This window comes from Ascaphus truei, chromosome 22 (genome assembly GCF_040206685.1).
Source record: "Ascaphus truei isolate aAscTru1 chromosome 22, aAscTru1.hap1, whole genome shotgun sequence".
NCBI classification, from domain to species: domain Eukaryota; kingdom Metazoa; phylum Chordata; class Amphibia; order Anura; family Ascaphidae; genus Ascaphus; species Ascaphus truei.
In genome coordinates this window covers 2,193,823-2,482,180 of record NC_134504.1, presented here as the reverse complement: position 1 = coordinate 2,482,180, position 288,358 = coordinate 2,193,823, and the positions used below count along the sequence as shown (strand labels likewise).

The 288,358-nt window shown below is 45.7% G+C and overlaps 1 protein-coding gene across 3 annotated transcripts; it reads left to right on the top strand.

Annotated features, from left to right (window-relative positions):
- Window positions 1-68,480: 68,480 nt before the first annotated feature.
- On the top strand, window positions 68,481-258,140 carry SHISA6 (shisa family member 6). Of its 3 annotated transcripts, none has more exons than XM_075579641.1 (8): window positions 68,481-68,633; window positions 69,483-70,492; window positions 97,541-97,704; window positions 131,580-131,642; window positions 136,749-136,844; window positions 234,513-234,575; window positions 241,638-241,763; window positions 256,655-258,140. In XM_075579641.1, exons 2-8 carry the CDS (start codon window positions 69,921-69,923, stop codon window positions 257,230-257,232), a joined length of 1,662 nt encoding a protein of 553 aa, XP_075435756.1. In that variant the 5' UTR covers window positions 68,481-68,633; window positions 69,483-69,920; the 3' UTR covers window positions 257,233-258,140. The 3 variants fall into 3 exon arrangements, with proteins under 3 accessions (XP_075435756.1, XP_075435755.1, XP_075435757.1); XM_075579640.1 differs by having other exon boundaries at window positions 241,638-241,790; XM_075579642.1 differs by lacking the exon at window positions 131,580-131,642 and having other exon boundaries at window positions 68,483-68,633; window positions 241,638-241,790.
- Window positions 258,141-288,358: the final 30,218 nt, after the last annotated feature.

The window sequence follows — 288,358 nt, the reverse complement described above, 5'->3', positions numbered from 1 at the left end:
CGAGTAAGGACATATTTTCAATAGCCCCAATACCCCTGTGTCCGTACGCTCGCTTCGCGAGTATGGACACTTATTCTGCCCTACAGACCGCTGTAGTAGTGACGCGCTGATTCCCCTCGCCCGATAGGCAAATGCCAGCTCGCGCATGCGCCTGTCAGCACGTCCTGAACAGGAATACCGGCTCCCTACCTGCACCGAAGCATCGATAAGTGGGGAAAAGGTGGTGATTCACTTTAAGTACATTATCGCTTTATACACATGCTCTGGACCCATTGCGTACATTAATGCGGGGTATGCCTGTACTTCTGTACTGTTTACGCTGTTCCAGAGTAGCAATTATCAATTAAGTTAAAAGCCGGCTACCGCTCAATCAAGAAAACACTGGCTAGAGTGTTCAATGTTAGGTAACAGCTGTGTGTATTGAATATATCAAATAAAAGCCTATATATGAATAAAATACCAGGTAGCAAACTGGTTTCTCCCGCTGTGCTGCCCTGTTCAGTGTTTTGCATCTCTCTGCTGTCATTTCTTGTGATGTCATTTATGTCCAACCCGATAACATATAGACATGAAATGCGCTGTTACAAGGTATAGCTAGGAACGACCGCTTATCTGATGTGGTCTTTCACAAGCAGCGACGTCTCATGTACGCTCCGCCGAACACTCGTAGAGCTCCGCCTCCCTCCTCACGTGGTATGCGTGCGTGGTGATGTCGTCTGCGTGATAATTTCCCAACGCGTTTCGTTGCTGAGCAACTTTATCAGGGGTTGATCGTCATAGCTGAGGTCTGTCTTTATAAAGCTAATAGTTCCCATAGTGACCACAGATACAATGTTGGATCTAGTTTCATTGGCTAATATCACAGCCTATCATGGCTGTAATCAATAAAGGCTAATCACCTCTAATTTTAATATAAAATGGCTACGACAAACCATGCAAACATATGTAAACACACCACACATTAAAATGTACATACATATGTCTGTATGTACAATATGCATATAAAATATGCCGAATAATGCATGTATCAACATAACAAGAAAAAAATGATTAATAGATAATGAAAACATATAAAATACTGAATATATCGGAATTCATACACATAATACCAAGATGACTACAAAAGTGTATACAAACGCTTGTGAAGATGCACGCCCAATAATAGTGAATGGAAATAACCATGTTTGCAAAACATATACATTGCATTGTAAGTAGCTTTTTTAAGTGACTGGTGAAACCACTAATTAGATACTTAGTGTATTTAGAAGTGGCTGCAGGTGTATATACATACACATATGGGCAACTACATAGAGATAGATGACTGGAAAAACAGATTGAGAGTAACATTGGTTGTTGTAATAATGCACGAGACCTGCCACAGATTGCCCAGGACCCAGAGTCTTCACCTGGGTATCAGGTTGTTGTAATAATGCACGAGACCTGCCCACAGCTTGCCCAGGACCCAGAGTCTTCACCTGGGTATCAGGTTGTTGTAATAATGCATGAGACCTGCCCACAGCTTGCCCAGGATCCAGAGTCTTCACCTGGGTATCAGGTTGTTGTAATAATGCACGAGACCTGCCCACAGCTTGCCCAGGATCCAGAGTCTTCACCTGGGTATCAGGTTGTTGTAATAATGCACGAGACCTGCCCACAGCTTGCCCAGGATCCAGAGTCTTCACCTGGGTATCAGGTTGTTGTAATAATGCATGAGATCTGCCCACAGATTGCCCAGGATCCAGAGTCTTCACCTGGGTATCAGGTTGTTGTAATAATGCACTAGACCTGCCCACAGCTTGCCCAGGACCCAGAGTCTTCACCTGGGTATCAGGTTGTTGTAATAATGCACGAGACCTGCCCACAACTTCCCAGGACCCAGAGTCTTCACCTGGGTATCAGGTTGTTGTAATAATGCATGAGACCTGCCCACAGCTTGCCCAGGATCCAGAGTCTACACCTGGGTATCAGGTTGTTGAGCGATGGGGCGGCCAGTTGCTAAATCTGGGGGGAAGCCAGTTTTTGCTGAGCAGGAGGGGACCTACGAGGGTGAGCCTGGCAGAGGAAGAAGCCCTCATGTCTGGCCCAGCGTTGGGCCTCACGGTACCATCGGGCGTGGGACAGTTGTGTCGGCTATGCTGCACTGCACCATTTGTCCATTCCGTCAAATGTACAAACAGTTTCTGACGTTTAGAAACTCCTCCAACTGACATTCCCCAAATCAGAAGCTGATGCATATGGGGGAACATTTGGAGCAAAGAATTTGATACATTGACGCTGAGAGACACACGATGGAAATAATGGTCTTTCCATCATGTTTTCTACAAAATAGCTTTGACAGCAGTATTTCTCAAGTACCCTCATATAGCATAGCCACCCCGCACAAACCCATAAATAAAACACAGGCAGACTTTGGAATGATAAACGGCCATAGCGTTTTATTAACATAATCCTTGCCAGCTGACATCATAAACAATGCCATAAACATTTTATATGCCAACTACTGGCCTGACTGCCCAGTGGGAACGCAATACCGGATAACACCAAAGGTTCGCGCAAAGTAAGCCACAAAGCGAGCAATGATGCGCTCACCTCCCACTGGCTAAACAGGCCAAAGCTGCAAGGACATCCCATCGCTGGGACAAAATGAACATATTACACCCAAAGATACATATATATTTAGAACACGCTGCCTTCATTATCTTTTGTTCCCCGTATAACAAGAGGGAGTTAAATTCACTTGTCCAGAGTTACATACAAAAATGGTTGCCCAATAACATTTTAACTTGCCCAACTGTCATTAGCCCCTCCCCTTTTATCATAGTTCCCCAATAAGCTAACTGCATTATAAATTCAAACCAACGGCATAATTCCATAAACAAATGAACCCGTGTACATTTAAAGGGTCCTCACCAGGGCTTTCAGAAGCCCTATTTCCCACGGGTCCACAAATCCCTGCATTTTTGGTAGTATGCAGTCGTACACAGCATGGCTCTATACAGCAGCCTGCAGAGGAGATTCCCAATCGATAATGCACTTTCAGAAGTCCCTTTACTGGCAGCTTTGTTGGCAGCGATGTGTTGAATGCCTTTCCGGCACTGACAGAGATAACTCAATATCCTTCTGTCTTCTATCACCAATGTGCCACAGTTCATTTGAGTTGCAGAACATTCCAAGGTTTTGTTCTTGGACGCGGTACAAGTACCATGAAAAACAATGTGTAATAACTCTTTCCAACAACGTAGAGGCTGCGTAATTAAAGCAGTTTGTTTTTGAACAGTTCAAGCTGTGGGATAGTCTTTGCACAGCAGAAAGCAGTGTCCTGTGCAGCAGGAGATGACCTCCTGTTCCGTCTGTCAAATTCATTTCGGGAACACCATTTCATTCTTGGGTCTATATAACTTGGCTCGATACTAAAGGCGCTGCCTCCCTTAGGACATGCAATGCCATTTGGAGGACGAAAAACATAAAATCTCTAATACCAGGAAAGGAAACTGGGTGCAGATATTTCTTTGCCCAAGGTGCATCATTTATGAAGGCAGGTCCTTATTCTGCTGTTCTTGGATTTCTTTGTATTTTTTTAATACTGTATGCAGATGATATAAGGAGCGCACGATCCGGTAGGAGCAAAGGGAGGACCCAGGTAACAAAAGTATACATTTATTGAGTGATCAAGACATTAAAATTCAATGCGTTTCGAACGTGTTAGCGTTCTTTATCAAATCCTTGATAAAGAACGCTAACACGTTCGAAACGCGTTGGATTTTAACGTCTTGATGACTCAATAAATGTATACTTTTGTTACCTGGGTCCTCCCTTTGCTCCTACCGGATCGTGCGCTCCTTATATCATCTGCATACCGTATACTTCACTTTGGAAGCAGCATATCCATCCAGCCACACCAGGAATTGTGAGTAATTATTTTGTTTTTGCTACAGGGATACCCCCCAATGAGATTGATGGTGGGGGCTCTCAATTGCTTCCCACTACCCGTCTTCAGGGGGTGTTTACCCACAATTGTTGACTATATTACTTACACATCTTATTAATCCTGACATTATTTTCCTTGGATGGTGGTTTTTGGTGTTATTGTACATTCTTCCTGGCATTGAGCGCTCCTCAACCTTCTATCTATTTTTTTAATGCTATCTGGATCAGGGAATTTCCTCGCCGGATGGGCAGTGCCCCAACCTCTGGGAATCCTCAAGCTCCTGAGATATTTGCACTTTTTCCATCAGGACAGGAGACTTGTTTTTGGAAATCCAGTTTTGAAGTCTCAAAAAATCAGATTGAAGTATGTGTTCAAGGTCAGAGAGGTTAGGGCTGTGTGCATATTGAATTGTGTCATCTGCATACATGTGTATTGAAGCTCCCTTACAAGCTGTAGGAAGATCATTGATGAAGACTGAGAAGAGTAGGAGCCTCAGAACAGAGCCTTGCGGGACACTGCAGGTGATACCCAAGGGGTTGGAGTTAGAGCTCGAGATATAGACATGTTGCGATTTACCTGATAGGTAGGACTGAAACCCGTTTAAAGCTCGCCCTGCCCCACTTTCCAATTAGCAGTTTTTATCATGATCCTGTGTATCACAGACCCAGTATGGTCTGTCTCCCTCCAGCAGAAAAGAGAGGTACATGAGAATTGTGCCAGGTAGTGTTAGGACCTGCATTGGGCATGCCGTGAAGTGGCTGCAGGCTTATAACCTTTTGGCCAAAGGGTTTAACTAAATGACCCTTACTCATGAGCAGATAAGCACTCAGGTATTGCACTATATGTTGTGTCATTTTGTATGTTGCGCTGGCCTTTCTGTTTTCATTTTAAAATATGTTCCCCTATTCCAGAGCACCGGAGTTTGTTAAGCAAGATAACATGATCAACATAAAGCCTTTGCAAAATCTAGGAATACTGCACCAGTAAGTTGTCCCCGTTCCATTCCACACTGGATCTCATTACAAACTTTTAGCAGGGTAGTTAAAGTGGAGCGTTTGGGGCGAAAGCCAGATTGGAATTGGCTAGGGAAGTTTGTCTTGGTATAGTAATCTCTTAATTGGGAGTGAACACATTTTTCCATGACTTTGGATAGTGTGGGGATAAGAGAGATTGGCCTGTAGTTTGAGACAGTGTTTTTGTCCCCACTTTTGAAGATTGGGACAACTCTGGCAGTTTTCCAGGTCTTAGGGATATGGCCTGCAGACAGAATAGGGTTGACTATGGAAGCAAGCGAGGTTTCGAGATACACTGATCTCTTCTTCCGGCGGTGTTACAATGAATGAAGCCAAAAAAGGGTTTTTATTTTAAAACACTGCATACTGGAATGTGATCTATGATTGAAGCTTTTCCCTCCCTCCTGTGCAGTATACGTTTTATGACTTGAGGTATTAAATGGTCCCTGAATGTAAGTGATGTAAGTGTGTGTATGTGTGTGTGTGTGTATGTAAATATAAATAAATAAAGAGCCCACAGTGTATACATCACTTTCCAAAAGGTGTGTGTGGAGTGGACGTGTATATAGTGGTGTGGGTGGGTGTAGAATTGTAAGAGGGTGTTACAATACTATAAGTGTGTGTAGATAATACTATGTTGTCCCTATTGTTATATAGGGACGGAATTACATAGAGTATTTGTAAGAGACAGCTGTGTGTGCATATATATATATAGCGCAGTATGTATAGACATGGCCTTTAGCACTCATGGGAAGAGAGTTCTCTTGTGTCAGTAGTGACTCATGAAACTTCGGTCTTGGTTTAGGCCACCGCTAAGTGTCCCGAACAGTTGCATAAATTTGTATTAATGCAACCGTCTCTCTTTCGGTGTTCTAAGTTTACCTTTGAGTATGGCCACCTTCAGATCATTCATATATATACACACATACACACATACACACATACACACATACACACATACACACATACACACATACACACATACACACATACACACATACACACATACACACATACACACATACACACATACACACATACACACATACACACATACACACATACACACATACACACATACACACATACACACATACACACATACACACATACACACATACACATTAAACCACTTTCATACGCTATGGGGCGTGCGCTCTCTCTTCTCTTTTTTTCCTTACATATACACAGATACACACTAAGCTGCAAAGGAGCTATTTTCATATAACACAATAAAAATGGCTTGTAATTAAAATATGTTTTCCTTTTCTCGTAGGTAACTATTTGAGCACATGCTGGGTAGGAATAAAAAGCATGTGGGTTTTATGGACATAAGGAACATTTCCCCGCAGCACTGAGTATCTCCAGGGCAGGAACATGCTGTTACATTTGTGACATCTTGATGAGGACGGATGAGAACAGGTGTTTCCTTCTCTCCGGTGACAATGTTGAGGAATTTTTTTTCCAGAGCTGTATATGAATACTGTGCGTTGCAGCCAAAAAAACGAATTAATGTTACAGATAATGTGCGCATTAAAAATAATGACTAGAAATGTAAGGCACCTCCAATATTCACGGAAAAAAGCCGCGGCGGAGTCAGTTTGCAAGCGACTCGCCGGCGTTACGTCAATGCGCATGGCAACTTAATGTGCTAAATTCTCTAAAACCGCAAGACTGGCATAATGCTGAGGATATAATCAGGGCGCACACCGCATGTTACGCACGCGGTCTGGCAATAGCTGGAAGCTTACTAGTTTGCAGATATTATTAACCCTTTGAGGCTCGCCGAGACACTCTCTCTCTCTCTTCACCATTATCTCTTGGCATACACTGCCGCCAAGGATTCTGGGTAATGACATGCAAATGAGAACTGACAGTGCGTAACTTTTCGCTTCGTGTCCATTAAACATGGACCCCTGTGAGCTTATGCCTGCCGTATTGCACAGCTGTTTCAGCACACCCTGGGTTAAAGAAGTGTAGAGCCATTAACCTACTCACAGACCAATATACATACAGTATATATATATATATATGTATATATATATACACACACATATATATATCCATCCATATGTACCTCTTTATTTACACAGTACATAGTGTGTATACAGCTCTAGACAACAGTAAATAAGACCTAACACAGGAAAATACATTTCCGGGAGTTTTACAATGTGCATCAAATATAAAAAGTGATCGCTGGCAGAAGAGTTTACCATACAAGGGATGTGTTGCGAGCCTTGAACAGAGAGACAGTGGCGAGTATACAAGACGTAAATGCATTAGTTCATAGAGCACGGTTAGGAGGGTGAGTGTGTGAAGGAACAGGGGTCGTACAGTTGCATTTTGGAGTTGTAACAATGAGATTTCAGCGAGGCTGAAACGATGACTTTATATTGCATAGTTGCATAGTTGCATAGTTGCATAGTTGCATAGTTGCATAGTTGCATAGGTACAGTACATAGTTATATAGTTGCATAGTTGCATAGTTACATAGTTACATAGTTGCATAGTTGCATAGTTGCATAGTTGCATAGTTGCATAGTTGCATAGTTGCATAGGTACAGTACATAGTTACATAGTTGCATAGTTACAGTACATAGTTATATAGTTGCATAGTTACAGTACATAGTGACATAGTGACATAGTTGCATAGTTACATAGTTACATAGTTGCATAGTTGCATAGTTACATAGTTGCACTGCTGCTTTCATTCATGGCAGCCTGTCACAAAGAAAGTCCGTTTCCTTCATTCGGAACTGACCGTTTCCAGTGGTCTCCGAAGACTTCCCATCCCATTACAAATGATAAAGAGCAGCGCATGGATAAATGGCTGAGCCAAGCAGAATCCAGCAGGGCTCACGTATACTGGATTAATGGCCTGGAAACACCCAGACGTTTGTTGAGAAAACTGCTCGATTTCTTTCTCTTTCCAGACTTTAAATGCAGCTTTTGGTTATTGGATATTGGAGCTACGTATCACGTGTTCCTGATTGCAAGACACCGTGCAAAAGACGGCAGCAGATTATCTAAAGGAGATCAAACTCAACGGCAGCAATAAGGGTTTTATCTTTAATAAATCAGGTACTGTTTTTTTTTTTTTTACTGCCAGCTTTGTAACCGAGTCACTAAAGTCTCAATATCCATCAAAGTAAAGGAATCCCATTGCAAGTAATATATATATATATATATATATATATTGATCCCCTGATGAAGTCATCTTTGATGACGAAACGCGTAGGGCGTGGCTAAGACGGAGGAGGCACTTTCCCACTGAATACAGTTGTTACGGAGTGCTACGATTGCGGTTTGAGAGCGGCAAGCCAGACAGGAAGAGCGGACGTATCTTTACTATCCCTGGTGGTGCAGCAGCCAGAAGTAAGCAGGCGAAGGCTCTGGTTCCCGGAGGGATTTCCTTTTGCGGGGCACACGACCGGGAGGACGTCACTTCCGGTGAAGGAGACTGCGCCACGCGTGTGCAGGACAGGACTCGGCTGCTGATCCGGACGCTACTACTGGCATATGAGAGCCAATCTCATAACTGCTTTATTTTACCGTTTGACTTGTGAGTGGGCATTTGTCTGTTTTTTAATGTTCCATAAACTGTTTGTTTTACTTTAATGCACTAGGTGTGCGCCTGTTTTTTTTCTCTTTTTCTTTCATATATATATATATATATATATATATATATATATATATATATATATATATATATATATATATATATATAAATATATATATATATATATATATATATATATATATATATATATATATATATATATATATATATATATATATATATATAAATGAGAGAGAGAGAGAGAGAGAGAGAGAGTTCAAAAAAAGACATATATCCATCCAGTTCAGCCTATGCTGCAGAACATTTAGACAACAGATACTGTATCCTATATCCGTACTTACAGTATATTGATCCAGATGACGGCAAACACAAACCCCAGTGACACATTATGGCAATCAGATTACTCCCTGGATCAACATCCTTCCCATGTTGATTTATATCTATATTGATATGTCAAGAGATGCTAAGCCTGTTCGAACATGGGCCAATGCTGTACTTATTTTGGAAGATTTATACACGATCATGGTTATTTATCAAAGTTTCCTGGCTACAAACCTGGTGAACCCATGTGCCATAGAGAGCACCAGATTTTTTCCGTGAGCAGCCAATCCCATTGGTTTCAACCGGACAAATATTTCTTGATACAACTGGTGTGGTTTTTAATTCCCGTGGTTTTGCAGTCAGGATAAACGACCCCATTGTATTCACTAAAGTCAGATTATGAAAAAGTAGGGATGTTTTCGCTCAAGTCCGCATACATTGAAAAGTCAATATGTAAGGTCACGGTGCCCTTGTCACCGCAATGTCACCGGTGAGGAGCCCTCTACTGTTCCTCTTCCGGCCAGATTGTGTTCAGCTCTCCCCTAGAAAATGAGCAGAAGCCCATGATATAGTCAATTTGCCATGGTTCCCTGGAGTGCCACACCCCATAACGTGCTGGCTACATCATGGAGCATCCAAAGGGTTAACAGAATTAGCCATTTAAATATGGTGTTTCTTAGTTCTTTCATTGTTTAGGGCGTCATCTTTACCTTCTTCGCAAACACTTACATCCCTAAGTGGTTATATCAGGGTCTCCCGGCCGGAAATCTGGGGCAAAAACTTTACATCTGATTATATTTATACAATGGTTTTTATTTTTAAACATTTGGGCCATTTCCCCCCCTCCACATTTCCCCAGTTTTGCATTCAGGAGACTCCGGAAAAGATGACCAAGCAGATTGCTTTCTTTGTTACCAGATTGTAATGATTATATTGTAGCTGGAATGGATCTGGAGGTGACATCTCAGAGGTAGCGATACCTTTTTAGGAACTAACAAGGTGTTCATACAGATCCGTAGAACATGTGGATCGTATTAACGTAAATAAGGAAGGACTTTGTTTTCACGCATTGCTCCATTTTCTGCTCGCAGTTACGTCAAATGTATGACATAGTTTCCTACGTCGGACGCAAATTATTGACAAGACAAGTTCACGCCACCTCGGACCTGGCGTAAATACAAGATACAAAAGTGGTGCACGGAGACGCAGAGTTTGGTGCATCTCATTATAATCTGCGCGTTATGTTAAATACCTTCGTACATTGACGCAAGGTAAAAATTACACAATTTGAGTTATTTTTCTGTTACGTCACCCCCAGTAGTGTGTACAGATCCTTCCACGCACGCATGCCCCCTCATGTAATATAGTGTAGGCGTCAGGTTAATACAAGAGGTGTGCGACACTATTTCAGCTCCGAAACAAATTGCTGCCAAGTCAGAGTTTGCAAGCGATTCACCAAGTCTTTGTAATCTAGATTGTGAAATAGAGAGAGGCCAATTTAGTAGAGTACCCACTCACTTACTATATATACACACCTCTATACAACATGTGGAGAGATACCTGGGAATACAGCCGAGTTACCTGGTAAATAAGCTTGTCTGATATGCAAAGTATATTCACATTATTTAAATTAGTTTATTTTCCAGATATCTTAAATGTGTTCCCCTCTCCCCTCTCCTCACCCCTCTCCTCCCTTGCCCCTCTCTCTTTCCCTCTCTCCCCTCTCTTTCTCCACCTCCCTCAATCTCTCTCTCCCCCCCTCTCCCCACCCTCTCTCACTCTCCAACACACCCTCTCTCCCCCTCCCCCCTCCTCCCCTGCTCCTCCCCCCCTCCTCTCTCTGCTACTCCCCCCTCCTCTCTCTGCTCCTCCCCCCCTCCTCCCCCTGCTCCTCCCCCCCTCCTCTCCCTGCTCCTCCCCCCCTCCTCTCCCTGCTCCTCCCCCCTCCTCTCCCTGCTCCTCCCCCCCTCCTCTCCCTGCTCCTCCATCCGTGACTCAGGCGCTTCCGCCTCCGAGTGGAGTGGTCCTCGCGTGGGGTGTCCACCTCAAGGATAGTCCCTTCCATGGGGTGGTCTGTTCCCAGACCACCAAGGACCAGGATGCCACTATGGCCCTTGCTACGAGCTACAAGGGCAGTATCCCTATCTATGGGCCTGTCCCTGTAGCAGCCAAAAACTGAGAGGAGTTGGGCCTAGCTGGGGCCTATCAGGGATCTCTGGCCTAGTGCAGATGCCACAGGCACCTGCACACTCACACCCTACCCCTTCAGTGTCCATCTTCCAACTCTCTAACTGTCCTAACTGTCAGCTCAACTAACATTCCAATTTCCCATCAGGAGATTCCAGCAGCTCTATTGGTTGCCTGGCAACATGTGGTCTGAAGCCTGAAGGTAAGAGGGAGACCTGGCTACATGTACTACCCACATATCAGGTGGTACGACTCTGAATAATAACGCCGTTTGGCACTACGCAGACGCCACGCCCAATTGGAAGTTGCGTGAAGAATGACGCGAGAAAACGAAGAAGAAATCTAGTTGGCGGCATCATGAGCTATTTGCTCGTTTTCTAGAGCTGATGGCGTTCTGCGTCCACCGCTGAGTGTGATCTGGCCGTCTGAGAGTCAGAAGAGGGCTCCTCTGTTCCGTCATCAGTGACGCCGCGATCACGTGATCACTAGCGAGAAGCAGTCACGTGAATGCGAAGTACTGGAGGGGCTGGTGCCGCCACCTCTGCGGCACCAGCACGCAAACGGTTAAGTGACACAGTCTCAGCAGTTATCTGCAGTGTATGACACGGAGGGGACGTATGTGTCATTCTCTACCTCCTGATGAAGGGAGGTTATCTCCCACGCGCTTGTCAATGTCAAATGTTGTTAGAAAGTTATCCCAGGCAGCAGAGACGTCCGTCTCTCCCACTTTTATAATGCGTATGTTTATTTGGCGATCATTCTGTGCATCGAAGATCACAAGCCGGAAATTCAGCAGGAACATTACATATATCTGCAACCCGAGTACAAAATGCACACAACTAACCAGCCAGGTGCAGCAATACCTGCTATCTAATTGTAAGTGACAGGGTGAGGCCTCCAGTGGATAAGCAATAGTTGGGTACGGTGATATCTGCCTAAGGAAACCTCTAGGCCCAAATTAGTGCACAGACACAGCCACGTTCATCGCTCGGTTATGCTATTTTTAGACTCCAGCTCAGCTGAAGCATGGACAAAAACCAACCATCTAATCATTGCCTATTTGTGTGATTTACCTTGGATAAGTTGGGTCACTTACAGGGTCACTCACACAACTTCTCTGGCCAGTTGTTGTTGAAGTTTGCCAGGCTTTGGAAGACTAGATTTACCGCACTGGTTCGGAATCAAGCCACTTTTACAGTAGTTGATATCTGGTGATAAACAAATATTCAAAGTCCTATCTTTAAAGGAAAAAGGACGTGCAACATTTTGACTATAAATTGCTATTCATTGAGGGGACAGCTGCTTGTCCAGAGAGGCGCGGAGCACCAAAATCTAATGACGACAAAACGTGGAGAAAAGAGAAGCAGAATTTCAAGTAATTGGTGAAGGTTTGGTTTGTGTATGTATATATGTCTTTGTATGTATGTCTTTGTATGTACAGTATGTCTTTATTTATATCGCGCTATTAGTGTTCATAGCGCTTCACCGCAGTAATACACGTGACAATCATATAAATAACAAATAATACAAATAACAGATCATGGGAATAAATGCTTCAGACATAAAAGTAACATTCAGGAAAAGGAGTCCCTGCTCTGAAGAGCTTACAATCTAATTGGTATGAGGAACATACAGATACAGTAGGAGGTCATACTGGTATGTGCGTCTGCAGGGGGCCAAGCTTTATGTATCAGGTGTATACTGTTAGCCACGGAGTTACTCATATGCTTCGTTAAGCATGTGTGTCTTAAGGTGTGTCTTAAGGTGGGTCTTAAAGGTGGATAGAGAGGGTTCTAGTCGGGTATTGAGGGGAAGGGTATTCCAGTGTCCTGTGTCCCTTTTTAGCATTCGTTCATGTAATGACTCATTCAAGTGAACAGACGCTGTATTGTTTAGAAAACCTGGTTCCATATTACAAGCCACTTTGGGATCTAAGTTAGGGTCGGCACTTTTCAGTTTTTAGAATACGGGACTTCGATATCCCGTATGAAAGCGTGACGTCATAATGAGCGATGAATGATTTGCAAACGCTTCGAGCTGAACGGTATCTCCCGCGTGACCGCCATATTCTTTGGGTTTTATCCTCGCTTGGCCGGGCGGGGAAAGACGCACGCTGACCTAACACGTAGCGGTGGAAGATAAAGACACGCCTATAGGGGTGGGGGTCAGGGTATTATGAGATGACCAGGCAGTGTCCTAACTTTATTATTGTAATAATTAGTAAGGCGACATCTATCGGGAAAGGGAACTGTTGCACTCGTGTAGAAATCTACCGTATTACTTTTTAGGACTGATTTCATTACAGTCATTTTAAATTCAGGCATTTCATATCAAGGCGCTAAAATACGGGACAATTCTGCGTCCCGCCCGACCTCTCTGGGACAAGTCAGTGAAATAAGGGACAGTCCCGTATATACAGGATGTCTGGCCACCCTAACCTATTCTGACACAGAACTAGGCATTTTCCTCTTGTGCCTCTGAGTGTCAGCGGGCTCAGTACAGATGTAACAGAAATTATTGCAAGTATTATTGGCCACCAACAGTTCAGGTTTGCAAGAAATCCCTGCTTAAGCACAGGGAACTCAATCATTATGATTGAGCCAGCTGTGCTGAAGCAGGGATATCCTTAAAACCTGATGTGTTGATGGCCTTTGAGGACTGCAGTTGGCTACCCTTGCTCGTAACATTTACTACATCCACGAAGAACTCTCTGGTTTGCCCATTCCAGGCGGTGGCTGACCCATTCTTCAACCCCATTGAGATGTTCAAAGACTACGACACTTGGCAGCCGTGAAGGGGGTGATTGCAGAGCAACGTGCAAAGCTCTGGCAGAGGAAAGGGGGCACAGATTTGCATCCGGTATCCATCACAAAAATGCTGGACTCGTTAAAGGCGTACGCTCTGCAGACGGTTTTGCATTAATGCTTCCCCAATACAAGCGTGATCACTCACACTGTGACAGAGGAGGAGCCGTTTGTGAAATGCTAGGTGCGTTAAAGTTCTGCCTCTGCACGGTGTAATTAACTCCCATGTGACCGTGAAGAGAGTCTGCATTCACAATGTACTCCGCTCCTGCGTCTCGTACCTTGCCTGTTAAAGAGGTGCACTTTATCACAATACCTGCGGTGTGATATTTACAGCATATGTAACCTGACACATTGATAAGGAAATGAAATATTAATTCTGTGGATCTGCCTCAAATGCCACCAACATATGTTTATTCTTTAACTCCACCGGTGCTGAAGACAGCTACAGCCCTTACTTCCAAAGACACCTCAATCACCTCCTCCTTTCCCTCTACTCTTCTCATCAGACTACAACAGCAGCAGCGGCAGAGTATACATTGTCAGTCACTTTCATTCATTATTACTGTATTCTGCCATTAGCATCACTATAAACCAAACAGCAAGGTTTTGTGTAGCACAGATAAATGTTATGTTGCTGCACTGCGCCATGTTCTGTAAGATGCTTGTACATTTAATGAGCACATTTGATGCAGATTGTTAGCTGGAGATGTTTTCTGCACTTCAGACCTAGTGAACTTTATAGCGTAAATAGTACTGAATCGTGTAACTCGGGAGTGGCCAACTCCAGTCCTCAAGGGCCACCAACAGGCCAGGTATTAAGGATATCCCTGCTTCAGCACAGGTGGTTCAGTCAGTGGCTCAGTCAAAGACTGCACCCCCTTTACTGAAGCAGAGATATCCTGAAAACCTGACCTGACTGGAGTTGGCCAACCCTGTCCTACACCTATGTGTGCAGTAGTAGTTGCTGCAAGCACCCAGTAAGAAATGTGCATCTCTTGTGTACATCTTCAGCGTGATTTCCTTTGGTTTAGGTAGCAGAGCACGGAATATATCATGTAAAATAGTCCCAGGCACTTTTTACTTTCAGGTAGCATGTCTACAAAAGAGGAATATGTTATGTGTTTAAGTTAGACTATGCCTGTATCTTGTTTACTTTGTCTAAAAGTGCCTTCATTCTTAGACCCCCAAATCTACCAGGTCAATGCAAGTCTACCAGAGGAGTAAGGGAGCCGAGCCGACACATATATGATGTACATATTATAATGGGCGGAAAAGGAGCAGGAGACAAGGGGATCCCAAAGGACGGAGCAGTGTAGGGAAGTAAAGTTATTAAACAGGATTAAAGTCTGCCTGTCTCAACAGGATTGTCATTGGGACACACAGAGGCTGGTCCAGGACTTTCTGGAGATCAAGGCAGAAAGCAAGCAGACATGGTCAGGAAGAGACTGGCCCAGGACAGGTAAACAGCGGCTGGAACATCTTGGGTAGAGAAGAGTTGTCCTTTTCTGGTAACTGCATACAGCTCCGAGCAGGTCTAAACACTGTGTCCATAAAATGACTCTGACTGGAAGTAGGTGGAGAAGAGTCTTAAATCTACTGGAACTGTGGAATTGCAGAGACATCTTTCCGCTACCTACTGTACATCTCTGGCATCTGAGAGCCCATGTTCTGGAGCACCTAGCGGCATTGTACTGTATCAAATTCTGCTTTTCTGTTCATGAGCCAGTTCAGAATTGCAATAATGTTACGTGGCCAACAATCGGCTTCAAGTCTAAGAAACTTGGTTAACACAAGTATGTTACATTTGATGGAGCCACAAATAAAGGTATGTTATGTATCCAAGCCCCGTAACTACTACAGGCCAGACCTCAAACACAGGACATGAATGAGTAACAACCAGTCAGCTACATCAGTCATTTCTACCTTATTACACTGTCGTGTAACAGATATGCTGGCGATATAGTTGAGTTTCCTTGATGGAGAAGCTGCTTCTGGCATTTTACTTTGATGTTAGGGTTTGTACTGTAGCAAGATTACTTGCAATTGAATCCAAGTCTTGAAATTGCCGAGATATGAACGAGTTAAGAGCATGTGAGTTTCCTGGTGACATTGACAAACCTTTATACCTTCAGCTGGAGGTTCATTGCATCACAAGCTGCCTGTGATAGGCTAACAGCCTTATAATGGAGCCCTGGGTGTCACCACTTTGAGTGCAAATGTCAGCTCTATTTAAGGTTATTTCGGTACTTATACAAAGGAAACCCAACTGCTTTCACTTTACTTCACTGCAAAATGCCAGGCCAAGTACGCACCCTTCCACTTTCCCTAAAGGTACAGGGAAATATTATTAGTATTTATACTATTATAATTTATTTATAACTCGTTGAGGGTTGGGGTTCACAATCTAATTCTAGGGTTCCTTAACCAAAAAGAGGTTGAAACCCCAGGTCCTAGAGGGAGAAACGAACTGTGGTCCAAGACAGCTCATATTGATATATACTGTACATGTAGAGTTGTTCAAAGTTCAATTTACACTGGCAGCTCGGGGGGTACAAACTCTAGATATAGAGCGGCCAACTCTAGTCCTCAAGGGCCACCAACTGGTCGGGTTTTCTGGATATCCCTACTTCAGCACAGGTGGCAGAGACAGTGGCTGAGTTGAAGACCTGTGCTGAAGCAGGGAGATCCTTAAAACCTGACTGAGAGAAGATGATTTTACAGAGAAAGGTGGAAGAGGTGGTGTATAATGGAGAATGGAGGGAGAGATGGGATAGGATAGAGAAGGGAGGGAGAGGAGGGTATAATGGAGAAGGGAGGGAGAGGGGGATATATGATAGAGAAGGGAGAGAGAGGGGAATATTTATAGAAGTGTTAAATAAATCAAGCTTATCAACAAGGTATAGGAGCGCAGGATATCACCAAGAAGGAGGAATACTAGAATAAGAGGTCATTCAGATGCAGCAGATGTTTTTATTCCCATTATCGCGAGTTAGCGCACAAAATAACACGTGAAATAGCGCGTGTTATCTACTTATCCATTGGGATCCACCTCCCTGCAGAGGAAGTGGAGATTACCAGGCTAAAACCAATCCAAGCTGCTTGTGAAACACACAAAGATTCCAGCAGGTAGGAAAATGGTCAGACTAGCCTAGCCACGTCTTTACCTGCTGACAATCTCTGTGTCCGTAGAGATAATGCATGCACTCAGTTACAGTAGAGATAATGCATGCACGCAGTTACAGTAGAGACAATGCATGCACTCAGTTACAGTAGAGACAATGCATGCACGCCGTTACAGTAGAGACAATGCATGCACTCCGTTACAGTAGAGATAATGCATGCACTCAGTTACAGTAGAGATAATGCATGCACTCAGTTACAGTAGAGATAATGCATGCACTCAGTTACAGTAGAGATAATGCATGCCCTCAGTTACAGTAGAGATAATGCATGCACTCCGTTACAGTAGAGATAATGCATGCACTCAGTTACAGTAGAGATAATGCATGCACTCAGTTACAGTAGAGCTAATGCATGCACTCAGTTACAGTAGAGATAATGCATGCACTCAGTTACAGTAGAGATATTGCATGCACTCAGTTACAGTAGAGGTAATGCATGCACTCAGTTACAGTAGAGGTAATGCATGCACTCCATTACAGTAGAGATAATGCATGCACTCCATTACAGTAGAGATAATGCATGCACTCAGTTACAGTAGAGATAATGCATGCACTCAGCTACAGTAGAGATAATGCATGCACTCAGCTACAGTAGAGATAATGCATGCACTCAGCTACAGTAGAGATAATGCATGCACTCAGCTACAGTAGAGATAATGCATGCACTCAGCTACAGTAGAGATAATGCATGCACTCAGCTACAGTAGAGATAATGCATGCACACAGTTACAGTAGAGATAATGCATGCACTCAGTTACAGTAGAGATAATGCATGCACTTAGTTACAGTAGAGATAATGCATGCACACAGTTACAGTAGAGATAATGCATGCACTCCATTACAGTAGAGATAATGCATGCACTCAGTTACAGTAGAGATAATGCATGCACTCCATTACAGTAGAGATAATGCATGCACTCAGTTACAGTAGAGATAATGCATGCACTCCATTACAGTAGAGATAATGCATGCACTCAGTTACAGTAGAGATAATGCATGCACTCAGTTACAGTAGAGAAGAGTAGGGGGCACTTGGCTGCCGCTGCACTGTGTCCAGAGTGATCCTAATGTCCCAGTAGCAGTCAACGAACAAACATGAAGCCGGCACACAGGCGTAAGCAGGATGCTTTAATGTCCCAAGGTACCCGACATTTCGGCTGTGCAGTACAGCCTTTCACCTTATAAAACACTGGGTACAGTGCACAGCCGAAACGTCGGATACCTTGGGACATTAAAGCATCCTGCTTACGCCCGTGTGCCGGCTTCATGTTTGTTCGTTCGACAATCTCTGTGTATCATTGTTTCCATGTATCATTGTCTCTGTGCTGGCATCTTTCTGAGAGTTAATGCAGAGCAGATGGCACTTGCAGTGTTACGCAAACCATCTCTTAAAACCCATAATTGCTGGCATCTAGGCCCCAGGGCGCAGATCCAACCATCTTGTAAGTAGGAAACCTGCCATCTCAACAGATGGGCATGAGTGTACATAGTCAAGAATCCTCTCTGAAAAGGCACTTTAATGCCAAAGAGGCCAGCAAATGTGTTTCTTATCTGCCCCCTCCACGGGCACTGAAAGGGTTAAAAGGAGGATGCTGCATCATGCCATCTTTACCTATCCCAGACCCACATAGCTATATACTGTGTGTATGTGCATATATATACACACACACACACACACACACACACACACACACACACACACACACACACACACACACACACACACACACACAAACACACACACACACACACACACACACACACATCCTCTCCAGCCCGTGTCTCCCCACTGCTGGATGAAGTCTCCCCAATGATCTCCCGGGTACTGCGGTTACAGCCTCTCTTCTCCATACTGCTTTAGCAAATTTCCTCATTCCATCCTCCCATCTTACTTTTGGTCATCTTGGTCTTTTAACTTCTCTTGGAATTCAGTCCAGTACCATCTCTGCCCAAGATTTGGTAATTTCTGTGTGTGATATGTCCGACCCACCGCCATTTTAATTTCATCTCTTCTTCTAATTGCCAGCATTTTTCCATACTTCTCCAGGTAATACCCAGCATGCATCTCTCCATACATCTCCAGGTAATACCCAGCATGCATCTCTCCATACTTCTCCAGTAATACCCAGCATGCATCTCTCCATACTTCTCCAGGTAATACCCAGCATGCATCTCTCCATACTTCTCCAGTAATACCCAGCATGCATCTCTCCATACTTCTCCAGGTAATACCCAGCATGCATCTCTCCATACTTCTCCAGTAATACCCAGCATGCATCTCGCCATACATCTCCAGGTAATACCCAGCATGCATCTCTCCATACTTCTCCAGTAATACCCAGCATGCATCTCTCCATACTTCTCCAGGTAATACCCAGCATGCATCTCTCCATAAATCTTTGCATTGTTTGAAGTTTCTGAATTATCTTCGCATTTAGGTTCCAAGTTTCACGTCCGAATACACGGATCACATCCATGTGTGAGCACGGGCAGGATACACGGGTCACATCCACACACATGAACACGGGCAGAATACACGGGTCACATGTGAGCATGGACAGGATACACGGGTCACATCCATGTGTGAGCACGGGCAGGATACATGGGTCACATCTATGTGTGAGCACGGGCAGGATACACGGGTCACATCTATGTGTGAGCACGGGCAGGATACACGGGTCACATCCATACGTGAGCATGGACAGGATACACGGGTGAAACACTTTTCTCTTGAGGCACATACTGTATGAAGATTCCCTTAAAATATTGTCTTGTTTCTTCCAAATGTAAAATGAGTAATTAATGCTAATTTGGTAATAGATTCAGTTATAAGCATTGTATATATTTGAAGAACATTTCAATCAATGCTTAAAAGTTCATTAAGGCCCAGAACGCAACGCAATATAAAATACAGTACTTAATGAGTCTCCTACGGTACATGAGGTAAGAATGTTGCAGTGATGACAGCTCAGTTATAAGGTCGTTCTCAGGAAATGGCTTAAGGCAGCCATATTTAAATGCCCCAGCAAAAAAAAAGAAGAGGATTTGATTTCAATATTTCTCTAAAATGTAAAACTGCTGAAAGATTTCACGTGGAAGTATAGGATTGGTATGAAAAAGAAACCGTAAAGACAATTTCCAAAATGATCATGTTTGGGTCAGAAGGAGTGGGCAAGTGGGGGTAGTGTTTGAAGTGGGTGAACTCGGGGTCCTTTTTCCCAGTGACTTTGGGCTTGTCACTTTTTCTCCTTGTGCCTCTGGTACCATTAGATTGTAAGCTCTTTACGACAGCGGCTTATTGTCTGCAACATGCTATGTGCAGCACTGTGTTTATTGTCGGTGCTATGTTGGAATCCAATAATATTAGCATTATCCTGAACTGTAATGTGAATGTAAGATAATAACTGTGTGTAAAAAAATCAAGAAATTAGTCAATATCAATTAGATGAAGTGAAATCATAAGCAATGGACGTCAATATTTCTCACTGTGTGGCTCAAAACATGGAAGGTAACGCACAAAAAAATGATTAACGTCAGCAATAATATATTAGAAAGTGCTTACCGCGTGCGCCCCGAGAGGTGGCCGCCACGTGTCCCAAACTGATACATCTCCAGGTTCTCCAACACCAAATAGTATTTATTTTACATATAGGAAGACCAACTTTACCTCCATAAAAGCCTTCCTCTGGGTAATGGTAAGCAGGGTGTACCCAAATATAGTTACACATTTTCAAAACAACAAGTGACTGCTGGAAATGTGTGATTTTCGGGCAACTTTAAGCCTATAAAAGAACAGATGTCGATAAAAATGTATTTATTTTTTTTAAAAAGCAAATAAAAGTTTGCAAATGCGTTTGGGAAAGTTTCCCATCTTTTCTGTTAGCGGTAACGTCATTGGCATGGGTGAGCCGGGTTCGTGTTCGTGTTGACTCTCCTTGTGACCTTTATCCCCCCCCCCCTGTGCCTCAGGCACCAAAAGTAGATTGTCAGCTCTATGGGTCAGGGAGTCACTGTGCCTGCAAAATGCTATGCACAGCGCTGGGTACACTGTAATATATATTACTATCATCTCTCCAGCAATGGAAAGGTTAATAAAGTTTGGAAGAAAGTATTATGCAAGCACCGTTTTTACACCCAAGCCTTTGTATGACGTCATTCACACTCTCAGCTTAAACCCAGGGTTATTCAATTTCACGCTATAACAGCCAATTTGCCTTCGCTGGAAAATTATTGTGGATTCATACTGGTCATATTTAAAAGAAATTACAAAGCAAAATGATAAAACAGTACAGATAGTTTGGACTGGATCCCAGACTTTTACTCTAACCCCTTTGGATTCCCATGGGGTCTTGGAAAACTAAAGACAAAAAGGATGAAACTGTCAGCGTTAATATTTTGAGGCCATAATGTTGATGCTGGGAACAGGATACCCGTTTCAGAATACGCTCGCCAATACATGCGTGTGTGTGTATATATATATATATATATATATATATATATATATATATATATATATATATATATTCTCTTACTTCAATACTGATGTATAATATAGTTTGTTAAAGCATAAAATCTCCAGGCTCGATTTTTTTGGGGGAGGGAGATATTTTGTTATATACTACCTTGAACTGGGGGGTCCCCCAGATAGGGGATCCACGGCCCCCAATATCAAAGGTCCCCCCAGTGTGTGAGATACAAGCATGCTTGCCTGGTGGACACAATGTGGTCAGACTCACACTATTGACCAATAGAACATCATCCAACTTTATGTTGGTGATCCTGCAGCAATATTTAGTTAGTTGAGGTTTATTTTAATACATTTTTTGAGTGCACCATGTCATATTCGGGGGGAGCGCTGGGATTCCGTCCATTCAGTTTTAATAACGTTGCCCCAACACCATTTCATATGTGTATATCTTTATTTATATAGCATTCTTCATGTACATAGCGCTTCTCAACAGTAATACATGTGACATAATAATATAACACATAATGGGAATAAGTGCTTCAGACATAAAAGTTAAATTAGGAAAAGGAGTCCCTGCCCCGAAGAGCTTACAGTCTAAGTGAGAGCTTACAGAGGCAGCAGTAGGGTGGGTAAGTGTGTCTGCAAGGAGTCAAGGTCGATGTATGAGATGTATGTTATCAGCCAGCGGAGCTACCCATAAGCTTTGTTAAAGGGGTGTGTTTTAAGAAAGGCCACTGAAATTTTGCTAGTTTCTAGGGGAGATTCGCAACCCAAGACCTAGGCCACCTCGTCTTCCGTTCATGACGTTGGGGAAGAACATGGTCATGTGATCACTCCACTGTGATCACATGACCTGGACGCCAGAAAATCCACGACACAGGTGAGCGGGGTGCAAACAGTACGAAAGCCGAAGGCGTAATAGGCTGTTGCTGTATGCCTGTCGTTCCTTAATATAATTATTACTTGTAATGCAACATGCTTATTGTACTGCAACACCATTACATTGCGGCTAAATATAACTTATTTCTTGGTAATAATCCTCATACTCACAGCAGATATAAACCATTTCAGCACTGTGACGATATTAGCAATTATATGTCAACCCAGATACAAATCAGGGAGCTGTCCAGCATCTCAGCAACAAATACTTAGAAAGGTGGATTCTATGAATGATCTCTAACATGAAATTACCCGGCTGACCTGCCCTCATTTCCTTGATGCATAATGATTGGGTAAATCAGCCACGCTGCGTTGTTAGCTGATGTACAGTGGGGTAACGCAACCTGACAGAGGTAGTCGGGTATGAGACATTATACTGTAGAGACAGAACTGCAGAAGGACTTCGAGGAAGATACTGCCCTAATACAAGAATTTGGGATTAAAATGCCTCCACTGCCCGTAGCTTTCCATCCCCTGATACCCACTTATGGATTTAAATGTGCTGTAGGAAGATGTATTAGGCTGAGGCAGTCATTGAATGTTTTATTGGTAATAGCTTTAGAAAATATATATGACCTAAACAAAGGTCAAGTGTCATATGCCCATTTGATCGCTTACTGTATGTCGTACAAGGGGAGATCCGTGATTGGTTGACTTAATCATAATTATACCGCTGGTTCTATGGCTTTGGCATCACACGGGCACAATAAGCAGTATTCACAATATTGGGAAATTCTACTGGGCAGGACTTTTGTGAAATGACAGATCGGAACAAGGACAGATCGGTGGATAGAGCGTCCGTAGATCTTAGAAATAGAGGGGGAGGGAGTGTGTGTGAGAGAGAGTGTGTGAGAGAGAGTGTGTGAGAGAGAGTGTGTGAGAGAGAGTGTGTGAGAGAGAGTGTGTGAGGGAGTGTGTGTGAGAGAGTGTGTGTGAGAGAGAGTGTGTGTGAGAGAGTGTGTGTGAGAGAGTGTGTGTGAGAGAGTGTGTGTGAGTGAGAGTGTGTGAGAGAGTGTGTGAGTGATGGAATGAAAGAAGAAGAGGAACTGGGAGAGCGGGAGATTGATAGAGAGAGGGGTAGAAAGAGGGTGAGAAAGAGATTGAAAGGCAGATATAAGGAAAATGGTAATACATGTAAAATTAAAATGGTTGTTTATTAAAATAACAACAACACATATATCAGGCATGCCCCCCTAAAAACAATTTAGGTTAGCAATGAAACAAGACAATTTTCCTGTGCAGTTCGCTGAGCTGGGAGCAGGGGGAAGGAAAATAAGAGTGTGTGGGTCACTGATTGGGACATATGCAGTACCAGTCATGCTGAATGTGAGAAGGATATGCAAGTATTAGGGAGCCTTTTAATATAGTGATGTGATGCTGTGAAATAGTTTGCATATAAGCCAATCTCTGGAATATCATAATGCTTCTTTACCCTTTCCCTGCCAGATAGCCAGCAATGCGTTACCATGTGTTTCTGTCCTCTCTGGTGGCATAGGGGTTAAATTGGCCACTGGCTGCTTCAGGGAAGATTAAGATAAGAGGGGTACTGCTTAGACGAATGACTCATCTCTCGTTTAGCAAACAGTGTTATTTCATTCCCTGCATTACATGCACTCGCTGAGCCAGAATCATGTTATAGTGTTTAAAGTATTAAAAATCCCCGCAAGAGGTAATCTCGTGTTTTGAAAATCATTTTGAATTCCGTTCACCCTGAGTTTCCAACATATATCATACTAACATGTCCTGTTCTGGTCCTGGGAATATCACACCGACAGGACATCCCTCCTTCATGGGAAATGCTATAATGATGCTATCTGTCTTCTTGCTCCCGCAAAGCTTACTCTTTAGAGGATGAAACCACACATTGGAATACATGTCCATCCTTAGGATAGGTGTGGCCAACTGCAGTCCTCAGGTCAGGTTTTTAGGATATCCCTGCTTCAGCACAGGTGGCTCAATCAGTGGCTCAGCCAAAGACTGAGATACCTATGCTGAAGCAGGGATATCCTGGAAACCTGCCCTGTTGCTGGCCCTTGAGGACTGCAGTTGGCCACCCCTATCCTAAGGAGTTAAATATGACCTCCTTTGTTAATAACCATTTGTTCTGACCAATAGGGTAAAGAGAACACTGTCCGGCACCCAGAATACACTGGGGGGGGAGCTATTTTGCACAAAAGCTAATGTCCAAACGGCAGCAGGCGACGCGCCCTTACTTATCCCATCTGTTAGGCTGTGTGCGCCAGGAATCTCCTGCCAGTAATCATGTTTGTAAGTTTGTTATGACATCCTTTACAGCCAAGGAAACCCTGGCACATCTTGCACACATACACTGTGCTTGTTATTATCCGACGAGATGATTGGGATCGGACAGAGACTACAATCCATGTCAGGGTCTATTGCTTTAGCTTCAAAACTGTTGGTCGGTCGTTAAGCTCCATTAAAAGGTTCCCCAATCTGTGACAAATCCACCCTTTGGCAGAACCAATTCCGCTACTAAACCTCAACACTAGGTCAAATGTAAGACAGGCCATAAATGTTTCTTATATTTGAGGTAGTTTAACCCTTTGAGTGCCCCATGACATAGCTACTACTCCAGGGGTTCTGGCACCCCAAGTGTCCAATGGTGTACTCGCTACGTGGAAAGAAATATGCTTGTTCTGGAGATTGCATCCAACGCTCTCATGGAACTCAGGACGCATTCTGCAATGATGGTGGACGGACGTGCGAGGACTTCTGCTCCATCATGAGTGACGGAGCAATCGTTTGACCACTTCAGAGAGCGGTCACATTGTCGCAAGTGCCTGACGAGCCGTGGGACTCGGACATTGCGACCCGGCCGGGTAAAGTTCCAGTAGTTGTATTTATTTATAAAAATATTTTACCAGGAAGTAATACATTGAGCGTTACCTCTAGTTTTCACGTATGTCATGGGCACAGAGGTGTGAAGACAAATAATACATGGTTACAAATACATAGTTACATAAGTGAGCAGGGTATACATTATATACAAGACATTGCATGCACAGTAAGAGATAATATATATTATAGGCGTATGTAACAGTTACAGACCAGATTAAAATGTGAGACAGCTTTAGTTTTTAAATAACTTAGACTGTTGGCGGCTGTGAGAGTCTCCGGTAGATTGTTCCAGTTGTGAGGTGCACGGTGAGAGAAGGAGGAACGGTCCTGGTGACGTGTAGATTAGTTGTAGGTGGTGTAATACCTTTAAGGTTGCCCCACATCAGCATTCTTCATAGATGAAATGACCGTGTATAAAGCTTTCCAAACCTCACAGGTCTTCAGGAGTACAATGAAGTAGAAGAAGAGACCTGCGAGGTTTGGAAAGCTGTGCAAGTTATAGTGTGCAGAAAATCCACCCATAGGGGAGTAATGAAGCCGTGCACAGTAAAAGGATCAAGATGGTAAACTGGATCGCTACGTGGAAAAACTATTTATTGCTCAATAATTCATAATGCAACAGATAAAAAACAGCAGGGAAACTGCATTTGATAGAGTTCGGAATGTTTTTGATGTTTTTGATGACACTTCCATCAGCTTCACACATTGATATCAGTGTTACATTAATGCACAAGTATCAGTTTTCCACTACGGACCGACACACACTTTGATTTCCTACAAACCTTAGAGAGTGTTAACGTCACTGTCACACTCTACAACTCATGTTCTAAAAATCCATAACAATTCAATCATAGGTGTTAGAAATATCTACAGCAATCACATCCTAATGTCTAGTGTTGGCTGTAAAAACATTGGTCAATAACTGTATGTACAGTACAGTTTAGGAAATGCGGTTTCTCTCTGTATTGCACCTGTGCATTATAAGCATGGTTATCACAAGGGTTAATTATAATATGAATCCCTCCTTTCTGCGTCTGGTCAACATGGCTCACCGTTGATATGCAATTTAGTCTGGCTCAATCTTTCTTTTCCTCATCCTGGGAGATGAATAGACACATTGTATTATTTAAGACCAGGGCTCTTGCCCTTTTCAACGTGGGCATACATTGTAAATACCCTATTATTTCCAGAGGCCTGGCAGCAACACAGGTGAACGTTCCAGCTGCCCTTACCCAACCCCATGAATAATGCTTTTAGTTTCATTTGTTTAAATGGTGCTCAGCATTAAGGCCCCATTCCCCAGGGATTCGCCCCTTACAGCATACAGCCAGTTTAACACGCCAAAAACATGGCTAATTGCTAAACTGGCTAATGCTTTTTTCCGCCGCTTACTGCATGATGCCCATAGACTGTAAGCTCATCTGGGCAGGGTCCGTGGCTGTAACAATCCTGTGTACTGAGATGTATACTGTAATTGTGACACGCTTTGGGTCCCATTGGGAGAAAAACGCTATATGAAATACATTTATTATTACATTTCCAATTAACCAACTGAAGCTTAGATTGGCACTAGAAAAAAATAACCACATAGTTTAGACAAAAAATTAAAACACAAAAAAGTTCATTTTAACTTCTGCAGAAGCCCCTGTGATAAAATGCAGCATAAAGCGCTGAAGATACTTTGTCAGTAAATCAACTTCATGCACTGTAAGGTGACAGCCGGGAGCAACTGCGAACCTTCATTTATCAACAGATCAGTAAAGCTTACGCAGAGATTGAAACTTTTCGCCAGTGCACGGTTCCTGCTCGATATAAGCATGATAGGTATTTACTTTCCACAGGAAAAACCCGTCCAGTCTCGGGCGGTAAACCACTTGTCAGTGGATGTAAGATTTCCAAAACTGCCCAACAGAAAGAGTATTGCGCAGTAATCCTCTGCTTGCTTAGCGTTGGCAGCATCTGGTTTAAGGCTATGAATAGCTTTCCAACTTAACTCCATGCATCTTTATCATACGAACTGCAAGTTACTGGCAACGTAACCTCTCCAGTGCTGCACACGTTATATTGATTGGGATTAGAGATGGGTGAATTTTTGGGGCGAATTAGGATCCGCAGCGGACCGTCCGGTTCCTTTGGTCCGCGGAATTCAGCGGATCAATCTCAAAAAGGGCGATTTACGTTTTGGTGAATTCTTAAGAATCCGCCAACGGATTACTGAATCCGCGGATTGGATCCGTCCACGGGGTGTATCCAGTGGCGGGTTTTGATGAATCCACGTGGATTAAAACTGACCAAATCCGATTTTACACCACAAAATGGATTTGGGGTTAAAAATGCGTGCCCACCGCACGTTCAGAGAGGTAATACCGGACGCATACATGTCCGGTATTACCTCTCGTTTTTTACAGGACGCAGGAGGAAAATACCGGTCTGTCCGGTTCAAAGCCCTAGTATAATTACCTTTCACTACTGCACTGATTTATTTAAAAAACTCATATAACATTTTGCCATTTTAAAAATGTTGAAATATGCAAGTATTTTGCCGTGTTTTTACTCACATTTATATTGTATACCAATGAATACATTTTGTTTTGTTCATGTGATTAGGATGACATCAGGCAGCGGGCGCCCGAATAATATCACCTCTATGAATAGATCATTACATTTCTTGAAATTGAATTGAAGAAAGTCTCCGGGTTACCTGTAGCGTCCCACAGAAGGTGTCAGCGCTGTGTCTGCAGCATTAATCTCCTGTCACAGAGCTTCCCAGTGCGACAGGACACGGTTCTCTATTGCAGTCCACGGAGCAATTCCTGCTGGAATTCTCGTTTTCCTGCTAGCGCACCAACCACCATTTTGAAAGGAGCGGAGCGCGCCCGCCATCTTTGTATCCTTCGCATTATAACATGGCGCCAGCAGTGGCATTGGGGGCACGCCAAACCTAAAAACACCCCTTCTGAAGGAAACATTTGAATGAATAATGATGGCCACCTCTGCCCACACTCCGAGACACACCAACCAATCATCATGGAAAGGCCGTCCACCCCTTCCCCTGCTGCCTCTGTAATTCTCCCAACATCCCACTTAGATTGTAAGCTCTGCGGGGCAGAGATTTCTGTAATGTATTTATTGTATTAAATGTACCTCTATTCTAATGTCTATTGTGTAAAGCGGCTGCATACCCCATTGGAACTTGTATACTGTAAATAAACACACATACACACACACACACACACACACACACACACACACACACACACACACACACACACACACACACACACACACACACACACATACACACACACACACCCCCAAGAAATTCATGCAGGAGAAATCTCCTTTATATTGTGGTGTGGTTGGAAACCTCTGTGAGTTTGATGATCTTTGCTAATATAACGATGCTATCTGCGATGCTTGTAATCCTAAACGGAATATGTCAATGTGAATTGAATCAGTACTCAATGCCTTTTCCTTCTCTGGGAAACATTACATGCTCTGATAATGCTGTAACAGGATTTGAATAACCCATAAAATGCTTATTCTGGCAAATAAGCACGGAGAACTGTTTCACAGACAGAATGTGTTACTGGGGACCTGCTCTGGTCATTGTCCAGGAGTAAGAGATATTAAGGCAGTGGTTCCCAATCTTTGGGAGCCGGAGCCCCACTTCCCCCAAGATAAGTAATTGGTCGGTCTATTGGACACCTCCTTGTTTGTTTGTTTGTTTATTTTTCATTTGAATACTTAAAAATGATTTCCGATATAAAAACTCCCCAGAAACCTGTCAATCGAATTGCAACAAAATCGCCCATCGTAAAACATAACTTTTATAGAAGAGCATGCTACAATATACTAGGAAAGAAGGAATAACCCCATAATATATTAATACAAGGAAATGCTAATAGCCAGTGTATCTCGGTAATAATACATCATCATCATCTATTTATTATTTAAGTAAATACAGGCTTCCACTTAAGGGGCATCGCAATATTTTGCAGTCAGTTTGAGAACAATTACAAGTAAATACAATTATTTTGTTACACACGAGGCAGACAGGAAATGCCAGCGTTATAATAATACATGGTTGCATTAAAGCTGCAGACCAAGCAATATCCTATGTGTGTTTAAAAAAAAACAGAAAAACAGTTCTGTACTATGAGAAAATACTTGTAAACATTTTTTTTTAAACAACTCTGAATTACACTTTTAATGTATTATAATGTAACAAGCGTTTTTTGTTTCTATAGCAACCATTTACAAAGTCATCCCCTTCCTCTTCTGAAACAGGCTCTGACACACCCTTTTTTTGGGCCCTACCCTCTCTCTAGCAGTGCACCAATTGTATCTAGTGACAGAACTTTACATTTGTTGACCTCTTCTGCTGCACTGACAGCCATTTAGTGAACCCCCCTGAGCCGAATCTTCCCCGATCAATCACAGGAGAAGGGATCAATCAGTAACTTAGATAATTACTTATCATCATGTGGATTGTATTGATGCAAATATTAAAGGGGGGAAAATTAATTTAAAAAAACGGCAGTGGGGACTGCAGCTTTAAAGGAGCCGTCCCGCACGGAAATAATTTTTTAAAATATAGAAGTAGGGGGTCATCAAAGTTGATAGAACGAAGAGAGGAAAGCAGAGCACTTGTCTCCATTGAAAAGGTCTTCGAAGTTGAACCCCGTTAATTTCAGCACCGGGGACCCCCTGCTTCCGGAGATATGTACCTCCAAAGTTGGTGCCGGGAGCTGCTCTGGCTCAGCAAGCAGAGATTTAAAGTTTAAAGCTCCCGCATCACATGGGCCAATAGGAAGCCGTTCCGATGATATCCCGGCTTCCTATTGGCCCGCAGGCCGGCCGTTCCGATAATATCCCGGCTTCCTATTGGTCCGCAGGCCGGCCGTTCCGATGATATCCCGGCTTCCTATTGGCCCGCAGGCCGGCCGTTCCGATGATATCACGGCTTCTTATTGGCCCGCAGGCCGGCCGTTCCGATAATATCCCGGCTTCCTATTGGCCCGCAGGCCGGCCGTTCCGATGATATCACGGCTTCTTATTGGCCCGCAGGCCGGGAAAGATCTGAACAGCGGCCATTACGAGATCCCTCCCTGCCAAGGAGAGCGGCTACCGGCACCTAATTCCCAGATATTTATCTCCAAAAACAGGGGGACCCCAGAGCTGAAATTAATGGGGTTCAGCTCCGGAGACCCTCTGCTTCAATAATATTTCTCTGACGCCGGGGCAGCCATGGTGACGCAGCTTGTGTTGGGTTCCCTCATTACTAGAATTCCTCACTAAATTCTCATGGAAATAGTTTGATTTAATGTAATCCCCACATACATTTCTATCTAGTCCGCTCTTGTGTGTGGTCACTACAGAGGGAGGTCAGTTCCTCCCGACTTCCCGGAGGCGCAAATGTGTCGTAACCTGGTATGATTGAATAATGTATGTCTTTTTACCCACCATAACTTAACGAACTATATATATATATATATATATATATATATATATCCTGCACTAAAATAATAAATAATACAGCTGCACTAATTTCAGTGATTAAAAACAGAATTAAGCGCTATAAATATAATATATAAATATTTTTTTTTTAATTTTAAGTGCTTAATACTCTTTTTAATCACTGAAATGAGTGCAGGTTTGCGTTATAACATACATGTACAGGTACAGCAGACATCATTGCCCCGGGTAACACGGAATAGCGCGTTCCTTTTCTCTTTTTCCGTGCGCCCCCTTGTCCAAGTTTTATGGCTTTCAGAGGTTTTTTTTTCTGCGCCTGATATTTTACACAGATAATAAGTCGGAGTCGATCCATAAGACGCAGCAAAGGTTTTATATCGACCAATCAGACTGGGACTAGCAGTGCAGGTGTTATTTCAACCAATCAAAATGCAGCCAGGTCGCAGCATTATGAACCAACAAATATGTTAACCAATCAGAATTTAGGATAGCTTATAGAACTATAATAAAGCTAGCTAAAACCTTAGCAAACATCTGTTGCCAATCAGAATATAGTTGGTAGAATTAACAGCTCTCCCTTAACGAATCAGCCAATCAAAACACAGAAAGTGGGTACAAATGTAGCATAATTAAAAACACGACAAGCTTTGGTGCAAAATGCAGAATGGTAAAAATAACTGGAATTTCATCATAGCGATGTAACCTAATGGGAGCAAATGTATTATCTCACTTTTGCTTTATACCCAATTATCTCATGAAATAAATGACATTGAAAGGAGAGTTGTGGCAAGATAATGGTCTCTTGCTTTCAAAATCAACATCCCTCCAACTTTGCCGTGGCTTTCCTACTGCAGCAGGGGGCTGTTATCCTGTCTGTTGTGCTATTATTGTATCTACATGAAATATAATTAGCGCAGAAAGTACGCATGTCCTGCATTATCTACGTGTGTATATCTTTATTTATATGGTGCCAACTGTGCACATAGATAGTTAATAAGACATCATACCGAGGGCAGAATATAATAGAAACTTGGGTGTGTTAAATCTATATGCATGCAGGGAGTCCTTGTCTGAGGAGCTTACCATCTAGATGCTGTGGTAAGAGTCCTACACAGACAGCAGATGTAGATACATGCAGTGGTAAAATAGATACTTTTTTTCTTCTTAATGGAATGGGGAATAAAAAAGAAATTAAAAAAAAGTGCTACCCTCTCTCTCTCTAATAATTACACATGACATCACAAATTCAAGATGGCAGCCTCCAGGTCACTGAGTAAAATAAAGATGTCACAATAATTGTACAGTATATAACATTTATTCTCTTTAGCTCCACAAGTGCAACACTGCAGTATGACACCAGCAACCAGTATTAAATAAAAATAAATAAAAAGATGTAACCTGCCATTAGGATTAATAACTAAATACATTTAAATGACGCATGTTAACAGTGTTACCCGTATAACGACGGGAAATACTCAGCTAAGAAGAAAATATCAAGAACAGAGAACAGTTGCTAAAACATTGGAACTGTCAAAGCAAAGTGTTTTATTAACACAAAGCAGGGTCTTGCTTGTCAAAATGAAGTGTTTTATTAAAGTTGTCATGTAAATAACACATTGAAAGCGGCTGAATGTGCTCTGTGAGGAACGGTGGCTGGCAACGCAAATCTGTCATGGCTGCTTGAGCATCATAAGGGTTTTATGGCTTTTTTATTTATAGAGAATATCCCGGACATAGCGGCCGATTCACAAAGCAGTGAAGTGGTTTAAAGAGTGATAAATGCCCTTACAGTGCGATGCTGCCTGCGCTGCTAGTCACAGCGCAGCGATAACGGTGCAGTATCCGCTATAATGGCTTGTTATCACCCATAAACAGTCAGTGAAAAAAAAGTCATCCAAAAGGCCCAAAAAATGGCAAACCTGCCGTTTTTTGGCCAGTAACTGCTATTCACACAGCAGAGATAACTTCATCGTACTGTAAAAGCGCGCCAGATTATTTCACCACTAAAGGCTGGCGCAAAAGAGATGGAGACATGTATAAAAGCATGGGGGTTTTTCCTGCACAGCATTAATTCCAGAAGCCGGCGGGGGTCTCTGGGTGGTCCCCGCGGTGTCCAGGGGTCCTAGGGTGGTCCCTGCGGGTGTCCGGGGGCCTCCAGGGGTTCCCCGCTGGCCTGCGGTACCAATCCTGTGCCGCAAAAAAAGTTGTGCAATACAGTCTAATAAATACACCCCCCCCACTCCCCCCAAATACATACAGTACCGTAATGGGCAAAATTACTATTATCCAGATATGGATAATAGTGCATTTGCCCATTTAAAATAAAATCATTTGCACTTTGTATTTACAAGTACAGAAAAGAAATACCGCGTGAAAAACTGCTTACTGCAGTTACGATAACCGTGTTAAAATCAAGAGATTTAGCACAGGGACAAGACATTTATATATACACTGCTGTGGCTTCATTAGGTACGTTACAAAAACAGACAATTCCAGATAGAAAGGCAGTCCGGAGCCGCTGGATGAAATGGTTTTCGTTGGTAGAAGACCCTCAGATTCGTTTTGTACGTGATAAAACATGGACTTCGCTGGACGACTTACCATCTCTGTTTAATGGAGGGCAGTGGGAAACACGAACACATCCTAATGATTATGATGAATGTCTTTATTACACAGCTGGTTCCTCTGTAAATTACAATAAGGATGGGGGTAAATAAATCGGCGGGATCAGGTATAGCTAAATATGACGGGAAAATGAATCTACTCCATAGCTGGCAATTGCCAATAGGAGATCACTCAGCGCAGTTCGCACATAAGTGAGTATAAGGTCAGCTTAGACATATATTGTAATAAGTTCTCACAGGCTGCAGTTTTTTCTATCAGCTGTCGCGCTGTAGAATTTATAGCGCGATAGCACTGATACAAAAAACAGGTGGAACGATGGGGCATTTTTTTATCGGCCTTAATCCCGCTTTTGGCCTCATGTCTTAACGCGCGATAAAAAAATGCAGAGTCGGACGCAAACGCACTGATTTTATCGCTGCTTTGTGAATGGGCCCCATAGTGCGCTGAAACGAAGAAACATTCTCTAGGTAGGAGGAACAGAACTGTCCATGCATTGGTAATGTACAAGTTCAGGACAGGAGAGAGTCCTGGTCTGTGTGGCTTACATTAGCCAAGATCAGTGTTGGATGAGCTCTTAGGGCTTCAGTCATTCTTTATCTCACCTTATCTGTGTATACAAGAAGCTGAAGTCTTGGGGAAATTCTTGTTTAAAGGGAAGGGAAGTTAAAAAGACTTATGCATTCCACTTGTGACAAGAATGTGCTACACTGCCCAGGAATTACTGCTAAGCAACAACGAGGGAGCCCTATACTGCCCAGTAATTATGAGACAGCCATATACTATCCAGTAACGATAAGACTGCTACGAAATGATGACATCCCTGTACTGACCGGCAATGGTCAGAATGCCCTTTATTGGTCAGCAATCCTGAGAATACTTTACACTGTCCATCAGTAATATGAATTCTTCATACTACTCCTCACCAATAGTTAGAATACCCTTTTTGTATATGTACAATTAGATTGTAAGCTCTTCAGGACAGGGACTCCTTTTCCTAAGTGTCACTTATGTCTGAAGCACTTCTTCCCATCATGTGTTATTTGTATTATTTGTTATTTATATGATTGTCACGTGTATTACTGCTGTGAAGCGCTATGTGCATTAATGGTGCTATATAAATAAAGACATACATACATACTGTACTGTACAAAAACAATGGCCATGAATGAATGTGCTCTTTAATGCCCATCAAAAGAAGAATATTCTATACTGCCCACCAAGCGGGCCGATGCTTTATACTGCTGCCCCATTAACAGAACGTTCTGCCCAGTAATGATACAAACAGATGGAAGAGTTAAATAATACCCTGTGTATCCTTAATTGAGTCAACTTGATTCATAGACCTCACAAACGGTGAATCTTTCGCTTCAGTTTGTTACCAGAGAAAACCGTGGAACTAGAAATAAGCCTTTTTATAAATGATCTCCTACTCCAGCGGCATCTCAAAAGCGAGGGGGTGACTTCTCCGCCGGAAATGAGGGTCACTCTTGTATGGTAATTAGGTTAATACAATATGACAGTGAAATATCTCATATGTACGCAGGAATACCCACATCATTCATCAGGCCCCAATGAAAGTCACGATAATGTGACACTTAATTATAGCTCACCGCTCCGTCCAAGACTTGCTTACACTGGACTCGCATTGATCACGATGCACGGCAATTAGCTGGAGTAATTATCTCATCTTGATTAAAATGCCCGGGTGTCGTGACCTCCTGCACTTTAACTGGAACTGTTACATCATGTATCTAAAAATGGACACAACGTGTCACAGCTCATAGTATCATTTCATTTCTATAAATGGGAGACACATTTCTGCGCGGGAAACGCGTGCAGAAAGCGCTAACAAATACAATATCATCTTGGTTACCGAAGCATGAGCGCGTATTATCTATTTATTAGGGGCTATTTACTAAGCGAAATGAATGTCAAAAGTTATTTCCTATTATCTTTTATTTGTATGCCACCAACGTATTCCACCGCGCAGTACAAAGTGGAAGGACAATAACATTGTGTGACAAAAGAGTGCGTATATGTTAAGAAACGAAGACAATGGGAAGGAAGTCGCTGACCCACAGAGCTAACAATCTAGAGAGTTTTCCTAATGCAATTCAGTAGTGGTACGAAAGCTTGTCACCAGAATAAGAGCTTCTCAATGACAAGGAAATGACCATTGAAGCAGATCACACCCCAATAAGTGACCTCTTTATACTGTACGTATACCAACCAGTAAGAACCCTACGCCTCTCCAGGACCAATAAGGTAACAGGAATTCTGCAGTGCGTGGAAAAGGAGGTGGCTAAGCCACGCTTGTGGTCAGAGCTGGAAGCCAGTCACGGTAAGTATAGTCCATGTCCCACGGTCTAATAAAGAGAGTTATCTACTGCCCACCAGTTCTGAGAATTAATAATACCAGGGGGCTCAACTCCAGTCCTACAGCCTTCCCCAACAGGTCAGGTTTTCAGGATATCCCAGTTTCAGCACAGCTGGCTCAATCAGAGGTTCAGTCGAACGTGTACACATGGGGGTTGGGGGATGTATCAAGGCGAATTTGGAACATAATTGATGCAAATTGCATCATTTTGCATCCATGCCTCAATGTATCAAGATGTTTGCTCAGAGTTTTGGGTTACCTTGGGATTTGGAGAGTGGCAATAGGTTTTTAACTGCACTAAGTGACATAAGCTTATGCATAGTTTATTAACCCCTTCAGGGAATATGTCACAGAACATTTGTATGCATTTAGCATAGGGACCTGCTACTGAGACTTACCTTGGCGTTGGTTAGCAGGCTTGTCATTATTTGATCAAAGGATGTAACCAAAAGTCTCCTTTGTCTTCCAGATGGGGGTCTCACTGTGTATATTTATTCCCCCTTTTATTGTTAGCCCAATGGGAGAGGTGCGGGGATTCACTCTGTTTTTTCACATAGGAAGGCCAATAACTGATAATTATTCAGGGCACATGTTAGACCTTCCATCAACAAAGGGGCTTAATCAAACTGCAGCGTGTTTAAACAGGAGCGGTTAGACTGACTGTAGCAAGGCCAGTTTCAGGTGGAAATGTGCCACTCTGAGGGGCCAAAACATAACACCTCATTTCCCCCCATGGTTTTCCTGCTCACTTCTACCTCCTAGCATGTTTCCATCTAAATAACATTTCCTCCCCTCACTCATCTTTGGAGTAATGTTCTCTCACTCACTATCTCTCTTTCTCTGACTCACACTCTCACTCTCACTCTCTCTCACACACACACTCTCTCTCTTTCTCTGATTCACACTCTCACTCTCACACACTCTCTTTCCCACTCTCTCTCATACTCTCTCTCTCTCACGCTTTCTCTCCCACACGCTCTCTCACTCTCTCTCACTCTCTCTCTCTCTCTCTCAGTCTCTCTCACTCTCTCACTCGCTCTCTCTCACACTCTCTCTCACACACTCTCACTCTCTCACATTCTCTCTCACTCTCTCACACTCTCTCTCTCACACCCTCTCTCTCACGCTCTCTCACACACTCCCTCTCTCTCTCACACTCTCTCTCTCACACCCTCTCTCTCTCACACACTCTCTCACACACTCTCTCTCACACACTCTCTCTCTCACACACTCTCTCTCATACACACTCTCTCTCTCTCTCTCTCTCAATCTCTCTCTCAATCTCTCTCTCACTCTCTCTCTCTCACATACTCTCTCTCACACTCTATCACACACACTCTCTCTCTCTCTCACACTCTCTCTCTCTCCTCAGCCCATCCTTCTATCTGCCTGTCTCTTCGTTTCTCTCTTCTCCCCTACTTGTCTTTCACCGCTGTTGAGGTCGCACGGAAGTATTAATGCTCTAAAAAGATGTTCTCCTCTTGGAAAGCGTCCTGCTTTCCAGCGACGTCCTTTCGCTGTCTCCCTTGGTGTTTAACATTGCCATGCGGGCATTCTAATGGGTTGTTGGACATGATTCCGATGTCTTCTCTGCGTGATCCCTTCTGCGCGTTGTCAGATTAGCACGTCACGCGGTTTCACAGTTACTCAGGGAATCTGCTTTCTAAATAGAACAGGACGTGTGCAGTACCCAGTTGGTCCCTTAAAGGGATCGTTCCTGTAGGTTTTCTATATAACTCATATAGATAATAGGGTCTTGCTGTTGGTTACGCATATAAAAACATAGCATATTACGGTTGTTTTTTTATTACTATTATTATTATTACAACAGAAAAGTCCCAATGCTACATCCAATATAACAAACTAGGTACATTACTATCTATTTTTTCTTCTTTATTCTCATAAATATGGGTCATTCAGTTAAATCGCCTCCGCGCAGTCTGCGGCAGCATGGCCCCAGCCTTGGAATCAGCTTAATGTCCTGGGCCCAGATCCACAGAGATCCGGTAACTCCGGGCGCCGAAGGAGCCGTTATCAAAGTCACTAACGGACCTATTTCCCCCGAGGCGAACGCAGATCCACAAAGCTAATTATATGCAAAAGCAATGGCCATTATTTAAATCGTTAGCAAAGGCCTGACGCCATGTGAAGTTAGCTCTGCCTTGCGTTAACTGCCGTGCGTTCAACATACAAAACCCTGGCATTAAACATGTTTTACGGAAGGCGCCGCTGCTCCCACCCAGACCCTGAAATATAGGTTCTACTGAAGAGGAGAGAGTATCGTTTAATCCCTGCGTTAACGTTACCGGGGGAATATTGCATATCATTAGCACGGTCATCATTCTTAACGCAATGTCCTTTCCATCAGAAAACACCACCTAATGCTGCGTTATTAAGCTTTGACGATACATGTTAACACCTAACAAGGCGTTAACTTAGGTTAGTGACTCTAAATCAGCAGCGAACCTCCGTGGAACTGGCTATAATTCTCATATCCTCTTCTATAGGGTTTTATAGGGTTTTACTGCCCAGCTTTTGAACTCTCTCGTTGGCTGAGAAAGAGAGACAATGTTCCCGGATTTGATGACCTTAATTATCCTGAAATACATTGGCATGGAACCGCTTGTGGGTTCAATCGTAGAGTGACTTTCGGAAACATTTTAAAGTAAGCACATTTTTTAGTGCAGCTGTTTTGGAAATTTGCAGAGGGTGAATCAGCGCCAGATCTCAATTTAAATAACAGCAAACAAACATCCCATACGGGAAATCCCGTGTAGGAAAAATGTGTTTTTGGGGGTGGGGGTTATGTGGATTTGTGGGGTGGGGGTTGTGTGTATTTGGGGTTATGTGTATTTGGGGTTATGTGTATTTCGGGTTGGGGAGCTTAGTGTGTGTATTAGGGGAAGGGGAGAGAGGTGAGCGTGTGGGGGAGAGGTGGGGGGAGAGAAGGTGTGAGGGAGAGGGGGTGAGAGAGCGAGTGGGGATGTAAGAGGGGGCGCTACCCAGCGGGCGTTGCGACGCTATTGTGACTGACACGAGAATGTGGCGAATATGGAAAGACGACAAGCACAAATGTGGCTTGCTTTGACTTCCCATTGGACAGCGCTGTGTGGAGAGGTACGGGGGCGAAACCGTTCATGCTCTCAATGCAGAAGGGACGGAATTCTGAGTCTGTCTCAGACTCTTCCTTTGGAATTTATTCAGCGGTTAAGGGACACTTCAGCATATTGAGTTGAAGCTTATTAATGTTCCTTAAAAGCCATATCATTCAGTTACTTAACATAATATATTGATCCTGCATACACATTTCTCTGTCTATATGGATACTGCCTTGGCTGACTTATTGATCCTGAGCAGGACTTCTGTTTCCATGAAGCGCCCCTGATCAATACAGTGAGACGGCTTTTTTCCTCGCCAGAAGGGAAATGGTGACTACAGAGATATCGGGTCACACGACACAGAACCAGCCAGTAAGGGGGACACCCTGTGTAGTGGACACCCTGTGCGGGGGACACCGTGTGGTGGACACTCTAATATATTTTACCAGGCAGAGTTTCGGGGTCCCCCGTGATTCGATCCGTGAACCGAAACATTGGATCGATGACATCCTGTTACCATTATACTTGCCTACCCTCCTGTTTACTCTGCATTATTGGGGTTCCCTTGCCCTTACTGTTAGAGTCTTTACCATTAAGTGCCTTTATCCGCCCTATATTGGTACTGCCTCTTTAACCCACATCTCACCACCACGGACCGGTTCCGTGTCTGCTGCCTATACTGTATGTTTAATTATCATCATGTCAAGTTTGATGTAATAATATGAAATGAATTGCAATAGGTGTATCCCAGTGTGGTCTGCATGTCATAGAAATGATGGACCATTCTAATATCACCTGCAAGCCACTCCACAAGTACAGGGGAAATATAATTTAATCCCCCCAAAAAACAAATGCTTTAATATAAGAGGGGTGAGCAAAAGGTTCATGTTCGCGTCTTTAAAAAAAGGGGGATGTAAGCTTTTTAACGGTTTCTCACATTTTTATTGAATTGGCCACAAATGCTTTGAGATCGATGTTGGCGCTGGAATGATATAAACTGAGCATTAATAAACTAATTGCAGAAAGATGTCAGCACGGTTTTATTTTTGCCTAGAGCTGTAATGAATTGGAAATCCTTTTATACATGTTATACCAACGAAAATACATATTCCACCAGGAAACGAGACCGTCCCGTAGCTGATTCCTCTAAGGCTGCGCTTATAGCGCCGGCGACAGTGACGTCAGGCTGCGGTCGTTGAAAAAATAAAAGTGAGATGACTTCCAGCGATCGCGACCAAGCCGTCGCTCCGTCGCGTCACGCTTACTATAAGCGCACGCGATGGCGGCAATGCATTTGTTTTGACGCGACGTTGCTGTCGCCGTCACTATAAGCGCAGCCTAAGTAAGAGCGATGGCTGCAGAAAGAATACACTGGAAGAGACGTTTCACCATGTGGGGATGGCCAGTCTGGCAGGGAAAGGGTTACCAGTAGGAGCGACGGCTTAGTCGCAGTCGCTGGAAGTCACTTCAATTTGATTTTTCCAGCGATTGCAGCGTGACGCCAGCGTCGCCGGCGACGGTACTATAAGCGCGGCCTTACAGTAAATCACTGCTAAATTTTCCCAGCCACCACAAGTCCCAAATTCTCCATTTTTTACGAACTTGTGCGAACGTTTTGAACATCTCTGGTTTCTTTTTTTGGCTTTTCCCTTAGTAAATCTAAAATATTAAATACTACGTTTTTATATCACCCGGAATATTATGACTCCAGCGCCCAAAATGCATGTGCAGAATTTCAAGCATTTTCCAACCAAAATTCGATTCCCTGTGAAACATTTTTGTGAAGCCTCAAAAGGAGTTAAAGGGACGTATTCTAAGTGCCGAAAGGGCTGATGAACCCATATACAATTTAGGCTGCGCTTATAGTGCTGGCAACGCTGACGTCACGCTGCGGTCGCTGGAAAAATGAAATTGAAGTGACTTCCAGCGATCGCGGCCAATACATCGCGCCGTCCTGTCGCTCCTACTATAAGCGCACGCGATGGCTTCACTACATTTGTTTTTAAGCGACGTCTCGCTGTCGCTGTCGCTTTCGCCGGCACTATAGGCGCAGCCTTAGTACTATGTAATGAGCTACTTTGGGGCTTCCTGCGCACACCGCGCGGATCAGCGCTTTCGGAGGTTATAGAAGATGCCCCATAATGTCTACAAGTTTTTCAGCGACCAATCAGTGTGTGGCGATGAGAAAATGGTGTCCCCTGATATCAGCATTAAAGCAGCGATCATTTGGGGCATTTTCACGTGCCGTGAATTCCTCGCGGCTTTTTCCACGACTCCAAAAAGGGCAAATTTTCGCATTGGGTCGCGACCTCCAGGCGAATGCTTCGCACACCTCTTGTTTCTAGGCGTGGAAAGTTTTGACCATGTGGACATGGGCGGCTTTTTTCAAACCTAACAACAATATAACTTTTAGTTTGCCGACTGAACGGCGGTAATGCATCTTGAAGCCATTTCAGCCTTGTATATATTTTTTTCCTGTAACGGTTTGCAATTTGTTTAACTGCATTACCAACTAAAAAAGGCAGTTAGTTGCTTTTCGAGCTTCTCAGCACTTTAATGTAGAATTACTTAAATCCGCTATCAAAACAAAGGCAAACTCGTTTGACCCTGGCATCGAGAGAAGGATTAGATCGCGTTCTATCCTACAATTAGTATATACACACGCATTACACTGTATATTGTTATGGTGCATGGCGCTGATCCATTTCAATACAATATCGTTCTGAACAGATAACCACAGATTGGTAATTTGTTGAAAGACAGCGTTGATCCATTATATTTCGAAATCAACAATTAAGATAGGATGATTGCGGCTAATTTACATACAGTAATTACCAGCATTCCACAAAGCCCATTGTTTAACCATGGTTATGGCTTAACCCTTTCACACCCACAGGGGACTGCAGTGTGTTGAAATAATCCCATCTACTCCTAGAGAAAATGATTTGTATTAATGACATATTGATGTTGAGTGATTATTTTGTCAAATATTCCTGGATATCAGAAATGCTCTATTATTTCTTGCAGCCGATTAAATCATATAATTTGGTTCTATGTAATTAACTATTTGGCTTTTACAAAGGGTTTGCTATTAAAAAAAACTTCTAGCTTATCTCACCTCACCTCGCACAAAACGACTGAATAGGAATTCTGCATTATTTTTGCATTATTTTGGAACGTTAGACTCGGCCCTACAGTATATAAAATGTTTTTTTTTTTTTTTTTTTTTTTTAAATAGGGTATTGCCATTCAAAATGTAATGGCTCTCAAGCTCAGGGAGAAATACATCCCAGCAGACACAATTAAGGTGAAAATAAGAATCTGAAAGGAAAATATTGTTATTTCAAAAAGAAGGAGCATTCACAAGAACTTTTCATCCCACGGGCAGTACAAACGACACGGGTCGTCCCTTAAGGTTGGAGGAAAGGAGATTTCGCTAGAGATAGGTGAATCTGCCCAAATCTGTTTTTCCGGATTTTCGTTGATGTTACCCCCAAAATCCGTTTCGCGGTGTAAAATCCGCAAACGGATTTGAGTGGTTTCAATCTGCGAGGATTCATCAAAATCCGCCATTGGATACAACACAAGAATCTTAAGAAGTGTATTGCTAATAATAATAATAATAATAAAATCCGCAAAACGCAAATCGCCCTTTTTAACATTGATCTGCTTAAATTTTTCGCGGACCAAAGGAGCCGGGCAATCAGCGGTGGATCCAAGTTCGCCAAAAACATTTGCCTATCTCTAGATTTCACCAGCAACAAAGGAAAAGGTTTTTTACCGTTAGGGCAGTTAAAATGTGGAATTCATTACCCATGGAGACTGTGATGGCAGATACAATAGATATCTTCAAAAAAAGGTTGGACATCTTTTTAGAAAGGAAAGTTATACAGGGCTATAACAAATAAGTATACATGGGAAGGATGTTGATCCAGGGAGTAATCGGATTGCCAATATATGGAGTCAGGAAGGAATTTATTGTTCCCCTTATGAGATATCATTGCATGATATGTCACTGGGTTTTTGTTTGCCTTCATCTGGATCAATAAGTAAGTATAGATATAGGATAAAGTATCTGTGGTCTGAATTTAGTATAGGTTGAACTTGATGGACGCATGTCTTTTTTTCAACCTCATCTACCATGAAACTGTGTAGCAGTGTAGCTGTGAAAGTATATTTATATAGGAATAAAAACAACATCCAGGCTTAGAATTCATTTTTAGAGTGCTGGTGTTCTGGAGTCATCGGAATGTCACCGGAACATTCTCACCGCGCCTGCGTCACTTCTGGGTCATGTGATCCAAGTGATCAAATGACACAACTGGAGCCTGCACGGGCTTGTTATCTTACAAAAAGGTGTCAATCACTTAACATTTCATCTATTACGTTCGCCTCTGGCATTAGTTCCCGTTGGTCCCGGGAAACGCTGCGTCTTCCACATCTAGATTTGGTTGTCTGGTTTGTTTTTTTCACAATCTGCGGTGTGAAAAAATTACCTTTGACAATCTTGTGGCTACTTCTCCTTGTAGAATAATTCTGCTCTTATTGCTAACATCCATTTTCACTATATGTACGCAATAATGTCCATAAGGGGAGCTGTAATACGGCCCAAACTGCAGGTTATTATGAAACTCCATCCTTTGAGCCAACATTAAATATCAATCCCTATTGGCAAAGTTAACTGAACATAGATCAGAGGTGAAGTCCCATGCAGAACCAAAGTGAATTAAAAGAAATAAGTCTCCAATCTCAGCAGTGTAACACAATATATAAGCATGTGGGTGTCTGTGTGTATATCTTTGTGCATGTGCAAAACGGTGTAAATCATTGTATGTAGGCGCGTTTGTGTTTAGATTGTGTGTGTATCAGACAGTGAGTTGCGTTACGTGACTTATCGGGATATTGACCTGTTGACATCCCTTTAAGTCTAACGGCGCATCTTCAATGGCCAATAACGTTACGCAAAGTCCTGTCATTTTTCCGTAAAACACATAGCGCTAACTACAACGGTTGTTAGTGATGGTTGCATGCAAATTATATGCAACGAGTAGGGTGACCCTATTTTTTTTGGACAAACCGGAACATTCGCACATACGCATGCGCGGCTGGCGATTAAAAAAAAAAGAAAAAGAAAACGGGACATTTACTAAACTTTCGGGACACCCGGACAAACAGCAAAAAAACGGGACGTCCCAGCTGAACCGGGACGTCCTGTCACCCAAGCAGAGAGGCGTTACAATAACATCACATGTCCACAAAAGTGCGTAAAGGTTCATGCGGGGAGTTAACGTTAGGTAGGTCATGCCTAAACTTGGTGATGAAATAGCGCTTTTACGGGCTCTGGATGGGTATAACTGCGCAGTTAGGCGTGAGCAGGCCCGTATTTAGTTATAGGCCTAATAGGTCTGGGCCAAGCGCGGCCGAAGCTGCGGTTACAGAGACCCTGCTCTATATGCTATTATAACGCTCTGCGTGTTATTATATCGCTCTGCGTGTTATTATATCGCTCTATATGTTATTATATCGCTCTATATGTTATTATATCGCTCTGCATGCTATTATAACGCTCTGCGTGTTATTATACTGCTCTGCATACTATTATAACGCTCTGCGTGTTATTATATCGCTCTATATGTTATTATATCGCTGTGCATGCTATTATAACGCTTTGCGTGTTATTATATCGCTCTATATGTTATTATATCGCTCTGCATGCTATTATATTGCTCTGCGTGTTATTATACTGCTCTGCATGCTATTATAACGCTCTGCGTGTGATTATATCGCTGTGCATGCTATTATAACGCTCTGCGTGTTATTATATCGCTCTATATGTTATTATATCGCTCTGCATGCTATTATATTGCTCTGCGTGTTATTATACTGCTCTGCATGCTATTATAACGCTCTGCGTGTTATTATATCGTTCTATATGTGATTATATCGCTGTGCATGCTATTATAACGCTCTGCGTGTTATTATATCGCTCTATATGTGATTATATCGCTGTGCATGCTATTATAACGCTCTGCGTGTTATTATATCGCTCTATATGTGATTATATCGCTGTACATGCTATTATAACGCTCTGCGTGTTATTATATCGCTCTATATGTTATTATATCGCTCTGCATGCTATTATATTGCTCTGCGTGTTATTATACTGCTCTGCATGCTTTTATAACGCTCTGTGTGTTATTATATCGCTCTATATGTTATTATATCGCTGTGCATGCTATTATATTGCTCTGCGTGTTATTATATCGCTCTATATGTTATTATATCGTACTGCATGCTATTATATTGCTCTGCGTGTTATTATATCACTCTATATGTTATTATATCGCTCTATATGTTATTATATCGTTCTGCATGCTATTATATTGCTCTGCGTGTTATTATATCACTCTATATGTTATTATATCGCACTGCATGCTATTATATTGCTCTGCGTGTTATTATATCACTCTACTGTATATGTTATTATATCGCTCTATATGTTATTATATCGCACTGCATGCTATTATATTGCTCTGCGTGTTATTATATCACTCTATATGTTATTATATCGCTCTATATGTTATTATATCGTTCTGCATGCTATTATAACGCTCTGCGTGTTATTATATCGCTCTATATGTTATTATATCGCTCTGCATGCTATTATATTGCTCTGGGAACAGAGAAGAAAGTGTTAAACAGCCCAAGAATAGGATCAAAAGATGGAAACCTTTAAAATCGGTAGACAGAAGGGGACTTACACAGTTAATAGTGCAATAGCAGTATATTAAATATAGAAAAACCTTCCAATCACGTGTCCCCGGAAATTAAGTCCTGCAGCCGAAGTCCTGTACGGAGGGATTTCCACGTCTCGCCAGGAAACAACTAGCGCAGTAAAATGTAGGACGTTCTGGGGCGCATAGACTGACCCATCAATATAAGAAGAAGAAGCACATGTTGAGAATACAATACACGCTATGCCGTGATCTCTGTATTTATATCAACAGAAACACTTTGCTGGGTTAGAGTGACCGTCTCTGAGGAGGTAAATGACAGATCTGGATCTTCCTCTCACAGATTTTCGATAGTACTTAGCTGCATCTTAATAAAAAGATATATAGAGGAATACAGCATAATATCGTTTAATAAACACAAACATTTAAAATCGAGACTTTGCTCTCCCTAACAGTTCTGTTGGGCCTGGCATGTTAACACAATGCTTTCCAGCGTAATGGCAGTCCGTTTTCCCGTGTCAGCAGCGGTGTTTAAGAAGTCCTCCAAAAGGGGGGCGTCTGGAGCCTCCTGCACCCCAAGTTGAAAGTGTTCCACCTATGGGGTCGTCTATTCCCCTAGGGCTCCGCCTCCCTGCTCCTCCGGGATTTCCACTGTCTCTGCACACCCCCGGAGCACGTCTGTGCAGCTGATCCTGCAGATTCGCCGGTACTTCCGCATATGACGTCAGACTGTCGAGTTACTTTGATTCGAATGAATATTTCACCCTTTCTCTGTCGCTCTGCGGGAGAGCAGATCAACGTCCCGCTCATTCTCGTGTTTTCCTCTGCCTCAAAGCAGCATTTAGCCACACACGATCAGGTCTGTGATGCCCTTAGATGTCCGTGGCTGGACACGTTACCCTGAGCAGATCAGCGTGTGTCTACCCTTCACCGACCGGTATAGGTAACCCGCTGGACCCCGTTCAAGATGGGGATTGGGGTTTGCAATTATTTCCCATGAACCAGGAATTCCCACCAGCTCGTGCTGATTACCTCCCTCCCCTTTGTACACATTACCTTCGTTACTACCGAATGGATGGCTTAGTGAGGTCCACCGACTGGCCCCACTGGGGTTGCCGATCGCCCTGGCGGAGTGCCAAGAAGACGATCAAACTTGACTATCTAGAACAGGAGTGAACAACTCCAGCCCTCAAGGGCTACCAACAAGTCAGGTTTTCAGGATATTCCTGCTTCAGCACAGGTGGCTCAATCAGTGGCCCAGCACAGTGAGCCACCTGTGCTGAACCTGAATGGTTGGTGACCCTTGAGGACTGGAGTTGGCCATCCCTGCTCTAGTCAGTGAAGGTTGTAACAAAGTTTCCGTCGGGTGAACGTGCGAAAGGATCATTCAAATACTTCCTGTTTAGGGTGACACATTCACAGGGAGTGGAACGTTCTATAGTAATATGTTTTCGTAAAAATAAATAAAAAGCAAGTGGTTTTTTTTTTGTTGCAGAGCTAGCAACATATAACAGGAATTTGGTCAGTAATAGGACTGCTGGATTGATACCAAACAGGCAGCTAATTTACTAATTCTTTTGTGCATTCCAAAATATTAGAAATGCTGCCGGCTCTGAGATTAGACATTTAAAAATAAAAATGAAATGATGTTATCTTTGGGAAAATACACGTATCCTGAGAATGGCAGAGACAATAAAGAGTCTAGACATACGTCTTCTTAAGCATTCCTCTTAATGAAAAGGTCTGGGGTAGATGCCCGTAAGCTAATGAATATACTGTACAAGCTTTTGGTTGCTATTATATAGAAGTGGAAAGCAGTTGAGGTCTTAGTGTACGATGGGGGATATTTATTCAATGCAATGTCATCTAGTTGTCTTGTTATTGCAGGAAGTACATTTCTAAAAGGTTTAAAAAAAAAAATGAAATGTTTAAATATAAATTATAGGAGTAAACAAAATCCAAAACTCCGTTGTCAACATAAAAGTTTCTTACGGACAGATCTGAAAAGTAAGAGATGAAAGATGATGTAAGAGAGCGTGTGGCGCCTGGTAATGCAAGGCAGAGCGTTAATGCAAGCGTAACCCCCCCTTAAAGGGTTAATGGAGGTACCCACATATAGAGTGTTGTTTCTCCTATTACATGGAAAGTGGGTGAGTCAGCAGGTGTTAAGCTGTACCCACTGCTGCCTGGAGACAGGGACATCACAGGAGATGTAGAGATGAAGGTTCTAGACAGAGTAGGTTCCTGGAGGAATGAGTGTGGAGGAGCCTCAGTGTATACAGTTTACTGGAATGTCTATGAGTATATAAGACGGACCGTTTATTATGTTCTCGTCTGGTACAGTGCCCCTTCAGGTAGGGCCCCATGATATGGCCAAGGTGAACCTAGTGGCTTACAGAAGAGGACGCATGCATGCCACAGAGGTCTCCATGAGCGGGATTTCAGGGTGTAACAGGCAGATCCACGCCGGTTTCAGTACTAGTCTGTCTAGAAGTGGCAGTTCAGACACTGGTGGGATATAGATCCTCTACTCATATTGAGGCCCAGGGCCTTAGAAGGGGCTCATACAGTGGTGACAGAGTATAACGGACGTTATGCCGAACGGGGACAGGTCAGGTAATCCAACCCCCTCCAAGAGTCTGCACCTCCCCATGTGGTTAAGTGAGAGCACGGATATGCAACAATGAGTAGTGCAAAACCCCCTGAAAGGAAACAGCTGTAAATATGTTTACTATAATAAATGAGAAAAGCCCTAGTAAAGGGGGGTAAATAATGCGCACTACACAGGTTCATGGTGCCCATTATCTCCATCTTTGCCACTTCATAGCACAGCCACACCAATCCTGCCCCCTGATTAGGTGATGCCCCCCGGGTACCAATATAAGCGACACTGCTATAAACTCCCTAAGAGCCAGGTAGGGCGGGCTACACACTATATAACGCAGAGGTAACGTGTGCGCCACTGAAAACAACAGACAGGATTGCCGTATTGAAGGAGTAGCCTGGGAAGTCGGAGGATTTGATTTGAGGCCCATTGCCAAATCCTTAGGATTCTGGCAATTCCCGTGTCTATACTCGGGCCATCAAAAATGAGATTGTAAGATGTTTGGAGCAGGGATGGATGGGGTTAATTACGCCGGCAATGTTCGCTATCAGCCTTATCTGCAAATATAAATTAGCAACGGGAGTAATTGGAACTCAAACTTCCACCCTTTCTGCTTTTCCAGATCCAAGTGATATACGGCAGTGCTCGAGGATTAAAGATGTCTTCAAGTTCTTATCAAACGGTAATATTTCAGCAAAGCAGACAACCGATTATGCAGCCCTGTGTAAACAAATTAATTCAGATATTTCTAATGATCCTCTTCCTTTTTAGCAGCACAAACAAATATTTAACATACGACTGTAAATCTCATTCGTTTTAGGCGTTAAATACAAACAAATTAACGTCCCCCGACTTTAGATTGGGCATATCTGTTGTGAAAATGATTAGTTTAAAGTTGCAAACATCTGTTACTACAGCAACTCCTTAAATGACATTTCGCTGGCATTAAACAGTCTTAAAGTCATAAAGTTAATGAAAGTGCGCTTCTGCTTCATCTGATCAAATCACATTTACATAATGGAAAGTTATTAAATTTCCATGTTTCTAATTTCCTCCTCAGCTGTAGAGTCCCCTGCCTTGTGTATAGCAGAACCTACTGGTACGTTAGAGAAGGTCAAACGAACAGATCTGAGCTGAAAAATGTGTTTAATCGTGGGAAAATGAATCCACTGAGAATGTCATTCCAGCTAATGAGATGAGAAGTTCTAAGCTGCTGTAATTAGAAGACACAAGAAACCTAACAGTGGGAATGTCCATAGGTTTAACTTATCAGAGGGTTCCAACTATTTGTAATACTAGCTGAAAGTATCCGACGTTACTCAGGAGTCCTCAGAAACCCAAAAATAATGAGATTTTTAAATGTTTAGTTTCTTAATGCGGAATCCCCTTCTAAAACAGCAACACCTCCACCCATAATAGTTTCATTGTCTCCGAGGTCCTGAAGAGTTCGAGACAGAGCCTCCAATGCTGTGTGTTTGTGGAACATTGTGCTCTCGTCCCTTTTAGAAATCCGTTTATTATATTAAAATGTATGAATGAGAACTTATATCAAGACAACTGAATGAGAATATGTTGTAAGATTTAGAATTCATATGTAGCCAAAAGAGATGAATTGCAGTTCAGGTTTAATGCATGGCAGGTGTTGGAGGTTGGCTTAGGTATAGCATTTCAAGGCCTAGTCTGAAGTGCTAACGTGGCAAAAAGTTATTTGTTAACGAGAACCCCGAGGAGAAAGGGGACGGAGTTAGTGATCATGAAATACAGTTGTTCTCTGATCAGCTTTCTCTCTTCCCAAGACTCTGCAAGAAACATTAAGCTGCGATGTGAGAGACAAAGGTTTCTCCGTCTTTGTTCTATCTTTACCATCTCAAAGAAAGAGCATATGTTATCATCATTTATTTGAATTTCCATCTGTAAGTAACACTGTAAGAATAAACTCTAACTTTCTCTGCTGAACAACAATCTTCTGAAGTATTGGAATCTTTATGAACAAGGAAAAAGTGAAATTATTCTAAAAGTCCCAAACACTGATCTCGCACTCTTGAAGAACTTTGGCCGCTCCTGTATTTTTGCTCATGTTGCACATTTGATTTGCGGAGTGGCCAAGATTAAGTTTGAGGGTTGTGAGAAGAGATCATGTCATTTGTGAGGTCATATGATGACATCAGCAATGACATAACTGTAATTGGTTATGTCATTGATGACATCAGCGATTTAACTTGTGAATTGTATCTAAACATAGACAAACACCTGCCCCTTGATCTCAGGATCCATCGTACAAAAAATGTGGTTACGATATCTTAAGAGGCGTTCAAATGCATCATGCACGGTCAGCTTTCCAAAATATATAGTAGATAAATGATGGCACCGGCTAATCGAAACCCTCCCTTGAACAAAAGCCATGGACCTTGACAGTATTTCCCACCCATGGAACTTTCTCACATGGAGAATTCTGATTATCTTCGCTACGCTGAGCTTCGATTCGGAATGTCTTGGCCTTTTACTGCTCGTTTTTTCCAGGGGACATCAGATTCAGCGCTCCGAACGCGATCTGGCACCGAGAGAATCTGTTTCCGGATTCAGTGATACCACAATCACATGATCGCGATGTGCCAGAGGGGCTGTGGAATGGTGCAGCCCCCCCCCCCTCTAAAACAAATTCCCAAATACATACATAATGTATATAAATCCTCTCCAGCCCGGGTCTCCGCACTGCTGGATGAAGCCTCCCCAATGATCTTCCAGGTACTGCGCTTGCAGGAGAATGGCGGGAGACGCTGCACCACGCCACCGCACCCCACCGCAGGTAAGAATCGCTAGTGAGTAAAGTGAGGTGGGGTGATAGTTTTTTTGGGGGGGCGAGTGACTTTCTTATGGGCGAGTGGATATATAATATACATACATACACTATCCATCAGTGTATTTTCAATAGGAGTCAATTCTTGTCGTTACTATTTGGCACGCTTTCCATCACACGCTTCCTGATATTGCATATAGGGACTAATTACCCGGACTAATTATGTCTTTCACATCAGAGGTTTCTCTATTCTTGGCATACTGCCCATACAGTATGTTGCAGTATATCTACAATCTCGCCAATATAGCATACAGTATGTTGAATTACACTTATTAACTCTCAAATCTCAGGGACATTATTCTAATGTAATATTGAACCAAAGATCTCTTAACTCAGGGGCGCGCAAAATTAAAATTTGAATAAAAATGTTGATTTTTTCCCCCACCATAATTTCTTTTTTAATAAGGCATTTGTGCAAAACCAAAACACTATTTTTTTTAAAGAACCAAAACCCCAGTGAAAGTGCCCTGTTGCCCACCACAAATCATGGGGTGACTCTTTAACCACAACATACAGTATGTCTAATGGGTGTCTTTGTATCTGTAAGATCCTTCTCTGACAAGAAGAAGCGTTCATAAATTAGATTCCGTTCTTCAAGCGTGTCTGGTTTGTTTATCCCGTTCAGCTTCGAGTGGGCCCACAATGAACACGTGTCCATCCCCAAGAGTTAGGACATTCCAACCATGACGTCCACTTGTCCACTTTGGTCCTACATGGCGATGCAATCTGTTGCTGGTGCCCATGGCAGAGAAGGGCTGGATCCACTTCATCCCGATAGAGAAACTAATCAGAAAGAAACACAAGGTTGGAGCATCTGTCCTTCTGCCGTATGAATGTTCCAACAAGAATTATTTTCCCATTAATAATAAATTCCAAGCTAAACAAGGCAAAAACTGAAAAATAATCCTTCCAATTAATGAGATTTGATGTTCACTGGCGAGGAAATGTAATTACCACCTCGTTTAATTTTATTCTCTGATTTATTACAGAGGAATTAACAACTATAGAACAAGACTTTTTTCCCTTTAATCTTAAGGTTGTTTTTCTGTATTTTGGGGTTCATTCATTTGTACTGCCCCAAGTACCCCTCCCCTCTGGGAGTACCTGGGTTCGGGGTCCTAGAGGGGGAGAGTTGGAGCTTAATGTGGTATGGTTCAGGAGGGGCGATGGTGCTAGATACTCACCGTGCGTAAGATTGTCACCTATTTGCAGGAGACTCCAGTCCTTGGGGCCGGTGGAACTTCGGTCACACAAGGACAGCGAGGGCGAGTACTATAAAACGGAAGAATAGTGCTGTAAACCTACTCAACCTAATCTTTATACTGTTATGAACGAGCATTACTCATATATCAGGGCTTGGGATTTAAGGTTGTACAGTAGGTTTGATAAAATCTGTAATTTTTATGGTGAAGCAGCAATCCTCTCCAGAAGCCTATATGAGTAAAACCCATACGAATTAAACCCTTGTAGCCCAGGGAGGTAATAGCTGAAAGAGAAGGACAGAGAGGGTTCAGGAAATTAAATGAATGGGGTTCAACTCCGGAGACCCCATGCTTCAATCCCCTGTAAAAAAAATAAAATAAAAAATTGCCAAAAGAAATTGCTGTCTTGGATTTCTTCTTTACAGACCTCTGCCTTCAGCAGGGCAGCTCTGTTCTACAACATGTTTCTCACACTCTCTTTAAAAGGTGCCGGGGGACACGGTCTCTATCAGAGAGCCAATAAAGATAAGAGAAGGTGGGGAAGGAGGATTCTCTGCACAAAAGGGAGCAGCCAGAGGAAATCACACCCCTCCCGAGTGTAACCACACTCCCAAAGTGTTACTAACATGGCTGTCGTATGCTGGGCCCCACCCTGGGTTGCTAAGGGGAACCAGATGTCACGCAGGGTATTTAAGGAGGAGGAATTATTGTAGAAGGTTAGGTTCCCAGAGGTCAAGAGGCGAGGAGCCTCTGGGAGATTTGATATTAGATGACATATTTGATTAGCTAATACTGTATTCCTCATCAGTCAGTATGAAAGTGGCAATTCCCAAACAGGCAAAAGGTATTGGGTCAAGTAACAAAGACCCACCAGGATTCCGCTTCGGGCCCCAGAGTAATCGGATTTACACCGATGATGGTTCCCGAAGCAACAAGGGGGGCGGGTCCCACACTTACTCAGAGCAGCTAAGTCAGAGTACCTTAACTTGAGTGTTACAAGTGGGCACTGATGGAAGAACCGTATTCAAGTATGTCTGTTATAAAATACAGTACAACATTCTTAATATGTGTATTGTATGTCTTTATTTATATAGCGCCATTAATGTACATAGCGCTTCACAGCAGTAATACATGTGGTAATCGAATAAATAACAGATAATATAAATAACAGATCATGGGAATAAGTGCTTTAGACATAAACATAACATTAAGGAAGAGGAGTCCATGCCCCGAGGAGCTTACAGTCTAATTGGTAGGTAGGGAGAACGTACAGAGACAGTAGGAGGGAGTTCTGGTAAGTGCGTCTGCAGGGGGCCAAGCTTTATGTAACGTGTTCAGAATGTTCACATTGCTATTCATATGCTTCTTTAAGCAAGTGTGTCTTAAGTTGGGTTTTAAAGGTGGATAAAGAGGGTGCTAGTCGGGTACTGAGGGGAAGGGCATTCCAGAGGTGTGGGGCAGTCAGTGAGAAAAGTTTTAGGCGGGAGAGGGCTTTAGATACAAAGGGGGTAGAAAGAAGACATCCTTGAGCAGAACGCAAGAGTCTGGATGGTGCATGTGTATGAACGGTTCCTGTCCACGGGGACACGGATAAATGACAGCTGTACTACAAAAGTTCCTTGGTGCCCATTATTCTACAACCGCGCTGCCTCATCGCCCTGCCGCCTGAATCCAGCGCCCCGAGTCACGGTAACCCGTGCGTAGCAGCCGCATACATATCACACCGAGGTAACCCCCCTACAAGCTGGGCCGGGGGGGTGGCACAAGTCTAACATTAACCAAATAAATACCAAATACTTATAGGTGTCAGATTTGGGTAAAAAATGCATTAATCACCCAGATAAGACCCTTTAAACATGTCACTAGAATTAGTTCCCTTTGGTCATTGGATGGATTGCTCCCCAAAGGGGCAGTTTAATTTTGCTTATCATACCCAGTTTTCTTTAAACAAAACACAATTCAAATCCCCCTAATCAACTCTCCTACTTATTTGTCCTTGTAAAAAATGAATATATATATATATATATTCCCCAGATGAAGTCCCAGCACCAGGACGAAACACGTCGGGTGGAGGCTTTTGATCATTCACATAGTTCTCCCTATCCCCAAAATCTAATATTCAGTATATTCCCTCCCTGATAATATCCATGTTCCTTGGACATTACTCCCCGTCGCTCCGGTTATCATTTTGACTGAGTGACGTCACCACTGTTGTCTCGCGGGACCAGAGGAGGAACCAGGGAGATCAGGAAGGTAGCTGCAGACGGAGGAACCACACCACGGAGGATTTCGGCGTCCCACGTGGAGAGGAAGCAGACCGCAACTCCAGGCAGCAGGACGGAGAGGATTTTATATCCTATATGCACAAAACTTCTGCTACTTTGTAAGTAGCGATCTACTTTTGCGCAGTAACAAATACAAAAACGTACTTCAACAAATTCTGTCTCTTTCCATTCTTTATTTCAGAGAACTCAATCAAGGATCCCATTATTGTCCCCAGTCTACAAATGCTCATATTTTAACTGTTTAATTAACAATTTGCACCTGTGTTTCCCCCTTTTCCTCTATATATTGCTACTGTGTATAGCGTAACACTTAGGCAGCAATTGTTACTATATTTTATTTAATGTTTTAATTTGCGCACTTAGTATTTTTATAGTTTATATATATATATATACGTGCATCATGTACGATGTTTCGGGGATCTCCCTTCCTCAGGTGATAAATTGACCTGAGGACGGGTGATCCCCGAAACGATGTGTGTTTGTAACCTGCAAATAAACCACTTTATTACACTATAATGTCTGGTGTCAGACTTTATTAGAACAGTGTGGCAAGAAGATATCCAGTTTCAAATTCTTAGCTTTTCATCAGGAACACTGGTTTATCTGTTTAACTAATGATGGCTTCAACATGGCTTTGCAAGAGAAACAGATGAAAGCTAAAACCATTCACCAGCGGTTTGGAGTCTTATCACCAAAATACATTAGATAAAAATGATAAAAACTCTCCAAGCAATGTTAAAAATGAAAACAATACTTCTAATACTCTGTTTTTTTAAGAAGGTGTAAGTCCACGCCACTGAACCCAATAAACTTGTCCGTGTCTTTAGTTCACTTTCGTTATCAGCAAAACAGGACCCTTTACATCGAGGCGTCTCCGACCGTCCTCTCATGTACGTTTCATCCGCGATTTTTATTCCCGTGGCAAATCCTCATATATATTCAAAAAGGAACTTATAATTAGCAGCTGCGTCCCTATCCCTCGGCTCCAGGACATGCCTTGCTTGGATTAAGCTGTTAGAGTCTCTCAATCTTAAAAATAAACACTTGCAGATTTAAATTCTCATTTCTTTTCCACTGCATTTTCTCGTTCCCAGGAACGAACGGGAGGAAATTAACCCGAACTATTCCTCTAACGTTGTTGTGTCTTGTAAATAAATAGGTGGTTATTCATCAACATCTCTCGGCTGCAAAACTGGGACAAAATTGGAGCGAGTATCAGCACCAGATTTAGGAGAAAAGTCAGGTAGAAATCAATAGGATGTTAATTTTCTTTCATAAATGTGCTATATGTTTGGAAGGTCACCTTCAAAAAGCTTTAACTGCAATTGGCGTAGGGTGTCTAGATATAAATTGGTACTGTTGGTAGTTTGTACTTTTCCAAACCAGAGTAGCCCGGTTGGCACCCCTGAGGGGGTTCCTGAGAGGCACCTACGTAGAGGACACCCGTGAACTGTAGTATGACATAGATGGAGGGGTGCAGAACCGGGCTAGGTGTGGAGGGGAATTGGAAGGGTTTTGGGTTGCGTTGTTTGATTTCAATAGGGAAGAAGGATTGGTTGGGACTTGGTGCTGAGTAAGGATAGGCTAGCTAGGCTTGCACAAGCTTCGTGGCAGTTGGGCAGGAGCAGTACGATCCTACCCACCCTTCCTTGGGCGGTCCAGGTTTTAGGGAGGTTTAACCAAAAAAAAAAGTGGGTAATAGATCAATAGAAAAGGGGGTTTGTCCAACGGGGCAGTGGTGCTTGCCAACATGTATTGAGGTGGGAACGGTTGTTCTGTAAAAGGATGATACTACATGGGTAATGTCTCAGGAGGGTGAGGCTAACTGTTACGGTTATAATGGTGATGTGATCACCGAGCTGGTGGAGGGGGTGGCTAGTGATTGGCATGGTGTTGTGATGCCATGTTTGTGGTTAACGTTGGCAGGGATTGATGGTGCTATTGTTCAATGTTACCGTAAATTGTAATAAATCCTGTGGCCTTTTCACCCAAGAACGGTTTGGTCTCTGTTGTTATTTCAGTGCGGGTGTTAAAGTTGGTAAAGCCCCCCCTCCCCCCCTCTTATCTGTATTGGTTCCCTGATAATTTAAATCAAGTTTATTCCGGATTAATTCCATTTTTAACCATGTGCACTTGAGGCAGTCCATAACAATTCAGATTTGTCAGAATGCCCGTATGTATGTGTTCACACATGATAAATTCAAACCAATGTATTTTTTCAATAAAAAGAGAGCATTATCTTTTTGTTTTAATTGTATATGTGTAACATTCCCAGGGAATCTGTTAACAGTGGTTATCAGTTAAGCTTAGATTTAAGTGTATTGGCCAAGTTATGCATCAACATTAAGTCATCTCAATTAGGTTTCAATTTAATAACCTGTGTATTATGTGTTTCTGGCTCAACATATTCTAAGTTTGAGTCTGAATTAGGGTAACCATTAGGAATTTTAATGAATACTGCATTCATTTTTTTATTTTTTTATTATTTATTGATCCTTATGATTCTAATGAGTATTTTTATGAGATTATAACATTATTGCAAATTGAAAACGGAAGACAAGACGGTACAAAAAGAATCCCCACAGCCCACAGGAACCTGACGAAGCACTGGTTGCGTGCGAAACGCGTTGTTCCAGTGTGGATCGTGGAGGAAGTTTGACCGCTGCCAGCCACCGTAGTTTTCTAGAGTGCCCCGTTCACAGTCCCACTCACCGGACGCGGGAGCTACTGTAACTGCAGCGCGGCATAAATAGGAGGCTGCGGGCAGCTGCAGCGTGCGCTTTTATATGTAAGTTCGCTGCTATTTTACTTTCTTTAATAAATTGCATTTTTAACAACTTTGATTTCTTATCATCCATTCTGTCACCCATCTCCCCCCCCCTCCTTGTCCCCTTTCCTTCCCTCCCTACCCCCACCCCCCCCTGTATCTCACTCCGCTGATATCCTATGTGAATCAATATAATATTCTCCGTGGCACATCATTTTGACTGTACCTATTATTTGTCTCTGCGCTCCGCACATTTTGTGAATACTCCCTGATAAGGACCGGGCGAGATAAGGGGAAGAAAAACGGACTTCCCCATTCAGAGCCCCTTAAGAAATTCAGCTTGTAGGTAATTTATGGAAAAATGAAAGCCGGCAAATCTTTGCTATTAGCAATGTTTTTTTTTTTGCTCTCTGCGTGGCTCCGTGAGATTGCACCTTTACGTGGCCACTACTTTTTTTTGTGGTTAAAAATATCATTTAATTTACTTTTATCTCATGTACAGAAAGTGGGAACATTGTAACCCTTCTCCCTCTCCATCTGCTCAAACAGGTGCTGCGTTTTACGAGCATTATATAGAAATGATCACATTTTACGGTTATTAATAGACTTTTAATTGCCATTTAAACACTACTTAATTAAATGGCAACATTTTGACGCGGGGCTGTGTAAACGGCACACATCTGATTAATTCGTTCTCAATAACAAAAGTCTCCTGGATGAAGCCAATTGTTACAGAAAAGGAGTTATTTCTTAAGCCGGGATAGTGCCGGTCAGGGTACTATCAAGCGGAAACTCCCATTGATTCAGTAATGAATAAGCAGAAACGGGCACGTGGAGGAATGTGCTTTGTTAAGACGCTTTTAACATATTGATGCACTCTAGTGGCGACAGTAAAAAGTAACATGAATTATTACATACAGACACCATCACGGCTCCGTGTCCTGTGAGGACGTCTTCCCTGCGCCAGAGGAGAACTTAGCTCCACATATTGAATAGGGGGTCTACATCAGCAGAACATTACGGGAGTGTAGTTACTACAATAATCTACAGATATTGTTGCTTTGATGCTTGTGGCAGCATCAAACCTGTGGGCACGTTCACTGGGGCTTTGCTTTTGGTTGTAAAGGCATTTGTTGGGTTTGGGGGAACTTCAGAGGTTTGGGGTTTTGTTAAAATGATGTTCGTGGATTTCAATGCTCTGACTACATGAGAATACTGTGTCATTTATCAATTATTTTTTACTTGTAAGTACAATTATTCTTCATATAGTTTGGTATATTAGATCAATCCTTCTTTATGATACCAACATGATGCAGTTATTGTTATCGTCATGTATATATAACGTGCCAACATATTCCATAGCACGGTACAAAAAGGGTCGAGGGACGAAAACTAACAAGATAAGAAACATTGTTACAGGAGGTAAGAAGGACGCTAGCCCAGGGAGCTTACACTCTGTAAGGAAGTGTAAGTGGGAATGTAGGGTGGACCCTGGTTCTCTGCGGTGTCAGTAATGGTAAGAGTAATGGTATTATTATCAAAGCCCTGTTACAGTACCGGTGGGATTAGCAAAGCTAAACCGCGCTCCTGAGTCATGGTTAAATTGGACACGCGGCACTGAATTCCAAAAGTAGGAACGTCTCCACTTTATTTCGCGGCAGGTAATGTTAGTACTCCGTCTATTACAAGAGTAATGATTGAACAGTTCAATCAGAGAACACATATTACCTTTAAAAGCCTGCGCCGCATTTTACATCTAATGTAACATCAGTATCCTAATGTGTGTTTAACCAAATTGCAAGACTTCAATGTATAACCTTGTTCCAGCTGGTAATGGAAGCATAATGTTATTTGCAGAGCAAGAACTTCTATTTTCTTGGACGTCAGCTGTAATGTCAAAGACTCCACTACTTGTAGAAGTGGCCAGGTAAGTATCTCTGTTGAAAGCCTGGTTGCACTAAGGCCGAGTCCATAGAAGGACAGGCGGCGGTGAGCCGTGCGGACGCTCCGCGCTGAGCCCCTGCATCCTCAATGAGGATGCCTTGAGAGGGGGCTCACGCGAGCGTCCGCAGGCGTGCTGAGGCGCTGGATTTTTCAGCCGACAGCCAAGCTGTTTTTCAGAGCGCTGTCGGCTGAAAACATCCAATCAGCGCGGAGCGGCATCAACGTCACGGCGCCGTGACGTCGGCGCCGTGATGTTGACGTCGGTGCGTCGTGGGCGATTGGCCCAGCGACGTAACTGCCCCGCCTCCCTCAGTCTGCCCCCGCCTCCGATCGCGCCCGCTGGCTCGCCTGCATGGGCATGAAATCGCGCAGATTTCAGCAGGCGAGCCTCAGCGTCAGCGCGGCTCCGAACTCCTCACCCCGCTATGGCCCCAGCCTAAGCCTCACCTCTAACTAATAGGTTTTCTTAGTAGGAAGCATCCAACGGGGTTTGTGGGAACATGGCGGCAAACCCACGAGATATATTCAGTGGCATCCAGGCTGCCCTGGGTTATAAAGCTACCTACTCACCCACTTACCTAATCGGGGAACGAGAGGGATGTGCGAATCACGCACAGAGAAATCCGAGTGGTGACGTTGGCCTGAAAATGGCAAATAGCTTGCAAATGCGTCAAACTTACAGTAAATACACTCAATTTACCCAATTTAGAGAAAAATAACTCTAGAATGTACTTTAAAAAGAGATTCGTTTTATACATTCTTTTTTTATGATTGTTCCCACAATGTCTTGAATCTTCCAAAAGCTCTTTGATCTGGAACATTGATCGCTGTTGGGCTATTAATTCCGTCAGAGATTCTTTTAAAGTTACTGTCATGATTACTAACTGCTCCTGTAAACACGCTCTATAACTCCTCCCCTAACTGCTCCTATAACTCCTCCCCTAACTGCTCCTATAACTCCAACCCTAACCGCTGCTTATAACTCCTCCCCTAACTGCTCCTATAACTCCTCCCCTAACTGCTCCTGTAAATACGCTCTATAACTCCTCCCCTAACTGCTCCTGTAAACACGCTCCAGAACTCCTCCCTAACTGCTCCTATAACTCCTCCCCTAACTGCTGCTATAACTCCTCCCCTCACTGCTCCTATAACTCCTCCCCTAACTGCTCCTGTAAATACGCTCTATAACTCCTCCCCTAACTGCTCCTATAACTCCTCCCCTAACTGCTCCTATAACTCCAACCCTAACCGCTGCTTATAACTCCTCCCCTAACTGCTTATATAACTGCTCCCTATAACTCCTCCCCTAACTGCTCCTATAACTCCTCCCCTAACTGCTCCTATAACTGCTCCCTATAACTCCTCCCCTAACTGCTTATATAACTGCTCCCTATAACTCCTCCCCTAACTGCTCCTATAACTCCTCCCCTAACTGCTCCTATAACCGCTCCCTATAACTCCTTCCTTGCCTGCTCTAACAGCTGACGTCTTAACAACAGTCTTAACTGGATACTCTGTACCACTCTATATGTCACTTTGTTCTGTTTTAGCAATCGCACCCTTCACTGAACGCTGTAATAGTTTGGTTTTCCAGTCCAGAAATAAATGGTAATTTTTGTACTACGTCAGTAAGAATGACCTGGCTAAGTAACCCAGTGACTTCATGGTAACACGGTAAATGGGATTGAAAACATATATATATATATACTGTATGTCCATCAAGTCCTACTGTCCTGGAACAGGATCCATATTTCTGTTCCCCCCCTTTGCAGCTTCTGACAGTCATCTCCTTATTTCAGCTGCATGTATATTTGCTCGGAAAACACACAGTGCCTGTGGAACACACACACACACACACACACACACACACACACACACACACACACACACACACACACACACACACACACACACACACACACACACACACACACACACACACACACACACACACACACACACACACACACACACACACACACACACACACACACACACACACACACACACACACACACACACACACCACCCCCACCCCACCCCGTGGTACTGATACATTTGTTGCATTTGGGCTCTACAGTTAGCTCATATCCAGGTTGTCTTGGCAACCCCATTAGTCCCCCTGGCTTAGTGGAGTTTCCCTTACTCCCCTGTATGTATTCACAGATAGTCTCATCCTCAGACTGTTCCTGTTCCCAGAAAGCATTATACTTCCTTTCCACCCAGGACAATGAGTGAGTACAGTACCTGCCTTATACTTCCTTTCCCCCCAGGACACTGAGTGAGTACCTGCCATATACTTCCTTTCCCCCCAGGACACTGAGTGAGTGAACACCTGCCTTATACTTCCTTTCCCCCCAGGACACTGAGTGAGTGCAGTACCTGCCTTATACTTCCTTTCCCCCCAGGACACTGAGTGAGTGAGTACCTGCCTTATACTTCCTTTCCTCCCAGGACACTGAGTGAGTGAGCACCTGCCTTATACTTCCTTTCCACCCAGGACACTGAGTGAGTGCAGTACCTGCCTTATACTTCCTTTCCACCCAGGACACTGAGTGAGTGCAGTACCTGCCTTATACTTCCTTTCCACCCAGGACACTGAGTGAGTGCAATACCTGCCTTATACTTCCTTTCCACCCAGGACACTGAGTGAGTGAGTGAGTACCTGCCATATACTTCCTGTCCCCCCAGGACACTGAGTGAGTGAGCACCTGCCATATACTTCCTGTGCCCCCAGGACACTGAGTGAGTGAGTACCTGCCATATACTTCCTTTCCACCCAGGACACTGAGTGAGTGAGTACCTGCCTTATACTTCCTTCCCCCCAGGACACTGAGTGAGTGAGTACCTGCCTTATACTTCCTTTCCACCCAGCACACTGAGTGAGTGAGCACCTGCCATATACTTCCTTTCCCCCCAGGACACTGAGTGAGTGAGCACCTGCCATATACTTCCTTTCCTCCCAGCATACTGAGTGAGTGAGCACCTGCCATATACTTCATTTCCCCCAGCACACTGAGTGAGTGAGCACCTTCATGCTATCAGCCCCAGCAAGGCCTTTCTGTTTTTACACATGCCTTACCCGGTGATACTCAGCACTTCTAGAGAAGCGCTCTCTACCCACACTTCTCCATCTGCAAGAACCTGTTGTTTCCTTCACTTTGCAATAAAACTAAGAAAGACAAAAGGACTTGTTGTGCTTTGGAAGAGGGAAGGCATGAGTTAAGCTAACTGGAGCTATTCATACATCACACATGACCCTGATTCCAGGATACCGACCTTGGTTAAATTCTAATTGGGGGAGATAATCGTCCTAGATTCATATTTCTATTAATCCATAGGAAGTAAACAGGAAACCCCAGTGATACATTTGCCATATAAACGTACTTTCTATACCATAAAATGAAGTTACAAAAAATATATATATATATATATATATTTTTTTTCAAAATCCTATTCTTGGGGGGTTGAGTTTGCCCCTTATTATTATATCACCGGCATGAGCGGTTTCCTAGGCAACCCATGCTTTAATGCTTGGGTATGCCAGCCGCCATTTTAATTTCCCTGGCAGGCAATGATATCGCCATGATACAGAATTCAAAGAGAAAGACCTCTATGTGACACCCTTTATTCCAACAAATAGGATTTCTGTGTGATTACTGAGTGCAAGGGGGGCGGGGGTGGGGAGGGGGAGTTTAAAGGGATTGAAGACCACTTCATTAACCCCTTGAGCACCAGAGAAGCACTCAAGGGGGATAGCACCCTGGTTTCCTAGCAGAAGATGAACAAAGTGCAGTATGAAACGGGCCTTTTATTGTATGTCCCCGTGAGGCTGAGAGTAATGTATCCGTCATCTGTGACAATTGCCTTAAAATCTCCGGAGCATCACTTCGCCCCCGGAGACAAGTACACAGCACTTAGATGTCAAGATAGCTCAAAGTACAAACGCTGCAGCGTGTGCGGGCTGGGAACGCACGTCTCGGGAAAGGGCTGGGTGACATTTTTATGTGTTGTACCGTGACATATAAAGACAGATAAGCAAGCACATTCTAGCTAGAGACAGGCAGGCCCATTTTTACTAAGGAGTGCTACAGTACCCGCGGGCGCTCAATTCCAGTCCTCAAGCTCCCCCCCCCCCCCCCCCCAGGTTTTCAAGATATCTCAGCTTCAGCACAGGTGGCTCAATCAGTCCCTGATTCAGTACAGGTGGCTCAATCAGAGGCTCATTCTTCGGCTGAAGCAGGTACTGATTGAGTTACCTGTGCTGAAGCTGGGATATCCTGAAAACCTGACCTGTTGGGGGGGGGGGGGGGGAGGGACTTGAGGACCAGATATGAGTGCCCCCGCCCTATAACACACCTTAAGGCGCCATAAGATATGTTATGCCCGAATTCAGTGGCTGGGCTGTAAGGCGTCTTCCGTTGCTGGTGGGTATTGTATGTCTTTATTTATATAGCGCCAAAAGTGTACTCAGCGCTTCACAAAGAACACAGTACAGGGAATTATAATAATACAATAAGTGCAGCAAAATCAGACAATAGGAAAGGAAATCCCTGCCCCGAAGAGCTTACAATCTAAGAGGTTTGATGGGGAACTTGCAGAGACAGCAGGTGAGGGAATAAGTGCAGTAGATGGCAGTGCTTGGTCACACAATGGGTGGTAGGAGTGACTGGGTGGGTGAATAGCCAGGAGTGCAGGCTATTGGGATGCTTTGTGGGGGAGTTTTAAGGTTAGCCAGTACCAAAATGAGAGGGTTAACACAATTTACAGGGGAAGAGATGGCAGGGAGGCGTGGGTTAGAGCAGGTGTTTATGTCTGGGTAGCTTGTAGAGTAGCTGCGCTTAGTTAATGTGCCCTGAATGAATGCCTTCTTACAAAGAAATCTAGAAATTGACAGCGGGTAGGTAAATGGGTGAGCTGGGTGGTTCCGACCTGCCCCTATTATATATGCATGTGTGTGTTTATTTGTACAGCACATCCATATATCCATATATAACGGGAATACGTTTCACACATAAGAGCAAACATTAGCAAAAGTAGTCCCTGCCCCGAAAAGCTTACAATCTAATAGAATAGATCCACCTTTAACCCTGTGTGGTCCCTCCGGCACTCGCGATCACGTGAGCGCTTCTCCGAAGCAATCAGGAGCTCGCACCGTCAGGGATGGCGGGACGGAACAGGCGGCGTCCTTCTCTTTGCGTTCCTCTTCCTTTCCGATCTCCCCTACGAAAAGGAGCAAGTAGATTAGGACTACGCCGTGGGCCCCCCCCCCGGAACGCTGGATACCTTTGACGTAGTAGCTACCGTTCTTAGCACCCAAAGGGTTAACCCACCAATAACACCTACCTAATGATATCCGGACTAATGGGGGTCTTCTAGAAGAAATCAATGGGGGGGGGGAGAAAGATGGGTCCGAAAACAGAAAGATCTGGTAGACGTTAAACTAATTATATAACCAAAAGTCCTAATATATCTGTATGTTACCGATTACATTGAATGTACATTTAGTTAACATAGGGGGATGTTACACTGTTGTTGTATCTCACCCCCGCTGTGCTGCGCTACAGAACCTGTTGTTGCCATATCTGGAGAATAAGAAGGATCTCTCTGGTTGTGCCTTGGATCTGGTGGCGGTGATTGCATCGCTGCCGGGGGGGGGGGGGCGGGTGTAGCTCCGGTGGCCCCCGCATCGCTTGCACATTATCTTATTGTCTTCTCCCGGTTGTTCCTGTCTCGTCAATGTCTGAGTTTATTTAAAGCTCAGGAGGGGGCTGAGCTGCCAGTGGCGTGCTGCGAGATCCTGCCACTTAGCCGCATTACAGGTACCGGTTTGGCAGGCGTCACCGCACTCCATCACGAAGCATTAACACTGCTAATAAGCAATCCCTGTTGGCACGCAGATAGGAGGCCTTTTGTCCCTATTTAAACCATCAGCGAAAGCAGTTGCTAATGTTATTTTGTTCTGTAGCGGTCAGCCAAATCTCCCGCGCTGCTATTCTCTTCCCGCGCCTCGTCGCCGGTCAGTGTTTCCCGACTTACGCCCGGAACCTATATAGGATGCAGCTGCAGGGACGTATAGATGTTACGCGCATTAACTCCTCCTCCGCTGCGAGAGAGGCGAGCAGCACCGTCAGCGCGCTCGCACGGCTCCCCCACCCACGCCGGAAGTGGCGCAGGGGGACTGCCAGAAAGGCCGCTGGCATGGGGTCGATGGGACATACGGCATAAAAGCGCTCTACGTATTAACCCTTTCGCTGCCAGAGAGGACAGGTTAACAACATAATGTGAAGAATTTAACAATCTAACTGGCTTCCTTAGAAAAGCAAAGGTGGGGGCTTGGTTTCTTTTGGGAATAGAGCCAAATGAATTTGTCTTCAAGGTCTGTGATTAGGGAAGTACTTGTCAATCAAGTGTTTCATATATACCCTTCTCACACCCTGTCCGAGAGCCAATGAAGGGAGGAAAGAGACGGGGTCCTTGCCTGTGCAAACTCTTGTTGAAAATCTCACCATGTTTACAAATTAATTTAAAAATAGGATTTAAAATCAATTGTAGATGTTGGGTTTGGGCAAAATGCCAGCCATCCCTGAGATGTGACCCCTTAACCCTGTCTCTGCTATTAGTACACTTTGCCCCTAGAAGGGACTGACCCCTTAACCATGTCTCTGCCATTAGTACACTTTGCCCCTAGGAGGGACTGACCCCATAACCATGTCACTGCCGTTAGTACACTTTGCCCCTAGAAGGAACTGACCCCTTAAACATGTCACTGCCATTAGATTAGTACACTTTGCCCCTAAAGGGGACTGACGCCTCCCCCACTTAAATATCGGGATTGTGTTCCTAAAACATCAGGTCCTGTCATAGACTTCAATGAGATCACTCTCTTTCACATCTCAATCTGCTCCTTAAAACATCAGCTGGATCCATAGCTTCCAATTAGTATGATCACCGTTTTTTTAAATTTAATTTTAGGATCTCCATGGTTAATTCATTAGCTGCCCCCATAATCTTCAAGGGGATCACCCAATTTAAAATCAGGGTGTTGGAGTTAGATTCCGCCATTCTACCATTCAAGTCAGTAGCAGTTAACGGGGTTATCGCACTCTGATACCCCTTCTCGGAGCTTCATGGCACAGGAGCTCCATGTTAAGTCAGGAGCTCCCGTAAACTTCAATGGGACCACTCTCTTGAAAACAAGATTACCCTCTTAAAATAACTGGCAGCCCCCATAATTTGCAATAGGATCACCTTCTTTAAAATCACGACCCCCCCTCTTCAACCATCAGCTGCCCCTATAAAAGGGTAATACTTAGTTAAAAATCTCTTTTGGAATTTTTTTGTTATCAGGTGGCCCCTATAATAACATGGTTAACGGGTGTTAACTGGCACTCTGGCCGGCAGAAGGGGTTCTGCATTCTCCAGTTCTCAGCGATTCCATATTGATGGATATTTCATGGTTCATTAGCCTTCAAAATAAAGAGCTCACCGCTACCCACTGATGAGACGTGTGGACGGCACGATGGGAACGATGGGATGCTATTGCCGAGGTTAAATTGAGTGACAGTGATGAGGATTAGGGTGTATTGCTGGGAAGCTGTCAGCAGCACAGACAGCACCTACACTATATGAGCAAAGACTGTTTCAGCAGTATATATACCAGCATAGAAGCATACAGTATGTGTGTGTGTGTGTTAACTCCCATTCACTTCATGCAAACGCTTAGCACTATTTAGTGAATCTGGGCCACTCTCTGAATCCGTGCCTTGGTACATCAGAGGGATAATAGGCGTGTGTGTATGTGTATATGTGCCTACACCCATCAGTGTGCTACTATCTGTGCTCCTCCGGCAGCCAAGGGGTTAAAACGTACGCACTCAGAAATGTATACAGCGGGACAAAGTGTCTTCGAATAAGATGGTTATTGGTTTTAATCAAATGTAAACCAGTAAAAACGGACGGGGATCTACTTTTATAAAGCCCTAAACACTAGTTATGCTCAAAAAATCAGATATATTATATAAAACGGATCCTATTACTTACATTTTAATTTTTTTAATGTAAATCTGTAAATTAGAATTTCTATAAAGCAGTGGTACTGCGCGTTCCATTGTACAGAGATAGTGTGTGTGGTTCTCACTTTGGCCACTGATTTTATATCACGTGGTTGGTGTGATATGCATTTAGAAGACATTTTTCTATTGCTGATACAGGCCACGTGCTGGTAACATTTTTCAATCGTGTTTCCTGCTTTTTATTTTTTACTTTTAAGAACATTTGAACTGTTTTAACATTCCCGCGTTTCAAAACAACAAAAACTCCAATGGGGGGGGGGGGTTACAACCTTTATCTAATGTCTTTTAGGGATACTACTTTTATTTCCAGACCTCAAAGCCACAGGGAAAAGTATTTGCAAAGTTATTGGGAAACCGTCGTTCATCAAACAGATAAACAGGGGTGGCGGATCCGCTTAAATAATCCAGTGTTCCCGGAGAAATGTAAACCGTTCTTTGTTCACACGACACTAATAAGTTAAACCGGGAAGCAGGGCCAGTCCCCATGGCCGATCAACAGGTCAGGGTTTTCAGGATATCCCAGCTTCAGCACAGGCGGCTCAATCAACCACAGCTTCAGCACAGGTGGCTGATTGAGCTACCTGTGCTGAAGCGTGGTTATCCTGAAAACCTGGCCTGTTAGGGGGGGTCCTGAGGACTGGAGTCCTGAGGACTGGAGATAATGGCTATTGGATCTTTGAGGAAGATAATTACACAGATCTGATGTTTTGAAAAATTGCCTTTTAACCCCCGACATGGGACTGCAGGCCTGGAGCAGCCGATGAGAAACAGACAGGCGGCTGAGGATGTCCTGGTGGGTATGCTGTGCGTCTTGATATATATACAGCTATTAAACCATCTGGCATCAAGTCATGCGTGTAAGTTTGAGACCCCTTGTGTTCTGATCACTGGGATCACGCTTTTCGATTTCCATCCATCATCACCAAGCCTACAATGTCCACTCCCATCAGAGGGGAGCCAGGCACCATCACAGCCCAGAGACCCTGGACCTGCGTGGATCAGGCGTTTGCAGCAACAGCCTTGGTTTACCAAACAATGGTGACCCCCCCCCCCCCACACACACACAAAGAACACCCCCGAGAATTGTCCACGGGGCGTAAGAAACGGTCCCCGAGTTAGCCTGTTCTGTAACTAGTGCATCGGTGACGCTCGAATTAAAGTGATGCACGGAGAGAAGGCTGTGTTGGCTGTGGGCGGATTTAAGGGCAGACCATCGCCTCCTTTTCGTCTTTCTAGTGCAGACAGCAGGATTTTCTATTCATTCAGGAGCAGTGCTAACATCTGCAGTTACAGGCAGTGATGGTAAGTGCATGTGATGGGAGCCCTGCATGCAATCTGCTAAATGTATGTCCTGATCTCCTTTCCTTTTGAATAGAAGGTTAATTTTTGTAATTAATTATTCCATTTTTTAAATGGTGATGATGCTGGAGTTTTTATTTTGCCTGCTGATTGTTAAGAAAGCCAGCACTGGTTATACACACAGGCGGGTGTGTATACTACATGTAATAATTAGAAAGCTAAGGTTCAAGTGTGTGATTTTGAATGCCTACAATGATGTAGAAAGTGGAACAGGCACCCTAGGATATGAAAGGGTTCCTAACGCCACATCAGAGGAATATCTGTAGGGACAGGTTGTCACAGTGTGGAAATAAGTGAACTGGTACCTGCCAAGCTAAGGCTTACTGTATATGGCTCGAGTTGCTGCAGACTCCTTAATGTTTAAGATTGAGGCTGTTTGATGTAAAATTGCAGCTAAAGGATTGCAAGCGAGATTATACTGCTTCTGCTAGGAAGCCTCTTCTTGGACTTTTTTTTTTATGCATCTGCTGCCTTGGGGAAAAAAGGAAAAGAGATATGAAATCGATAAGAATTCTGTACTTGTAAAAAATAAAAATAATGAAAAAATGCAAGTTAGTGTCTAGTGATTCAGTTGAATACTACATGTAATATGATATATGATATATAATACTACATATCATATCATGTCATAATATGATATATGATATATAATACTACATGAGCCATATGCTACCATTTAGATGTCAAAACAGTTTGTGGATATTGTTTAGTGGGGTGGAGGGGTTTCTGTGTTTGGCTATTTTATTGGATTTCACAATAATTGTTGTTCTCATCTGTTTTCTTTAACCATAGTGGGACTTGCTAAGGACTGGATGTACAAGACATTAAAGCAGATTTTAATATAAGGATGGTTATCAGTCTTTAAGAAGCGGACTCCTCTCAAGATGCTTTGCCTAGCGCCTTTCCTTTTGCGATATGTGCTGGATTGCATCCCCATCATGATGGTTTAGGTACCACCTGCAGGGTAACACACGTGATTGTGTGTCTGTGTAAAAAAAAAACCTTCTACTGTATCATCCACAACTGAAATATCGGCTCATTGGATGGAAGAAAGCAAGCTGGATTTATGGGTAATGTCTGAATGGTGAGGACATTGGATGACAGACTGGAACGATATAGCACCCATCCTGCAGATTGCCATCAGCAATATAAATAAAGGATCACTTTTGCCGCTCTTTATAATAAAGGTTTAGGCAGGAGTTTGTCCCAGCTGTATAGCAACAATTGATCATGAGGAAGCAACACGTATTGCTTCTCGTGATCGTGATCTACCTGGATCCACTATGTCTACTGGACCATTGTGAAGCTGCAGCAAAGGCAAAAGGCAACAAGAACTTAGGTCCTTCCAAGAGACCAGCTAACCAACCTAAAGGGAAGGAACTTAACAGCACAGCTGTGCCGCCAGTGGTTACCACCAGGAAGGTGAGACCTCCCGTTGTAGTACTGTATGAGAAATGTATGGGCTACTACGATGTTAGTGGGCAATGGGACAAGGAGTTTGACTGTAATCACACGGCATACCGGTACTGCTGTGGGACATGTTCTTTCCGGTTTTGCTGTGACACCAAAACCAAAAGACTGGACCAGGTTTCGTGCAAGAAGCCGGTATGGACTAGTGGCACCACCAGCACCAATGTCATCGACGTGGTGGAAGTCGATGCCTACGATCCGCTCAATGACAAAACCAACACTACTGTTTATATCACCTGTGGGGTGATCGCCTTTGTATTTATAGTTGGGGTCTGCGCCAAAGTGGCTTATGACAAAGCGAGACGTCCTCCTCGGGAAATGAACATACACAGGTAAGAAATCCTTCAAGAGTGGGAGAGGGATGCAGAGGAAAATCCTTCATGGGTGGGATCGGGACACAGAGGGAGATCCTTCAAGGGTGGGAGAGGGACACAGAGGGAGATCCTTCAAGGGTGGGAGAGGGACACGGAGATCCTTCATGGGTGGGAGAGGCACACAGAGAGATCCTTCAAGGGTGGGAGAGGGATACAGAGAGATCCTTCAAGGGTGGGTGAGGGATATAGATAGATCCTTCAACGGTGGGAGAGGGATACAGAGAGATCTTTCAATGGTGGGAGAGGGATACAGAGAGATCCTTCAAAGGTGGGAAAGGGATACAGAGTGATCTTTCAATGGTGTGAGAGGGATACAGAGAGATCTTTCAAGGGTGGGAGAGAGATACAGAGAGATCTTTCAATGGTGGGAGAGGGATACAGAGAGATCCTTCATGATACACATCAGGGGGGGGGGGTGGATTGGGGAATACATGGATGTTGTGTTCCAGAGGAAAAAGCATTTCCAGGTTTATTCACTGTTTTTAAATAAAAAATCAGCCAATCTGAAAATATGTTTCAGAACTGGAAAGAAACTTTGATCCATTCTAATTTTCTACCAGTGTCCTTATTTCAAATGATATCTAGACTTTGGCTTCTGAGTTTGTAAATATGTACATCGCTCGAACTGTCAATTCTCACTGATTTTGAACTCATCCCACAGACTTCAATGGGGTACCGCTGGTTAAAGCCAACGCTTTTCCAGTACAAAAGCTATTTTCTTTTATGCATAACATCCCCAATCTCACCGTTTTAAGCCCCTAAAGACTGGATTCCAAGTCTGCAGTTTGAAGCTATCATCACACTGAGAACGATGTGCTGTTAACTCACAAATGTCTGCGTTCTGCGACGTATCATTTTTGGCTTGGGACTACTTTCTGAAGCACATCAGTCAGACTTTTTAATTTCATTTAATTAATGTCAATCTCTTAAAAGTGATGAAAATTAGCTTCATACTTCGTTTCAAAGCAATGCAGTAAACATTGTCTCTTTAGAGTGTTCTGTACTGTGAAAGCTCTAATACAATGGTACTCAACTCGCATTCCCAAGCTGACCCCCCCCCAACAGGTCAGGTTTTCAGGATATCCCTGCTTCAGCACCGGTGTCTCAATCACTGTCTCCCTGCTTACGGACAGGTGGCTCAATCAGTGACTCAGTCGAAGAGTGAGCCACCTGCGCTGAAGCTGGAATATCCTGAAAACCTGACCTGTTGGGGGTTGGGGAAGGGTGGCTTGAGGACTGGAGTTGAACACCCTGCTCTAATAGACAGCAACCTACAGTATACTGTACACTTGGAATTTAATCTGTGTTATTTCTTTAGCAAACCTGCTCCTCTGCATCCTTATGAGACAGAAGTTAGCTATATACCTGTTTCACTCTCCCATAAGACTTTCTTACCATGTAATCATTGTCGCAGGAGACCAGGACTAACACAGCAGGGATCAATGCGCCAGACAGAAACACAGAGTTAAAAAAATTAATTTATTGGGGGAAAAAAATATCTATTACTATTTACAGTAAATTAACACACACACAACTGGGAAACTGGGGTACCCTATAAACTTAGGTGCAGGGATTTCCCTAAAGAGATGCATGCGCTGCAGCTTGTCCCAGTTGCCTCACAGCTTTTTTCCAAGCTGCATCTTTGAAAGAAATCTCTTCCACACCTAAAACTGTGAGGAGCTTATCTCATCTGGCTATGAGTCTCCCTTCCCCCAAGTGATTGTAATATGACCCATACCTTGATTGATTGGGGGGGGGGGGGGGAGGGTGCAACAGCAAACCATTTACATGGAGAAACTTACTTGTAAAGATCACAGCCCATTTGTCCACATTATAGCTGAAAACAAAATTAACCCCTGGTCCCTGAAGTGCTGGAATCAGGCAATATTATATATATATATATATATATATATATATATATATATATATATATATATATAAAATCAAATTTGATTATTTATATATAATCAAAAAATAAATAGATGATACCGTTCTGTGGCTAACGAAATGCTTTTATTTGTGCGAGCTTTCGAGATACACTGATCTCTTCTTCCGGCGATGTTACAATGAATGAAGCAAGGATTACTTAAAAACAGTGTCTCTTGGAATGTTATCTGTGCTGGTCCTTCCCCCGGTGTGCCAGGCGACATGGTGGTAATAATGGAATAATAGGCATGGCGCCATTTCTTCCTATCTAATTAACCTAGTAATTAGGACATACTGTAGCTGCTCTTGTTTCTGAATTATACAAGATTCGTCTTTGCCCTATTTTGTGGCTTACAAACCTCACCCCCCCCCCCCTGGAATTCGGCCCCTCCCCCAGAATCTACCCCCCCTGGAATCCGGCACCCTCCCCCGGAATCTGTCCGGCCCCCTCCCCCCCACCCCCCGGAATCTGGACCCCTCCCCCCCCACCCTCTCAGAATCCGGCCCCCTCTTCCCCACCCCCTCAGAATCCGGCCCCCTCCCCCCCACCCCCCTGGAATCCGGTCGCCTCCCCCCCACCCCCCTGGAATCCGGTCCCATCCTCCCCCGGAATCTCCCCCCCCCCCCCCCCCGAAATCCGGCCCCTCCCCCAGAATCCCCCCCCCCCTACAGTAAATTCTTTTCCTTTAAAATTGGCATTTTGTGGGATTCAGAGATGAGTTTTTCCATCGCCCTTCCCCTGTGATGTCAGGTTGTGAATGAAGCGCGTGGCGTACGCAAGTTATTCAAACTGTTTGTCTCTTACTGTGATTAAGTGTACGGACAGGAAATATCTAACGGGGGCATTTTTGGAGAGTAAATGTGTTTGTGATATTGTAATATTTCGATGTGGATTTCGCGCGTCTATACCGGCAGACGCACTGCGCAGGGCCTTCAGCATTGATATGGTTATATTCTGCGCTGGTTGGAGTTTTGTAATGACTGGTGAAATGCTACAGATGGTATAGTATCTAAAGCAGGGGGCTCCTCTCTGGGCCCAAGCCCCCCTTCCCTAACACGTCAGGTTTTTAGGATATCCCTGCTTCAGCACAGGTGCCTCAAGTGACTGCGCCTCTGATTGAGCCACCTGTGCTGAAGCTGACTGGGACTTTTTTTCCTGTACACAAACAGGAGTTTTTTGTTAGCCTCTTGGGTTAAAACTAACAGCCGTGTCGTGGTTTCCACGTGTGATGTCTTATAGGGTTATATGTTACCGCTTAGGTTATTGTGACAGGAAGTCCCTCCCTCCCCAAGTATATGACAAAATAAAGCACAGGGAGATCTTGCCCTGAAGAGCTTACAATCTAAGTTTAGGAGGGCTACAGACATAGTAGGAGTAAAAGTACATTTAATAATATTGCAAGTCGGAGGTCAGTTGCATCTGGAGCCAGAACATAGAGAAGGCATACAGAATCTGACGAGACATTTCTTTTAAGAGGTGAAGCTTCAGCGGGCTTTATAAATGGAATACAGAAGGTGCTTGGTGAATATTGAGAGGGAGGAGCGTTCCATAGGTAGGGGGAGATCAGTGAGAAAGGGAGGAGCGTTCCATAGGTAGGGGGAGATCAGTGAGAGAGGGAGGAGCGTTCCATAGGTAGAGGGAGATCAGTGAGAGAGGGAGGAGCGTTCCATAGGTAGGGAGAGATCAGTGAGAGAGGGAGGAGCGTTCCATAGGTAGGGGGAGATCAGTGAGAGAAGGAGGAACGTTCCATAGGTAGGGGGAGATCAGTGAGAGAGGGAGGAGCGTTCCATAGGTAGGGGGAGATCAGTGAGAGAGGGAGGAGCGTTCCATAGGTAGGGAGAGATTAGTGAGAGAGGGAGGAGCGTTCCATAGGTAGGGGGAGATCAGTGAGAGAAGGAGGAACGTTCCATAGGTAGGGGGAGATCAGTGAGAGAGGGAGGAGCGTTCCATAGGTAGGGGGAGATCAGTGAGAGAGGGAGGAACGTTCCATAGGTAGGGGGAGATCAGTGAGAGAGGGAGGAGCGTTCCATAGGTAGGGGGAGATCAGTGAGAGAGGGAGGAATGTTCCATAGGTAGGGAGAGATTAGTGAGAGAGGGAGGAGCGTTCCATAGGTAGGGGGAGATCAGTGAGAGAGGGAGGAGCGTTCCGTAAATAGGGAGAGATTAGTGAGAGGGAGGAGCGTTCCATAGGTAGGGGGAGATCAGTGAGAGAGGGAGGAACGTTCCATAGGTAGGGGGAGATCAGTGAGAGAGGGAGGAACGTTCCATAGGTAGGGAGAGATTAGTAAGAGAGGGAGGAGCGTTCCGTAGGTAGGGGGAGATCAGTGAGGGAGGGAGGAACGTTCCATAGGTAGGGGGAGATACAAGATACAATGTGTAACGCGCGTCTGACCAGCGGAACAGATACAATGTGTAACACGCTCTCCCAGTGAGAGAGGGAGGAACGTTCCATAGGTAGGGAGAGATTAGTGAGAGAGGGAGGAGCGTTCCGTAGGTAGGGGGAGATCAGTGAGAGAGGGAGGAGCGTTCCGTAAATAGGGAGAGATCAGTGAGAGAGGGAGGAGTGTTCCATAGGTAGGGAGAGATTAGTGAGAGGGAGGAGCGTTCCATAGGTAGGGGGAGATCAGTGAGAGAGGGAGGAACGTTCCATAGGTAGGGGGAGATCAGTGAGAGAGGGAGGAACGTTCCATAGGTAGGGGGAGATACAAGATACAATGTGTAACGCGCGTCTGACCAGCGGAACAGATACAATGTGTAACACGCTCTCCCAGTGAGAGAGGGAGGAACGTTCCATAGGTAGGGAGAGATTAGTGAGAGAGGGAGGAGCGTTCCGTAGGTAGGGGGAGATCAGTGAGAGAGGGAGGAGCGTTCCGTAAATAGGGAGAGATCAGTGAGAGAGGGAGGAGTGTTCCATAGGTAGGGAGAGATTAGTGAGAGGGAGGAGCGTTCCATAGGTAGGGGGAGATCAGTGAGAGAGGGAGGAACGTTCCATAGGTAGGGGGAGATCAGTGAGAGAGGGAGGAACGTTCCATAGGTAGGGAGAGATTAGTAAGAGAGGGAGGAGCGTTCCGTAGGTAGGGGGAGATCAGTGAGGGAGGGAGGAACGTTCCATAGGTAGGGGGAGATCAGTGAGAGAGGGAGGAGCGTTCCATAGGTAGGGGGAGATCAGTGAGAGAGGGAGGAGCGTTCCATAGGTAGGGGGAGATCAGTGAGAGAGGGAGGAGCGTTCCATAGGTAGGGAGAGATTAGTGAGAGGGAGGAGCGTTCCATAGGTAGGGGGAGATCAGTGAGAGAGGGAGCAGCGTTCCATAGGTAGGGGGAGATCAGTGAGAGAGGGAGGAACGTTCCATTGGTAGGGGGAGATTAGTGAGAGGGGTTTAAGATGGGAGAGGGCTGTAGGGGTAAAAGTACAAAGATCAGAGGTGAGATATATGGAGGTGCAGAGGTGAGATATATGGAGGTGCAGAGGTGAGATATATGGAGGTGCAGAGGAGTGTAATGAGAGATCAGTGGTTAGATATATGGAGGTGCAGAGGGGTGTAACGAGAGATCAGAGGTGAGATATATGGAGGTGCAGAGGAGAGTAACGAGAGATCAGAGGTGAGATATATGGAGGTGCAGAGGTGAGATATATGGAGGTGCAGAGGCGTGTAACGAGAGATCAGAGGTGAGATATATGGAGGTGCAGAGGCGTGTAACGAGAGATCAGAGGTGAGATATATGGAGGTGCAGAGGAGTGTAATGAGAGATCAGTGGTTAGATATATGGAGGTGCAGAGGGGTGTAACGAGAGATCAGAGGTGAGATATATGGAGGTGCAGAGGAGAGTAACGAGAGATCAGAGGTGAGATATATGGAGGTGCAGAGGTGAGATATATGGAGGTGCAGAGGCGTGTAACGAGAGATCAGAGGTGAGATATATGGAGGTGCAGAGGCGTGTAACGAGAGATCAGAGGTGAGATATATGGAGGTGCAGAGGGGTGTAACGAGAGATCAGAGGTGAGATATATGGAGGTGCAGAGGTGAGATGTATGGATGTGCAGGGAAGTGTAACGAGAGATCAGAGGTGAGATATATGGAGGTGCAGAGGTGAGATATATGGAGGTGCAGAGTAGAGTAACGAGAGATCAGAGGTGAGATATATGGAGGTGCAGAGGTGAGATATATGGAGGTGCAGAGTAGAGTAACGAGAGATCAGAGGTGAGATATATGGAGGTGCAGAGGTGAGATATATGGATGTGCAGGGAAGTGTAACGAGAGATCAGAGGTGAGATATATGGAGGTGCAGAACCTTAAGGGAAAGGAGGGGCATTTTGTAGTTTATACAGAGTCATACAGAGTTTATATACAGGAGAGATGAATAGAAAGCCAGCAGAGAGATTTCAGGAGGTCAGAAATAGCAGTATTTTGATTGGATTGTAGAAGAGAGAGGTGTGAGACAGGGAGACCAGAGAGCGATGTGAGACAGGGAGACCAGAGAGAGATGTGAGACAGGGAGACCAGAGAGAGATGTGAGACAGGGAGACCAGAGAGAGATGTGAGACAGGGAGACCAGAGAGAGATGTGAGACAGGGAGACCAGAGAGAGATGTGAGACAGGGAGACCAGAGAGCGATGTGAGACAGGGAGACCAGAGAGAGATGTGAGACAGGGAGACCAGAGAGAGATGTGAGACAGGGAGACCAGAGAGAGGTGTGAGACAGGGAGACCAGAGAGAGATGTGAGACAGGGAGACCAGAGAGAGGTGTGAGACAGGGAGACCAGAGAGAGATGTGAGACAGGGAGACCAGAGAGAGGTGTGAGACAGGGAGACCAGAGAGAGATGTGAGACAGGGAGACCAGAGAGAGATGTGAGACAGGGAGACCAGAGAGAGGTGTGAGACAGGGAGACCAGAGAGAGATGTTGCTGTTATCAATACGGGAGAGACTGAGGGCATGTTAGTGTTGTAGTAGTCCAGGAAGAGAGGAGTGGGTGTATCTTTGCAATGTTGCGGAGGAAGAAAGTGCAATGTTGACTGGAGTTATAGCATTTATATGAGTAGAGAGAGAGTGGGGAGTTGAATGTAACCCCCAGGCAGCGAGCTTGTGAGACTGGGAGTATAGTAGTGTTATCGAATGTGATGGAACATTGAATAATGGTCTTGTTTGGAAGGGAGTACGATGAGCTCTGTCTCGGACATATTAAGTTTGAGGCGGCAAAGGGCCACCCAGGGTAGCTGATAGGTGTAAGGTACCGTGTAGATAATATGTGATCAGCATTGAGATGATAGCTGAAGCCGAAAGAATGAGGTCGCCCAGCGTGAGCGTATATAGAGAGAAGAGTAAGGAAACCTAAGCAAGAGCCTTGAGGAACACCAACGGGAGTGGTCTAGTACATTGACAAATGACCACCGGCGCTTCACCGTGACTTACCCCGCCGCCGGGATACTCGCCCGCTTCGCGAGGGTAAGTAACTAACCTTAACCCTAACCCTTACCCTAAAAAACCCTAATCTTAAACCCTAATACTAACGCTACCCCCTACCCTATTAACCTTAAACCGTTAGACTAAAACCCCTTACCCTAAGCCCTTACCCAAATAAACTCTACCCTAGGCCCGCACCCTAACACCCCGCACCCTAACACCACGCACCCTAACACCCCGCACCCTAACACCCCGCACCCTAACACACCGTACATTAACCCCATACTCTAATCAGTATAACTTACCTTAGAAGCGACGGACCTTGCAGCTGCAGGTCGGCTGCGGCGGTGAGTCCGTCTGCGTCCAATAACCGGCGGTTATTTGGTCGTGGCAAAACGGCCGTGACCAAATGTCCCATGGAGATAAAAGAGAAGCGAAGGAGCGGAGAGAAATGCAGGAGGAAACCCATGAAGAGACAGATGTTAAGAGTGAAGAATGTGCAGGCGGAGAGGCGCCTCCGTTCTGCCGCCCTCCTCCTCCTTCCGATTTGCAGCGTCAAATGACGCCAAAGTGCTGTCCCATGGCACGTTGGTGACGTCCGTGGCATCATTTGACGCTGCGAATTGGAAGGAGGAGGGCGGCAGAAAGGAGGTGGCAAGGAGGCGCCCGGCATATGCAAGTGACTTCCCATCAAGCCCGATAGGCCCGAGAGCGCGGCAAATATGGGGTCGGACATTTTTGTCACCCCAAAATGTTGTCATCTAAGGCCCGGACCTAATAGGAAATCTGCCACTGGGAGAGGGTCAAGAAGACTCACCGTGGAGAAGTTTCCTTGAGATTAGGCAATATGGAGGTCATTTTGTGGTGGTGCAGAAGCCCGATTAGAGGCCGGCCAGTAGGTTATGGGAGGTGAGAAAATGAATGCAATATGCGTAAAGAAACCAGGTGTTCCAGAAATGTAAAGGCAAGAGAGACCGGACGATAGTTTTACAGGGTGGGGGGATATGATCAAGGGTGGTATTCTTGAGAATAGGTTGGACGATCGCTTTAAATGAGATGGAAATGTGCCAGAGCAAAGAGATGAGTTAAAGTGAGTGAAGATGGGGACCAGGGTAGGTTTAAAGAGATGGGAGGGAGAAGGATCAAGGATGGATGTGGTGAAGGTCGAGGAGAAGAGCAGCAGAGACACTTCTTCTGTAACTGGAGAATAGGAGTGAAAGGCAGGAGGAGGGGGATTAGGAAGGAGTGGCGTGGAAGGGACCGCAGGGATTTTTCTGAGGCTAGCTTCCACCTTGCCCTTGAAATAATCAGTTTTGTGGCTTAGTGGAAGAAGTGGAACATGTTGTATACTGCAGAGGGAGGTTGGAGAAGTGAGTCAAAGGCAGGGAGGAGGTGGCGTGGGTTAGTCGTTGGCATGTTTATTAGAGAGGTAAAATATCTCTGGCAAGAAAAAGAACAGAGTTAAAGCAGAACAGGAGGAATGTGCAGTGATGGAAATCTGCCAGAGAAGGCGACTTCCTCCAGAGATGGTTCCAATGGAACAAGTTGCCGGAGGGTAGAAAGGGCTGAGCCAGGGTTGGAAGTTGGAGCACCATGAGCCTTCGGCCTCCAAACGGAGCATTCTGGTCTGGTGAAGAAGAGGCAAGAACAGGCTCTTAAATTGGGACAAGTCTGGAGCAGAGAAGTGTAATGAAGAAAGTTTTAGATTTTAAACTAAATTCCAAAGGTTGAAAGTGAATGGAACTCAGGCAGTGAGAAGCGCAGAGAATCTGGCGTGGGAGGAGGGTGAAGTACTAGGGCAGAGGGGGCCAATTCCAGTCCTCAGGGGCCAACAGGCCAGGTTTTAAGGATATCCCTGCTTCAGCATAGGTGGCTCAATTGACTGAGCACTGATTGAGCCACCCGTGCTGAAGCAGGGATATCCTTAAAACTTGGCCTGTTTGTGGCTCTTGAGGAATGGAATTGCCCACGCCTGTATTAGGGGATACACGGAACACTACTTTCTTTTTGATTAGCAAAGACAGAATACTCATGAGTGTATGTGCATGTCTTCCACACGTCATCAAACCTGCTTAATTCACCCCATTGTAATAAGACGTACAGTTGTTGAGCTGCAGACATGGATTCTGGGTAGTGACATGCAAATGTGTATGTTACTTTTAGCTTCCTACCCATTTTGCACATGGATTCCCTAAACACTTTGCCTTCTGCATTTGACAGCTGATTCAGCTCATCCTAAAACAAGAAAATACAAACATTATTCACTATGAAGACTGTATTATTATTATTTTTTTTTTAAAGATAATATAGTTTATTATTAACTTTAAATGCTCTCTCCCTGCCTCTTTTGAGAACATTAATATTGCAGTGTATACACCGCAGAAAAATTATATCCAAAGAAACGGGCTTCCGGTGTTAAACCGGTATGGGATTTCTGGAGTACAGATAGACGCGGTTTCCACCTAAATCCGAATCCGATATGGATTAGTCTCAAAAAGGCAGTTTCGAGTAAAAATGGAGGCGGAATCTCCTCAAACCCCGCTCCAAATAAATGATGGAGAGATGCCTGGGCTAAAAGAGGAGCACACCATAATAGCTATGCAGAGTATATTTAAATGAGTCACATCCCACTCTTCCTGAAAATCTGTTGATAACAACTATATTGAGTTGACAAGCTTAAGGCAACTAGTGACAGAAATGGTGTACTGGTGTCAGACCCAACGGGATTAGAAACCACACAACCTCTGTTATTCAGGATCTCAGCTCTAACAGTGTGAGCTAAACCAGCTGATGGCTAGCATCATGTTCTCGTCCTTGTCTTCAAATCCGATGATTGGATCCAATGACTGAGTCTGAGGTACCCACTCCGCAGATGGATTTTGGTGTGCCGATTTGTTCCAAAATAACCCAACAAAATCCACGGATCTGATTCAGACAGGTCCGTCCGCCTCCCTTCTTGAGGTCAGGCACAGTACTTTTTTTTAAGGCACCTGGATCGCTGCACACTCTTTGGTTCATGTGTTTGTTTGTTTTACAACCAACTTCTCTGCGCTGCAGGTTAATGTTTCAATTCTGCCTTGGGGATATAACAAAAAACCTATCCATTTTCTGATTTGACTACTGCTGCTGCTTCTCGGAAGCGCATTAGTCAAACAGAGATTGTGTTGTCTCGCTGATTCTCTCCTACTGTTCTGGTTGAGAAAATCCTGGAGAAAAAAAATGTCGATCAGTAAAGTCATTTGGTACGTTCAATGAAGATGGGGGGTGATCCTGCAGGGAGTGGGGGCCCGGGGGGGGGGGGGGCGCAGAGAGCCGGTATATTGATTGTTTTAACAAAACCAGCACGATTTGCAATGCCGGCTGAGGTATGTTATGTGAAAGGTCAGGATGATAGCAGCATTTGCACACGCTTGTTAATCTTCTCATTTTCATGTAGACGTGTGCTTGAACAGCCCTGTCTGTATTTAACAACAATGTCATACACGTGTATGCATTCTGATGCAATAACTAATATGTACAGCTTGTAAAGGACCAAAAAGTAGGGAGATGTGGGGGTTCTGGACCCAAAAAGTGCTATAAAAGAAAAGTGCTGAGCGCAGAGGTATAACCAGGGAGACATAGATTGGGGAAATAAGCAGTGGTTTTTATTCAGTCTGTATCTTTCCAAAACAACACAACTTTAAGGCAGCATTCCAATACACAAAACAGCCCATCCCTTTGTAAGTGCATCAAATGACGCCGCGGGGTCACGTGATGTCGCGTTGCCATGGCAACGTGACGTTACGTGAGACAAGGTATGGAGGGGGGCACGAGCAGGGGGGGAGTGCAGACTGGGGGGGGGGCACAGGGGGAACAGTGTGCGCACCCCTGTGCTAGAGAGATCCCCTGCAGATTAAGCAGGAGACTTTTCTACCTGACTGCTGAGCCAGGTGGAGACTCGTTAATGGTCTGTAGCTGCAATTAACCCGCTCCCTGGTGGACTCAGCAGCCAGATACAGGCTGTCTATTGGGAGCCATATTTGGACAGGGGTTACGGCCCTGTCACATGCTGGTATTTAATCATTGAGGTCAGGTACACAAGCAGGTTCTGGTGAATAAACAAGTGACATAAGATGTCTCATTAACTTAAGTCACTGAGACATGTTAGGTCCCTTGTTTATTCGCCAGAATTTGAGTACCTGGTTTGTATCTGTTAGCAACTTCACATTGCACAGTCAGTAAACATTTTCACACTGATGACACCCAAAAGGTGGAAAGAGCTGTCCGTGAGTAGGTTACTGGCTCTGCACTTCTGTAACCCAGGCTGTGCTAAAAAGCCATGGAATGCGTCAGGCAGAAGCTTATAGGGATCCATGTTAAAGAGGATAAGAAGCAAAAAGTAACACACTGTGAGTGCTTATTTGCATGTCATTACCCAGAATCCTTTGCTGCAGTGGGAGCACGGTATGCGGTGTAATTATGGGGTAAGGCAGGTTTGCGGGCATATTAGTAACATGCTCATACATGTTCTGCATCCTTTGCAGATTTCAAATCGTTGGAAATTACATCAAATCTGTTAGACTCGCTGATTTGAAGTGAGAATCGCTGGTTTTTAGCATGTCTCATTGACGTTAATGGATTCTCGCTAAATACTTTCCCATTCAAATGTTTATTTTATTTAAAACATTTTTAGAGTTGTAAATTCCTCATGCACCTAAAATGGCTAAGAGAAAAAAAGGTACTCTACACCTCGTACTCACACGCAAGATAGCAAAGGAGAATAGAACCTGAGATACGAATCAATACATGTCCCGACCTTTAATCTTTTCCAAGGGTCTCTAGAAACATCACATCCGTGTAAAGTATCATTGATTTCACAGTAAGCACAAGGAGTTCAACATCTTGATATAATAGTAGGGATGTTCATAAGCATCACCAGATACAGAACACATTCAGTACAGTACAATTTAGCCTCCAAGCTGATCTCAACTATAGAGAAATAGTGAGGACGCTAAAGCTGCAGACCAAGCAATATCCCACGTGTGCTTTTTTTTATTTGTATTTTTTTATTAAAAATTTTTTTCTGGGGGAAGGAGATACAAAAAGGAAGACGGGGAGCGGTGGGAATGGGGACATTTAAAGACAGTAAAATATATCATAATGAAGGTACGGAAAGACAAAAAAAAATCACAACAATGGTGGTTAGGTACATTTCAGAATCAACTCCCAGCGTACATACTTAAATGAAAGGTTGGTACTTTGTGCTCTCATGATCCCCCACTTTCTAAGGTCCCCAGTCTGGTATTTACACTGAGGGTTTAACGGATACCTAAATTGTAAGCACTGGATGGTTAGAGCTTTGGGGAGCGCGTCTCATCATCCAAGGCTCCCAGACTGCCTCAATTTTCGCCACTTTATCATTAAGAATGGCGGTTAGTTTTTCCATCTAGAGGGTCCTCCGTCTTTTTTCTACCTCTTTATAGTTGGGCATTTTTGCCGCCACGAGGCTGCTATACAACATCTGGTTGCTGTTAGGATATGTTTAAGGGTTGTTTTAGGAGTATCTGATTGGGGTTTATTAAGGAGGGCTTGCCAAGGATTCGGAACAATTCTGAGGCCCACCGCTTCATGTATGAGGTCATAGGTTTTTCCCATAGGGGTTCTATCTCTTGACATGTCCACCAAATGTGGTACATTGTACCCTCCTCCCCACAGCCTCTAACGCATAATGGCGATGTTGTTTTTGTATATTTTGTTTAACCGTGATGGGCAAAGGTAACACCTGTACAAGACTTGGTATCCATTTTCTTCGGTGATCACATTTATCGTGGCAGCAGCCAGCTCAACCTAAATCTTTTCCCAGTCCTCCATTTCCAGGACCTCGCCTACATCTGCCTCCTGTTGTCTCATAAACTGGGGTTTTGAGTCTGCACCACCAGGTATTATGTGCTGATACATAAGCCATATCAAACCCGTTTGTAGTGGATGTACCCTACAAATAGACACAAAAAGGGTACCCCTAAAAGAAGAGGTTTCTGGGCTTTTGGAGCTAACAAAGTGTCTCAACTGATGATATCTAAATAGCTCCTCTTCAGGTACTCCATAACTTTCCCTAAACGTATTAAATGTTCTAATCTTCGTGTCCAGCAGGAGATCCCCCCACTCTGTTTATACTCGCCTTGACCCACCATTGGAAGCTTTGACCAGAGTAACCAGGTATGAACTCTGGATTTCCAAATAGTGGGGTCATGTTCGAGCATTTGAAAGTAAATTTGTGTTTACATTTATTTCTATCCCACATGTTCAGAGAGTGGGAGATTAAAGGGTTTGCCGACACCTCCTTCACTCCGGATTGAGCTGTTAGCCATTTGTAGTATGAGTACAGGCAGGGTACCTACCGAAGGGCCTCCTGAGCCGGATGTATGTATCATAATCTTATATCGGACCCTCGTTTTTTTTCCTATTCCAGATGCATTTTGTCATGTGTTGTTGGAGGGTTGTGATATCATTTTTTTTAATGGAATAGTTTGAGTGGGAAAGAGATATAATATTTTAGGTAGCAGATTCACATTAACGGAGTTCATTCTTCCTATCCAAGATATTTGGGATTTAGACCATTGAACCAGACTATTCTTGAGTTTTCTAATGAGGCTGGGGTAGTTGGCCTCGTATAATTTCCTAGGATCCTTCCCTGGTTTATAGATCTGTCCAAACTTGGGTCCAGACTGGTATTTAAATCCACTCCCAAGATCACCTCCCCTTGTCTAATGGAGTTTAGTACTTCGAAAAAGCTGCAAAGAATTGAGTTCTAGCTTCATTTTCTGCATAAACACATTCCAATGTAACCGTAACGTCTCGCGTGTTGCCTATTATGATTATAAATCTACCGGTGGGCTCTTTCTTTATCTTCTCTGGGGCAAATGGTAAGTTCTTATGTATGTTTCTTTACTGAAGCTGAGGCTAAAAACACCTGGGGGTACACTTTGTCCCAGACATGGGGACGTGAGTCTCATTTTTAGGGGGTCTCCTGCAAAAACACCAGGTCTGCTTTTATTTTTTTATAGTAATAATTCATTGCTGTCCTCCGTTTGTTGGGACAGTTTACCCCTTTCACATTATGTGCGATGCATTTTAGACTGGCCATGGGAAACCTGTGCAGGGATTTATACACGGTGTTGCTCTGAGATTAGGTAATTTCGTGATAGGTGTGATAGGAGGATGCCTCGTACCTTGCCCAATTTGGCGGATTTGCCCATTTCTAACACAGACACATGATCACGGCCACAGCATATAATACTCGAGCAGCAGGACTACAGTGGAAGAGACCTCTAGAAGGGCCTGCAATGCATTGGGGGCGTATTTCCCCATCTCTCCCAGTTTGGGATTAGGAGAGTGTTAGCCGAGCTAGAGAAAATCAAAGCAATGTTGCTCTCGCTGTATATATCACCCCGGTGTTTACACATGTCAGCCGCTGTCTGGAGACACCAGTGGGCCGAGTGACATCATCTGACCAATTAGTGTGATGAAACGGCCATTCCACCGGCCTCTGATAACGTCCCCGGGGCTATTCATTATTTACCAGACTGATGCTGTGTATTTGAAACAAGGCGTCTCCAATTTGCAACCCTGCCATCCCTTATGAATCTTCAGACCCGTCTCCTTAACCCGTAACACGCTGCTTTGTGTAAAAGTGCCTTCATTATGTGTGCTAGAGTCTCCATTCAGTGCTTCTGCCTACAACAATGGGTTTTTTCTTATATAGCCTTGACAGTGTACGTAGCGCTGTACGGAGAATTCTGCCGGCACAATAAGTCCTTGCCCGTAGGATTTCAAATCTAATTTGGGGGGCTGAGATACAGGGGGGAGTTAAGTGACCTTCTCAGGGTCACAAGGCGCGGACATTGGGATACAAACCAGTTTGACCCGCGTCAAAGTTAGTATCACGGTTTTCAGAGTCAGCGCCTTTTTCTCACAGCTATTTTTCAGCCCAGTTCAAAAAAAAAAAAAAAAGGTTCCTTACATCAGTGACGGTTTGTTTTCTGGGGACATTTCTAAAAGAATATGAAAATAAAGTGATAAGTAAAAAGATAAGACAAATGCACAATAAATGTCGACTATTTTAATAGCCAATTTATTCAAGAAGAAACTCGATTTCTGTTGCAAATGACTTACAAAACAACCTTGCAGGTGTGTTACATCCAAACTGTAACGGTTTCCTCCATCTGTAATATACCAGAAGATTAAAGACGCTCTTTGCTTTGCAATCAGTGAAATAGTTTCTTTGGAATTCAGAGGGGCAGCCTGTTCTAGGACCAAAGTTTACAAGTGCCACTGACCTGTTTAGATGGTTATATTGGGGACGCTTCACACCTCTTGTTTTAACCAAATTCAGACACCTATAAGTATTTTTAAATAATTATTGTAAACACGGGGAGATCCTTACATTTTCACAAAAAAACAAATGATTTGATGAATAGAAACTTTACAAAATGTTTAAGCGGAGATTCATATATTATGGTATTTTTTTCCAACACATTGAATGTAGATCAGGATGTGCCGATATAACTCCCTCTGGTTGCTCTCATCACTCTGTGTCCAGTAAGAGTTTGCACAGGCAAAGCCCCTTCTTTCTCCCCCTCCCCTTATTTTTATTGGTTTTCTTATAAGAATCGGGTGGGGTAGTTTTTTGGTGCTAAGATTTAGCACAACCTAGCTCCTATTAAAATGAATGGTAACTTAATGTTATGTGAATGGCACCCTTAGGCCCAGATCTACAAAAGGGTGCTAAGTTTTAGCCCGCCTTTACTCCCAATTATATGAATGGAAGTGTCATGATAATATCAAGAGGTAGTATGTATTTTAATCAATCTGGTGCTTCAGGGATTATTGTAGCTACAGTGTGACCTAAACCATACAACACATTGGGTTTATGACAGGTCAAGACTTTTCCTGGGTCTGTGCAGCCCTACAAAGAGGACTTTATTTAGGGGAGGGGGGAGCTATCACTAGAAGTGACATGCGATGTTTAGAGAGCAATAAACGATAGCCAGAGACTATTGTGTCAGCCTCAAAGAAAACTAAATGTTCTTGAATGATCACTTGCACATCCCAGAGAGAGGTGACCCATAGGTCACGCATTAGTTGGGGGACTTTATTAAAAATGAGAATATCATGTGATCTCATGTACTGTACTGCAATGAGACCACCCACGTCAGAATTAGCCGATTAATAAGGGACAGATATCCATTTGTCGCTCAAACTTAGGGACAGGTTTGTCAAAATTAGTCGTTACATCCTTCATAATCATCTGAATCACCTGATATGACTCACGTGTGTCTAAGTATCAGGACTACGAAGTTATGAGGTCTTTCATATATCTAGGCACCCTTTTAAATGTAAAAAAGGGAGGGTTTTTTTCTAAGTCTTAAAACCATCAACCTAGCAGCTGATTTATGACAGGGTGGGCTTATGTTGTTTCAATGGGAGAAGAATGGTATACAGGGCTTACCCTGGAGTTATGAAATCAGAGTGTGTTTGGGACCAAAAACGTGAATTCTCATATTTCTACGCCAGTCACCTCTCTGGGAGAGATCCTGACATATGGTAACGTAATGTATAGGGATTTCTGTTTTATCCTGTTATTTTAAGAAACTGTTTTGTATTTATTGAAATTGTACGTTCTTGTAATTATCTTTTTCTGTAATCTGAACCATATATATATATATATATACATATATATATATATTTATTTATAAACATTCTTTAATAAGTGATGCTTTGGGGCTCTGAATGAACTGTTGCACGCTCTGGAGAGAGTATTTCCATTTTCGGACACATTTTGCTACAACAGATTTTTGTGTGTTAAGTGCATATTTATTTCTATAATAAACAGGGACCTGAGACCCTGGCAGATATATTAATTACATATTTTGCATATTTCTTGGGTGATGGAAGTGGATAGATCTGATTGCAATTGAGTAAGGGGTTAATGTTAACTCATTGGAGGTACCTTGCGCAGGAGAAAGGTGAGTTTGCTAGAGTAACCGTGTATATTAAACCTGGTTACATATCTCAGTCACGTGCTCACACCTGCGCTGTTCATGACAGATGGTATATGGGGACAGATTGAGAGGAGATATTACTAATTTGAGGGACCTTTGCAAAGATGAAAAGTGGGAGCGCTTGCGAGCTGTATGTTAACCCTTGTCCCATATGCAGGTCACGTGCTCACCGGTGTGACACATGTGTCACTTCCTGTCCCTTATGTAGGTAACATGCTCACAGGTGTCACTCCCTGTCCCGTCTGCAGGTCACGTGCTCACAGGTGTCCCGTACGTGTCACTCCCTGTCCCGTGTGCAGGTCACATGCTCACAGGTGTGCCGTACGTGTCACCCCCTGTCCCGTCTGCAGGTCACGTGCTCACAGGTGTCCCGTACGTGTCACTCCCTGTCCCGTGTGCAGGTCACATGCTCACAGGTGTGCCGTACGTGTCACCCCCTGTCCCGTGTGCAGGTCACATGCTCACAGGTGTCCCGTACGTGTCACTCCCTGTCCCGTGTGCACCTCACATGCTCACAGGTGTGCCGTGCGTGTCACCCCCTGTCCCGTGTGTAGGTCACATGCTCACAGGTGCGCCGTACGTGTCACTCCCTGTCCCGTGTGCAGGTCACATGTTCACAGGTGTGCCGTACGTGTCACCCCCTGTCCCGTGTGCAGGTCACATGCTCACAGGTGTGCCGTACGTGATAGGGAGCAAAGGTGTCCCAAAGTTTAGCATCCTTGTGTGGATCAGGGCCTTTGTGCATATGGGCCAAGGTGTGCAAAGGTTTATCACAGTTTAATACATCTGGGCCAGGCCGGTGCTGTTCCGAAAGAAGCTGAAGCCTGAAAGATTAGCAACGAATTTGAATGTGCATCAACCTTTCCTTCTCTACAAGACAATTATTGCAAGGAAATCCAATATTCATAAGGCAATGAGCTGGTTTATCTACGCAGAGACCAAAAAATACAATATTATAGTTTCCAAGGAAACATATTTGAAAGAAAATATTAGGAATACACTTGGTGACTGCGAAGGAAACTGCCGGCTCCGAAAGGGGCAGAAAGTCATATAACAGCATGGCAGCTACTGTACATTAACCCAGGGGGCTTAACTCCAGGCCTCAAGCCCCCCGACAGGTCAAGTTTTCAGGATATCCCAGCTCCAGCACAGGTCTTCGACTGAGCCTCTGATTGAGCCTCTGATTGAGCCCCCATTGCTGAATCAGGGACTGATTGAGCCACCTGTGCTGAAGCTGGGATATCCTGAAAACCTTTTCTTGCAGGGGGGGGGGGGGGGAAACGGGGGCTTGAGTTTAGCCCCCCTCCATTAATCCTTAACTACCACAGGGGTCTGCAAATCCTTTAAACATGTCACATCCCTTGGTTCATTTTGGTCCTAGAGGGGATTGCACCTCCAAAACAGCAACACCACTCATTCTGCATTTGGATTCTTTACAGAATTAAAACTGGGGAGTGGGGGGAGGGGGCTTCCGAAGTTGACACCCTATTTTTAGCTTTTTGTTGGGGGGGGTTGTGCACCTGAAACCACTTTCATTTTATTTCCCGGCTTTTGGCGTGCGCCTTCTCATCGTTACCTTGTGAAAGATTGGTTGTTATCTAGACACCGGCTTCAGGAGCACCAGGCATTTTCCTGCGGCATCTCTCGGTATCCAAATATCAGGACACTTTGCTCCAATTTTTGCCCAGTGAGCTCTTTTAGACGCATCCAAAGAGGGTCAAAGAAACTTGTTGGATGGAACGGCAAACACAAATGATGCAGTTCCCCAAAGCACAAAACATTTGCCGTGATATACTGTATATACGCTGGGCCCCAATCACATTAGAGCCGCTGACATCTGCTCCAATAAATAAGTTTGTCTCAAGATTCAGCGTTATTTTTATAACCACAGAAAGATGCTATGTTGCTCCTTGATGAGGCAAGGAAATTGAGTTGCCATGACAACAGCCAGAGAATGGTACCCATTTAATTCAGGCAAGAACAAGAGCCGGCCGTAGCATCCTGTAACCTTCCTGTACAGACTACCACATTGCACAAGGGCCCATATCGCATACTTAGTGGGGCTATTCAATAATGCACCAAGTGAATGGGACAAAACTTGTCTTCTGGACTGACCCCACTTAGTAAATACAGCCCCCCAAAAAACGATACACTTGCTTTGCACTCCTTGTGAGAATAGCGTATAATAGCCTGTTGGTGGCAGAGTCTGAAGAAGGGGCTGGACGTACTCCGAAACGTTGTACACTTGGTCCCGTTTCACCAATAAATGGTCTGACCTTTATATTATACAGTATGTGTGCATCAGGGCTGGGCAATTATTTTGGCTGCAGGGCCACTTGACAGGCTCTGGTAAGCTTAGCCACGTAGTTAACATAGAATTTACAGCCGACGAAGCTTACCAGCTTCTCCCCACCTGCATATCCCCTACCCTTTCTCTCTTACACACCCTCACTCTCTGCCTCCATTTCTTACTATCGTCCCCCTTCTCTTTTAATTCTCCCCCTCTCTCTTTCCCTCTTCTCCCTCACTCACTCTCCTTCCTTCTCCCCTCTTTTCCTTTCTCCCTGACTCCCCTTCTCCCGCTCCGCCATGCACGCTTCAGCGGTCTTCTGCATTGACTGCACAGGGGCATCGATGTTTTAATGGTTAACAAAGGACTATACACTTCACAGGACTATTAATGCGTAGAGATATCAGCCTCCATGGACCACAATCTGTGGGAATTCAGTGTCGTGGAGCAAGAATGGACGTTTAATGGTTGCGAGAGGGTTGAACAGACGGGCGTAGACGTTTCCTTCATATTCAATGAAATAAGGAAGGTTTAATTTTCTTCTCCCAAAACAAAGGATACAGGAATAAAATAATAACACTTGTAGGGTCCAAGCACAACAAGAAGACCCAGGGCCTGACTGACTAGTAATGCTGGAAGCAGCTGGTTATACCTCCCACTAAGTATCACCCCCACGCCACTAAGTATCACCCCCACGTCACAAAGTATCACCCCCACGCCACTAAGTATCACCCCCACGCCGCTAAGTATCACCCCCACGCCACTAAGTATCACCCCCACACCACTAAGTATCACCCCCACGCCATTAAGTATCACCCCCACGCCACTAAAGTATCACCCCCATGTCACAAAGTATCACCCCCACGCCAGTATCACCCCACTCCACTAAGTATCAACCCCACGCCACTAAGTATCACCCCCACGCCACTAAGTATCAACCCCACGTCGCTAAGTATCACCCCCACGCCACTAAGTATCACCCCCAAGCCAGTATCACCCCCACACCACAAAGTATCACCCCCACGACACTATCACCACCACGTCACTAAGTATCACCCCCACGCCACTAAGTATCACCCCCACGACACTATCACCACCACGTCACTAAGTATCACCCCCACGCCAGTATCACCCCTACGCCACTAAGTATCACCCCCACGTCACTATCACCCCACGCCACTAAGTATCACCCCCACGCCACAACTATCACCCCCACGCCACTAAGTATCACCCCCACGTCACTAAGTATCACCCCCACGCCACTAAGTATCACCACAACGACACTATCACCCCAACGTCACTAAGTATCACCCCACGCTCTCTATTAAAGAAAGTTAATTCGTTTCATTTTTACCATGTTTCCATATTATTCAAATACTTTTAAACATAAAATAAAAATATAGTACCTAAATTACCTAAAGATAATACAGGGTTTATACCACAATACAAAACACAATTATATTTTTAATTAAATCATTCAGGCTCCCTCCCCCCTCATGCAATGTCACAGCTGGGTGTGTCAAACACACAAGCACACAGGAGAGAATCAGACTGCTGGGGTAAGAGAGATATGTTACCCGATTCAAAAAGGTATACAGTATAATTATATTATACAAGCTTAGAAACAGACAACTCTGCTTTTGTGTTTTACTAAGTATGAATTTCTGCTATTCTGACCCAGTTCCCCAATAGGAGAGAGGAAACACAGGGGTAAGGGGGGGATTAATATTTGGCTAGCCAGAATTTTTTTTTTTTTTTTTTTAGAAAAGCAAAGTTCTGTCCAATAGGTTTATACCAGAAGGCGTTCAGTATACTCTCTGCTTAGCTCACACACGTTTAAATCAGTTTGCACACTGTTTCTATGATTCACACCAAGAAATAAAAACTCATTTTGGTCACTTAATCAGCTGCAGTGGAAATTCAGTGGTTTTTTTTTTTTTTTTTTTTTTTTAAACAATGAGACTCCATTGGCTATTACGTATCAAAGCATTTTGCCCCATTTGCTATATTTTGCACCTTGGGGAGAGTCAGTAGGAGGAGTTGGGGGAGAGTTACATGGTGCACAGATTATGAGATGTATCACATTCTGTGTCTCTGTCCCAGCATGCACCTTGGGGAGAGTCAGTAGGAGCAGTTACATGGTGCACAGATTATAATGAGTTATATCACATTCTGCGTCTCATTTCAAAATAATTTTTGCCTTTTATTTGCCCTAAAAAATACTCCATCTCTGAAGTAGCGTAAAGCTAACATTCTGCACCAGATGTAAGAAACTGTTCTCACATATTGCGCAGATCTGCTCCAAAACAGCTCGCCTGAACACACTTCTCTACATTGATACATAGAGCCCTAAGCTTTTACTAATGCATCTTTTACTAATGAGTTACATTCATTAAATGACAGTCATTTTTAGCACCAAACTCTGTAATTTATTAAAGATTCCCAGTTGCAAACAAAGACCCGTGGTTTCAATATAGTTTTTCCTTTAATAAATCTGTTACTGCTTCTTTTGCTCATGATTAATGTTATGATTAATTGTGGCTTCCAATGATTACATGGAGTTGACAAACAAATATACATCATCTTATGAAGTACGTTTGTAATCACATGGAGGCATAAAGTCGTACAGAAATCGGGGTCGGGGAAGGAAAGATTGTATTGCAAAACAAGAGGGCTTCGGACTCTTAGGGGAGAGGTGGCATGACGACGTCCATGATGACGTAGTTGTCATGGGCTCCCTCCCTGGGGTGATGTTTTGGGTGTCATGAAGGGATCGGTGTTGGAGGGATCACCATCTGGAAGAAGTTCCCTCTCCTCCGATCAATGCAGATCCTGAATCGTCATAGGAGAAATAAAAAAGAGAAAGGATGTTGTATGCACGGGGGGTTACAGGTGGTGATAGGGTTCTGTGTTGGGTTATCTTGGTATGGTATGCATTGAGGGTTGCAGGTGGTGATAGGGTTCTGTTTTGGGTTATCTTGGTATGGTATGCATTGAGGGTTGCAGGTGATGATAGGGTTCTGTGTTGGGTTATCTTGGTATGGTATGCCTTGGGGGTTGTGGGTGGTGATAGGGTTCCGTGTTGGGTTATCTTGGTATGGTATGCCTTGGTGGTGATTGGGTTCTGTGTTGGGTTATCTTGGGCATGAGTTGGTTGGCGCAGCTGGTGGGAAAAGTGTGACATGGAGTGGAGATTCAGTCAGTCTTGGCTCCTAGAGGTGTGTTTGCCTCTTATTATATGTATGGTGTAGGCAGAGTAATACCCGACCACTCGACCGGTGGGGGAGTGACCTTCCAGTGAAGAGTTTCTATGGGTAATGTAGCTGGGCAGTGGTGATGTTGGGTACGAGGCGAGGGTATCCCTCTGGCTCTTATAATGATGGCAGCGCAAGCTGGGGGGTTTCCTGGGTTAATCAATGTTTGATATGTTGTTAATAAAGTGGGTACGTTTTCGCAGGTTTGTTATGCAAAAGTTTGACAATTTTGTCAGATATTTGCCACTTTGGTGTCAGCTATTTTTGGAAAATGGTAATACAATATAAAGGGCATCAACATTAACTTTGAATGCTTGGGGAACCTTGGCATATTTTGCAAATTTTTCACAAAAAAACATTAATTGCCTGGCTTACATTTCATGCAGGCCCGGCGAGTACAGGCCCTGACTATGTAAACAATGACACAGTTTGTGAATCGGGGGAACCTGTTTCAATTTCCGGTGTCAACTCCTTGTGACCTTGGGCAAATCACTTTATCTCCCTGTGCCTCAGGCACCAGAAAATGAGATTGTAAGCTCAAGAGGACAGGGACTCGTGCCTTCAAAAATTCTACATCTCCTAAAGTCAAACAGCCGTTTACCATAGCAAGAGCTTGGGATCCAAACATGCACCCTACACCGATCTGTCCTGAGTCATTTCTTATCCACCAATAGCCAAATCTTTTTTTCCTTCACCAAAGCTACTCACTGCACTGAATTTTAAGCCGCAATCCTCGCTGCCGGTTCCATTCTGTAGTCTGTTTTCGGTGTCTTTGGACTATTTTTCCTTCCTCAAACACAGAGCCCTGAAAGATAGGATGCATTCAAATTGACCATCTGGGATTGTCACATATAGCGACCAAGAGAGAAATAGCTACAAGTGGTTCGGCACAAAAAGAGATGTAATTACAGATCCCAAGCGTGACTTTGGAAGCTCCCGCAGTGAGTGACCGCTACAACCCGCATGCTGCCTGCACACACTGAGGGGCAGCTTGGGGCCTTATTAAGCGTGTGTTCCCCACACGTTCAGGGCACTATACTGCCTGCATAGAGTTATGATGACAATATATGGTTACATTAAATGAACAGGGTTAGACGTTTTATATTCAGACATTTAATGAAAAGTTAAAGATAATATATGTTATAGGCGTATGTAACAGATACAGACGCGATTAAAATGTGAGACAGCTTTTGTTTTGAAAGAACTTAGACTGGTGGCAGCAGTGAGAGTCTCCGGTAGACTGTTCCAGTTTTGGGGTGCACGGTAAGAGGAGGAGCGACCGGATACTTTGCTGAACCTTGGGACCATGAACAGTCTTTTGAAGTCAGATCTCAGATGATAAGTGCTGCATGGGTAGGGGTGAGGAGCTTGTTCAGGTAGGCGGGTAGCTTGTTAGCAATTAGATTATTAATTTGGGGGGTTCACAGAACAAATATTTTCTAGCAGGAGCAGCACTGTGTAAGCATATTCGGGAACCGCTAGTATATAGGAATTTGTGACAAGAGAACAGGTTTAGCTGAGTGCACAAGACAATGTTGTAATACGTACTTAAATGTCGTTTTTGCTTCAAGCAAGGGTAGGTTAAACATATTCAAAACTGGACAAATTCCAGCACACGCTGAACGTCAAACGCTGGTGTGTCAAAGGCCGCAGTTTGAAGCAAAAATGAACCCTTTTGCTGTTGGGTGATCTTTCCATGAGCTGCAGGTATCCAAAAAACATGACTTGGGCATGTGACACTGGGGGTCACGCTTTGCCGTGGCGTCTGTAACAGGAAGTAGGTAGTGTAGCTATTTCACAGGGTGAGCTGCCAAACTGTTCCAAGAACACTTTGTCACCGCCACAGCTCGTATATAATCTGCTAATGGCGCCGTCGCGGTGGGCTGGCTGGGTGAGATGGATGGGGATTTTATACCCACTGACCACATTTCATGTCTCCTGTCTTGCAATACCAATTCAATCGCTCCTTGGATACCCGTCAAAAAGTAACGAGGGTTATATTTTCCACAGCGGCAGGCGTGGATCTCCCGTGGATGGAATGGGGGCTGATATTAGGCAATTGAAAGAGATTTTGTCCAAAAGCTAAAAGAAAGTGTCCATTATGCTGCTTGTCAACTGGATTTTAAGGTCATTTTTGTTAAAGCATTGGGGGCCAGGTTTACTAAAAGAAGTTAAATCTTAGCGCAGCAGGCAAAATAATATTTTTTACAATTCATTGATGTCGTTCACTTCCTTAGAATAGCTGAAGCCCATGTCTGCGAAGCAGTGCCGGTCCATGATACATATTTTGATGCTGTTAGACACCTTACAAGCCATTCACTTTAATAGGTTGTAAGGTGCCTTTCCACGCTGGGAGTCCGAGCTATCCAGGGTCCCTCACTCCAAACCGTGAGAAGGGCCCTCACTCCTGCGCGAGACCCCTACTCAGCTCCAGAGCAGGAAACCCAGCGTCTGCAGAGCGTGGCGCTGTGACAGGAGGGAGGGCGGGATTTGGGATTCTGTGTCCGGCGTTTCCGGCAGCGTGAGATTGATCTCACCATGCGTAAGGCAGTTTGAAGGGTTTGAGGCCCATTTTCCCTAAGTGGGGCTATTCTATAAGACTCTTTCCCAGCCTTATGGCATAGCGCCAGTTAGTCCAATTTTCACTTCCTCGCGTGTTGTGTTAAAATAAGACCGTTTCTAATATCTTCATTTGAATGTTATTATTATTATTTTTTTAATCACCGTCCTTCCCCAGTATCTCCTTAAACTAATTACACAGGCGTCATGAGTCAAATAAAACAAAGACAGGAAACGAGGTGAAATCTGCCCCCACATACACATGTTTGCAAACCGTGTTATCACAAAAGAGATTAGGTAAAGATTGTAAAACAAAAACACTGGGGGTGTTTGGTTATCGCAGAGACATTAACAGTTGAAAAGATTATATAAAACTGATGTCAAGCATTCACATTTAACCTGTTAAACGGCTTTAATGGTTCAGACTCTCCAGGGACCAAAGTGAACTAATGGCGGCAGTGGCATGTTTAAAGAGTTAAATATAGGTGATCAGGCAAGTGTAAGTATCTTTAACCCTTTGCTGTCCGAGAGCTGCAGGTCCCTCTGGCAGACAATCGGTTAATGTGTTCTTTAGATTTGTCGAGGCCTCTGTACGAAGATCATACGTATTTTTTTAATTGCGCGCCCGGATTTTAGCGCCATCCAGTAGTATAAACCTTTATAACTTGTGCGACGTTCGTATGAAGCCTCGTTGTGCGATTTTGTACATAACGATAATTACCTGATTGATGCAACTTAAATTAAAACAGAATCATGTGTACTGTGTATTTCTAACTAGTATTAGTAAATATAGATCATTAGTGTAATATTATCTATAATAGCCAGACTGGGAAAATACAGTTTGTTACCCTACATCAGGGGTGCTCAACTCTAGCCCCCCCCCCCGCCCCAACAGGACAGGTTTTCAGGATATCCCAGCTTCAGCACAGGTGGCTCAGTCAAAGACTGGGCCACCTGTGCTGAAGCAGGGACTGATTGCGCCACCTGTGCTGAAGAAGGAATATCCTGAAAACCTGACCTGTTGAGGGGGCTTGAAGACTGGCGTTGAGCCCCCCTGCCCTACATAATGAAACCTCTGCGCTGCGTCACCTTATTGTTTGCTTATTACCCTGTAACTTAATTCTGCGCTAACAATATAAACAGACTTGTTAGGGTTTACGCCAATTTGAACTCGGGGGACGACTTTGACACTTACTGTCTGTGTATATCTGTGTCTCTTTTCGGAGAAGGCTGCTTGTAACCCGTTGTGTATATACAGAGAAATAGTTATCTTTACACTAATTAAAACCGCAATCCACGGGTGCTATTAGTGACCCTGGGGTCATATTTGTAGTTTTATTGTATCAAAACTAGCACACAAAAAACAAATATTTCGGGGACCAGTTTCCCGGACGTTGGAGTGTCTTATGACCGAGCACCGTTTAGTAAATCTGGCCCTATGTATGTTAGCAGCTTTTTAATAAGACTGGACATGCAGATAAGGCATTACTCGCGGTACAGGGACACGTTTAACACGTTTCTTTGGTATATTACAGGGCTCTGGCGGATATCCTAATACAGCAAGGACCGATCCCTATTCCGCATTGCGAGCGAGAAGCCATCTCCGCCGTGAACAACTCCCCCAAGGAGAATACACCAGCTAGGACCTCAAAAAATCACTACACCCCAGTGCGGACGTCCAAAACCAACCATGGCACAGGTGGGATTCCGGGTGTGTGTGTGTGTGTGTGTGTGTGTGTGTGTGTGTGTGTGTGTGTGTGTGTGTGTGTGTATAGTATATGTGTGTGTGCGTGTGTCAGCCTCGCGTTAGCACTGTATGCTGACAGATTATTACCAGGTGCACCTGAAAACTGGACTATCAGATATAAATGGCACGGAAGGAGTAGGAGACCCCTTCTTCCGTTCCACCGTCGGTGATGGAGCAGGTCACATGATCGGCAGTGCCGGAGGGGCCTTAAACTATTTATATGGGACAAGTATCTAGCCCAGTTAGAATGTAACAAAGATCTAATCCTCCGTGTCACTTACCTGCTGTGTCACTGTATTCAGAGCAGCCGTCGCTGTTACTTACTTTAAAGAGGCCATCTAAGGCGGCGGATTTTTTTTGCAACTTATTTTATATATAAATATATATTTGAAGCAGGGGGTCACCGGTGCTGAACCCTGTTAATTTCAGTTCCGGGGACACCTTGCTTTTGGAGGTACTGACCTGCGAATGAGTTGCCGGTAGCCGCTCTCCTTGGCTACCATGGTTCACAATATGGCCGCTCTTCAAATATTATATAATATATAGAATAAGTGTGTGTGTGTATGTGTGTGTGTATATATATGTATATATATATATATATATATATATATATATATATATATATATATATATATCTCTCTCAAATGGAAATATTACTGTGTGCTCATTTGCATGTCTTAGACAGGTTTACCCACCGTAATTTAACTAATCTCGATCGCCTAATTGACCATTTTCCACCCATTGGGACCCAAATCCATTTGACCATCTTCACATGCGATAGACCTCTGTATATTTCCTTCTGTTTTTAGGATTCTTATGTCGTGTGTAATTATCTTCCTAACCATGTGATTGAAAACATTGTAAGAGCCACAACATGGTGACAATGCTGTGCTGACCGATTTGATACTCAAGGGGTTCCAATGCTGTTTGCATAAAGAGCCAATGGCCAGTGCTAGCCCATGGACCAGGGTCAAAGACCCACCAATCTCAGCCCTGTAAGTGCAGCAGGGGTATGGATTGTAGAATTGGCTGTCACAACCACAAGCTCCACAATCAGACCACTCGCACCCAGTGAGTTCCCGGGAGAGATCACTGATTCTGGATACGTATCGGTCGTATCATGAACATAGGGTGGAATACCATCACCGGTAATCATCTCTCCCACCACAGATGTGAAACGGCAACGTGAGAACTTAAAAGGAAATGTGAGAATACTGTAAGTGATATATCTCTAGGTCACTATTCCAAGTCATTCCTGGTAGCAAATGGGCATGATATCTGCATGAAACCGACCACGATTTAAACACAGCGTCTTCAACATCATCTTAAAGTCAATTAAATATGTGTTCGGGTAAAGATTAAGCAAAGATCTCAGAGTGCTTCATTGATCGTTGTGTATCAGCTTTTACAATGCTCTTGACTAGGATCTGGGAATTTTGCCAAATGGAAGCCCTGGGCTCGATACTTGGCTTGCTCTAAGCTGAGCTGAAAGGGCTGTGCTTGTTTCTTGCTACAGTCTGTTGGGAACAGAAAATGGCTATTGCTGTTAGACTTTGGGCTGTTAGCCCCACATCCCCAAAAGAGAAACTCAGTAGATCTGGAGTGGCAAAGTAGCTTCGCACCATTTGGAAGCCATAATATTGCATCCCGCGATGACCAATCGGCAAATATTTGGAGTATCCGTGTATCGTTAGTAAAGGAAAGAGGTGTAAGTGGTTGGTCCCGAAGCGCGCTGTACACTTCCACGTGAGCGCGTCTTGAAACATGTTACTCCTCATTCTTGTCGTCTCCACTTTCCCAAAGCGTTGAACACGCAGTATGCCGGGGTACTCGTGTTAACGAGGATCAGCCTGCACAGGGGACCCCGTCTTCTGCCTCACTGTGCATGAACTGTTGTGATATTGATGACATTTAAGTCGCCGCGGTAACCATATTGATAAAGACACTAGGGATTTAACTCCAGCGCGACGCCCGAGACTGGGGGGCGAAGCAGATCAGGCTGAATTCCTTTAGTGTCGGTGGAAAGTGACACGCAGAGATGTAGTGGCACCGCACAAGATCCGGCGCAGGCCGTCACTTAAAGTGTTAACGAGGACGGCAAACTGTTACAGAGCCGCAGTAGCTGGATGCTGGGAAAGGCATGTTACCGCTCAGAAGCACAGCGCCAAGCTGAACTACACCTAATGTAACAACGTCGGGTCAAATATTTGTGCGGTTGACTGAAGCAGGGGTGGCCAACTCCAGTCCTCCAAGGCCACCAATGGGTCAGGTGTTCAGGATATCCCTGCTTCAGCAAATTCGACTGAGCCACTGATTGAGCCACCTATGCTGAAGCAGGGATATCCTTAAAACCTGACCTGTTGGTGGCTCTTCAGGACTGGAGTTGGCCGCCCCGGAATTAAAGTCTTTCTTCCTCACCTCCTGGCCACACAGATATTTACTAAGCAGTGTTATGCCATGGGATACCTTACAGCAGGGGTGCGCAAACGCCCTGCACTGCGGCCCCCCTGCCTGCTCTCCTCCTCGCCCGCGCCCCCCAGTCTGCGCACCCCAGCCTGCTCTCCTCCTCGGCCGCGCCCCCCAGTCTGCGCACCCCTGCCTGCTCTCCTCCTCGCCCACGCCCCCCAGTCTGCGCACCCCTGCCTGCTCTCCTCCTCGCCCGCGCCCCCCAGTCTGCGCACCCCAGCCTGCTCTCCTCCTCGGCCGCGCCCCCCAGTCTGCACACCCCTGCCTGCTCTCCTCCTCGCCCGCGCCCCCCCAGTCTGCGCACCCCAGCCTGCTCTCCTCCTCGGCCGCGCCCCCCAGTCTGCGCACCCCTGCCTGCTCTCCTCCTCGCCCGCGCCCCCCAGTCTGCGCACCCCTGCCTGCTCTCCTCCTCGGCCGCGCCCCCCAGTCTGCGCACCCCTGCCTGCTCTCCTCCTCGCCCGCGCCCCCCAGTCTGCGCACCCCTGCCTTACAGCCTGTTCCCATGAATGGGGCCAGGTATCCTCCCCTAGAATCTTGTGCGAACTGTAGGAGATTTCAGCTCTTTGCATTTGAACGGAGCTGAGATCTGCTCCAATACAGGGAAGACGGCTTAACAAACCGCATATTAAATGCGGGCCTTCAATATGGTTTTTCGACACAAGTGGCCTGACTTTTCCTCTGTGTGTGTGTGTGTGTGTGTGTGTGTATATATGTATATGTATATAAATATATAGTAGATATGTATATATACACACATTTTGAATGTATTTTCTGCTCCAATGCCTCTCTTTCCCAGCGCGCGTTGATTGGGGGTAGTGGGTGGCGGGTGGCGGTAATATTCCACTCAATGTAACATAAAGGTTAACATTTCCAATGACAAGGAGAGCGGGCCAAGGGGGGCACGTGTTCCAAACTCATTGTTCACAGAGCGCGAGTGACATTGCGGCGTTTAAACGGATGAATTAACACCAACGTGTGCTGCGCGTCCAAGACACCCAGCCGCTCCTCCGAAACAATAACATATCTTCTCGTTAGTTTCCACCCTCCTGTGCTGCGCCATCTGCCGATCCGGCACCCGACCGGGAGCGAGTCTGTTACACCAGAAGTGCCGGCGTCTCCCTGCAGCAGCGTGGCCCGTCCGCCGCACTCCTTGTCTGCCGGGTAACGCACCCACATGTGTTTTATGGAAGCAGAGAGGCGGATACCAGGCAAGGGCCGGGAACCCACCTAATACTCCCCCGACTTACTCTTACAGGGGAGCGCCACAAGCTGGCAATGGGGGTCTCCGAGCCGAACCCCGTTAATTTCAGCTCTGGCGACCCTCATGCTTCCCGAGGTACAGACCCGTAGGGGGGGCGCCGGTATCGCTCTGCTTTTTAAAACTCCCGCGTCACGCGGGCCTATAGGAAGCCGCACCGGTGACGTCACGGCTTCCGATTGGCTCGCAGGATGCAGGAGCTTTGCAATGCCGCATTTCCGTGAACCCTGAGAGATAGTCTGGAGCGGCCAACTCCAGTCCTCAAGGGCCACCAACAAGTCAGGTTTTAATGATATCCCTGCTTCAGCACAGATGGCTCATTCATTGTGACTGCACCACCTGTGCTGAAGCAGGGATTTCCTAAATACCTGACCTGTTGGTGGCCCTTGAGGACTGGAGTTGCTCGCTCCCGTGTTATATGGTCTCTTTTCTACAATGTTTTTACCAAAAATCCAATCCTTACACGGAAACCCGAAGGCGGATTGGAAACGAAACATTTTTTGGGCGGATACATCCTAACCCCCCCGCCCCGATTCTGTGAAATCCGGCATCAAATGTTATCTTACATCCACTTGCGGATTGAGAGAGACACACACACACACAGAGAGAGACACACACACACAGAGAGACACACACAGAGACACACACACAGAGAGACACACACATACAGAGAGTGAGAGACACACACATACAGAGAGAGAGAGACACACACATACAGAGAGAGAGACACACATACACAAAGAGAGACACACACAAAGAGAGACACACACAAAGAGAGAGACACACACACAAAGAGAGAGACACACACACAAAGAGAGAGACACACACACAAAGAGAGAGAGACACACACAAAGAGAGAGAGACACACACAAAGAGAGAGAGACACAGAGAGAGAGAGAGAGAGACACACACAGAAAGAGAGAGACACAGAGAGAGAGAGACATGCACACACAGAGAGACACACACAGAGATAGAGACACACAGAGAGAGACACACACAGAGAGAGAGACACACACACAGAGAGAGAGACACAATGAGAGAGAGAGACACCCCCCCACACACACACACACACACACACACACACAGAGACATACACACACAGAGACACTGAGACACAGGCCGTACTGGTGTCAGGTCCAACAGAATCAATGATAGGAGAAAAGGAAATCTGCCTTTTTGGAACTGTTCCACGGATAAAAGGAAGTTGCAAACTCGCAGTGGATTCGAATTTCTTCAGGTTTAGTAAAATGGTCCGGCGAGGCGGGGAAGTGGTCCTTACCTGCGGTCCCAATCTCCCTGTTTCTTTTCAACCCTGGATCTCTGACTGGGCTGAACCCCCAGCCCTTCTCACCTTGCCCTTGTAGAGGGACTGTGTATTATTATTTGATCAGCCCGAAGCCCTCCGGTTTCCTCAGTAGCTGTGACCAAGAGGCTGCCATCTGGCAGTCATCTCGCCCGGGCTGCCGAGGGACTTCACAGTTACCGCAGCTCAATCAAGACTTATTTTCTCTAGCTCACACCCCGGGAGTCACCGTGATGGGAACACACAAGACTTAAAGTACGAGCCTTTATTCCTGGATCGTGCTGCTAGTGAAAGCAGCGCCGTATTATAATGCAGGCATATGGCCCTCTGTTCTGAAAAGCTTACAATTACTAAGCTGGAGGGTCTCCGGGGGTGGAAATGTGTCCTACACACGGGCTTAGAATAACAAAATAAATAAGAGAGAGAACTAGTGGGACGGCGAGCGAGTTTGGGCTTTGTCGCTGCACAAAGGTCTAGAGTTATTTCACGTCGCTTTTCCACTCATTTAGTTGCAATAATAAAGAAACTCATTCAACTGAAATATAACCGTGCTAGAAGTTTCATTTCTTCTGGGATTCTGAATGGGGACGTGTCAATCAAGTGTTTTCTTTCCGCTTATCCCACGCTTTCCGTGCCAGAGAGTCAATAAAGATAAAGGGGGGGGGGGGGGGGTGGAGGTTTGCCTGTGCAAACTCTTGTTGAACACACAGCGATATCATAGAAGAGGGAGCATCCAGAAGACATCGAAACCCTCCCAAGTCTCACCGTGTTTACAAACGAACTTTAGAAAATAATGATTTAAAAATAGTTATTGGTGTCAGACCTCAATACTAAAGCATCTTCTGTATCACCCAGATGTAATCCCTTCACCCCCTTGGGGCCCTATGGACATGCAGTGTACGCCAGGAGTGCTGGCACGCACGTGGCCCGTGTGACGTGCCCTGCCCATCATGGCACTATGTCCGTTTTCTAAGGGCAGATTGGGGAGGGGGCTCTCTCCTTCCGACAATGTCACCAGAATAACGCTGAGATCCTGTGACCGGTCAGGATCAATCGTATGATCAGGGAGAGGGACATGGCTGGGACCCTCTGGCACTTAACAGGTTAAACATGTCACTACCCTTAGTACACTTTGGTCCTTTAGCAGGGTGACAGATAGCTATCCATTTTACACATGGCTATGTGCTGTTACCCTGAATTCTTGTCTGTTGGTAGCTAAGGCAACCAACACTGACTAGGGCTGTGTAAAGGACAAATGTATCAATAATGTTGCCATTTGCACATGCAGCTAGCTGCGGGGACAGGGGAAATTACAGGCGCCTGAGCTAGGGAGACAAATCCTATGAGCTGCAAAGGGGCACAGGGATTAGACCATCCTGTTCCAGGACACAATAACATCTGATAGATTTTTTTCCCCGAATGGCCACTTCGGGAGATACAGAATAAGTAGGGTGACCATATTTGTCCCAAAAACAAATGTCACGCATGCGCAGTTGGCGATCGCTGCATGCGCGAACGCCACTTGCCGGCGGCATGCGCGAATGCCGCGCAGCCGGCGCTCGCCAGGGGGGATTAACAAACCGGGACAGGGCCCTAAAAAGCGACACTGTCCCGGCTAAACCGGGACATCTGGTCACCCTAAGAATAAGGCCTTAATACACATTAAGGCTGTGAGCTGAAAGTGTTCATTTCAGGAAATGTCCGAGTCTAGAGAACTGCATTTGGTATAAAGCGACCTGTAGACTTATTTTTCATTTCTCTCCTTCATGTATTCAAGCAGAACTTTTTAATTTGCAATACCGCGCGCACGCGCGTCCCCGAAAAAATGAATTCCAATATGATGATGGTTTATGACCCTAATGAAATATTTACTGCGGAACAGCCGCGGGATGCGCGGTGTTTCCCTACCTCGCACGCGCTCAGGCCCGGATTTACTCCCAGGGAATACTTTACAAGACTAATTGTACGGTTCCATCCTTGGTTAGAACCACCGGCCCTTACCTGTCACACAGTCCGACTGCCAAGATTCTCGTGCTACTGGTGCTGGAGCGGAGGTGGCCAACTCCAGTCCTCAAGGGCCACAACAGGTCAGCGTTTAAGGATATCCCTGCTTCAGCACAGGTAGCTCAATCAGTGGCTCAGTCCTGGGAGGGGGTGATTTCCTTCTGCCTGATATCACTGTGTGTTCTGCAAGAGTTTGCACAGGCAGAGCCCCCTCTCTCTCCCCTCCCCTTATCTTTATTGGCTCTCTGATAAGGATGGGGCGGGATAAGTGACAAACACTTCCCCCATTCACAGACATTATTCTCCCTGTGTCAGCGCTGTATCCAATAAACGAGCTATGTATAAGGAATAACACCCCTACCAGTGCTCACTAGCATGGGCTTATCATACATAGCGTTACATTATCTTCACATAATGGGACAACACTTGCACCTGCGTGTGACTCCCATCCAGACACTGAAATCGGGCTTGTGACTACTGCATTGGCCCTATTTCAGTATATAGTGTATGCGTATGATAACGGATCTGCTAGGAGTCCTTTAAGTATTGATGGAGCTGGTGAAATAACATTGCAGCCAATTATCTTTTCAAATAAAATACAGCGAAGACCAGCAGCTTTAATTAGTCCCGCTGTGCAATTTCTTAACTGTCTGTTGGCCGAACGAGAGGTCAAAAGATCGTGGTTAAATTTCACCAAACATAAAGCAGCAGAGATGTCCGCGTGACATATGGCAGTTTTTGAATAAATATATCTACCGGTATATACATATATACAGAGAACTAAATTATTCGTAAAAGAAAATTACTTGCCATTTTGATCTCTAAACTCCAGTTAAAGTCAAAAGGGAAATAAAAATACCCTTTTCTGGACCAACAATCGTTTATAGCCGTAACCAACGCATTTCGAAGTAACCAACCCACTTGTATCTAGTCTGCATACACCACGGGCAGCCAACTCCAGTCATCAAGGGCCACCAACATGTCAGGTTTTCAGGATATCCCTGCTTCAGCATAGGTGGCTCAATCAGTGGTGCAGTCATTATAACTGCGCCATCTGTGCTGAAGCAGGGATAGACACCACTCATGCCTAAAAACAGGGTGGGTGGAATTTTGCTCCAGTAGATTCTAGAAGAAAATGGAAGCTGGGATCTCCCCCCCCCCCCCCTCACCTTAAGTACCCCTTAACACTTCCCCCTGGCCTCACATCAGGCACCTATGGGAAGGGGTAACGTAAGCGTTGGGAAGCAGAGCAGTGATTGACAGCTCTGATTCCGAAGAAATTCTGAAGGAGGGGTAGAGGAGGGAGGGAGGCAGGGGAGAGGGAGGCAGGGGAGAGGGCATATATTCAAAATAAGAGAGGAGGGAAGGAGGGAAAGAGAGATAGAGGCAGAGAGGCAGGGGAGAGGGAGGCAGGGGAGAGGGAGGCAGCAGAGAGAATATATTAAATATAAGAGAGGGGGAGGGAGGGAAAGAGAGAGATAGGGGGGAGAGACAGGCAAGGAAGATGGAGGCAGGGAAGAGGGACGCAGGGGACAGGGAGGCAGGAGAGAGAGAGAATATATTCGATATGAGAGCGGGGGGAGGGAGTTAAAGAGAGAGACAGGAAGAGATAGGGGGAGAGGCAGGAGAGGGAGGCAGGAGAGAGAGAATATATTCGATATAATAGAGAGCGGGGAGGGAGGGAAAGAGACAGGAAGAGATAGGGGGAGAGGGGCGGAGAGGCAGGGGAGAGGGGCGCAGAGAGTTCACATGCTGAAACACTGATATTCAGCAAACTCTCATCCTCTTATCTCCCAGGGAAGTGGACCTGAGCGCAGGGAGCGGTTACAGATGTAGCATGTTAGTCCATCAGTATTACATTTAATTAACCTCTGACCCCAACACATTGTACATTCACGTTATAAAATGTTAAGTACTGCGCAGGGAGCTGGAGACGGATCTCATTACCTTCACCATTATAGCGCAGTGTATCCTTGGAAAGCCGAGAAATGCATCTCACCGATGCGCATTACTTGCTGTACCTACATCTACCATCCCACCGCGTAGAGTACTTACCGTATATGTGAGGACATTATGGGCACAAGGACGAGCTACAGAAAATTACATAGATTTTTTTTAAAGTTATTGATTAGTCTTTCTAGCGTTGGGTTACTAGTCCTGGACGTGTTGTGTAATCTGAGTGTCTTTTAACCCTTTCAGTGTTTACGGGGTGAGCAATGCTTATACATATACAGTATTTATACGTTCACACATACATATAGTGTTAGAAGCAGAGCACACAGTCTCTCCCCCGCACAGACTGGGTCATGGGGGAGATTCCGCCAGTCTCATGAGTCAACTCAACATTGTAGGAGTCTCCTGGTCATTCTGAAAGGCTTGGACCATGAAGTCCAACCTAATTCCAGGTCCCACAGACCATTTCCCTGGAAAGATCAGTCAGAGGCTCAGCAGGAATGCTAAAACAAAAGGGCATTCATTTGTTTACTTCCCTTATGTTTGAAAATGACTGTATTAGACTATATTTCATTTACATGTTGTACCATTAATGCAGTTGGTGAGAACAGTAGTTCCCAATCTTTTGAAACCGAGACCCCCTCCTACAAACTTTTGTTTTGCCTTTTGGACCCCCCTTTATGTATTCAGGGCACAAAGAAAGACGACCATGGTTTGGGTCCCCCACAAATCCCATCTTACAGAATAAGGATCCCACATCTTGGAATGTAAACATTGAGTTATTGACACAGGAAAACACATTATTTATATCTTTCACTCTCTTATCCACCTCTCTGTCTATTTGTCATTCTATATCCTCCTTTGTCTGTGCCACTCTCTAAGTCCCGGTGTGTATATGCCGCACTGTGCCCCGCTGGTAAGTCTTCACGCCAGCCGCCCAGGTTGGGTTGCGTTAGAGTAAAAAGGCAAACCCAATAAAAGAAGGACTGGTAAATACTGGCCCTGAAAGTGCTGAACATCCTGCTTCTATTAAGATTCATCTTGTGTACAGATAGAACTGCACTGGGTTATAAGTTAGACAAATAGTTCTCTGCTGTTGCCTTGCTTTCTGTGATCCAGAGATTGGTAATTGGAAGCTGTTCCCTTTGACAGCTGTCATTGGGCATCCGTCAACTCCACTGGTTATTGTAACTCCTCTCATCTCAAAGTAATCAATGCATTTATCACTGCCACCACCTTCGTGACCAGTGAGGTAGCGAGCTCATTCACGTAGACTTGTTTTTTCCCCTCCCGGGTAATGTATTAACGCTGTAGATCCATATGGGATTGAAGATGTTTTAGACATAATTAAAATGTAAGGCGTCAGCTTGGCAACACCGAACAAAAGAGAATATTTAAGAAAAAATGGCAATATACTTGAATTATGATATATAGCAGGGATTCAGCTACTAGTAGATAGGAAAACTTGGGGTGTGGCATGAATATGGATTGGGACGTACCCAATGGCTTAAAAGTAGTGGTACTGTGCCTCATTTAAATAAAGATCTATATTTGTTACATACTGTACTGATGCCAAACTCGTTGGAATGTATTTTATTGGGATTAAAGCAGTAATGGTGCTGTCATCATTGGAAAGGTGCGTTTTCCCAAATAAACCACTTTTCCTTAAAGCAGTAAGTTTGTGTGTGTGTGTGTGTGTGTGTGTGTGTGTGTGTATATGTATATATGCGCATGTCCTAGCTACCATTGTGAGTAGCCATTTTTACCCTGTTTTCATTCAAACCCATTTTTATTGATCTGCGCTATGGAGCTTGCACTCTCCTCTTTTGATATACAGTATATGTATGTGACTGGTACTCTGGATTTGAAAACACGGAGTGGTAATGCATACCTCCTGGTACCATCAAACATACTACTGTTTTTTCCTGCCACCCATCATTTTCCTTGGTAAATTCTGTCCAAAATATGTTAAATAATTCAAATTTAAATGAGGAAATGGGGTTAAAAAGCATGTATTCGCCCCCAGTTAGTATGTCAGTCCAATCTCATAACAAATATATAAATATAAATATATATATATATTTTTTCTTGTTGATTCCTTAAAAAAAGGTGCAGAAACTCCGTTCTCTTTCCAAAAATAGCCTTACTCTAAAGATACTATATATATTTTTTTTAGTTTTGCAAACGCCAGTCTCCAGAACACTTCCTGACTGCAATTCTCAGATTTCTCCTGATTTAAGCCTCTCAGACTCATGATAATGCGTCCTTCCACACTGATCTTCAGCTCATATTATCCCCCAATGACGCACCTCTGGGGTGATTTTTCTTTGGTGAAAGACCGCGGAGGGAAATTAATTCAAACAGCTGATTGATCCCGCCATTGACTGTATCAGAAATAACGTCCAACACATTCACAATTAGATCTGAAGGGTCCTTTGAAATTTCGAGTGTCGCTTCAATGCATTGCGATGGAGTTTTCTGGCGCCCGAGGCGTATTGTGGCATAGCACTGCTTGGCAAACATGGGCCCTACTTACATCACCCAAATGGGAATAACTAGAAGAACCGTCCCAAGTTTCATCTTCTCACCCCGAGAAGTCTTTCTCCCAGGACCGAGGTCCGTAAGATTTTGGAGTCCGGTAAAAGTTTGGATATAGATCAGTGGGCGTTTTTACTAAAGTGGTATTTTAATTTACATAAAACCAGTGAAAATGAACACCTAACGAGTGCAAACTCACTTTAAAACAGATTTTCATACATAAATTATCCATCACTAAATAAAAAATGTTTTAACAATTCTTTAAATAATGATGAGCTGAGACCTGGGAGGGGCTGATCCCCTCGGGCTGCTCTCTTCTGTCTGATATCACTGTGTGTTCCACAAGCGTTTGCACAGGCAGAACCCTCTCTCTCCCCCTCCCCTTAGCTCTGTCAGCTCTCTGATAAAGACAAGGTGAGTCAAAGGTAAAGAAAACACTTAATTGATCAACTATAAAGCCCCTAAGAAAAGCAATGTGTAATTAATTACCAAGTAATTTAAACAACCACATCTGTGTTTTTAGCATGGGTAGGTACGTTTAAGATTGTTGCATTCTTTACAAGGGGTTGCGGGTTTTTTTTGGCCAGTTGTGTGGGATTGCACATTTTAAACAAGAAGACTGGAACACTCTTTTCAGTGGAATTGCACGTCAGGCCTTTGCTAATGTTCCTTTTGTTTAAATGACATCTGGCAATTAAAGGTGTGAATAGCGTTCCCCTCGCGCCATTGTCTGATTCTATTACAGCTTACTGCTTTTAAGTTTAAATTGTTTTTAAATTAGGAACACAGTTTTCACACAACCCGTCAGACTCTGAGCTGAATACATTGTTTGTTTGTTTGGTAAATTGCTTTTACCCGCAGAGCAAATGTTAAGAAGACAATTAAAACGACATGTTCGCAGATGTATGTGTGGTATGTGTGTGTGTGTGTGGTATGTGTATGTGTGGTATGTGTATGTGTGGTATGTGTGTGTGTGTGGTATGTGTGTGTGTGGTATGTGTGTGTGTGGTATGTGTGTGTGTGGTATGTGTGTGTGTGGTATGTGTGTGTGTGGTATGTGTATGTGTGGTATGTGTATGTGTGGTATGTGTATGTGGTATGTGTGTATGTGTGGTATGTGTATGTGTGGTATGTGTATGTGTGGTATGTGTATGTGTGGTATGTGTATGTGTGGTATGTGTGTGTGTGGTACTGCACCGACACACTTTATTCGAGCAAATACCCAGTATGTACCTGGCAGATACCTGGAATGCGCCGCTCCTCACCTCTGACAAGCCCCGTTGCGTTTGCCTTCCCAGCCTGGGTTCATGCCTGGCTGACGGGCGGCTGATCTGTGAAATGATAATGATTAGGATTTAATAGGCTGCAATGCTTCGCGTGTCTACCAGATGGCATAAATTCATGAATTGTAATGCAGTATATATATATATACTGTGCAGTATTGCAGCCAGCGGGAATAAAATGCTTCAATCCCTGCCTGGAAAATACCTCAATGCACTCGGGCAGAAAACAGTCACAAACCTCAATACACCCGGGTATACCAGAATTCGTGGGACTAGCCGAGCTCGAATAAAGTGTGTCGCCAGTGTATGTGTGTGTGTGGTATGTGTGTGTGTGGTATGTGTATGTGTGATATGTGTATGTGTGGTATGTGTATGTGTGGTATGTGTATGTGTGGTATGTGTATGTGTGGTATGTGTATGTGTGTGTGTGGTATGTATGTGTGGTATGTATGTGTGGTATGTGTATGTGTGGTATGTGTATGTGTGGTATGTGTATGTGTGGTATGTGTATGTGTGGTATGTGTATGTGTGGTAGGACTTGTGTAGTTCTTTAAAAATCTATAGATTATATAATAAGAAGCTCTCGCATTAATATTGGGTTTATGCAGGAAACAGAGGCAGACCAGGTTAGATCTGCTATTAGTTTTAAGGAGAAATCCAAGCCATTGATTTAAAAAAAAAAAAGCAGGGGGTCTCTGGAGCGGATCCCCGTTAATTTCCGGGGACCCCTTGCTTCCGCAGATACTTATTTCCGTAGTAGGAGCCAGTAGCTGCTCCGGCGGAGGTTTAAAGCTCCCGCGTTACATGGGCCAATAGGAAGCCGCACCGATTACATCACGGCTTCCTATTGGCCCACAGGACTTTAAATCTTAGAACAGCGGCCAATACGTGATTCCTGCTCGCCGAGCAGCTACCAGCACTCCATATAGAGGCAAGTATTTCCGTAAGCAGGGGGTCCCCGGACCTGAAACGAACGGGGTTCAGCTCCGGAGACCCCCTGCATCATTCTGGTGTACAAAAATAAAATAAAAAAAACTTTGCCAAAAAAAAAATCGCCTTTGTGGATTTGCGCTTTAAAAGCGCACCGGAGCAGGGCTCGTTCTGTGTATGCGCTATTACACGACACTGAGAGAGTCTACACTTTCTTAGGCAATATGCGCTGAAACCGTTTAGTCATTTGGAAGATTTCGGCTCCAATGAGAAGACATTTGGTTCACAGGTTTTTTTTAAAAATATTTTTTGGAAGGGGAGAGTTGCAAAAATCTCAAATATTTTGAATATTGTTTGGGAATATTCTCTCGTTTTCAACTATTCTTTCCAATTCTTCTCCAATTTGCGAAAAATTCGGTGGTGTTTGTTTGCAAATGTTTCAATATATCGACCATTTTTCACCAACAAAGTCTGTATTGCAATTGTTTTAATATTCTCCAATTTTCTACGTTGACTACCTTTTACTGTTGTTGTGAATTTTCAAACATTCTGCAATTTCAAATTCTCAAATATTCAATTTTTTAACACAAAAAATAGTGGTGACTTTTTTTTTTTTTAAGAACGCCAATTTTTTTTTTTTTTTGAATGTTTGAAAATGCAAAGAAAACCCAGAAGTTGTTGATACTTCTTCGTCACTTACAATACCTGTCACATAACATAGAATAGTGTGAGAATAACGGTGTAACAGTATTTATAACATCTTTTTGCCACTTTGGTGTCATAGATAGAGATGTGTGAAACTTTTGCACGAGGTCGCAAACGATGCAAAATTTTCACTTATAAGCCGCGGAAGAGTTGGCGTTCGTGAGCGATTCGGCAAGCATTGGCGTTGCAATTTTGCTTAATATGAATTCTCTAAAATTGGCATAAATACAGAAACACAATCTTCTAACTATAATTATTACTATATATTAGTGCGGAATCCAAACCCTCTCTAATAGCGCGTCTGAGATCAGATGCATTGTAAGGAACCCCAACCCTCTCTAATAGCGCGTCTGAGATCAGATGCATTGTAAGGAACCCCAACCCTCTCTAATAGCGCGTCTGAGATCAGATGCATTGTAAGGAACCCCGACCCTCTCTAATAGCGCGTCTGAGATCAGATGCATTGTAAGGAACCCCCAACTCTCTCTAATAGCGCGTCTGAGATCAGATGCATTGTAAGGAACCCCCAACCCTCTCTAATAGCGTGTCTGAGATCAGATGCATTGTAAGGAACCCCAACCCTCTCTAATAGCGCGTCTGAGATCAGGTGTATTGTAAGGAACCCCAACCCTCTCTAATAGCGTGTCCGTGATCAGATGCATTGTAAGGAACCCCAACCCTCTCTAATAGCGCGTCTGAGATCAGATACATTGTAAGGAACCCCAACCCTCTCTAATAGCGCGTCTGAGATCAGATGCATTGTAAAGAACCCCAACCCTCTCTAATAGCGCATCTGAGATCAGATACATTATAAATTGATCTGTATTTGGTACAATTTTCAAATGACCTGTAAATTGCAGGGAACCCTTTAAGGATTCCGGGGGAACCAAAGAATTCTTAGGAACCCCTGTTGAAAAAGGTGATCCCTAAGGATGTCCGTCCTGGCTCACTCTAGTCCCTGAGATAGCAGGTAGATATGGATGTCGCGTATTACAGCGGCTGAGATTTTATTCTGTGTAGAGAGCCAAGCAGTGAGACACACACAGAGATTATGAGTCACCAATGGTATCTGTACCTTGGCTCGGAGTCTGACACCATGGGAGAGTGTGGGACAATTGATCACTGTCAAAGTGTAAGCTTCAAAGCACTGTCAAATGATACATCACGAATCCCACAGCTCTCTGCGGGAACATTTTAGCAATTCACAGAGGGCGTCCGAAGACAGATACTCTGCTTACAGCAAAATAGATCAGACAAAATCATCTAAGTATCTAAGGCTTCCAAGTTTAACTAATTAACAACACAGATGTCTAATTGTGTTGTCGTTGATTGTGAATGTTTGTCAGGTACCAGCGCCACCCTAATAATTATTATGCCTTTTAAATATTTTTCTTGCCAATAAACATTCCTCTTAATTGGTGCCTGTTAATTAATATACATGTTTTTTTCTACGTGCACAGGAAGCTAAATGTTGGAAATTGACCCAGCCATTACTCGCATCCTTGGCTGCCGTTTTGACGTGACAATGTAGCGATGTAGGTTTGGGGACCTGGAGAAGGCCCATAAACGCACTTCTAAGGCGGCGTCCATGGTATGGCAGACCGTGTGGGCGCTGAGCGAACAGACTGCCTAAAGGTAGCGTATGTGGCGTGCGGGAGGGGGCGCGCGTTGCGCAAGAAATCAGTTCAAACTGATTTCTTGGAGCGACAGGCCTGTCACGTGAGCGGTTCGCCCAATGAGGGCGACCCAGCTCCGTGACGTCACTGGAACGCCCCCAGACATACCCACGGACGGCGTGCGTACCATGGCCAGGGAAAGCACCGGTATACACAAACATGTCCAGTATTACCTCTCATTTTTTACTGGACAAAGTTTCCAAATAGAGGACAGTGCAGTTCAATACTGGACACCTGGCAACACATTTGTACAAAAAAATAAATAAAACAATTAAAAAAAACTCTTGTTTCTAATAAAAAATACCATCCTAAAAATATAAATAGATTAGGTGATTGGACTGGTATGAGAATTTCCGTGCTACTCGTTTCTGGAACCGCGGCCTTCCAAGCTACAGCACAGGTACATTTCATTGTGACATAGAAATAATGTCCGAGAGAGAGAATATGGCAACTGGTGTCAGCCTCACTCTAGCGCCCAATAGAAAGCTGCGGTAGCTACGTGAGATGACATTGCAGCTTCCGATTTGCTGGTCCCGCAGCTTCCGATTGGCTTGTCCCGCAGCTTCCGATTGGCTGGTCCCGCAGCTTCCGATTGGCTGGTCCCGCAGCTTCCGATTGGCTGGTCCCGCAGCTTCCGATTGGCTGATCCTGCAGCTTCCGATTGGCTGATCCTGCAGACATCTTTGTTTTTCTTTGCCAGTTCTGGCAAAAGTACAAAATTAAATATCTCGCCAGAGGAGGGGGTCTAGTACTGAAGGGCCACCACCAGGTCAGGTTTTACGGCTATCACTGCTTCAGCAGAGGTGGCTCAATCAGTGGCCAGTCAACGCCTGCATCACTTGTGCTGAAGCAGGGATATCCTGCAAATCTGATCAGTTGGTGGCCCTTGAGGACTGGAGTTGGCCTCCCCTGATATAGTGCATACCTGTATACAGTAACAAAAACACAACTTTATTTTGGAGAAATTGCTGCTTTGACCCTTGTCACGTACCAGCTATGTCCTGCCTGCTTGCTCATTTTCTAGGGAGTGGTCGGGCTGACCTCTCCAAAGGACCGGCCAGTCATTTCCAAGCGGAAGTGGATCCCTCCGGCAATTCCGTTGCCGGCATCAGGGGCCTGGCGCAGTCCTTGTGAGATAACGTGACGCGGAGGTCCAGTGGCCCCAACTCCAACCCCGGAAACGTTAATGCAGAAGAATGTAACCTAAAATTCACTCTTCTGCCATTCATTGAGGCAGATACACACGGTATTGCGCACATCCTTGTTTGCTTCAGTCATTTATATAGGTCAATATATACCTGTACACTGCACCAATATAACATTTAATCTCACTGCTAACTAGCTTCTCGGTACAGATCACAAGGCATCTCTTTCTTGTCTTTGCCAAGCAACCCGAGACAGTCATTGGAGGTCAAAGTGATTCTGTTTGACAGGTCTGTGTGTCCTGACTGCACTCATTTTCACATACACACTTTGATGTCAAGGCTTGGCACAGATACCCGCTGATATATCCCTGTTCTCAGAGATTTTTCACAGCACCTAACGCTCACCTTGAAATTGTTGTTTGTGTATCTTTGAGTGCCTTTAAATTACAGCTTTGCTGTTCTGCAGATTACTTGGGGAAAAAACGTTTACATTATACTTAGACAAAAAAACTTTGTTCTTTTCTAAAAAATAAAACAAAAACCACAGGTTGTTCTGCGTGCAAACACGGGGGGCAGAGCCGACACAACTGGGGCAGAGCCGACACAACTGGGGCAGAGCCAAGACACAACTGGGTCATGATTTACAGTATCAAAGAAAACCACATTGGTTTCAAGAACTAAATGTTTTTCCTTCAGAAGGCAAATAAGTTCAAACACCTACGTGTCGATGGCCCTTATTGATTAGGGTATATACGGAATTGTCCCTTATTTCATTGACTTGTCCGTTGTCCCGGAGAGGTCGGTCGGGACGCAGAATTGTCCCGTATTTTAGCGCCTTGATGTGAAATGCCTGAACTTAAAATGACTGTAATGAAATCAGTCCTAAAAAATAATAGATTTGTACATGAGTTCCCTTTTCCGAATGATGTCGCCTTACTGAATTATAACAACAATAAAGTTGGGATTCTGCTTGACCATGTCACAATACCCTGACACCCTCTCCTATAGGCGTTATTTTCTACGTGTTAGGTCAGCGCACGTCTTTCCCCGCCCGGCCAAGTGCAGCGAGGATAAAACGCAAAGAATATGGCGGTCACGCGGGAGATACCGTTCAGCTCGAAGCGTTTGCAAATCGTCCATCGCTCATTATGACGTCACGTTTTCATACTGGATATCAACGTCCCGAATTCTAAAAACTGAAATGTGGCGACCCTATGATGAATTGATCATTGGTTTCCCCATCAGCTCTCTGCGTTGTGACCGTTCCTGCAGCATGAGGTTAGAAGCGGTCAGCCGGGGGCTCTCCTTCGCCTTCCTGCGTGGTGACTAGGGGTGTGCCAAAAAGTCCCTGTGCTGACAAAATGTTTCTTCCAGTTTAAAAAAAATAAATAAGGTCACAGAAAAAAACAGTCTTGGATGTTGCAGGAATCTTTGAAATGTAACACACACAGAGAGGGTGGGAGAGAGAGGGTGGGAGAGAGAGGGTGGGAGAGAGAGGGTGGGAGAGAGGGTGGGGGAGAGGGTGGGAGAGAGAGGGTGGGAGAGAGAGGGTGGGAGAGAGAGGGTGGGAGAGAGAGGGTGGGGGAGAGGGTGGGGGAGAGAGGGTGGGAGAGAGAGGGTGGGAGAGAGAGGGTGGGAGAGAGAGGGTGGGAGAGAGAGGGTGGGAGAGAGAGGGTGGGAGAGAGAGGGTGGGAGAGAGAGGGTGGGGGAGAGGGTGGGAGAGAGAGGGTAGGAGATAGGGTGGGGGAGAGGGAGAAAACAACACGAAACCAAGGGTCCATTTTGCATGGTTTGTAGACGTCTGCCCATTGCTTCTGGTGACTCAGACTACTAATTGCAATAACTTGTTTAAGAGGAAATATATGGGTAGTTGATGCCTTTCTTACCCCAATCTGACACATGCGTTTTTGACACATATATAAATATATTATTATTATTTTATTATTTTTAAATGTATGAGTTTAAACCCGGTGGTTTGATTTTTTTTTTTCTGACTGCCCCCTTTTCTGCGATGTTCCTGTGTGTTCAGCAAGACTTGGCAATCAAAGCCCCCGCACTCCTGCCAACAAAGCCCACCCACCAATCTAATTTGCAACAAGTGTATTCTGCCATTCGAAGGCATTGCGAAATTCAGCTCGCCGCCATCTTTAAAAGCTCCCTGAATTTCCGCCCTCACCGCGGTGCACACATGCTAGCAACAACGTGTCCAGAAGTAACACTCTGAAAAGGCAGATAGCATCATTTCTGTTCAGCTGGAATAATCTTCTCTTGCACGCAGTCCTTGATGAAATAGCTATTTGTAACCTGCACCGTGTAACCTGCGTACGCTTGTGATGCTGCGGCAGTATGACCGGGCTCTGGGCCCGGTGAACGATGACTCTCGCATTTGGTCGTTACTTAGATGTGTATTTAGGACGAGATGCAACATGTTTTGATGAAGTCTCCAGAAAACGTGCTATGATGTGAATCACAAGTGAAGGCAGATGTGGCGTGAATATGGAACCGTGATCGTGTGTTTAAGCAGAATAATACGGTACATGCTCGAGGGGTCTCACAGCTGCAAACCTGGGTCAAAAATACTGCACCAGATGTATGAAAGAAGAAAGTCTTATTGCAGGGGTGGCCAACTCCAGTCCTCAAGGGCCACCAACAGGCCAGATATTAGAAACACCCCTGCTTCAGCACAGGTGGCTCAATCAGTGGCTCAGTCATTATGACTGAGCCCCTGACTGAGCCATCTGTGCTGAAGCAGGGATGTCCTGAAAACCTGGCGTGTTGGTGGCCCTTGACTGGAGTGAGCCACCCCTGCAATAAGACTTTCTAAGTATGAAATATAGTAGTCAAGCATGTGTTAGTGCAGAGGCGCTCAACTGCGGTCCCCAAGCCCCTCCCCCACCCCCAATAGGTCAGGTTTTCAGAATATCCCAGCTTCAGCACAGGTGGCTCAATCAGAGGCTCAGTCAAAGACTGAACCACCTGTGCTGAAGCACGGACTAATTAAACCACCTGTAGCAGGGATATCCTGAAAGCCAGACCTGTTGTGTGTGGGGGGCGGGGGGGATGAGGACTGGAGTTGAGCCCCCGATTTTAGAGAGAGAAATGCTAGCAGAAGAGGTCAGGCTCTGAGGCTGAGGGGAAAATGCGAGAAAGTACTTATTCAGGAAAGGGGTGGTGGATTCATGCCCTGGCGCCCAGCAGAGGTGGTAGAGTTTAATACAGTAATGGAATTCGAACATGCTTGGGACATAAAGCTATCCTAAATATAAAACAAAGTCACGGATCAAATAGACTCTGTGATTATACAGCAGATGGAAAAATCGGTGGGGTAGGTGGGTAACGTGGTACTTACCTGCCGTGGGATTCTCTAGGGGCCGATGTACTAAACATCGCAAAGGACATCCTAATGCCCATTTAAAGGTGCAACCGTTGTCCGTTCGCAGAAAACCTATTTTACAAACAGCTCGGCCGTGTAATAATGTCTCTATCATCGGCCGTGTAATAATGTTTCTTTCATCGGCCGTGTAATAATGTTTCTTTCATCGGCCGTGTAATAATGTTTCTTTCATCGGCCGTGTAATAATGTCTCTTTCATCGGCCGTGTAATAATGTTTCTTTCATCGGCCGTGTAATAATGTCTCTTTCATCGGCCGTGTAATAATGTTTCTTTCATCGGCCGTGTAATAATGTTTCTATCATCGGCCGTGTAATAATGTTTCTTTCATCGGCCGTGTAATAATGTCTCTTTTATTGGCCGTGTAATAATGTCTCTTTCATCGGCCGTGTAATAATGTTTCTTACATCGGCCGTGTAATAATGTCTCTTTCATCGGCCGTGTAATAATGTCTCTTTCATCGGCCGTGTAATAATGTTTCTTTCATCGGCCGTGTAATAATGTTTCTTACATGTAATAATGTTTCTTTCATCGGCCGTGTAATAATGTTTCTTTCATCGGCCGTGTAATAATGTTTCTTACATCGGCCGTGTAATAATGTTTCTATCATCGGCCGTGTAATAATGTTTCTATCATCGGCCGTGTAATAATGTCTCTTTCATCGGCCGTGTAATAATGTTTCTTTCATCGGCCGTGTAATAATGTCTCTTTCATCGGCCGTGTAATAATGTCTCTTTCATCGGCCGTGTAATAATGTTTCTATCATCGGCCGTGTAATAATGTCTCTTTCATCGGCCGTGTAATAATGTTTCTTTCATCGGCCGTGTAATAATGTTTCTTACATGTAATAATGTTTCTTTCATCGGCCGTGTAATAATGTTTCTTTCATCGGCCGTGTAATAATGTTTCTTACATCGGCCGTGTAATAATGTTTCTATCATCGGCCGTGTAATAATGTTTCTATCATCGGCCGTGTAATAATGTCTCTTTCATCGGCCGTGTAATAATGTTTCTTTCATCGGCCGTGTAATAATGTCTCTTTCATCGGCCGTGTAATAATGTCTCTTTCATCGGCCGTGTAATAATGTTTCTATCATCGGCCGTGTAATAATGTCTCTTTCATCGGCCGTGTAATAATGTTTCTTTCATCGGCCGTGTAATAATGTCTCTTTCATCGGCCGTGTAATAATGTCTCTTTCATCGGCCGTGTAATAATGTTTCTTACATCGGCCGTGTAATAATGTTTCTATCATCGGCCGTGTAATAATGTTTCTATCATCGGCCGTGTAATAATGTCTCTTTCATCGGCCGTGTAATAATGTTTCTTTCATCGGCCGTGTAATAATGTCTCTTTCATCGGCCGTGTAATAATGTTTCTTTCATCGGCCGTGTAATAATGTTTCTTTCATCGGCCGTGTAATAATGTCTCTTACATGTAATAATGTTTCTTTCATCGGCCGTGTAATAATGTTTCTTACATGTAATAATGTTTCTTTCATCGGCCGTGTAATAATGTTTCTTACATGTAATAATGTTTCTTTCATCGGCCGTGTAATAATGTTTCTTTCATCGGCCGTGTAATAATGTTTCTTTCATCGGCCGTGTAATAATGTCTCTTTCATCGGCCGTGTAATAATGTCTCTTTCATCGGCCGTGTAATAATGTTTCTTTCATCGGCCGTGTAATAATGTTTCTTTCATCGGCCGTGTAATAATGTTTCTTTCATCGGCCGTGTAATAATGTTTCTATCATCGGCCGTGTAATAATGTCTCTTTCATCGGCCGTGTAATAATGTTTCTTTCATCGGCCGTGTAATAATGTCTCTTTCATCGGCCGTGTAATAATGTTTCTTTCATCGGCCGTGTAATAATGTTTCTTTCATCGGCCGTGTAATAATGTCTCTTTCATCGGCTGTGTAATAATGTCTCTTTCATCGGCCGTGTAATAATGTTTCTTTCATCGGCCGTGTAATAATGTCTCTTTCATCGGCCGTGTAATAATGTTTCTTACATCGGCCGTGTAATAATGTTTCTTTCATCGGCCGTGTAATAATGTCTCTTACATGTAATAATGTTTCTTTCATCGGCCGTGTAATAATGTCTCTTACATCGGCCGTGTAATAATGTCTCTTTCATCGGCCGTGTAATAATGTCTCTTTCATCGGCCGTGTAATAATGTTTCTTTCATCGGCCGTGTAATAATGTCTCTTTCATCGGCCGTGTAATAATGTTTCTTTCATCGGCCGTGTAATAATGTTTCTATCATCGGCCGTGTAATAATGTTTCTATCATCGGCCGTGTAATAATGTCTCTTTCATCGGCCGTGTAATAATGTTTCTTTCATCGGCCGTGTAATAATGTTTCTTTCATCGGCCGTGTAATAATGTTTCTATCATCGGCCGTGTAATAATGTTTCTTTCATCGGCCGTGTAATAATGTTTCTTACATGTAATAATGTTTCTATCATCGGCCGTGTAATAATGTTTCTTTCATCGGCCGTGTAATAATGTTTCATTTATCGGCCGTGTAATAATGTCTCTTTCATCGGCCGTGTAATAATGTCTCTTTCATCGGCCGTGTAATAATGTCTCTTTCATCGGCCGTGTAATAATGTTTCTTTCATCGGCCGTGTAATAATGTCTCTTTCATCGGCCGTGTAATAATGTTTCTTTCATCGGCCGTGTAATAATGTTTCTATCATCGGCCGTGTAATAATGTTTCTATCATCGGCCGTGTAATAATGTCTCTTTCATCGGCCGTGTAATAATGTTTCTTTCATCGGCCGTGTAATAATGTTTCTTTCATCGGCCGTGTAATAATGTTTCTATCATCGGCCGTGTAATAATGTTTCTTTCATCGGCCGTGTAATAATGTTTCTTACATGTAATAATGTTTCTATCATCGGCCGTGTAATAATGTTTCTTTCATCGGCCGTGTAATAATGTTTCATTTATCGGCCGTGTAATAATGTCTCTTTCATCGGCCGTGTAATAATGTCTCTTTCATCGGCCGTGTAATAATGTCTCTTTCATCGGCCGTGTAATAATGTTTCTTTCATCGGCCGTGTAATAATGTTTCTTTCATCGGCCGTGTAATAATGTTTCTTACATCGGCCGTGTAATAATGTTTCTTACATCGGCCGTGTAATAATGTTTCTTTCATCGGCCGTGTAATAATGTTTCTTTCATCGGCCGTGTAATAATGTCTCTTACATCGGCCGTGTAATAATGTTTCTATCATCGGCCGTGTAATAATGTTTCTTACATGTAATAATGTTTCTTTCATCGGCCGTGTAATAATGTTTCTTTCATCGGCCGTGTAATAATGTTTCTTTCATCGGCCGTGTAATAATGTCTCTTTCATCGGCCGTGTAATAATGTCTCTTTCATCGGCCGTGTAATAATGTTTCTTTCATCGGCCGTGTAATAATGTCTCTTTCATCGGCCGTGTAATAATGTTTCTATCATCGGCCGTGTAATAATGTCTCTTTCATCGGCCGTGTAATAATGTTTCTTTCATCGGCCGTGTAATAATGTCTCTTTCATCGGCCGTGTAATAATGTCTCTTTCATCGGCCGTGTAATAATGTCTCTTTCATCGGCCGTGTAATAATGTCTCTTTCATCGGCCGTGTAATAATGTTTCTATCATCGGCCGTGTAATAATGTCTCTTTCATCGGCCGTGTAATAATGTTTCTTACATGTAATAATGTTTCTTTCATCGGCCGTGTAATAATGTTTCTTTCATCGGCCGTGTAATAATGTTTCTTTCATCGGCCGTGTAATAATGTCTCTTTCATCGGCCGTGTAATAATGTCTCTTTCATCGGCCGTGTAATAATGTTTCTTTCATCGGCCGTGTAATAATGTCTCTTTCATCGGCCGTGTAATAATGTCTCTTTCATCGGCCGTGTAATAATGTCTCTTTCATCGGCCGTGTAATAATGTTTCTATCATCGGCCGTGTAATAATGTCTCTTTCATCGGCCGTGTAATAATGTTTCTTTCATCGGCCGTGTAATAATGTCTCTTACATCGGCCGTGTAATAATGTTTCTTTCATCGGCCGTGTAATAATGTCTCTTACATCGGCCGTGTAATAATGTTTCATTCACAAGTCTGACCGAAAGAAAACATTTGGATGAATTTGTTTCCCTTGCAATTAAGAATGTTCGTTCTATCGGGATCTTTTAATGGAGACGTGTGTCAATCAAGGGTTAAATTAACCTCTAGCCCCACCAATCCATGTTCGAGGCCAGTAAAGACCAGGAGGGAGTGGAGAGGGGCGGGGGCTGCTTGCGCAAACTCCTGTTCAGCAAAACCACGGTCCCTCTCTCTTTCATTAAACAGAAGTCACACATCTTACTTCTGCACAATACTGATTATATAGGGTCATATTTACTAAACTGAGCTATTCCGTAAGGCGCCTTCAAATGAACGTTGCCTTCCATTGCCAGAAGTGTCTCTTGGCATAGCACCGCTTAACAAACATGGACCTTGCTGTGTACTAGAAGCTGACGCGATTTACTGACTAATTCCCTCTATTTCTTCCACTTAATGTCCATCGTCTTTCTCTTTGGCTTCTTCTTGCTTCGGTTGTCAATATCCCCCTTATCGGTTGTCTATATCCCCCTTATCGGTTGTCTATATGCCCCTTATCGGTTGTCTATATGCCCCTTATCGGTTGAGTATAGGTTCAGATCGAGCGAGAGAGCAGAAAGAAGCCACATTGTTGCACATACGTAGCCCAATCTCCTCTCCCCTGACACCCACGCCTTTCGCTCCGGAATCTCCCTGCACTGAATTTTGAGAAGTTACCAACCATATCATTATTCAGCCACTTGCTGCCAGCTAAGTGACTGACAGCGGCTGTAATACACTTCACTCCTGGGTATGTCAGGAGGTTGTAAGACAATCATTAAAAAACTTGCAGGCAAAATCAGAGAGCAGAGACATAGGCGCTGAATGCAAATAGGGGCCATTTGGTCGGCCCTGACTACGCATTGCTACTGCACGCATATTTTACACTTTCCAGGAGAGCGGCGGCCAGTGTCTCGGGCCCGGCGGCCAGGGCAGGGCCTGTTCGGCCAGTCCCAGAAGTTGGACACGTCCAACCATGATTGGCCAGCTGGGCCTCATCGTTTGCTGGGCCCTCCACTCCGCCTGCCAGCTCATTAACTTCGCCACCCTTCGACCCTGCTCCTGGACCCCAGGAGAAGAGTTTCTGGTATCAAATGGTCAATCAGAGGTCCACACAAAGGAGAGTAGAGTGGCAGAGAAGAAGGTGATGATGGTTGTTGCCGCTCATGTCTGCTACTCCCTTAAACGACTGCAGGCAGGCAATCCAAGCTGGTGAATTTGTTTGCGTTTTTTTAACAACGGATTGAAGCAGGGGGTCTACGGAGCTGAACCCCATTCATTTCAGCTCCGGAGACCCCCTGCTTCCAGAGATACAGACCTCCGTAGGATGTGCCAGTGGCCGCTCGGCTGGCAGTGATCATGTACAATACTGGCGGAGTTTCAAAGCTCCCACGCTCTGCGGGCCAATGGGAAGCCAATCCGATGCGGCGTCCTATTGGCCCACGGGATGCTGGAAGGTTAAAAAGCAGAGAGGCCTATGGAGGTCTGTATCTCGGGAAGCAGAGAGTTGCCGGCGCCCCCTACGGAGGTCTGTATCTCGGGAAGCAGAGAGTTGCCGGCGCCCCCTACGGAGGTCTGTATCTCGGGAAGCAGAGAGCTGCCGGCGCCCCCTACGGAGGTCTGTATCTCGGGAAGCAGAGGGCTGCCGGCGCCCCCTACGGAGGTCTGTATCTCGGGAAGCAGAGAGTTGCCGGCGCCCCCTACGGAGGTCTGTATCTGGGGAAGCAGAGAGTTGCCGGCGCCCCCTACGGAGGTCTGTATCTCGGGAAGCAGAGAGTTGCCGGCGCCCCCTATGGAGGTCTGTATCTCGGGAAGCAGAGAGTTGCCGGCGCCCCCTACGGAGGTCTGTATCTCGGGAAGCAGAGAGCTGCCGGCGCCCCCTACGGAGGTCTGTATATCGGGAAGCAGAGAGCTGCCGGCGCCCCCTACGGAGGTCTGTATCTCGGGAAGCAGAGAGCTGCCGGCGCCCCCTACGGAGGTCTGTATCTCGGGAAGCAGAGAGCTGCCGGCGCCCCCTACGGAGGTCTGTATCTCGGGAAGCAGAGAGTTGCCGGTGCCCCCTACGGAGGTCTGTATCTCGGGAAGCAGAGGGCTACCGACGCCCCCTACGGAGGTCTGTATCTCGGGAAACAGAGAGTTGCCGGTGCCCCCTACGGAGGTCTGTATCTCGGGAAGCAGAGGGCTACCGACGCCTCCTACGGAGGTCTGTATCTCGGGAAGCAGAGAGTTGCCGGCACCCCCTACGGAGGTCTGTATCTCGGGAAGCAGAGGGCTGCCGACGCCCCCTACGGAGGTCTGTATCTCGGGCAGCAGAGAGTTGCCGGCGCCCCCTACGGAGGTCTGTATCTCGGGAAGCAGAGAGCTGCCGGCGCCCCCTACGGAGGTCTGTATCTCGGGAAGCAGAGAGCTGCCGGCGCCCCCTATGGAGGTCTGTATCTCAGGAAGCAGAGGGCTACCGACGCCCCCTACGGAGGTCTGTATCTCGGGAAGCAGAGAGTTGCCGGCGCCCCCTACGGAGGTCTGTATCTCGGGAAGCAGAGGGCTGCCGACGCCCCCTACGGAGGTCTGTATCTCGGGCAGCAGAGAGTTGCCGGCGCCCCCTACGGAGGTCTGTATCTCGGGAAGCAGAGAGCTGCCGGCGCCCCCTACGGAGGTCTGTATCTCGGGAAGCAGAAAGCTGCCGGCGCCCCCTACGGAGGTCTGTATCTGGGGAAGCAGAGGGCTGCCAGCGCCCCCTACAGAGGTCTGTATCTTGGGAAGCAGAGAGTTGCCGGCGCCCCCTACGGAGGTCTGTACCTCGGGCAGCAGAGTGTTGCCAGCGCCCCCTACGGAGGTCTGTATCTCGGGAAGCAGAGAGCTGCCGGCGCCCCCTACGGAGGTCTGTATCTGGGGAAGCAGAGGGCTGCCAGCGCCCCCTACGGAGGTCTGTATCTTGGGAAGCAGAGAGTTGCCGGCGCCCCCTATGGAGGTCTGTATCTTGGGAAGCAGAGGGCTGCCGGCGCCCCCTACGGAGGTCTGTATCTCGGGAAGCAGAGGGCTGCCGGCGTCCCCTATGGAGGTCTGTATCTCGGGAAGCCGAGGGCTGCCGGCGCCCCCTACGGAGGTCTGTATCTCGGGAAGCAGAGAGTTGCCGGCGCCCCCTACGGAGGTCTGTATCTCAGGAAGCAGAGGGCTGCCGGCGCCCCCTACGGAGGTCTGTATCTCGGGAAGCAGAGGGCTGCCGGCGCCCCCTACAGAGGTCTGTATCTCGGGAAGCAGAGGGCTGCCGGCGCCCCTACGGAGGTCTGTATCTCGGGAAGCAGAGGGCTGCCGGCGCCCCCTACGGAGGTCTGTATCTCGGGAAGCAGAGAGTTGCCGGTGCCCCCTACGGAGGTCTGTATCTCGGGAGGCAGAGAGCTGCCGGCGCCCCCTACGGAGGTCTGTATCTCGGGAAGCAGGGGGTCCTCGGAGCTGAAATTAATGGGGTTCAGCTCCGTAGACCCCCTGCTTCAACCCTATGTAAGAAAAAAAGCGCAAAGAAACGACCCACTTGGATTTCTCCATTAAAGAGAAATATTATAAAATGTTGCCCAATTCATATCACCGAAAGGAACTGATTATTTAAATACTTCTATGTGCCAGGTTTGGATTAAGAAATGTATTGATTACCCACATAAGACCCCATAAACATACCACTGGAATTAATTCACTTGGGTAACAGGAGAGATTTCCCCTTTAAAATGCATTGTGTTATTGCATAAACCAAATAACTGACTTTATATGTAAATATACCTTATATCAAGGGCTGCTTTATTTGTCATAATTATTAGCCCCTTTATGCAGCAGCTGCAACGCATGTATTCAACATTAACAGCTGGAAAATATTGTATATATATTTTTTTTTTTTCGTTTTACTTTTAGAAAATGGGAATGTGACAGTTCAATAAAACATTAGCGAATTCCCCGGGGTTATTATGTTACTTTCCACCTGCAGAAGTTACAGAGATGAGGAATGTAAGCCTGGTCTTACTCCCGGCACAGAATACCTGTAATGAATTTCTGCTTCGACAAACTTGGAGACACGGTATATTATTTTACAGGGGAGTTAGGTCTGTTATTATCAGCGCCCTTGCATTAGGTCCCAGGGTTGCTTGTATTTAATGGACTCTAGTGGAGTGATAAAAATTTGGTTGTTTAATAATATTTTATGCTTTAGACAAATCCGTGAAGAAGTCCTTCATCATATCCTCTCTCCCCCACCGCCACGAGCCTCCCATCCTCCCCCCTAACCCCCCCAAGCCTCCCATTCTCCTCCATCAAACCCCCCCGAGCCTCACACCCTGGGCCATAAATTCCGTCCTATGTAGGGAGTATACCCAGTGGCGGAAGTGTAATGGCACTAGTGCAGGGCTACTCCAGTTCTCAAGGGCCACCAGCAGACCAGGTATTAGTGATATCCCAGCTTCAGCACAGGTGGTGCAGTCTTCGACTGAGCCACTGATTGAGCCCCTGAAGCAGGGATATCCCTAAAACCTGACCTGTTGGTGGCCCTTGCGGACCAGAGTTGCCCACACATGCGTATACTGTATTTTAGAAAGATTGTCACAATGTTTATGTTTATGTTTTAAAATTGGGCTTCGAGACACTTTCCCCAATAAATCCATCTACTATATATTTCTGAAAATGTCTGTATGTTTGTCTGCATGCCCTGTGTCCCTAGGGCCAAACGCATTGCACCTTTGGCCTGTCACTCCACCTCAACACTGTCCCACCCCTCACCCCACTGTCCCACCCCTCACTGACAATCCTCACTGCTCTGGGGCGACCTCTCAACCCACAAAACCCTCACCGCCTGCTACCACAGATCAGGTACAGAATCTCTATATCAACATTCACCTCCACACACTGCACGAACAAGCAGCGCAACACTGCCTCTTACAAACACCCCCCTCCACCACCACCCCCCCCCCAACCTCATGCACCCCCCTCCACCACCACCCCCCTCCACCACCACCCCCCCCCCAACCTCATGCACCCCCCTCCACCACCACCCCTCCCAACCTCATGCACACTACGAACGCACGCCACAGCTCTCCCGCTACTGCAGCCCATCACCAACCCCCCTCACCCAAACATACTGCATCACCCCCCCCCCTCACATGAACAGCAAACGCACGCTGCTGAACATACAACGCACGATGCTCCATCACCCCCCCCCCCCCGAACATCCCCGGAGCACACCCAAAACTACCCCACCCCCCTCACCCATACATCCACAGCACGATGCTCCTCCGGAGCACCTCACCCTCCCCCCCTCACCCCAACACAAAACTCACGCTGCCGACCATCCAACGCACGATGCTGCTCCGGAGCCCCGCACCCCCCCCCCCCAACATCCAACGCACGATGCCACCTCACGATGCTGCTCCGGAGCCCCTCACCCCCCCCCCCACACTCACCCGAACATCCACCGCACGATGCTGCTCCGGAGCCCCTAACCCCCCCACACTCACCAGAACATCCACCGCACGCTGCTGCTCCCCTTTCCCACTCCCCTTTCCCCCCCCCGCTCCCCTTTCCCCCTGCTCCCCTTTCCCCCCGCTCCCCTTTCCCCCTGCTCCCCTTTCCCCCCGCTCCCCTTTCCCCCCCCCGCTCCCCTTTCCCCCTCCGCTCCACTTTCCCCCCCCTCCCCTTTCCCGCTCCCTGCTCCCCTTTCCCCCCCGCTCCCCTTTCCACCCCCACCGCTCCCCTTTCCCGCTCCCCTTTCCCCTGCTCCCCTTTCCCCCCCACTCCCCTTTCACCCCCGCTCCCCTTTCCCCCCCGCTCCCCTTTCCCCCCCCCCCGCTCCCCTTCCCCCCCCCCCCGCTCCCCTTTCCCCCCCCGCTCCCCTTCCCCCCCCCTGCTCCCCTTTCCCCCCCCCTCTCCCCTTTCCCCCCCGCTCCCCTTTCCCCCCCCCACTCCCCTTTCCCACCCCCGCTCCCCTTTCCCCCCCGCTCCCCTTTCTCCCCCCCTGCTCCCCTTTCTCCCCCCCTGCTCCCCTTTCTCCCCCCCTGCTCCCCTTTCTCCCCCCCCCGCTCCCCTTTCTCCCCCCCCTGCTCCCCTTTCTCCCCCCCGCTCCCCTTTCTCCCCCCCCCGCTCCCCTTTCTCCCCCCCCCGCTCCCCTTTCTCCCCCCCCGCTCCCCTTTCTCCCCCCCGCTCCCCTTTCTCCCCCCCGCTCCCCTTTCTCCCCCCCGCTCCCCTTTCTCCCCCCCGCTCCCCTTTCTCCCCCCGCTCCGCTCCCCTTATACCCCCTCCGCCCCCCTTTTACCCCCCTCCTCCTCCCCTTTCCCCACTCCTCCTCCCCTTCCCCCCCCCTCCTCCCCTTCCCCCCTCCTCCCCTTCCCCCCCTCCTCCCCTTCCTCCCCTCCTCCCCTTCCCCCCCTCCTCCCCCTCCTCCCCTTCCCCCCCTCCTCCCCTCCTCCCCTTTCCCCCCTCCTCCCCTTCCCCCCCTCCTCCCCTTCCCCCCCTCCTCCCCTTCCCCTCCTCCTCCCCTTCCCCTCCTTCCCTCCCTCCTCCTCCCCTTCCCCCCCTCCCCCCATCCTCCTCCCCTTCCCCCCCTCCCCCATCCTCCTCCCCTTCCCCCCCTCCTCCTCCCCTTCCCCCCCTCCTCCTCCCCTTCCCCCCCTCCTCCTCCCCTTCCCCCCCTCCTCCTCCCCTTCCCCCCCATCTCCTCCCCTTCCCTCCCCCCTTCCCTCCCCCCTCCTCCCCTTTCCCTCCCCCCTCCTCCCCTTTCCCTCCCCCTCCTCCCCTTTCCTTCCCCCCTCCCACACCCTTTTCCCCTCCCACACCCTTCCCCCCTCCCACCCCTTCCCCCCCTCCTCCACCCCTTCCCACCACCCTTCGCCTTCCTGCCCGCCTTCCTGCCTAACCGCCTCTGCTTTCGCGCCCACCCGCCTCTGCCTTTCACCCGCCCTTACTCCGCCCGCCTCTGCCTTTCACCCACCGCCTCACAGCCGCTGCATGCACTCAACAGACATCCGCCACACTCGACACATACCTGCCGCCACACACACCTGCTGCCTCCCGCCCCTACGCACCGACATCACTGACCCACCGTCTCACACCCTAGCAGGACCCCCACTCACAGACAGCACTCACAACCCACGCGCCACCTGCCGCCTCACACCCTAGCAGGACCCCCACTCACAGACAGCACTCACAACCCATGTGCCACCCGCCGCCTCACACCCTAGCAGGACACACACCTCACATTTTTACATCTGTTATGTCACCAAAATATACATTGTACTGTGGTGTGTTTTCAATAAAACATTTTTAAACAACATCATATTACATTTTATTCCATCTTTCTTTTCAATATTATTATCCAACCTTTGCAACAAATACTCACCTATTGTTCCACGATTTATAAATAATACTACCTATTACGCATTTACATCCCGGGCAACGCCGGGTCTCTCAGCTAGTGTTCTATAAAGTAAGAATTGTAAACGAGAAAGCGGTGTCCCTGCTGATTGATAAATGTGAAAGTAACGATACTCTGTAAACGCCCTTATTACTGTCACACTGACTGTACCAGAGATACGCACTATAACAAGAACTGTCTGACATGGTTTCCGTAACAAATAATGCCTCTCCTGCCTAATTATTAAAAACGAGTACTCTGGTTTCCTGTGTCCTTTAAAAAAAAAAAAATAAGCTTTTCAGCGAGGGACGTCTTTGTGGGGTTTTCCACGTGGGGGAACACTGAACCAGGCTGTGGGAATGCACATATTCCGTGTAACAATATAAAACTCATTGCACACAGGACTGGTTCAGCAGCGCTACAGATGGACAAACGTCCCGCCCAGGACTGGCTCAGCAGCGCTACAGATGGACAAACGTCCCGCCCACGTTTGCAAACCTGGCGCATTTTTAAAGAAAATGAAAAAAAAAAATTTTTTAAAGCAGTTTGCCAAGTAAATATCTCCACAGCCTGAAATCTGGGTTTTGCCGGATAGACAGATGGAGAGAAAGACATAGAGAGAGATACCTGGGAACACAGCTGAGCCTCCTGGGAAAAGACCAAATTTGAATATGCAAAGTATATTCAAATGATTGCAAGTTGTGAAATCTTTTAATGGACCACAATGAGAGGTCGTCATACATGACATTGTTTTGGACATCCCAAGACGTGTATGTAGATGTCGTCACAGTACGTTTGTAGACATGTCTAAGAACACCCCATGGATGTAGCTTGTAGATGTCTTCATGACTTCACGTCTCCCCTTCAGTACATCTGAACAATGACCCCAGTAGAGGCATAGTGATCTTCAAAGTTTATATACAACTACTAATGCACATCTATGGATGACTCTCACGTGCCTACAGATGCAGTGAAGAAGAGACCTGCGTGGTCTAAAATAGCTGGTGGTACCACCACATCTGGGAATGTCACTCCGATAAAGCTGCAGGAACACACCTGTGAGGTCTCCAAACCTTGTGTACAGCTAAATCTATAGAGGACTCATGTTGGTCCATTCACCCCACCGCTCTAACAACGTAGCGGGGAAAGGTGGACTTCCGCCTGCATGTTTATCTATTGAAAGATTTCTTTGCCATCCTGTAAAATGTGGTTTCTGCTTTCACTTCACTAGTTTTTTCCCCCCATGCGTACTGATTTTTAAACTGTGTTTTAATCCTATGAAACGAGCTGAAAACCAAAACTTCACAGGTGGGCTAAGCCCCTCATACTTTGTGACAACGCTGGACTTCAGAGAAGGTTGGGATAAGGCCGTTTTCCAGATAGGTCTCTGCTTAGAAACCAGATGTCCGATGGAGGAAGGGGGGACAGGCAGCAGAGGTTGTCGTGTGAACACTATACTGCAGGCTTTGGGCCTTTTAAACAAAAAATGTGACTTCAAAAACATAGGTTGCGGTCGGCCGAACTTCGGGTTTGATGGGTATACTGTAACGTGCCACGCATTCTCAGGGCCAATACAATTACTAGAACGCCTTCTACTTTCTCTGCTTGCAATCTCATTTCTTGATTCCCTTTCTGGGGCCTGATTTTTCTTTTCCAGCCTCTCGGCGCTTCTCGGATGTGCCGGTGAACATGGAGCCGTCGGGTCACCCGAACACAATAGGTACACCGACTGTGTGTTAAGTCTGCCGGCAAGCTGCCTGTTAATTGTGGGTCTGCTTAATCGTACGCTTACACATGTGTTGCGGTCAATGTGATTGCCTGTCGGAGGCGCCCGATGGCGTCTCCCCCGTGTCATCTCAAACCATTCTTCTATCCGCAGATTAAAAGGCTGCCTGGGCAGCTGGGGAAACCTCTCACTGGTAATGCTCATTCCCCCCCCCCCCCCCCCGCCCCTGTTATGCAATCGCCTCAATAAGGTTAAAAAAATGTAAGAAAAAAAAGACAAATATTGCCGTTTCCAGGGTAACGAAAGCATTTTCTCCTTCTCATCATGCAGAATGAAAATAACATCTGTTCCCTTTATGTTTCTGGCGATACAACAGGGTGTGCAGTGTGTGAATGTGCCCTTGTTTGTATCGCTTGTGTATCTGCGTTTGTGTCAGTGCGTTTGTGTTGGCTTGTTGTGTAACAGACACACGAGGTGAATGGGATGTTTAATTCCCCGCAATCTCACGTGGAGGGAAATGGAAGTTCCTGGTGTAACCGGCTTCCGTAGAGAGATGTATTCCCGCTGAAGGTGACTGCGTTTGCTTTTCTCTGGGGACACTGATTTCAACAATATCAGTTACTTCAGAAACATAGAACTTGGCGGCCGATAAGAGCCACTCGGCCCAACTAATTTGCCCACGTTCCTATGTGTTGTAAAACCTCACACCCGATTCGATCCTTGTGGCTATCCCAATAACGCTATAATTCCTTACTGCAGGGTGCTCAACTCCAGGCCTCAAGTCCCCCACCCCGTGTGTGTGTGTATATATATATATATATATTGATATATATAAACACACACCACGTTGGCTTGTAATTTATTAGCGAAATTCTCCATTTTGATCCTAAATTTAATAACAGAGGAGTCATTTAGTTGCATTTTTTGATAAAAAAAAATAATTATTACGCCCGCTAACCCCGTCAAGGTAATTTCCATTATGGCCGGTACCCACACTAAATACATAATATTTCTTATTGTCCCGTGGGCAGAACTTGGTGAAATATGTGATGTGAAGATGCCTAAAGGGTTAAATGAATGAGGAATAATGAGGTTTGGGATTCAGTGCAATTGAAACAGGCACACATCTGAAATCAGACTCCCTGGGTATATTGTGAAGGAAAAGTGAAGGAGAGAACCCACATTTCCCCTTCACAATGCGAAGGGAATCTTATTTCTGGCGTTTGCCAGCTGTAATTGCACTGAATCACAGGCGGGATTATGTGTGGGTACCGGATATAGTGGGGTTTTCCTTTACGGGTTAGCGGGCGTAATAAAAATGTTTTTTTATCAAAACATGCAACTAAATCACTCCTCTGTTATCACACAAGATCAAAGTGTACAATCTCACTAATAAATTACAAGCCAATTTGGGAGAAGTGCCAGATTTGGGTACATATACACACACACACACACACACACATACACACGCACATATTCACACACACACACACATATACACACACACATATACACACACACATATACACACACACACACATATACACACACACACACATATACACACACACATATACACACTCACATATACACACACATACACACACATACACACACACACCAGTGGAATTTCAAAGGCTGAAGATGATAGGCTAATAATTAGATATATAAATATCTGTCCTCTTCAGCCTTTGACATTCTACTGCTGGATGAATGCCTCCCCAGTGATCTTCCAGGTCTGTGTGTGTGTGTGTGTGTGTGTGTGTGTGTGTGTGTGTGTGTGTGTGTGTGTGTGTGTGTGTGTGTGTGTGTGTGTGTGTGTGTGTGTGTATATGCGTGTATATGCGTGTATATGCGTGTGTGTATACATATATCATATATATTGGTAGCTAAGCCCTCTTCTTCCCAATATGTTTGCATTATAAAATAACACCCAATAAATAAATAATGCTAACGATATATAGTATGTTTACAATATCTTGCATATATTTTTACATGTATACATTACATATATACAATGCACATATAATGGAGGTATATACATAGCCACTCGGCTCTCTTTTGACGGAATGACTTCTTCAGCTGTAATGCTGCAGCCGCCCCATATATCTTATATAAAAAGTCATTAATATAAACCTGCCCTCCCATATACAGCATATGTCTTTTATCCTAAAGAGAGAATTGTACATTACATATTTGTTCAGTGGGTTTCCATGGCAATTTCTATTCATTAAAAGTACATTACTTGTCTGTGACATTCATTTGAAAGAGCTTTTTCTGTTTCCAACAGAGTTAATCTAACGATAAACACAGACACACACACACACACACACACACACACACACACACACACACACACACACACACACACACACACACACACACACACACACACACACACACATACACACATACACACACATACACATACACACACACACACATATATAACATCAAAAGTCAACCTTTTATTATATACAATAATAAATATAGCCGCTCGGAGGAATTAACATGGCACACGATCTCGTGTGCTGGGTTCTTTCATATATATATTATATGCACAAAAATTAGTAACCTAACAATAGTTAATAGATATGTGAATCTGTTAAAGTACATTTAAATGCTGCTATAGTGTCTTGGGTCCCACAAAAACCGAGAAAGAACAGATAGAGGTATAAGCACAAGTCAAGAAAAGATACAATTCAGAATTATGGTAACAATGTGTCTCTATACTAGCTCAAATACGGTAGCTGTGTGTAGGAAGCTACTATTAGCTAGTTTAGAGACACATTTTTAACATAATAATGAATTGTATATTTACTTGCTCGTGTGTGTGTGTGTGTGTGTGTGTGTGTGTGTGTGTGTGTGTGTGTGTGTGTGTGTGTGTGTGTGTGTGTGTGTGTGTGTGTGTGTGTGTGTGTGTGTGTGTATATATATAAACACACACACAATATATATATATTGATTTATATTATTTGTATTAGTAGATATAAATAAATATATGTAGGAGTACACAAAGATACATATACAAATACACATGCACACGTACACATGCACAAAGAGATATATAGATGATAGACTGATATCCATCTATAGATACACCCCCTTTTATAAATCAGAACCTACAAGAACCTTACATTCCTAAACTTAAATCAAAACTTTCAAATGATTAAGAACCAAAACCAGAACACTGGCCCGTGCTGATCTCTAGGGGTTTCTCACAGTATTTTCTGCTCATTTTGACCCCCCCCCGCATAATTTGGTAATAATCCAAAAAATGAACAAATCGGGTTTTAGCTAAAACCAGAGCCAAACCACGAGTGAAACAGCCTACGCTTAGTGTTCATGTGGTCCGGACGCCATGTCTGACTATTATACTGCGCTTAATGTTCATGTGCTCCGGACGCCATGTCTGACTATTATACTGCGCTTAGTGTTCATGTGGTCCGGACGCCATGTCTGACTGTTATACTGCGCTTAATGTTCATGTGGTCCGGACGCCATGTCTGACTATTACACTGCGCATTGACCAAGATGTTATGTTACTCCTAACTCTGCTTTATTTCTGTAATGTTTCTGGTTATTATAACATCGCTGTTTCATTAAGGGGGTTATTCATTAAACTACAATAGTGCTGATTGGGGCTCATGGGAAACTCCAATTCGTTGACTCCAATGGGTATTGACACACAATAGTGCCCCAATTGGCACTATCGCAGTTTAATGGATAACCTCTAAATATCTGTTATTATTTGTGCCAGTCTGTATGCTCTCCTGTAAAATCCATATACTGTGCCAGTCTGTATGGTCTCCTGTAAAATCCATATACTGTGCCAGTCTGTATGGTCTCCTGTAAAATCCATATACTGTGCCAGTCTGTATGGTCTCCTGTAAAATCCATATACTGTGCCAGTCTGTATGGTCTCCTGTAAAATCCATATACTGTGCCAGTCTGTATGGTCTTCTGTAAAATCCATATACTGTGCCAGTCTGTATCGTCTCCTGTAAAATCCATTTACTGTGCCAGTCTGTATGGTCTTCTGTAAAATCCATATACTGTGCCAGTCTGTATGGTCTCCTGTAAAATCCATATACTGTGCCAGTATGTATGGTCTCCTGTAAAATCCATATACTGTGCCAGTCTGTATGGTCTCCTGTAAAATCCATATACTGTGCCAGTCTGTATGGTCTCCTGTAAAATCCATGTACTGTGCCAGTCTGTATGGTCTCCTGTAAAATCCATTTACTGTGCCAGTCTGTATGGTCTTCAATATGATCTATGTACTGTGCCAGTCTGTATGGTCTTCAATATGATCTATGTACTGTGCCAGTCTGTATGGTCTTCAATATGATCTATGTACTGTGAAACCTATGTTCTGTAATGTAATTTTTTCCAATTGATTCTGAAAAATGTTTAACCAGCGCAGTGCCACTAAACAAAATAGCTGTCTGTTATATGGACATCGCAAATCCAGGATGTCTTCATCATGAGAAGGGTGTAGTCTACTTTCAAACATGTTGGTGGCAGACTGATAGGACCTTTCCACCAATATGTTACTTGGATGATGGGAAACCAATGCCAAAGTAAAAAGAGCACTTTATTCAGGACTACTTGCACATTGAGAAAGATGCACATTGTATCTCATTGTAGCCCTTTTCTCTAAACATCAGTGATTGCCACAGTTCAGGCCTAGCATGGCTATGTAGCCCAACCGACACCTACCTACTAACTCCAGGTCAACAGTACATCTTCAGATCTTACTCTACTGAAGCAAAGTTACTACCACACATGGGAATGGGAATACAAAGGCAGGACTAAGTTACTAAACCACTGTTGAGCTGGTGTTAGTTAGCACAATATAAGCCACATGTTAACTAACTGGTTATACACCTGTTGAAGACATTCAAGTGAATTATAGAAAGAATCCTCACATATACAACCTGTATTAGACATTGAAAGCATCCTTCTTAGCTGAGGGACCTCGCTCACAAAGAAGTATCTTCCATTTGAGGCCAACAGTTGCTAAGCCATGGAGGTCACCATGTTGTTATGTCTACAGTACCTCATCAATCTAAAATACGGCCCGTTCTTTTTCAACAGGACACTATGGGAAGGATATTTATCGGAGTGGAGGACCTGATCTTCACACTTTTATCTCCTCTGGATTTGTGACTTTGGGACGAGGACACCTTAAGGGTACAGTACAAAACATTTATTTATTTTACGATAACTATGGCGTTATTGTGTCCATATGTATTGAATTGGCTTTCACTGCTCTATTGATTACTACTGTGTCTATTGGCTGCTTATGTTGTAGTGGCTACTGTCTACAATTAAAGAAAGTTACGTCCACTGTTGATCGTGAGGGGTATTTATTGATTAGCTTTGAAATCTATCAACGGAACTGTCTTCATTTCTGTATACAGGTGTGAAGGAGCAGCTAAGGGGAGATCATTAAACTGCATTAGTGCCGATCGGGCCACTATCGTACAGAGACCCTTTGACTTCAAAGGCAAATTGGCCCTAGCTCATTTTAATGAAAGACCCACGAAGTGTCTTGGCCAAGGAGTAAGGATGTTATATTGTTGGGTTAGTTGGTTCTGCTATTACTGCTTACGTTTTGTTTTACGGATCTGGAGATCTTTCAGAGGAAGAGACTGTAACTTGCGGCGCGTTCATTTGCACAGTTGACTTTGTGTCATTGTGTTTGTAAGTACACAGGTCCGTATTTAATGAGATGTGACGCTCCCATGACCTTGCTGGAAGGTTTCAGCTTCACTCATTGGAAGGGAGCTGAAATCTTCCTTCGCAAGGGGAGGATATCTCCACAGCACATGGAACAGGGGCCTCGCCTGCGCAAACTCCACGTAACACTAGGATGGTTAGTTAAAAAAATGATTGGACTTTTAACTTACTTATTTTAAGTTCCCATCGATATCCTGAGCTTGTGGCTGAATAGAATGCATAAGGTACATAAATATCATCATTTTCCATGCAGGTTAAACTTGCCATTAATATGAAAGTCCAATGGATGAACCACATTGGTATAAAATTACTGATCTTTCATGTTCTCAGGGCTTAAACTGGTATAAAATGTAAATTAGTTGTCATTTTGGGTTATATAATGGAGCTATCCCATTATGGGAAATATTTACTAAGCAGTGCTCGGTCTTTAAGCTACTTTCTGGTCCATTAATATTTGTTTGTATTATTTAATGCTGATGGCGTATGCAGAATTTCCCATCTCGTGTTTGGCACAGAGAGATAAAGTGACTTGCCCAAGGTCACCAAGATTTGACCTGGGTTCAGCCACTTCTCCGGTGCTTAATCTCTCCAGACAGTGGGAACATCAATCAGTTGTGTTCCTGTTTACAGCAGCAACACTGATAGAGCTGTCATGGCCACCCACTCTTAAGCAAGAGAAAGGGCCTCACACATGCATGACATTTGTATGAGACTGCTGCTTACCTCTGGACCAGTGGACCTTGTGTTTGCCTGGGGCAGGGACTGTGATGGTTGGAGGGGGTCCTTGGTGTCGAGGTGCGGTCTGTGAAGTTGGGTGATTGGGGTTTAGGACTCTCTCAGAGTCTCCTGGTAGCATGACATTACCCTGATGCTGTGTGAGACCGTGAGACAGAGACCTCATTGCGTGAGTCTTGTCAGGGTTGCACTCATAGTGATTAACAATGAAGAGTGAACACCTTATATGGTGCAAGAATGGGCAATCGGAAACCTCTCATTACACTGTGACATCTTTCTCTATGTCGTAATATTTTCTAAAAAAAAGTACATGTGTGTAGAATTGGCATTTGGTTATTAAAAATGTTAGGACAAAATGAATTGTCATTGGTAAGAGGTGCTATGCTTTAGGGCAATTTTGGAGCAAAATTGATGCAGGGGGAACAATCTTCGTTATCCGTCTCTTAAGGCATCAAGGTCTTGCTACAATTTTTGCCCCGTGAGTGTATGACAGACTATGGGAGAGGTTAGGCAGGAGTTACATGACTCCAGACTATAATAATGTATTACAATGTAATCATGAATCGTGGATTTTTATGCCATCTCAGACCTGACAGATACGCTGGCAAAGAAAAGAAGTTAAATGGTGCAACGTAGACACAGACGTTGATATATCCCACTATAATGTAACTCCACCTATTGACACTTCCTGACTTGCAAGCTGGTTCTCTACGTTGATGACAACAGGTGCAAGGTTGTAATGCAAATATTCTGGATTCAGCCAACAACTTGCACAACCTGAGTCAGTAAAAAGTCTTAGAGATGTAATCAAAAAGGGGTTTTACTTAGCTTCGGTTATGTTCTCAGTTACAGCTTGCACAGCTAAAACAGCATACAGCAGGAAAAGCTCTCTGAACACCCAGGGAAGCTCCATCAATCTAGTCTGATCCTGAGAGTGATGGGAATTCTTGGCCTGGCACATGCACGGTCCATGAAGAAGCTCTGGCACTATCCCAGCCTAGGCTCTTATCTATTGCATATATTTTAGGCTTTCTCCGATCAGTGCTGAGTGTTGTAGCAAAAAAAGGCATTATTAAGGAAACTGCTGTGTCACAGTTCCTTTGTAGTAAACAACTCTATATATGGCAAACATGTGGTTGATAGAGAGCTCTGCTTAGCCACAGCACGTGTTTTTTTTGTGTATGTTACTTTCCCATACAAAGGTAAAAATGGCCTTAAAGCAGCAGTTCAAGCTGCCGTTTAAAAAAAAAATTCCATTCAATATGTGTATCAATACAATCTGCACACTAACACGTGATGAGCTAAGGTGCTGATCGATCCATTCTCCTGTGATCGATCAGCAAAGATTCGGCTCGAAGGTTCACTAAATCACTGTCAGTGCTGCAGAAGAGGACCAAAGACACAAAGTTCTGTGTGGAAGATCATGTGACTAGGCAGTCACTAGATACAATTGGTGCACAGGGCAAATTGGGGTGTGCCAGAGCCTGTCTCAGAAGAGGATGTGACTTTGTAAATGGTTTCTATAGAAACAAAAATGCTTGTTAAATTAAAATACATAAAAAATGTTTTTGTTTTTTTTAAAGGCTGCAAGTATTTTCTCATAGTACAGAACTGATTTATTACAATAAAAAACCACATGTAGGATATTACTTGAACTTCTGCTTTAATACACCGGTTCCTATTTAATATACTGTGATGATGTTTTCCCCTTGCAGGCAGAAAAAGCATTAATATAAACAGACATGTCAGGTGAGGGTGCAATAAACTTCAATGCCGTTGTACTGATAAAAAAAACCCCCCAGTACAAATACATTTCCTTTTGTCCAGAATCAACAATTGTGACGGATTTTGGTTTGCATCTCTGTGGTGACAGTGTGGCAGTGTTATCTGTTCCTACCTTAGCATGATTTACAGCAGCATTCAAACTGATTGAAACCAGAGATACGCGGCTTACGTTTACACCTGTGAGAGGGAGACTCACCTGTCAGGCGACAGTACGTAGCAAATAAGCAAACTCAGGTATTTGGCATTTAAGGGTTTCTATTAAGTGGGGAAGTCTTCTCTGAAGATGGCACTTTGCAGAATGATGCCTCGGAGGCTGACATTTAAGTCCATATAACTAGGGGGTACTGTCAGAAATACAGAAAAGGAAGAAAGGGGGGGAGGGGAAGAGAAAAAAGTGGAGAAAAAAAAAACTTCACGTTGCAGGAAGTGAAGATTTATTTGGTGTTTATTTAGATCAGCAACATGACATTTCCTGTGAGTGCGTCTGCTTGTCTTCCACAGGTCCCCAACCCTGCTTTAACAAACCCATTGTCATGTTATAGAGTGGTTAAGATGCAGACAAGGATTCTGGGTAATGGCATGTAAATGTGCACCCTGAGAGTGTCACTTTTAGCTTCCTATCCATTTTTACATGGATTCCCTAAAAAAACAAACAAAGAAAAAAAAAACAATTTGCTTGCCGCATTACACAGCTTGTACAACTAAGCCTGGGGCAAAGAAGTGCAGAGTCTGTAGACCCACTCAGAGGCAGGCCTTGTGGACAATTTAAGAGTTGCCCAGTTTTATGCAGTAGAACATTTCTTAATTGCAGGGCCCCAGTAAAGGGCAATCAGAGTTGCACAGACCTCCCAAATCAGGACAGCGGGTAACAAAATAGAATGTTACGGAGGAAGGGGCTGCTGTATTAACCCCTTGGTCACTTCAACAGGCTAAGAGATCCTGTTCCCTCTGTGACTCAAAGCTTTACCATCCTAACATATGGGTATTAAAGGCTCGTATGCTCTCCCAAAAAATGTCGTCGTCCCCCTCGGTGGGGAGCAGGGGGTCTCTGGTGCTGAACCACGTTCATTTCAGCTCCGTGGGCCCTCTGCACCCCGAGATACAGACCTCCGTAGAGGCCGCGGATAGCAGCTCCAGAGGTATTAAATGTCGCGGTCACGCGGGCCAATGCAAGGTATGACATCACGGATTCGTATTGACCCGTGTGACGTGGAAGCTTTAAATCCGCCATTTCGATAGCCCCACATCGCCCAGCCGTAGCTGCTACCGGCACCTCCTACGGGAGCAAAGTATCTCAGGAAGCAGGGGGTCCCCAAAGCTGAAATTAATGCAGTTCAACTGCGGAGACCCCCCTGCGTCAATCCTACAAATGTAAAAACAAAAAGGGGAATCGGGATGGCTGCTTTAAATGCCCCTTTGGCATATAAGAGGTTTAATTATGCAGGGACTTTGGCAGCGAACTACCACAGCGCTGCCTAGCAATGAACATGTGAACACAGCAAGCTGTACTACCATCTGCATCCTTACTGTGTGAGCGCGCCGTGTCGGAAGAAATTACTGCCCTTGAAAGGATAAGACGCTTCATTATACCCTTTATCATCAGCCTCGTTTGTCACATATTCAATTGGACCGCGGCATTTAGGGAAGACGGGGTAAAAAAAACATACTCTGCGTTTATCGACTCCTCCAAATCTCGCTTATTTTAATTACATTTCGAACACCTGCAGGATAATATTGTCAATGTAAAAAAAAAAAACTTCCTGCTCCTGCTTCCTCCTCTGACACTCGTGCCGCAGAATGCGTCTGTAACAGGATTTGCACTTCTAATCCCTCACAATGATTTGGTGTTTGGGACTCGATCAAGAGTCAACTTTGTCAACAGATAAAAGATTAAGAATCCAGACACCTCATTGTTTTGATCATGATGTATATGCAGCTACATTATTGTATAAACGTCTCAAACCCAAGGAGCATTTATCACAGGAGCGGGCAACTCCAGTCCTCAAGGGCCCCCAACAGGTCAGGTTTTCAGGATATCCCTGCTTCAGCAAAGGTGGCTCAGTAAAAGATTGAGCCACCTGTGCTGAAGCAGGGATAAATCAGTAGGGCATCAGTGGAATAAAGATTTCTTAGGGTTCTTTTTAATTGACTTTAACACATGATAACATTTTGGCACTGTAATAAATCGATAAGAAATAACTTGAATGAAGATGCATATTGTCTGCAGAAAGGACCGAAGATGGCAGGCAGAAATTCGCACTCAGATCTTCGTCGTAGCATTTGGCAACACGGTTTGAATCAATTAATTTTCATTTCTCAAAGCAGGCCGGCGTAAACACGCTTACGGGCTTATGTTTTATTCACACGTGCTTTGAGAATTTTACATTTACAATATCCTTTATGGCAAACACTCTTAGTAATGTTCTCATATATTCTCATAAGCACAAGCTTAATATTACCTTAACTGGGATAACATATTTATGAGCAAGTTGGGACATAGTACAGAATCGGACGGGTTATACGCCAATGGAATAAACCATAATCGGATCATTGCAGTGCACGTTTTGCAGAATAAGCTTGAATTTAGTGCGACTGTTCTGCTACATTTGCTGAATTTATGTGAAACGGTAACCCCACTCCGCTGCTTTCCTAGATGAGCCCATAATTTATATTATAAATAATGTAGGTATATGTGTGCATGTATATGTTTTTATTTATACAGCAACAAGAAAGTAATAAAGGAACAGCCCAAGCAAATAAAGGCAGAGATGTACTTACATATTTAATGAGAAAACAGACGTTATGATGCGCAAGGGATTCCGAGTCAGTTTTCTCAACAAATATCGCACTTTAATGTAGCGTTTATTTGCCGTTTTGTGCCTTTATCGCTCTTTTTGTTATCATTTTTTGGGACGTACTGGTGCATTTCTACTTTTTGCCTTTGTTTCCGGTGTTAATTTTCTTTGTCCTCCAAACTTTGTAAACGTATATGTTTTGTTATTCGAGTGCTACATCTTCAATACGGTCCTGTTTACTAATATAGGGCCCAGTGTGTAGGCAGTTGTGTTCTAATGTGGGATGTCTCAGAATAGGGAGGTATAGGGAGGTTTAACACATCACACGCATGATCAAACTCTCTGGAACAGTCTGCCTCGTACCGTTCGAGAGACCCCCTCTAAGGACCTACCTGTTTACCCCGGCATTTAATTAATTAACCATAACCTGTCCGGCATGTAATAGTTACAGCACCGTCCCATCCTGTATTGTCTCTTTCCTTGTGTTTGGTCTCAATTATAACCTGAATTTTTTACCTTTTCCCCCCCCTTTTTGTAACTGTGAAGAGCTGGGAGTCCCATTGGGATAAAAGCATTATATAAATAAAGTTATTAATATTATTATATTTATATAGGAATCCCTGCCCCACAGAGCTTACAATCTAAGGCCCAGATCTACAAACCTCTGGGATCCGCGGCTCCTAACGTGACATTACTTAAAACAGAAATGGACGCTGTGTTCCCTGAGTTAGCATTGTATCCTCAAATGATAAGCAAGGGCATCGTCCGAAGTACATCTCATTGGCGCAGGCGGAGAGTCACATTATTGTAGCATAATGTTGTGTTATCATCCAGTAACGTGACATTAGGTGTATATCTTAGTGTTACTCCTATCCAGACCCCGAGATAGGTATTTAACACAGGTTGAGGAAGAGAGGACAAACAACCAAAACCCGCTACCATTAGTGATATACTTGTGCATTAAATCATACAGAGTAAATAATGACCCCAAATTAGGTGCAGCAAACACCTCTCAGTCTTTATAAACCAAAGCAAACAAAGAAAAGGTACTGGCGCAAACTAATGGTAACATTTAGTGAAATGAGGGTGTTGAATGATATCTCCCAGAAACCATTATCCCTTAAATTGGGGAAACTGCTACATGGATTCTTGATGCTGGTCTTTAGGATGGATCTCCCCATAGAAAGATAGATAAGCTCCACATCGTATGATATGGCTTTACTAAGGTGAGGGGGTGAAATAGATCTCTCTCCTTTCATGCTCCCCCCCCCCGACCCCCATCACTACCACATCTACCCCCTCTTCTCCCTCCCCCTCCCCCTTCTCCTCCAAAACCCTTATTTCAGGGTCTGGACGTTCTGGGGGAATGGGATGTGTATACCGTGGCGCCGGAGGCATTGCTAGCATTGGAACAAAAGCAGGCGAAGGGGCATTTTCTAGACTAAGCAGCGGATATTCGCGGCTGAAAGAATCTCTACTCACCATGTGTATAAACCAACTTAAAGCAGCAGTCCAAGCTGCGGTTTTTTTGTTTCCCCCTCCCCTTCCCTTTTTATATGAGCATCAATACAATCCACACAATAATAAGTAATTGGCTAAGGTGCCGATCGACCGGCAAAGATTCGGCTCGGGGGTTCACTAAATGGCTGTCAGTGCAGCAGAAGAGGACCAAAGATGCAAAGCTCCGTGGGGACGATCATGTGACCAGGCAGTCAATAGATACAATTAGTGCACTGCTTGAGAGAGGGCGGGGCTCAAAAAGGGGTGTGCCAGAGTCTGTGTCATAAGAGGAAGGGGTGTGACTTTGTAAATGGTTGCTATAGAAACAAAAAAATACCTGTTACATTATAATACATTAAAATGTAGTTCAGAGTTGTTGTTTTTTAAATGCTACAAGTATTTTCTCATAGTACAGAACGGATTTATTTAAAAAAAGAAAAAAAACACAACATGTAGGATATTGCTTGGTCTGAAGCTTAAAAAAAAAAAAGATATTCAAAAAGACAAATTCAAAAAAATCTCTCCATCGATCTGATTTGTAGCATCAGTGTCTCAAAAATAAACTGCTAAAAAAAAATAATCAGTGCTTTTTTTTATAAAGATCAAAAGGAACGAGTGCTGATAATTTTAAACCGGTTTTATGACCGAATTAACTCCTTCAATGCCAGGGGCGGCTATGTTTTTGTTATGTGGTATGGCCGACTTTTGAAAATCACACGGTCTCATATTAATATAAAATTGTGTGTAATCAAATATATTTTTAGCCAATATCTCATCCTTATCGGCTCAAACAAAAAAAGTATTTTAACCATTTCCTATCCTCCGACCCGGAAATTGATCGTAAACTGTGTTGACCGGTGCAATTGCATGAAGACCAATAATAAGGTCAGACCACAGGTACCCAAAAAGGAGGGGCAGTTTGAAGGTCAAAGCGTGAGCGGAACCCTGGAAGAACACCCTCACGCCTCCGTATGACATAGCATCGATAACTATTCCATGCATTGATTTAATCTAACTAGGGGAGATCAATGCTGCACAGGTCTGTTCACACACAAGTCATTTCACATAGTGGATAAGCAAGTGATTGTATTATCATTATTACCAGTAAACTCCCAGTAACCTACTGGGCTATTTTTTCTTTTTTTGCCTTCAAAACATTTCCCGGTGTGATAATGCAGAGGGAAGGTTGTGGAACGGGAACCGTGGGATTCTAATTGAGCCTTGCTACAATTACAGGTCGTTTTTTTTCTATGACTAATTATTATGTTCTGATATGTTGGGGTTTCTATACAGACTGATTTACACATGAATGCAGCAGAACTCAGGACATTGAAGCAGCGGTGTAATCCCACTGAGCCTATTGAGATAAGTGGGTGAGTAGGTAGCACTATAAATATGAATGCAAATTATTTGTGCTTCCAAAAAAGAAACTGTACAAAACTGTATTTTGCATCAATTTGTGCTGGCAACAAATATATGAAACTTGTTATGTGAGTTTCTTATGCCCGGCGGTGATTTCTTAGGCATAGAGATTAATAGGACACATGACATCGTGGATTGAACGGAGACAAAGAAACAATGCACCATTTACGGGCCGAAACTTTGAGAAATATGATTTGCAAAATGTATTTTTCTGTTAAGCAACTCCTCCCCTAACTGCTCCTATAACTACTCCCAATAACTCCTTCCCTAACTACTCCCAATAACTCCTTCCCTAACTGCTCCTATAACTCCTTCCCTAACTGCTCCCAATAACTCCTTCCCTAACTGCTCCTATAACTCCTTCCCTAACTGCTCCTATAACTCCTTCCCTAACTGCTCCCAATAACTCCTTCCCTAATGGCTCCTATAACTCCTTCCCTAACTGCTCCTATAACTACTCCCTATAACTCCTCCCCTAACGGCTCCCAATAACTCCTCCCCTAACTGCTCCTATAACTACTCCCCTAACTGCTCCTATAACTCCTCCCCTAACTGCTCCTATAACTACTCCCAATAACTCCTTCCCTAACTGCTCCCAATAACTCCTCCCCTAACTGCTCCTATAACTTCTCCCAATAACTCATCCCCTAACTGCTCCTATAACTACTCCCTATAACTCCTCCCCTAACTGCTCCTATAACTTCTCCCTATAACTCCTCCCCTAACTGCTCCTATAACTTCTCCCAATAACTCCTTCCCTAACTGCTCCTATAACTACTCCCCTAACTGCTCCTATAACTACTCCCCTAACTGCTCCTATAACTGCTCCCTATAACTCTCCCCTAACTGCTCCTTATAACTCCTCCCCTAACTGCTCCTATAACTGCTCCTATAACTCCTCCCCTAACTGCTCCTATAACTCCTCCCCTAACGGCTCCTATAACTCCCCCCCTAACTGCTCCTATAACCGCTCCCTATAACTCCTTCCCTAACTGCTCCTATAACTCCTCCCCTAACTGCTCCTATAACTCCTCCCCTAACTGCTCCTATACCGCTCCCTATAACTCCTTACCTAACTGCTCCTATAACCGCTCCCTAAAACTCCTCCCCTAACTGCTCCTATAACCACTCCCTATAACTCCTCCCCTAACTGCTCCTATAACTCCTCCCCTAACTGCTCCTATAACCGCTCCCTAAAACTCCTCCCCTAACTGCTCCCTATAACTCCTCCCCTAACTGCTCCCTATAACTCCTCCCCTAACTGCTCCCTATAACTCATCCCCTAACTGCTCCTATAACTACTCCCCTAACTGCTCCTATAACTACTCCCCTAACTGCTCCTATAACTACTCCCCTAACTGCTCCTATAACTGCTCCCTATAACTCTCCCCTAACTGCTCCTTATAACTCCTCCCCTAACTGCTCCTATAACTGCTCCTATAACTCCTCCCCTAACTGCTCCTATAACTCCTCCCCTAACGGCTCCTATAACTCCTCCCCTAACTGCTCCTATAACCGCTCCTTATAACTCCTTCCCTAACTGCTCCTATAACTCCTCCCCTAACTGCTCCTATAACTCCTCCCCTAACTGCTCCTATAACCGCTCCCTAAAACTCCTCCCCTAACTGCTCCCTATAACTCCTCCCCTAACTCCTCCTATATCTCCTCCTCTAACTGCTCCTATAACCGCTGACTAGAACAATTCTTCTAAATGCTCCTATAACCACGTCCCTAAATTGCTCACTGACACAAGTGAATCAAAATTGACACAATGCAGCCTGACACCTTAAGGAAGACAAATGCTCCTCATTATCGCCCTTTTGTGCTTTATTGTTTCAGTGAGAATTAATGTATCCTTCCTATGAAGGAGAATACTTTGTGGTTCTACCAAAAAATAAGAGAGTATTTCGTAAAACATTATCTGGCATAAAACATAGCTTTTGGGAGACCATGAACACAGGCTACGTTATTTTAAAAGTAGCTATCCATGATTTCGAGCCCTTAGTCTATAGGTTGTGAAAATGCTTTCCAGTGCTGGTGCGACCTTCAAATGAATGATATTAAAATCTTCCCCCGCACAGGGGAAGTGGCTGCCCAGCATACTGAATCCAAACTCGCACATTCAGCAGGAATACAAGGGATGATGAAGTTGACCACAATCTGCCAAGATGAACAGAAAGACCACCAGGGAATAAAGAACTGACCGTCAATCCAACATCTGAAGCTAATATAAGAACGCGTCCTTGCTCACAATGAATGTTGGACTGTCATCGGGACATTAGCCACTTTTAGTAAGCAGGTGGCTTGTGAGCCATTTTGGTCAATTGTGCAAGTATATAATGGGCTATCTTGAGAATTCGACACATTTGTGACCTCCATTTAACTATGTTTGAAAAGTTAAAGTCTTTTAAGAGAACGGATAAGAGTGTAGTGCGGTTTCCTGAGGTGTATGAATCGTCATACTGTACAAGAGGTAAAATGACTACTTTTCATCCCATTGCAGTTTCATCTTTTTGCTGCTGGACATGACCATAGACATTCCAACACCAATATCATGGGATCGCTTCACCTACCATGCTACAAATGACCATTGCAAATCTCAAGGGCCACGCGCATCAGTTCTTATTGCCATTGGCCCTTTTGGAATGATGCATGGGGATATATCTACAGAAACTCAGTTTTGCTATGATATGTTGTGTTAATTCTTTGTCTAAAGCCACAAGCGTAATCTGTGTGCCTACTGCCAGGGTAGGAATAGTCCAATGGTTATGTCACCAACATTGAAATGGGTCAACCTGGTTCTGACAGGGCACAACCCCTGTCTAAAAGAGCTTCAATAGGAAGCCGGTATTGGTCTGAGGAGTCCAGCAGGGAGCTGGTTAATTGCAGCTACAGACAGTTAACCAGTCTCCACCTGGCTCATCAGACAGATAGAAAAGCTCCTGCTTACACTGCAGGGGATCTCTTGAGCACAGAAGGACTGTGCTGCCTGCAAGCAAGACACCCTGAAACCAGACCCTCTACATCCAGGCTGCAGCGGACCCTGGAACCCCCCAGAGTGTGACCCCCAATGACATAAAGGGTCCCCTGGTTACAGGGTACCGCTTTGGACTCTGGGGCCATAGGTTGGTAAGACGTCTATCCCCCCAGCCCTGCAGATAGGGACTGGGGGAGTGAGTTATCCCTTACACAGGGATAGGTGGGTAAGGGGCGTATCCTCCCAGCCCTGCAGATAGGGACTGGGAGAGTGAGTTATCCCTTACACAGGGATAGGTGGGTAAGGGGCGTATCCTCCCAGCCCTGCAGATAGGGACTGGGGGAGTGAGTTACCCCTTACACAGGGATAGGTGGGTAAGGGGCGTATCCCCCCAGCCCTGCAGAGAGGGACTGGGAGAGTGAGTTACCCCTTACACAGGGATAGGTGGGTAAGGGGCGTATCCTCCCAGCCCTGCAGATAGGGACTGGGAGAGTGAGTTATCCTTACACAGGGATAGGTGGGTAAGGGGCGTATCCTCCCAGCCCTGCAGATAGGGACAGGGAGAGTGAGTTACCCCTTACACAGGGATAGGTGGGTAAGGGGCGTATCCTCCCAGCCCTGCAGATAGGGACTGGGAGAGTGAGTTATCCTTACACAGGGATAGGTGGGTAAGGGGCGTATCCTCCCAGCCCTGCAGATAGGGACAGGGAGAGTGCGTTACCCCTTACACAGGGATAGGTGGGTAAGGGGCGTATCCTCCCAGCCCTGCAGATAGGGACTGGGGGAGTGAGTTATCCCTTACACAGGGATAGGTGGGTAAGGGGCGTATCCTCCCAGCCCTGCAGATAGGGACAGGGAGAGTGAGTTACCCCTTACACAGGGATAGGTGGGTAAGGGGCGTATCCTCCCAGCCCTGCAGATAGGGACTGGGAGAGTGAGTTATCCCTTACACAGGGATAGGTGGGTAAGGGGCGTATCCTCCCAGCCCTGCAGATAGGGACTGGGAGAGTGAGTTATCCCTTACACAGGGATAGGTGGGTAAGGGGCGTATCCTCCCAGCCCTGCAGATAGGGACTGGGGGAGTGAGTTATCCCTTACACAGGGATAGGTGGGTAAGGGGCGTATCCTCCCAGCCCTGCAGATAGGGACTGGGGAAGTGTGAGTTACCCCTTACACAGGGATAGGTGGGTAAGGGGCGTATCCTCCCAGCCCTGCAGATAGGGACTGGGAGAGTGAGTTATCCCTTACACAGGGATAGGTGGGTAAGAGGAGTATCCTCCCAGCCCTGCAGATAGGGACTGGGAGAGTGAGTTACCCCTTACACAGGGATAGGTGGGTAAGGGGCGTATCCTCCCAGCCCTGCAGATAGGGACTGGGAGAGTGAGTTATCCCTTACACAGGGATAGGTGGGTAAGGGGCGTATCCTCCCAGCCCTGCAGATAGGGACTGGGGGAGTGAGTTACCCCTTACACAGGGATAGGTGGGTAAGGGGCGTATCCTCCCAGCCCTGCAGATAGGGACGGGGGAGGTGAGTTACCCCTTACACAGGGATAGGTGGGTAAGGGGCGTATCCTCCCAGCCCTGCAGATAGGGACTGGGGAAGTGAGTTATCCCTTACACAGGGATAGGTGGGTAAGGAGCGTATCCTCCCAGCCCTGCAGATAGGGACTGGGGGAGTGAGTTACCCCTTACACAGGGATAGGTGGGTAAGGGGCGTATCCTCCCAGCCCTGCAGATAGGGACTGGGGGAGTGAGTTATCCCTTACACAGGGATAGGTGGGTAAGGGGCATATCCTCCCAGCCCTGCAGATAGGGACGGGGAGAGTGAGTTACCCCTTACACAGGGATAGGTGGGTAAGGGGCGTATCCTCCCAGCCCTGCAGATAGGGACTGGGGGAGTGAGTTACAAAGGGATAGGATGTTTATTTATTTGATTCCTTTCTTAAAGATTTACTGTTTGAAGCTACAAGCTGAATAAAAACTATGGTTTATTTCCCCAAAATATATAATAATAATAATTATATATTATAATAGCATGTTCTTGTATAGCGCTGATAGTTTTACAGAGACATTTTGCAGGCATAGGTCCCGGCCCCGTGGAGTTTATAATCTATGTTTTTGGTGCCTGAGGCACAGGGAGATAAAGTGACTTGCCCAAGGTCACAAGGAGCCGACACTGGAAATTGAACTAGGCTCCCCTACCTTACACTCAGTGTCAGTCAGTGTCTTTACTCACTGAGCCGCTCCTTCTCCCAGGCTCCCCTGCCTTACACTCAGTGCCAGTCAGTGTCTTTACTCACTGAGCCGCTCCTTCTCCCAGGCTCCCCTGCCTTACACTCAGTGCCAGTCAGTGTCTTTACTCACTGAGCCGCTCCTTCTCCCAGGTTCCCCTGCCTCACACTCAGTGCCAGTCAGTGTCTTTACTCACTGAGCCGCTCCTTCTCCCAGGCTCCCCTGCCTTACACTCAGTGCCAGTCAGTGTCTTTACTCACTGAGCCGCTCCTTCTCCCAGGCTCCCCTGCTTCACACTCAGTGCCAGTCAGTGTCTTTACTCACTGAGCCGCTCCTTCTCCCAGGTTCCCCTGCCTCACACTCAGTGCCAGTCAGTGTCATTACTCACTGAGCCGCTCCTTCTCCCAGGTTCCCCTGCCTCACACTCAGTGCCAGTCAGTGTCATTACTCACTGAGCCGCTCCTTCTCCCAGGCTCCCCTGCTTCACACTCAGTGCCAGTCAGTGTCTGTACTCACTGAGCCGCTCCTTCTCCCAGGTTCCCCTGCTTCACACTCAGTGCCAGTCAGTGTCTTTACTCACTGAGCCGCTCCTTCTCCCAGGCTCCCCTGCCTTACACTCAGTGCCAGTCAGTGTCTTTACTCACTGAGCCGCTCCTTCTCCCAGGTTCCCCTGCCTCACACTCAGTGCCAGTCAGGTCTTTACTCACTGAGCCGCTCCTTCTCCCAGGCTCCCCTGCCTTACACTCAGTGCCAGTCAGTGTCTTTACTCACTGAGCCGCTCCTTCTCCCAGGTTCCCCTGCCTTACACTCAGTGCCAGTCAGTGTCTTTACTCACTGAGCCGCTCCTTCTCCCAGGTTCCCCTGCCTTACACTCAGTGCCAGTCAGTGTCTTTACTCACTGAGCCGCTCCTTCTCCCAGGTTCCCCTGCTTCACACTCAGTGCCAGTCAGTGTCTTTACTCACTGAGCCGCTCCTTCTCCCAGGTTCCCCTGCCTTACACTCAGTGCCAGTCAGTGTCTGTACTCACTGAGCCGCTCCTTCTCCCAGGTTCCCCTGCTTCACACTCAGTGCCAGTCAGTGTCTTTACTCACTGAGCCGCTCCTTCTCCCAGGCTCCCCTGCTTCACACTCAGTGCCAGTCAGTGTCTTTACTCACTGAGCCGCTCCTTCTCCCAGGTTCCCTGCTTCACACTCAGTGCCAGTCAGTGACTTTACTCACTGAGCCGCTCCTTCTCCCAGGCTCCCCTGCTTCACACTCAGTGCCAGGCAGTGTCTTTACTCACTGAGCCGCTCCTTCTCCCAGGCTCCCCTGCTTCACACTCAGTGCCAGTCAGTGTCTTTACTCACTGAGCTGCTCCTTCTCCCAGGTTCCCCTGCTTCACACTCAGTGCCAGTCAGTGTCTGTACTCACTGAGCCGCTCCTTCTCCCAGGTTCCCCTGCCTTACACTCAGTGCCAGTCAGTGTCGTTACTCACTGAGCCGCTCCTTCTCCCAGGTTCCCCTGCTTCACACTCAGTGCCAGTCAGTGTCTTTACTCACTGAGCCGCTGCTTCTCCCAGGCTCCCCTGCTTCACACTCAGTGCCAGTCAGTGACTTTACTCACTGAGCCGCTCCTTCTCCTAGTTTACCTAGATTAGCCATATCTCCCTAGTTATACCACTGCACGTCACCTACACGGATTCACTCCCATTGCCAGCTTCTTGTGAATTTGGGAAAACCACTTTCTCTCGCTGGTCACCTCCCCGAAAGGTCCCGACCTCCCTCATGGAGAGTAAGGAATGATTGGTAATTTATTGTTTCAAGTGCTGTATTGTTTCATTTTGTCAACACACGATATGTATATTTTAAAAAAGTTAGGAAAGCAAAAGAGAAAGAAGAAATGGTGAAAGGTGGTGGTCAGTGTTACATCTGGCACAGCTGGACGGTGCGGATGGGTCAGTTTTGCCCACGTGGATAATTTGGAGGAATGTGAGGGGTTCAAAGGATGCACTCTCAGGTCAGAGCCAGGTATGGGGGGCCAGAGTGTGTCCACCTAAAATGGACCCCTGGAGTTATGGACCAAGAGTGCTCCCTGGGACAGGAGCAGCGGTCAGCATTGTCAGGGTCACCAGTTTTGGAGCGACCTGCTGACCAGGGTCAGGGAGGTAAAAGGCAGTGGTCACTTGAACCCAAGTTAAAGGTGTCTGTGTTTATTGCAATTGGTGGGTACACAGAAGGGTCAAGAATAGAGGGCACAAGGGTCAAGGTTAAGTAAAGTAACACTTTCTCCTACACTTTGTATCTTATATCTATATACAGTATTACTGACCAAGATAGAGTCAGCATGTGTGCTATGATGAAATAGGTTTTGGTTATTTAATATAAAGAAGTGCCAGGGTTTGCAGAAATAGCGAGTCTCCCATTATATTATACACTACATTACCATTACAACACGACCTACATTTTATTTGAATAGTTTCCATTCTACATCAGCATCCCAAATATACACCTTTATTGAGCCATTGTACGTTTTCTTTTAAAAATAATAATAATAATCTTCCAGCCCTGAAAACATTTGCATGTTAAGTTTCTTTGTCATTATTTGGGAATACAAAGCTAGGTGCTGTGCTCGACTCCTAGCCGCAGATGTGGAAACGCCGTGATTTATTCATTTGTTATTCACAGAACAAAATGAAATTGCATTGTTCCGAGCCCGGCAAATGTGGGCAGAGAAAGGAGGGTACGGGAGCGGTGGGCAGAAAGTTTCGCATAGCTGCACTTGCAGAAGGTTTTATTACATAGAGAACAGTTATTCAGCGAAGTAGGAGGAGCAGACACAAGCACACAGCCACGTCCCAAAGATATATCACAAATAAGCGCAACACACAATGGGCTCTGGTGATTAAGTTGTCTTTCTGTGTTATTGAAATCTGACAGGTTGAGAAACCAGTCCGAATGTGATATATATAGGGAGTTATAGGGAGAGGTTATAGGAGCAGTTAGGGGAGGAGTTATAGGCGCAGTTAGGGGAGGAGTTATAGGAGCAGTTAGGGGAGGAGTTATAGGAGCAGTTGGGGGAAGAGTTATAGGAGCAGTTGGGGGAGGAGTTATAGGAGCAGTTAGGGGAGGAGTTATAGGAGCAGTTGGGGGAAGAGTTATAGGAGCAGTTAGGGGAGGGACGTTACTTTAAATGTTTTTGTTTTTGTTTTTTTACCAGGATAATATAAAAACAAAACTGTACTGAAAATGAAGGGAAAAAATAACACAAAACAGCATAAAAATACTCTCATAAAAGGTTAGATCTGCAACGTGTATTTTTCAAGTCTAGTATCACAGATTTGACCTTTCAAAACATTATCACTTTCACGTACAGTATACATACACACACAAATGCACAGACACACTCACAGACACACATACACAGTCACGCACATACACACATACACACACACATACACACACATACACACACACACATACACATACACACACCTATCAGTCGCACACTAAACATGTTCACAGTGGTGTAATAGCAGCTGTAACATCACATCCTCACAGTCATCTAAGGAGTGTTAGGAAAAAGGATTTTGGTGTCAGATTATAAAACGACAATACTACACTGCTTATTTACTGTGAATTACCTCTGTGCATCGTGACTGGGCCTTTACCCCCACTGCTTTGCAGCGTCCTGCAGTAGCCGTAGGGTTAAATGTTACGTTACTTAACCCTTTAGTTGCCAGAGGGGTCAGCGAAGAATTATATGGATCAGATCTTGAGTGTTATGAAATTGTGGAATATTTGCAATATTTGGAAATGGGGGGCGGGGATCCGACTCGAGTCGTGGGTAACGAAGTAAACAATTGATTGATCAACACTTCCCCATTGCGAGGCCCCCTAAGAAATTCAACTGGCCGACCATGTGGGATTGCGCCTTTAAATAGGGGTTAAAGATCAATCCTTTCGGTCAATGTGAAACTTCAAAAGTTCTGGCGTGGGATTTAATTTTTGTTGCAGATCATTCCAATATAAAAAAAAGTTAATCTGTTGCTCACGACTTCGGCGCGTCTCCGGCGCGGCTTGTCAAACACAACATTGTTGTTATTTTTAAATGTCAGTGAAAATTCATCGTGCGCCACAGATTACCTGCGACGTAGACTAGTAAATGATGGATATGTTTCCATTTTTACCAGAATCCCCGTAAACAAACAAAAACAAAGTGTTTCTCCAGGCACTGAGGGGGTTAAAATCGCAGAGAGCTTGTTAATGGGGATTGCCGCTTTGAAAGACAATCAGAAACAGCGCAGTAAAAAGGAGGTGCGTTATCTGCTTTAAAATGCATCACATTGAGCTCCCTGTCAAGGTCATTTTTGAAGGACAGCATCAGATCCCAGACTGCCTGTGTAAAACCCCACTGTAACACTCAGAGGGGCCAATTCTGGGGCACCTAATTATATGGCCATTCCCATGTAGCAGTGATATAACAAAAATATATCACTAAGCAATTTATCAATGTAATTAGTTTCCATAGAAAGGCTTAAATGACTGTTAAATTACAACTTTCATTCATTTGCGTCCTAATATGTGCTTTTCCCAAATTAACTTATTTTTACATACAATTATTTTTGCTAGCGCTCTTCTCCCCCTCTTTCCTCTCCCCTCCTCTCCCCTCCTCCCCCTCCACTTCCCCCCTCTCCCCTCCACTTCTCCCCTCTCCCCTCCACTTCTCCCCCCCCTCTCCCCTCCACTTCTCCCCCCCCTCTCCCCTCCACTTCACCCCTCCCCCTGCAAAAAAATAATATTTATCCCAGTGGTCAAAATGGCTTTAAAAATAGTACTATAACTATATGTGACTTAAAGATCGACACTTATATAACACTGGGGCGAAGATTTTTGGACTGTATTTTTGAAAGATTTCAGCACGATTTATGCTATAAAAATAATAGGAAAAGGGGGCGGGACTTCTACGGGAAACCTCTTATTCGTTCAAACACAAGATGGACTAGTAAGGCTGTAAAGAAAATAAAAAGTAGCTGTACTGTGGGAGAGAAAATAATAAAGCAGTGGTACTCTGTAACTCCTCTCTGCATCCCCCCTTCGCACCATCCCCCCCTCTCACCATCCCCCCCTCCCACTTCTGGGTTCCACAATTTACGCTGTATGAGACCAGGAATAAAAAAAAAGGGGGGGTGGGGGGAGCCATTTATATTCATCTCGTGGCCCTGTCAAGTCGGTGAAGGATTAACCCCCCAATGTGAACGTTAGCTCCTCTCCAATGAATAACCTATCCATCCCGGTAAAGCTAATTGGTACTAAAATGAATTGACACGCTGTCAAAGTTGGCGCTCGTGTCTAGACTCGGATTAATTTGTCTGGAATTCACAAGGATGATTTACGGTGTTATGACCGTGTAGCGTCTTGCTGTATGCTATGCGCCACGCTTTCATTAGCAGAGGGTCCTGGGGCGCATGTGAAAGGGGTTAAACTGCTCAGGGCCAGAAGGGTTTACGGTAGGTCTTCTGTCTGTTGGCGGCTTAGAATGATCAATATGTGATATGTGTCATGGGGTCTGGTACACTTGGGGTACCATGACGTAATGGCTCCACCGTGCCCAAACAGGGCTTCCCCTCCCCCCCAGCTTAGATTGCATGGGAACGCAGGACGCGATCTGAAGTATAAGGACACGGTCGAGGACTCCGCTTCCGTTCCTGGGTCAGGGCCTCCGCCATCATGTGACCGCGCTCTGCCGGAGAGGCCGTGTCACTCAAAGGGTAAACATGTCTTCATTAGTAGAGATGCGCCAACTGGTTGTAGGTTAATACACCATTTTTTTTGTTGCTAATTTTGCGTAGATTCAGCCAATTTGCGGAGCTTTTGAGGGGAGGGGAGTTCTGAAATACGTTTTCTGAAGAAGAAAAAAACATTTAGCAAAAAATGGCCAAATGTTGCTATTTTCAGCCAGTTGCACAAAGTAAGGTTTGGCGAATAAAAAAGAAAGTGATAAAACCACCGTGCATGAAACATAAGAAAAACCCAAAACGTGCCTTTCCCCACAGTCACTCGGCGTACAATGCTTCCATTGCAGCCAGGGAGTCTGGGTAATGGCATGCAAATGAGCACACTGCTCATGCTCATTTGCATGTCATTACCCAGACTCCTTGTGCGGATCTGTTTGAGACATGTGTCTTTTTTTTATTATCTTTGCTGAATGCTATTTTTTTTACAATTCTTTTTATTTTATTGACCCGATCTTTTGTGAACCTGATCTGCTAAATTTCAAAAGGCCTCGTTTTATCTTTAGGTGACCAACCACACCCAGCTTCTCCTCCCTTCTCCCCCCAACCAACAAACACACTTACACTGGATATCGGGTTAAATGGACCACAACATTTACTCAACATATACAAGGAATAGACCTGTCCGCTCCCCTAAATCTAACCAAATCATGCCGGCCACTAGCCGTACCATCTCAGTCTCCCCGTTACCACCACACGTCACAGCGGCATGTGCCAACACCACCATGTGACCACCCATGTTTATTGCCCACAGCGAGATTCCTGCCAACCCAATAACCAATTGCATTTAAGCAAACATCTTGTATCTCGAGAGAAACCAGTGTAACGCCCCCACCACCACTCCACTCCTTCCCAATTCCCGTCTCGTCCATTTTCTACGTATGTGTTCATATTCTTTTTAAGGTGAATGTTTTATGTACCAGTAGCTATCCCTTTAGGGAGGGAGGGAGGGATAGAAAACACAACATGTTACTCCCGCCAAAGTGTGTCGTTTTCCTCTCAACTGTCACTCTTAAAGCGATTAGCCCATCCGTTAGCCCCTTCCCCGTTCCCAAACCTTCCAATCCAGTCTCTTCTACATTAAAATATAACCCTTAACAACCACCAAAGACCTCTCTCTACAGGTCATGCACCCTCTCTGTCCTATGGAAATGGGGACTTTGATGTAGGCTCCAAGGGCTTCCTTTTCATGCATCGCCAATCATTAGGTCACTTTGGTCCTTTCTGTTACTATCTATTAGACATGTCCATTTCATTGGCTGAATTTTGGTCCTACATGAACTGCATGGGACTGACCCTTTTAGACATAGAGCTGTCTTTGTCAATTTTGATCCCACATGAGATTAAACTTCATCCATCATGCCATTGTCATTAGGTCACCTTGATCCTATGTGGCACTGATCCATTACCCCATTAAACATGTCACCTTTGTCCTCAATGAAACCGGCCCTTTAGTCCATTAAATAGATATCCGTCATTAGGTCACTTTGGTCATACATGGGACTGACCCTTTAGCCCATTAAATATATACTTGCCATTTGGTAACTTTGATCTGACCATGGACTGACCCATTAAATAGTCTTACTACTAAACTTTATTTAGTTGGTGTTTATTTGCCTGCTTAACCCTTAATGTTATTGTTTGTAGATTTTCCTAAATAGCCCCAGGGAAGCTGGGTCATAGGTCACCAATACGAATTGTTTGCCGGCAGCTTCATGTTGGCTGACATTTCTAATTTGTCCAACAGGATGCACTGCTGCTGTAATGTTAACAAAGTACTACATGTATCTGACTTTACAATGCAGATTACATCGCATTCTTTATTGTTTCCAATTTTTTTGCACATAAAAAAACCCTATAAAATAAACAGGTATAAATAAAATTAAATCTCCACCAGCACTTATGGTAATTTGATTCCTCTGGATATGAATATTAAATACACAACGTACGATGAATACTGTACATTAATGAATACTGTACATTATAACCCTGTTTTGATGTTGTCTTGGGTCCACTTCACTTTAACCATATCAAGGGCCGCGTTTTTGATCGAAACGTCGATATATTTTAATAAAAAGAATAAAAATGTTTAACCTACTCGAAGCTGTGTGCAGCGCCCGGTTTATTCTACAATGATATATATATATATATATATATATATATATATATAAGGTGAATGTGCACATCCCTGAGGAAGGCCACATGTAGCTGACCGAAACGTTGGATGTAGTGCCTTGGTTTTTGTTACCTCAATACAATAGTCGTTTCAATCTGGCTGTGTGCTGTCTCTTCTTTCCGGATGAACTTCTGGTAATACCTGCTGTCTATTTATGCATATGGGATAAGCATCAGTATATTGTTGTGTTCAGAGTGCCTGCTGCCCTTGTTTTATTAATATATATATATATATATATATATATATATATGCAAATATAACTGTATGCTCATCTGCATGTCTTAGGCAGGTCTGCAATATATATATATATATATATATATATATATATATAATCAAAAAATAAATAGATGATACCGTTCTATGGCTAACGAAATGCTTTTATTTGTGCGAGCTTTCGAGATACACTGATCTCTTCTTCCGGCGATGTTACAATGAATGAAGCAAAAGGTATACTTAAAAACAGTGTCTCTTGGAATGTTATCTGTGCTGTTCCTTCCCCCGGTGTGGATGTGTTTTATGGCTAGAGGTGTCAAAAGGTTACTTTCTTCACTTGCTTTCAGTAACCTTATCTGAGATAAAGTGATTTGCCCAAGGAGCTGACACCGGGAATTGAACCAGGCTCCCCTGCTTCAGTCTCAGTATCCTTGTATAAAGAGTCAGTGTCTCACTCACTGAGCCGCTCCTTCTCGCTTTTATATTTGGCGAAGCAGCCGGTCGCGCCGGTTTCAGGCAAACGTCCCCGTTGACTTTGGCACATATAAAAGCCGCCCCTGGGCGTCGGTACAAGATAAGAACAAAGGACTGTGCTCTGATTATGATGTTATTTTACTGCTTTCAGAAATGCATGACAAAGGGTGGATCAATTGACAGAAGTGTTTGAAAACGAGTGTCGCCAGGAAATTGTATATCACAACGAACGGAGATCAAATCCTTGCCGTCTCCTTTGTTCTCCGTAATAAAGAGCAACAGGTCTTTTTGGAGTTGGGTTGGAGAGGTGATCGTTTCACTTTTATTATACAAAGCACGATGGAGGTAATTTATCTAACAGACATCAGTTTGCTAATTGGATGTAGGAGTACCACAGTGTAGAGACTATACACGTATTTAAAAAAAAATCTTCTTTATATCCTTAAATAGTGAGTTTAAAACTGAGAAGGATCTAAATGATGTATTTTACAATATATTGTGACATTATTATGGACCATAGCACAGATACTGTATGTGCCACCAGCTGAAACTACTCTAGAATTCTAAGAAACCAACCTTATCCCTCCCCCTCTCACCCCTGGTGCCGCCTTCTCTCTCTCCCACCCTCTTCTCCTCCCCTCCCCCTCTCCCTTCCATCTTTTACTACCTTATGATGTCCCCAATTCTTTCCGCCTCTCTCTCCCCTTCTCCAGCTTTCTTACTTTGTCCTCACGTGCCAACTGACTTCCTCTGTTTCTCTCTGCGTCTGCTTTCTGCGCAAACTTTATAGCTATATGACTCCTTATCTGCCTCCAGGCTGTGTGCATTATGATGTCACCAGATATATAACCTACCTGGTACAACACCCAGTAGATGACTTTGCTTGTCATAGAAATTGTAATAACTCATAGAATTCAAAATAGATTGTATCCAAACCCAGACACAAATCCGCTCCCTGATCTCAGGAACCATAGTGCAAAATGTGGTTACGATATCTTAAGTACATTGATGTTAATTTGAGACGAATGTCACGGGTCTGATCTTGTGGCTTGCTAATAAGGGTGGGCTTGCTATGGGTAAGGAAGCATTTGGAAGCATCTCTCCCCTGTTCAGAGACTCTTAGGAAATGCAATTTGTGAACATATTCCAGAGAAACAATCGGCCCCACACTGAGCTTTCGTGCCATTCTTTGCCGGATTGAAACGGGCTGCCCCAGCGCATTGTAGTAACGCGCGCCTCTGAACTCTCTGCGTTTTGGAGCTGGTAGTCCAGATGATCGCAGCGTTGGAGTGTTTGTTCCAGTTTCATGGGGTTGCAATGAAAGTGCCAACCTTAAGCAAGTCTGGTTTCACGACTCTTATCCCTCAATGAGCGGGACGATCGTGCGTCAACAGCAATGGCATTGCCAAGAGCCAATCAATGAAGAGAATTCTGTTATGGGAGGAGCGTTACCGAATGTCAGGGACAGTGTTATACAGAGGGAAATAACCTATTTAAATCTATTTCTCTACGTTAAGAAGCCCCCTTTTTGAGCGAACGAGGGGGCGGAAGGGCTCGCAGAAAATTGCAGCGTTTTAATGAGATTACAATCCACAGTACAAACAAATCCCAGTTTGAAATGAAGTCGGATGGAATGGAAGTTGAAAAACTAATTAAAGTTTTCAACTCTTCCTAAATAGGTCAGTGCAGAGAGAGTAACAATTTTGCCATCACGGCCTAATCAGATATCTCATGCTATTCAGCGACTCTAATTGCTTCTGTGAGGGGTATAATACTGTGTGTATTTGGTTATTTCTTCCTTTCATAGTCTATGTCAGGGGCGGCCAACTCCAGTCCTCAAGGGCCACCAACAGGTCAGGTTTTCAGGATATCCCTGCTTCAGCACAAACGGCTGAGTCATTATGACTGCACCACCTGTGCTGAAGCATGAATAGCCTGTAAACCTGACCTGTTGGTGGCCATTGAGGACTGGAGTTGCCCATCACCCCCCCCCCCCTTCTTATCATGGCCCGGAGATTTTACTTGCCTTTGATTCACTCGTTCCCTTTTTGTGTTCCCGTTTTTTATTGTGCCCATCGGAGACGAAGAGTGAACTTTCCATCACAGTGACTGCTAAATAAAGCCCAGCGCTGAGCATTTCCTACTCTAAAAGGGCTCTAATTAATGTTATTAACGTCAAACAAATTAATTCATATTTATTTCTAAGCGTTGCAAACAAAAGATGTTCCACCTCTGTGCTTTGCATAATTGTGCTTTAAACGGCCATTCGTTACATTATTCATTTACTTTCTGCAACCTCCACGAACCTCATCATTAATTTACAGTGTTATGCAACATGCGTGGTGACCTTCACTCGTCAAGGTCACCTCCATTATATCGGTGCTAATGGGATATTTATTAGTGTGTAATAAGGCGCCTCCTTTCCCTTGAGTGCAAGCACCCTCCTGTTTTAATTAAGGATGTGTCTCACTCACAGATCTGGCATTCTGATTGGCTATTTTCATTTGGAAGATCCTAGCCAGGTAAGATCACAGGTGGTAGAGTTGTGTTGCTGGCTGTTCTTTTTAATGGATCACCGTCAAAATTCTTCATAGGATTCAACAACAAAGGAAAAAGTTGGATACAGTCAAAGCAGTGACAGGGTGGCATTTGTTGCCCATGGAGACTGTGATGGCAGATACAGTAGATACATTTAAGAAAAGGTTGGGCTTATTTGTTTTAGAAACGAAAGGTATACATGCATACATCAAAATAAGTCAACAGTAAGGATGGTGATCTAGGGCAGGGGCGTTCAAAGTGGGGGGCGCGGGGTGCCTCCCCCCCCACTTTTCTGGGGGGGACGCAGCGGCTGCAAAGGCCCCACGCTCTTCCCCATGGTATTTAAATGACCTGCCAGGGGATTGGTGGGGCCTCTGCAGTGTCTCCAACGATGACGCGTCAAATTACGCCACAGGTGATGTCACGTCGCGTGACCCCGCGCGTCATTTGACGCCGGATTTTTGGTAAGTGGGGGGGGGGGGGAGCGAGCACCGGGGCAGGCAGGCAGTGGGGGCGCAGTGCACAAAGTTTGTACCCCTGATCCAGGGGACATCTGATTATAACTTCAGCCAGGAAGGAACATTTGGTGAATGTGTCACTGGGGTGCGGGCGGCTTCCTCTGAATCAAGAGAACTATAACTATTGGATGCGTATCTCACCCAATTACAATTTAACCAAGGTTGAACGCGATGGATATTTGTCTCTTTTCAACCTACAGCATTTACTATGTTACTAAGCATAATGACAACGAAGGCAACGTAGCGCTCATTCATGTGAACGATAAGCTGCCTTAAAAGCTTTTGCTGCCACAAGGTGTGCAGTGTTACATCAAGAAGTAAACGGGCTGGGGTGCTCTTGGGAATATGCCTTTGCTTTTTCCTTACTAACTGTGCTGATCCAAACCTTACCTACAGTACCGCCATCTTTCCTGCTTCCTCTTGGGCTTCCAGTAACAAGAATCCATTTGCAGCAATAAGTCCTTGGATGAGTTTGTAGAACACAAGGGGAGGGCGGGGGGGGGGGGGGGTTTCATTTTCAAGCTCCATTCCGGGTCAACGTATCTTTGTGGCTGTGAGGGAGCGTGTGGAATCTGGGGGAGTGTTTGCTATGCATCGCCAATCAAAGAAACGTGTTTGTGCGTATCACTACAGAAGAAGGACCAGTAGCTATCTTTGAACTCGTTGAGTGTCCATGACCTCACGGGCTTTGGCACTCCATAAGCTTCGTCTCCTTTCCTAGGGGAAATAACGTCCCTCATTCCTTTGGGGTGCTGATTGCCATCCAGCTTTCAGAAGAACAGAACCGGTGGAGGACTTCTCCTATGGTTGCGCCATCACATGATCGCGAGGTTCCGGACAGGCTGGGCTACTCCTTGATCACCAGAGATCAGATTAATCTATCTGGCCCTGTGGGGCGTTCAGGTGGTTGGAACAAGGTGAGAATCCTGTTCCACATGTGGTATGAATGAGAGTGGTAGATTTCATATACACATTCATGTGCTGCCTCTCGACCTTTGTCCGTAGGAATCCTTGGCTTGTTCACTCAAGTTGCAAATTGTATCTCGTTCACTGCACAAGTTCTGCAGCGAACAGATTCCGACTTCAATGCGCGCCCTGCGCTTTCTCACTGTTTAATACCTGAGCAGCCTACGAGACTGAAGAAGCAGACTTCTGAATGACCTTTTTGTAGATCCCTGATAATAAACGTGCAGTAACATACAACATTGCAGAGTATAAATGTACTATTCCAGCTGGATGAATTAAGACTCGGATATTTACTAAAAGTCATTTTTACGGTACTAAGCATCACCAGAAGATGTCTAATGAAGAAGTCATGCTTAGTTCATTTGACCCACTATGGGTTCTCTGTATCAGAGCAGATTTGGAGTGTCATCTTGCGCCTATTACTGCCAAAGTATCAAAGTCTTTCCCCCAGCCTTGTATATTCCTGAGCCTTACTTAGAAATGCCATCTATATCTCATCAAAGTATTGTCTATGGTAAACATCTCACACACCCGCCATATTGTTTCCAGTTAAGTTTTTGGGGAAACAGGAAGTCCCAGATACTGACATGAACGTGAATCTTTGCTTGGGGAGGGGGGGGGGGACCCTCTGTTTCCTATCCATGTAAAAACAGTAGGGGGAATACTCACACATTAACTCACACTGATACACACATGTACAAAGATACACACAGAGCGGCACTTGTCTATATACTGTTACAGAAAGCTTACAGAATAAGCCTGGGTTTTGGTTTATTCAAGGTCTGTACCCTGGTTACTCTGAGCTGTCACACGCCTAATAATCCTTTATTCCTAGGCCACAGTAACCCCATAAACAGAGCGGTGAGCCCAAGCCCGGTTGCACCATCTGTTTAAAATGCACTCGGCACTCATGCAGAAAATGGCGCATGCCTCTCGCATTGAACCGTTACTAAGTGGAGTGCCATCTCTCCCCGGATCTCGTTTCAGCTCGGCCGCGGAAAGCAAATTCCCATAATCCTCTGTTTCTGCCCATGCGCGAACGCCAAAGCAAATGAGCATTATAAAAGGTTGGGCGGCTGCTCTGCTAGATCCGGTGAGACGGTGACGGCTTTATTCCAGATGTTGTCGGCCGACGCATAGTGCCGTAACGGCGGTTAAACCTCAGCGGTGGGGAGCCAGAAACCTTCGTGAAAAAAAGAGACTTTTAGTCCAGGAAATTGACCACGGTTGTAGAGGACACGATTTAAGTTTGTCTCGCGGATAAGGTGGCTCTGTTACAGGATTTATCACAGAGAGCGGCAGTTCTTCGAAGAAGGAAACTCGCGGTGGCGCGATGCATTGCAGGCCCGTCTGGCAGTGGAAGTGTTAAAGAATACGCTGCATTGCGTTGTACATCTAAATATAATGTAATTATCGAATCTCCGTGCCCCCATTGTACTGCGCTGCGGCATACGGTGGCGCTTCACAAATAAACATTAGGTATAATAGGGTGGGGCTGTAGGTTTGTGGAGGGTGAACTTTGAACAACATTCCTTTTATTTCAGCACCTTAGTCCTCTGCCAGGTTCAGTATGAGTCGTGGTAAGGATCTCGTAGTCTTCTGAATAAAGTCCGTGTGCTAGAGATATTACTAGAAGTGTATTCCAATGCGCTGAGCACTTACACGTGGAACACATGATTGTGTCATTGTAATTGAACTGTGCTTTAAAGGCAAACAGTAGATAAGCCCTTTTTGCGTTCGGATAATCCCCATCCTAACACCTGCCTTAAACTGAAGGCAGATTCATTTTATAGAGAAAGATCAACAATGCAGGAAATTTAAAAAGGATTTATTTGTTCACAGTCCGACTTCAAGTGCCATTATAAAACTTGTTAATTCACAACGAGACAGGGAACTGAGATAAAAACTCAGGGGAAATCTAGTTTTAAGCAAGAATGTTAAGCTGTTTGGGGTATAATAGATATTTTTTTTTAAAAAAAAGGCATTTTTCCATTTTCCATATGCACTGAAATACATAATTATATTATTGTTTGCATTTCTCCGATATAATATGGCCGAGCACACAGCTTTGTATATAGATTTTTTTTAAAGTACAATTCCCAATGTCACAGACCATATAATCTAATCTGTGGCGAGGTAAGGACCATATTTAGTAATCGGCTATTCCATAAGACGCCTTGTATCTTAGGCTGCGGCCATGGTGATCGCGATGAGGCTGTCTATGTGCCTCTATGAGGCTGTCTATGGAGCGCGCCAACGCGCACGGGAGCAGACGCGCCGTTGCTCGCGAATCAGGAGGAAACAGAAAATCTGTTTTCATGTGCGGCAGCCGGGTCACTTGAGCAGTTCGCCCAATGAGGGCGAACCAGCTCCGTGACATCACAGCCACGCCCCCTGACATGCCTCCCCATCTCCTCTGCATGCAGGACACAGATCTCTCCTGCTGCAGGTGGCGGGGAGAACCCGAGTGAACGCTGGCGACCTCTGCAGTGTTTACCATGGCCGCAGCCTTCCAGTGAGCGAGACGGCCGTCCCGTGAGCGAGACGGCCGTCCCGTGAGCGAGTCTGCCGTCCCGTGAGCGAGACGGCCGTCCCGTGAGCGAGACAGAGAAAATCTGACTATTCCTATCAGAATATGTTTTATTTCCGATGAGGAAGCGGAGACCTTTAGCGAGAGAAACATACGTCTTTCTCCACAGGAATTAGGTACCATAATGATCTAGCTGAGAGAACAAGCTGCTTAATTAAAACAGAGAAAAGGTTGCTGGAACTGAGAGCGCGCTGCTGTTCCACCCACGTCAAGCAGCAGAGCGAGGGGCCAGAGCACTGCAAGGAAGGAGAACACGGATAGTTTAGAGAGATGCAATGAGAGGCACAGCAATTACAGAAACAAATGGGCAGTCCAGGGCCCGGGATGCAAGGATACTAATCAATAAGGTTGTAAACTGGGTGCTGTTTTATACAGTATTGCAGCTGGGCAGTGGGTATAAAAGCACGGCCGCTGTGTCTTATTTCCACACATTCTAAACAAATGAAACAGGGCAACGGTTTTTTATTTTAACAAAGGTCTAGAGATGGCGTTCTTAACTCCAGTCCTCATGTGCTGTCCCCCCTCCTCCCCCCCCCCCCCCCCCAACAGGTCAGGTTTTCAGGATATCCCAGCTTCAGCACGGGTGGCACAATCAGAGACTCGGAGTAACCCAATATTGTACATTGATGTAGCCTCCCGAGAACCAGGGCAGGGACAGTTACATCATAATAAATTACATTTTATTCATTGGGTCCTGTCAATCAGACGCATACTGTACCGGTCACCATTTCAGGAACGCTTGGTCCTGACCTGGTTTTTAAACGCTCGTCCCTCACCGTTCCCAGATTCGTCGTCCTCGTCTCCGTATTTTATTTTGCCAAGTCGGACTGAGACTTTCAATCTCTATAAAGCTGTCAATTGTTTTTAGCAATTATCTAGGAGGAGATAATTATTCATCGAAACAACACACTTTCTAAAGTGCTAAGCTAAGAGGCAAGGTGACCCAACGCAGTAATCCACCACGAAGATTAGTAGACATCAAAGGGATCTTAACTTATTGATGTATTTTTTGTTACATAAATTAAAAGGCATCATACACATCGAACCATAAGATACGTCCGCTCTCCATGGTTCTGAAAAGTAGCCGGATGTTTGCCTTAAGGCCTCGTCCATAGTGCAAGATACGGAGCGAAGTGCATAGCTTACGCTACAAACGTGTGTATTCCAAAGCGCATGGCCATAGTGAGCGCGAGCTTGTACGTGCACATGAGATACAAGGATACCTGAAGCAGAGGAGACAAACTTGAGTGGCTAACAGCCAATGAAAATTGAGTAAGCTATTCTGCCTGGACACTGTTCAGATTACTTTTTGTCAGTTGAGTTGCGCTTGCTGTGATTATACGGACAACTCAACTATTGAAAATTTGATTTCTGAGGATTACAAACGTGACACACACACAGGCTCCGACAGATACACACACAGGCTCAGACACACACACACACAGTCACACAGGCTCAGACAGACATAGGGGCGTAACTACTGTGCCACTGAACCCTGCAATTGTGATTGTGTGTTGGTATTGGTGTGGATTGGGTGGGAGTGTGGGTGTGTGTGTGTTTGAGGGAGGGTGAAAGGAAAAGTAAGTAAGGGAGTGAGGCATGGGGGGAGAGAGGGACACAGTAAGGGTGAGGATGAGAAGGGGGACAGTGAGGGGTGAGAGTAAGGTATGTGAGAGCGGGAGAGTGATCTCGTGGTGTGCAATAGGGGGAGCAGGGGGGGTGCTCGCAAGGCCGCTCACATGGGGACCCCGGTGAAAACAAAATTTATTTAATTTGTTTTGTTTAGGGGGCTCTTACAACATTTTTGCAGAGGGGCCCAAAAAATTTAGTTATGCCACTGGACAGACAAACACACACACACACACACACACACACACAAAGGCTCTGACACACACACACACACACACACACACACACACACACACACACACACACACACACACACAGGCTCTGACACACACACAGGCTCTGATACACATGCTCTGATACACATGCTCTGACACACACACACAGACACACACACACACACACACACACACACACACACACACACACACACACACACACACACACACATACATACACACACACAGAGGCTCTGACACACACAGACACACACACACGCTCTGACACACACATACACACACACAGAGGCTCTGACACACACAGACACACAGGCTCTTTAATTATTATAGATAGAAAAACTTATAATAAATGTTAAATATATTTAAAACAAGAGTATGCAACTTTGTTTAAGAAAAATCAGGGCCTAAACTAAATATAAATTGAATAAAGTGGCTGTTAGTTATGTTGATTATAACGTAGAAGTCAAACCGAAAAATAGGAGGCTAACGAGAATGAAAGGTTTTGTTGTAGCTGCCAAGTCTCAATCCAGGCTGTCTTTTAATTGTTTCACCGTGGTCCAAGAATTGAATTCGACCTTTGCTAAGTAATAATGCATGAGGCTTTTCCTCAAGGTTATTCAGGGCAGCGAAAGACATGGGAAAACTGCCTAACAAAAAGACATCTTTTAGGCTTGGATACTTTAGCAAATAGATGCCTTGCCCTGAGGAATTACTGCGCTTCCTTAACAGTGACGTGTCTTCAGCGCAGACAGCAGATCAATACGCAGGGGCTTATTCTATCAGATGAAGAGTCCAATGGGGCCGTTTGTGTCCGAAAACGGTTCGATCGGCTGCTTTGGCTGATGTAGAATAAGCCCCTAAGGCCCCTATTCAGTATGCAGGAAAGCTGCTTCTCTGGGCTGGAGAAGATCTGTCCATTCATTTGAAAGGCACTGATGTCTTCTCCAGCATGGGGAACACTGCTTCACAACGTATTCAATACGGGTTTTATAGTGAATAGCGCAGATCCAGCGCCATCATACTGCCATTGGGAGTTTTTCCGTGCGATCGTACTGGATCGGTTCTATCCGCGACTAACAGAAGAAAGGCCAAGGAGTGCTTGGTACAGCAGAGTGCGGAAGGGACTCGGGCAGGGAACGGGGTTAATAGCTGGGGGGCGATCCCACATTTCATGTAGGGGACACTTTTTCCTTTTTTTTTAAAATCCAAAATCTGACACCTACTGTATGCAGGTATTTTAAAATCATTTTTAAAGTTAGTCTCCCAGCTTGGGAGCTGGGAGTAAGGAGGGCTTCCATTTTCTCCGGCCGCCCCTTTCTGTCTGATGCTGCTGTGTGCTGAACAGGAGTTTGCACAGGCAAAGCCCCCCTCCTTTTCTCTTTATAGGCCTCTGATAAGGACAAGTAGTTGATTGCCATGTCCCCCCCCCCCCAAATAAACCAAAACAGACAAATATTTGCTGTAAGTGTGATTACATTTGCTTTAAGGAGAACATTACATTATGATATTTTAGAAAGCGTCTGGTTTCTAGAAAAACATTTGCAAATATAAACATTTCCATTCTTTTTGTGGAGGCTGAGAAGGATTGGCCCTTTTTAATGGACCCTTCGGCTGGGAATATCTGGGAACGCTTTTAGCGCCCTGATAACTTGTACTAGAGACAGAGAAAAGATGCGCAATTTTCATTGATGTCAAAATTATACTCTAATACGCCGGCCAAGAACCATTTGCAATTTATGTAACAGATAAATTGCTAGTTCAACAGAACGATGAAAAGAATATGTATGGTTTCATTCAGTTTTGCAAAAGGAATGCAGCATTTCCATTAAAATGAGGTTATAACAAACACGAAGACAGCCAAGATACGGACAATTAGCATAGATAAAACATGTCCATGAAAATGACGGTCATTTGTTGGAAAAGACAGGGCCAGATTTTCTAAACGATGCTAAACTATTCAAGGCTCAAGATGTTACAAATTATACTTTTTCATTAGGGCTACTATAGCAAACTGAAATATGAACTATGGGCGCTGGTAGGTTAAAATACTATTTTAAAATGTCTTTGGTTTATCTGATATTTTTTTAAACTTAATCACTGCTATTAGATTACTTTGATTCTATATGGGACGGCACACTGGTGTTTTGGTTGTAAAAAAAAAAAGTCTGTGTTTTGTTTTTGCCAGAACTTTGCTGGTTTTTCGTTTTGTAAGTAGGATATTTTTTTGCTGGTTTTTCGTTTTGTAAGTAGGATATTTTTTTTCGAGTTATGAACTTTTGTGCCCGAATTCGCAAATCCCAAACTGTGCTCAGTTTCCAAAAAAAAAAAAGCCCCACCTAATCTGAACGTTTTGGGTTTTGGCTCATATTTTGCGTGGATTCTAAAATTCAGATGTTTAACCTACAAACCTGTTCATTGTTATTCTAGTTAAAGAATTACAGAGACCGCAAACTCTGCGGTTCTTGAGGACCCCGAACATATTACTTTCAGCTTCCTTTCGATGTAAAAATGGAAGCTAAACGTGATATGCCCAGTACACTTATTTGCACTGTCACTTCCCAGAATCCTTGTCTGCATCTTAGCCGCTGTACGATGGGATCATGGGGAGAATGGAGCAGCTCTGTAGAACACCCCCAGGTGCAGCTAAGGATTCTTTGGTCTGTATTCACTCTATCTCCCTCTTGCTCTGGAAGATTTCTGCCTCATTGCGTTGGAGCTAAAGTCTACATCAGCTTCTTGGTCTGCTGAACCTAACCTACAGCGTGTAACAGATATATTGGCATTTGCTGTAAAATATCCAACAATGTTGTGTTTTGCATTAAATTACATATAATCGGATACTAGAAATCTGATACGACATTATTGGCCCCTTCAGCTGGCGCACTTTTCTTTCATCCCCTGGGGACATTTTATTGGCTGCTTCTGGAAGAATTTGCTGAACCTCATAACAATACAAGCGCTAAATCTTGAATATAAAACCCACAACGTGCTATTGAATGATCTTTAGGGTCTGTGTAAAAATGATTCATCGGTGTAATATGGCAATATTTAGGATATTACATTTCAAGCGAAGAAGCACTAAATATATTTTAATCATAGCAAAAGTGTCTCTGTAGAAAGTCTGCGTAATGATCGTAACGCTGTTCCCATTCGCTGCATACAATAGGTATTGGATGTAAAGGAATACGGCAGAAAATTACAGACACATGATGCTATAGAATTGTTCCTTCCGAAGCCATACTCCCAACTAGACCCAACGTAGAGTTACACATGTCATAGGAAACAGCGTCCAATTAACGGGGTAGTTCAATCTAGTGGCTACAAAATGAAAAAGTGATAACTGATCAATGTAGTTAGCTTCCTTAAAATGATGTAATCGCCCTTTAACCCTTTAAGCCCCTCCGGCACGTAATGATCACGTTATCGCGAGCGTATAATAGCGACGTCACTGATCACGTGAACGGATAAGTAGGCGTCTCCTCACGTTGCGATCTCCCCCAGCAAACAAGCCAGTGACGTAACTACTACATCCTGGTGTCGCTGGCGTGCCGGACCTCATGATGTGTTAACTACGCTATGGGACACGCAAAGGGTCAAAGTAACTGTCTTACTTATTTTTCGTTGTGTGAAAACTTCCTAAGAATCCAGTTTTGTCGGGAGCACTGAAACGCAGGCCGCCAGATACTTCTGTTTAGCTGTCTGACTAATGAGGGTTCCATAATTACTTTGTAAACAAAAGAACTGTAAATTAAAATATCACGTGTGAGCACATTCACACGTCTCAGACAGGTCTGCAGCCCTGCCCTTCCCCATTATCTCTTGGCATGCATTGCTGCCAGGGATTCTGGGAAACGACATAAAAATGAGCAGAGACGGGCACTCTCTGCTTCTTACGGAGACCTGTCTTAGGCATACAAGTGCACCACAAGTGGTATTTGTATTTGCTGTGTACTGGACGGTAGAGAGTTTTTGTCACTTTTTTACCCACCATAAGTTTTTAATTGTCTGGTTAAACAGCAGAACAAAGCGCAGCCAGCAATGTTAATGGCTATATAAGGTATTTTAATGATCAGATCATTTGCTGAAACACCGTCACGCCGTTTACTATAGGAACATTGAGTAGAAAAAATATTTTTAAATATTTATACATGGATTTTTTTAAAGGTGCTACAGTAATTTCCAACCCTTTTCTGGTTAAGGAACCCTATGTGAAATTCTGAGGAACCCGACCCTCTCTAATAGCGCGTCTGAGATCAGATGCATGTAAGGAACCCCAACCCTCTCTAATAGCGCGTCTGAGATCAGATGCATTGTAAGGAACCCCAACCCTCTCTAATAGCGCATCTGAGATCAGATGCATTGTAAGGAACCCCAACCCTCTCTAATAGCGCGTCTGAGATCAGATGCATTGTAAATTCTTTTATATTTGGTATAATTTTAAAATTACCTGAAAATTACATGGAACCCTTTAGAGATGCCCAGGGAACCCTGGTTGAAAAACACTGGACAACATTTAATCTTTTTAACTTGTCACTGTCCTTAGTTAATTTGTTTCCTACGATGGACTGCCCTTTTAAAAGTTTTACTTCTATGAGATGTAAATGCTGACACGGAAGCAGGAGAGCCCAGTTCAATTCTCCGTGTCCGCTCCTTGAACGGTCACATTACCCGTGAGGTGCAAGCATGACCAATTTGATTACAAGGTCTTCAGGACAAGAGTGTCAGAACAATATCAGTGATTATTATGATCCTATTCTATCTGCTATGCTGTTCTTTCCCAGTCATGGGAATTTTAAGAGGAGGTTCAGTGAATTGAAAGAGTATTGGCTATAAATAAATAGTCCATTGTTCTTCAAGCAATGCCCTCTAAAATGTGCGTGCGTGTGAGCACACTGATCTGCTCTCTTCTTTTAATTACCTTTCAAAGCCTCTGGTCACCTGCTATAAAGTTGGTTCTCAGTGTTAGAGAAGAGTCCAGCTCCATTCAAAAGAATTGGACGAACATTGTCTCTAGCACAGGGAATAAGTTTCATAGCAAGTTACATAAGGGCCCAGCAAATTACACTCAAAGTCATTATAGCCAGTCATTGGTTTTTGGTTGATAGAATTTGTGGCTCACAGAACTGCTACAAGCAACCTCCAGAACCTCAAATTCTGGAGTTTTCCAAAAAGAGGATATGATTGAAAGGTTGATATTTGATCCCAACTGTGCAATATCTCTGCTTCAGATAGGTAAAACTGTCTAATTTCTTCAGTCGTTGCTTGTGGCTTTACAGAAAACATCCCTTCCTTCTCCTTCTTCATCTCTCTTCTTACCCTTCTCATCTACAAGGTCATGTGAGAAAACAGACCGATTGTTGTTAATTGTCTAGTCTGATTACAGTGTCTCTGAGTCCTAGACCATGGGGAACACAAATCTAGATAAATATAATAATAATAATAATAATTTGACCTGCAAAAGATAAATCACCATGTTTGTCAACGATTTGAGAGGTCTTCGTCAGCTATGCACACCCACAATATTACCCAATATACTTTGAAAATAGAGTTCAGTCTGAATTTACCAACATTTACTTCAGTTTCAGAACAAATATACTGGCATAATTTTTAAATATGAACTTGATGATGCGTATTAGCAAAGGATACGCTAATTGCTTTTTGAGTGCTTTCTTCGTAGAGTTTACGGTTTAGCTGCCATCCATTCACCAAACTTTTTAATACTTCACCTTTCCTACATGCCTTTTACCCTTCTGAGACTTTATATAGCAGGAGGAGGAATATTTAAAGAAACTGCGCAAGCAGGGAACATATATCGGTAAACCGCAATCTAAAAGTTTATGTTAATGGAAAAATAATTGAAAAATAATTAGCCTTTAATATTGGCTTTAGTTTTCCTGCAATTTTCTAAGTGCCTTTCAAATAGCCCTCATTCCTAATTGCTATTTTCAATTAATGTCCTGAGCTGTAAGGGATGCAAACTCGTTAGCATTTAATTATGCAGCAAGTGTATTGTAAGAGCTTGCATTAACCATTTATTTCATAGATGTCACTTCTTCTCCAAATCCATTAATCAAATCCAGATTATTTTGTGGTAATCCCAATGCTTTGAGGATTTCGTTTGTAGTTCCACTTTATCAATGTAAACATGTATTCTCTTCTACACTGCACTGTACATTTGAACTGTGATCTCTTTCTTCAATCTTTCGCTCTGCTCATGGCTGTCTCCTCTCTGCCCCTTTTGTCTCTACTGTTCTCTCACCTGAAACCCCTGTAACCCACTGCTTCCTCCCTTTTTACGGCGTAAAACTGCTTAGTAAATATGGCCTTTGACTTGACTGGTCTGTAGGGCGTCTTCCAGCGCAGACGGTGTCTTATGGTTAGCACTTCCTAGTAAATATAACCCTTAATCCATTAAATATGCTGTATCACTGTCAATGACCTACATGGCAGCTTCAGCTTTCATGGCCTTTGATTAGAGCCAACGAAATCAGTGCTGTGCCTTTTACTTGAACTTCTGAAATCATAGTTTAGCCGGTTTTATTTACATATATAGTTCACTTAACAATTGTTCTCAATAAAAATCTCGGAGACAGATCTGCTTTACCAGAAAGCACCGATCTTTGTGCGGTGCAGGGGTGACCTCACTGGCAGACAGCCGGACATGTTCCAGTAAAAGGATAGTCTTGTGTCACTGTGATTTACTGGAGGGGAGCCGGCTGTTCCAGGTCTAGGTTATTTATCTGTTTCAGTCCAGCTTTCCCATATTGGAGAGATACAAAGACTTAGGCCAATATTTACTAAGCAGACTTCTGCTGGAAGACGCCTTACTAGGTCATTCTGACTGAGCCACCTGTGCTGAAGCAGGAATATCCTTCAAACCTGACCTGTTGATGGCCCTTCTGGACTGGAGTTGGCCACTCTTTCTCTATAGCATGAAACAAAATGAGGAATGTTAATATACATATCTCTGTTATTATATATGTGACTGCGTTTAGGTTCCTGTTCTGTACTGCAATACCATACTAACTACAGGATAATACAAATACCAAAAGCCTGTAAAAGGAATGACTGCAGACACCTCTCTTTCTCTTTGGGGACCATCTCCAGAAGGACATAACTAAGCTAGAAGTTGCACAAAGGAAAGGTACGACATTGGTGCATGGACTAATAAACATAGCCGCAGAGAGGGCTCCCGTCCTGTTTGTCAGATCGACTGGAGCGGCCAGCCTGATCTGCCGCTAGAAAACATGCATTATATCATGACGTACTTTGTACGCAAAGAGGGCACTGAAAGGGATTAACAAGGAGAGAAGCATATCTCAGAGAGAGAGAAGAGCTAGAACAAGAGGTTATACTCTGACACTGCAGAGTGAGGCCCAGGGGAAATGCGAGGAACTAATTCACAGAAAGCGTGCTGGATTCATGCTGGTCCCTTCTTCCGTGTAGTAACAAAGGGGGGTGGGGGGGAGGGAGTAGGGGGTATGATAGCTTTTATTGGACCAACAAGTAGTTAATGTTACAAGCTTTCCAACCTCAGTCTTTTACCCCATGAAGGACCCTGAGAGATTCAAAAGCTTGCAACATATAAACTACTTGTTGGTCCAATAAATGGCAACGTACCCTTACTCCCTCTCCCTCCTGTGTTACTCCTCCCTCTCCCTCCTGTGTTACTCCTCCCTCTCCCTCCTGTGTTACTCCTCCCTCTCCCTCCTGTGTTACTCCTTCCTCTCCCTCCTGTGTTACTCCTCCCTCTCCCTCCTGTGTTACTACACAGGCACAGGGCTGAATGGAAACTTAGAATTTAATAGGGTCCGAGGTTTTACAATAGATAGGAAAATGGGCAGACATGGTGGGTCAAATGGTTCTGATCCGCCGTCAATTACTAGGTTGCAACAAATACTGAGAACACAGCACTGGGAATTCCAATCCCATATATTAACCCATACAGTGCATTTAATTCTACTCCAACGGGTTTAACTTAATGAACTGCTAAACCATTACATGTAACTTCCTCTTCATACTGTAAGTTGGTACCGTGCCCTTGTCAATGAGGCATAAACCTGTTTAATGTGCTTTTCATTGACGTTCCTATTGTAATACAGACCTAGTAATCTTTAATGAATACAGTCCAGGGAGAGAGGTAGGCAGATTGCTTGGTACTGTTATAAATCACATAAACAGCATTTTTTTTACAATTGGGAAATCAGGATTGCAAAATCAACGTCTAAAAGGACCTAAGAGGGTTTTAGTGGTGAATGCCCCAAGGAAAGTATCTTTATCTGTGGTAATTGCAGGAGAGGGGGAAATGATAAGAATCTTAAATGGGAAACTATTGCGGTTAATATTTCTACTGGCATCTCTCCAAAAAGACATCATCTGGAGCAAAGTTATAGTACCCGATCTACAGAGCAAAATTACTTCAGTCCTTGAGTGGGTTTCCTTGTTTTATTTCCCACAGCACATGAAAACGAGACGTTTTACTAATCCGCAAGCACAGCAACTTGTGATTCGTATCTGCTTGTTTTCCACGTGTCCAACACCCGTTCAGTTCACCCCATTGTCATACAGAGATTAGGCTGCAGACGAGGATTCTGGGTAATGACAGGCATTTTTGCTTGTGCCGCATAGCCTGGTTTATGGAAGAGCACCCAGCACCCAGTACCCAAAGACGACTCTTTCATCCTTTAGAACACATCCGTCTGATCTGGGTCGGTTTGCGTATGTCCTACTAACTCTGGAGATGAACTAAAAACGGGGGACCCTCGTGTGATTCGCTTTGTGAGTTTATTAGTATTTTAGGGGTAAATCTTTTTTTTTTTTTTCTTCCACTTTCGGACTTAAACTCAGTTTTCTTCACGTGGCTGCACTTTTAATAGACCTATTCTTTATATATACAGTTATACGGTCGTTTCTCAGCTTTCAGAAGAGTCTCCACCAAATGTTTTGTAATGGATCGAGGCGGATGCAGAGCGCTCCGATCAGCGAAGGGGTTCAGTGATCAGTAGAAGTAGCGGCTCAGCGAGTAAAGGTACCGACTCTGTAAAGGATGGCACTGAGTTAGAAGCAGGGTGTCATCTGGTGTCAGCAGTGATGGATTTCCCACTAGGCCCGATATACAGATACTGTACTCGATCATAGAGTGTAAGCTCCTCTGGCCAGGGACTGTGTCTGTAACATGGTACGGTAGCCAATCAGAGCGTGGGAACTACATCCCAACTCTGATTGGCGTACCTCGCACTATACTGTAATTGTGACGCGCTTTGAGACCCATTGGGAGAAAAGTGCTATGTGAAATAAAGATGTTATTATTATTAATATAAAAATTATACAAAGCATAGGCCCATCATTTAACGTGGCGTTAACCTAACTTAATGTCGCGTTAAAGGCTAACCATGTGTCTTCAAAAAGCAATAAAATAACATTAAGCTATGTTTTCTCCCGTAAACAGCGCAGCGTGAACTAGAATGGTCGTTAGTGATAATGACATGCAAATGAGTAATTACCATAACCGCGCGTATTTACTTAACATTATGTTGGATACGTCCTACCTAAACTTGGCATTACTGACACCCTGAAATAGGGTTTTTGCCGGGTCTGGAGGGGTCACAGTTAAGCATGAGTTAACTAATATAGCGATATTTCCAACGTTAGTTAAAGACTTATTTAAGGGTCTGGTTCGGAATAAAGCCAAGACACACGTAACATCTCGTTTTCGGAAGATAATGCAAGTTTATGCTACAATAACGTGACATTAAGCGGAATTGTTCAACTAAACCAAGGGCGGCCAACTCCAGTCCTTAAGGGCCCCCAACAGGTCACGTTTTCACGATATCCCTGCTTCAGCACAGGTAGCACCATCAGTGGCTTGGTCATTTTGACTGAGCCCCCTGTGCTGAAGCAGGGATATTCCTATTACCTGATCTGTTGGTGGCCCTTGAGGACTGGAGTTGGCCACCCCTGTACTAAAGAATTTAAGTGCTCTTCAGGGGAACAAATGCAAAGTTAACTTGGTTTTGAGACCGCAGTATTTTCCTTGCGCTGGTCAAGGTGACGAAATGGGAGGTTTATACGACTCATTTTAACGTGTGCGTCATTTAAATGGCAGCTCACCAAAATGGGTCAAAATAAAAGGCAATCAACAGCAGCATCACTGAATTCTTTAGAAAGATTCATACGTCCTTTAAATAAGTCACTTTTTTACCTATTTGTATGTTGCGAAAAATTAGTGTGTTCCGTGGAAAATGGAAAAATCCCAATATTCAACAAAAGGGCAAAGCAAAGCACGACACTACTCCCCTTTTCATTATACAATACAACAAAAATGCCCTCCAAATCAGAGCGATGATCTCTAAACATTGGGGTGTGCTAAATGTGGGTGCTGACTTCCAGCCGTTTGCCAATGCAGATCCCACATTTCAGGAAGGCCAGGTTCTATAGAACGAAGGTAGAAGATTTTATAAATGTGTGCACTGTAAAATATGTAACTTTGCGGACTCCACAAAGTATCTCAAGATGAAGAAGATGAGATCCGAATTTATTATCAACCCCTTGATCCACTGTAACACGGGTTTTGTTGTGTATTGTTGACGGTGCGGTTCTGGTAAAGGTCATGTGGGGAGGACTATCGGGCCCCTCAAACAGAGGATGTTGGAGCATACTGTATACGGTCCATTAGAAAGGAAAACATCACACACGGTTTCAAGACATTTTCTCCAGTGTCCAAGGGGAGGGCGAAACAATGTCAAATTCATTGGAATTGAGCACGTTCGTTTGCTCATTCGGGGAGGAGAGAGACTAAATGTGTTGAACAAGGGAGAAATGTTTTGGATCTTCTCATTGGACACAGTTGCCCCTTCTGGCATTAACACAGATTGGGAGCTTCAGCACGTTCTGTAAAATCAATGTTACTCTGAGATGTGTTAGCAAATGTGAGGTCGCGTAGGTGCAATGCCTCTAGTATAAGAATATAGAACAAGAAAATGTGGCGCTCAAAGGGTTAAAATGAAATAGTAGGGACAACCAGTATTGGAAAGTGATGCACTGCCTGATAGTACAAAGTGAGAATAATGTGAAGAAATAATTGGAGTGTGTGAACACACACAGGTGTACAAGGCAGTTAGCCTAACAATATCCAGTCATGAATACAAATCCTGGGATAAGGTACTGTAACTGCACGTGTGCTGCTCATCAAAGGCATGGGATACACATCGCAGAGCTGTATACACAGAGCGCACAACCATTCATAGTGTAGTAATATAAAAGTATAATTGGCAGTTCATATGAAAGGGGTAAGTATTGCACGTACAAAAAGTATAAAAATACAAGCATAGATCAATCGCACTTTGCCCGTCCTCCGTGGCGTCCGATTCAGTCAGAGGGCGTCTGGCATCAGGTTTCCACTCGTCACAGGAATAGCCAGACAAGGTGAAAGATAGATACAATGGTATCACAAATTAAAACAGTGAGTCAATAAACAATCCTACGCGTTTCGTGGTGTACCGCCCTGATGATGTGGCACGAGGTACGCCACAAAATGCGTAGGATTGTAAGTATAATTGTCCTATTTTTTAAAAACTTTACAATCATCTACAGTACAAGTAACCTATTAAATATGCCCCTGTTCTTAGTTCACTTTCTTCCTAGGCAATAATGACCATTTAACACCTCCCTATTTTCTCCCATTGACCAAAATCTCAAGCTGATATGCTCAGAATAATAATATGGCAAAGTACAGTACAGATGTAGGAGACATTATTACCCACCTTGATACTATGTGTGGCGTTAAAGCTGGCGTGTTATGCTACGGTAGTGCTATTGAAAACATTGGTTAAGGAGATAACGTGTTATTATTAGACACTTCATTTGGGGTGTTCCCACAGGGTAACGGGGATAATAACATCTGTAACTTAATTCATTGACCCCGAAACACAAAATTCAAATCAATTACCCTCTGAGTCCGGGCTCTTCCTCTGGTTCGCTTGGACGCTCTGCTCCGGGTAATTCCATACTAAGTGCTTACGTTCTGGTAATGTAAAATTACATCTAAAATGACATTGCAATAAGCTTTGTGTCCCTGCTGCTTCTCAGTGTTTTGGGATCTCGCCCCTTTGCAGAAGTAGTCGGAGATCCCTGTTCTCAGCGTTATAGCACGTTCCATCTCCGTGCTGAACTGTACTCTCCGATCGGCTTTATTCCAGACGTCCCGACAATGGCTTTGCTGCTCATTAGAAGAAAAACCATTGACCTTCCCACCTATAAATCCTTGTTACCGTTTAGCCTGTAGCGATTAAGGAAACTGCATTGGTGTTGTAAGCTTATGTTTTAATCTTAAACCTGCCCTCTTGGGTTTAGCAGTTTTGCATAAACAGAGGGAAAGACCGATCCGTAAAGGTAGAATCCAGTCTCTCAAAGGTGGACGTAAACTTCCATTGATTGGGCAGACAGTAGAGTATTGGTTTCCAATGGTGGGAAGATCTTAGGAGCCTATACACTAAACCAGGGCTGGCCAACTCCTGTCCTCAAGGGCCACCGACAGGCCAGGTATTAGGGATATCCCTGCTTCAGCACAGGTGACTAAATTAGACTGAGACATTGAGCCACCTTTGCTGAAGCATGGATATCCTTAAAAACTGGCCTGTTGCTGGCCCTTGAGGACTGGAGTTGGCCACTCCTTCACTAAGCGTTGAAAACGCCATTTCTGGCGTAACATTGGCGCACAGAAATCTCACATGTAATTGCGCTTGCGTGTGCCTTGAACTAACAATACGTCACGTTGGAAGTCATGTAACGACCTTCGTACTTACAACGCACATTGTAGGAAAGTTTGTACTACCTACAGTATTAGCACTAAACGTTTGACGCACAAATATTTTTCAATATGATCTTAGTACACAGGTCCTATACTGCAGCAATACTACGTCCCCCGTTGTTTCCTACTTTTTATATGTAAAGCACGTGACAATATATAATTCTAGATTGTTACCTGAGCTGGTAATCGTTTGGGGCTCCTGTTATAAATCTGTAAAAATCCTGATTGTGTGCCTAACATAATGGCCGCTTTTCAGTTTCAATCAATTCTTCAGTCAGCGTAACTCAGCAGCTACAATGTATCATTATATAACTAAGGGTAACATTATCTATTGTTACAGTTTGAAGCTCAAACTGCTGGGAACATTGGCAACAAATTACAGACAGTCCTCGGTTATCCAGCGGGATTTATTCTGGAAGTAGCGTTGGATAGTGAAACCGTGGTAACGTGAGTCCCATGTTAATCAGTGGCGGTGAGCGTCGGATAACGCATTCCGGGGTCGAAGAACGGTCCTTAGACTGTCCTTATCTCCAGAAGACATTAGATACGGATCGTGAAAATGCTCCCAAACTTTTGGTTGCTAAATTGAAAAACTGACGTAAAAATACTTCTATTCGGCAAATAATTTTTGGAAAATGTTGGCCACCTGCCACATTAAACGTGCCACGCCTGTCGTTCAATTTTTCCTACGAGGGTTTCTTCCTTTATAAGATCCGTTTCCCGGGATTGTATTTATAGTAGATGCGCTTCCAACACAGTGTTAGGATTATTCCATTTATGCTCCTTGGGGCCAATTCATTAAACAAAGATTAGCAATGAAAATACACCTGAAAATAATACAGTTTGGGTCTCTCCCTCTCTCTCCTCCCCCTCTCTCTCTCCTCCCCTCTCTCCTTCTCTCTCTCCCTCTCTCCTCTCCATAATAATAGCGAAATAGATCCCTCCCCCTATATACCACTGCACTGGGTAACCTATCCCATTCAGAAGTAATGGATTTCCCGCCGTAATGCTGTCACTTTCACGGACGTCAGCTGAATCTATATATAAACATATACACTCACATACACACATACAGTATATATGTATATAGTAAACTAGAAAAACAGCACTCCAGTAGCTGTAGGCATGGACTGGTGCTGGTCCCATATAATAATATAGAAAATACTTTACCATCCGAAAGAAAGGCACAGCAGAGAAAGCGCACCCCGCTGAAGAAGATCCCTCTGTGGGATCGAAACGTCGATCTGTGTGCTGTTTTTAATACAGGTTTTTTTAAATGGACTACTGTGTGCTGTGTCTGCTGTGCCGTTCTTCCGGATGGTAAAGTATTATATATATATATATATATATAAATATATATATATATATATATGATATACAGGCATACCCCGCATTAACGTACGCAATGGGACCGGAGCATGTATGTAAAGCGAAAATGTACTTAAAGTGAAGCACTCCCTTTTCCCCACTTATTGATGCATGTACTGTACTGAAATCATCATATACGTGCATAACTGATGTAAATAACGCATGTGTAACAGGCTCTATAGTCTCCCTGCTTGCGCACAGCTTCGGTACAGGTAGGGAGCTGATTTTGCTGCTCAGGACGTGATGACAGGCGCATGCGCGAGCTGCCGTTTGCCTATTGGACGATTTGTCCTTACTCGCGAGTGTACTTAAAGTGAGTGTACTTAAACTGGGGTATGCCTGTATATATATATATTCTCATAGGTGAAGAAATATCTCACCAATCCTCAAGGGTCACCAACAGGTATTAGGGATATCCCTGCTTCAGTACAGGTGGCTCAACCGGTGGCCCAGTCATAATGACTGAGTCACTGATTGAGCCAGCTGTGCTGAAGCAGGGATTTCCTGAAACCCTTAGCTGTTGGTGGCCTTTGAAGACAGGAGTTGGCCTCCCTTTGCTCTAAATAATGGTGTTTTGTTGTAAGGTGTTTCTGCTGTTATTCTGCAAAAATCAATAACATATAAACACAAGCACAAAGAACATCAGCTATGGAGCTGCTGCCCTGTACTCTGTCTGGGGTTATTGCTGCTCATGTTCCACTTACCATTTGAGGCTTGGAGTTCCACAACAAAAAAAGAGAGTAGCGCAGGGAAAAGTCTGTGTTATGAATATCGCTTTATAACATATAAAGTGTAGTACATAAAAACTTACATTGAGTAAAATAACGTAGATGACGTGCTTCCCCCACACCACTGGTAGATATTACAGCGGTACCCGAGGTGCACCTCCTAGCTTATATCCTACCGGAACGGTGCAAGGAAAAATACATTAGTAAAAACAAAACAAAAAAATATCACCAAGAGGAGATGCAGCTGGTGTGAGAGATTTCACAATCACTCAAAGTAACGTCTGGGGGAGGACACAGAGCGCAAGACTTCCTCTCCAAGGTGGAAAGATCACAAGGAATCTCAAATGGGCAGCATATGTAGAGAAAAAAGAAGAAAAAATATAGTGCAACACAATTTAATTATAAAAAATACTCGAGCAAGAAGGCTCCAACACGCTCACATGCTCCAGAACAAATAAAAGCCGTTTAACCACTCTGGGTTCAGACGCTGTGTGATGGACTCCAGTCAGCTGTTACACGTCCTCTGCTTCCGCATTCGATCGGCGTCTGACGTCACGGACCGACTCCCTCAGTATCCAGCAGTGAGGGGAGGATCGTCTGGCTCCGTGGTAGTCAGCGCAACAGAAGGTATCCAAGCGGGAGGGCGCAGTAGCGGAACAGCTGGTGTCACAGCAGAGAGTCCGTAGGAGGCACTGACTGCTTCACAAGGTCTAAGCGCAAAAAAAAAACTACGCGTTTCATCCGATGGTTCGGACTTCTTCAGGAGCTGTATCTTGTGTGCTGTGTACTGTCCCCTTTATACGGATAAAAATCATTCTATTGGCCCAGACATTTATGACTGATAATTCTGTCATTGGACAAATATTTTCACATGGCTAGTGGCATTAATTAACAGTAATAAATAACATTTAAACAGTCCACAAACAACATTTAGAACATTTAAAACATTAAAAACATTTTTTTTAAAATATATAAAATGCTGTAAAGTACTAAAAAAACAATAAAATACTAAAAACCCAAAACAATAAACACTAAAATAAAATCATATTGGGAATGGTAACTATTACCAATAAATAATCCTTGGATTTGAAATGGAAGATGTATACATATACTCATACATTAAATATATGATTACCCAAATTCTGCCTCTGGATTCTAATTTCTAATTGACCAAACAGAAAAAAATGGAGGAAAAAGGACAAATAAGAAGCAAAACAAACGAAATATTATATTTTCATTGGCCAACTCATACATGTAATATATTTATTCTTCATATATCACTTCACTCTTAAAATATTAAGATGAATTCAATAATAAAACATTTCATACCTAAGAGTCCCAAGCTAGAACAAACCCTATCTATGTATCATAGTCACCTTAACCACATCACAGTGTGGCCTTGAAAACAACATTTAAATCCCCAACAGAGACCCAAAATGGAGATTGAACAGTACCAGATCCTAAGGTACCCCCCTAACCTATTTGAGAAAAGGGTGTATATATATATATATATATTATTTTTACTGTTGACATGAAAGTGTTTGTACATTTAGACTAGGGCGTCGTTTTATTTCCCTTAATGCCTGCTTTCAGAAGCCTCGTTGGAAATGAATGAGTTAGGAAGTGCCTGCTCCATGAATGCGACACTTAATCCATTACATCCTTTAGTTCACTTTTGTCCTAAGGGGGATTACAACTTTAGCATTACTCATATGTAGTGTCTCTTTGCATTCACTTATTGAGAAGTAATATTTAGTTACCATCTCAGTCCTTTCTTTATAATGGTGCCTAAGAGCCATTACTGTGCATAGCTATCTCTGCTCTGTATTGCAACGGTTGTGGAACTACTGTAGCTTTTTACAACATGATTTCATAAAAAGCCCAAATCAGTGGCCTCTACTGAGCGCTGTGAAACCACTGGTGGCCCATGCTTACTAAACAGTGCTACTCGATTAGACACATTCCAGCAGGGCATAGTAACTATGGCCTTTTACAGTCCGAGTGAAAGGGCGCTAAGGTGTCTTCTGTCATAGAAGGTATCTTATATGAGATGTTTTCACAGCATATTGTATAGGGGACTTAAGGAGAGGGGGGAGGGAGGTGGACTTTCATGGTTGCATGGTGGTATATTAGTATGTTTTATTAGTGGCTCCCAGAGGGAACCTACAGAGGTGCCTGTCAGATGGGGCCTCCATTTCCACTGGCCTCCAGCTGGCTACCTCTGACAGGCGCCTCCGCATATACCCACCAGCAGACCCCCTCTGACAGGCGCCTCTGCAAATTCCCACCAGCAGGCCTCCTCTGACAGGCGCCTCTGCAAATTCCCACCAGCAGGCCTCCTCTGACAGGCGCCTCTGCAATTTCCCATCAGCAGGCCCCCTCTGACAGGCGCCTCTGCAAATTCCCACCAGCAGGCCTCCTCTGACAGGTGCCTCTGCAAATTCCCACCAGCAGGCCTCCTCTGACAGGCGCCTCCAGCAGATTTCCACCAGCAGGCCCCCTCTGACAGGCGCCTCTGCAGATTCTCAACATCAGGCCCCACGTTGACAGGTGCCTCTTCAGATACCCACCAGCAGGCTCCCTCTGACAGGCGCCTCCAGCAGATTTCCACCAGCAGGCCCCCTCTGACAGGCGCCTCTGTAGATTCCCACTAGCAGGCTCCCTCTGACAGGCACCTCTTCAGATACCCACCAGCAGGCTTCCTCTGACAGGCACCTCTTCAGATACCCACCAGCAGGCCCCCTCTGACAGGTGCCACCGCAGATTCCCCCCAGCAGGCCCCCTCTGACTGGCGCCTCCGCAGATACCCACCAGCAGACTCCCTCTGACAGGCGCCTCCAGCAGATTCCCACCAGCAGACTCCCTCTGACAGGCGCCTCTGCAAATTCCAACCAGCAGGCCCCCTCTGACCGGCACCTCTGCAGATACCCACCAGCAGGCTCCCTCTGATAGGCACCTCTTCAGATACCCACCAGCAGGCTCCCTCTGACAGACACCTCTGCAAATTCCCACCAGCAGGCCCTCTCTGACAGGTGCCACCGCAAATTCCCACCAGCAGCCCCCCTCTTACCGCCACCTCTGCAGATACCCACCAGCAGGCCCCCTCTGACAGGCGCCTCCACAGATTCCCAACCACAGGCCCCCTCTGACCGGCACCTCTGCAGATACCCACCAGCAGGCCTTCTCTGACAGGCGCCTCCGCAGATTCCCACCAGCAGGCTCCCTCTGACCGGCACCTCTGCAAATTCCCACCAGCAGGCTCCCTCTGACAGGCGCCTCCGCAAATACCCACCAGCAGGCCCCCTCTGACAGGTGCCTCTTCAGATACCCACCAGCAGGCTCCCTCTGACAAGTGCCTCCGCAAATACCCACCAGCAGGCCCCCTCTGACAGGCGCCTCTTCAGATACCCACCAGCAGGCTTCCTCTGACCGGCACCTCTGTGGATCTGGCACTAGATGTTAGGGGCCCCTTGACACCATCAGGCCCTGGACATCAGTCTTGGCTGTCCCCCCTGTGGCAGCCCTTGGTAGGCCCCTTTCAGCGGTAGGCCCCGAGCAACTACCCTATTTGCCCATTGGGTAAAGGGGCCCCGATTTAACCCCATCCTTAAAACGAGAACATTCTGACACATTTAATGGAAGAAGAATATTTGTAATTCAACCTGACTTGCAGCAATGATGAGTTTATCATGCATAATACTTTAGGAAATGCCTCTCCATCAGAAGCTAAAGCCTTTGCAAAGTCAATGAAATTGATCAAAACCCGATCCATGCAAAATACAGAAATCCGGCTATTTTTAGAGCCACGCCGTGGCATATTGATGAATTGTTCAAGATAATTTCTTTGCTGATTTTAAGGAACATTAAAAAAAAAATAACACAAGGGAGAAACCATGTCCTTGAATAATAACAATGCAATCTGCAGGGCGGGAAAGAGACTTCCGAGGTCTTAAGGTGTTCCAGTGATTTGATCATTTCAGTTGGTTTAACTGCAAGCTTCTTGATCGAGGCTCAGTGATCAGCTGCATTCACTCTGAATAGTCTTTAGTGTAAAAGTGCCAATCCACTTTAAAACACGAAGGTCTCAGGCAGGGCAACCACACATTTAACCCCTGCGTGGCCAAAGAGGCCAGCAATTCTGGCAGAACGTGAATCGTGATCATGTCATTTGAACTGCTCCAGGTCGGGACCAGTCAACGGTTCCCTTTAAGGTACTTACCGGGGAAGTTACCGGCCCGGTTCCCAAGGTACTTACCGGGGAAGTTACCGGCCCGGTTCCCAAGGTACTTACCGGGGAAGTTACCGGCCCGGTTCCCAAGGTACTTACCGGGGAAGTTTCTGGCCTGGTTCCCAAGGTACTCACCGGGGAAGTTACCGGCCTGGTTCCCAAGGTACTCACCGGGGAAGTTACTGGCCTGGTTCCCAAGGTACTTACCGGGGAAGTTACCAGCCTGGTTCCCAAAGTACTTACCGGGGAAGTTAGTGGCCTGGTTCCCAAGGTACTTACCGGGGAATTTACCGGCCTGGTTCCCAAGGTACTTACCGGGGAAGTTACTGGCCTGGTTCCTAAGGTACTCACCGGGGAAGTTACCAGCCTGGTTACCAAGGTACTTACCGGGGAAATTACCGGCCCGGTTCTCAATGTACTTACCGGGGACATTACCGGCCTGGTTCCCAAGGTACGTACCGGGGAAGTTACCGGCCTGGTTACCAAGGTACTTACCGGAGAAGTTACCGGCCTGGTTACCAAGGTACTTACCGGGGAAGTTACCGGCCTGGTTACCAAGGTACGTACCGGGGAAGTTACCGGCCTGGTTACCAAGGTACTTACCGGGGAAGTTACCGGCCTGGTTACCAAGGTACGTACCGGGGAAGTTACCGGCCTGGTTACCAAGGTACGTACCGGGGAAGTTACTGGCCTGGTTACCAAGGTACGTACCGGGGAAGTTACCGGCCTGGTTACCAAGGTACTTACCGAAGAAGTTACCGGCCTGGTTACCAAGGTACTTACCGGGGAAGTTACCGGCCTGGTTACCAAGGTACGTACCGGGGAAGTTACCGGCCTGGTTACCAAGGTACGTACCGGGGAAGTTACTGGCCTGGTTATCAAGGTACGTACCGGGGAAGTTTACCGGCCTGGTTACCAAGGTACGTACCGGGGAAGTTACCGGCCTGGTTACCAAGGTACTCACCGGGGAAGTTACCGGCCTGGTTCCCAAGGTACTTACCGGGGAAGTTACCAGCCTGGTTCCCAAAGTACTTACCGGGGAAGTTAGCGGCCTGGTTACCAAGGTACATACCGGGGAAGTTACCGGCCTGGTTCCCAAGGTACTTACCGGGGAATTTACCGGCCCGGTTCTCAATGTACTTACCGGGGACATTACCGGCCTGGTTCCCAAGGTACGTACCGGGGAAGTTACCGGCCTGGTTACCAAGGTATGTACCGGGGAAGTAACCGGCCTGGTTACCAAGGTACTTACCGGGGAAGTTACCAGCCTGGTTCCCAAAGTACTTACCGGGGAAGTTAGCGGCCTGGTTACCAAGGTACATACCGGGGAAGTTACCGGCCTGGTTCCCAAGGTACTTACCGGGGAATTTACCGGCCCGGTTCTCAATGTACTTACCGGGGACATTACCGGCCTGGTTCCCAAGGTACGTACCGGGGAAGTTACCGGCCTGGTTACCAAGGTATGTACCGGGGAAGTAACCGGCCTGGTTACCAAGGTACTTACCGGAGAAGTTACCGGCCTGGTTACCAAGTTACTTACCGGGGAAGTTACCGGCCTGGTTACCAAGGTACGTACCGGGGAAGTTACCGGCCTGGTTACCAAGGTACTTACCGGGGAAGTTACCGTATTTAAATCTCCCTCAGGTTACCAAATCTCGGGCCAAGAGAGGGTCGCAACATCATCGGTTGTGGGGTCCCATAGGGCAGCTATTTACTGTAAATACCCTTTAAAATCCCAGAAATAATATCTGTAACTAGTCAATGTCCGGCGCAGTTTTATGGAATATGCTAATTTGCTAATTTCTCTAAACGCTCTAGATTCGCTTAACGCTGACACTATACATGGGGCAGGCGCCATGTTTCTCTGCCCGACGATATTTGGCGACAAGCTTAATTGTTTGGTGACATTATTAACCCTTTGAGGTTTGGCGAAGCGATTGGCTGGGAATTATCTGGCGCTCTTCAGAAGTGACACGATTACAAGAGGCGGAAACACCAACGCCCCCAGAAACCAAACAAAATGGGCAAACGGCACCGAACTGGTTAATGCCCGCTTTCAATGATAGCGGATGATGACGGAACTTAATGCTCTTTAAACACACAGCACAAATTCACTAACACACTGCACAAATTCACTAACACACTGCACAAATTCACTAACACACTGCACAAATTCACTAACACACTGCACAAATTCCCTAACACACTGCACAAATTCACTAACACTGCACAAATTCACTAACACACTGCACAAATTCACTAACACACTGCACAAATTCACTAACACACTGCACAAATTCACTAACACACTGCACAAATTCACTAACACACTGCACAAATTCACTAACACACTGCACAAATTCCCTTACACACTGTTCAAATTCACTAACACACTGCACAAATTCCCTTACACACTGTTCAAATTCACTAACACACTGCACAAATTCACTAACACACTGCACAAATTCACTAACACACTGCACAAATTCACTAACACACTGCACAAATTCCCTTACACACTGTTCAAATTCACTAACACACTGTTCAAATTCACTAACACACTGCACAAATTCACTAACACACTGCACAAATTCACTAACACACTGCACAAATTCACTAACACACTGCACAAATTCCCTAACACACTGCACAAATTCACTAACACACTGCTCAAATTCACTAACACACTGCACAAATTCACTAACACACTGCTCAAATTCACTAACACACTGCACAAATTCACTAACACACTGCACAAATTCACTAACACACTGCTCAAATTCACTAACACACTGCACAAATTCACTAACACACTGCACAAATTCACTAACACACTGCACAAATTCACTAACACACTGCACAAATTCACTAACACACTGCACAAATTCACTAACACACTGTTCAAATTCACTAACACACTGCAGACACACAGAGGCTGAAGGATACAATCATAACACTGGTGCACTCATACACAATGATTTACACAGCTTTACACAAACAGACTCGCATGTACATAGATACCTGTGTGTCCTTATTCTGTATGCTATGGCCATAGACCCACAATATGTTTGCGTTCCCGGAGGGATCCACGTAATCCTGAACGTGGCATCGGAAGAATCTACTCCCCCCCGTGGAGCTGGAGGGTGGGAGGCTCAGGGGAAATGTGAGGAAGGACTTCTTCATGGAAATGTGTGGTGGATACATGGAATAGACTCCCAGCAGAGGTGGCAGGGGCGAATATAGTAAAGGAATGAAACATTGCTTGGCATAGACATAAGGGTAAATCCTAAATATGAACGTGAGCCCCAAGGATGTAACAATGTGTGAGGTTTCACAGCAGATAAGAGAATGGGCAGACTGGGTGAGCCATGTGGCTCTATGATGATGTAGACAGGTCCCCCCTTCCGTTGCGGACCCTCCCCCCTCCTCGTACTCACTGCGGCCGTTCGCAGGGAGGTGTGGGGGCATGTGCGCAAGCAGCGCGCTATCTTCCGACGCGGCCGGTTGCTGGGGATGCGTGCGGGCGGTTGCCGGGGACGCGATCGCGTTGCGAGGCTCCCGGCGGTTCCCGACGCAGGGCGCCGCCATTGCGCATTGCCTCGCGCATGCGCAGTGAGAGCCAAGCGCCGGGAGGCCCACAAACAGCTCGCGCATGCGCAGTGATAAGCGCGCGAACGCTAGCCTACCAGGGAAGGCTCTTGGAAGGGACTACAAGTCCCATGAGCCTCAGCCGCGCCCCACGTGACCCCAGGGAGCCAATAGGGCTGCAGCATCTCCCTGCAAGGGAGAGTAGATACATTTCGCGGGCTTGGAGCACGCTAGTCAGTCAGTGCCAGGAGCAGCCAGGGGAAGGAGGTAGGGTGCAGGAGTCAGTGACTCCCTGCACTAGGCCAGCAGCCCCCGAGGCCCGAGATAGCCCTGAGCCACCCAGTAGAGTGAGTTGTGTCATGGACAGGCCCCAGGTTAGGGACCCTGTCACTTACTATTCAGAGCCAGTTGGGGACTCAGCAGACGCTGCGCGTCCGTCCAGAGGTTTGGGCGCAGACCTTCGCAGTTGCTGCCGCAGCAATCCGGGTGGGATCGCCCCGGACGGCAGTTCCTGTGCTCAGCCGACATCCGGATCCTTTGTGAAGTTCCGTGGCAGGCCCGGGCACCGGAGTGCCCGGCAGGTGACAATCAACAAGTGCACCAACGAGTCATATCACATTCACACGGGACAGAGTGGCTGCGCGGTCACACATAACTATCTCACTTGAGGGTGGGGTGATACTGTGTGGGGTTACTGGACATTGGGTGGGATCAGCCGGTGGAGGTGCAGGTGGAGGTAGCGTCCTGCGAGACGCATTAGTTAGTGTCTCCTCAAGGGAGGGACACCTGTTGATTTATTGATTGTTATGCATGAGTACGGTCACGATAGTAAAGGCATTGGTTGTTACCCATACTGTGTCTTGAGTGATATATATTGTCCTGCGAGGAACCACTCCCCCTCTGGTGGGATCCATCGCAGGTGGAGGCGCTGCACCGAGTACGAGGTTACTCATATTATACTTGCCCCAGGTTCCCCGTGGCGGAAGCTCAGCCCTCCTGTGAGCCTGACAGGTAACGCACCACACCTGGTAACATTAGGTTCCCCTTACATACACCATATATGCGATTGGGTGGGGGAATACCCGTTACAATTACATTTCTTTGCAGCATACCAAGACATGGGCAGACTGTGTGCGACGTCAGAGGTCACTTTGTGTCATGTCGTTAGCAAACATTGACATTTTATAAAGACTTGTGCAGTATAATCTCTTAAAACTGCAACTGTTTTATAATGCACGATTAGCAAGTGTCATTTCTCAGGCTTCATCAGTAACGTGCCTTTCAAACAGTGATGGAGCGAGGTCCCCAACCTATAATCTACCTATTCAAACTCAGCAGCGATGTAACCGACAATAATGTAAATTGTCACCGCGAAAGATTCCCAAACAATGATCGCGAGGAGGAGGAGCGCGCTGAAGGCTTGTTATGTATAAGATGCAAATGCTTAATGCCACCGAATCTGCAATAATTGGCAGCTGCCATGTAATTAGTACTGACGGCCAGTCTGGGAGCACACAGAAGTGCTAAGGATATCTGTTTCATATGCCAGTGATATGGACGCCCCCCCCCCCCCCCACCCCCTTCTGTGTGTGTGCTGTGTGTATCAGTCACTGTATGCAAGGGGTTAAAGAGCATTAGTGCTCATCAGCCATGAATGACAGGGCGGAATGGAATCTTTCGTCTCCGCTGCTGCCGTTCAGCCACCTGGGACATACTATACATAATACCCAGCATGCATCTCTTCATACTTCTTTGCGTTGTCTGAAGCTTATGAATTTGCATTTAGAGTCCAAGTTTGACGCCCATACGTGAGAACGGGCAGAATACACGGTGGAGCACTTTCCAATCAGTGCAAGGTTCCCTTAAAAGATTGTCTTCTTTCTTCCAGATGCCCCGTCCCATCTTCATTCTCATATTGATTTCATTCAAAAGGTTCCATTGTTATTTGACACCCACGGTAGACATAGTCTTCGACTTCTAGTTCTATTCCATTTATTTTGACCTTTGTACTGTTGACACATTTTGTCTCGCTGAGATTCATATGGTGGCCCACCTTCTTATGGGCTTTGGCGAGATCTCTGATTTGTTGCTCGAGGTCTTCTGGACTTGTGGCAAAAATAACAAACCTACACACACTTTTGTTGCCCGCGCACATGTTCGGGATGTAATGCAAGTCGACCACTAGTGATACAAATTTTGAATGAGCAGCATACAGTTTGTACAGGGTGTCCACACTAAAAGACGCATGGACCGTCGTAAAAAAACCATCATTTTGAGTGACACCATTCTAACAAGCGATCAGATACAGTATATTCTCAATACTACCAACTGTGTATTCAAAATACTACAAACTCATAAGGGGGCTTCTTTTAGTGTGTAATATGTCATGTGTTGTTGTTCATCTGAGGTTTGCCACAAGCCTCCAGCCCTTCATTTTTTCTAGCAGTGCTCCACCATTCTTCTCAACTTGGATTTACCTATACCGGGAGGAGGCTCGCTGCATCTACCCAGGACTTGATGATTCGTGAGTTTATTGAATATGTTTCTACTGCAGTTTATATTGTGTATGGCTATATACTTGCTCATGCCTAGGGATTGAGGTGTGCTGTCCCATTAGTGGGTGTGGGGTGTGCTCTCTTCATTGAGTGCCCATTTCACACACTCACTGTGGGGCTTCTGTACCATTATATTGATATCCCACACTATGGCCATCAAGTGAGCATTCAAGCCTTTTACTGCACATGCGTTCTCTTGAAGTTAAACTCTCTCCTGGACTTTTATGCTATATTGCAAAATATCACCCAGACATTAATAGCACCTATCGGGGATTCATTTCCCATATCTACTTATTCTTACATTTGCCGCCAATTGACCGGGTCTTTACTCCGGCTGGCGCTGAAACTAGACCGGGCCCCAGCCTCATCTCCTCCGTGCACCCCCTCCACTCGCGCGCATTTTTCAGCCCCTTCCCGACCCCCTGGCTGCTCCTGCTGTGCCCCTTCTGCTTCCCCGTACCCCCGCTTACCTTCTGAGGATGTCGGGGGAAGCCGGGAAAGCCGGGCGCGCCATGTGGCAGTGATGTCACAGTGACGCGCGGACATGCCGCGTCACCACGCGGCCCGCACGCGTCCTGCCGTGCGGGAAATGTTAGATTAAGATGTGTCACCACTGTATATACTTACTGTCCTTTACTTGCTGTAAGGTACAGTACTTTTGCCTAAACAATATACCATTTTGATTTATTTAAGTTTCTTGACTGAAAATATAAAGCAAAAAAAGTACCAGATTTACCAAAGGTAGGAAAAAGGTCACGTTAAAAGCAGCCTATTATTGTCTGTAATAAATCCGAGGCCGTTTCACCCGGGAGACTCTGATAACCAAACCTATAATGTGCTGTATGTAACATTATCCATGTACTGCCCCTCATGTGGGCATATTGTGAGCTCAGCACCTGATGTGAGGGGAGTTGATAGATGGGATGGGGTGTGATGAATGGGTGGGCTGGATTCCAGATATCTTCCAGAATCGATGCTCGTAGTTAAAACAGAGCAGTCATTGAATCTGGAACTGCCAATGCGTGTAAATGATTATACTTCCAATCACGGTCCACGTAATCTATTATATCGGATGTGTAATTCATCGGAGGAGATGTATCCACGGAAAGAAAGTGCACAAAGACGTTTGGTTTTGACACATTGCTCTATTTTTCGGTCGCATTTCTTACACTTTACACAAATTGTTGGCCAGAAAAGTTTACGCCAACTCGGACCTGGCGGATTTTTGATGGCACCAATAGAAGATGTAAAAGTGACGCGCGGAGACGCAGAGTTTGGTACATCTCGTTATAATCTGTGCGTCATGTAACTCCTCCCTAACTCCCCCAACCACAAGCTGATGCAAACGGAGCAAAGGGCTTGCTACATTGACGCAAAGAGACGCCAGATGAAAATGATGCAATTTGCGTCAATCTTGCTCCAGATTTGCTATAATTCGCCCCCCGCCCCAGCCCCGCTGCAGTTTATACTCCAGAAGTTCGCGTCTTCTCTGTGCGTTCGAAGGATCCTTTTCTATATATTGTGGCAAGCGCAGAAATGCACAGTTATGGATAGAGTCGCTTCTATTTGATTGAAGGGACATTATTCATCATCCGCTGCCCTTCACCCCAGTTCTCAGGTTGCTGAATAGGGGCCTGTATGTTTCTGTATGGTTTGTATCTTCTATTTTCAGTTCTTTGCCCTAATAATGGCAACAGACACAATTACAATACACAGATCAAATCAGCTTTATCTAAACAGAAGGGCATACAGTATAATCACACGTGTGAGCAAATGTGTGCTCACAACTACTCAATATATACACACAGAAATATATAGATATTAATAGATAGATATGGGCCTATATTTAACCAATTATTTAATTTTGTAGGCTGATTTAACCACACCTATATTGAAATATAGTATAGCAACCAATTAGTATGAGCCATTTAAATAATACGTGGCTTAAGCCTATGAATGCATGTGAAAAAAATCTTAGGCCAGCATACATATAACTGTACAATGACACAAATAAACACTAAAAACAGACTGCTAAGCCAACCACAATCCTTTTAAAAGTCCAGAAATGTAGCATTAGTTGTTGTTGTAAATAGTCCTGATTAAGGAACCCATACTGGCGTCCTCTGGATCCCGGCAGCTGTCTTCGTGGGAACAACCACCTCCTTGAACGAAACCTAAAGAAGAAAAAGCTCCATGTGTAAAATCAGTTGAACCATTTGATTTTCTGGACAGGATAAAATAACAAGCTCACAAAGATCCGTAGAAAAAGTGCGTTTTAAGAGACCAGCTCATGCCCCATTCACGCTCCGACAACAAAGTCCCAACGGCAGATATATAGATATAGTTAGGCTCAGCGAGCGGCTGTAGGTGCAGCTTAATGAGTAGACACACAGCAGAAGGGAAATCTGCTTCAATTCCCGGTGTCGGCTCCTTGTGACCTTGGGCAAATCACTTTATCTCCCTGTGCCTCAAGCACCAAAATCATAGATTGTAAGCTCCTCTGGGCAGGGGCTGTGTCAATAACAAATTCCTACATGTTTCGGCACGTCGTGTTTCAGTGCGCTGGTTACCCGCGTATTTCAGCGTGCTGGGTGCCTGTGTGATTCAGCGCACAGCTGGCCGCGTATTTCAGCACGCAGCTGCGTGCATGTTTCAGCGTGCTGGGTGCCCGCATGTTTCAGCGCATGGCTGCCTACGTATTTTAGCACGCCACTGCTTGTGTGGTTCAGCGTGCTGGGTGCCCGCTCGTTTCAGCGTGCTGGGTGCCTGCGTATTTCAGCGTGCTGGGTGCCTGCGTGTTTCAGCGTGCTGGGTGCCCGCGTGTTTCAGCGTGCTGGGTGCCTGCGCGTTTCAGTGCGCTGGGTTCCCGCCGGTTTCAGCGCACGGCTGCCCGCGTATTTCAGCACACCGCTTCCCGCATGTTTCAATGCCTATCTGAGTCTCCCTTATTTTTTTTTGCTTCTGTCACTGGTTTTACCAAACAAGTAGATTTTGCAAAGTGAACAGCTTTGTGCTCCCGGCGCTGTGTAGGGTCCGCGCTGTGTAGGGTCCGCGCTGTGTAGGGTCCGCGCTGGGAGGCAGGTGTTTCCCCCACGGGCATATTCAATATCATTCTGATTCCATTCCAGATATCTAAGCATCGGAGGGCTTTATGGGGCATCTGAAGATGCATCATGTTATCTGACAATTATTGATGGGCTGGGAGAACAATAAGAGGGGGTACCGGGCAGCCCCCCAAGAGAGGTCACTAATTCTCTATGGAAAAGGGCATGACATTTAAACGCATTATAGTATTTCAAAATCACCGTTCCTAAACTTTGCCCTTCAAAAGCCGCAGAGATCATTCATCACAGCTGTATTCCGTTTGGAACGACACGTTTGTTGCTGACATACAATATTTTGGTGTCATTGTCGCTCTCATCTTTTTAGCTTTTTCCAGATTTTATTGACTGTATTTAGTTTTCTTTTGGTTTACAAAAAATGAGTGCGGTGAGGTTTTTAAATATACTGTACAGAGATCTGCTGGAATCCCAAACGTTCGTGCATCTTATTCCAGCGGTAATGGCCCATATTTATTAGCCGACGACGTGTGGCGTCACGTTGTCATGGTGGAAACGCATCAAATGACGCCGCAACACTGCAGGAGGAGGGGCGACATTTTTCTCTGTCCGCACTGCGGGGTACACATATATAATTTGGGGTTCGGGGTCAGTTACTTTTCTCTCTTTTTTTCTGTGTATGTGATACAAATTACTTTACAATGTGTAAGAAACCCTGTAGTAATGGGTTAAAGTGATAATGCAGGTTTAGTTCAAAATAACAGGCGCTACAGTATATCTGTATATGTACTCAATATTGATGATTTTGCTAGATCATTTTTAAAACGACTATAATTTATTTTTAAATGAACACTATAGGCTGTAATACCTCAAAGTAATCTGTTAAATAGCCTACCTCGTATAATGTAATATTAATTATATTGTACATGCTGTGTAATAGGTCACACAACTGGGTCTAAGAAAATATGCATGTTCAAAATGGATAGGAAGTTAAAAGTGACACTTTATATGCTCATTTGCATGTCATTTACCTAGAAACCTCATCTGCAGCTTAATTATTTTGGGGGACACTCATGAATTTGCTGTCTTTGCGATCCCTCTGGCAGCGAAGGTGTTAATGAACGCTGCAACCCGTGCTGTGTTGCCTTTGCTTGAAAAGGTTAATATCAGGAACAGAACTACAACTCCCAGAATCCCATGCTGCTAATAAAGAGTTCAATGCAAAGATTCTTCCAGGGACTGTATTAATAATACATTGTCCTGGGAGTGCATGTTAAATGCAGCCTTCCCGAAAGACGGCCATATTATGACTGGCAATCTTACACACCTGCCAACCATACCAGGAAACAGAACAGATTATATGGTCCACAGGGTGATGGGTTTTCTTTTTTTTTTGTAACACTTTTTATTTCATGCACTTTACTCAAACAATGTTAAAGAAATAGGGATGGGGTAGAGAAACAAAAAAAGGGGATGGGAGGGGGTTCTGTACATTGGTACAAGTAAAACAATGCAATCATTTCATCCAGTTATGTTAAAAATATATATTTAATTTCAAATAGTAAGATCCACCAAGTTAAATGTAACTTCACAACTTGTATGTCAAAGGAAAAACACACAATTATTTGTATACAGTATGCTGCATTGCATCTCAACTCCCCCAGTGTACATCTGTGTTTCCCCAAAGGTGCACAGCCTGGTGGGGCTCCCCAAGAGCTGCTCCCCGCTGCACAGGACCAGCGTTCTATGGGTTAACAGTTGCTTGTACTTTGTGGAACGTCAACCCCTCCCACTGGAATGTTAATGAGCCAAGACAAAGAACTTTGTGTTCACAGCTGCACTGAATCTCAACACCCCAGTGTACATCTGCGTTGCCCTAAAGGCGGACAGACTTTGGCACAGCCGAAGGGCATCTAAAGCATGTGAGCCATTTGCTGCCATTCGCTGATGTTTGGTGATGGTAAAGCTGCTCTATTTCAATCTGAAACTCGCCAGCCCCTTCATCCCCTGTACCCAATTGTCCAACTTTATCTGTCCATGAAATGTCTGTGAATTGAATGTTTAACCTCTCTTCTTTTTTTAATGTAACCATGTATTGTCATGACTCTGTACCCAAAAAAAACGAGAGGTAACTCTCAATGTATTACTTCCTGGTAACACATTTTTATAGATAAATAAAATAAATATATAGGTAGTTATGAGTAGATGGAGTTATTCCAAGGGGCCTTAACAAACGTATCATACTGTGAGTTCCTGAGAGGTACGTAGAGCGCTTTGCCATGAGCATGACGCTGTGTAATAATTATAATAGAGTATTGGTGGGGGTTTTGTCAGTTTCCAGTGTCTGGCTATAGAACATGTGGTCGCCGTAAGAATGGGAGATATTAATATTGTATCATTGTTCTCCATGTTTGGAATACCCATACTTACATTTAGGACCACACAGGAGGAATTGTTTATTTTTTTTAAAGATATCCTAAATGATCGTGGATATTTGATCCCAGGTCTGGGGAATTATCGGACGCTTCCACCAAATGTGCAACATGGAAATCCCGTCTCCACACACCCCCCCCCCCCCGCATGAAAAACATCCACACTCAGCCCACTCTATATAGGTAGACAAGCCATTTATGTTTGTTTGATCGTGGGATGTAAACTGTTATCACACAGGATGTATTATTTAATTTATTTCAATAGCTGGCTGGTTTTAGCAAAGAAAAAGGGCTGTGTGTATGAATTGGTTTCCTAAAAGCTTTGTGTAAATCATTGCTAAATTTAATCTAGGCTATTACCTGCACTTACTAATGGCCGATGGGAGACGTCCCAATTCTTCTGAATCATTCTGTCTCAAAGCGTTATGTTAATGCTCTCTAAATCAAGTAAAGAACATAATGTCGGGAGGTGAGCTCCCATTCTACTAAAACCTAACCTTTGCCAGAATTAAAAACGAGGTGGCCTTTTCATTGAATGACTCATTTTTATTCTTGGATGTACCAGAAAATAAATTAAACTGGATACAATGAGTTGTTGATGGTTGTATATACACAGGGGGGCTCAACTCCAGTCCTCAAGCCCCCCCAACTGGTCAGTTTTTCAGGATATCCCAGCTTCAGCACAGGTGGCTCAATTGGAGGCCCAGTGATTTTGACTGAACCACCTATGCTGATGCAGGGGTATCCTGAACATCTGCGCTGAAGCAGGGGTATCCTGAATACCTGATAATACTGTAAAAGTTAACATTGTGAAAAAATAATTCAGTATGAAAAATGTTCTAATTATACTAAGGAGACAGGATGAATATTACTTCAGCGAGGGTCAGCCGATGTGTGGGAGGGGGCGATATGTTAAAGAGGGTATATATACTTGTATTTATATAGCACCATGACATACTGTATACGCAGCACTTTACAGAATAAACGTTAGAATACAGGAACATACTGTATACTACAATAACACAAATATAACACAAATGTGCAGGGTAGAAAAATGTATCCTTGACCCAAAGAGCTTACAATCTAAGTGGGATAACAAACACAAAAACAAACTGAGTACGCTAAAAGGGACGAGTCCTTCTGTATGATTTTGAAAATAAAATAAAAGGGGTATTAATGATAATAATTAATACAGATAGACTGCTGTGAAGGATTACTTAAAGAATACATGAGTTCAAACAGATGAACAAACTTATAATTATAAATGACATAAAATGTCTGCTATTAGCCACTGATAGAAAAACTCTTTGGACAGGGATATAATTAAAGCCACATTAATGGCTAAAACCAAGTCTCCCAGCGTCTGAGAGGCAAAAAAAAAATATGAATTAAAATAATATTCAGTCAAAGTGGTACCGTTGGGAGACTGGCACGGACCGTTGGGAGACTGGCACGGACTGTTGGGAGACTGGCACGGACCGTTGGGAGACTGGCACGGACCGTTGGGAGAGTAAGTGCAGTGAATGCCAGTACCGGGTGTTGATCGGATGTGGGAGTGGGGAGCAGCGGTCAGTGGGCTATTGAAATACTTCTTTCAGATGTGACGGTGGGGAGAGAGGATGCTCGGCTTATACCGAGTGTGAGGAAGTTCCACAGGTAAGGGCCAGTGAGGGGAAAAGGTTTTAGGCGAGAGGGAGGGGCAGAGATAAAAGGGGTGGATGGAAAACCGTTATGATCAGAGGATTTGGAGATGAGCAGAGTTATACAGAAAAAAAACAAAACGGAGATGTACGGGTGCGTGTAGACGGCGTGCAGGCGGCGTGTAGACGGCGTGCAGGCGGCGTGTAGGGGGCGTGCAGTGTGTTAAAGGTGAAGAGGGTAACACCGTTCAGTCTCTGTAACAGTGACCCTGAATTCCAAGATGGGGTTACCATGGAATTCTTTAAGTGACTTAGCCAGGCGCTAACCTCAATAATGTTGGGGTATGTGCTGTGTTTCTTCCAGAAAGGATTTTGCGTTAACGGCCGTTAGGGCTAATGAGATGCAAAAGAGGCGTTCCCCCAGCAACGAATATCCACAAAGGTCCATTAACCCCCTGAGTGCTGGTACTCGCGATGACGTGACCGCTGCGTCACTGATGACCACCCTTCCCATTCCATTTAGCGATAGATCCACAGAAGCGCAGGACGCGATCTTCCCCCTACAAAAACGTCGCTACGACATCATGGAGCGCCAGACGCCATGACGTCGCCGCTACGTCTAAAGGGCACACAAACGGTTAAAGTTAACGCAGGGATTTAACCTGACTTTAGGTATGTCATTACCTAAGTGGGGCGTTATTCCCACCCAGACCCTGAAATATATGGGGAGAGGGAGAGATGGATATGTAAAGTAGATTGAAATGAGCATATCTCCCAGGTACTGTATCTCAGGATCACTTCCTTTACAGGAGTCTCTCCACGTGTTACATAAAGGAGGGTTCAGAGAGGTATATTTGTCACGTGGTTCTTTAGAAAAAATAGGTCTCTCCCGGAAAATGCCGTTACCAATTTTTGATAACAGCATGTTACAAACCCCGGGTTATCGGATCTCTGGGGATCTGAACCTTAGGGATTTGCCCTCGCCCCACCTTCTCTGCTACCCAACAAGGCTTTCAGCGTCAAGGAGTCCAAATAGGACATTATTATACTTTATGCCGCAGGGCGAGAAGGGCATACACCCAGATAAATAATTGTGCTAGGGAGCGATGAATCATTTCATATAACAATTTTAGATTGCATTGCCATTTGATAGCACGAATTCAAATTCAGTAATAACATGCAATTTGCTCTGGTTGAAACATTTCCCAAATAGCTACAGTACACTGGCGCAGCGGATTCTGAACACTCTCTAAATGCCTGTTTAGTCAGATTATACCCTGCGCTTCTGTGAAGGCGACACTTAGCCGGATCGAATGGCGATTTTTAAGCATGGCAGCTGACGTGCGTGTGTAGGAGGCTCCCGTCATGGACATTATGTTAGAGAAATCATTGCCCCAGCCACAAATACATATGGCAGAGCAAAGCCAGCGACTGCAGCAAACATGGGGTAATATGGTTTATTATGAAGTGAATCAAAAAAGTTGACATTAAAAGGATAATTCCTGCTGGGAACTAATGGCAGAGGGCATGTTTAATGCACTAAATATAGCGGACTTACACTATTTAAAGAAAACCAGACGAGTGCTGTACCGCACATAGATTTTTCCTTTTACAAATATATTTTGGAATAAAACAAATGCTTTGGGGTGTTTATTACGATTTTTTTCTTATTGTTTGGCGATGTGGCTGTTTGTAAGCGAGTGTATGTAGAGACGGGCGGATCTGGATCCGCGGCGGATCGGCCGGTTACTTTGGTCCGCGGCTTTTAGCGGATCAATCTGAAAAAGGGCGATTTGCGTTTTGCTAATTTCTTTTACTGTTCTTACCAGTACACTCCGTGGATTCTGTAGCCCGTGGATAACTTTGTAGAACAATATCCGTGGATTCAGCCATCCGGTGGCGGATTCTTAAAGAACGGATTACTGAATCCGCGGGTTGTACCGAATGGCGGTTTTTCATGAATCTGCACGGATTGAAACCGCCCAGATCCGCTTGCAGAATTTTACACCGCAAAACAGATTTTGGGGGGAAAATGCGACAAGGTCTGGGAAACGCGTTTGGGCGTATTCGCCCGTCTCTAGTTGCGTGGACAGGTGAAATGTTGATGCAGAGCTTGTCTCCTTTTGTAGCTGTGTTTGAACCAGTGATTCCGCCATCCACAGCCAAAGATATAAAGATGAGGCACAAGACTGACCGATGTAGCAGTGGTTATTGCCATTGTTAACGCGTTGTGTTAACATGTATTAAACGTGTCACTGTCACTTTTCTCATAGAAGGGATTGTGGCTTTAACAGGGAAAAGGCTGTGCTGCTGATTTAAATCTGAATATCCGTATGTAGGATTCATTCAGAATAATAAGATTTGTAAAGAGGCCAAATCCAGATATTTTTTAAAAACGTTTTAACCTGTTGATTCACTTACAGATTTGAGATTGGGGTTATAGCGAGTCTGTCCCCATCTTTGGGGACAAAAGACACGTGTAAGATGGGAGGCCAACTCCAGTCCTCAAGTGTCACCAACAGGTCATGTATTAAGGATATCCCCGCTTCAGCACAGGTGGCTCAATCAGTGGCTCAGTCTTCGACTGAGCCACTGATTGAGCCACCTGTGCTGAAGCAGGGACTGATTGAGACACCTGTGCTGAAGCAGGGATTGATTGAGCCACCTGTGCTGAAGCAGGGACTGATTGAGACACCTGTGCTGAAGCAGGGATTGATTGAGACACCTGTGCTGAAGCTATGTAAGGGGGTCTCTGCTGATGGGAACCACAGTCTATTTTGTTTCTCCCGAAACGGTCACTGCACAATTCTGATTCTGCTCTGAGAATGAATTCGTGGTCTCTCCAAGCCCCCGCGCTCTGCACATCACAGAGCCACGTCCAAGAGCAAACAAATCACTACTTATTCTAGAATGATCTATCAATTTTCTTTTGATTGTTGAGTGCCCTCTGGCTATATTTTCCTGGATTTCTAAAGAAAGGCCAGATAACGATTCTTCTCCAGATGTCACTGAATGACACAGCCCAGTTATGCAGCGATTCTTAAAGCAGCAATACGGCTTTCATTTTATAAAAGGTTTTTTTTTTTGTTACAGCTGCGAAGTAAGGGGGTCTCCAGAGATGAACCGCGTTCATTTCAGCCCTGCTCCCCGAGATAATTACCTCCGTAGGGGGCGCCGGTATCTCTTTTCAGTTTCCATGTCCCGGTCACACGAGCCAATAGGAAGCTGCACCGGATGACGTCACCGCTTCCTATTGGCTCTCGGGACGCAGGACTTTTAAACGCCGCCATTATGTTGGGCACACAGTTTCTCTGTCTGCTAAGATACCGGCACCCCTTACGAGAGATAAGTATCTCTGGCAACATGGGGTCCCCGGGGCTGAAATTAACGTAGTTCTGCTCCGGAGACCCCGCTGCTTCAATCCTGTAATAAAAAAATAACAAGTGAAACCCGTATTGCTGCTCTAAGGCTGCGCTTATAGTGCCGGCGACAGCGATGTCGCGTCAAAACAAATGTATTGACGCCGTCGCGTGAGCTTATAGTAGGGACGGCGCGACAGCTTGGTCGCGATCTCTGGAAGTCATTTCAATTTGATTTTTCCAGAAACCGCAGCGTGATGTCAGCGGCGTGTGTCAGAGAATGTGTCAGGCCACGCTTATAGCGCCGGCGGCGCCGGCGCTATAAGCGTGGCCTGACACATTCTCTGACACAGCATGCCTGCAATGAGACGAGCTGGCTGCTCTATCAGTGAAAAGGTGCTGTCCGTGGTACTGAAGAACATATGGATGTTCTACTGTATATTTATTTTTATTTATTTATTTATAAAATGTGTTACCAGGAAGTAATACAGTGAGAGTTACCTCTCGTTTTCAAGTATGTCCTGGACATAGTTAATATGACAAATAATACATGGTTACAAATACAGTTACATAAATGAACAGGGTATACATTATATACAATAATGTATATAATGCACAGTATGTACAGTATCAAGTCAATGTTGGAGTGAAATTTCTACATTTCTCTCAGCATCAATGTATCAAAGGTTCTTTCTTTAATAAACTTTTGCCCGGTGTGTGTCATCCGGTGATTTGGTTGATGTCAATAGGAGATGTTAGTGAGGAGTTAGGCCAGTGTTTTTCAACAGGGGTTCCTAAGAACCCTCGGGTTCCTTGGGCATCAATAAAGGATTCCCTGAAATTTTTAGGTAATTTGAAAATTGTACCAAATACAGAAGAATTTACAATACATCTGATCTCAGACGCGCTATTAGAGAGGGTTGGGGTTCCTTACAATGCTTCTGATCTCAGACGTGGTATTAGAGAGGGTCGGGGTACCTTACAATGTATCTGATCTCAGACTCGCTCTTAGAGAGGGTTGGGGTTCCTTACAATGTATCTGATCTCAGACGCGCTATTAGAGAGGGTTGGGGTTCCTTACAATGTATCTGATCACAGACGTGCTATTAGAGAGGGTTGGGGTTCCTTACAATGCATCTGATCTCAGACAAGCTATTAGAGAGGGTTGGGGTTCCTTACAATGTATCGGATCTCAGACGCGCTATTAGAGAGGGTCGGGGTTCCTTACAATGTATCTGATCTCAGACGCGCTATTAGAGAGGGTTGGGGTTCCTTACAATGTATCTGATCTCAGACGCGCTATTAGAGAGGGTTGGGGATCCTCAGAATTTCACATAGGGTTCCTTCACCAAAAAAAGTTTGGAAATACACACATATACACACACACACACACACGACTTTTTGTCAAGTTGAACGCTGTCTTTTTTCATCGACCATGTGATAAATTTTATAGCATTATTGTGATAATGTAAAACATTTTTCTATATGTTTTAGAAAGCAATTAGCATGTAATCTTTATTATTCACAACAATAATAACAATCTTGAAATGTAAATCAATGTTTATATTACTGCGCACGTCCAAAAATGATTCTCCCTCCTCCGGTCCCATCCTCACATCACCTGTTTTTTTCTAGAAAAAAGCAATATATACAGTATATATATATATAGATTTTAAAAAGAAGTGCAGAATCATACAAACAAGACAATACAAGTCTCTTTAAATGCTAATATTGCTGCAAATGTGAGATGCGTGAATCCTCTTCAGCAGATATCCTCAAAGACAAAAGAAAAAGGTGCAGAGAAGGCACAAAACCCTTTCCCCGTGGGCGCAAAACGTTCTCGCACTAGGTGGGCCCAGCAGCCTGGCTTTCTTGTACTCCTTGCTGCCGGCGAAGCTGCTACAAAGTAAAACGCACTCAGACTGAAAGAGGTTTTTGCTGCCAAGCCGGATTCTGCTCTGCAGGATTACACAGCCTTAGAAACACAAAGCCGGAGGAAGCTATTTGTTTTTTAAGCCACTTTCAGCTGCGTCTGATTTCCCTCGTGTTATGTTGGGAGTGGGGACAGCTTCAATCCATCTCCTGGTGCGTCAGGGGGCAGGAAGGATGGCGTTTTCATGTCTAAAACAAGCGGCTTTGATGTGATTACTGCTTACCTCCCAAATCAGCCTCTGTCCTCTTCTTTCCAGGAAATATGCTTTTTCCCCCCTGCGGAATCATTAGAAATTCCCCCGTTACACGTCCAGGTTTTTCTATAGCCCGAGACGCGGATTTTCATGTACAGAGGTGACATGGTACTACATAGATAAATACAGCCATCAAGGGGGCTTCAGTACATAGTGGTACTGTGCGCGACCTCACAAAACACTGTGGGGGGAGGTTATTTGAGCCATATTCTGTACAGATTTATACATGATGTGTGCTTAGAAAACATTCTCTGTGTATTAGATCCTCAGAAGTCCGTTAAATCTGGGTTACTAACGTGACGTTACCTAAATAGATAACGTCCGTTAGTTTCCCTGAGTTAAACTGGTATCCACAGAGCTAAATACACGCAAAACTAATGGTCATTAGTGATCTCATTCGCACAGACTTAACGCCTGCCCTGCCTTGGGGGGGGGAAACGTTTTAAATTACTAGTAAAATACACACTGAAATTGATGACTGCTGATTGAGCAACCTGTGCGGAAGCATGGACCGATTGAGCCACCTGTGCTCAAGCAGGGACCGATTGAGCCACCAGTGCTGAAGCAGGGACCGATTGAGTGTGCGGAAGCAAATCTGTGTATCTTGTACTATATCTTTCAGACGTCCCCAACTCTCTTTATGATAAGTGCAAAGTCTTTTCCTCTTTATCCGTTGCCTTGTTTGAGTTCAATCATTTGCGCCTTCCCAATAATAAGTCGCTGCCTCATATTCCTTAAACTTGTGTTACCTTCGGTAGTCTTCCTCACCATATCCCAGTTACATTTTCCTACAGCCTCGGTTAATACAGCCTCGGTTAATACAGCCTCCGTTAATACAGCCTCCGTTAATACAGCCTCCGTTAATACAGCCTCCGTTAATACAGCCTCCGTTAATACAGCCTCCGTTAATACAGCCTCCATTAATACAGCCTCCGTTAATACAGCCTCGGTTAATACAGCCTCCGTTAATACAGCCTCCGTTAATACAGCCTCCGTTAATCACTTGCAAATCTTTGTATATCATTCTATTTATTTTTTTGCGTCTTGGGGTTGCTTGTTGTTTCCCCGGTAACTAATTTGTCTGATACTTTATCATGTTAGCGATTCCGACCGTTTTTCTAGTTTAAATGTTTTTCTGTTATTCTTGAGGTTCTTAACGTTGATTTGTTTTTTGTCGTGTTTTTTTATGTTTTCTTATTTCCATCTTCGCATTAAGTTGTAATTTGATGCAAACCAATCCGTGATCACTTGTGCCGGTTAAGAACTGTACCGTCTTCAATCATCTGTTTCTTGTTAGCCAGGATATTGTCAATTCCATTCTTGACTCATGTTATATACTTTTGTGCATACATGTATATTTTATATACTTTGTTTAAATGTGCAGGAAAAGATGGCTGGGGCGGTGTTACTATTTATGTGTAGTTAAATAACTACTGAAGAGACCATCGAGAAAAAATGGATAAAGGATCAAATCAAACGATGAAGCCATCCATATTCATAGAACCAATGTCCTGGAACTAGAGGACTCTGCAGGTTATGTAATCAGTAGGAAGTCAGGTAATGTGGAAAAAGGAAAAAATGCACATATAGTGTGATATTGTGTGACTAAAGCACACATCTCAAAATAATCTTACCGGTTAAAGAGAATGAGATACCGACAGAAAGAGAGAACATGGTCAAGTCGAAATCTGCCAAGATGATGTAGACAGGTGATGCAAAAATATGAATTTATTAAAAACAATCATTCTAAAAAAAAATGTCACAAAATGAATGGTTAGTCCATCATCCCGGGAAAAATTGGAATCCTAACTACGACAAGTAGGAAAAAAGCAGGCGGGTATCACGTGGAGGGTAGCGTGATACTGCTGGCTCTGCTCCGGTCTCTCATGGCTGATGGCGTCGCTGTCAGATGGCGCAGTGTGTCTTTGAGATAGAGTGTCTCCTACAATAGGCGTCTCTGGAACTGCTGGCAAACAGAGATGGCGTCTCGGGCGCATCCGCACGTGTGCGTCTCTTGTTGAAAATCCCAAGTCTCATTGTATCAGGAGTATGGTAAAATGTTAGGAGTATGGTACATCAGTCCCGAGTGCAGACATACGGACGTCTACTGTGTATTGGTAACGTGACCTATGACCTTACGCGGTTTGCGACGGATGTCCCTTCTTCAGGAGTATGAGGAGGGAGGGGTTATTGCCTCTACTTAACTAGTCAATCCATGTAACCGTTGTTTAAATGCACATCTGTATTCAGGCTGCAGAACAGGGAGGAGACCGTTTGAGGCGTAGTCTCTAGATAAAGTAGTTACTTTGCTACTTTTCTTGCTGGATGAAAAGCCCTCCCTCAGGGCAAAATATATAAAGGCAATAACTTAACATGAGAAAACAGAGGAACAGGAGAAATCAATACGGAAAAGAGATAAACCTCGATCAATAAGATATGAATCATGTAAGCTCTGCAACAGACCGAAAGTCTAGCAAATCTCAAAGGCTAAATTACTATATATGTCTGTATGTCTTTATTTATATAGCACCATTTATGTACGTAGCGTTTCACAGCAGTAACGCACGTCACATAATAATAATAATATAACACATAATGGGAATGAGCATGCCAGACGTTAAAGTAAAATTAGGAAAAGGGAGTCCCTGCCCCGAAGAGCTTACACATTTTAGTGAGGTCTTTATCCAGCAGTGGTTGGACAAGGGCTTATGATGAGAAATATACTATATATATTTATATATAGCTATATATATAGCACTCCCTACCTATAAATATAAACAGATCATGATTTATGAGCCACTTGATCCATCCCGTCTGCCTATTTTTGTTAAACCTCAGACCCTATTTGATGTTCTACCACTGCTGTTGGGCGGATGTTCCGTGAATCTATCACCCTTTCCAGGAAGAAGTACCTACTTACATTTCCCCTACGCCTCCAGCTGCTGCGCACACCCTCCTGCTCCCGCACTTCTCTTTCTTTGTCTTCCCTCCTGCACCTTGACATTAAAACAAAGAGTGACACAAACCCTCCATCGTACACCAAATAAAAATCCCCCGTGTGAGCACATTCACACGTCTCAGACTGGACTGCAACCCTGCCCCTCCCCATTATCTCTTAGCATACCGTGCTTCCCCTGCAGCCAGGGATTCTGGGTAATGACATGCAAATGAGCTCTCACAGTGTGTCCGGCACCTGGAAACCCTTGATACATTTGAAAGTTTCAATCATATCCCTGTGACAGGGCGGATTCCCTGTCTGATAGTTACGTGTGGGAGACCTATGTATAGAGGTTGAGCCCGGGCACTGAGTAGCTTAATCTCTGTCTGAGGACAGGCTGACGTAATTAGCCCGCTCAGCTGGCTCATTAGTGAGCTTTAAAAGACCGAAACTCTCAGTACTCTGGATTCTGTACACCAGGGTGACACACGGCCTGGATCTCTGCAGAGGAGCCACGGAAGCCCTGGGACAAGGCGTGGACGCTCTCTCTGATCCCAGGAGGTACACCCCATGGAACGCTGCTACTCTCCACTGGACTTGGACTCTCCCCTCTTACCCCAGCCAGGAGAACACTGGGAGGCTGAAAGGACACTTACCTGCCACTGACTTAGTTTATTGTAGTTCGTAAGGGGCTTAGCCCTCCAACCTGTAGTCAGGGACTTACCTATGCAATAGTTAGTGCTTCAGGTAGGAGCTAGGCATTTTTTTTTGGTCGTTATATTATGCTGAAAATAAGCTCTTTTTATGTTGCATGTTTTGCAAGGCTAAATAAATGCTCCCTTCTCTGCTCCGAGCTCAATATGTTGCTGTCCTTTAGTCTTTCCTGATCAATGTTATGAGGTAGCCATACACTGAGGTGCCATAGATCACTGATCGAGCAGAATACACTTAGGGGGATACGTATCCATTTAATGAAAGTCCAAATAGAAGTGTGTTTTGACTCATTGCTCAATTTTCTGCTTGTATTTGCATCAATTGAGTTTCCCACGTGGCGCAAATTGTTAACCAGAAACGTTTAGTGGTGGGGAACCCAGTTAAATTCCCAGTGATAGGAATTTGTCACCTTGGATATTCTGTTTATGTAATATACAGAACTGTACCCCCCATTGTGCCGGGCTGCGGAATATGTTAGCTACAAATAAACGAGAATAATAATCACTTTATCGCCGGGATCCAGTAAGCCGCGATGGAGGTTCTCACACCCTGATCTAGTGTGATCTACCATTCATGTGAAGGGCAGTTACCAATGGATGAAATGGGGCGCCCCGCATTGCAGCTCAGGGAATCCCGGCCTATGTCTCGGGGCACCAAAAACTGTATTGTAAGATATACGGGGCAGATATTGCTGTTTAATAACATATATGTCTTCGTCGTTTTCTTCGTTGTCGTCTTCGTCCCTCGTCTCCCCACTGCTGGATGAAGCCACCCCAGTGATCTCCCAGGTCCTGCGGTTACAGCCTCTTCTCCACGTCGCTCCCACACATTCCCTCATCCCATCCTCTCCAGCCCGAGTCTCCCCACTGCTGGATGAAGTCTCCCCAGTGATCTCCCAGGTCCTGCGGATACAATCTCTTCTCCACGTCGCTCCCACACATTCCCTCATCCCATCCTCCCCAGCCCGTGTCTCCCCACTGCTGGATGAAGTCTCCCCAGTGATCTCCCAGGTCCTGCGGATACAGTCTCTTCTCCACGTCGCTCCCACACATTCCCTCATCCCATCCTCCCCAGCCCGTGTCTCCCTACTGCTGGATGAAGTCTCCCCAGAGATCTCCCAGGTCCTGCGGTTACAGCCTCTCTTCTCCACATCGCTCCCACACATTTTTTTAATCCCATCATCTTGTCTTACTTTTGGGCGTCGTTTAAGTCTTTTAATTCCCCTTGGAATCCAGTCGGGTACCATATTTCTTCCTGTGATAAGTCCAGCCCACCGCCATTTTAATTTCTACACCTTATTGATGATGTCACAGACTTGTGTTTGCTTTTAAACCCATTCAATATTTTCCTTGTATGTCTATGAAGAATGTGTATATATATATATATATAGAGAGAGAGAGAGAGAGAGAGAGAGAGAGAGAGAGAGAGAGAGAGAGAGAGAGAGAGAGAGAGAGAGAGACGCTATGCAAAAGTTTTTATTACAATTTCGTCTAAATGTTTCAATCCACTGAATACATCTGTGACTCGCGGGATAACTTTGGTTTATTTGAGATGATTTGATCATTCCCCCGTCACTTTTTGTGCTTCACCCGTATAGTTATTTATTCTCTTTGGCGTTATCAACCATAACCAAAAAGCTATTGTTTACTTTGGCTCTCTGGGACATATTAACGTAGTCTCCTGCCTGACAGCACATTAATAATTTTATATGTGCTCTGAGATTTCAGTTCTTTTTCCATTTTTATTCCTTTATATTTGTAATCCTACTTCTCCTGTCGTTCCATTCTAAAGGATAATTGGATAGAACGGTCGTCTATAAGTAAGATTTACTGCAAATCTTTACAGTTCCAGGGTTCGGATGGCACGAGAAGCCTCCACCTGTGGCTGAATCGGGCAGGTATGAGGGATATCCCTGCTTCAGCACAGCTGGTCAGTCTTCGAATGCTCCACTGGTTGAGCCGCCTATGCTGAAGCAGGGATACCGTTAAAACCGGAACTGCTGGTGGCCTTTGAGGACTAGAGCTGGCCATTCCTCCATACCTGGGACAGCATAAGGGCCTCTGATGTGCCAGGTGCATTATTAGGGCACTGTAAGGGTTAAACACACACACATATATATAGGATATATATCTATATATATGTGTGTGTTCAAGTCCAATTCCAGCTTTAGTCTTTGATCAGATTTATGGGACACGCTTGATTAGACCTAACCCCATGTGAGTAGGCATTTGGAAGTCTGACATATTTAGAATCTTTGCTTTTAGTACGTCTGCACTATTGTATGCTTTGTTTGCTTTTTCCTTGCGCTGGATAAGCCCTGTGTTATCTATACAAAACAGAGCAAGACTGAGTATCACTACATACTGTGCTTCCAACTCTCAAAAACTTTTTCTGCTGTACACAGATACTGGAAAATATATTATTGTCGCTCTCTGCTAATTAACGATGTTCACTTCCTCTAAAAATAAAGAGCTGATTAAACGAGTATTTGTTGTAATGTGAGTCATTTTTTAATTTTTTATTTTTAAATCTGATACTATTTTTTGCTCTAATTTTGCCGCATGGAAAATGTGATAAATAAATGCTTAAAAAAGGGTTCGGTATCAAGGCAGCAGCAGATAAATACAGCCATTAAACTAACCCCACTGAAAGCAATGAGCAGAATACGTGACGCCAGGAACTGAGAGGGATTCAAAGTTTTCAATGTATCTATGTCTCACGTACATCTATGTCTCACGTACATCTATTTCTCACGTACATCTAATTGTCACGTACATCTAATTGTCACGTACATCTAATTCTCACGTACATCTAATTGTCACGTACATCTAATTGTCACGTACATCTAATTCTCACGTACATCTAATTCTAACGTACATCTATTTGTCACGTACATCTATTTCTCACGTACATCTAATTGTCACGTACATCTAATTGTCATATACATCTATTTCTCACGTACATCTATTTCTCACGTACATCTATTTGTCACGTACATCTAATTGTCACGTACATCTATGCCTCACGTACAACTAATTGTCACGTACAACTAATTGTCACGTACATCTAATTGTCACGTACAACTAATTGTCACGCACATTTATGTCTCTCGTACAACTATTTATCATGTACATCTATTTGTCACGTACATCTAATTGTCACGTACATCTAATTGTCACGTACATCTATGCCTCACGTACATCTAATTGTCACGTACATCTATGCCTCACGTACAACTAATTGTCACGTACATCTAATTGTCACGTACAACTAATTGTCACGTACATCTAATTGTCACATACATCTATGCCTCACGTTCAACTAATTGTCACGTACAACTAATTGTCACGTACATCTATGTCTCACGCACATTTATGTCTCACGTACATCTATTTATCATGTACATCTATTTGTCACGTACATCTAATTGTCACGTACATCTAATTGTCACGTACATCTATGCCTCACGTACATCTAATTGTCACGTACATCTATGCCTCACGTACAACTAATTGTCACGTACATCTAATTGTCACGTACAACTAATTGTCACGTACATCTAATTGTCACATACATCTATGCCTCACGTTCAACTAATTGTCACGTACAACTAATTGTCACGTACATCTATTTCTCACGTACATCTAATTGTCACGTACAACTAATTGTCACGTACATCTAATTGTCACGTACAACTAATTGTCACGTACATCTATTTCTCACGTACAACTAATTGTCACATACATCTATTTCCCACGTACAACTAATTGTCACGTACATCTAATTGTCACGCACATGTATGTCTCACGTAGATCTATTTATCATGTACATCTATTTGTCACGTACATCTAATTGTCACGTACATCTATTTGTCACGTACATCTAATTGTCACGTACATCTAATTGTCACGTACATCTAATTGTCACGTACAGCTATTTTTCATGTACTGTACCATACATCTATTTCTCATGGTGTTCTTTAATGCCTTGAGTGACCCATGACCCTTAACAAAGGTCCACGTTGTGGATCGAAACGTCGATCACCTTTCTGTTACATTTTTCACTTTAATATATCAAGTCCTTTGGCGTGCTGTTAGTTTCTACCTTTCCTGGATGAACTCTTTACAACTTTTTAGACCCAAGCCACAAAAAATCCGCAGTTGTAAAGAAACGTCATATTCGTGAATTCAAATGTCGCAGAAACGCGGGCAACATTTTCTCCAATCTTGACCCACCACACTGCTTAAATTGTAAGCGATGTGGGGCAGAAGCTCCCTCTCACACGGGCCCTTATTCAATAGCTCGAGAAGTTGCATCCTGTGGAAATGTTCTGTCCTTTTCCTTTTATATGGAGCAGAGCTCCTCTCCAGCCTGGGAAAGTCAGCTTCACAGCACAACGAATAAGCTTTTGTGCCAAGGTGTGCCTGTAACATAGGTCTTGTAGCCCCCTGTAAACAGCACGGGCTATACTTATCTTCCTCCTACTGTGGTAAGTCCTGTTAAGGGCAGGCACCAGTAGTTATCATGGGTTTTCCCCCTTCCTAGCCCTGCCCTGAGTGGTAGACGCAGGCCCCGACTATGCTGCAGGCACGAGACAGAGGGGAGGCTCTGCTGACATCATTAGGGGTGGGGCTGACTCTATATTTAGCAGCCGCTCCTGTAAGTGACAGTTCTGTTAGTCCTGGGCGAGTTCGAGTCCGGTGCTGTCCGAGGAGTTGGAGACACATGCGGTCTCACCTGTGCAGCCGTGCAGGAGCCGAGAGAAGAGACTCAGCCACTTTGAGTAGAGCTGATAGCACGATAGACCCGGTGGACCAATGCCCCTCACCCCGCTGCTGGGGGTGATGGGGAGAATCCAGTCTCAACCCCGAGGATAACCTCTGAGGTGCGCTGCGGGGTATTGACGCCCCAGCCCAGACCATCCTGTCGGAGGAGAGACTTGGAGGAAAGGAGAGGAGGAGAGTGAATACCGGGGCTTTGCTGTTGTTGTTGTGGCTGCTGGTCGCCACTACATTGGGAGTCGCGGATCTGGTCAATAAAGAGACTATACTTTTATACAAAGACTGTGTTGTGAGTTTGGAGCATTCAACCCCTGGGACCAGGGAGGTTCCTCTATACAGGTCCTATCCCATATTCCTGGGAGTATAGAAGATGGAGGCGCTGCACCACTAAGAAAGTATGGAGGCTACCACCCCAGAAGCCTGGTCCTGTCTCCCCAATAACATCGCGGGAAGCTCAGGCCCTCCTGTTCCACGCAGTTATGCACCACCACTACGCATGTAATCTGCCCTCACGCACCCTAGACACCACAAATGAGTCTGGGGGGGTGGAGGGGGGGGGAATAAGGGTTACATACAGTTAATGTGTGTTCCATTCCCACTAGAGATCGGCGAATCCACCCAAATCCGTTTCCCGCATTCTTCACTGATGTTACCCCCAAAAGCTGCTTCACAGTATAAAATCAGCAACCGATTTGAGCGGTTTCAATCCACGCGGATTCATGAAAAACCGCCATTGGATACAACCCATGGACAGATTTGTACAATCCAATCCACGGTTTCAGCGATCCGTTCTCAAGAATCCTCCCACATATTGCTGAATCCACGGATTGGACGGTGCCAATCCATCCACAGGTCGCGGAATCGGCGGCGTGTATTGGAAATAATAATAATAAATCCACAAAACGCAAATCGCCCTTTTTGACATTGAACCGGCCCGATCCGCTGCGGATCCAAATTCTCCCCCAAAAATGCCCCCATCTCTAAGTCCGAGTACATGTTCTGCGCTACATAGGAACGAGAATATAATAATATTGGGAATATCCGTCCATCGAAACGATTTGGAGAGCAGAGACATTGAAGAATAACTCTGACACAGTTTGTGCACAACGCAAAGCCCCGGAAAGCTTCCAGCTCGCTGGCCCATGGATATGGGAAGCATTCTCCAACATAAAGATTACTTAGTAATGATGGTGCGCGAGGATCTATATCCATTAAATGCCGCATGTATGGCAAGGAAACGTAACTCACAGTGACAGTTTATGAAGATAAAGCGTTGCATGGGAGAGGAAGACGCTAACGGAACAAAAAGCATCACTATCAAAGAGAAATGTGAAGACAGATGGACAGTGGGGAATCGTTGGACTGCAAGTACTTTTTGTTAGCGCTTTAATATTCATTCATATCTCGTTGTATTTTGTGGCCAGCTTTCTGCAAAGAAAAATCTTTATTGAAGTATTGTAGCTACTAAATAACAGTTATGGGTTTTACATCTGTTATGTCAGGATCAGTCAATAAGTACCTATGAAAAGTGAAAATCTAAAGCCTAATAAGCTTTTTCAGCAATCAATAGCAAATTGATATTATTATGTTAGGTTGATGCTGAAAGTGTCAATATAATGTTTATTACCTTTCCGGCAATGCAGGGGTTATTGGAGCAGTTAGGGGAGGAGGTTTATGGGGCGGTTATTGGATGTAAGGGTTCCAGTGCAGGATTTGGCTGCTGTGGACATTCTGATTACTGGCAGTTATAGGGAGCGGTTAGGGGAGGAGTTATAGGGAGCGGTTATAGGGAGCGGTTAGGGGAGGAGTTATAGGGAGCGGTTATAGGAGCAGTTAGGGGAGGAGTTATAGGGAGCGGTTAGGGGACGAGTTATAGGGAGCGGTTAGGGGAGGTGTTATAGGGAGCGGTTAGGGGAGGAGTAATAGGGAGCGGTTAGGGGAGGAGTTATAGGGAGCGGTTAGGGGAGGAGTTATAGGGAGCGGTTAGGGGAGGAGTTATAGGGAGCGGTTAGGGGAGGAGTTATAGGGAGCGGTTAGGGGAGGAGTTATAGGGAGCGGTTAGGGGAGGTGTTATAGGGAGCGGTTAGGGGAGGAGTTATAGGGAGCGGTTAGGGGAGGTGTTATAGGGAGCGGTTAGGGGAGGAGTTATAGGGAGCGGTTAGGGGAGGTGTTATAGGGAGCGGTTAGGGGAGGAGTTATAGGGAGCGGTTAGGGGAGGAGTTATAGGGAGCGGTTAGGGGAGGAGTTATAGGGAGCGGTTAGGGGAGGTGTTATAGGGAGCGGTTAGGGGAGGAGTTATAGGGAGCGGTTAGGGGAGCTGTTATAGGGAGCGGTTAGGGGAGGAGTTATAGGGAGCGGTTAGGGGAGGAGTTATAGGGAGCGGTTAGGGGAGGAGTTATAGGGAGCGGTTAGGGGAGGTGTTATAGGGAGCGGTTAGGGGAGGAGTTATAGGGAGCGGTTAGGGGAAGAGTTATAGGGAGCGGTTAGGGGAAGAGTTATAGGGAGCGGTTAGGGGAGGAGTAATAGGGAGCGGTTAGGGGAGGTGTTATAGGGAGCGGTTAGGGGAGGAGTTATAGGGAGCGGTTAGGGGAGGAGTTATAGGGAGCGGTTAAGGGAGGTGTTATAGGGAGCGGTTAGGGGAGGAGTTATAGGGAGCGGTTAGGGGAGGAGTTATAGGGAGCGGTTGGGGAGGTGTTATAGGGAGCGGTTAGGAGAGGTGTTATAGGGAGCGGTTAGGAGAGGTGTTATAGGGAGCGGTTAGGAGAGGTGTTATAGGGAGCGGTTAGGGGAGGTGTTATAGGGAGCGTTATAGGAGCAGTTACGGGAGGGGTATAGGGAGAGGTTAGAGGAGGAGTTATGGTAGAAGTTGTAGGAGCAGTTAGGGGAGGAGTTATAGGGAGTGTTATAGGAGCAGTTAGGGGAGGAGTTATAGGGAGCGGTTATAGGAGGAGTTATAGGAGCGGTTAGGGGAGGAGTTATAGGGAGCGTTATAGGAGCGGTTAGGGGAGGAGTTATGGTAGAAGTTGTAGGGAGCAGTTAGGGGAGGGGTTATAGGGAGCGGTTATAGGAGCAGTTAGGGGAGGAGTTATGGGGAGCGTTATAGGAGCAATCAAAGAATTGAGTTATTCCGTGCAAGGCTGGTAAATATGGTTACAGAAAATATATCTGCTAACATGATATTTCACCGTCTCGATCTCGGGATTACCGGGACTCTCTTGCTTACCTCCTTTAAATTGAGACAGTGTTAATTCTAATGAACATTCATTAACACTTTCTGTACCAGTCAGTCCTTTCAATTATAAATATGATACTTTTCTTGCTCGCGACTTTGGATACAAATGTCAAACCTAGATGCAACTTTCCACGTTTACGCTCCACCCGCTGCGCTATAAACCATTCCAGGCGCGAATATAAAAATAAATTACGCTTGTGCAAGAGCGCTAAATATGATGGCGACCGATATTGGAAGAGAATTGTGATTTTTCCGCACCACTGGAGTTCCTTCTGTGGGGACGTGTTACCGCAGTGTTACCGCAGTGTTACCGAAGTGTTACCGCCGTGTTACCGCCGTGTTACCGCAGTGTTACTGCAGTGTTACTGCAGTGTTACCGCAGTGTTACTGCAGAAGGTGAAACATGTGGTGTAACTAATATTTACTCAAGGAAAGACCACTCGTTAAGTACTTGCACATGTACATCCGAAACGGGGCTGTACGTGTGGCGTGTGTCACACAGCAATGTTACAATGCGGGAGAATAGAGGTTTTACACAGGTTGTGTTATAGCAGCAAACCTGCTTTATGTTGCACGTATTTTTTTCGTTATTGGTTTGAAGCAGGGGTTCTCCAGCGCTGAACCAGGTTAATTTCAGATCCAGAGACCCCTGCTTCAGACATACTTACCTCCGTAGGGAGCGCCGGTAGCAGCTTCGGCTGGGCTATGGCGGGCTATCAAAATGGCAGATTTAATGCGCCCACATCCCGCGGGCCAATAGGAAGCCGCGACATCATCCCTTGGAGCTTCCTATTCGCCTGAGTACCGGGACATTAAACCTGCAGAGGTGCTTCCGGCACCACTTACAGAGGTAAGTATGTAGAGGTGCAGGGGGTCCCAAGACATGCGGTTCAGCTCCAGAGACCTCCTGCTTCCTACTTTTTTGGGGGGTCGAGCATCTGCACCTTTAAGTGTTCGGGAGGAAATGTATCAAGTGTTGCAAACTGCAGCCGGGCACCAAAATCACTTTGCATCACTTTGTGTCAACATATGAAGCAGCTTTGCTCCAATTATGCTCCACTTGCCCCAGTGAATGTTTTGGAGAGTGGCTATTGGGGCAGTTAGGAGTGAGTCCGAGCAATATTATACGGGGATTTCCTCTCTATGTCAATGAAATCCGTCGGGTTTAGGCGGCATTAACCTCTGCCCCTAAGAGATCTGCGCCAGAAGTAAGAAACAAGATTGGCAAGCTTCATACATTGGCGCATAATGGCGCAGAGGTATTTCTTTGCTCCCTGTTTTGGAGCAATTTGCCCCATCTTGGTACATACTACCTACATGTTAGGTGCCAGCAAAGGAGGCTAGACGAGTCAGTCATTAAGAGTAACAATTACTGTATATATCATGATGGTTGATGTATTATACCAGAAATTTCCAACAAGGGATCCCTGAGGCATCTCCAAGGGGTTTGCCCCCAAAAATCTGTACTGGTGGGTCCCAGGCAGTATAGTGCGATCCTGAGCCTGTGTGGGGTCTGCGCACTTAGCACAGCCCGTAACTGCACCTTAGCGTAGGGGGAAGGGGGTATAGTTGTCAATTACAGCTGAAGATTCCCACAATGCTTTGCATCCACAGCTGCAAGGCATTGTGGGGCGTGACTTTGGATGCTCCTGCTCTAAAACTGACAGCTATACCCCCCATGCTGCCTGCACACACTGAGGGGCAGTTTGGGGCCTTATTAAGCATGTGTTCCCCCCACTATACTGCCTGAGATCGATCACCCTACTTATTAAGCGTGTGTTCCCCCACTATACTGCCTGGGATCGATCACCCTACTTATTAAGCGTGTGTTCCCCCCACTATACTCCCTGGGATCGGTCACCCTACTTATTAAGCGTGTGTGTCCCCCACTATACTGCCTGGAATCGGTCACCCTACTTATTAAGCGTGTGTTCCCCCCACTATACTGCCTGGGATCGATCACCCTACTTATTAAGCGTGTGTCCCCCACCATACTGCCTGGGATCGATCACCCTACTTATTAAGCGTGTGTCCCCCACCATACTGCCTGGGATCGATCACACAGGTTTGTTAGTCGGCAATGAGATTGATTAATTAGGGGTTCACAGAACAAATATTTTCTAGGAAGGGGAAGCCCGGTGTGAATAAAAGTTTGGGAGCTGCTGTTATACTGTAGGTTTACTGTATGTATTAATTAATCTACTATATATTTCTGAAATGTCTGTATGTTTGTCTGCATGCCCTGTGTCCCTAGGGCCAATCGCATTGCACCTTTGGCCTGTCACTCCACCTCAACACTGTCCCACCCCTCACCACACTGTCCCACCCCTCACTGACTCTCATTGGCCTTCGGCCAACACCACTGCCACACTGTCTCACCCCACACCCCACTGTCCCACCCCTCACTGACAATCCTCACTGCTCTGGGGCGACCTCTCAACCCACAAAACCCTCACCGCCTGCTACCACAGATCAGGTACAGAATCTCTATATCAACATTCACCTCCACACACCGCACGAACAATCAGCGCAACACTGCCTCTTACAAACACCCCCCTCCACCACCACCCCCCCAACCTCATGCACCCCCCTCCACCACCACCCCCCTCAACCTCATGCACCCCCCTCCACCACCACCCCCCCCAACCTCATGCACCCCCCTCCACCACCACCCCCCTCAACCTCATGCACCCCCACCACCACCACCACCCCCAACCTCATGCACACTACGAACGCACGCCACAGCTCTCCCGCTACTGCAGCCCATCACCAACCCCCATCACCCAAACATACTGCATCTCCCCCCCCCCTCCTCACACGAACAGCAAACGCACGCTGCTGAACATACAACGCACGATGCTCCATCACACCCCCCCCCCCCTCACCCGAACATCCCCGGAGCACACCCAAAACTACCCCACCCCCCTCACCCGAACATCCACCGCACGATGCTGCTCCGGAGCCCCTCACCCCCCCCCCCCCACACTCACCCGACCATCCACCGCACGATGCTGCTCCGGAGCCCCTCCCCCTCCCCCCCCACACTCACCCGACCATCCACCGCACGATGCTGCTCCGGAGCCCCTCACCCCCCCTCCCCCCCCCCCCACACTCACCCGAACATCCACCGCACGATGCTGCTCCGGAGCCCCTCACCCCCCCCCCCCCCCACACTCACACGAACATCCACCGCACGATGCTGCTCCGGAGCCCCTCACCCCCCCCACACCCCACACTCCCCCGAACATCCACCGCACGATGCTGCTCCGGAGCCCCTCACCCCCCCCCCACTCTCCCCCCACTCTCCCCCCCCCACCCCCCCACTCCCCCCCAATCCCCCCTCCCGCTCCCCTTTCTCCCCCCCCCGCTCCCCTTTCCCCCCCCCCGCTCCCCTTTCCCCCCCCCCCCCGCTCCCCTTTCCCCCCCCGCTCCCCGTTCTCCCACCCCGCTCCCCTTTCTCCCACCCCGCTCCCCTTTCTCCCCTCCCGCTCCCCTTTCTCCCCCCCCGCTCCCCTTTCTCCCCCCCCGCTCCCCTTTCTCCCCCCCCCTGCTCCCCTTTCTCCCCCCCCCCCGCTCCCCTTTCTCCCCCCCGCTCCCCTTTCTCCCCCCCCGCTCCCCTTTCTCCCCCCCCCACTCCCCTTTCTCCCCCCCCCCACTCCCCTTTCTCCCCACCCTCTCCCCTTTCTCACCCCCCCGCTCCCCTTTCTCACCCCCCCGCTCCCCTTTCTCACCCCCTCCTCCCCTTTCTCACCCCCTCATCCCCTTTCCCTCCCCCCTCCTCCCCTTTCCTTCCCCCCTCCCACACCCTTTTCCCCTCCCACACCCTTCCCTTCTCCCACCCCCTACCCCCCCTCCCACCCCCTTCCACCCCTTCCCCCCCTCCTCCACCCCTTCCCACCACCCTTCGCCTTCCTGCCCGCCTTCCTGCCTCCCCGCCTCTGCTTTCACGCCCACCCGCCTCTGCCTTTCACCCGCCCTTACTCTGCCCACCTCTGCCTTTCACCCACCGCCTCACAGCCGCTGCACGCACTCAACAGACACCCGCCACACTCGACACATACCTGCCGCCACACACACCTGCTGCCTCCCGCCCCTACGCACCGACATCACTGACCCACCGCCTCACACCCTAGCAGGCCCCCGACTCACAGAGAGCACTCACAACCCACGCGCCACCCGCCGCCTCACACCCTAGCAGGACCCCACTCACAGACAGCACTCACAACCTACGCGCCACCTGCCGCCTCACACCCTAGCAGGACCCCCACTCACAGACAGCACTCACAACCCACGCGCCACCCGCCGCCTCACACCCTAGCAGGACCCCCACTCACAGACAGCACTCACAACCCATGTGCCACCCGCCGCCTCACACCCTAGCAGGACCCCCACTCACAGACAGCACTCACAACCCACGCACCACCCGCCGCCTCACACCCTAGCAGGACCCCCACTCATAGACAGCACTCACAACCCACGCGCCACCTGCCGCCTCACACCCTAGCAGGACCCCCACTCACAGACAGCACTCACAACCCACGCCCACCCGCCGCCTCACACCCTAGCAGGACCCCCACTCATAGACAGCACTCACAACCCACGCCCACCCGCCGCCTCACACCCTAGCAGGACCCCCACTCACAGACAGCACTCACAACCCACGCGCCACCCGCCGCATCACACCCTAGCAGGACACACGCCTCACATTTTTACATCTGTTATGTCACCAAAATATACATTGTACTGTGGTGTGTTTACAATAAAACATTTTTAAACAACATCGTATTACATTTTATTCCATCTTTCTTTTCAACATTATTATCCAACCTTTCCAACAAATAGTCACCTATTGTTCCACCATTTATAAATAATACTACCTATTACGCATTTACATCCCGGGCAACGCCGGGTCTCTCAGCTAGTAATAAATAAATGTTGATGTAATATGTATTACAAGAAAGAAGAAAAAACACACAGGGCATCAGAGATAAGTATAAAAGTTATATAAGGACAATGATAAAAAGTGGAAACGTGCAATTAAATTATTACAAGGTGAGCGAATCTGTTCACTGTTCATCCCGCCAGCTAGACACGCGGGATGGCGCGGAACTATGCAACTCCATGTCTCGCGGGGACAGGATCCTGTTTGGGGTCCGACGTAGCCCTTGTTCAGAACTCGTCACGCCGGGAATCCCCACTGCTGACGCAACCAGGACCTTTCGGAGTAATTGCACTCACAACAGATAACCTGTCCCAGTGCGCGGGACATGGAGTTGCATAGCGCCGTACCAGACTGAGCGTCTTGCTGGCTATAAAGACGCTGTGTGTGTGTATATATATATATATATATAACCTGCGCAATGCTCTACACAGCGGACACAATACAAATACCACACAAGAATCGGGAATACAAAATCAGAGGAGGGTTCACCTGTTCCTCCAGCAATGTCGTGTACCTCATCATGTGCATGAAATGCCCAGGGGGCTGCTACTACATAGGTGAGACAGGACAGGGGCTAAACAAGAGAATGAACCTGCATCGCCACAGCATCACACGCGGAACAAGAGACAGTCCTGTTGGCGAACATTTCTCTGACTCTGGCCATAAGATGAACGATCTGAGGGTTGCCATACTCAAAGGTAATCTTAAAACTCCGAAAGAGAGACGGCTGCATGAATACAAATTTATGCAACTGTTCGGGACACTTAGCAGTGGCCTAAACAGAGATCGAAATTTTATGAGTCATTACTGACACTAGCGAACTCTCTTCCCATGAGCGCTAAAGGCCATGTCTGTACATACTGTGCTATATGTATGCACACACAGCTGTCTCTCACACATACTAACACTCCTTATTTTTCCATCCATATTCACCAATAGGGACCACATAGTATCCACACACACTTTTAGTTGTGCTACAAACTCTCACATTTCCACACCCACCCACACCATTTATATCCCTCTCACTCCACACACACCTTGTGTAGAGCACTGTTTATACTGTGGGCTCTCCATTCATTTTTATTCACACTGATACACATACACACTCTTTCTTCACTTGCTTTCAGTTACCCTTTGACACCTCTAGCCATAAAACACATCCACACGGGGGAAGGAACAGCACAGATAACATTCCAAGAGACACTGTTTTTAAGTTATCCTTGCTTCATTCATTGTAACATCGCCGGAAGAAGAGATCAGTGTATCTCGAAAGCTCGCACAAATAAAAGCATTTCGTTAGCCACAGAACGGTATCATCTATTTATTTTTTGATTATATATATATATATATACAATTGATATACTAGGTTCAGATGCTGTTAAAAAAAATGGGAGTGTAATCAGTCAGAGGTGCTGCTTTAAACTCGTACTTAAACGTATACATGAAGCAGTAACAAAGTTGTGATGTCTTCATTAATAAGGCCTGGGCTCCGTAAAGTACCGACACTAAATCACTGTGACATCGCTGCCGCCTCTTACTAATAACCACACTACACCGGCAAAGTTTATTGCAGTGGGAGGTCTCAGGACATTAACCAGAAGTATTCTCACTATTCCCAGACCAGAAAGTCTGTATTATACAGACAAGCTATTCCAGGGGGGCACAAAGTTTTTTGGCTGCGCCCCCACCCCTGTGTCTCGGTCCCTGCACTCATGCCCCCCCTCCCGACTGACCCGGCGTTAAATGACGCAGACGGTCACGTTACCCCGCAGCGTCTTTTGACGCGTGTTGTCATGACGTGGCACGTCAAATGACCCTGCAACATCATTTGCCGCGCGTTGTCATGGCGACGTGAGCAGAAGCCGGCTGAATCCCGGTAAGTGCAGGTTGCGGAGGCCTTGCGCTGTCCCCTGCATTTACTTTCAATGCCTCGGGGAAGAGCGCGGGGCCTCTGCAACCTTACACATTAGATGGATCACATGTTGAGTCTCTGCCAGTTACTGTATATCCCTCTGTTTTCTGATCTCCCAAATGGAATACGGGGGAATCGTATGTACTGTGTGTATTTGTTTAGCCCAAGGGCGGTCACCCCCAGTCCTCAAGGGCCATCAACAGGTCAAGAATATCCCTGCCTCAGCACAGGTTGCTCAATCAGGGACTCAGTCAAAGACTGAGCGTCTGATTGCGCCACCTCTGCTGAAGAAGGGACTGATTGAGCCACCTCTGCTGAAGCAGGGACTGATTGAGGCACCTCTGCTGAAGCAGGGACTGATTGAGCCACCTGTGCTAGACGCATAGAAGCATACTGTACGATTGCGTTAGAAAATAATACAAGGCATTAACCAGCATTGTGTCCGTGCAAACACTGCACATGCAAGAGGCAAACAGATTTTGAGGGCAGGACAGATGTAGGATGTTATTGTTTTTGGCACTGGGGAAAACCGCGGGACTATGCCTGCCGGGGGCCCGAAGCATAGACCCCCCCGCAGCGATGTTGGGCCAGAGCTATCCGGAGCTGCGTATTGAGACGCTTTAAGCCGTGGCTCCGGAGACCGGAAGTTGTTACTTGAACGCTGCCTTAAACACGGTCCCATCCAGAAGTAGTCCAGTGAAAATAAACGCGTTCCAGAAAATCCTGCCCCGGTATCCGTGATCACGCCCGTTATATTCACACTTATTATAACCGGCGTGTGCAATGTAACAGGGGAATCAGGAAGGGTTGGTACTTTTGTGGGGTTTTGCTGTTACGTCAAATTGAAATGATAAATAAAGTAGGAAATAAGAACCTTAAATGAAGGTTATATAGCGTATTTTAGCAGGGTATTGTTGTTACCACAGATACCTTAACATACCCAACAAATCCGTGTGGGGGGCCGTGCTGGTAATTTCTTCCATGTAGTAACAGGAGGGGGGGAGGAGCGGGGATGATGCCTTTCATTGGACCAACAAGTAGTTATGTTACAAGCTTCCGAACCTCTCGGGTCCTTCATGGGGTCACCCTGACCCTGAGCGGTTGGAAAGCGTGTGACATATCAACTCCTTGTTGGTTCAATAAAAGGTCCCGTACGCGTTCCTCCCTCTCCCTCCTGTGTTACCACTTAAAATACACAGGCATACCTCACAATGTGACAACGTTTCCAAAGGATTGTATGGTATGGCATTGTACCTCAACACACCACGAGCGAGAGATCGATGAGGCCTGCTGCATAGTTAGGTAAATGGGCAGGGCAAAGTCCATGGGGTCTCGCTACAAAACAAGGGCAACATACAGTAACTGCCCCAGATTCATCATAAAGGGTTTAAATAAGGTACAGGAGGGAAGCATGTTTCAGAAATAATAGAAGCTGGAAGGTAGCGGCTCAGGGGGATGTGAGGAGGGACTTCTTCCCAGAAGGGGTGGTAGATTCGTGGAATGGTCTCCCAGCAGAGGTGGTACGGGCTAATACAGTCGGGAATTCAACCACGCTTGGGATAGAGATAACAAAATCCTAAATACGACAGAAAGCCCCAAGGAACGATTAGGATCTGAGGCTTTACAGCATAAAGGAAAATGGAGAGACACACGGGGGACAGACACACGGGGGACAGACACGGGAATGCAGACACACGGGGAGGGCAGACACATGGGGGGGCAGACACACGGGGAGGCAGACACACGGGGAGGCAGACACACGGGGAGGGCAGACACATGGGGGGGCAGACACACGGGGAGGCAGACACACGGGGAGGCAGGCACACGAGGAGGCAGGCACACGGGGAGGCAGACACACGGGGAGGCAGGCACACGGGGAGGGCAAACACACGGGAAGGCAGACACACTGGGAGGCAGGCACACTGGGAGGGCAAACACATGGGAAGGCAGACACACAGGGAGGCAGACACACTGGGAGGCAGGCACACGGGGAGGCAGACACACGGGGAGGCAGGCACACGGGGAGGCAGACACATGGGGAGGGCAAACACACGGGGAGGCAGACACACGGGGAGACAGGCACACGGGGAGGCACACGGGGAGGCAGGCACACGGGGAGGCAGGCACACGGGGAGGCAGACACACGGGGAGGCAGGCACACGGGGAGGCAGACACGGGGAGGCAGGTACACGGGGAGGCAGACACACGGGGAGGCAGACACACGGGGAGGCAGACACACGGGGAGGCAGACACACGGGGAGGCAGACACACGGGGAGGCAGACACACGGGGAGGCAGACACACGGGGAGGCAGACACACTGGGAGGCAGGCACACGGGGAGGCAGGCACACGGGGAGGCAGGCACACGGGGAGGCAGACACACGGGGAGGCAGGCACACGGGGAGGCAGGCACACGAGGAGGGCAGACACACGAGGAGGGCAGACACACGGGGAGGCAGACACACGGCGAGGCAGACACACGGGGAGGCAGACACACGGGGAGGCAGGCACACGGGGAGTCAGACACAGTGGGAGGCAGGCACACGGGCAGGCACACGTGGAGGCACACAGGGGGGCAGACACACGGGAAGGAAGACACACGGGGAGGCAGACACACGGGGAGGCAGGCACACAGGGAGGCACACAGGGGGGCAGACACACCTGGAGGCAGACATACGGGGAGGCACACAGGGGGGCAGACACACGGGGAGGCAGGCACACGGGGAGGCACACGGGGAGGGCAGACACACGGGGAGGCAGACACACGGGAAGGCACACGGGGAGGGCAGACACACGGGGAGGGCAAACACACAGGGGGGAGGGCAGACACACGGGGAGGCAAGCACACAGGGAGGCACACGGGGAGGGCAGGCACACGGGGAGGCAGACACACGGGGGGGGGGCAGACACACGGGGAGGGCAGACACACCAGACACACGGGGGGCAGGCACACGGTGAGGCAGGCACACGGGGGGGCAGGCACACGGGAAGGCAGACACACGGGGAGGCAGACACACGGGGAGGCAGACACACGGGGAGGCAGGCACACGGGGAGGCAGGCACACGGGGGGGAGACACACGGGGGGAGGCACACGGGGAGGGCAGACACACGGGGAGGCAGACACATGGGGGGGAGGCACACGGGGGGCAGACACACGGGGAGGGCAGACACACGGGGAGGCAGACACACGGGAAGGCAGACACACGGGGGAGGCACACGGGGGGCAGACACACGGGGGGGGCAGACACACGGGGAGGGCAGACACACGGGGAGGCAGACACACGGGGGGCAGACACACGGGGAGGGCAGACACACGGGGGGCAGACACACGGGGGGCAGACACACGGGGAGGGCAGACACACGGGGGGCAGACACACGGGGAGGCAGACACACGGGGAGGCAGACACACGGGGAGGGCAGACACACGGGGAGGCAGACACACGGGGAGGCAGACACACGGGGAGGCAGACACACGGGGAGGCACACAGGGGGGCAGACACACGGCGGGGCAGAGACACGGGGGGGCAGACACACGGGGGGTCAAAGTGATTCTTGTCTGAGGTCACATTCTATGTTTCCATCAGAAGAAACATTTGCTTTTAATAGAATTCCTTTTCTTTCATAAATGTGATGTTGTTTTAAATAACCCCTCTCATTTACTAAGGAGCGCTCAGACATAAACATTGTAAGGCCCATTCACATGTAAGGTGTCTTATAGCTTAGCACTGCTTAGTAAGTATTGCCTTAGGTTAACAGATGTAGCAGGCGTCATTGTTTCCCGGGGTGTGATATGCTGCGATATTATATTGCGATATACTGCGTCATCCTTTCTATTTAATGCTATGGAATCTTTGGGATATTCCGGGTCACACGTGGATATGTTGTATCACCTGGGAGAACCATGTCACACCCTGTGTTTCTACATGGCGCCAGTTTCTACGACCATGCACTGTAGATAAAGAGTTATTTTTCCTCCCCATTGTTTGAGAATTTTCCAAACACAAAAAAAAGAAGCCGACTAATAAAAAGCTTTACAGATTGCGTGTTACGTTCGCCTATCTTGTGCTATTAAAGGTCATATTTGCATTCCTTGGATGGGTATTGTACAGCATGTGGTTCATGATTCATTACTCCAGGACATAAACAGCTTTAGGTTCTAATAATCTGTCCTTGTGACATAAGGTGAGGTGTTCTCTGCCGGCAGGGATCATAAATGATGAGATTATCTTATCCTAAAGCAACAATCTGTAACGATGCTCGTCTTGGATCAGGAAGCGGAACCGCGAGGCCATGGTAGGGGCATAAATTCAGCGACCAGAGCCAAGGGACAGAGTCCTGTAGAGTCATCGCAGTCAGGATCCAGGCAGAGGTCGAGGCAGGCGGCAGAGATGCATAGTCGGGGTCACAGACTGAGGTCACGGCAGGGGACAAGATGCAAGGTCGGGGTCACAGGCTGAGCTCACGGCAGGGGGCAAGATGCAAGGTCAGGGTCACAGGCTGAGGTCAGGGTAGACCACAAGATACAAGGTCGTGTCACAGACTGAGCTCACGGCAGAGATACAAGGTCGGGGTCACAGGCGTAGTTGAAGGCAGGTGGCAAGGTTGTGGGACACAGGCAGGGGTCGGCAACATGAAATCCAAACACAACAGGACAGGAGATGCAGGAGATGCAGGGGCACACAGCTGGAACTGCAGACAGAGAGGAACCTTTGCTCGTCTCTGCTTCCTGTAGGAAGTGCAGTCCTAAATAGGAGGCTGCCATGAACCAAAATGGCCGCAACGGCCATGTTCGGGCAAGATCCTGCAAAACCCCAGACCGGAACACTTATACAATCCCACTATTTTGCCCCTTCCCTTTTTTTCTTTAGAGCATGGGAACTAAAGGGTCCTCCTGGGCTATACTGCTCTATTTCCAGTGGGGGCCATTTTTTTTCCCTAGAGGGGCAGCGACACCGGTAACTTATCCAGTCAGTGTCTCTGTAACTAGGGGGTCCCCGAAGTTGAGAATAACGCGGTTCCCATGCAGAATAGAAAAAGTGGGGTAATAAAGAAAAAATACCCAGTTGCCAGGATTGCTGCTTCTACGCCCCAATAAAACGCCCCTTTTGATTTGCTCTTAAAACGTAGTTTGGCTTCCATGTTCCACCGCTGTAAGGTGGCAATCTCCAGTAAAATGATAGGTCTACACGTTGTAATTCAGTCAAAGCAGGACAATTAGTCTCCCGGGGATGGCCTAACAACGCCGAGAGAGAACGTTACGGCGTTTAACTCTTTCTATTCCTATTTTAAAGGCTCATTTGTTTTGGGGCATTGCGAACTCAATGAACCTAGAACACTGTATAATGGTACAGAGTATCACTGTAATCTTCCAATCGCCAATGACTTCTTCTTTTACATACAATGCGATTATAGTCGCCACAGTTAATCAGACCATGTAATAACCAGCAGTCAAATTTTAACCAATATTAATGCCCATTATTATCATTTTTTATTGATATTTCAAAATAGTAGATGGCATTATAGGTGGACAGATGGGGTCATAGCGGATCATTTTGGGGTGAAATGAAGGGTGTATTTTGAAACTATTAAAAGCCGTTTTGCAGTGTTGCTTTGTAGTGAATATTCAGCACAAATTACCTTTAATCACTTCCTCAAGGCTGTATTGTATATATGTGTGTGACCCGTGCATCTGTCAGCCATGGTACAGTATACAGTGTGTGTTTATGAAACCTATGCTATGCAAGCACCATTTCATTCTATAGGAAGTTTGAGGTATACTTACTGTTTGGCTAAAATATGAACATTGTACAGAATTACATCTGTGTGTAAATAATTCTTCCACGTAATAGTCTTGACAGCATTTTAACGGACTTGCGTGCCCTTGCAAAGGCTTTAACATAGTAAGAACCCAAAGCCCCAGTTGCATGCTGTACATACATGTGTAAATACATACTAAATATATATTTATATATCATCATCATCATCATCATCATCATCATCATCATCATCATCATCATCATCATCATCACCTCTTGTCAATCTCCTGCTGGACAAAGGCCTCCCCAATAATCTTCCATGTACTGCCGTTGCAAGCCTCTCTTCTCCATGTTGATCCAACACATTTTTGAATTCCATCCTCCCTTATTACTTTTGGTCGTTGTCTTGGTGTTTAGATATTCCTTGGAATCCAGCTGAGTACCATCTTGGTACTTTTAATTTATTCGCCCTTGTAATGATGTCACAGGCTTTTGTTTGATTTCAAATCCATTCATTCTTCTAATACCCAGCATGCATCTCTCCATACTTCTGTGAGTTGTCTGAAGCTTCTGAATTATCTTTGCATTTAAGGCCCCAGTTTCACATCCAACGTGAGCACGGAAGAGTACAATAGTCAAACACTTTCTCCTTGAGGCACAATGGTAGGTTCACTGGAAATATTGTCTTGTTTCTTCCAAATGCGCCCATCCCATCTCCCAATTCACCTGTTGGTTGGTTTAACTCAGAAGGTTGCAATCCATTGATACTTGCTGGCCAGGGTAGATCTAGTTGATGACTTCTGTTAGTTTTATTCCATTTATTTTGATCTTTGACTGTGGAAAGCTTTGGTGACATGGTTCCTCCCTGTCACGCACCCTTGCCAATCCTTATCTTGCTTGTATCTAATGGTTGAGGTGTCGTGAACACTTTGTCTTCTTAATGAATTTAAAATGCCTCAGGTATCGATAAACCCCGATGCTTTATCGTAATCTATGAATGCTGAACCTAGAGGGAGATAATATTCATTACTTTGGGGAATAATTTATTGCACAGCTTGCATGTGGTCCATTGTGTTGTATCAACGGTGGAATCCCGTTTGTTCCCCAGTCTGGGCGAAGTCCGGGTCTGTTACTGCAGATACTGTGAGTATCAGTGCACAATGCTTGGAAGTGGCTGAAAGTAGGTCAATCATTCCGTGATGTTTCTTGTGGGTGAGGATAACTGGCATTGCTTCACTTTTCTGGAGTTTTTTTTTTTTTTGATCTTTGAGCAAAAAATGGAGAGTTTTGCAAGGATTGTATTTACCTCTCCCCCAGCTTGTTTCAAGATTTCAGTTGTAATTCCAGCTTCCCCGGGAGCCTTCTCATTCTTCATGGATTTTATTGCCTTTCCTACTTCTTCTGGGAGGATGTATATAGCACATCAGTTTTGGTTTCTTCTTGCTCTTCGTCTGCTTGATTATCCCCGTGTTATCTGCCGTGTTGTACAATTTCACGCAGAAATCCGTCGCTCCCTTTATGATAAGTGCACAGTCTTTTGTTGTTTATTCGCCATCTTATTTGAGTGCAATGATCTTCCCATAAGTCACTGCTTCATCTTCTTTAAAGCGCTGTTATCTGTCAGATTCTTCTTCACCGTATCGCACTTACATTTTCTTACAGTAATACCCTTGCAGATCATCTTGTATACAGTAGCTCTGTATATTGCATCCTACCAGGAGGTAATTATCTCGAGAAGTAGGGGGTCCCTGGGGCTGAAATCAATGTGGTTCAGCTCCGGAGACCCCCGGCTTTAATCCTATTTAGAAAAAAGCCTCTTTAAGGCCACGATTATAGTGAACGCGGTGGCGCGCGTGTCACGAACAAAATGCAGGACCGCTATGAGGCCGCCCAGAGGGCGCACGGCCGCGTCACGTGATGGGCTCAGCCGATGAGGGCAAACCAGGCTGGTGATGTCACGACCACACCACCCCATCGCCACCATCTGCAGTGCACACATCGCTGAGGCGACAGGCGGCACCACGCCGTGCGGTCCGCCGCGCGCGCCCGCCCACTATAACCGCGGCCTAATTTAGCAATTTCTTTTGTTGTTAAAGCAGCAGAGCGTTTTTCTTTACTAATAGGTGGGAAGAGGGGGGGTCTTCGGAGATGAATCACATTAATTTCAGCTCTGGGGACCCCCTGCTCTACATCATACTGGCCAATAGGGGTGCCCGGCAGTAGCTCTGCAGGTTTAAAGGGTGTGTGCGTAATTAGAGGGCGTGTGCGTAATTAAAGGGTGTGTGCGTAATTAAAGGGTGTGTGCGTCAGTGGTCCGGGTGCTAGGTCCTCAGTGGTCCGTGTGCTAGGTCCTCAGTGGTCCGGGTGCTAGGTCCTCAGTGGTCCGGTGCTAGGTCCTCAGTGGTCCGGGTGCTAGGTCCTCAGTGGTCCGGGTGCTAGGTCCTCAGTGGTCCGGGTGCTAGGTCCTCAGTGGTCCGGGTGCTAGGTCCTCAGTGGTCCGGGTGCTAGGTCCTCAGTGGTCCGGTGCTAGGTCCTCAGTGGTCCGGGTGCTAGGTCCTCAGTGGTCCGAGTGCTAGGTCCTCAGTGGTCCGGGTGCTAGGTCCTCAGTGGTCCGGGTGCTAGGTCCTCAGTGGTCCGGGTGCTAGGTCCTCAGTGGTCCGGGTGCTAGGTCCTCAGTGGTCCGGGTGCTAGGTCCTCAGTGGTCCGGGTGCTAGGACCTCAGTGGTCCGGGTGCTAGGTCCTCAGTGGTCCGGGTGCTAGGTCCTCAGTGGTCCGGGTCTGATGAAATTCTCTGGAGTGAGGAACAAATGTTTCCCTGACGGTGGGGACTGGTGCAATTGCTACACCCTTCCCCTCCTCGTTGGGATAGTCCTCAGCATAGTAATAACCAATTCTGTACTCGCTGTATCCTCCCCAATCTGTGTCTCCTTAACATGCAGAGATATCCAGAAATACATGTGGCGCAGCGCGCAGCGAGACACGGTGCGCAGCGAGACGCAGCGCACAGCGAGACAGAGCGCGCAGCGAGACGCAGCGCACAGCGAGACGGAGCGCACAGCAAGACGCAGCGCACAGCGAGACGCAGCGCGCAGAGAGACGGAGCGCGCAGCGAGACGCAGCGCACAGCGAGACGGAGCGCACAGCGAGACGCAGCGCACAGCGAGACGGAGCGCACAGCGAGACGCAGCGCACTGCGAGACAGAGCGCACAGCGAGACGGAGCGCACAGCGAGACGGAGCGCGCAGCGAGACGGAGCGCACTGCGAGACGCAGCGCGCAGCGAGACGGAGCGCAGAGCCACGAGAATAAAAAAAATCCATTTATTAAGGGAATATATTAAAAAGCGGAGGGTGAAGCTCTCCCACGCGTTTCGTGCGCGGACTCGCTTGATTAAGACGCAGGTTTAAAGGGCCTGGTCACACGGTCCAATAGGAAGCAACAAGGGATGACATCACGGCTTCCTATTGGCCCAGGTTGACGCCTGACATTTAAGCCGCCATTATGTTTGCCGCTCACAGCTCAGCTGGAGCCCCTACCGGCACCCCCTGAGGTCTGTATCTCGGGAAGCAGGGGGTCCCCGGAGCTGAAATGAATGGGGGTTCAGCTCCGGAGACCCCTTCTTCATGTGTTGTGCTTCATTGTCTGTGTGACTTGATGTGGGGGCGTACGCCTCGGTAATGCGACGCTCCTATCTGTGTGATAACGGAAGGATGATTCTGGCTGTTCTTTCTGATGAGATTTTATACTCTATGTTGTCTCTCCATTTCTCTAATGGCCTACGCCAGGGATGCGCACACTGCGGGGGCGCAAGATTTTTCGGGGGGCACGGCAGTTGCAGAGGCCCCGTGTTTTCCCCCAAGGCATTTAAATAAATGCCGGGGGACCGCATCAGACCTATGTAACTATCCTTACCTTGTCTACAGCGACGCGTTGCCATGGTAACGTGACATCACATGACCCCGCGGCATCATTTTATTTTCGCGCTGCAGCCACGCCGCGAACCAATCACAGCGCGTCCTAACACTGCGATGTCAGAGTCACGCTCCCTAACCGCGCGCGTTACCGCTTGCACCCTAGCAACTAAACGTGCACGCACAACGCCGGGCGCGCACCCATACGCACAGCAGCGAGGACTATATTACACGCCTATAAGTGTGTGTGTGTACATATAATACAAGACATTTATTTGTGGGGCTTTACATTTTGATTGCAAGCTTTCTTAGCACAAAGAGACTAATAACCCAAACGCTCTATATTATAACCAGTACGGGTCTGAATTGCGTGGTTAAAAAAATAAAAGCTGTTGTAGTGACTTGCAATGTGTCACTTTGTTTCAGGTGATCATCAACAGAATTATAACCATCTCATGCTCAACAACACATCCCAGACACCTACAAACGGTAAGGCAGAACCAACGGATCTCTCTTTCTCACGTACTCACAGTTATTATATATTATTTCTATAGGAGCCCTTAGTGATAAACCTGTTTATTACATAGATAAGCTTGTTAAAGGTGCATACTGCACCAAACAACCTTTTCTGAAGAATTGATCAGTCTCATTGGCTTCCCTAAACAAATCTAACCATGCTAACAGCAAAGTTTTTGCTGCTGTTATTTCCCTGGAAATATTTATAAACTGCATTTCTTCGACGCCTCTGAAAAGGGCAGTGTTTGTCAATCAATTGTTTTCTTTCCCCTAATCCCATCCTTTCCTTATCAGAGAGCCAATACAGATAAGGGGAGGGGGAGAGAGGGGGCTCTGCCTGAGCAAACTCTTGTGGAACACACAGTGATATCAGACAGGAGGGAGCACAGAGGAAATCAGACCCCTCCCAGCGTGTTTACATAATAACTTTAAAAGATGGTTTAAAAATGCGCGTGCTGGAGGAGCAGCACCGGGAGACATGTCTCCCTGCGCGCGCTGGAGGAGCAGCACCGGGAGACATGTCTCGCTGCGCGCGCTGGAGGAGCAGCAGCGGGAGACATGTCTCCCTGTGCGCGCTGGAGGAGCAGCACCGGGAGACATGTCTCCCTGCGCGCGCTGGAGGAGCAGCACCGGGAGACATGTCTCCCTGCGCGCGCTGGAGGAGCAGCACCGGGAGACATGTCTCGCTGCGCGCGCTGGAGGAGCAGCAGCGGGAGACATGTCTCCCTGCGCGCGCTGGAGGAGCAGCACCGGGAGACATGTCTCCCTGCGCGCGCTGGAAGAGCAGCACCGGGAGACGTGTCTCCCTGCGCGCGCTGGAGGAGCGGCACCGGGAGACGTGTCTCCCTGCGCGCGCTGGAGGAGCGGCACCGGGAGACGTGTCTCCCTGCGCGCGCTGGAGGAGCAGCACCGGGAGACGTGTCTCCCTGCGGGCGCTGGAGGAGCAGCACCGGGAGACATGTCTCCCTGCGGGCGCTGGAGGAGCAGCACCGGGAGACGTGTCTCGCTGCGCACGCTGGAGGAGCAGCACCGGGAGACGTGTCTCCCTGCGCGCGCTGGAGGAGCAGCACCGGGAGACATGTCTCCCTGCGCGCGCTGGAGGAGCAGCACCGGGAGACATGTCTCCCTGCGCGCGCTGGAGGAGCAGCACCGGGAGACATGTCTCCCTGCGCGCGCTGGAGGAGCAGCACCGGGAGACATGTCTCGCTGCGCGCGCTGGAGGAGCAGCAGCGGGAGACATGTCTCCCTGCGCGCGCTGGAGGAGCAGCACCGGGAGACATGTCTCCCTGCGGGCGCTGGAGGAGCAGCACCGGGAGACGTGTCTCGCTGGAGGAGCAGCACCGGGAGACATGTCTCCCTGCGCGCGCTGGAGGAGCAGCACCGGGAGACATGTCTCCCTGCGCGCGCTGGAGGAGCAGCACCGGGAGACATGTCTCCCTGCGCGCGCTGGAGGAGCAGCACCGGGAGACATGTCTCCCTGCGCGCGCTGGAGGAGCAGCACCGGGAGACATGTCTCCCTGCGCGCGCTGGAGGAGCAGCACCGGGAGACATGTCTCCCTGCGCGCGCTGGAGGAGCAGCACCGGGAGACATGCCTCGCTGCGCGCGCTGGAGGAGCAGCACCGGGAGACATGTCTCCCTGCGCGCGCTGGAGGAGCAGCACCGGGAGACATGTCTCCCTGCGCGCGCTGGAGGAGCAGCACCGGGAGACGTGTCTCCCTGCGCGCGCTGGAGGAGCAGCACCGGGAGACATGTCTCCCTGCGCACGCTGGAGGAGCAGCACCGGGAGACATGTCTCCCTGCGCGCGCTGGAGGAGCAGCACCGGGAGACATGCCTCCCAGCAGCATTAACACCCCACCTCCCCCACCCCCGGCCAAAACCGCCACCCCCCCGGCAGCATCGGTGCACCATCACCCTCCCCCCGCAGCACACCGGCCCTCCCCCAACGTGGCACAGGCCCCCCGCCCCTCCCCTCACCCAGTGCAGGGACCGGGCCGTTCAGCCACCCCACGCTGCCGCCGTCCCATGCAGCACTGGGCTGTCTGCCCCCCCCACCCCCGCAGAATTGCCCCCCGCATCACCGGCATGCCGCCGCACCCCCCCCCCCTGCAAGCCACCGGCCTGACCATCAGGAGATCATCCCCAAGGAGATGTATATATGTATTGGGGTAATTTTTTATATGTATTGGGGGTGTGGGGGTAATTTTTAAATATATTGGGGGTGTGGGGGTAATTCTTAATGTATTGGGGGTGTGGGGGTAATTTTTAAATGTATGGGGGTGTGGAGGTAATTCTTAAATGTATTGGGGGTGTGGGGTAATTTTTTTTGTGTGTGTGTCTGTGAGAGAGAGGTGTCTGTGAGAGAGAGATGTCTGTGAGAGAGTGAGTGTCCTGTGAGAGAGTGAGAGTGTCCTGTGAGAGAGTGAGAGTGTCCTGTGAGTGTGAGAGTGTCCTGTGAGAGAGTGAGAGTGTCCTGTGAGAGAGTGGGTGTGAGAGTGTCCTGTGAGAGAGTGAGAGTGTCCTGTGAGAGAGTGAGAGTGTCCTGTGAGAGAGTGAGAGTGTCCTGTGAGAGAGTGAGAGTGTCCTGTGAGAGAGTGAGAGTGTCCTGTGAGAGAGTGAGTGTCCTGTGAGAGAGTGAGTGTCCTGTGAGAGAGTGAGTGTGTCCTGTGAGAGAGTGAGAGTGTCCTGTGAGAGTGTCCTGTGAGAGAGTGAGAGTGTCCTGTGTGAGAGTGAGAGTGTCCTGTGAGAGAGTGAGATTGTCCTGTGAAAGTGTCCTGTGAGAGTGTCCTGTGAGAGTGTCCTTTGAGAGAGTGAGAGTGTCCTGTGAGAGTGTCCTGTGAGAGAGGGAGAGTGTCCTGTGAGAGAGTCAGAGTGTCCTGTGAGAGTGTCCTGTGAGAGTGTCCTGTGAGAGTGTCCTGTGAGAGTGTCCTGTGAGAGAGTGAGAGTGTCCTGTGAGAGTGTCCTGTGAGAGAGTGAGAGTGTCCTGTGAGAGTGTCCTGTGAGAGAGTGAGAGTGTCCTGTGAGAGAGTGAGTGTGAGAGTGTCCTGTGAGAGAGTGAGAGTGTCCTGTGAGAGAGTGAGAGTGTCCTGTGAGAGTGGGTGTGAGAGTGTCCTGTGAGAGAGTGAGAGTGTCCTGTGAGAGAGTGAGAGTGTCCTGTGAGAGAGTGAGAGTGTCCTGTGAGAGAGTGAGAGTGTCCTGTGAGAGAGTGAGAGTGTCCTGTGAGAGAGTGAGAGTGTCCTGTGAGAGAGTGAGAGTGTCCTGTGAGAGAGTGAGAGTGTCCTGTGAGAGAGTGAGTGTCCTGTGAGAGAGTGAGTGTCCTGTGAGAGAGTGAGTGTCCTGTGAGAGAGTGAGTGTCCTGTGAGAGAGTGAGTGTCCTGTGAGAGAGTGAGTGTGTCCTGTGAGAGAGTGAGAGTGTCCTGTGAGAGTGTCCTGTGAGAGTGTCCTGTGAGAGTGTCCTGTGAGAGTGTCCTGTGAGAGAGTGAGAGTGTCCTGTGTGAGAGTGAGAGTGTCCTGTGAGAGAGTGAGATTGTCCTGTGAAAGTGTCCTGTGAGAGTGTCCTGTGAGAGTGTCCTTTGAGAGAGTGAGAGTGTCCTGTGAAAGTGTCCTGTGAGAGTGTCCTGTGAGAGTGTCCTGTGAGAGTGTCCTTTGAGAGAGTGAGAGTGTCCTGTGAGAATGTCCTGTGAGAGTGTCCTGTGAGAGGAGGGAGAGTGTCCTGTGAGAGAGTCAGAGTGTCCTGTAAGATGATCCTGTGAGTGCCTGGGAGAGATGAGAGTGTCCTGTGAGAGAGTCTGTGAGAGTGTCTGTGAGAGAGAGAGTGAGAGTGTCCTGTGAGAGAGTGGGTGTGAGAGTGTCCTGTGAGAGAGTGAAGTGTCCTGTGAGAGTGTCCTGTGAGAGAGTGAGAGTGTCCTGTGTGAGAGTGAGAGTGTCCTGTGTGAGAGTGAGAGTGTCCTGTGAGAGAGTGAGAGTGTCCTGTGAGAGTGTCCTGTGAGAGAGTGAGAGTGTCCTGTGAGAGTGTCCTGTGAGAGAGGGAGAGTGTCCTGTGAGAGAGTGAGAGTGTCCTGTGAGAGTGTCCTGTGAGAGTGTCCTGTGAGAGTGTCCTGTGAGAGTGTCCTGTGAAAGTGTCCTGTGAGAGAGTGAGAGTGTCCTGTGAGAGAGTGAGAGTGTCCTGTGAGAGTGTCCTGTGAGAGAGTGAGTGTCCTGTGAGAGAGTGAGAGTGTCCTGTGAGAGAGTGAGAGTGTCCTGTGAGAGTGTCCTGTGAGAGAGTGAGTGTCCTGTGAGAGTGTCCTGTGAGAGAGTGAGAGTGTCCTGTGAGAGTGTCCTGTGAGAGAGTGAGAGTGTCCTGTGAGAGAGTGAGAGTGTCCTGTGAGAGAGTGGGTGTGAGAGTGTCCTGTGAGAGAGTGAGTGTCCTGTGAGAGAGTGAGAGTGTCCTGTGAGAGAGTGAGTGTCCTGTGAGAGAGTGAGTGTCCTGTGAGAGAGTGAGTGTCCTGTGAGAGAGTGAGTGTGTCCTGTGAGAGAGTGAGTGTGTCCTGTGAGTGTGTCCTGTGAGAGTGTCCTGTGAGAGTGTCCTGTGAGAGAGTGAGAGTGTCCTGTGAGAGTGTCCTGTGAGAGAGTGAGAGTGTCCTGTGTGAGAGTGAGTGTCCTGTGAGAGAGTGAGATTGTCCTGTGAAAGTGTCCTGTGAGAGTGTCCTGTGAGAGTGTCCTGTGAGAGAGTGAGAGTGTCCTGTGAGAGTGTCCTGTGAGAGAGTGAGAGTGTCCTGTGAGAGTGTCCTGTGAGAGTGTCCTGTGAGAGAGTGAGAGTGTCCTGTGAGAGTGTCCTGTGAGAGAGTGAGAGTGTCCTGTGAGAGAGTGAGAGTGTCCTGTGAGAGAGTGAGTGTCCTGTGAGAGAGTGAGAGTGTCCTGTGAGAGAGTGAGTGTCCTGTGAGAGAGTGAATGTGTTCTGTGAGAGAGTGAATGTGTCCTGTGAGAGAGTGAGTGTATCCTGTGAGAGAGTGAGTGTGTGAGAGAGTGAGTGTGTGAGAGAGTGAGTGTGTGAGAGAGTGAGCGTGTGTGAGAGAGTGAGCGTGTGTGAGAGAGTGAGCGTGTGTGAGAGAGTGAGCGTGTGTGAGAGAGTGAGCGTGTGTGTGTGTGAGAGAGTGAGAGTGTGTGAGAGAGTGTGTGAGAGAGTATGTGAGAGAGTGTGTGAGAGTGTGTGTGAGAGTGTGTGAGAGAGTGTGTGAGAGAGTGTGTGTGATAGAGTGTGTGAGAGAGTGAGTGAGTGTGGGTGAGAGTGAGTGAGAGTGAGTGAGAGTGTGAGTGAGAGTGTGTGAGTGGGTGAGAGTGGGAGTGAGAGTGTGTGTGTGTGTGAGTGTGTGAGTGTGTGAGTGTGTGTGAGAGAGTGTGCGAGAGAGTGTGTGTGAGAGTGTGTGAGTGAGTGAGAGTGTGTGAGAGAGTGGGAGTGTGTGTGAGCGTGAGTGTGAGTGAGTGAGAGTGTGTGTGAGTGTGAGTGAGAGAGTGTGTGTGAGTGAGAGAGTGTGTGTGAGAGTGAGAGAGTGTGTGTGAGAGTGAGAGAGTGTGTGTGAGAGTGAGAGAGTGTGTGTGAGAGTGAGAGAGTGTTTGTGAGAGTGAGAGAGTGTGTGTGAGAGTGAGAGAGTGTGTGTGAGAGTGTGTGTGTGTGAGAGTGACAGAGTGTGTGTGAGTGAGAGAGTGTGTGTGAGAGTATGTGAGATTGAGAGAGTGTGTGTGAGAGTGAGAGAGGGTGTGTGTGAGAGTGAGAGAGGGAGTGTGTGAGAGTGAGAGAGTGTGTGTGAGAGTGAGAGAGTGTGTGTGAGAGTGAGAGAGTGTGTGTGTGAGTGAGAGAGTGTGTGAGAGTGAGAGAGTGTGTGTGAGAGTGAGAGAGAGTGTGTGTGTGAGAGAGACACCAACTGCGCACTGCAACTGTTAGGTATGTATATACAACTTTGTTTTTACTTTGGTTGCCGCGGAAAAATCCTGATCGCCTTGGGGAGCCTTGAGCGGAAAAAGTTTGGGAACCACTGATTTAGAAAGTCATATCCACTGCCTCTTTTGAAACGGCTCTGACATACACCTTTTTGAGCTCTGCCCTTTGGCAACCAAGTATCACAAACCGATCTCTTGCTGCATTCCAAACAGCAGACTATTACTCTGAAAGCTGTAACAATAATGTGTTACACTTAGTAATCTAATGTTACATATCAGCTGCAGCATTTCACAGACTGCAGCACACAGTTAGAAGGCAGCCATTTTGTTAGGCACACCATCAGGATTTTTACAGATTTATAGCAGGCGCACCAAGCGATTGCCAGCTTGGGTAAGAATGTAGAATTATACATGGCCACGTGCTTTACATATAAAAATAATAAAGGGTAAAAAGGGGGGATGTGGTATCACGGGGCTTTGTGTCAATGTACTGTAGCTTCACCTTCACCAATAAGAATTTTTGGAAGGGGTTATACCAGGAGTTAGGGGTGAGGAGAGAACCAGGACAATCTTATGATAAGATGCATTAAATTGTCATCTATAACTGGCACAATTATCTTTTGTGTTTAAGTCAATGAAATCTGCCAGATCCTTGGCGGCAAATATAAGAAACACGTTTCCTACGGGATGTATGCCGCAGAATACCGATCAGTATGAGAGAGGAGAGAGATTTAATAGTGTCTCCAGTTGTGTGTATATATCCCCTCAAATGTCCCTACAAATAAATTAGGGAGAGACTTTGCTGAAAAAGAAACACACCTGAGGAACCCTGGGAGATATGCTAATGGTTATGCAAAGTATATTTAAATGAGTCCCATCCCTCACTTCCCAACAGGATTTCCATACCGACTACATAGACATGATAAGCAGTGGTTGTGGGTTCTAGATCCGTCCAGAAAGGTCACCTACCTCTACTCAGGAGACAGTGATAATCTACTCAGGAGACAGTGATAAATGACTAATCCATCATATAAAATGGGCATTTCTAATGTAGTTCATAAGGTGCCTTCGGTTTCAGTTTATATTCAGTATTTTCATGCATTGAAACTTTTCTTTACAGAGAAACCACGGATCAACAACATCCTTACCTCTGCCACGGAGCCGTACGACCTATCGTTCTCCAGATCCTTTCAGAATCTCTCCCATCTTCCACCATCGTACGAGGCAGCCGTGAAGACCAATCCAAGTAAATATTCTTCTCTGAAGAGATTAAGTATGTGCCACTCATTTCATTTTCATGTTACATTTGCATGGAAGATCCCCTGGGCAAGGCTGGACAATGGGTTATATCCCCTTCCCTGCAATGTTTCAATCTCTCCATCACATTGATCTTCTGTGTCTTATCTATTATAAAAAAAAAAAAAATACAACACACACACGTTGGGTTCAAGTTGAAATGTAGGAATAATTATTTCTACATTCTCCCATTACTGGACATTTAAGCAGCAGTGCTGCTGTACCTATGCAGGGATCCCCAGATACGCATATTGGTCTCCAAATATTTGCCAACATTTCATATTGCAAAAACGGCCCTAGAATGAGGAGACTCCCATTGGCGTAGAGCTGACAGAACCCCAGCATTCTCCGTTTGACTGTTGGCTTCCAGTATCCCTACTTTGCCCCTACGCATGGGGTATTTAATGGTTAATGTGGGTAGTTGCAACAACATTATGTGACTTACAGCCTATGAAAAGTGAAATGAGTGTTGAATATTTCCCAAGACGAGCCAGTAAAGTAGGTATATTAAATGTGCTGCAAGTCGGGGTCTTTGCAAAATTACAGGGGGGCTTGTATTCTCACCAGAACTGTAAATAAAAAGTGGTCTCCAGAGTCTATCAGGATTAGATGGGAAAATGCCAGGTGATTACACCGGTGTCCGCTAATATAAGATAACAAAAACCTTTTATAATAGAAATGTCTCCAATGTTTATCATTTCCTGATCATTCATTCACTGAATTCCCTGCTTCGAAATGTCAACATTTTCAGTGTGTGTTGGGAAGCGCCACTGTCTATCGGAGTGTTCAAAGCCATTGTCTCATGCAGAAACTCGCCCGTACCAGGAATGATACTTGTACGTTGTTTATTAGAACTAGGAAAAAACGGCTTCGCAAACATGTTCAATAAGTGTTTAAGTCTCTGGGAGCAATTCCAGATCTGCCGGAGCGGAAGCGACTTCAATGGTGATGTTTCAGCCAAGAAAACCCCCAACTGACATTTTATCATGTATATCGAATAAGGCTGTGGGTTCTTCAATTCTATTCAATCTGCTGGGGAGACTTGGGTAGGGCGAAACCAGCCCAAATCCATTTCACGGATTTTTTAGACCAAAATCCGCCTACAGATTGAGCACTAAAAATCCCCGCGGATTACTCCACATCTGCCATTGGATACAATTCGGTCGGGTTTTTAATAATCTGTGGATTCCATGGTCCATGACAGGATTGTTAAAAATCCACAAACGGATTAATCCGTGGAGGGAGAGAAATACCCCCCCCCCCCCCCCCCCCGCCCCGCTCCCGTGGCCGGATATTTAACGATTTGGCCACAGGCTGAAAAAATAATCCGACACTGCAGATTTGCATAATTGAGACTGATCCGTTGATCAAAAGAACCGCCCGATTCGAGGAGGACCATTCATCAGTTAGGTGTAACCGAAGCAAAGCCGTGTACGCCTGAAACGTCCTGTTAAACAGCAAGACTTTGTGGGGTTTTTTAATAAATCAGTTACATAGTTACACAGTAGATGAGGTTGAAAAAGACGTACGTCCATCACGTTCAACCTAATGCTAAATGTACACGACAGATACTTTATCCTATATCTATACTTACTTATTGATCCAGAGGAAGGCAAATAAAAAACCCCAGTGTCATATCATCCAATGATATCTCATAAGGGGAAAATACATCCCTTCCTGACTCCAAGAATTGGCAATTGGATTAATCCCTGGATCAACATCCCTCCCATGTATACTTATTTGGTAGTTGTGTAGTACTAGATACTTACTGTGTTTTTTAAACATTTTTTTTCGAACTGTTAATGCCTTTTTTTAATGAGTTTTAATAATGTACTGAGCATGATTTGGCTGCTTGGCAACCCTTTAGAAAGTCACATCAACTTCTTCTTTTGAAACATTCTCTCACACCTTTTTGAGCTCTGCCCTTTGGCAACAAAGTATCACAAACAGATCTGTTGCATTGTCCCCAGCAGCAGACTGTCTAATGCTGAGCTGAAAGTTGTAACATTAATGTGTTACAGTTAGTAATATAATATTACATTGCAGCTGTAGCATTTCACTGACTGCATCATAGCACTGACAGGCGGCCATTTCAATAGCTCCGAGATCAGGATATTTGACAACCGATCACAGGAGAATGGATCGATCAGCAGCATAGGTAATTATTTTTTAATAAAGCCACTCACATGCTGCATATAGTAAAACAAAAAAATAAGGGGAAGCCTGGGCTGCTGCTTTAAGCTGCAGGCAAGGATTCTGGGTAATGCCATGCAAATGAACACTCAGTGGGTATGTCCGTTTTATCCGCTTGTTCATTTTATTACATGGATTCCCTAGCGGTTTTCCCTGCTGCATTAAATGGCTGATCCAGCTAACCTGGGACTAGGAAGATACAGAATCAGTGGGCCCTGTTAAAGCAGGTTCTTCATTAATGTGCAATAGTGCCAATCTGACACTTTAATAAATAACTCTCCAAATCCTTTGGGATCTACCAGTTGCATCTTGGGACTCACCAATTGGAGCTTGGGATTCACCAGTTGGAGCTTGGGATTCACCAGTTGCAGCTTGGGATTCACCAGTTGCATCTTGGGATTCACCAGTTGCATCTTGGGATTCACCAGTTGCATCTTGGGATTCACCAGTTGGAGCTTGGGATTCACCAGTTGGAGCTTGGTCACTGATTCTGCATTGTCAAACTGGTAGCGTTTAGAAAACCAGACATTAAATTGGGTAATGATGGGTCAAAAAGTGATGAACCCCCCACTGTACAAATAAAGTGGGTTTGGGGGCATGAAGACAAGCAGATACCCATCAGCGTTCGATCATCGGTGGTCGCTTCCAAGTTTTCTACCCCAGGACAAAATGACATTTCCGATGTGATCAAATAAACAAAAACAAACCAATTTCTCATTCCTCCCGACGCGCCCTATCTCTGAAAAGCACACGACTACTTCCCAGCTCCTGTATTTATCACTGTCAGCGTGAGCCACTGATAAGTGGTGTTACATATGTATGAATGAATAAATAAGAACATTTAATGTCCGTGACGTATATTAAGTCTGGCATTAGGGACTGATGCAAGTAATCACTTCAATGAATTTTCAGCTGCAGTATAAACAGAAGTCAGGGTAATTTGTTTTTTTGATTCGCAAAGGTTTGGAAGGAAACAATGTTACCCACCCCCTTCCCACAATACAGTGTAATTAAGCTGTGTATTACAGAGGGCGTCTGTATTGGTTACAGTCGGTAGGAGGGTGTCTGTAAGGGGTTACAGTCGGTAGGAGGGCGTCTGTATTGGTTACAGTCGGTAGGAGGGTGTCTGTAAGGGGTTACAGTCGGTAGGATGGTGTCTGTAAGGGGTTGCAGTCGGTAGGATGGTGTCTGTAAGGGGTTACAGTCGGTAGGAATGTGTCTGTAAGGGGTTACAGTCGGTAGGAGGGTGTCTGTATTGGTTACAGTCGGTAGGAGGGTGTCTGTAAGGGGTTACAGTCGGTAGGAGGGTGTCTGTAAGGGGTTACAGTTGGTAGGAGGGTGTCTGTAAGGGGTTACAGTCAGTAGGATGGTGTCTGTAAGGGGTTGCAGTCGGTAGGATGGTGTCTGTAAGGGGTTACAGTCGGTAGGAATGTGTCTGTAAGGGGTTACAGTCGGTAGGAGGGTGTCTGTAAGGGGTTACAGTCGGTAGGAGGGCGTCTGTAAGGGGTTACAGTCGGTAGGAGGGCGTCTGTCAGGGGTTACAGTCGGTAGGAGGGCATCTGTCAGGGGTTACAGTCGGTAGGAGGGTGTCTGTAAGGGGTTGCAGTCGGTAGGAGGGCGTCTGTCAGGGGTTACAGTCGGTAGGAGGGTGTCTGTAAGGGGTTTCAGTCGGTAGGAGGGCGTCTGTAAGGGGTTACAGTCGGTAGGAGTGTGTCTGTAAGGGGTTACAGTCGGTAGGAGGGCGTCTGTCAGGGGTTACAGTCGGTAGGAGGGTGTCTGTAAGGGGTTACAGTCGGTAGGAGGGCGTCTGTATTGGTTACAGTCGGTAGGAGGGTGTCTGTAAGGGGTTACAGTTGGTAGGAGGGTGTCTGTAAAGGGGTTACAGTTGGTAGGATGGTGTCTGTAAGGGGTTACAGTCGGTAGGAGGGTGTCTGTAAGGGGTTACAGTCGGTAGGAGGGTGTCTGTAAGGGGTTACAGTTGGTAGGATGGTGTCTGTAAGGGGTTACAGTCGGTAGGATGGTGTCTGTAAGGGGTTACAGTTGGTAGGATGGTGTCTGTAAGGGGTTACAGTCGGTAGGAGGGCGTCTGTAAGGGGGTACAGTCGGTAGGAGGGCGTCTGTAAGGGGTTACAGTCGGTAGGAGGGCGTCTGTAAGGGGTTACAGTCGGTAGGAGGGTGTCTAAGGGGTTACAGTCGGTAGGAGGGCGTCTGTAAGGGGTTACAGTCGGTAGGAGGGTGTCTGTAAGGGGTTACAGTCAGTGCCTATGAGATGTATAGTAACTGCCAAACCGAGCTACACGTGTATATAATGTATTTGAACACGTCTGTTTGCACGACCCCCACAGGAACATTTAATTTTTTACAAACATTGAATCCTCCTTGACAGACTTTGGTAGTATCTTCTGTCATTCAAGGGTACCCCCATAAATATAGCAGTACAACTCTGTTTGGGGGGAGGGCTGTAACCAATCAACGCACCCCACCTTAGCACAGAAGAATTAAAGCACATTTTCATTGTGCGTGATAATACGGAATCTGCCCGTCCCGTCTCTACCTGAGATCAAAGTGACTCATCCCAGGAATTCCTGCGATTTGTCTACTTTCAGGAAATATAACTTGTGTTTGGGTGAATCACTGTTTATTTACTGTAATTACATGAGGAGATAGCAGTGTGTCAAAGCCTGTCTAATGCTACTTTGGAAACATCCGCCTTTTCTCACGTAAAAACATTAACAGAGAAATCCAATCAATATGCTACATGTGATTTATTTTATTTAGTTCTGTAATATTAGATAACAGTGACCTGTTTTAATTTGGGGGGGGGGGGGTTAAATTAATTAGTTTTAACATACTGAGCATCCTTTGATTTCTATCGCTGTTTTAGCCACTTCCCCAGCAGTGCAAGATCTTTGCAACACTTTCCTGTTTGTTGCCAATGTTCCCAGTAGTTTGAGCTGCAAAACTGTAGCAATAGATAATGTTACCGTAGTAATACAAGGTTACATTGTAAAACAAATATCTATACACTCACCAGGCTGGTGAACAATATACATAGTGAAATTCTTTTTTTAGCGTTGCGGTCGTTAGTGTACAGAAGCAGGCACGTTTACACAGGGAATCTGATCAAATCCATTAACTGGAACCATTTTCCAAGAACATTTAATAAAATATGAGGGGAAGAATAGTGAGGCGAAAACAAAAAGGGGAGCAGAAAAATACACAAAAATAGACATTATTAGAGAAGGATATGAAAGCCATTAAAGGCTCTGCCCGTAATATTCATCGTACTTCCAAAACCTGAATTGTATATTTTATAAAATTACATTGTTATATATCAGGGGTGGTCATGTTTTAAGGATATCCCTGCGTCAGCACAGGTGGCTCAATCGATCCCTGCTTCAGCACAAGTGGCTCAATCAGTGGCTTAGTCTTTGACTGAGCCACTGATTGAGCCACTTGTGCTGAAGCAGGGATATCCTGAAAACTTGACCTGATGGTGGCTGTTGAGGCTGGAGTGTGCCCCTCTGGATTTCCGGTGATAAATGGATTTATTGACACAATGCACGTGTTTGCAAATAACAATTCTTTATATACAGGTGTTAATTCTAGATCTGCCACTTCGGCTGAAATAGTAATTGCGGTTAAATGATGTCGCTCTCCAATGAGTGTGAAACAAACAGGGGATTCTGGGAAAAAAATAATAGCAACCATTGAGTCTTCCTAATATACTGACCATTCTTAAATACACACACACACACACACTGACAGACACTCACACACTCACACACACAGATATTATAATACGGATGCTTGTTCCATATAATCCTATTATACACCGCGATGTAAAGTTGCAGCATTATTACACAGAAACTGAATTATTATTAGACACGCCGCAGAGACAGACCTTATTATAATTATGAGGATAAAATGCCCTTTAGCCCTATTCAAAAACGTGTGCTACTTCCCACTCACCGCTTATTCACCCGTCATTTATTCTGCATTGTAATGACCGCGTCCGGGAAAAGAAAAAATGAATGGATCATTATAAACTCTTAAGTCTTAAATATCCACCTGCTGTTAAGTTCGTCGTCTTCTCTCGGCTTAAAGTCACGTTAATTTATTTTTTTATTTGCATTGCAAAGGGAAGTGGATTCAGCGAGCTGGAAAATATTATTAGATTCAGTAAACAACAGCTTGAACTCTTTGATTCTCAAATGCACTGAAGACAATTCTCAGCTTTCCCGGCCGTGTGGGAGTGTGGGCGTGAGAGCGGCGGGGTGAGAGCGGCGGGGTGAGAGCGGCGGGGTGAGAACGGCGGGGTGTAACCGTTCAGGTGCTGCTGGAAAAATACCCGAAAAATATCAGGTCTTCAAACTGCTTGTACATGTGGACATCATCTTTATCCGAATGATTGCCGCTCGCAGTCCTCCGGCATTCAACGCCTCCGGGTACCGTGACAAGCAGAACATTGTGTTTCTTTGATAGCGCACAGGCCCCACGACGCATCGAGAAAACGTTTCCATGGCAGAAAAAATGGTTTCGTGCCGGGCTTCTCCGGTCCAGTCCTCAAGACACCACAACAGGTCAGGTGTTCAGGATATCCCTGCTTCAGCACAGGTGGCTCAATCAGTCCCTGCTTCAGCACAGGTGGCTCAATCAGTCCCTGCTTCAGCACAGGTGGCTCAATCAGAGGCTCAGTCTTTGGGGTGGTCTTGAGGACTGGAGTGGAAAATACACAAAAATAGACTTTATTAGAGAAGGATATGGAAGCCACTAGAGGCTCTGTGTATAAAACGTATTGTACTTCCAATACCTCAATTGTAATTTTTTTTAAATAAAATTATATTATATTGTATACTAGCTGAGAGACCCGGCGTTGCCCTGTATATGAGGGGTGGCCAACTCCAATCCTCAAGGGCCACTAACAGGAAGGATATCCCTGTTTCAGCACAGGTGGCTCAATCAGTCTCTGCTTCAGCACAGGTAGCTTAATCAGTCTCTGCTTCAGCACAGATGGCTTAATCAGTTCATGCTTCAGCACAGGTGGCTCAATCAATCCATGCTTCAGCACAGGTGGCTCAATCAGTGCTGCAGTCTTTGACTGAGCCACTGATTGAGCCAACTGTGCTGAAGCTTGGATATCATCAGAACCTGACCTGTTGGGGTTTGTTAAAGCCTGGAGTTGAGCGCCCTCGGTTTAGTGGTATGCCACTGTTGGTTAGAATCCTCGTGTCCATTGGCCCATGTTCCCTAAGCAGTGCTATTCCACAAGACACATTAAGACATTGGAAAAACACTTTGCAGTGATTTATGTGAACTGCCCAAGAGGCGCCTTCCACCTCTGGGAGGGATCCTGTGGGAAAGCATTGTTTAGTCAATATAGCCCCTTTATGTTCCTGCGCCACAGCAAAGAAAATTGAATTGTAAGTCCTACCTGGAAGGTAATGAATTTGTGTCTGACTGATATATTGTATTGCTATATATATAGTGTGTGTGTGTGTGTGTGTGTGTGTGTGTGTGTGTGTGTGTGTGTGTGTGTGTGTGTGTGTGTGTGTGTGTGTGTGTGTAAGCACTTCGGGGCAGCGACTCCTTTTCCTAGTGTTACTTTTATGCCTGTAGCGCTTATTCCCAGTATGTGTTATATTATTATGTCCCGCATGTTACTGGTGTGGCGCGCTGTGGGCATGGATGGCGCTATATAAATAACGATAATAGTACAAGATACAGTATATATACACGCGCACACACACGCACATTTATATCTCCCTGCCTAAAAAGTGCCGGGAAGGTTACATTAGGGGTTTAACAAGATGTATTGTGCACGTGTGTTGGTTCATCCATCCATATGATGAAAGCCTGAACAATATACCTGACTAAAGTGGGAAAGGGATTTGCCAACGTGCAGCTGAGGCTGCCATGGCGAGTAAGGCCAGAAGCCCCAAATATAAGAGATAGCAGAAAAGTAATGTCCCTCAGTCACCGGTGGAAGGATTGGGCCTGGGCTCGGCAGCGTTCAGGAAGACGGCAGAGGGGGGCGAAGAATCCCCGGAGGTTACACAAAAGCGGTTATTCTAACCTCTGCCTACCTGGGAGACAAGGTTGGAAAGATCAAACGGGATAGTGTTGGCCTTAGTGAACCAAGAAGGAAAGATGACGGACTCGTTGAGCTCAAAAACAGACACCGGTTATTTTACAGAGGTACCGAAAATGGAAGAATCGGTGGAGTACGTTTTGTCATTAACCAGGACTGGAAAACCAACATAGTTGAGTATTAAAGCTCATGGGAAATTCATCATCCAGTTGGCAGAGATGTAAGCTTTAAATTATCCAACTACAGTACAGATGTAGAGGCCGTTATGGGTCCCGCCGGCGTGTTGCAGCGATACAGGCGCAACCCCCCAGAGGGAACATCCGCCATTTTTTGTGCAAATAAGGGTGAAGGCTGCTGCACGCGCCAGCGACTGCAATATCGCCCGCTACATCTGTACTGTATATGCCCAGACATCAAGTCACACGGAAAAGTAAGTGGAAGACTTCGACCATGAAATCAGCCAACTTAACACCAACGAGAATGGTCATCTCAAGATCATTACGGGAGATTTCAATGGAAAGATTAGAGCCCCTCAGAAAGACGGAGCATCAGTTGGCAAGTAGGGTTACAGTAACAGGAATGGAAACAGGCTGGGTCAATGTGCAGAATGTGAAAACTTCTGCAGCATGAATTCTTCAAGAAGAATCCCAATAGGAAATGGACATGGATTGGACCCAGTGGAATCGAGAATGAAATTGACTACATACAACTTAACGTGACTGAAGACGGCACAGTCTGTTTAGACTTAAGAAGTGACCACCGGTGAAAATGGAAAGAAGGAAATGGATTAAAAAGAAGACACAAATCAGCATCAAGAGCCCCAGAAATAGCAGCAAAGAATTCGTATTGATTGTAGTGGAAAGCACCGCAAAATATAGAGGAACCTCTACCAAATATCTGGATAAGAAAATATCAGAGGAGACAAACCAGTTACTGGGGAAACGATAAGAAATGAAGCAATTCCAAGATGCAAGAATAAAAACGGGATATACCGAGCTGTGCAAGGTGATCGGCCCGCGTATACCTGAAGATGTAAGAACAAGTCCCTGCGATACAGTGAAGATAACAACTGTTTAGATGAAGCAGCGACATGATTGGGAAGAAGCTAATCGTGGCACGCAAACAGGATGATATACCAGGAGTGGCCAACTCCAATCCTCAAGGGCCACCAACAGGTCAGGTTTTCAGGATATCCCTGCATCATCACAGGTGGCTCGGTCATTATGAATGCACCACCTGTGCTGAAGCAGGGATATCCTGAAAACCTGACCTGTTGGTGGTCCTTGAGGACTGGAGTTGGCCACCCCTGGGCCAGATTGAGAGTAGGACAGTGCACTTATCACAAAGAGTGTTGATTTTGATTTCTACAAGAACAGAGAGCACACACGTGTGTGTGTGTGTGTGTGTGTGTGTGTGTGTGTGTGTGTGTGTGTGTGTGTGTGTGTGTGTGTGTGTGTGTGTGTGTGTGTGTGTGTGTGTGTGTACCCACATATATATTGTGACAGAATCACTGACTCAGTAGGCTGGAACAGTGAATGGAGAGATGCTGCAGCCAGTTCACAGAGTGTTAATGTTCTCAGACAGAGAAAGCACAGCTGAAGACTGATTAAACAGGGGCTGAACTATCAGTGAAACAAGTGCTTTAAACAGCAGGACGTTTCTCACACAAGTTGAGCTTGTTTTTCCACGTGAGGGTGGAGAGACGTCTCCCGGCTAGGAAGCCATAGCTGTTGCTCTGGTCCCCCAGTCCCGCGAGGAGCTATGCTGCTGGGACCAGCTGGGACCCTAACCCAGGATAAAGATACAGATTGCTGCGAGCTGGACACAGCCTGCTCCCCGGAACCGTGTTCCTGTTTGCTGTTGGAGCTGCATCACAGATAAGACTTTATTCTTATACTTATTGGTTATCCTTTGTGTAGCATATGTTTAGGGCATAACCAGATTAGCTGGCTGCCCTGTTAGTAAGGGCTCAAGAAGTGAGTTAGTTTCCCTAACGGGAATAGGCTTTAATTTCCAGAAAGTCGTTTCTTAAAGGGACAGTGCACCCGTACTTATTTTGGTTGTGGCTAATAAACCACTATAGTTTAACGTTTCCCGTCGTGTCTAGCTTCTTACTGACCCCGCCGCGAGGCCGTCCTGCCACAAAATATATATATATATATATATATATATATATATACACACACACACACACACACACATATATATATATAACACCAACAATGTGTGCAGCACTTTATAAAATAGACAATACAATGAGTGCATAAAACATAGAAGTAGACAATGGTAAAGACAATCCTTGCCGTGCAGAGCTTATAATCTAAGTGGGATGGTGGGAGACAGCAGGAGAAGGACCATGTGCCATGTATTGCAGCGCCTGCCCACAATGGTTGCTGACTTTCTCGTTGGGTCCAGGCGGCTGATGTCCCCTTACACAAAAAGACATTCCGGAAATGTCATAGGGCCACCAGCGAGACGTCCTTGTAGCAGTCGCTCCGAGTCCGGAGACTTCGTGTCTTATGACTTGGAGCGAATGTTTTTCCATTTGAGCCTCTGACCTCTTTTACCGGCTCCTCCATTTTCCCCGTGCTCAGAACCTGCGTTATCTTTTCTTTTGCAGGATAAACACATTCTCAGACTTCAGCCTCCTGGGAATAATGCCTGGGAGGTGTTGTAGAGAAGCAGACGTAAAACAGTGTGATGGTGGGAAGAATAGATTTGTTCTTTTTCACTTTGTACAGTAGCTCTTCGGCAGACACTTTTATCTTCTAAATTGCTGCTACTTGTCACGTTAAATGTCTTAAAGTCCTTTTATAATGAGGATCGCACTTGCACGGTAGTTCATACTTTCCCTTATTCAGCTTATCAAATGAAAGGAGCACTATGAAAACGAAACATATATTGTATTGTATTGTATGTCTTTATTTATATAGCGCCATAAATGTACATAGCGCTTCACAGTAGTAATACATATCATATAAATAACAAATAATATAAATAACAGGTCATGGGAATAAGTGCTTCAGACATAAAAGTAACATTAAGGAAGAGGAGTCCCTGCTCCGAGGAGCTTACAATCTAATTAATAGGTAGGGAGAACGTACAGAGACAGTAGGAGGGAATTCTAGTAAGTGCGTCTGCAGGGGGCCAAGCTTTATGTATCATGTGTCCAGGATTATCCACAGTGCTATTCATATGCTTCTTTAAGCAGATGTGTCTTAAGGTGGGTCTTAAAGGTGTATAGAGAGGGTGCTAGTCGGTTATTGAGGGGAAGGGCATTCCAGAGGTGCGGGGCAGAAAGTGAGAAAGGTTTAAGGCGGGAGAGAGCTTTAGATACAAAGGGGGTAGAAAGAAGACATCCTTGAGAAGAACGCAAGAGTCGGGATGGTGCATAGCGAGAAATTAGGGCTGAGATGTAAGGAGGGGCAGAAGAGTGTAAAGCTTTAAAAGTGAGGAGGAGAATTGAATGTGAGATACAGGATTTGATCAGAAGCCAGGAGAGGAATTTCAGGAGGGGAGATGCGGAGACAGATTTAGGAAAGAGTAGAGTTATTCTGGCAGCAGCGTTAAGGATAGATTGTAGGGGAGGCAGGAAGGCCGGACAGCAGGAGGTTGCAGTAATCGAGACGTGAGATAATGAGGACCTGAGTCAGAGTTTTAGCAGTCGAGTAACAGAGGAAAGGGCGTATCTTTGTGATATTGCGGAGGAAAAAGCGACAAGTTTTAGAAACGTTTTGAATATGAGAGGAGAATGAGAGAGAGGAATCAAGTGTGACCCCTAGGCAGCGTGCTTGGGCTACTGGGTGAATGATCGTATTTCCAATAGCAATGTGGAAGGATGTAGTAGGGCCAGGTTTGGGAGGTAGTATAAGGAGCTCTGTTTTTGCCATGTTAAGTTTCAGTCGGCGGATGGCCATCCAGGATGATATTCCAGAGAGGCATTCAGAAACTTTGGTCTGTATATCAGGTGTAAGGTCAGGGGTTGAAAGGTAAATTTGTGTGTCGTCAGCATAGAGGTGATATTTAAACCCAAAAGATGTGATTAGGTCACCTAGAGAGAGTGTGTAAAGAGAAAAGAGAAGGGGTCCCAGGACAGAGCCCTGGGGTACCCCCAGAGAGAGATCAATAGAGGAGGAGGTGTTAGCAAAAGAGACACTGAAAGTACAATGGGAGAGGTAAGAGGAGATCCATGATAGAGCTTTATTCCGAATACCAAGAGTATGGAGAATGTGAAGCAGATGAGGGTGGTCCACGGTGTCAAATGCAGAGAGGTCGAGTAATATGAGCAGAGTGTAATGACCTCTGTCTTTGTCAGCATGGAGGTCGTCAGTTATTTTAGTGAGGGCTGTTTCCGTGGAGTGAGCAGTGCGGAAGCCAGATTGTAGAGGGTCTAGGAGAGAATAGGTGTTGAGAAAGTGGAGCAATCGAGAGAATACAAGACGTTCAAGGAGTTTGGAGGCAAAAGGCAGGAGGGAGTACATATTATACAATCCCAGCGTTTAAAGGGGCAAGCAAAAAAGGATCACTGCGTCCATGTATTTTGCTTCCTTAGAAAGATTTGGTCATCCTTAAATGGGAAAGAATTGATTTGCTGCGCTTTATTTTGGGTCAGCAATTATGTAACCACACAAATGACATCTTTTAAAGGGTCAGTCCCTCCTGGCAGGCCCAGCGCAGTTGCGAATTTACCTGGCCCCGCGCTTACAGATGCCTCACGCTCTTACCTGGCCCAACTTCCGGAAACACGAGGTTTAAATCTTGTGGTTAAATTAACCAGTTCACCACAGTATTCAAACGGTGATCAGGGTCGGGCAAGAGTGCGGGTTCTCTGTAAGTGCCGGCATCTCCGGCTACCACCCAAAGTCACGTGACGAAACAACGTCACATGATGCAAGAGCGGCCATGAGGCCATGTGCGTCACGTGACATCTTCGCAGCTCCGGAGACAGTAAAAGACCCCGCCCGCAGACGCACAGGGCACTGGGCCCTGCCATTCTCCCAGCCGGCCCTGTGCTCCTGGGACCAAAGCGTGCTAATGCCAGTAACAGGTTCTAGAGGTTACACCTGGTCTGCTGATCCCTTTTTGATCCAAATTGGTCAGTATTTTTTAAATCAGTTTTTAGTTTGTAGACTTCGGGAGGGGTTTAATTTCCTCTGGCTGCTCCCCTCTAGTCATCATTGTCTAATTTATTATTGTGTATATTTTGATACGGGTGATCATTCTTCACATTTGTATTGTTCACAATAAGTCGCGGCCTGAGCCGATCTCGTACAAACTTTTGGCATTTGAAGAGATCAGACTCTCCAAAAACCTGCCTGATTTTAACATTCTGTGACGGTTTCGCAATTTTCCCAGACCAGGAGGATTTGATAAGAAAAAAACTCATTCGGTTCAAGTTAAAAGCAATGCTCTGGTCTGCTGTTTAATCACCATCTATATGAGATTGCATCTGTTCTAACCGTTTCAGTCCTTGTCTCTGATAGACGGCATATTATGTTAGAGAATAAAAAAGTCCTGTTCTGCGTTCAAGCTGCAGAGAATCTCTGGGGGAAGCTTTCTTTCCAGTATCAACGGAGCATTTTATCCGCCTTTAACCACCACAGGGCTGGATGCACAAAACGGCATTAAAAAGGAGCGGCCCTTGTGTGCCCTGAGGTTAATGCGTAGCCCCAAAGCTAATTATCTGCAAAAAAAACATTGTCTGTACTATATTTTACTAGCACAGTTCTTATAGCGTCGCGTTATCTTCCCGTGACGTCATTCCAGACTTGGCGTTACTCCGATCCGGCCACCGAAATAGAATGAGTCCCTGCCGCAAAGAGGTCTACGGTTCAGAAACACTGAGATAAAGGGATTTGCCCAAAGTCACACGGAAGGCTGACCCTGGAATTCGCACTGGGTTTACCGTCTATATTAGTCAAAGTGGCCAATTGGGCCATTTCCCAACCCAAATTCCCCTAAAATAGGCCCAACTGGACACTTCAGCTGATACTGAATAAGCCCCTTAGTGCAGAGGTTCTCAACTCCAGTCCTTAAGCCCCCCGAACAGGTTTTCCTGCTTCAGCACAGGTAGCAGAATCAGAGGCTCAGTCAGAGTGAGCCTCTGATTGAGCCACCTGTGCTGAAGCAGGGACTGATTGAGCCCCCTGTGCTGAAGCTGGGACTGATTGAGCCATCTGTGCTGAAGCAGTGATATCCTGAAAACCTGACCTGTTGGGGGGGGGGCGGTATTGATGACTGGAGTTGAGCCCCCCTGTCTTAGTGAAAAGTCCCTGTTCTTACCACTACAGCTTCACCTTCTGTACAAGGAATGCCGTGTTTCTCCGTTAGCTGCCGACAAAACGACCCAGTGGTGTCTGGTTAAAGTCATGGTTAAGTTTCCTAGAATTGTATTACAATCATGGCTTCAACAAGATGAAAGTATTTATTGTCTAGAAATGTTTTCATATGCGGTGTTGGTGGACGATATAATGGTTTATTTCACATTTATGCATACTCAGGGCGAGATCATGTAAGATGTTCAATGTCTTAATGTCTTCTGTTTTCCCTCTTTACAGCCGATAAAGAAGCTGATGATTATTACATGAGGAGACGGCACCTCCCGGACTTGGCAGCCAGGGGAACTCTTCCCCTTAATGTCATTAAGATTACTCAGGATCAGTCGAACTACAGAGAGCGGCCGAGAAGACCACCAGTACGTGCAATGTCTCAAGACAGAGTCTTGTCTCCAGAAAGAACGATGCCTGAAGAAGGGTACAGCATGCCCTATGACCGAATCCTGTCCGACGAACAGCTTTTATCTGCCGAACGTCTTCACTCCCAAGATCCCCTCCTCTCTCCAGACAAGGCCATGACCCTGAAAAGATCAGATTTTCAAGACAAGTCCATGTCGAGAGCCATTTCCCACACGGATGTCTTTGTTTCAACGCCTGTCCTGGACCGCTACAGGATGACAAAGATGCACTCTCATCCCAGTACCACAAATAACTTGTATAATACATTAGGTGTGAACCAAACTGCTGCCAAACGCCAGGCGTTTGCTTCCCGGCGGCACAACACAGTGGAACAACTGCATTATATTCCAGGCCACCACCAGCAGTACCGCACAGCTAGTAAAACAGAAGTGACTGTTTGATAGGACAGTGGGAATTGTACATAATGGTTACAGACTGAAGCAGTCCCAGGACACCACACTACAGTGGCCTTATAGGCCAAGAAGACCTCTTATTTAATGTTCCATTGGTCGTCCCATCTTCATTACTCATTATAGTCCTTTGTTATTAATGGTACTGGAAGAACAGAGACCCAGATGACTGAGTGGAATGAATAATCGGGAGATGTTATCCCGCTTCTGACCAAGAAAGCCAACTTTGTGTGAGGGTATCTTTAAAGGGCTTACCTGCACTAACTCACTTGGACTAACTATGGAAATAAAAGTCTATGCCACTGGCTACAAAGACGAACCAATTCCATGTAGGTTTAATACAGGTAGATGAAAATGGAAGCGCCCAAAAAAGAATACATTAATGTTCGTCAACAGTAACATTTTGCTGAAGGTGTAGAAATGTTCAATGACTACTGGACAGAACCCATTGGCTGCATCCCTACGAGGGCCAAGCTTCTATCATGTATGTAGCATGTTTCCAAGTAGTCATTCTTCTTTCAGCACCTTGATGCTGCATCTTTCATTGGTCAGTGTAGTATATTACTAACATTTTCCTTGGGTGGCGAGGTCCTGAAGACGAGCTGGGTGTGTGGTCTGGTGGAGATGATTTGGTCTGCGAGGAGGAAATATACTAGTGCCTATAAATCGTCTGCTCTCTTAATGTAGGAATTAGTGGATGTGTGTGTCTCAATAAGCACAATACTACTAATACAGGTCATCGGCTCCTTCTACATTCATCTTATTTTTATGGTAATCCGACTTGTAAATAGACGTATTAAGTTAGGAAACAGAGTTCACTTTATTGCAATTTAGCCTCTTGCCAATAAACGGTCAAAAGCGTTAAGCAATGCCTGCCCCCCCACCCCCACCCATGCCAATGCACTACACATGTACATGCTACACCGTCCCAATATTTTGTATTACATCCATCGTTATCAGCCCTCCTAAGCTACAGACGTGTGGCCACTGTCCCTGTATCTGCTATCTGTGGTATGTTCCGTTTCTCAATGCTGTACGATTTATAGGGGGACGTCCTGGGGTAGAGAACAGCATCAGATTTCTCACACATGGAATGGCCATTGCTTTCCATGGGAATTTCTCACTTTGATACTATATTTCACCAGTTTTGCAGCTAGGAGACATATAAACTGATAAATAGCTAGCATAATGCTGTTCAATCCTCTGACGCTAAGAAGACAGAGGCCTGTTTTTTTTATTCTGCCTTAATTCAGGCTAGTTTTTAAGAAAGTGCGAATAGATTTGACATTAAAAAAAATATTAATTTTAGTAAAACGAACTCACGCTTTGTATACCCATTATATAAATATATTACATTTTTAACTTTCAGTGAAGCAAACTGAATCGCAAACGCGAATTGTAACTCACAGAGAAATACACTTCTTTAGAATGTATGTGGAATACTGTAATTAAAGGCACATAGATTGTAACTGTATCCTGGCTAATCCCTGGTACTTACAGAAGCGAGAACATAACTTCATGTTAACAGCTTAGATCTGAAGAAAGAGACTACAGCCTTTCCAATATAATTATCTTTAAATATCAGTATTTCTCCTTATATTTTTATATATTCTCAAGTAAACATATCAGGAATCCAACACCACGTTATCATTATACCCCAATAAAAAGGATATTTAAAGAACATACATTTGCAGATGGCATTGGGCTTCGTTGTGATATATAGTATCGGGATGATACGTTGTGATATATAGTATCGGGATGATACGTTGTGATATATAGTATCGGGATGATACGTTGTGATACTCTAAGTTATACTGTACATTGTGTTACCAGGGGTAACAGCATCCCGTGCTATATCCGTACACTAACAGAAACATGTTACCTTGTGATCATCGAAAGTGCAGAAGGACTAACTGGTCATTTTATATGAACCCCTTAAAAGTCCCCTGTTGGGCTTTGCACACACAGCAAAGTACCAGTGGAAAAAAAGGATAAATATGGTAGAGAATTAGCATCCGTGTCTTGTCCGGCAACAAGCGTTTCCCTTCTTTCTTGGTTGTCAATTGTTGTCAAAACTAAAATCTAAAGTGACCGTCGGTTGCTTTAAAAATAGTACCGATATAGTGTCACAGAAAGGCGCGTGGCATATTATTCTCAAGCTGACGTCTCCCAAGAAGCAAGACCTATTTGTAACATTTAACCACCAAAGGAATTCTGATGCACACAGAGGGGTTTAACGGGGCTTCTCTCTGTGAGCATCTCCTGTATACCCAATAACAATCAGACAGCACTCGTAAGGCTGCTAGGGATATAAAGTATCCACCCTGAATTCTAATGTTACAGAGAAATGACAAGGAGTACTATCGGCCTACAAGATGTCATCCAATTAACCTTTAGTTCTATTGGACAGGCAAGGCGCACAAGCCTTATCTAAGACCATGCTATGGTCCAATGGTTTCGGTAAACTACCAGATTTACTCACAAACCTCATCACTGGACCATTCGGGTGACGGGGTTCCCATTCATCCTGAAGTTAGAAAAATCCAATTAAAATGTAATTGGTCAAGAAAAGATCCAACTTCCTTGGGACTGAGTTAATGGCTCCTGAACCAGGGAAGAACATAACGTGCACGATTCCTTCAAGGAAAGGTCCAGTTTGTGTGTGGTGATTGGAAGAAGTGATAGGTTGGTCAATCCCAGAAAATATTACTTCTCAATGACCCTAAACAGCTCACAGGTCATGTGGGAGGCGTGGAAGGAACAGCAGGAGTTGCCACTGAAACTCTCCACTATAGGGCTTTAGGTCTTATTAAATACAGATTAAATTAAATCAAAAACAGCCAGGACAGCAGTGGCCAATCCCAGTCCTCACGGGCCACGAACAGGTCACGTCTTAAGGATATCTCTGCTCCAGCTCAGGTGGTGCAGTCGTTGACTGAGCCACCTGTGCTGAAGCAGAGATATCCATAAAAACTGACCTGTGGTGGCCCGTGAGGACTGCAGGCCACCACTGAGCTAGGAAAATAAAAATAAGGTTATTAATCTGCTTTAACCTTTACAGTACGAGAACTCCGGCAAGGCACCGAAGAGCCAGTGGGCATCTGGGATTTACCCCCCCCCCCCCCACACCCACTTTGTGTGGGGCTCCGATTCAGAAGCAGTGACCGCTTTGGCCTCTACATTTGGGCTATGGACCCTACAATATATGGCGTCCGAAACTAAGTGCTAATTAGTCCCTGCATCTGGGAACACTTCCAAGCAAGTGAAATCTCTGGTAAAGGCATTTCAAAAACATCCTGTTTATGTCATATTTATTCATTGGTAGTTATATACATACATAATAGGAGCCGAGATATAAAATGTATCTGATTAAATAATTGAGATCTACTTTTCGGTTTAAATGTAACGAGGATGTCATTAGTTGCTGCTAGCAGCTCTAATTAGCCAAAGGTTCCAAACGTTACCCAATGCCACACACCAGCAGCGATAGCTGTGTCCTCAGAAGGCACACCAGCTATGAAACAGGTACGGTACCAGCTACTGCATATGGGTACAGTTTGAGGGCATAGGTATAAACTGATGAGGTGTTACGTACATGTGGCAGTGTCCCCCCAGGTTTGTATGAAGTTGGTGTGCAATGTGCTGACATGACGGCTATTCCTGCAGTTGTACACGAGCATTCCAGGCCTAAACTCCTTCCTTAAGATGTACTGGGCCATATTTACAAAGCAGTTTTCGGCAATAAGGCGCCTTACCAACCATTCACGTCCAATGAGCTGTAAGGTTTCTTCCAGCGCCAGGTGTCTCATGGAAGAAGGCTGCTCCGTAAATGTGGACCACTGTTAATACAAGGAGACACGTTTCAAGTATGGAAAGGTTGTTGATGTGCGGTGCAGGCTCTTCTGGCAGCGAAAGGGTTCAACCGGGGAAATAATCCGGCACGGTGATTATCGTCTGGTGGCGAGGGACAGGAGACACGTCTCCTTCCAACACCCTTACACGGCGCCCACTCTGCACTGTGACGTCTTGATTCAAATTGTATGTCTGTCATCACAGAAACCCCAACGTAACATACCATATCACTATGTATCACAATATCAATGTGTCATCAGATCCAGCTCAATATGTTGTGATATGTCATGACATCAGTCGAGTCACGGCTTCAGGTTATTGGACACATTGGGCCTTATGCAGAGAGCATCGTTATTTCGAAATTCGCCATTTTTTGTACAATTTCGCGCAGAAACCGGCAGAAAATGGCGAGTTCCGAAAAACGCGCCATTTTGTTTTTTCAATTGCTAAAACTCGCCTCGCGGCTGGCGAGAACCTCCATCTCGCCATTTTTAAAACTCTCCGAATGCAGAGAGGTGCGAACGTCATAAAGCGGCTGTTCGCGCCAAAAAATGCCGCGATTCTCGCATTTTTGCCGCGCCAGGAAAAGATGGCAAGATGGCGCTCGCCGCCTATAGTAAAGGGGAAAAAAAGGCGCGAATTTGTTTTTACACGTTTCTGAAGCGCGCATCTCGCCAATTTAAACTCGCCACACGCATCCATGTTAAACATAGCAGAATTCGCACTTTTCTGCATATGGAGAATAAAACTCTCCAAAAAAGCTACTTTTTATGAAATTCGCCAATTTTAAAATTCTATGCTCTCTGCATAAGGCCCATTAAGTTTTATTTCCTGGTCATTTCCGTCCATACTTTCATTGTTAATTCCTACCAGTCCTAATGCCCCTGAGCTGGCCGTCGGACGGTAGTGTAAATGTAGGGTTTGCAGAAGGTGACTGGGCTCCTCTGATGTCATAACACAACAAGTTAACGCAAGGTTAACAAAAAGAACCCAGTTAGCTGCACTCAAAGTATTTGTATCAGCGAAGATAGCCTGGGATAGCAGTTGTCCCACTAGCTGGAGTATAATAACTCCTGCCCAACGACACACTAGGGTGAGTATAATCTCGCTTTCTGTGAATTGTTGCAATACCAGCGATTCAATGCGAAATGTTTGGTATTTACAGGCAGCAGTGCAAGGACACACTCAGGGCATGTTTCCGTCTGTGCGTTGCTAGTCACTGACACTGCCATGAGTCCTGTTGTCTAACATTATATTACGTGTGGTGATTGAGGCCACAATAACAGACGTGTTCACGCGGGTGTCGCTATCGTGCTGATCACTGTAGGCGGTGTTTTGATAACCTTTAGGCCGCAGCTCTCCTGTATAAAATATGATTATACTGTGTTTACTCTGAGTCATTAAGATTTATGTTGCCATTTATCAACTACACTATGTATAGCAACGCTATGTATCTCAGAGACTTTACACTATACCACTAAACCTATTGTGATTGTGGTTATATACAGTATTCATTACGGTCATATTAGGTACTCATTTTGAGTGTGCTTATATTAACACTGGTCACATTTGGTCTGAGAACTTAGACTAGACTTCTGCAAGCTCCAGTTATACATTACCCACCGCGTCCACGGACTTAGACTGACATTAGATATAGACGTGAAGACACGAGTACCATCTATATATTCTATATACAGTACTTGGGTTGGACTAGCAATTGGTATTATACCGCGTTACAATTTGCGTACCCCCCCCCCCCAACAGATGTCCTCACACTAGCTATTTTTTCAGTCTGGATCTGTCACGAATCGCCCCATAGGGGATTTTTAACATTTTGTGTGTCATGTATAGATTTTTAATGTCGTCGCTGATGTAATTAATAAAATGTCTTTATTTTTGTTTTATGGGATTATACTCACCCTAGTGTGTCGTTGGGCAGGGGTATTATACCCCACCTAGTGGGACAACTGGTCTCCCAGGCTATCTTCGCTGTTACAAATACTTTGAGTGCAGCTAACTGGGTTCTTTTTGTAACCTTGCGTTAACTTGTTGTGTTATCTTTGTTCATACCCCAGCGCACCCTAGTTTCCATTCCTAATCTGCATTAGGTTGAGCGTTGTTATCTCCCCAGGTGTTCTCCTCTGATGTCACTAGGTGTTCTAATCATGCACTGACTCCCCGGGTGTCATCGCCCGTCTCTGAATGAGAAGAATGAAGCTGTAACGTGCCAGCGCGAGGCAGTGTGGGGTGTAAATGTTGTTATACGATGCACAGTTCCATTGCCGCTGCAGTCAGTCACTTGTAGGGGAGGGAAGCGGGAGCCCTTCAATGCTACTTCCCACTCGCATTATGCACGTGTTTGCTGTAGGTTGGGAAACGGGTATCTTTTTAAAGGTGCGGTTTACGCCATTTAGCATTCTGCTGTAATGATGGAAATCCACGGATTGAAATGGTGATTTTCATTCAAATCTATGTACCTTCCTCAGCGCCGATTCCCCCCTGAATCATGCCAGGAATGTTCGCGCCGCACACATCTAGGCCCATACAGTAGATTGCTTAGAAAAGATGGTCCAACAGCCCAACAGCACCCAACTAAATGCCATAAATAAATGAAGACAGATCGTGCGTAACACAGCCAACTCCAGTCCTCAAGGGCCACCAACAGGGCAGGTTTTCCGGGTATCCCTACTTCAGCACAGGTGGCTCAGTCATTGACTGAGTCCCAGATTGAGCCACCTGTGCTGAAGCAGGGATAGCCTGAAAACCTGACCTGTTAGGGGCCCTTGAGGACTGGAGTTGATCGCCCCTAACCTAGAGAAATCAAAAAATCTTCTTAGCGATTCAACGTTAATATTTTTTTTTAAACTATACAAGATAGAAAGTCTTCCTTATTAAAAATGAGCCCTCCTTATATATTTAGCTGCATGAATAATTGCTGTTTTGGAAATACCCTTTGCATTTCAAACCCGGCCATTTTGTTCTATCCCTGGTTTGTCGGCTTCTTAATGAGTCCACAACTCAAAAGTATATATTAGTTTGTGATAAGAACATTTATTTAAATGTACAGGACACAAATCTCATATATAGATTGGATAAAACATCTTCATATAGTGGAGATGTGTATAATCTCCATTTATTAAGACGTGATTCATTTTAATCTAAAAGAATAGAATAACAGCAACAAAATACAATTTATGGAGAGTACTACATGAAATTGCACCGCGCATTGACTTAACGCCTGGCGAATCGTGTGTCACCCATGACTCCGCCATGGTTTCTTTCGTAACTGAAGAAGGGCGACTTACGCCAGGTTCGTGACCCCATGTGACAGTTACACGCATCTGTACTCTTGACACATGGAAAGTCACGATTCCTTAAATAAACATCAGAATAGGGAGCGGAAGAACGGGCGCCAGTCGCGGCCCAATGTTGGGCTGACGGGGACCTGTTTTTATTTAAATGGCAGATCCCATATTGTATCTTCGTGGCTGCGTCTCGTGTGTGTCTAACCCGCCAAAACAAGGCACAGATATTAGTACGCTTCCATTATCCCTTTGGGTGTCAAATGGGGTCCCCACCCCATCGTGGTGACCAGTGCTCCAGTCTACTTCATGGGTATTCTGCTCGTTGTGTAGGGCAGACCGCGCTCTCTGCTCCTGTGGCGCGCTGAACGCAGTCTGGCTGGAAGAGGAGGACTCATCTCACATCTCTGGCAGTCAGGGGGCATATTAGGGGAGGGTGGGCAGCAGAAATCGAGGTATTTTACCAGCAATAAGCCATTCCTTGTAGATGAAGCTTTGTGTTGGAAGTATATAGTCATACTCTGTGTAGTCATACTCCGTCTCGCTCTACACTGCTGCATTGTCATTTTCAAAAACACGAACAGATGCAGCTTTCCCGGCAGCAAATGGTTCAACAACGCAAAACACTTTTTTTAAAATTATTATATACAGTATATATTTTTTAATTCACTTTAATAGAACTACCTATTTATCTTAAACCAGGGGTGGCCATCTCCAGGGCCACCTACAGATTAGGGACGTCCCTGGTACAGCACAGGTGGCCCAGTCGACTGAGCCACTGATTGAGCCACCTGTGCTGAAGCAGGGATGTCCTTACTACCCGACCTGTTGGTGGCCCTTGAGGACAGGAGTTGGCCACCCCCTGGCTTAACCCTTTCACTGGTGGAGGCTGGCAAATATGTTGCAGGCCGCTGTGACTTTAAAAGGGTTCAGACTTCATGAAATACTGTATCCACTGTTAAAACAAGCGAAAAGCAACATTTTAGCAGCGAAATGCTATTAGCAATAACCCTCGGAAACGTCTCGCGGTGAATATCTATTGTTCTCGCTGCCGACAAATTGATAACTTTGCTTGGAGCTGACGCTATCTTTCCAATCATATCTTGTCATTATAAATGTTATTGATTAAAGGAATCTGCTTGTCCGCTGTTATAGCTCCACGTCTGGGCGCTCGACTGGTGGCCCACAGACCCAAGGCGTGGCCAACTGGTGGCCCACAGACCCAAGGCGTGGCCTGCACAGGGTCTTGAAGTGGCCTGTCTGCATCTTATCATATCATTGCCGTTGCCCAGGCAGCTAAGTGCAATTTTGTTCACACTAAAACTCACTTGTAATGTACATTCAAGCCAACTTCATCTTACTGGTTCTGCAGAATATCGCGCTCTAACGCAGAATATCACGACGTATCCCATCGTGCCGCACCCGGGATTAAAATAACCCTGGCCACATCTGTATGCGGTACAGTACGTATGTTACAAATGATTATACTTGACCATTTTGCCAGGATTTGTAAGTATTAAAATGTATCTTAAATTGTACTGGGCCCTTTTACCCCGAATGTATTTCCTGACCGGACCCCTTTGGGAAATTGGTGGAAGAACCTTACTCTACGGGGAGGGCATGTAGAGATAAGAAACACGGTTATCGGTTGGGAAAATACAGTAACGTGCGTCTCTTCGGTCTCTTTCACTCAATGTACAAAGCCATTTTCTAGTAGAACGTCACTCCAAGCTTTGTATCCATAACACGGCTTCACTCGTGCGCTTTGTAATAGCTTAATACCTTGTTACATTAGAACTTTTGTAGCAATTACTCAATCGGTATGAAATGATTATTTTCTGTACTGTTTTTTTTAGTTTGGGGTGGATATTTCCTGAAAGCCGATTTAGGTCGACATTTTTGTGCTTAAAACCCAATTTATGGACTTTAATGTTTATTATGGTAATTATGAGAGAAAAAAAAAAGTTCATTTCTATCTAACTTTAAACCGATTTTTGGTTAACAACTCCTAAGGCAGAGATGGCCAACTCCTGCCCTCAAGGGCCACCAACAGGTCAGGGTTTAAGGATATCCCTGCTTCAGCACAGGTGGCTCAATAAGTGGCTCGGTTATTGACTGAGCCACTGTTTGAGCCACCTGATCTGAAGCAGGGATATCCTGAAAACCTGACCTGTTGGTGGCCCTTGAGGACTGGAGTTGGCCGCCCCTGTCCTAAGGCATCAGAGGGTCCTTTGCGTGTTGCAGACCCTTCTGGTACCTAAGGTTAAACAGGCTTCAAGCTTATTAATGTATATGACTGTTTTACTTCTAATAATCTTGTTGTTAAGATGACTGTACGTGTAAAAGCACATTCTGTATGTACTGTAAACAGAAAATGGGTTTAGTAACAATTTAGAGTCTTGAGGATTTTTTCAACTTTTGTCAGTAACAGATATTTACGGATTAAAAAATAAAGCTATTTCAACAAAACCAATCTTGTGTTTTCTATATAATTATAGTATTTCATATGATTAGTATTTGTCATGTGGCGGTGATAGTGTACGCATCGCTGTGCTTCCCATAATAACGCTGCAGACCTGCGTTTGCGAAGGCGGCGGGAGACCCCCACGTCAATCGCTTTAAATGAGCCTCCAACTACATAACTTATTCCTCCCTGTGCTGAATCGTCCTCCCTCACCTCCTTCATTTCAGAAACTCCCATCCTAGGGTGGGACCTCTGTTTTCAGGACGTACGTACCCCCAGGACAAACGTCTGTTCCCATCCATCCCAAGCTTCATCATTCCTCCCAAACTTTATCATTCTTCCCAAACCTCATCATTCCTCCCAAACCGTATCATTCCTCCCAAACCGTATCATTCCTCCCAAACCATGTTATTCCTCCCAAGCCGTATCACGCCTTCCCACACCTTATCATTCCTCCCGAGTAACACTATTTCTCCTGCGTCGCTCTATTCCCCACCTTAATGAAGGCCACAGACACCATATACATTCTTGTGCCCAACACACGGAGATGGAGATTCACCAAATGTCGCAGGGAACTGACACTGATTTTCAGACTGGGCCCATCCACTTCTTGTCACTAAGAAACTCGTTCCGCCGAATAATTAGTGTTCTCCATCCATCCTGTATATTTTATAATGGGGCAGTTCCGCTTTAGACCAAAGTGGCCTATTGACAGCGATAGTTGTAATGGGTAAAATATAGGATGCTTTAATAACATATCAGACCACTTACAGTATAAGGAGTGGTTAAAGTGTGATGGTACTACATTTCCTTTTTAGTTACCAGCTCGGGGTACTGTTACTCCTAGGCACCCAGTTTCCTTTCTCCTTGTCGAGGTCTCTCCAACGTAGAGTACAAAGAGCGATTCCGCATTGTAAACAAACATCAATTTCAAAACAAACAGCGTAGGCAGCCGTCCCACCCCCCGGACATCGGGTTCCCCATTATCATTACAAGAAAAGTACTATGTGATGTAGTTAATTTATCTATCGCTACAGGGTCTTGTAGCAATTAATCATTAAGAATCCCAACCCTATCTCAGGGGCGGCCAACTCCAGTCCTCAAGGGACACCAACGTGTCAGGTGTTAATGATATCCCTGCTTCAACACAGGTGGCTTAAACTGATTGAGCCCCCTGTGCTGATGCATGGCTATCCATAAAACCTGGACCCCAGTGTGCCCCCCTCACCCCCCGGTACTTCTCATCCCAGTGTGCCCCCCTGGCACCTCTCATTCCAGTGATAAGGTGTGGGAAGGATGATACGGCTTGGGAGGAATGATGAGGTTTGGGATGAATGATGAGGTTTGGGAGGAATGATGAGGTTTGGGAGGAATGATGAGGCTTGGGATGGGAACAGACTTTTGTCCTGGGGGTACGTATGTCCTGAAAACAGAGGGCCCAACCTAGGATGGGAGCTTATTGAAATGGAGGTGAGGGAGGAGGATGTTTTCTGAGAATCTCAATGCAAGAGACATTTTAGAAATCTCCTGCACCTTGTTCCCAAATCTCCCATTAAGGGGGAGCTGTTTTACACTGACACGTCACGATGACACGGGGAGACACGTCACACAGACACGTCACGATGACACGGGGAGACACGTCACACTCACGCGAGCAGACACGTCACAAAGACATGTCACGATGACACGGGGAGACACGTCACACAGACACGTCACACAAGAAAAACTAAAATATCTCAACTTGATGCTTTAAATGTGAAAATATATACACACACAGCCCACCAATCACAGAGCAGGACCTGTGTCATTTCTATTTCATTAGCGGCGATCAAACCTCAAACAGAACCGAGTAATCGGATCAGCACCTCTAACCCTACATCACTACAGGAGAAATCCCGTGTTGAAAACTGAGACACATTGGGTATAATTTCCCTAATATGTAAATGAGGGCAGCGCTGTGACTCATCGCGTGTTCTCTCCACAAGTTGGAAGGAGCTGGGAGAATGACAGGAAACGAGGAAGGGGGGGTGTTCTGTTCTTGGTATGAGTGAGCACAGGGGGGCGAAGGAATGGACCAATTTCACTATCCGAATCCAGGCCCTTGATTTATAAAACACAGATAATAGGGAACCTGTCCATCCCAGGAAGGCGCCCGTCCCACAGAGAGAGACCCGCATGGGCTCAGAACCCAAACCCAGCACTTGTGTCTTCAACTTCCTTTTCTGGAGCACCCTGTTATAGTGAGGGAGAGATACACAGCCCAATGAAATGCCTCTTTCTCTTCTTCACCCAACACTCTGCGTCTCATCACAGTGATTACCTCACCCTAACCCTCTGTGGGCTCTGCACAGTATAGGTGTAACCCCCCTTTTTCGCTCTTGGTGACAACTTGAGGCAATGCCCCATGAGGCTCTGCTGTACTCACTGATATATTTGGTTAGTGAGTATATAGGAACCAACATATCACAAAAGAGAGTGAATAAGGAGTTCTGTACACCCTGATATTATGAACCAGTCAGAATAGTTACAATCAATCACAAACTAGGAAACAATGTCACATTGCTGTCCCCCTTAGTAAGATGTTATCTGCTATAAAACCAGTGAATATAACTGTTTCCCCAGGTGGCTGAGTGTGTAAATGTTTTACCTGGAGTGACTGTGACAAGGGTTCAAATCCCCACGTGTTCCTATGTTAGTAGGATCTCATTATTACTGCATAGTAATTCTACACTTATATATATATTTTTGTAAATATTTTTTGTAAATATTCCATACAACACAACCCTGAGCCTATTAGTGTTGCACTGCAGGGACGCACTATATAGGATTAATAAGAGCCTTGTTCTGTATAACCTGTCGGTGGCTCATGGGCTGGTGCAGCGGCTCTCAGTGTGTGAGGTGCAGGGTTCGAGTCCTGCTGCAGGTAAGACGGTGTGTGATGGAAGCCAGCAGCCCAGATCTGGTCCTGATCCGTGTGGGGTGTAATAAATAAAACACAGGAGACCTTTGGGGGATGCAGAGCCCACAGAAAGGGGCCCTTTTATTTGGAAGGAAAGGCTAGAAAGCGGAAGTGTTTTGGGAAAGGAAAGGGACGAGCGCAAGCTCCTCCAGGGCAGGTCTGTGACAGGCCACGCGCTAAGTGGGGCCCTAAATGCTACAAAATGTATTGTGACATTGCGGGCCCCACTTAGGACACGCGCTACGTCACAATATATTTTGTAGCATTTAGGCCCCCACTTAGAGCGCGGCCTGTCACAGACGTGGGAGAGCGCGGCCTGTCACAGACGTGGGAGAGCGCGGCCTGTCACAGACGTGGGAGAGCGCGGCCTGTCACAGACGTGGGAGAGCGCGGCCTGTCACAGACGTGGGAGAGCGCGGCCTGTCACAGACGTGGGAGAGCGCGGCCTGTCACAGACGTGGGAGAGCGCGGCCTGTCACAGACGTGGGAGAGCGCGGCCTGTCACAGACGTGGGAGAGCGCGGCCTGTCACAGACGTGGGAGAGCGCGGCCTGTCACAGACGTGGGAGAGCGCGGCCTGTCACAGACGTGGGAGAGCGTGGCCTGTCACAGACGTGGGGGGCAAATCATGGGACCCTGGCCGTCCCATTCTCGTTGCCCTAGGAGAGAAAGAAAAGGCAATTAGTACACGTTAACCCCCTCAAGCTCCAAAAGTGACGCGTGAAAGATAAAAGGCGCCACCAGCGGATACTTCATACTGATGTGCAGAAGAATATATAATTTTTAGGCAAAAGAAGTATGAGCCACAGAAACAGATTCCTGCGATGCACTGGGAGGGAATCTTCTATCCCGTGAATGTGCTGTGTCACAGAGAGTTTGTGCGCGGCGAGGGCTCTGCGTGCGCGGTGACCAGCTAAAAGTGGGGGGGGGGGAGGAAATGGAGTGTGAGGAGGGGAGGGGGAATGGAGTGTGAGGAGGGGAGGGGGAATGGAGTGTGAGGAGGGGAGGGGGAATGGAGTGTGAGGAGGGGAGGGGGAATGGAGTGTGAGGAGGGGAGGGGGAATGGAGTGTGAGGAGGGGAGGGGGAATGGAGTGTGAGGAGGGGGGGAGAAATGGAGTGTGAGGAGGGTGGGGGAGAAATGGAGTGTGAGGAGGGGGGGGGGGTGGAGTGTGAGGAGGGGGGGAATTGAGTGTGAGGAGGGGGGGAATGGAGTGTGAGGAGGGGGGGAGTGTGAGGAAGGGAGGGGGAATGGAGTGTGAGGAGGGGAGGGGGAATGGAGTGTGAGGAGGGGAGGGGGAATGGAGTGTGAGGAGGGGAGGGGGAATTGAGTGTGAGGAGGGGAGGGGGAATGGAGTGTGAGGAGGGGAGGGGGAATGGAGGGGAGGGGGAATGGAGTGTGAGGAGGGGGGGAAATGGAGTGTGAGGAGGGGGGAATGGAGTGTGAGGAGGGAGGAATGGAGTGTGAGGAGGGAGGAATGGAGTGTGAGGAGGGAGGAATGGAGTGTGAGGAGGGAGGAATGGAGTGTGAGGAGGGAGGAATGGAGTGTGAGGAGGGAGGAATGGAGTGTGAGGAGGGAGGAATGGAGTGTGAGGAGGGAGGAATGGAGTGTGAGGAGGGAGGAATGGAGTGTGAGGAGGGAGGAATGGAGTGTGAGGAGGGAGGAATGGAGTGTGAGGAGGGGAGGAATGGAGTGTGAGGAGGGGAGGAATGGAGTGTGAGGAGGGGAGGAATGGAGTGTGAGGAGGGGAGGAATGGAGTGTGAGGAGGGGAGGAATGGAGTGTGAGGAGGGGAGGGGGAATGGAGTGTGAGGAGGGGAGGGGGAATGGAGGGGAGGGGGAATGGAGTGTGAGGAGGGGGGGAAATGGAGTGTGAGGAGGGGGGAATGGAGTGTGAGGAGGGAGGAATGGAGTGTGAGGAGGGAGGAATGGAGTGTGAGGAGGGAGGAATGGAGTGTGAGGAGGGAGGAATGGAGTGTGAGGAGGGAGGAATGGAGTGTGAGGAGGGAGGAATGGAGTGTGAGGAGGGAGGAATGGAGTGTGAGGAGGGAGGAATGGAGTGTGAGGAGGGAGGAATGGAGTGTGAGGAGGGAGGAATGGAGTGTGAGGAGGGAGGAATGGAGTGTGAGGAGGGGAGGAATGGAGTGTGAGGAGGGGAGGAATGGAGTGTGAGGAGGGGAGGAATGGAGTGTGAGGAGGGGAGGAATGGAGTGTGAGGAGGGGAGGAATGGAGTGTGAGGAGGGGAGGAATGGAGTGTGAGGAGGGGAGGAATGGAGTGTGAGGAGGGGAGGAATGGAGTGTGAGGAGGGGAGGAATGGAGTGTGAGGAGGGGAGGAATGGAGTGTGAGGAGGGGAGGAATGGAGTGTGAGGAGGGGAGGAATGGAGTGTGAGGAGGGGAGGAATGGAGTGTGAGGAGGGGAGGAATGGAGTGTGAGGAGGGGAGGAATGGAGTGTGAGGAGGGGAGGAATGGAGTGTGAGGAGGGGAGGAATGGAGTGTGAGGAGGGGAGGAATGGAGTGTGAGGAGGGGAGGAATGGAGTGTGAGGAGGGGAGGAATGGAGTGTGAGGAGGGGAGGAATGGAGTGTGAGGAGGGGAGGAATGGAGTGTGAGGAGGGGAGGAATGGAGTGTGAGGAGGGGAGGAATGGAGTGTGAGGAGGGGAGGAATGGAGTGTGAGGAGGGGAGGAATGGAGTGTGAGGAGGGGAGGAATGGAGTGTGAGGAGGGGAGGAATGGAGTGTGAGGAGGGGAGGAATGGAGTGTGAGGAGGGGAGGAATGGAGTGTGAGGAGGGGAGGAATGGAGTGTGAGGAGGGGAGGAATGGTGTGTGAGGAGGGGGGGATTGGGAGTGTGAGGAGGGGGTGGAGTGGAGGTGTGAGGTGTGGGGGGGAATGGAGTGTGAGGAGGGGGGATGGGTTGTGGGTGGGGGGGGATGGAGTGTGAGGAGGGGTGGATGGAGTGTGAGGTGGGGGGGAATGGGAGTGTGAGGAGGGGGGGAATGGTGTGGGAGGGGGGGGGGATTGGTGTGTGGTGGGGGGGGGGAATGGAGTGTGAGGGGGGGGGGATTGGAGTGTGAGGAGGGGGGGATGGAGTGTGAGGAGGGGGGAATGGAGTGTGTGGAGGGGGGAATTGGGTGTGAGGAGGGGGGAATTGGTGTGAGGTGGGGGGAATGGGTGTGAGGAGGGGGAATGGAGTGTGGGTGGTGGGGAATGGTGTGAGGTGGGGGGATGATGGGTGGGTTGTGGAGTGGGGGATGGGGTTGGTGGTGGGTGGAGGGTGGGGGGGGAATGAGTGTGAGGAGGAGGAGTGGGAATGGAGGTGAGAGGCAAGGCTGCCACACAGGGAGGGGACTGCCTGGTGGAACTGCCAGCCGCCCTGTGCTGAGTCCAGCGAAGTGCACTGACCTTGGCCCTATAGGGGTGCAGCACCCAGTTATCTCCCGGGTACCTGCAGAGAATTTGGGGTTGCTTTCCAGCAGCCGGCATCCTGAGGTTCCTCACGCCGTTCTCCTTCACTCCGCTCCCCTTTCTGGGTTTAATTAAAACACAATGTTACTCCTAGTCATTCTGAGCACAATAATGTGTCTAATAAATGCCATATCTCTGCCCCACACTGGTCACCTCTCTGCCCCACACTGGTCACCTCTCTGCCCCACACTGGTCACCTCTCCTGTTCATGGGGGAGACGCTAATAATTAGATGTCAGTTTTATACTTCTTTCCCTTTATCCCAGGCAGGTGTATGGAAGCTGTAGAGATGTCCTGTATTTTCCTGCCCAATCTCCCAGATGTTGGTCAGTATGGTCTGATCTCTCTGGCCCTGGTTCCATACACTGTGAAGCCGCCTGCCCCTCGCACACGAGTGTGAATGGCCCTAACATGGGGAACCTGGCCTCACATTATGCTACATGTTCCCTGCTTATTACTGTTAATCTCTGACACCAATCTCTGACACCAACTGGTAAAGTATTTTCCTGCCAATGAAGCAGAATAGCAACTTTAGTCACCCCAGGATTGGCCAGAGGGCAAAGTGCAATAAAGCAGTGGTACTGTGCAGGAGACTATAACCCTTCCCTGAAGACCTACAAAATATTAACTCATTGGTACCAGGAAGGGGCACAGGATCCAGCCATTGAATGAGTGGGGATCGATGTGTTGCAGGCCCCTCTGGCAGAGAAGGGGTTAATAGGACTGGCAGAGGTTTCGCTATTTGCTCTGCAGTGACAGACGTGTCGTATGACGAGGTCGCGACACAACACGTGTACTCGCTCAGCCTGACAATAATAATACATGTGCTGCACTAAGGGAATATTATATAAATGCCAGAAAAGACAAAAATCCCCCAATTGCAGCCGCTCTAAATCTATGATGAATGATCCCTATAGATTTTAAGCGCATCAATTGGGGGGGGGGGGGGGGTCTTTTCTCACATTTATGAGATGGCCTCGTGTAACCAGAAGGGTCCATCAGCATGAGGCTAATGTCAGGCTGTTTCTTAGGGGATTATTTTATATATATATATATATATATATATTAGAGAGATATGACATTTTAAAATGTTTGATCACAGTTAGAAATTGTACTTTGGCTGCTACAAAATCCCATTGAGGATTGTACAGGACACCACTTATTATTTTATTTGTCTGACATCTTTACTGTCTCCCTCTCACTTTAAATGTCTCATCTCTGCTCCCCCAGCTGCATACAGACTGTATTTATTTGGGGGGCTCCTTCATCCCTACCTGCAAATGGATCCTTTCTAGTGTTCCTGGAAACATTTGACCTTCTCCCAATGTCCATCAATGGCACGCTTACTCTCCCTAAAATGAGCTTTCCTGTGTTTGCAGGGTCCCTGTCAAACTGACTCGTGTCAAGTGCAGATACCAGATCCAGAACTCAATGTATTAATTACCTTGGGAAACCTGCATCAACAGGGAATGGGGGTCCAAATTGCCAGGCTCAGCCAGTCCTGGTTTTACAGTATTCATTCCCATACAGACTGGCACAATTCCCCTATAGGAAACATTTATTGGTGAGAGAAATCCAGGGCCAGGTTTATGTGGCTTTGCCTAATGAGCACAAGGAGTGAGATTTGGGGGTTTACATTAGAATAAAAAGGAAGTTGGGCCATACAGAGTTCTTGGCAGTGGACACCGTCAGATACTCTAATCCCTACATCAGGGATACAGTCAGTGATCCTTACTAAGCCATAGTGTGAGTGATGACTAGTTACAGTGCATTTGTTACACAGGTGTATATCTGCAGAAGTGCTTAACTCAATTATCTGATCACATTAACCCAAACCACTACCTGTACAGCTGTATGCTTTGTACTGAGCAGCATTAACCCTCGAATGAGAAGTATGTCACTGAGACATATCTGTAAGGACACTGATCAGTTCCACTTTGTCACTGCAGTGTGCCTCAATCCAATTGTGTATGCAAGTACAATGTCTACCACCTGCAAAAAGTGGTATCCCCCATTTAGCTTTATACTGGTCACTGTGGCCCCCTACAGCCAGCTGCTGAAGTTAATCCAGTAGTATCTATACTGCTTGACCTAGCAGACAACCCACAATGGCATTAGTAGGTCTAATAGCCGCTAGATAACTGACATGCCAGCCTTCTCCCCCTCTACGTTATGCACAGAAACGTCTCACCCCCTCATTTGACTGCTGAGAAGGAAGAAACAGACCACAGCAGACACCCCCACCCTACTCTCCCCGTAATAAGCAGACCGGCACAGAGTATGGAGAAGCACCATTTATTTGGGCAACAATGGACAAGGCCAATCTGGGAGTGTTGTCTGGTTCTTCCTCCTCCAGCAGACAGGAACTCACCATGTCAGCAGGAACCTCCTCTCCATCAGCAGAAGGTCCAAAGTACAGCAATGCCAACAGGACCCACAGATTCTTCACAGAGCGTCCGTAACAAAGCATCACTGCCCCAGTCCTGCCCTTGCCCCCATCATTGGGGAGATATACAAAGGAAACACCCCTCCGGGTGGTAAGGTCAGGACTGAGGCAGTGAGACAGGAAATAAATAAATAAATCTAAAACCTTGAGAAGATCAAATATCCAGGATGTGGGATCCTTCACACCTGCAAGAGAGAGAGTCAGAAGTAACAGAACCAAGCAACAAAGGAGCTCAGTAAACCCAGAGTATTCATGGAACACTAGGAGACACCTCAGTTTTTATGTGATCCCAAATAGAAGGATCCAACATGTCACAGGCCAAGTGCGAGTTCCAAAGGTCATTTTATAACCAAGCTGGAAAGGCCCGAGAAACAGACACATTACCCATTGTATGTCATATGGAAGCAGACTGCAATGTAAAGGTCAGAAGAAAAGTCAGTATTATAACACAAGATCTCAGACCTGGAGACTGATGAGACCCTTAATGTACATACAGGTGGTCCTCACCATCAACTGATCCGTTATCCAGCAAACAAATTATCCAACGCCAGATAATGCATTATGCAGCATTGGAAGGAAGGATTATACGGTGCTCACTGCCAAGGACCAACATTGGATCTGCAATCCAACAGCAGTTTGCAGGACAGATTCCAGCAGATAACTGACAACCTCCTGTATAGCTATTTATAAAAGCACTTTACAGCAGTAATACATGTCACATAGTGCAGATAACTCCCCTCCTAAAGGGTTACTAGCATGGCTGGTGTATGCTGGGCCCCACCCTAGGTTGCCATGGGGATCCTGAAGTCACACAGGGGTATATGGAGGGACTATTCTGGAAGGTTAGGTTCCCAGAGGTCAAGAGGAGAGGAGCCTCAGGGAGAGTATATCAGTCACGTTTCCAAAGTAATAGTACAGATCAGGCACCCCTGTTTATTATATTGTAAACAGGGACAGAACCTGTTAAATTAGGATCCCTGGAAGGAATGTAATCCAGAAGTAATAAAAAGCAATATGGAACACCCCAGAGGGTCTCAGGAAAGATGGCACCCAGCAGATCGCCACCAATATTCCTCATCTGTGTGGAAATGGTAGTTACCAAGCTGGCACAATGTACATGAGCAGTGCCGGGCCATGGGGACAAGTAAATTACTTACTACAAAAGCTCCTGGCACCCATTATTCTACAGCATTGCCCAGGTACCCATGGGGATTAGCCATATAGAAGCCAAACAGTGAAGGATACACAGATAAATGGGAATAAGCACTTCAGACAATAGGAAAGGCATCCCTGCCCCGAAGAGCTTACAATTCAAGTGTTAAGAAGTTAGACAGTAAGAGGGTGCTCTGGTAAGTGCAAACGAGATGTATAGGTATCAGCTAGCAGAGCTACTAAAGTGGAGAGGGGGAAGGGCACAGAGGGGGAAGGGCACAGAGGGGGAAGGGCACAGAGGGGGAAGGGCACAGAGGGGGAAGGGCACAGAGGGGGAAGGGCACAGAGGGGGAAGGGCACAGAGGGGGAAGGGCACAGAGGGGGAAGGGCACAGAGGGGGAAGGGCACAGAGGGGGAAGGGCACAGAGGGGGAAGGGCACAGAGGGGGAAGGGCACAGAGGGGGAAGGGCACAGAGGGGGAAGGGCACAGAGGGGGAAGGGCACAGAGGGGGAAGGGCACAGAGGGGGAAGGGCACAGAGGGGGAAGGGCACAGAGGGGGAAGGGCACAGAGGGGGAAGGGCACAGAGGGGGAAGGGCACAGAGGGGGTGTCCAGTGAGATTTTAGGTAGGAGAAAACTTTAGATACACAAGGGGGTAGACAGAAGACATCCTCGAGCTGAACGCAAGAGTTGAGCAGATGTATAGCGAGAAATTAGGGTTGAAGTGAGGGGCAGGTATTATGGTGATATATAGTGATATTATGGTGAAGCTGTAAGGGACAGGAGATATTGGGTGAGAGGCAAGGAGGTGCCGGAGGATATTGACAGAGGTACAATCCTTGTTAGGCATTAAACATCTAGCACAGATGCACTATTCACTCCTATTTTATGGCATGTGCAGGGATTCTCACCATCTTATGCTCAGCATTAATTTACCAGCAGCCACCTGGAAATAGCGGCTTGTTGCCTAGTGACAAAATGTATATTATATAAAAACCAGGACATTTATCTTAGAGGCTGACTTACATTGTGGGCATCCAGTTTCCCCTCACCCCAGCAGGGCAGAGAGGGGGAAGAGAACACTTCTTGGTCTCTATAGCACCCCCCCCCCCCTTTTTTTAATAGGATGGGAAACCAGAGGCACCCCGCAAAAAAAAAAAAAATCACCATTCTCAGCTCTGGAGACCCCACTGGTTCCAAGATACTTACCAGGTTTAAATCTCCCTCCGGGAAAACAAAATGGCGGCCAAATCTGACCACTAAGAAGCTGCATCAGTTGTGGCTTCCTGTTCAGCCATTTAAGTCCCTCCCACCCCTCCACCCCCAAAAAAAGAGGGGGGGGAGAAAAGAAAGGAACCTCACCAGTATCTTGGGAACCACATGGTCCATCGAGCACATATGGAGGACTCCAGTTCCAAGCCGGCATTATTAAAAAAATAAAATTAAAGGTATTAATTACATCAGGAGTTTGCAACACAACTGACCTAGTTACCAAGAGATTACACATTGGCACGGAGGGCTCCCCATCCCAATAATCTTGTGCCCACAGCACACTGGCCAACCCCTAAAATTCAACAGCACAGAGAAGCCTCAGATAGCCAGGTTAGGGGGCAGATATACATATAGCCAGTGTGTGTGTTAGAGGTAGATATATATATATATACACATATAGCCAGTGTGTGTGTTAGAGGTAGATATATATATATATATACACACATATAGCCAGTGTGTGTGTTAGAGGCATGACAATAGGTTTATATCACATAGTAACACTTACTCACCTAGGCACAGAGATCTGTGTGATGCAGCCGCCTCCAGCCTGTTACAGAAGGGACATGAGAGAAAACCATCAACTTCACAATCGCTCCCTCTATACAGCAGCTCCCTCTATACAGCAGCTCCCTCTATACAGCAGCTCCCTCTATACAGCAGCTCCCTCTATACAGCAGCTCCCTCTATACAGCAGCTCCCTCTATACAGCAGCTCCCTCTATACAGCAGCTCCCTCTATACAGCAGCTCCCTCTATACAGCAGCTCCCTCTATACAGCAGCTCCCTCTATACAGCAGCTCCCTCTATACAGCAGCTCCCTCTATACAGCAGCTCCCTCTATACAGCAGCTCCCACTATACAGCAGCTCCCACTATACAGCAGCTCCCACTATACAGCAGCTCCCACTATACAGCAGCTCCCACTTACCTCCTGAGAACACAGACCCAACCAGCCCCTGTCTGTGCTCTACTGCAGCAAGATAGCCTTTAATACCCAGCACCACCCTCACCTGTGGGTCACATGGGTCTCTTTCAGCCAATAGGAATCAAGCTTTCCCCCAATCAGGCTGCAGCACAGGTGTAGTATGAGGATAATTAGTGAGGATGTAATATGTCTGTGAATTAATTGTATTAATTAGCTCATATTGGTCTCACTCTGTCCCCTATTCAATCAAATGAGCTAACACAGGTAACAATGTATCAGCTTCCCTTCACATGAGTAACGTTCATTCAGCATCCCCTGTGCATCACTGAGCCTCTCACTGTATTCATTGGCAGAGGGCTGGGCCCTATATATTCTATATGGGTCTGTTATCCCATCATTTACATCACATCCGCTTCCATTACACCGAATAGAAACTATAAAGTGTTTTATAACCTAATTAATTCTCACAATACAAATAAGAGAAGGGGGTGAGTTTAGTATTTTAGTGAAACCCTCCCAGCCGGAGAGGCCCCTCTCTGGGAAAATAAACCCCAGGAGCTGACACTTCTTTATTTTTGCTGTTGGTGTTTCCTCTTCAGAGGATATCCATGTGTGATAGCAAATACTTAAAGGGCTTATATGAAAACATACTTGGACAGGTACCAGTGGTGAGGGGGGCACACTGGGGTCAGAGGTGGTGAGGGGGGCACACTGGGGTCAGAGGTGGTGAGGGGGGCACACTGGGGTCAGAGGTGCCAGTGGTGATGGGGTACCCTGGGATGAGAGGTGCCAGGGGGTGAGGGGGTACACTGGGGGCTGGGAGTGAGGGGGCACACTGGGGTGAGCGGGGTACACTGGGGGTTGGGGTTGAGGGGGCACACGGGGAGTGGGGGTACACTGGGGCTAGGGGTGAGGGGGCACACTGGGGGTGAGGGGGCACACTGGGGGTGAGAGGGTCACACTGGGGGCTGGGGGTGAGGGGGCACACTGGGGGTGAGGGGGGTGGAATGGGGTCCGTGGGACATACTTGGGACAAGTGCGAGTGGTGAGGGGGGCACACTGGGGTCAGATCTGGCACAGGGTGAGGCGGGCACACTCGGATAAGAGGTGCCAGGGGGTGAGGGGGGCACACCATATCATTCAGCCCAAACCTTAACATTCTTCCCACACCTTATCATTCCTCCCGAGTAACACTATTTCTCCTGCGTCGCTCTATTCCCCACCTTAATGAAGGCCACAGACACATATACATTCTTGTGCCCAACACACAGGGAGATAGAGATTCACCAAATGTCGCAGGGAACTGACACTGATTTTCAGACTGGGCCCATCCACTTTAAAGACTGTGTTCTTGTCACTAAGAAACTCGTTCAGCCGAATAATTAGTGTTCTCCATCTGTCCTGTATATTTTATAATGGGGCAGTTCCGCTTTAGACCAAAGTGGCCTAATGACAGCGATAGTTGTAATGGGTAAAATATAGGATGCTTTAATAACATATCAGACCACTTACAGTATAAGGAGTGGTTAAAGTGTGATGGTACAACAGTACATTTCCTTTTTAGTTACCAGCTCGGGGTACTGTTACTCCTAGGCACCCAGTTTCCTTTCTTCTTGTCGAGGTCTCTCCAACGTAGAGTACAAAGAGCGATTCCGCATTGTAAACAAACATCAATTTCAAAACAAACAGCGTAGGCAGCCGTCCCACCCCCCGGACATCGGGTTCCCCATTATCATTACAAGAAAAGTACTATGCGATGTAGTTAATTTATCTATCGCTACAGGGTCTTGTAGCAATTAATCATTAAGAATCCCAACCCTATCTCAGGGGCGGCCAACTCCAGTCCTCAAGGGACACCAACGTGTCAGATGTTAATGATATCCCTGCTTCAGCACAGGTGGCTTAAACTGATTGAGCCCCCTGTGCTGATGCATGGCTATCCATAAAACCTGGCCTGTTGGTGGCCCTTCAGGACTGGGGTTGAGCACCCCTGCTGTAGATGAAAGCCACATGAATGGGAGTGTTATGGAGAGAAACTGAAAAATGAGCTTCTTTTCGTGCTCTGCTTGGGGATTCGTTTCTTAACTATGGCAATTCTGTTCTTTGTTTTATTATTATTATTATTAAGATATTAGTGTAACTTGTTTATCCCTGGGAAGGGGCTGCATGTTCAGCTCTGGAAGAACTAACCTCCTCTTCCTAGCAGAGCTCAGACTGTTTATATTAATAGAGATCATTTTCATTTCTTAAGAGATACGGAGTAGTAAATAGTAGAAATATTAGTGTAACTGTACAGTCGTGACATATCTTAATGTAATTAGCTGTAGAAAAGAAATATTACGAATAATATAGATGATGATATTATTTAGACGCTGGTCAATATGTTAAAAAAAAAACAACAGCAAACCTTTGTTCAATAATGAAACAGTGGCACCAAACTGTGACAGACCTCCAGACGGCAAACTCGGAGCTTCAGGGAAATGGAAAGAAAAAATGCTTTATTCATATTGATCCTTGTCAGACAGAATAAATGTAGAACATCAATGGGATAAATCAGTAGGAGAGACCTTATGCAACACAAATAAACACTACTAATAATAAACAACAGCCCGAGACTAAGTTACTGTTGTGGGCACTGCATGGAAGGTTCCATGGAACCAAAACTTCGGTAGTTACAAACTCATATAAGGTGACTTGGGATGGACCGTGTTCCTAGGTGCCTTAGGCTGGATCTGATAATTGTCCTTCATAACTTGGTCAGGAGGAGATTAACATCCGTAGATTCAGGATCAACAGGGGATCCACTCTTTGGCATGCTCTATTGACCACCCTCAGGGGTGTACGCCGACACACTTGTTCCGTGTACGGAAATGTTCCGTTGAAAGGGAAAGCTTCTGCCCTCCTTCCTAAAGCACTTGTCTATGGGATGAGGCTCCTTCTTCTACAGAGGGTGTGTATAGAAAGGTCTGAATTGAAACTAAAGGAGGTGTTCTTAAAAAATGAGGTTGTCTCCTTCATAATGGCCGCCCTTCGCCTGGAAAGATGGGATTCTGATAATAATGTCCCGAGGTCTGTTAGAGGTTGAAGGGGACTTACCAAGGCTCAAAAATGATTGCCCTTTTAAAGGAATAATACCAATAAAAAAACCACAGAATGTCCTTAGAAAGGACAGGACTGGTGCGATTCTCCAGCACAGTCATCTCACAAAGATGGAATGTAAAGGTGATACAGTATAAATACAGGACATAAAACACAAATCCAGGATTGGAAATAAAAAGCACCAGAGAAACACCACTTTCTTCTCCTCCAGTAAATCCGAGTTGTACATGGTGAATCAGAGAAGCACGCCCCGCCGAACACTGCGTTCCCAAAATAATTCAGTTGTTTGTTTGTTATTGTTACTAAATTATTAGGCTGCAAAAAAAAAAAAAACCTTTTTCTTTGTATGCTTTGAAAAATCTGCGGGCTCAGTTGATTGCACAGGAGATCCATCTGCTCCAGTTTGCTGCTAAGTAGGTCATTACAAGCAAATTATTTCTTCTTCGCTAACAACTTTCTTCCTGAAATATATTGTCAAAAATCTTCACTGAGAAATGATACATAGAGACAGAAACCAACATAATGGAAACCTGTACTAGAGTGGGTTGCTTGCTCTGTACTTTCTTAACCCAGATTTAGCAGTGCGAGGCACTTAAAGGGGCCAATGTTCATAAATTCGTCCAAAGCACTTGATTCGCCCAGACCCGAAAATGTGGGTTTGGCTTGAGAGAAGAGAGAGAGGTTATCTCTTATTTACCTGGGAAATATGTTAATAGGAGGCATTTGCATATCCGTTTACCCATATTTCCCAGGTATCTCAGGTGTGTCCATTTTTGATGGATAGGTGTGCCTCCCTCTCTCTCTCAAAACCCATATTTCAGGATCTAGGTGAATCGAATGTTTATGGATGAATTTACGAACAGTAGCCACCGGCGCAGTTGCATTCGCTCGCATGTTTAAAGGGCTTTCTTTAAGTTATTCGAAGCAACTTTTTTTTTTTATCCCTTAATATTCACTCTTGTGAATAAATACCAGATTTTCTCCGAATTTGAATCTTGGCCAATAATTTGCCCATCACCATTAAGGACCCTGAAGGCAGATTCATTTTTTTTAGAAGGAAACATCTTTATCTCGCCAGTTACTCGAGTCAATCTTTATGCTCTGAACCAGTATGAGAAACATTTCTCAAGAAATGTGTATCTCTCCTTACTGCCCGTGGGTGACAGGGCCTTAACCCGTGTGACCAGGCCTTATCCCCTGTGTGACCGGGCCTTAACCTCTGTGTAAATGGGCTTCAAAGGAAAGCCTGTATTGGTCTGAGGAATCCAGCAGGGAGCTGGTTAATTGCAGCTGTAGACAGCCTGGCTCATCAGACAGGTAGAAAAGCCTCCTGCTTACACTGCAGGGGAGATCTCTTCAGGACAGAATAACTGTGCTGCCAGCAAGACACCCTAAAACCAGACCCTCTACATCCAGGCTGCAGCAGACCCTGGAACCCCCCAGAGTGTGCCCCCCCCTTCCTTATATAGGAAAATATAACACAATCATTGCAAAAACTGAAGCAGGGACTGATTGAGCCACCCTTGCTGAAGCAGGGGTATCCTGAAAACCTGACCTGTTGGGGGCTCTGTAGGACTGGAGTTAATAATCCCTAGCATTTTATAATGAGCAATCCTGCAAACTTTGGTGGAAGGTATTTCATGGAATTGTTGGATTATCTGATTAATACCTGCTCCTCGATCACCTACGGAGGCTCGATTTATATTAGCACATGTTACCGATCTCGCCGCTGTAACTGTTGTCTCATCATTTAATCACAGATCCGAAAGACAAGCTTTTTAATGGAAAATTATTTCTCATTGTCTGGCGAGCCTGGCAGGCAGAACTTTCTAATTACCATAATAATTGCTTCAAAGACGTGCGATACATTGTAGCACTTCACATTCACACATAACCCCTTCACTGCCAGAGAAGCCTGCAACGTATTGCTAGGCCTTTCCGGGGGGGTCACAAAAATCTGGAATAACCTTCTCCTCTTAAAAATGTAAAACAAATATATTTTCATAAATATACCACACTGGATCAGGGCGGCCTGGTGTCCAATATTAAACCGGACTGTCCTGTATTTGGACACTCTGTCCAGTAAAAAATGAGAGGTAATACTGGACATGTATGTGTCCGGTATTACCTCCCTGGACATAGTGACCTGACCGGCTTGGGTGGGGGCTGGGAGGGCCTGGGGGGAGGGATTTCCCCGAGCAGGGAGAGAAAGACTGCTGGGCAGCTTCCTCCATCCTGATTGGCTGCTGCTGGGTAATGCAGCCAATCAGGAGGAGGTGTCAGGAGCCTGAGGGTGGGGCCAAGGGGAGGAGGAAACAGCATGGAACAGAGAGAGGTGTGTGTGTGTGTGTGTGAGTCTCTCGAGTGCGTCACACCTTTCACCATTGTGTACAGTATTTTTGGAGAAGCCGTCTGGCACCCCTATGTGTGTCTTGCCTTGTTTATAGTTTCCATTTCTTGCCCAATAACAGTAATGTCCACATTCAGTACAACACAACAGAACTGTCAGGGTTAAGAGGTTCTGGGGTAAAACAATTACATTTAATGTAAGAATAATTTTCACATATCTAAATTATGCCAGTGTACAGAGCATTAGTAAGACCACACCTTGAATATGGAGTACAATTTTGGGCACCACTCCTTAGAAAAGACATTATGGAACTAGAGAGAGTGCAGAGAAGAGCCACCAAATTAATAAAGGGGGTGGACAATCTAATTTATGAGGAGAGACTAGCTAAATTAGATTTATTTACATTAGAAAAGAGTTGTCTAAGAGGGGATATGATAACTATATACAAATATATTCGGGGACAGTACAAGGAACTTTCAAAAGAACTATTCATCCCAAGGACAGTACAAAGGACTCGGGCCATCCCTTAAGGTTGAAGGAAAGGAGATTTCACCAGCAACAAAGGAAAGGGTTCTTTACACTAAGGGCAGTTAAAATGTGGAATTCATTACCCATGGAGACTGTGATGGCAGATACAATAGATTTGTTCAAAAAAAGGTTGGACATGTTTTTAGAAAGGAAAGGTATACAGGGATATACCAAATAAGTATACATGGGAAGGATGTTGATCCAGGGATTAATCCGATTGCCAATTCTTGGAGTCAGGAAGGAATTAATTTCCCCCCTTATGAGATATCATTGGATGATATGACACTGAGTTCTTGTTTGCCAGGCTCAGCCAGTCCTGGTTTTGCAGTATTCGTTCCCGTACAGACAACCGTTATCCACGTATAGGAAACATTTATTAGGGTGAACAATACAGGCCCTGATTGCAGTCTGATGAGATACTTATTGTTCGACAGGATTGTGAACCAGAGCTGTGTTTATGGGGTTTTACCTAACTGAGCACACAGTGTTCAAATCATCAACCTCAAATCCTCAAATCTTTCAGTATTCACCATCAAGAATGAAGGGACTGGTCTTCCAATGACCCAACACCATGTCACCCATTCTGTGCTTAGGGTTTTAGTCACTGATCAGACCATGCTGATTAATCATTATATCTGGATAGTGCATACCCGCTGAGCCCTCACAGGGCAGATATGGGGCATCTCCTCCCAGGAGGACACAATCAGGGCATGATGTTTGCCCATCATGAGTAGATCCCACAACATACATCTCACCTTTGGATTAACATTAAGGACTTCAGTTTTAATTCTGAATGCAGCAAATACCCTCAAGCAAGTTCAACTACCCCTGCACGTGTAGCTTCCTGTGCTAAGCACTGAACAGCATTAACCCTTGTGCTGCTGGGAAGCTGTCACCAAATGACTAACCCCCATATGTTGGCTGAGCCAAGTCTAGGACTCTCCCGGGCTTCTGGTCACTGCCATGTTTGCATCAATACTGTAGCTCATTTGCACAGTAATTCTAGCAAACCACCCCAGTGTATGCAACTAGAATAAACTACCATTTTAACCTTGTCACTGGCAATAAAGCATAATCCCTATTCAGAGTAATTAATCTGGCCATTAGGTTCCACCCCCTGAAATCTTAAATTAATATTGTGGTGACTGAGCAGTATGGCACTAAAGATCTAGCTGTTAATAACCACATGGGTAATGTCTGAAAGTCCATCTAAACAATGGCTGGGGAGATGAGACAATGAACAGTGCTTGGGGATGTCATTCAGTCACCCTACTGTTTGTATTCAACATCAGCTACAGTGTACTGTATGAGCAGAAACCTCACAAATGCTGAGAAGGAAGAAGCAGAGACCACAGCAGACCCCCATCTTCCTCTCCCCCTAATAAGCAGACAGGCACAGAGTATGGAGAAGCACCATTTATTTAGGCAACTATGGACCAAGCAGATCTTCTGGGAGTGTTGTCTGCTTCTTCATCCCTCAGCAGACAGGAACTCACCATGTCTGCTTCTTCATCCCTCAGCAGACAGGAACTCACCATGTCTGCAGGAACCTCCTCTCCCTCAGCAGACAGGAACTCACCATGTCTGCAGGAACCTCCTCTCCCTCAGCAGACAGGAACTCACCATGTCTGCAGGAACCTCCTCTCCCTCAGCAGACAGGAACTCAGCATGTCTGCAGGAACCTCCTCTCCCTCAGCAGACAGGAACTCACCATGTCTGCAGGAACCTCCTCTCCCTCAGCAGAGAGGAACTCACCATGTCTGCAGGAACCTCCTCTCCCTCAGCAGAGAGGAACTCACCATGTCTGCAGGAACCTCCTCTCCCTCAGCAGAGAGGAACTCACCATGTCTGCAGGAACCTCCTCCCCCTCAGCAGACAGGAACTCAGCATGTCTGCAGGAACCTCCTCTCCCTCAGCAGACAGGAACTCAGCATGTCTGCAGGACCCTCCTCTCCCTCAGCAGACAGGAACTCACCATGTCTGCAGGAACCTCCTCTCCCTCAGCAGACAGGAACTCAGCATGTCTGCAGGAACCTCCTCTCCCTCAGCAGGCAGGAACTCAGCATGTCTGCAGGAACCTCCTCTCCCTCAGCAGGCAGGAACTCAGCATGTCTGCAGGAACCTCCTCTCCCTCAGCAGGCAGGAAGTCACCATGTCTGCAGGAACCTCCTCTCCCTCAGCAGGCAGGAACTCACCATGTCTGCAGGAACCTCCTCTCCCTCAGCAGACAGGAACTCAGCATGTCTGCAGGAACCTCCTCTCCCTCAGCAGACAGGAACTCACCATGTCTGCAGGAACCTCCTCTCCCTCAGCAGACAGGAAGTCACCATGTCTGCAGGAACCTCCTCTCCCTCAGCAGACAGGAAGTCACCATGTCTGCAGGAACCTCCTCTCCCTCAGCAGACAGGAAGTCAGCATGTCTGCAGGAACCTCCTCTCCCTCAGCAGACAGGAACTCAGCATGTCTGCAGGAACCTCCTCTCCCTCAGCAGACAGGAAGTCACCATGTCTGCAGGAACCTCCTCTCCCTCAGCAGACAGGAACTCACCATGTCTGCAGGAACCTCCTCTCCCTCAGCAGACAGGAACTCATGGGGCTAGCACTTACATGTCATGTTTATAAATCAGTTGATTTGGAGATTATTATTATTAATTCCAATTCACCACATTTTCCGGCGTGTTTAGTATTCCGTGGATTTTACGCCACATTGCACCTTTTAAGAAATGAATCTGTCTCAATCCACTTTTTTTTATTCCTCCATCCGACCCGCTCCTAATATTCTTCCTGACCTTTCGGAGATTTCACAAGACATGTAATTTACCAAAACCCGCTCACATCCATTCATCTATTATTCAAAGTGTTTAGGTAAAACTCTTGTACCGCTCAGAAAATGTCAATCGTATTATCTTTACTGCACTCACATTCCATAGAACAAACGATTATATTCGACATAATTTGCAATTGTGTTTCTTCCTCATCTAAAATGCAACAGTAGGAAATGTGCTGAATCATGGATTGAAATAATGCCTGTCAAAGCAAAGTGACGGTTATAGCATACTATTATACTGTAGCATACTATTATACTGTAGCATACTATTAGTGTAGCATAAATGTTACAAGACCCTTTTCCAGCTATTATAACGTGCCCCACGTGAACGCTGAATATACATGGATAAATTCCAGTGGACTGTGACGTGTTGGTTATTGGACCCTTTCCCAGTAGGTAACACAGTTGAATTTGATATGACATGAAGGTCACATCTGTAGCTTGGGTTAAATTACTATTTATAATGTTTCACAGCGGAG

Excerpts from the sequence above, each read along its gene's own strand:
- SHISA6 (XM_075579640.1), top strand. The coding sequence starts at position 69,921 with ATGAGGAAGCAACACGTATTGCTTCTCGTGATCGTGATCTACCTGGAT. Across the intron at positions 70,493-97,540 it reads CGGGAAATGAACATACACAG|GGCTCTGGCGGATATCCTAA; the intron begins GTAAGAAATCCT and ends GGTATATTACAG. Across the intron at positions 234,576-241,637 it reads ATCCCAGACACCTACAAACG|AGAAACCACGGATCAACAAC; the intron begins GTAAGGCAGAAC and ends TTTTCTTTACAG.